General features: G+C 39.2%; 3 protein-coding genes, 2 long non-coding RNA genes and 1 pseudogene across 48 annotated transcripts; 3 read left to right on the top strand and 3 right to left on the bottom strand.

Moving 5' to 3' along the window:
• Positions 1 to 46911: 46911 nt before the first annotated feature.
• IPO8 (importin 8) lies at positions 46912 to 105790 on the bottom strand. 9 transcript variants are annotated; one of them, XR_011540346.1, is made up of 27 exons: positions 105442 to 105746; positions 101205 to 102383; positions 100367 to 100448; positions 94503 to 94659; positions 91884 to 92042; positions 90698 to 90854; positions 87822 to 87911; positions 86514 to 86608; positions 85808 to 85892; positions 83422 to 83556; positions 81719 to 81818; positions 78927 to 79003; positions 78523 to 78639; positions 77997 to 78086; positions 76516 to 76681; positions 75323 to 75483; positions 74888 to 75013; positions 71515 to 71581; positions 67240 to 67365; positions 66461 to 66558; positions 63145 to 63240; positions 57025 to 57245; positions 54824 to 55029; positions 52627 to 52830; positions 50330 to 50446; positions 48720 to 48872; positions 46912 to 48609 (listed from the first exon to the last, which is right to left on the bottom strand). XR_011540346.1 is itself a non-coding variant. In XM_070620989.1 (26 exons), the coding sequence occupies exons 2-26, from the start codon at positions 101358 to 101360 to the stop codon at positions 48775 to 48777; spliced, it is 3186 nt and encodes a 1061-aa protein (XP_070477090.1). In that variant the 5' UTR covers positions 101361 to 102383; positions 105442 to 105748; the 3' UTR covers positions 46912 to 48774. The 9 variants fall into 9 exon arrangements, 6 of the variants coding, with proteins under 6 accessions (XP_070477090.1, XP_070477089.1, XP_008522122.1 ...); XR_545451.2 differs by lacking the exon at positions 101205 to 102383 and having other exon boundaries at positions 105442 to 105790; XM_070620989.1 differs by having other exon boundaries at positions 46912 to 48872; positions 105442 to 105748.
• On the top strand, positions 105031 to 113765 carry LOC139083539 (uncharacterized). The gene is made up of 2 exons (XR_011540348.1): positions 105031 to 105246; positions 110786 to 113765. It is a non-coding gene; the product is annotated as an uncharacterized lncRNA (long non-coding RNA).
• Positions 113766 to 116366: 2601 nt separating this feature from the next.
• On the bottom strand, positions 116367 to 157976 carry CAPRIN2 (caprin family member 2). Of its 30 annotated transcripts, none has more exons than XM_070620961.1 (19): positions 157726 to 157966; positions 156311 to 156576; positions 154272 to 154334; positions 145732 to 145818; positions 141054 to 141292; positions 139726 to 139808; positions 137487 to 137654; positions 136403 to 136446; positions 134822 to 135499; positions 131972 to 132094; positions 130803 to 130884; positions 129664 to 129719; positions 127131 to 127235; positions 125702 to 125848; positions 123048 to 123216; positions 121281 to 121403; positions 120422 to 120522; positions 118466 to 118529; positions 116367 to 117286 (listed from the first exon to the last, which is right to left on the bottom strand). In XM_070620961.1, exons 2-19 carry the CDS (start codon positions 156560 to 156562, stop codon positions 116721 to 116723), a joined length of 3150 nt encoding a protein of 1049 aa, XP_070477062.1. In that variant the 5' UTR covers positions 156563 to 156576; positions 157726 to 157966; the 3' UTR covers positions 116367 to 116720. The 30 variants fall into 30 exon arrangements, with proteins under 30 accessions (XP_070477062.1, XP_070477061.1, XP_070477083.1 ...); XM_070620960.1 differs by having other exon boundaries at positions 116367 to 117289; positions 157726 to 157964; XM_070620982.1 differs by having other exon boundaries at positions 116367 to 117333; positions 157726 to 157964.
• A 38-nt stretch (positions 157977 to 158014) lies between these two features.
• Positions 158015 to 205748, top strand: LOC103553369 (uncharacterized). 3 transcript variants are annotated; one of them, XR_011540032.1, is made up of 4 exons: positions 158015 to 158253; positions 163852 to 163947; positions 202445 to 205268; positions 205421 to 205748. It is a non-coding gene; the product is annotated as an uncharacterized lncRNA (long non-coding RNA). The 3 variants fall into 3 exon arrangements; XR_011540031.1 differs by having other exon boundaries at positions 205163 to 205268; XR_545450.2 differs by lacking the exon at positions 205421 to 205748 and adding an exon at positions 164242 to 164319 and having other exon boundaries at positions 202445 to 202556.
• Positions 165913 to 169969, top strand: LOC139083193 (large ribosomal subunit protein eL38-like; annotated as a pseudogene).
• Positions 205749 to 216206: 10458 nt separating the features above from the next.
• On the bottom strand, positions 216207 to 243546 carry SINHCAF (SIN3-HDAC complex associated factor). Of its 5 annotated transcripts, none has more exons than XM_008523893.2 (6): positions 243284 to 243546; positions 229527 to 229674; positions 228572 to 228671; positions 226836 to 226962; positions 221729 to 221879; positions 216207 to 218282 (listed from the first exon to the last, which is right to left on the bottom strand). In XM_008523893.2, exons 2-6 carry the CDS (start codon positions 229652 to 229654, stop codon positions 218123 to 218125), a joined length of 666 nt encoding a protein of 221 aa, XP_008522115.1. In that variant the 5' UTR covers positions 229655 to 229674; positions 243284 to 243546; the 3' UTR covers positions 216207 to 218122. The 5 variants fall into 5 exon arrangements, with proteins under 5 accessions (XP_008522115.1, XP_070477096.1, XP_070477097.1 ...); XM_070620995.1 differs by lacking the exon at positions 243284 to 243546 and adding an exon at positions 243079 to 243165; XM_070620996.1 differs by lacking the exon at positions 243284 to 243546 and adding an exon at positions 241754 to 242057.
• Between the last annotated feature and the right edge of the window lie 247 nt (positions 243547 to 243793).

The following is a 243793-nucleotide window of genomic DNA, read 5'->3' on the forward strand; positions in this document are numbered from 1 at the left end:
AAAGTCTTAGAAATTGTTGGAGGAGATTTTCTTTGTCTTAATAGGATGCAGACGTTTGAATAAATGAATCACTGATAATCTCAAAATGTCATATTAGCTAGGATGTTGCCTCACAAAATTTTTTTCTAAAACATCTCAAACAGCAAAAGAGATGTTTTAATTTTTATTGTTATATTACTATATATGTAATTTTATTATATATAAAAGCTATTGTCATCATTATTGTTGTTGCCATGTTATTATTTTCTTTGAGGATAGCAGTAAACGGTAAAATGGTCTAAAAATGCCATATTAGCTAGGATGTTGCCTCACAAAATTTTTTGCTAAAACACCTCGAAAAGCAAAAGAGATGTTTTAATTTTTATTACTATATTACTATATATGTAATTTTATTATACATAAAAGCTATTGTCATCATTATTGTTGTTGCCATGTTATTATTTTCTTTGAGGATAGCAGTAAATGGTAAAATGGTCTAAAGTTAAGGAGTGATAAGGAGAAAAATTTTGAAAGCAAGCTAATTTACAAACTGAGTAATTGATGGTATGACTCGGGAGTAATGAGGAAGGCTGTGTCAGAAAAGAGATTGAATAACTCAAGTGTTTATAAATAAGGACTGTTTTGCTCTTATCAACCCATAAGAGGGCAGAGGGGATCCAGAGAAGGCAGTGGCCCATTACCAACAGGCCATCAAACCTAGCCCAAGTCAACGTGGCGAACCCTGAGAGATTCTACTGGTCACTGAAAGAGAACACTGTGGCTGAAAAATGGTACAAATCACTTTACAATTTGCTCAGAGACCTCAGCATCGCCCATCAACTTTTTAATTAAAAATTAACTGGAAGAGATGTGCTCTTAGGATATTAACTAGTTTCATCCATTTGGATGGTACTGATTTTCTTTCTCAAGAAGAATAATATACAAAATATTGTAAATGATATCCTAACTAATGGCTGGCTAGAACACTGGGTTAATGAGGCCAAAGCTGGAATAAATTCCCGTATGGGAATTAGCAGCTTTAACAATAGCATTAGATGAGAGATGTGCCACAGAGGGCGGAAGAAATCTATCCTCTTTGATGAGAACAACCCTTGGGCTCCTGTCCCATATTAGTAGCTCGGTTGAAGGAGGCACCATCATATACTGAGGGAAACATCATAACCATTATTTCCCCCCACTAAAAGAGAAAATTTTACTTAATCATCATCTTCCCCTCCATCCTCCGACCCCAACGCTAAAATGCCATTTAATCCATCTTACATATGTCTCATTCATTCATTCACTTATTCATTCAATTTCATAAAGCAGTTTAGACAGTGCTACTCAAAACATAGCTCACAGACCAGTGGACACGTTAAGCAGCTTTCACCAGAGCACAAACCAACTACATCACAAAGCACACTCTTCGGTCAACATTTTTTCATAGCAAAACTTCCCTGGTGAATGAAACAGTGTCTTGATTTACATTCTGGAATGAGCACCTTATCTCATTGTGGACCAGTAAAAACCTTAGCTCCATTTATTTTTTAATCTTTTTCTTGATATAATCTCAAAGACCATGTTGGCACAAGATTCAACCCCTGGACATTGCTACCTAATTCTAAATGTAGACCTTTTGGAAATGCAACTTTTAAAAGAAGTGAAATCTGATGCTCTGTTCTTAAAATTTAGTCCTTGCAGATGGTACCCGGGGGCGATACTACCAGGCTTGGGAGCCCTGTATTACAACGGTGGCGGTGGGCAGAGGCTTACAGACTGACCAGGAAGCTGCAGCCCTTCAGCCTCTCACAGGGAACTCTGCCTGGGGCTGGTGAGTAGAAGACCGCCAAAAAAAGGAAAGAAAGAAAGAAAAAGGGAACTTGGAAAACGAGTATGACATGCAACATAGGGAAGATTTGTAACTCTCAAAATAGAGCCAGAATATCTGACATAAGTCCATTTTATAAATATCAGTGTGCCACTCATGTTACATCCATTTGCCAAAACCACAAAAAAATGCTTTTTTATCTCATAAAAAATCTCTTTAAAAAAACTCTTCCTTCTCTTTAGAAATATAATCAATAAATTTTTTCTTACAAACGCACTGTTGTGTGAAGAACATAAAAAATTCATTAGCCCTGTGGATGTAGGTCATGATTTGACATACTTCATCAACTTTTTATTTAAAAGCACAAGCCATTTCTGTTGGCTTCTTTTGGCCATTCTTGCTAGTCACACACTCACACACACGTGCACACACATACACACACATACACACCCACAGCTATAAACTGTGGTCCATACAGCCCTAGCTGTGTGTCACGAAATAGATGCTGAAAGTTTTTGTCAGGAGAACAAATATAATGTAATAGATATATAATAGTATATGAATAATATTAGTAATATACATATTATTATAATGTAAAATAGTGCTCTTAAGGCACTTTCCCAATGCCTCCACTCAGGGATGCTTTAGTTGATAAGCTAATAATAAAGTGTCTTCTAAGCCAAGGTCAGTGTGGTTTTGCAGGCTCCGGTTTGGCCGCCATGGGAGCTGAAAGATGATCAATCACATTGTGTCCAAGGAGACTGGCTGTATTGAATGCCGTCGCCTGTTGTCAGCAATCCACAGCAAGCAGGAGCTCCACGACAAGAAAGCCAGTCTTTGGAGTTGTGTTTGGACTCAAAAGTAGAAAAAGAAGTGGCATAAATAATTCATAAATTTGCACACTGAAAAGACTGAGCGATCGTGAATACTGTCAATTGCCCTATTATTCTCTCTTGTGGAAGCTTTTCACAGATAAACTATCCATCTTCGATCTCCCTTTGCAATAGGATGGTTTTTTCAGCTGACCTCTAAGCTAAAGATGTTACACGATATTATCTCATCTTGTCCTCAGTGATCTCTATAATAAATAAAGACTAACAGTTGTGCACAATGTGGCCTGCCCTCCGCATGTTGATACATTGAATCTTGGTAACAATCCTTCAAAGCAGGTGAACCACCTTCTGTAGAAGCTGTTATTATTTACCTCTATTTTAAAAGCCACACCACCAGTAAATTTATGAATAAACTCAACAAATATTTTTTAATGTCTGTGACGTACTAGACACTTTCTGGGTACCAGAAATTGAATAACGGAAAGAAACAAGACACTGGCTTTGTCCTTATGGACAAAGAGGAGGAGACAGATATTAAACGAGTAATGACAAAATCAATGTAGAATTATAGCCATGCTCTCTGATGTCATTAAGAGTGACATGGTCCCAGGGGGCCAGTCCAGTGGCAGCGCAGCAGTTAAGTTCGCACGTCCGCTTCAGTGGTCCAGGGTTCACCCGTTTGCATCCGGGTGCCCAGTGTGGACACGGCGCCACTTGGCAAGCTATGCTGTGGTAGGCATCCCACATATAAAGTAGAGGAAGATGGGCACAGATCTTAGCTCAGGGCCAGTCTTCCTCAGCAAAAAGAGGAGGATTGGCAGCAGTTAGCTCAGGACTGCTCTTCCTCAAAAAAATAAAATTAAAAATAAAATAAAAAAATAAAATAAAATAAAGCTGAATCAGATATAATTTAAAAAAAAAAAAAGAGTGGTGTGGTCCCTAAAGAGCATATAATCAGGGGACCTGAGTGGTCTAGGAGGTCAGGTTTTCCTGTGGAGTGATGTGAACGTGAGGGCGTAGGGATGAATAGGCGTTTCAGGGAAACGAGGGCAGCAAAACGGCACATGCAAAGGCCCTGTGGCAATAGTGAGTGGCCTGTCTGTGGTTTGGGCATGAGGTAATAGGGCACAGTGTGAGATGTGGCTGCAAAGGTTGCTGGGGACTAAACTCCACAGGGTTTGGGATCATCGCAAGGGTCCTGGGATAATCTTTGGGGTTTTAAGTTCCCTATACTGGCATAATCTTTGGCGTTTTTAAGGAGAAGAGCAACATGATCAGATCTGTGCTTTGAAGGGATCTCTGGCTGCAGGGGGTAGGGGCAGTGGATCCTGGGGCAGAGTGAGCACCAGCCACCTAGGAGGAGGCTGTTGGAGTGGTCCAGATGACATGTGCTCAGGGCAAGACAGCCGACCTCACATCTTGTTTTCTTTTACCTGTATCACCTGGCCCCCCCCGTAAAGTGATTCAGGGACACTTTCTTGTCACCAATCTGTAAACGGGAAACCTGGAGTATAGGGAAATTATTTTGTCAGGGCCACATTATTTCTTAATAAGAAAGTCGGGAAAAATGAAGAATTTGAGTGTTTTGATTCTCACTCCACTGTACTATCTGACACACCATGCCAGCTAATACATAAGAATAAGAAATATACATTTTATCACTTTAGCAGGTTTTACTCTAATCTGCTTTCATTCTTTCTCAATTTCCAACCTCTGCAGGCACTTATTGCTGTAGACGAGGCTCTTTGGCTGAAATCAAAGCATCCTAACGTCATATCTGAGCTTTTGTTCACAGAAAGAAACAAACTACAAGAGCAAAAACTTCTTGACAAAGCCCTCGAGGTAAATACTTTCAATCAAGTAAGGTGTTATGCATATGAATTCATGTCAATACACCAACCCTTAAGCATACGCAATAAAATCTAACATCATTGACATGTTTGTCTGATGAATCTTTTGGTTAATTGACACAATAGTTTAAATTTATTTTTACAATTGACCCTTTAGTTTTTGTTGTTGTTGTTGTTTTTTGTGAGGAAGATTGGCCCTGAGCTAACATTTGTGCCCATCTTCCTCTATTTTATGTGGGACGCCGCCACGGCCTGGCTTGATTAGTGGTGCTAGGTCCACACCTAGGATCTGAACCTGTGAACCCCGGGCCACTGAAGCAGAGTGCACGAACTTAACCACTACACCACCAGCTGGCCCCTGACCCTTTAGGTTTTGATTATTCAGGCTCCCACAGTACCTCAGGGTTATCATTTTCCCTTTTCTCTTTCTGTTTGCCTACCAAAAGCTTCTCTTCCAGCTTGGGTAGTGCCTAAATCTGCTTCAGGCATTTCTACCTCTGCACCGACATGTGTCCTTGGAATAGCCCACTGCACTCTGACTTGATTCCATGCATCCACAAAGACGCACCGTTTCTTCATCTCTTGAAGCTTCCCCTGACCAGTGCAGCCATACTTACCTTGCTTCTGAACTCCTCAAACACTTACTGTTTGTACCAGTCATTGGAAAGTCACAATCTGTTGAATTGTGGTGTTAAGTCTCCCTGTAAGTATATTTTATATCCCCCCTACTGGATTGGAAGTTCTTTGAGGAGAAAGATTGCTTCTTTCTATGTTCACAGGACTGTCTTGCATCCAGTAGATGTTTAATATCTACAGCATTAAAATAAAAGGTATATACAGTTTACTCATTGATAAACATTTACAAACAGAAACACCATATGTTTTTCTTTTATCTAGCAAAGCCAGAGGCTGGAACCTGTGCTATCTTAAGATCACACCAATTATATTTTGGACCAAATTCCAAGTGACATAATTTTATCTGAAAATGAATACGTGACGTTTTTTGGCGGGGGAAGGGTGAGGAAGATTGGCCCTGAGTTAACATGTATTGCCAATCTTCCTCTTTTTTTTTTTTTCTCCCTAAAGCCCCAGTACACAGTTGTATATCCTAGTTGTAGGTCATTCTAGCTCTTCTATGTGGGACACCACCACAGCATGGCCTGATGAGCAGGGTGTAGATCCGTGCCCAGGATCCAAACTGAGGAACCCCAGGCCACCACAGCAGAGCACATGAATTCAACCACTTGGCCAAGGGGCGAGCCCCAAGAAATGACTTTTACAATATTGAAAAGCAAGTGCAAACATATTTGGAGAAATTAAATTGATGTTGAACCCTCAACAGTAATAACAGTGTCAAATTTGAGATGGAAATTTTCTGAACCTTCTCTTATCTGGTAAACATTTTCAACACCAGCCTTCTTAAGTTATTATTACTAACATCATAATTTTCATTATAAATCTATAAATATATATACTACATGTCTACATAGGTTGTATGTAGACATTGTTTTGAAAACAAAGGTATTTGCTGATTGATCAGTGGATCAAATGATCATTATATGGAAAAAAAATATAGAGAGTAAAACACTGAGCTAATAATAACAACTAAAATGTGTTGGGTACTTACTCTGTGACATACACTATTCTAAGAACTTTGTATGTATTAACTAATTAAATCTTGGCAACAACCCTATAAGATAGGCACTATTATTATCCCCATCTTACAAATAGACTGAGACACAAAAAAGATTAAATATAGAGGAAGATTGGCACAGAGGTTAGCTCAGCGACAATCTTCCTCAAGCAAAAAGAGGAAGACTGGCAACAGATGTCAGCTCAGGGCTAATCTTCCTCACAAAAAAGAAAAAAAAAAAGATTAACTAACTCACCCAAAGTCACACAGCTAATAAGTGACAGAGACAAGATTTGAACCCAGTATTTTAACCACTACACCATACTCCTTTTCTGGTTAAATATTAATTAATCCCAAAATACGTACCCTACAGGTTTAACAATTTCTCTTAAGATCATATTTCCTCACCATTTGCTTCTTTTAATGAAATTAACATGATGAAGGAGTGGATCAGATTTTGGCATTTCTATAATATTTCTTTTCTCTTTGTAAATGTCTTATCAATGAGCAAAGTGTATATAAGTTTTATTTCAATGATACAGATATTAAACACCTACAGGACACAAAACACACTGTCGTAAACATTAAAACATACATATTGGTTTTACTATGTACACATAAGTGTTCCTAGTTGAGTTCAACATTACTAACTTTTGGAGTTATTATTTTGAATTAATATGTCCATGGTGGTTGCTCTATTGAAATTGAAACTCACAATGAGTATGCTTTTGCTGCAAAACAAATCTTTTAAATTCCTAACAGACATGATACTTAATAGGATACTTGTTTTTCAGACAAAAAAAAAGTCTTCGGAGGGGTGGGACAATGTTTTTCAAACACAAAGACATTTGCTGTGGCAGGAAAAGTGTGTTTTGTATTGCTCCAGATAGACTGAGTATCAAATTAAAGCTGAATAGTACATACTAGAGGCATAACTATTTCAGCTTAAAACAAGAGACTTTCTTGTCTTCCTAGACTTTCTTTCACTAGTAGTCCTGTCTTCTTTAAAAAGTATTGAGCATCTCATCATAGAGATATTCAAGCATAGGCTGGCTACCAGACTAGTGCTGGAATAAAAGATATTGCTGAATTGGGTCTTGAGATGGGTTAGGCAAATATTCCAAGATTCTATGATAGTGAAAAGATTTCTAGGGCAAAATCTTCATGATGTTGGGTTTGGCAATGAGTTCTTGGCTATGACACGGAAGGCGCAGGTAACAAAAGAGAAAAATAGACATATTGGGCTTCATGAAAATTAAAAACTTCTGTGCACCAAAAGACACAATCAACAGAGTAAAAAAGAGCCCCTCCAAATGGGCGAAAATATTCGCAAATCATATATCTGATAAGAGATGAATATCCAGGATTCACAGAGAACTTCTAAAACTCAATAACAAGAAAAACAAATAACCCAATTCAAAAATGGGCAAAGGACTTGAATAGACATTTCTCAGAAGAAGATATACAAATGGTCAATAAGCACACGAAAAGTTATTCAACATCACTGAGAATTAGGGAAATGAAAATCAAAACTACAAGGAGATACCACCTCACACCCATTAGGATGGCTACTATCAAAAAGAAACAAAAAAAAAACGGAAAATAACGGGTGTTGGTGAGGATGTAGAGAAATTAGAAGCTTTGTGCTCTGTTGACGGGAACATAAAATTGTGTAGCTGCTACGGAAAATAGTATGGCAGTTCCTCAAAAAATTGAAAATAGAGGGGCCAGCCTGGTGTCATGGTGGCTATGCTCACGCACTCTGCTTCAGTGTCCTGGGGTTGGCGGGTTCAGATCCCAGGCGCAGACCTAGCATCACCTAGCACAGCTCATCAGGCCATACTGTGGCAGCATGCCATATAAAATAGAGGAAGATTGGCACAGGCGTTAGCTCAGTGACAATTTTCCCCAAGCAAAAAGAGGAAGATTGGCAACAGATGTTAGCTCAGGCCACTCTCCCTCACAAAAGAAAGAAAGAAAGAAAGAAAAGAGAATTACCATATGACCAAGCAATCCCACTTTTGGGTATATATCAAAAGAATTGAAAGCAAGGTCTCAAAGAGATATTTGTATAACTATGTTCAAATCAGCGTTATTCATAGTAGCTAAAAGGTAAAAGCAACCCAAGTGTCCATCAAAAGATGAATGAATAAGCATAACTCGTACAATGGAATATTATTCAGTCTTAAAAGGGAAGGAAGGGGCCAGCCCCATGGCCATGTGGTCAAGTTCATGCACTCTGCTTTGGCAGCCTGGAGTTTGCCAGTTCAGATTCTGGGCACAGACCTAGCACCGCTCATCAATCCATGCTGTGGCAGCGTCTCACATAGAAGAACTAGAATGACTTACAACTAGGGTATACAGCTATGTCCTGGGGCTTTGGGGAGAAAAAAAAAGAGGAAGATTGGCAACAGATGTTAGCTCAGGGCTGATCTTCCTCACCAAAAAGCAAAAAAAAAATAAAATGCCTTACATAAATTTTTTTTAAAAAGGGGAGGAAATTCTGCCACATGCTACAACATGATGACGCTTGAGGGCATTATGGTGAGTGAAATAAGCCAGATACTAAAAGACAAATACTTTATGGCCCCACTTATATGAGGTACCTGGAGTAGTCAAATTCACAGAGATAGAAAATAAAATGGTGGTTGCAAGGGGACGAGGAGAGGGGAAAACAGAAGTTACTGTTTAATGGGTGCAGAATTTCAGTTTTGCAAGATGAAAAGAATTCTGGAGATGAGGTGATGGTTGCACAACATGAAAGTACTTAATACCACTGAGCCATACGCCTAAAAATGATTAAGATGGGGGCCGACCCCATGGCAGAGCAGTTAAGTTTGCGCGCTCCACTTCAGTGGCCCAGGGTTTCGCCAGGTCAGATCCTGGGCTCAGATATGGCACCACTCATCAGGCCATGCTGAGGTGGCTTCCCACATAGCACAACCAGAAGGACCTACAAGTAGAGTATACAGCTATGTACTGGGGGCTTCAGGGAGAAGAGGAAGTATGGAAAAAAAAAAAAAAAAAAGGAAGATTGGAAACAGTTATTAGCTCAGGTGCCAATCTTTAAAAAAGAAATAATTGAGATGCTAAATTTTATGTGTATCCTACAACAATAAAAAATATTGGGAGAAAAAAGTTTTTCTTACCAACTCCATTACAAGCAGTTTTTAGAACAGCTGAAAAGCACAGTTTTCTTACGGGTCCAGGGCAGCGGGAAATGATGCACTAGAACAGAAAGCACCTGGATTCCCTGTGGGCGTCTTCAGCCCCTTCAAGTCCACAGGATTCTCTCTGCGGGGAAATTGCACATTCTAGGTTCCTTCACTTCAGAATCAGCAACTTGTGCTGTGCACGGCATCTTGCAAAATAATGGTCACTAGCTTTCTATTATTTAAATAATAGAAAATAATAGTGATAATTATTGTAGTAACCATTTAAATGTTTGACTGCGGTTTCCACAACCCTGGAGTGTTAAAGATGGGTTCTCATTTTCTAACCTTTTTTATTTATTTAGAGCTATCAAGCAGCCATGGAACTGAATCCAGATCTAACACAGGCCTGGATGAACGTGGGTGGACTCCAACACATGCGATAGAAGCAATAATCCACCTCCACGTGGACTCGGTTTTTCCTTTGTGTTTTCTCTTTCTATCTTTCTTCTCTCTTAAGTAATTAAAAACCTATACCTTCACTGAATTCTTTGAAGACCAAAAACTCGGATGTTTAAGGAGAAATTAGCGATTTGTGTTCTGCCTTTTGTATCTGGATGTTGCGTATCATGAATCCTTTGTTCTTGTGAAAAAGAGAAGGGTATGAACGAGCCACCATGATTTTACTGACACAAATAGAATCACTTGGCTCAGGAAGTATTACACAGCAATTGCAGACTAATTGATGTGAGCTAAAGTCCTATTAGAATTTAGTTGGCTTGTTTTTCTCACAGTTTTACCAAAATGTCAAGACTAAAGCTACTTTAAATACTGTTTTCCTATTTCTTATATCTGTTTTTCTTCCTGACCTTTTTATTGGTAACTAATCTTGCTTTTTCCCTCTTTTTTTCAAGAGAAAAACTACTCTGGATGACTCTTCCAGCTAAGACGAGCTGAAAATTATTTTGAATCTATCTAATAAAAGCAAAGATTCATCATCTCGTGTCCATTTTTCTCCACTCTGACTCAATACTTATCCACTCCTGGCCTTTCTCTCTCGTCTCGTGGGACAATGCTTGTGCCTCTGGAAAAGAAAACAGTGATGGAGCCCTTGCTTTCACATCAGCAAGGGCACAACCAACGAAACTTTCCTCTCCCTCCGAATTCAGGGTGGAACATTTTGGGACACATGCTGATAACTCTGGTGCTGAGAGATTTGCATTTCTGCAAATCTTCTGGCAGAAGATATAAAGGAAACTAGAAAGAGGAGAGGAAGAGAAAAGCTAATGTTTTATCCATTTACACGTGGTTTTGCTTCAGGTTTCATTTATACCTTTCTCTACACTTGCCACCTGGGGATCTAATTCCATCTCTCGGCTTCTAATGTCCAAAAATATAAAAGCTGGGATGCTCTGGAGGCAGAGCACTTATTCTTGAAGGAGTGAGATGGCTCATAGTGGGCAGACCCTCCAGGGTCAGCCAATTGGAGAATGCCACCAAGGGAAGGCTCATTTCATTCTCAAGAAACATAATATTTGAGACATACGTATACTAAAAACTAACCGTTATTTATCTGACATTCAAATTTAACGGGGTGTCCTGATTTTCCTTTGTTTGTTTGTTGTAAATCTGGCAATCCTCCTTCAGCTGGGAACACTCATCCGCACGTTTGTCATTTGTGTCCCATGCCGTGGAACGATTGGATGGAGAACAGGCAAGTCAGCGTGTGTTACATTCCTACTGGGAATGCGGCTCTAGCAATGCTGTGAAAGGAGTAAGTGACATCATCCCATCTTTTAGGACTTGCATGGCGCCTTGGTATGTGAGCATTCCAGAAATCCGTGTAGATGCTTGAGAGAGTGAACAGTATCGTGTGACTTTTGTAAGATTTCTCCGTCAGGGTGTGTGGGAAACAACAGTTGCAGCTCACAGTGATGTCAGATCATCTTTAGGGAGCTGGATGATACTGGTGATCAAGTTTTTATTGGAAAGAAGATATTCTACAGAGAGATAAGAATTCCATTTTGAGGGAAATAAATCTGATTGAACTAAAAAACCCTGATAGTTTGGCCTGTGTCCCACTGCAATTTAATGGATTAGAAGCTGCAGTTGCTGGCCCATTCTTCTTTTTTTCTTTTTTCCTCTTTGGATGAAATTCGCCACTTCTTCATTGATGGTATCCAAATGAAAAACTCTGGAATTAAGCAGAAAAGTGCTGATCTGAAGATTTATCGGGCATGAAGCCTGCATCAGATTTTCAGCAGAGGCCGTCAGCTGAATTAGGCTTCAGGACTGGCCATGTTGGTCCCACACTGCCACTCACCAGTCTTTTTGAAAATATGTTCAAGTCCAGTAAAGTCAAGTCAGTTTATGGAGAAGTCAGCACTGTGGGAGATGCTGGGCAGGCAGAGACTCACCAGAGTCCACCGTTAGGATGCCTGTGGGGCACTAGGTTCCACACACTCCTGCCTCCTCCAGGACATTGCTCCAGTGGCTCCCTTGTCACTCCTGACATCAACACCATCATTTTTTACTCTGCTCCAGACTGCCCCAGCAGTACACAATCACACTGCTAATTCTCCCATCCTAAAATTAGCACAAAACTCTCTTTGGATCCCACTTCCCCTGCCGGCTACTCCTCTATTTCTTTTCACCAAAACTCCTAAAAAAGATTTTTCTAAACTCATTATCTCCAATTCCTCATCTCCCATTCTCTCATAAACCCACTCTAATCAGACTTTCCATCCACCCATCCCCAGGCTCCTGATTCTATTCTTGTTAAGTTCACCAATAGCTCCACGCTGCTAAATTCAGCATCCAGTCCCAGGGCTCCGCGTAATAGATTTAATGGCAGTATTCAAAAGGGTTCATCATTACCCCTCCTTGAAGCTCTTTCTTAACTTCCAAGACCACACACTCTCTTTGCTTTCTTTCTAATTCCTCAGGTTTAGGCTGCAATAATGCTGCACAACAGATAATCCCAAAATCTCAGTGACTAGCAAAAACCACCACTGCATTTCTCACTTGCAGATCTGAAGGTGGCTGTGGCTTACTTAGCTGGTCTAGGTTGGGCTCCAGGCTTCTGATTCTGCTCCATAGGCCGTTTTTTAAGGCTACTTTTATTCAATGTAATGTTTTTGAAATTCATCAATCCATGGTGTTTCATGTCTGAGTAATTCTGAATTAATCATTTAAAAATATACATGTATGTATGTATGAATGTGTGTGTGTGTATATATATATATTCTAGCGCTGTCCACTGAAAGGGTCTAAAAGCAATGATATTCTAGTAGAAATGAGTACAAATGGACAAATGGCTGATTCCAAGACTGGTCCAGGGAAAACAGAAAGTGAATCTTGAATATTTTATGCCAGAAGGCAAGGAAGTGCTTAAAGACTGATGGATATACGTTAAAAGGACACAAGAGCCACTTTAAAAGGATTCTCACTTGCCCAACTAGTTCATTGAAAAATGAACCCATGAGTCTTTAAAGAGAATGGGTAAAGAGACAGCACTTCTTTACATAATAACACCTGCTAACAAATGTAAAAGGAGTGATAGAATTCAGAAATCACCATTTTGCAATCTCCAATGTAATCATGATTTAGGCAAGGATCATCAATGGATGCTAAACTTATTTTGCAGAAAATATTCACACGGTCTCCAAGCATCATTTCACAGATGATTATGTACTGATTTCTTAGTACTATTAATTTCAAAGGGGAAATAGTACCTTAGCTGTGAAGAGCTCTGTCAGGTACCGCCTTAATCAAGTAATCAAATGCAGAGTCACCAATAATGGGACAAACTGACAGTGAGTGTTTTCGATGGAATAGCCTAGGAAGCACACATCACCTCTATAGTATTCTTGCCAAAAACATTTAACCTGAATTCTAAACATGAGGAAACAACCAGAAGATCCAAATTGAGGGACATTCTATAACAGAATTGACCTGAATTTGCCAAAATGTCAATCTTATGAAAGGTTATTTAAAAATTAAGAAAAAGATTGAGGGAATGTTCTAGATCAGCAATTCTCAAAATGTGGTCTGTAGACCTCTGGGGATCTATGAGATGAGAGAGTCCCCAAGGTCAAAACTCTTTTCATAATAATATTAATGAATTATTTGCCTTTTTCACTGTGTCGAAATGTTCAGGGATGGTGGCTAAAACTGCTGACACCTTAGCATGAACAAAGACATGGCCAACGGCACTAGCTCATAGGCTTCCCCACCAGGTACTCGCAATTTTTTTTAAATGCCCGTTTCACTTAAGAATGTCCACAAAGCAGTCACAATTGTTAATTTTATGAAACTTCAACCCTTGAGTAAACATCTTTTTAATGTTCTGTGTGAAAAAATGGGAACTACATGTCTAAAGGACTTCTGCGAACCACAGAGCAATGGCTGCCTCAAGGAAAGCCTTTGTGCACCTGTTTGAACTGAAAGCTGCACTAATCACTTCCTTCACAGAACACAATTTTTTTTTTTTTTTTCTTTTCTCTATTGTGGTAACATTGATTTGTAACAGTATATAAATGTCAGGGGTACATCATTTTATTTCGATTTCTGTGTAGATTACATCATGTTCACCACCCAAAGACTAATTACCATCCATCACCACACACATGTGCCTGGTCACCCTTTTCGCCCTCCTCCCTCCCCCTTCCCCTCTGGCAACCACCAATCCAATCTCTCTCTCTATGTATTTGTTCATTGTTTTATCTTCTATTTATGAGTGAGATCATATGGCATTTGACTTTCTCACTCTGACTTATTTCACTTAGCATAATATCCTCAAGGTCCACCCATGTTGTCACAAATGGCCGTATTTCATCCTTCTCTCTTTTTTTTTTTTTGAGGAAGATTAGCTCTGAGCTAACATCCTTGCCCATCTTCCTCCACCTTATATGTGGGGTGCTTGCCACAGCTTGGCTTGATAGGCGGTGTGTAGGTCCGCACCCCAGATCCAAACTGGTGAACCCCAGGCCACCAAAGTGGAACATACGAACTTAACCACTACACCACCAGGCCAGCCCCAAGGTTTCATTGTTTTTATGGCTGAGTAGTAGTCCATTGTGTATATATACCATATTATCTTTATCCATTCACCCCTTGATGGGCATCTAGGTTGCTTCCAAGTCTTGGCTATTGTGAATGATGCTGCAATGAACATAGGGGTGTATATATCTTTACGCATTCATGTTTTCATGTTCTTTGGATAAATACCCAGCAGTGGAATAGCTAGATCATATGGCAGTTTTATTCTTAATTTTTTGAGGAATCTCCATACTGTTTTCCATAGTGGCTGCACCAGTTTGCATTCCCACCAGCAGAGTATGAGAGTTCCCTTTTCTCCACATCCTCTCTAACATTTGTTATGTCGTCTTGTTAATTGTAGCCATTCTGATGGGAGTGAGGTGATAGCTCATTGTAGTTTTGATTTGCATTTCCCTAATAATTAGTGATATTGAACATCTTTTCATGTGCCTGTTGGCCATCTGTGTATCTTCTTTGGAAAAATGTCTATTCAGATCTTTTGCCCATTTGCTAATTGGGTTGTTGGGTTTTTTGTTGTTGAGATGCATGAGTTCTTTATATGTTTTGGATATTAACCCCTTATCAAACATATGGTTTGCAAATATCTTCTCCCAATTTTTAGGTTGTCTTTTCGTTTTGTTGATGGTTTCCTTTGCTGTGTGGAAGTTTTTTAGTTTGATGCAGTCCTGTTTATTTTTTCTATTGTTCCTCTTGCATGGAACAGAATTTTTACGTGACAACTGCTGACAGACACATGGTTTTTCAGACTTGGGTGTTTGGCAGACAGTCTCTCAAAAATACACACAGTGAGCCCATCATGTCAAGAAAATCACTGACAGTATTTGTTGCCAACGATAAAATTTCAGCTTTCAAGCAAAAACTAGAATTTTGGAAAAATTGTATTCATCATTTTATTCATTTGTATTCATCATCAGCTTTTCAAGGCTCGAAGGCTGTTTTGGTGACATTGGTGGTGATATCAATGTATGTAATTTGTCGATATAGAATAATGAAATGTTCTAACATTGGGAAGATCTGTATAACTCAGTTGGTATTTTCCAAATGGCCAGTGCACAATGTTACAAAAAATCATGCGTGGGTAAAAGCTTCATTCACAACACAAAGTAGACCAAAGGATTTTCCTTTTTTCCTTTTTCTCCCCAAAGCCCCCCGGTACATAGTTGTATATTCATTGTTGTGGGTTCTTCTAGTTGTTGCATGTGGGACGCTGCCTCAGCATGGTTTGATGAGCAGTGCCATGTCTGCACCCAGGATTTGAACCAACGAAACACTGGGCCGCAGCAGTGGAGCGCACGAACTTAACTACTCGGCCATGGGGCCAGCCCCCAAAGGATCTTAACATTACAGCACACAAAAGGCTTATTGATATGGTTTCGGATTCCACATAGCAGCTAACTTTTCAGAAATACTCCTGTCCCGTGTTGATTAGTGTCAAAGGAAACGAAGAACTAACATTTATTGAGTGCTCGCTCCCTGCTAGATACTGTGCAAGGTAGCTTACATACTGTGCTATAACAATTTAGATTTTCAACAAGCCTGTGATAGGGTTCCACCTCAAAAGCAACTGGAAAGAAGAGTAATAATGGCGTTTGTTGGGAGAGGAGTGTTTTGTCATGGATTGGGAAATGCTTTAGATTCAAAGCAAACAAAGGGAAGACTCAATATTTATAACAAGACATTCAATTAGAAGTTTAAACTGAAGCACCAAGATACAATGAATACCAGATTCTAAGAGAGTGTAAGACAGACCATTATAATGGGACAATTGAGTTGAGTGTGTTGACGCAGAGGGGACTCTCAACGTATTTCTTTGAGGAAACAATTGGTGCGCTGTTTCTCCCCCCATCGTGGGGAGGGACAGGTGCTCTTCCCTCAGCTCAAACCCAGGGTTAAAAGCTTCATCAGGACCACCTGGAGAACCTTCATGTGTTCCCTGCATTTATGAGGGCACAAGGGACTGTGCTGCTTCATGAGAGGGACAGTGAAATTGACCTACACAGAAGAATAGGGCAGCCTGATGCCTCAGAATTCGTCAGGGCAAAGGATGCACGAGTGTTTCCCGTGGACCACGAGGAAGAGGGGTGACTACTACATAAGAGGGTAGTGGGAATCCAACAGAGGAAATCTGTGCAGAATAGACTATCAGAAAAACGAGGGCTGAGGGAGAGAATGGCAGAAAAGATAGATGGTGCACCACCAATGTCAAAAGGGTTGTAATCAGAGGGTTGAACCCAACAAACCAGGAAGGCACCCACAAGAATCCATTTTAGGCACCTGCCAAGGCCAGAAAATGCAAAGCCAACTCCTGATAGTACCATTCAAGTAAGAACTTTCTGCTTCTTTTCCCCCGCTTCCTCCTCTGTTCTGGAATGAAAGGTACCAATTGCCTAGCCCTCCCTACAGCACAGGCTACAGGCTGGGAGAGGAGAAGAGGAGAGGGGGAAAAGTGACCTTTACATCAAGATTGAAGTATTGCTTAATATACTGAATTGACATCATAATTTATGAATCTTCAGGATTCCCAAATCCTTTCAGGATATGAGCATCAGGAAGAAACGCACAATGAAGTCTTGGAAGTTTCCAAATGACACCAAACTTTGCCAAATAATGAAGAGCTGGACTGAAGGATGAGGACAGATCGTGGAACAAGTCTGTAGAAAGGCAGTAAGTCATGCCCAGGGTGGAATAAAGACTCTCTGGTCTGTAATTCCCTCTGGGGTTTTTCTTGTGAACTTGGTGTTTCCTGGAGTGTCTACGTATGGCCTACTTTTAAGGAATGTTGCAATACCCACAGTCCTTTTAATGGGATTTTATAAATGCTCAGGGGTAGTTTTATCATGTGACCCTAAAAACATGGACACAACTCATCCCAAAATACTGGTCCTTGACCAAAGGTGCCATCTAAAGGCTGGCCAGCCAGAAGCCTACCTCACATGCTTTGTCCAACAAGTGCATGCTAAACTAGAGGGAAACTCACCACACCAGATGCATCCTCTCTCAGGGTTCTTAAAAGGCAGAAATACAGAGAGGGTGGCCTGTGAGTAGAATGGAGAAGATGAAGAAAAGCACAGAGTAAAGAGGTAAACAGAAGCCATGACAGTTCCTCAAAAAAGTTAAACATGAAATTACCATAAGATCCAGCAACTCCACTTGGGATATATACCCAAGAGGATTGAAAGCAGGGACTCAACACATGCTAGTACACCAATGTTCATAGCAGCAGTATTCACAACAGCCAATAGGCAGGAACAACCCAAATGTCCACCAACAGATGCATGGTTAAATAAAATGCGGTATATGCATACAATGGAATATGATTCAGCCTGAAGATGGAATGAATTCTGATCCATGCTACGACATGGAAGAACCTTGAAAACATTATGCTAAGTGAAATAAGCCAGACACCAAAGGACAAATATTGTATGATTCCACTTATATGAAGTACCTATAATAGGCAAATTCACAGAGACAGAGAGTCAAATGATAGTTACCAGGGGTTGGGGGAGGGAGAATGAGGACTTAGTGTTTAATGAGTACAGAGTTTCAGTTGGGGGAGATGAAAAAGTTCTGGAGATAGATAGTGGCACTAGTAGCACAACATTGTGAAGATACTTAATGCCTTTGAATTGTATGCTTAAAATGGTCAAAATGATCAGTTTTAGGTCATGCATATTTTACCACAATCAAAACATTTTTTTAAAAAATGATTGTCCCAAGTTTCTCACTAATAACTTATGCCTCCATACACTCTGTCATTTAACAGGCCAGACAATGCGGGTAATTTTTTTTTTAAGAAGAGATGCAATCACCATTTATTGATGCCTACTGGGCACACATTGGCTCTTTAACCTTCAGATCCTCCCTTCTTTGGCATTTTGAGATAGAAATCAACAAATGTGCACCGAGAACAGCAAGGACTCTAGAAGAGGACCCTCAAGCTTGTAGATGAAACACCACTGGCTGTGTGAAGTAGAACAGGTCCCTTCTTACTGGCGTTCCGTCCAGTCCTCACAGAATGGCTGACATGGGAGCAGGAGTGCTGCACAGTGGATCCCTAGGCACCAGCTGGGAGTAACTGGTGGCCGAGGACAGCACAGAGGCAAATGTGGGGGCACAAGGACCTTAAGAGGAAGAAGGAACGACAGGAGGCCGGGGAGTTGCGGGGATCCAGATCCTGATGGAGTCTTACAGCCTTAGGGGTGGGCACAAGGAGCCACAGGAGATGTCCGAGAAAGGAACAGCACTGCAAAGCCACAGATGCCTGCAGGCGGGAGGAGGACAAGGCTCCTGGTTGGAGAAAAGCAGGAGGAGAAGGAAGGATGGAGATGCCGCCTATGGGGAACTCCAGTCTGAAATGAACTTGTGTTGGGTCGAAGCATTTCAGGCTAACTTTTAAGCATATGAATCATCTCGTCTGTACACTCCAACTTCTGCCTGGGGAGGGATACCACGTGGCAATTGTTACATTAAGGCTGTGATTACAGAAAAATTCCTAAGGGCAGACAATCATGTCAACATATTTTTCTAGTTTATGTTTTAAATTGTGCAAATGTTCCCAGAGGCCTGGTGACAGACACAACTTTTATAAATATAAAAAAGTCAAACAATCTATACACAACTGCCAGGCTGCTAAAGACTCCCATCCCCTCCAGATTTAACCAGCCCGGTTTTTTTAAAGACAATTGTGTTTTGAAATTTTAAACATGCAGCTAATCAGTCTAAGGAAAAACAGAGTTTTCTCCAATAACATTGCAAAGGAGCATTTCCCCCACCCCTTGTTTCTTCAGCATTAGAGACTGGGAGATTGTTCACGTCACCGAGGATGTGGAGGAAAACACAGAGCGTGGTAAGGGGCGGGCAGACAGGGCCGTGCAGGGTGATGGAGGGAGCGTGGGTCTGCAGAGAGGCCCAGGTACAAATGCCATCTTGTCCCTCCTAAGCAGCATGCCTTTGGCCGAATTACTTACCTCCATCCCCAGGTAGCAGCTTGGTGCGGCTGCCAGACTTCCCCAGGCTCAAATCTTCCTCTGCTCCCTCCTTGCTGGTGACTTCCGGCAGTTGAACGATGGTAACACAGCATCTACCTCATGGCCTTATTATGAGGATTACATGAGTTGGCTTACATGAAATATCTGAGAGAGTACCTGTCATGTAGAAAGCATGGTATGAATGCTTGCTATCTTATCATCAGTTAAAACAACATATACTCCCTCGTAGGGCACTTGTGACAATTCACTGAGATGGGATGGAAGGCAACATATGTGGTTCAAATCCTAAAATCCTGACTCTACCACTTATCAGCTGCGTGTGCTAAGATAAGTTCCTTTATCTGGCTGTTCTTCAGTTTTAAGATTGAAAGAGACGATGCAATTAGAGAACTACACAGAAGACCTTGCACACAGGGACGGGAGAGTAGGTATGGGCTGCTATCATTGCCAATGCAGCAACAAGCGTTACTTTCTGTTGTCCTGATCATTCTTATTACAAGATGTTTTCTCCTAAGAGGCAAAGATCCTCTGGTCTGTTGGAGTTAATTCAGGACAGTCTCCAGATGAGGGCTGTTATGGGCTGAGCTGTGTCCCCCAAAATTCATGTGTTAAAGTCCCAACCCCTATTGTCTCAGATTGTAACCATATTTGGCGATAAGATCTTTAAAGAGGTAATTATGTTAAAATGAGCTGTTCAGGTGGGCCCTAATCCAATATGACTGGTGTCCTTATAAAAAGAATAATTTGGACACACACAGAGTCACCAGACACTTGCACGCACAGAGGAAAGACCAGGTGAGGACGCAGCAAGAAGGTGGCCATCTGCAAGCCAAGGAGAGAGGCTTCTGAAGAAAACCTGCCGAAACCTTGATCTTGGACTTCTAGCCTCCAAAACTGTGAGAAAATACTTTTCTGTTGTTTAAGCCACCTCGTGGGTGGTATTTTGTTACGGCAGCCCGAGCAAATTAATACAAAGGTCTAAATCTATTCTGCATATTTTTAAGAAAAGGATGCTCCATTTTCCAAAGTCCCGAGTGAGTGTCAATTTATTCAGCAAACTCTTGTTGACCTCCTGAGGTGGACGAGGCCCTGTTCCAGTGCTGGACGTGCCACAATGAAGCACTGCGTGTCTGCGGGGAGCTCAGTCCAGTGGGTGCCCCTGATGGTAAAAGAGGAAGTGGCCACACTAGCTGTGCCACCCTGACCATGTGGCCTCCAAGTCACGAAATGAAAAGAGGGAGATGGAGGAGGGTCACAGACCTCACGTCAATTCCATTCCCAGTCGATTGTCACCTGGCCCCGACCCAACCTCAAGAAAGGCTGGAAAACCTCAGAAGTGCGTGGAAATTTGATGAGCAACTGCCTCAGGTAGATACCTTTATTATGCCTGTCTTCTGTTAGAGAGGTTAAGTGTGTTCCCCAAGGCCGCGCCGCTAATAACCCATGGAGCCAGGAATCTAGTCCAACCAACCGTCTGATTCTAAAACCCACGTCGTGGCCACCACTCTGTATTGTTAGACCATAAAGAGCTTCTTAGGATATGAAGATTGACATTATCCTGCGGACAATGGGGGCTACTAAAGAGTTTTAAGCAGGAGAATGGCATGATCAGATTCTCCTTTTGGGAGATCATGTGGGCTGTGGTTTGGATGATGGCTTTGAGAAAGCAAGGCTGGAAACAAGAAGGCCACTTGCGAAACTAGCAAGAAGCTATTGCAGTTGTTCAGATGAAAGATGTGGAGGGCCTCAAGTGGGGCAATGATGGAAGTAACGGGGAGGAGGAACACATTGGAGAAGTTTGGGGGACATGGGTAAAATAAGCCAGACTTATTGATTTAGTATGGGGGTGAGGAACAGGAAGTAGTCAAGAAAGATACCTTTGTATTTGAACGGTGGCCTGGAAAGACATTGCCACCAGTGAAAGCAAAATACAGAAGGAGGAGCAGATTTGCTGGAGAAGATAGTGATTTCCATTTTGGAAACGCTGAGTTTGAAGAACTTTGTAGACAACAAGTGGCAATGCATATTCAACTCCTTATGGAACAATTGCAATGCTTGGGGAAGAAGTTGGAGAAGGGAATCATGAATACGTAGGTGGTAGTTGACCAAGAGAGGGAGAGTTGGAATCCTGTAGAAAAGTCATCAAAAGGCCATGTTCAGGGTGCCAGCTGAGTGGCAGAGTGGTTAAGTTTGCAAGCTCCGCTTTGGCAGCCCAGGGTTCACAGATTTGGATCCCAGGCGTGGACCTAGCACTGCTCATCAAGCCACACTGTGGCAGCATCCACATTAAATGGAGAAAGATTGGCGCAAATGTTAGCTCAAGGTCAATCTTCCTCACAAAAGAAAAGACCAAGTTCAGGGGCCAGCCCCACGGCCTAGTAGTTAAGTTCAGCGCACTCTGCTTAGGCAGCCTGGGTTTGGATCCTGAATGTAAACTTACACCACTTGTCAGCCTTGCTGTAGTGATGACCCACACACAAAATAGAGAAGACTGGCACAGATGTTAGCTCAGGGCAAATCTTCCTCAGCAAAAAAAAAAAAAAAGAGAGAGAGAGAGACCAATTTCACAAGTGATGACAGAATCTTAAGCAGCAGAGTCCAGTATAAAGAACATCAGTTGGGTTCAGTCATTCAAAGTCCTTGATGATCTTAGTGGAAAGAGCTTCTATGGAGTGGGAAAGGGTGGGGCAGAAGTCAGATAGCCACAATCCAGAGTGAAAATGAATGTAAAATGCTACCCCTTTTAATCCTCTCAATATGAGAAGTATTATTGTCCCCACTTAATAATGAAGCTCAGTGATGGCTTGCAATATCATGCAGTGGCTAGGAACTCAGATTCTGGAATGCTGCTATCTCTGGATTCCTTGGAATTAGACTATGAGATGGATATTTGTGTGTAGGTTTGTTGGGGAGCATTTTCAAAACCAACATCTGTAAAGAAATGAGGGGAGCAGGATTGGGCAGAGGTGATGAAGTAGCCACAGAGGACTAATCTGATCTTGCAAGAGCTCTTCAGCTGGAAATGGACTTCAAGTCACCCCTAACATGAGCACAGGGATTTTGGCCAAGCTTTTAGCCACACACTGACTAGACATCAGATGTGCTACCCCCAAGCAAGGATATCACCTTGGGTAAGGCAGCTCCCTTTGGTCAAGGGCAATGCCCAGAGAGAGACTCAGGTGAGAGCCATCAGGAGCCAACTCCACCCCCCCACCCCAGCAGCCAGGGAAACAAGTGCCTCAGCTGTGAACAGGGCATCTGGCTAGCACATGACAGCATCCATTACACTGCCTGTCTAGGTACCAATCTCAGTTCAGCCATTTACTAGCTGTGTGACCTCGGTTAGCTTCTTCATCTCTCTGTGCCTCCATTTCCTCATCTCTAAGGCGAGAATAATAACAAATTTAACCCATAGATTTCTTGTGAAAGTTAGATGAGTTAATAAAACTGTTAGAAAAACGCCTGCCGCGCAGTCAGCACTTCAGAACGATAAGCTACTGTTATTAAAGGTAGAAATGCCACTACAATCCAGGCCTTCCGAGTTCCAGTCCTGGGCCACTTCTTCCAACCTTTCGGCCTCCATTCTTATTCTGCTTCCAGTCTGTGTAAGCACTGTGTGCTACATTGTGCTGCCCATAACCATTTGGCTCTTTACAAAAGCATGCCATAGTTTAGTATTACCAAAACAATGATCCCTAACAAACAACCTGGAAATTTCAGTGGCTTGCAGTAATACGTTGCTCCTTCACACATCTATGGGCTCAGCCGATACGGGCTGGCCTTAGCTGGGCCTGAATCCCAGCTGCAGGCTGGGTCCAGGCCTGCTCCCTGTCTCTCATCTTTCTTAGGTTAGCAGTCCCTGTGGCGTGTTCTTCTCATAGTGAAAGGAAGGAGCTCGAGAGAGCAAGCCCAAATGTGCAAGCACGTTTCAAGCCTCGCTCACATCCGTTGACATCCCCTCAGCTAACGCCACCCAGGAGGCTCAGTCCAAAGTCAAGCACAGCAGAGTGAGGATGGGGCGCGCAGCACTCACAGAGGCTGAGGGAAGAGAGGGGTGGGAAGTTTGCTGAACAATAATCTCCCGTACTGCCTGATGAACAGAGATTCTGTAAAGGAAGAGATACTTCTGACTAGTATAAAACAAACCAAAAAAAGCTCTAATTGAAAGACTTGGCTAAATATTGCTGGTATGTGTGGGTATGTCCTCCTAGCCTCTAACTCAGTCTCCCCATTTGTAAAACATAATTACAATGCTCCCTTCTATTTAAATCACAGAAATGAGATATCATCATTCTCATGCACATATTATGCTTTTTTGTGGAATCTGCAGCACCTCTTTTTGTGGTAACTTTGGCATTTTCTGCCACCTCGCATGCCTCTAATTCTTTACTGAGTATTCCAACATGGGTGCTGCCCCCCCAGGGCTGCCACAAAAAGCCAGGAGAATGCAGGAATGATGTCCTTAAGTAGACACTGTGGCTGGAATCTAGTGCACTTCAGATTTCTTAAGCACTGGGTCTTCACCTTATGGGCTTCTGCTTATCTGGATAATGCTGAAATATAGTGAGACTCCCATAATTTCCAGTTGAATTTCCTGAATTCCCGAGATTTTTAAAGAAGATCAATTGAAGAGAAGATGGTAACCAAACTCTGCTGAGACCTGAGACACAATTCAGCCAGTGGCCTCCGCGAAAAGTTGAACGCAAACCTCCGCCTGTCTTAGCCCCTGAACACCCAGCGGAGCACTTTTCTCCTTAATTCCAAAACCTTCTATTTGGACACTACCTACAAAGAAGCAGCGAATTTCCTCAGAACAGAATGAAAGAATGATGATTCAGTAAACTGCAGCTTCTGGTCCAAATGAATTGTATTTCTAATCCATTAAATTAGAGTGACACAGACGCCAAACTTTTACGGTTTTTTCATTCGATGAAATTACTTTACGCGAAGATGAAATCCTCTTCTCTCTGCCTGCCGGAAACAGGCAGAATTTCTTTATTCCCATAAAAACTTCATGGCTACAGCAGAATCCTGCTCCTTAAACACATTCCAAAATCATTTTGATGTCAAGAACTCTTTGTCACACCTCTGCCAGACTGATCTTACAAAAGTGCTACAGGACTTCCCGAGAAAAACACGGGAGAAATTCTTAGTGACGGTATCCATTTGCTAGGGCTGCCATTACAAAGCACCGCAAACTGAACAGCTTAAACATCAGAAACTGATTATTTCACAGTTGTAGAGGCGAGAAGTCTGAGATCGAGGTGTTGGCAGGGTTGGTTCCCTCTGAGGGCTGGGAGGAAGAATCTGCCCCACGCCTCTCTCTTCGGTGCTTTGCCGGCATTTTTGGCATTGCTTGGTTTGCAGATGCATCATCCCAATTTCTGGCTTATGGTCACAGGGCATTCTGACTGTGTGTGTGTCTGTCCTCAAATTTCCTATTTTTTTTTTTTGGTTTTTTTGAGAAAGATTAGCCCTGAGCTAACTACTGCCAATCCTCCTCTTTTTACTGAGGGAAACTGGCCCTGAGCTAACATCTGTGCCCATCTTCCTCTACTTTATAGGTGGGACGCCTACCACAGCATGGCTTGATGAGCCGTGCATAGGTCCACACCCAGGATCCAAACTGGCAAACCCTGGGACGCCAAAGCAGAGTGCATGAACTTAACCACTACACCACTGGGCCAGCCCCTCAAATTTCCTCTTTTTATAAGGACACCAGTCATCTTGGGTCAGAACCTATGAAATGAGCCTATGTAATATGTATGGTTACCTCTGTAAAGACCCTCGTCTCCAAATACGGTCACATTCTGAGGTACTGGGGATTAGGACGGCAACATATGAATTTGGGGGGACACAATTCAACCTATAACAGTGACATTGGGTTGAGTAAAGATTTATCACAAAAAGCAAAACTATAAAAGAAAATTCATAAATTGGATATCATCAAAATCAAACACTCTGCTCTTTAAAAAAACACTATTAAGAAAGTGAACAGACAGGGGCCATCCCGATGGCATAGTGGTTAAGTTTGCATGCTCCACTTTGGCTGCCCAGGGTTCATGGATTCAGATCCCAAGGCATGGACATCCACACCACTCATTGAGCCATACTGTGGCAGTGTCCCACGTCCAAAATAGAGGAGGATTGCCACAGATGTTGGCTCAGCAACAATCTTCCTCAAGTAAAAAGAGGAAGATTGGCAATAGATGTTAGCTCAGAGCCAGTCTTCCTCACCAAAAGAAAAGAAAGAAAGTAAGTAAGAAAATGAAAAGACAAGTGAGCCATAGACTGGGTGAAAATATTTGCAAAACACATATCTGATAAAGCACTTGTGTCTAGAATATATAAAGAACTCTTACTCAATAAGAATAATAAAATGCAACAAGGAAAATCCAACTCATAATAAGTAGACAACCCAATAAAAAATGGGCTAAAGATTTGACACTTCACCAAAGATATATAAATGGCCAATAAGCATATAAAAAGATGCTCAAGGTCATTAGTAATCAAGGAAATGCAAATTAAATCCACAAGGTACGTGTGCATAACAATACAACGACTAAAGTCAAAATGATTGACAATACCAAGTGTCAGCAAGGATGTGGAGCAACTGAAACCTGTATATAGTCACATTGGAAACCAGTAGGGCAATTGCTTGTAAAAGTAATTATACACCTACCATACAACACACCAGTCCAAATCCTAGGTATTTACACAAGAGAAACAAAAATCTATGTTCACGCAGAGGCCTCCACATGAATATTCATAACAGCTTTATTAGTGATAGCCAAAACCTGGAAACCCTAATGCTTATCAACTGGAGAATGGATAAACAAATTGTGATATATATGTACAATGGGATATACTCAGCAATGAAAATAATGAACTATTAATACATGTATGAAAAGACTACATACTTTATATTTCCATTTACACAGCATTCTAGAAAAGGCAATATTATAGGGAGAGAAAATCAACCAGTGGTTGACAGGAGCTGGGGGTAGTGGAAGGGAACTGGTTGAAAAGGAACACAGTGGAAGTTTTTGGGGTAATGGACGTTTCTGTATCTTGACTGTGATGATGGTTAGATGACTACACATTTTCCAAAAAATTCGTTGAACCACACGCTTTAAAAAGTGAATTGATTTTATGTAAATTATGCCTGAATATTTTTCAGCTGCTACAGTATCTCTCACTCTCGCAAGCATCTGCAAAGATTTCTGGAGAAACCCCCTCCCGTCGTCCCCACAAAGTCTCCACAAGTGAGTGACGCGGCCACTCCTTTCCGCTCATCCCTACAGCCCGTTCCCGGTAGGAACATAATGCATACTTGCTGACTTTATTATTCTCTAGCTAATCATTCGATGGAATGGGACAAAAACAATGAAGCTATGGGTAAGAGTTTCCAGCCCTTCTTCCTGCCGAATAAATCAGGCTCTGGTTCTGCCCACCGCTCAGTTCCCTCCCTCCTCCTCTTGCTCTTCCTCTTGCTCCTCTTCCTCTTATTTCTAAGCAAGATTCGGGTTCTTGGGAGGCAGAATTAGGGAAAGGAGCTGAGGATGAAAGGCCTATTCTCACGAAAACAGGAGTGAGAGTAAAATGGAGCCTCGCTTCCCAGGGGATCTCACACCTGAAGGTCTGGAGGCCCAGGGCAGAGCTGGGAGAGGTGGGTTAGGTAGGGGTGGGTTACAGAGGGGACTAGGGTGGGCCAGGAAGGGTGAGGGAGAGGGTGCTTCTGTGGCGGGACAGTGACAGGCCAGGAGTTACAGGTGCTAGAGAATAGGGGGGAAAGGGGATTTTAGTAAGAACTGCCTTTCGAGTTCAGCCTTTGATTTGCATGTGATCTGAGTTCCTGTTTGTCCTGTTCTTTGAATGTGGCTCCACTCCTGAATGAACCCATGAGGATCATGATTTCAAGATGATCATACGTGCAAGAAGCATCCATTGAACCCCTTCTGGGGATCCCCACATCTTACTGTGCAGACCAGGGGAGGCAAAATATATAAGGACAATATTGGAGATACTTGACTAAGAGATGAAACATAATCAATAACATTTATACAGCCATTTACAACTTCCAAAAATTTTAGTATGTTTGATACATTACGATTTTATTGAAGCCTCGTAAGAACTCTGTGAGGTAAATAGGACAGGTACTATTTGTATTATCTGAGCTAAATTATCTGACAGTGGCTGAGATTCAGCTCAGCGGCAAGAATCTGAAAGCTTGTCCTCTTCGTTCCTCCTGCAACCTCTAGCTCTCTCTGCTCTGGGGAGAACCATGCAATACAGATGGAGGCCCTGAAGCAGAAGCCCGGTTTCTGGTGTTTCAAGTGGCTTTTCAGGATTACACGAGACATGCCTGGTTACCTCCAGTGACAAGGGTCTCTCACAAGATGCAGGAGTGTGTTAGGTCTCAGAGGTCCTCAGCTCCCTCTTGGCTATTCAGTCCCTCTTGGACCCAAAGATTTGGCTACACAGCAGGCCTCATGGAGAACGAGCGTATACGTCATCAGACATTGAGATATAACTTCCATTTCTGCATCTCTCCTGGAGTCCATATTTATTATTAAGAAAGGATCGAATGGATCAATTTATCAGCCTCCGCTATGGAGTTCCTCTATAGAGCATGGTTTTGCCCAAAACCCCACAAAGCCATCTGGCCTCCCTTTTCTCTTCAGAAGAGGGCTGTGAGTGTGGTAGGCAGGGATGGGTGGGGAGAGGCCGTGACTTCGAGGCAAATGATACAAGTAACCCTGCTATTGTACTGTATTTCCTGAAATAATGAATAAGCCTATGCTTGTGTTTTGTGGTCATTGTTTTGCTTTGGATGGGTTTGCTTTTGCCACAATGTAAACCTACTACCTCATGTGCTCTTATATTTTTGTTTTAAATCCTTTCAGGCATCATGGGACTTCAGAGCACTTACTTTTAATTCCCCCTACCCACCCACTTTTCTCCACTACCTTCTCTCAGCTTTCCCATTCAGAGCGTGTTGATCCAGAATTTAGCCAGTAAAGAAAGAAAAACACCTGTGCCATTATTTTGTCAATGACTCTGAGCCAATTAAAAAGCAGCACTCATTTGTAGGTATCACTTATGATTAAGGGATTATAAAGGTCCTTGAAATAAGCATTTTCCAAAACTGATACAAATGATCAGTGGGTTACATTATTTACTATATTTTAAAGTTTCAAGAAAAAAATCATGAAACAATCTGGTCTGTAATTTAAGGTCTGAGTGTTTTCCAAATGAAAAATAGATGATTTTTAAATACAAATATTTTTTTAATATAGTACAGATAAATGAAGAGTCATGACTATTGTATTCAGAGTAACTCAATATCACTCAATTCTGTAACACTGTCATAAAGAAGGATTAGCAGTTCAACAGCTGCACTGGAAACACAGCAATGACTGTCGCTGGGATTCGGGAATCTGCAAATTACCCCCACCTACATCTACAAACTACCTCATCACATTGAACTAAATCAAAGCATCTACAGAGCAGCTGTTGAATCCGTATAGGATTAAGAAAGGATTGTTGACATTACATCACTCAAATCGTAGATCTTAATCCCTATAATAAAGTCAATCATTGCAATGTTTGCAAAAGAAGAATGAGATCATAGGAGTGACCTTTTTACCAAAGATGAAAATCCATCTGGAGAGGTCACATCACAGCAGCAGCCTTTGCTGTCCCTCTCGCATCCCAGCTCAGCATTTCCTGGCAGGCCTTCCCATCCTGTCTGGTGAGTTTATCTAGACTTAGAGGCCAGGAATTATTAGTATGCAGCCATCCCTACTGTGATTTGGAGGATTGTGGAAAGGATCTCCTTCCACAAATACATCTCCTCTACCCTCTTTTAGGATATCTGAAATGCAAGTCTTAAAGGCATTTCAGACTTCCTGACATTTTCATTGCTTAAGATGCTAGTTGGTTCTTTCTCCAAAGCACAAGACTTGCAGAGCTGACCCTGTCATCTGGTGGATGGTGATACAGACAAGACTAGTAAATGCAATGAGTTTAGAATGGATAACAGACACACGATGAGGTTCATAACCCAGTCACTCATGTCTTTTCTGTTAAAGTGAACATTAGCTAAAGACACAGACTAACATAGATAGCAAGATTTCAAAGAATTACATGATACCTCTTTAACTTAAAGTTTACCGATTGAAACTTGACTTACTCTTGGCTTACAGATTTAAAATGAAATTTTTCTGAGAATATCACAAGGCTCTAAAACTATGTTTACATCAAAAACTCATCTGTTCAGGGGCTGGCCCCGTGGCCGAGTGGTTGGTTTCGCGCGCTCCGCTCCAGGCGGCCCAGTGTTTCGTTGGTTCGAATCCTGGGCGCGGACATGGCACTGCTCATCAAACCACGCTGAGGCAGCGTCCCACATGCCACAACTAGAAGGACCCACAACAAAGAATATACAACTATGTACTGGGGGGCTTTGGGGAGAAAAAGGAAAAAAATAAAATCTTTAAATAAAAAAAAAAACTCATCTGTTCATTTTATGTGACTTCTTGTCTAATCAGAGAAAGAAATTGCTTTTTTCTCTGGTTCTACTCATTAGTTCAAAACATCTTCTCCATTTGCATCTTCTACTCCCTTTGCAAAATTCCATTGCCTTCTCACTTTCTTTGCATCTCTGACTTCTTTCCCCAAGATTAATTGAAGAAAATCACTGAGAAATTATGATACTCTCATATGTGATGTTGGTCCTGTTAAGGGGTTTTCCCAAAATTGCTCAAAATTCAACTTAGACATGTGACCAACCTCTTGTAACATCACTCTGATCCCCAACCCCCTTGAAAGTTGTGCACTGAAGTGAACAAAACAACAGTCACAATATCTGACTGAAACTCCAGGCCAACTTTGTTTTGTCTTTTCTTTCTTCTGAACACTGCAAATAGATTTTGAAAATATCCGGAAAATGTTTTAACGTACTGGTAGGACGTTTGGCATAAATACGTTGGTAGTTTAATTATGAATCTTCCCATGACTTCTCTTGAAAACCACAGGGGAAAACACAGAGAGTTTTTTAAAGCCACAAACTCAATTTTCGTGAAACTAGGAAACATAGAAAGCCCACCATATCTAAATTGGTTGGAAGTGTTTTCAAAAGAAGCTGAGTTCACCAGAACTCTTCAGGAGTCTGGGCAGAAGGCAGAAATGAGAAAAGTAGGAAAGCACGGAGGAATGTAGCAGCAATGGGCCTCAGAAATCAGCAAAAGCATTCTCCTAGAAGGGGAGGACCTGACCCTGAGTGAGACCTGCTGTGGACAGGACTGAGTCTGCATAGGTTTCAAGTGCTAGGGAAGAGAAAGAGAGAGGGAAAGGTGGAAGGTACCCAGGCGTACTGAGAGCTGCAACCACAACACTCCCTCTAAAAATGAAGGGGTCACACTGTCAGGAGGTACAGCATTGGATGAAGCAAGCAGGAGAGTGCAACACGGGCCATAGATAACATACCAAACCAGGTGAAGTTCAGAGGGGCATCCACAGAGGTGACATATTTAAAGAGAAAAAAAAGAAAAAGGGGCAGAAAAAGATTCGAAGTAGTAATGACTGAAAACTACCCATGTTGGATGAAAAACAATCTACATAGCCAAGAAGCTCAACAAACTCTAAGTAGGATAAATTCAAACAGATTCACACCTAGACATATCATATTCAAACTGCCAAAAGATAAAAAGAAATTTTTGCAAGAGAAAAACAATTCACCTCAAAGTAGCCTCAATGATATTAACACCTGACTTCATCAGGAACAACGGAGGTGAGAAGGCAGTGGGATGACATATTCAAAGTGCTAAAAGAAAAAAAGTCAACTAAAAATTATGTATCCAGGGGCTGTCCAGTGGTGTAGTGGCTCGGTTTGCGTATTCTGCTTCAGCAGCCCAGGGTTTACTGATTTGAATCCTGGGTGCAGACCTACACAGCACTCATCAAGCCATGCTGTGGTGGCATCCCCCATACAAAACAGAGGAAGATTGGTAGAGATGTTAGCTTAGCAACAATCAGCCTCAAGCAAAAAGAGGAAGCAACAGATGTTAGCTCAGGGCCAATCTTCCTCACCAAAAATATGTATATTATATATCCAGCAAAACTATCCAAAAGTGAAGGTGAAATAAAGACATACCCAGATTTTTAAAACATTGAGAGAATCTGGTACTACCAGATCTGCCCCCACAATAAATTCTAAAAGAAGTCCTCTTGTCTAAAAAGAAATGACACTAGAAGTACCTTGAAGTCACATGAAGAAACAAAGAGCACCAGTAAAGGTAATTACATAGTGGATTGGTTTCCTATGGCTACCATAACAAATTACCAAAAACTTAGTAGCCTAAAACAATGCATATTTATTATCTCATGGTTCTAAGTTTAGAAGTTCAACACAGTCTCACTGGGCTAGATCAAGGTGTCAGCATTCTCTTCTGGTAACTCCAGGAAAAGGGAAAAGTCCACCAAATTCCCTTTTCCAGGTTCTATAAGCCACCTACATTGGTTTGACTCACAGTCCCCCTGTTACATCTTCAAAGTCAGAAATGGTGGGTTGAGTCGCTCTCCCATCATATGACTCTGACTTCCTCTTCTGCTTCCTTTGTCCACTTTTAAAGACATTATGATTACATTGTATCCACCTGGCTAAACCAGGATACCCTCCCCTGTCTCACAGTCAGCTGATGAGCAGCCTTAATTCTACCTGGAACCTTAATTCCCCTTCACTATGGAATCTAACATAAGCACAGGTTTCAAAGATTAGGACACAAACATCTTTGAGGAGCCATTATTCTGTCTACCACACACAGGTAAATATAAACAGTAGAAATATGTTTTTTACTTATTTCTCCTTTTAATTGATTTATGTGATTTAACCATATAAAATGATAATTATACAGCTATATTGATGTACTTAAAATATATAAAAATATCATCATATGGCAATAATTACACAAGGGAAGGGGGAGGAAAGGGAGCTATATTGAAGCAGAATATATTCTATTGCAATTAAGTTAGTATTATTCCAAAATAGATTGACTTATGGTAAGATGCATATTATAATCCCAAAAGCAAACACTAAGAAAATAATTCAAAAAAATATATAGTAAAAAGAACCAACAAAGGAATTAAAATGACACATCAGAATATATTTATTTAACAAAAAGAAGGTGATAAAGGAGGAACAAAAAAAAGACATGAGATGTGTAAAGAAAAGTCTTTCACTATGCCAGCAGAGGGGGTAAGTCTTGCCCTACTCACCCACACATCCCTAATCATCTGCCAGGACCTGGGTCAGGAAAACACAAGGCATCAAACATTACAAAAATGAATGACGTATTTTAAAAACTCTATACAATAAGAAAAACATGGGAAAGCACAGCAAACCTTCCTATATATTAAAAAAAAAATGTCTACCAGAAAGAGTTGTCACAGAACAGATAAGAATTGTATTCAATGCAAATCAAAACCACAGTGAAATATCACCTCACATCTGTCAGAATGGCTATTATTAAAACGACAAGAAATAACAAGTGTTGGAGAGGATGTGGAGAAAAGGAAACCCTTGTACACTGCTGGTAGGAATACAAATTGGTGCAGCCACTCTGGAAAAAGAGTATGGAGATTCCTCAAAAAATTAAAAATAGATATATCATATGATCTAGCAATTCTACTTCTGGGTATTAATTCAAAGAACATGAAAATGCTAATTCACAAAGATATATGCATCCCTGTGTTCATTGCAACATAATTCACATAGCTAAGACTTGGAAACAACCTAAGTGCCCATCAATGGATGAATGGATAAAGAAGATGTGGTATATATACACAATTGAATACTACTCGGCCATAAAAAAGATGAAATCTTGCCATTTGTGACAACATGGATGGACCTTGAGAGTATTATGATAAGCAAAATAAGATAGAGAAAGACAAATACCATATGATTTCACTCATATGTGGAAAATAAACAAACACATAGATACAGAAAACAGATTGGTGGTTACCAGACAAGAAGGGGGTGGTGGGAGGGCAAAAGGGGTAAAGGGGCACACGTGTATGGTGATGGACAGAAATAAGACTTTTGGTGGTGAACACGGAAAGAAATGGGGAAAGCAAGGAAAATGAAACCAAAATAGAGAAAGGGATCAAAGGGGTTAAAGATAAAATCATAGATACAGAAGACCGGCAAAGGATAGCCTACATATGCATAGAGTCCAAAAGAAGGAAGGCAGAATAGTGGAATAGAACACATATTTGAAAATGTAATTATAGAAAATATTCCTGAAATACATGATTTAAGTCAATCTATTGAAAAGGCACACTGTGTATCAGGGAAACTTGGCCCCACACCAACAATACTTAGGCACGTCTTAGTAAAGCTGTCATCTTTAAAGAAGAAGAAAATCATTTGGAAATACAAGCAAAAGGATTACATCACTTATGAAAAAAAAAAGGAAAGAAAATCAGGATGATATCAGATTACTCAACAGCAACATTTAATGCCAGAGAATAGTTTAAACACTTATAATGTACTCAAGGAAAGTATAAGCCAGATAATAGCTTTATTTAGTTTTGACTCAAGTCTATAAAATTAGATTAATCAGAAGTCTTGGTTCATGACATATTTTCATCCTTAGTCCACATGTGTCTTTCAAATATGTATGTATACATACATGTATTTAATTTGTGATAATTTTATGCTAAATTACTAAAATAAGCCATTGTATTAAATAATACCATAAATATCCGTGAAACCAACATGAGAACTCCAACAATAATTTTCATCTGCTTTGCTATCCCATCCATCTGCCTCTTCCCACCAGAGGTATCACTATCTTGATATTTTTTTTATTACTCCCTTGTATACAGACAGTATTATCATATAAATGTATTAATAAATAAAAATTAATTTGTTTTAGTTGTTTCAACTTTATACAAAGGGCATTATATTATATGTAATCTTCTGACACTTCATTTTGCCACGCAATATTACCATACTTCATTGAATATAAGGCCCCATCAAACGTAAGGTACAGCATATTACATAATAAAATAAAATACTGTCTTCTAATTAAACAATGACTTGCCATCAATTGTAAGACATATCACAATTTTACAGATGTTAAAATGACAAAGATGAGGGGCTGGCCCAGTGGCGTAGTGGTTAAGTTCACATGCTCCACTTTGGCGGCCCAGGGTTCATGGGTTTGGATCCTGGGCATAGACATACCCAACGTTCAACAAGCCATGCTGTGGCAGCATCCCATGTGAAAAACAGAGGAAGATTGGCACATATGTTAGCTCAGGGGCAATCTTCCTCACAAAAAAAAAGACAAAGATGAGAATTAATAAAATATAGCACATTGCTAAGATTCATCTATACTGTTGAGTATGACTGTAGATTATTAATTTGGACTGATGCATGAAATTCAATTTGGTGAATATACTTTGATGTACTTATCCATTTGCTTTTTGATGGTCATTCCGTTTTTGCTATCATACACAGTACTGTTATGAAAACTCTTGTATGTGGCTCCTGGTATACCTATACGAGAGTTTCTCCTGAGTAGGAGTGAAATTTCGGGTCATAACAGAATAACAAATGTTTATCTCTATGAGTCGTTGCAAACTTGTTTTCCAGTGGTTGTACCAATTTACATTCTTGCCAAAATTGAGCTTTTGATCACATTCCTCTCAACAATTAATACTATCAAATGGCTTTGAAGATTCCAGAATTCAGGGAATGATGTTCATGTGAAGGCTTCTTATGGAATCTGCTAGAGGAAAAACTGTCACCAGTCAAAGAATGACTGAGGAAACCTCAAGAAGACTTCTCATATAAATCTGCCTATAGATTTAAGGCCAAGAAAAGGTAAAAACAAGGATCACAGAATAGAATAGAAGTGGCATATGATCTGACAACTTAAAAAAGATAAAACTAAAAAAATGGATAGAGGGAGCGAAAGTGGAGAAAAGAATAATCTCACTGACGCCATCTATAATATAAAAACTGAGACATTTAAAGTTGAAAAATCATGTTTTAGAAGTATAATATACTTAACAATACAAAAGTCAACACTAAAAAAGGCGATATTACTGACTAAAATTGCATGATGGAGGGCAAGGAATGAAGGGGAAGAAGAGAATACAAGCTAATTTTATGCTGCTCATATTAGAAAAATTGTAGATATGATTCTAAAGAAAAAAGAGGAAAAGGTATTAAATAAAGATATAATTATATAGCCACTAAACAAAAGAAAGAGACCACATAGAAGAGACTTTAAAAATGTTACATATATAACATTATAGAACTAAAATTAATCATACCAATAAATGTAGATTTAATTTACCTAGCAAAGGAAAAAGATTGATTTTCTGATTGATTGAGTCACAAATCTATGTCACAAACCCAACTATTAGGCTCTCTATAAGAGTAACCCTGAAAATAAAATTATTCAGAAAAGTTAAGATAAAAAAAGATGAACAAAGATATAGCAGGAAAATGCAAACAAGAAGAAAGTAGTGGTTGCAATACAACATTAGAGAAGGTAGAATTCAGGCCAAAAAGAAATAATAAAGTTAGTTTATAATGCATACATACCAAAATGAGAATGTAACAGTTATGAATAACTCTGTACTAACAATGTAGCAGCAATGTTGATAAAAACAAATTGTGTGAGGCAAAGGAGAACCAGGTGGAAACAGCAGTGGGAAACTTTGTCTCCTTTCTCTCAGTGAAGTCAGATCAAATGGACAAAAATAAGGTATGCTTCTGCTTCTCAGTATAATGGACTGCATGGCAGAAAAATGTTCCCACTGAGAACAACTACAAAATCCAGATACGCTTTTTAAAGTCACATTTTCTAAGGCTTCAGAGCACTGCAAAAGCAAGCATTACTAGAGGGAGCAAAATTCCAGAAACTAAGAGGAGAGAGAGACTTTTACAAGTGAACTGAGAATCTGCAGTTTCCTTTCCCAGAGGTATTTGCCAATTCCAGGCATGGGCTAGAGGCTGAAGATCTGGGACTGGTCCAGACAGAGGGTTTCTGCAGGGGAGACAGAGAACCATAGAGAGTTTTTGTTGGGTATTCAGGACTGGAATGACAAAATTGGAAGCCTGAGAGCTGGTCTTCCCATCTCAAGGCCTTCACCTAATTCCAAAGATGTGCATGGTGGGAGATTAAAGAGCTACACCGAAACCTCTGAAAAACAGGGCAGAAATTCCCATAGTTCATTGGTGCCAAGGAGACAAAGAGCAACCCATGTCTTGACTGAAATCTCTAAAGGGCCGTGCCCTAGGTATGGGGCGAACAAGTAGACTGACTGAATCTTTCCCAGACTGCAATCTAGCCTCAACCCAGCTCAGCCCCGAACACATTAAAATGAGTTCCTCTTTCTCCTACTCTATTTTCTTAGAGAACCATTTAAACGTTCTCCATTGAAAAGCATCATCATCTGGAGCCTCTATTTTTTTACACAATTTCCAGCATTAAACAAAAAATTACTAAGCATGCAAAATAAGAAACATATGACTAATAAGCAAGAGAAACAAACAAGTACAGAGAGGGGTTGTTAAGGAGGAGATCTATGCAATTTCCCCTAAGAACATCTTAGAAGAAGGAGCAGAGGAAACAGCCAAGCTTTCCATCCCAACCTCCCAGCTGCCATCCTCACCTCTGTGAATTACCCAGACTGCTGGCAACTCATAGCTTCTCCCCTCTCAGGGACAATGCCCATGTTGTCCTTCAAAATTACTTCCTCTCTTCACAGCCTAGAAGAAGGGGAAAAAATTATATTCACAACAGGAGGTGATAACGGTTTAGGAACATAAAAACCTCATCAATAATCCCAGTTATGGCCACCTCAACCCCAGACTCAGTCAGCAGTTTCCCAGGCAACTAGTTTCAAAATTTCAACTTGCTTTTTCTCCTAAGAGACATTTTCTAAGTGTCTTGTTTTTTGGCTCCCTTTATGATTATAGTTTCCTGAAATTTTTATAGGGTGATCCGAAGCATGGCTGCACTATTTTTCAAGAACCATATTCCCTTTGAAGAACGTAGAATTTTTGTAAATATAAAACAATATAACTTGGTTTTAAAAATGAAGTATAAAATGCTTTTTGAATAATCTCCCTCATTTTCCTTTCTCCCTTTTTATTCTAAATTACAGGGGGAAAAAAACCAATTTGTAACTAAGAATAAAGGCAATTCTCCTTTTATAAAATGCTGGACTCATGGCTATAAGAGCACAATTCCCCAAGGCAAACAGGTCCCCTCTACTAACCCCTATTCTATAGATAAAGAATCTTCTAACAAGCCAGCATCAAAATCAGAAACTAAACACAGAGACTGAGATTTCCTAAACTGTTTGGGGAAAAATTACCCTTCTCCTGCCTGAACAACTTTGGCTAACAATTGATTAGTAATATCCAATAATAATATTATTATTAAAAATAAAGATTCTATGAAACAGAATCATTTAGTTTGGGCTAATGTTCTAAATGGAGAATGTGAAACTGTTCCTTAATAAGCTACTACTATGACACTTTGGCTTAATTTCTACAATCAAAAATGCAGTCACTTTGGGGCCAGCCTGCGGCCGAGTGGTTAAAGTTCTGGTGTACTGCTTCGGTGGCCCAGGTTCGTGTGTTTAGATCCCAAATGCAGACCTACTCCACTCATCAGCCATGCTGTGGAGGCATCCTACATACAAAATAGAGGAAAATTGGCACAGACATTAGCTCAGGGCTAATCTTCCTTAAGAAAAAAAAGGAAGAAGAAGATTGGCAATAGATTTAGCTCAGGGCAAATCTTCCTCACCAAAAAAAAGAGAGAAAAACCATCATTTATCTTTCCTCCTTTGATTTTGATTTTGATAAAAATCAAAACAGAAATTGGCTGTTTTCTAAGAGTCTCAGGCCATAAAGATCACCTGCAATTTTGGAAAAAAAAATAAAGATAACCAAATAATTGGTATATTCACATTGTTTTCTTAAACTGCTATCTAGTTGACAGCAGCTTTTAGCTTCCAAAGGAAGAAATCCTTGTAATACTTTTTTATGTCTAAAACATTAAATTTTTAAAAATTCAAGTCATCCTGCAGGAGTTCTCCTAGCATGCTCATCATGGACAAACTCCTTCCATACTTTTTCTCTCCACTTCGTTTAAGTTCCTAACAGTGAGATGCATTAATGAACAGATGAGTGATGATTAATTTTAGATGGCAACTTGACAGGTCCATGAGGTGCCCAGATATTTGACTAAATGGTATTTCTGGGTGTGTCTGTGAGGGTGTTTCTGGATGAAATTAGTGTTTGAACCTGTAGACAGAGTAAAGCAAATTGCCCTCCCATGTGTAAGTGGCATCATCCAAACCCTTGAGGGCCTAAACAGAACAAAAAGGTGGAGGAAGGGAGAATTCATTCACTCTGCCCAATTTTGAGCCGGGACATTGGTCTTCTCCTGCACTCCGTCCGACGGGAACTAACACCATCTCCTGGGTCTCTGGCTTTCAGATAGCAGATCATGTGACAAATTTCGGAATCACGTGAGCAAAAGTCAATTCCTTGCAATGCCTTTCCCTCCCTCCCTCCCTTTCTCTCTCTCTCTCTCTCTCTCTCTCTCTTCTCTCTCTCTCTCTATGTATCTCCTATTGGTTCTGTTTCTCTGGAGAACTCTAGTATAGGATGATTAAGTGAACTTCATTTTTTGCCTTCAGTGTTGTAGGAATGATCTCTTATTAGTTACGTTCTACAGTTACTGAGAAAAAGCGGCAAGGAATCAACAGTAAGAAAATAATAAACACTGACAATAATAACTTACATCTACTGTGCACCCAGCACAAAGCACACCTTGGGGCAGGGGTGGGTGGAGAGAGGTACAGAGGAAGATGTGCGTATCTTCAACATGCTTCCCCTCGGCATTTCCGGTATCAGTTCCACCACCCCCACCCCCACCCCGACCCTATAGACACACACACAACATATGACATGCCCTGATTTCAGAGCCCTAGGAACTGCGTAGCTCAGGTGAATTTTTCACTGGAAGGATTTAATTTTGTTCCTAGTTCTCCAAATGACGGCAACACGGTTTATACAACTCTCCACTTTGTTTTCATGTCTACCCTTCTCTCTCCATCTTTTCTTTCTATATATCTAATGATCAAAATATTCAGAGTGAACCAGAAACATCTCCTTTCTAAAACTCTAAAAGGTAGTTAGTGAGTCGGGCACATATACTTGGTAGGTTTCTAATACAAACTAAATTTTGAGATAAGAGGAGAGTGAGATGAAGAGGAATCTAAAGAAAAGTGAGAAGTCAAAGGGAAAATAAATGAGGGTGAAGTACAAAAGTTACCAAAAATGGCGTCAATGACCTTTAAAGGCACGTTGGCCCATAAGTGCTCTTTATAAAGGCAAGAAAGGACACACTAAGAGTTAAGAACTCTGGAATGTTTTACAGAGTTTCAAGAAATTTGTGTGGGCAAAAATAGTTTTCAAAATTCTGGGGACAAAGAAAGTCAGCCTTCTTCTGCCTGATATTGGCAACAGAAAATGAAGGTGGCCCCCGGGCGAAGGTGAACTGGCTGACGGCCGTCCCCTGCTTGTCCAGTGTGCATGCGCAAAGGCAGAAGCTGGCCATGGTCCAGCTCACTTCCATATTGTTATTTGTTGACTTTTAGAAATTCTTCCTTAATAGATGAAGTTTCTTTCTCTATTGCTTGTGACTTCTGTACCTTTCTACAGCTCTCAAAAGAGCGGACTTATGCAAAGGTGCATTCACTTGAAGGTGATCAAGATATGCCACTCCAGAATACACCACTTAGGTATAAGGATTACTTTGAGCAGAAATTGAGAATCAACACATGCAGGAAGAGTTCTCTGCCCTCCCCTTGTCTACCTGAAAGCCGAGCAAAAATTTCCGTTTGTGAAGGTGTGCCCCCTCCCGCCCCTAGAAGGGGAAGAGCAACTCATCCCCAGAGAGTCAATGCCGAGTTTGCATAAACAGACCTTACTAAAATAACCCTCGTCTTCCATTAGCTCCCCATGTGTTTCCTAGTCACTCCCCAATGATTTCTCATCCCTTGAAGGCCAAACCCACTTCCTTTTGTTAAAATGGTATATAAGCCCCTAAGTCTAACCATTTCTTTGAGTTTTACTTCTTTTCTGTGAATTCCCATGCACGTTTATAAAAATTGAGTATATTTTCTCCTGTTAATGTGTCTTCTGTTAAATTCTCAAAGCTCCAGTTACTGAACATAAAAGGATGGAGGAAGTTTTTCCTCCCTGACACACTCCATTAAATTTCCTTAAAACTCTCAATAGATGATAGATAGGTAATAGATAGATAAATAGATGATAGATAAATAGATCGATAGGAAGAATATCCTATCTATCTATAGAAACAGAGATCTATTTTCCCACTGTGTGCTTTACACGTGCGTGTATATATATATATGTATATAGTGTGTGTATGTATATAGATTATATAAATAATCAAATGATTTCAAACTCCATACTTAAAATTTGCTTTGAAAGTGTCATAAATTAAAAATTACCCGGAAGATCACATTTACAATCTTATAAAAGCATGTGGTGGGAGAATAGATCCACCATAAAGAAATACACTTTACAGCATTTCAAAAACATTGCTCCTCAATTCTTAAGGTATAATCACAGTTAGTACAACTGGACCATTTTGATTTCATTCCATTACAAAATCTCATAGCGGGTCTGTCAAACCCGATTGACAGCATAATCCATTACTCTAATTTAGCAGTTCTCTGCAGAGCAGAATAAAATTAACAGTGTCACCAAATAACCATCACCAAGTGACAACTGAACAAAAGACCTAGGGAGGCAAATGTCTGTGTTATTGTATTACACAAGCAATCCTATTCTACGTTTAAACCCCCCAGTCAATTCTAAACTCAGATCTCTCTGAAAATCAGCTTTCCAAGTTGAATATAAACAAGAGATGGTGAAAATAGAGCCCAAGGGCAGAGAGGCATGTCCAGGGTTGTGAATACTTTTGAAAGAGACCAAGAAATAGCTTCACAGCCATGCGAGTTCGTCATGCACATTAAACCAATCTATTGAAGAACCATCTCAATTGCATGAGTTAGTACAGCTGGTCCACTGTATCAGTGTAACTCAAGATAAAGCCTGAATATGTGAAAAATTAATTCGGCCGTGGTTGCAAATGGTGTTTTATGCCCATAAAAATATAGCCTATAAATTAGATGATGATTTTTTATTTGTAGAAAGTTTTGCATACTAAAAAACAAAGCTAACTATGGGGCTGGCCCCGTGGCCGAGTGGTTAAGTTCACATGCTCCGCTTGGGTGGCCCAGGGTTTTGCCAGTTTGGATCCTGGGTGCAGACTGAGCACCACTCATCAAGCCATGCTGAGGCGGCATCGCACATAGAGCTGGAAGGACCTACAACTAGAATATACAACTATGCACTGCGGGGCTTTGGGGAGAAGGAAAAAAATAGATTGGCAACAGATGTTAGCTCAGGTGCCAATCTTTAAGAAAAAAGCAAAGCTAAATAAAAATAAATGATAGTCCCTAAGAACAAATGCCTAACATCTGTAAACAAGATGCAAACCAAATCTAAGCTACAGATTTTGTCGTACCTGTTTTTAGATATAGCTTAGTTTGAAAGTAGACAATTGACTTCCTCAGGAAAATTCAGTTCTCATATTTACTCTTCAGCTTGAACCTATTTAGAATATTGGGGTGGGGAGGAATCTTGGGGATTATTTAGTTCTGGTTCATATCAGAGGCCAGCATTCCCCCTCCAGGTCTTCATATTGGTACTATCTGATTGTTTTCCTAGTAATTCAGGATGTGTTCTCTTTATTCATACTGCAAAGTGAAACAGAGTTTTAATGAACAATATATTAGTTATCTATAGCAGCATAACAAATTGTCACCAAACTTAGCAGCTAGAAACAACAATCATTTATTATCTCAGTTTCTGAGTCAGGAATCCAGGAATGGCTTAGTTGGATGATGATGACTCAACGTCCCTCACGAGGTTGAGTCAAGCTGGCAGCCAGGCCTGCAGTCTCTGAAGACTTGACAAGGCTTGAAGTGTCTACTTCCTAATACACTTGTGGGTCTACGGGCAGGAGGCTTCAAGTTCCTCACCATGTGAGCCTCTGCATGGTGCTGCTCATGACATGGCTTCCACCAGAGCAAATGTCGAGTGGGTGAGGGAGAGAGAACACACCTAAGAAGTAAGTCACAATTTTTTACAACCTAATCTTGAAAGTGACATGCCATAATAAATTCTCCTGTATGCGATTGATCTCACAGACCAGCAACAGAACAATGTGAGCTGGAACAACCCAAGGCTCACTGGCGGCCATCTTGGAGGCAGGCTACCACAAGCAGAGAAAAATAATCCATCTGGAGTCAGACGACTCTAGACGCAAAGTCCTAGTTTCTCCCCTACATCAGTTAGCCTTCTTAGTTGTGAGCCACAGCAACCAGCACTCGCTAACTTAAGTAAGGAAGGAATTTAATGGAAAAAATCTTAGTTTCTCACAGAAACGGAAGGAAAGCTCACAAACGAGGCTCCGAAAAATGTGAGAAACCAAGAGATATTTGCTGAGTGAATATATTAAATTTAAAAGATAATATTTGACATTAGTTTAGGTACTGTACTATTATAAGGGGTCTATTAAACAATCACAACCTATGGGATATAATCAAAATGCACATTTATTTTTACCTTCTACTTCCTCCTTAAATTTTATCCACTGGCAAAAAGTTTTCCCTGTTTTTAGATGAAAACACCCAGCAGGCCCAATGATTTTCTGATCACTCTTAGGTAATAACAGGCCCAACAATCACTTTATACTGCAAAACATGATCTTGATTTAGAAATTAAAAATATGCAGCCCAAAATATTAATCAATACTTTGGTCTTCAAAGTTGAGACTTTCACACCTGCCCCCACTGGGGTCTGTGTATCAGTCTTCTATTGCTGCTGTAACAAATGACTACCAAATTAGTGGCTTAAAACACGCAGATTTATTATCTTACGGTTCTGGAGGTCAGAAGTCTCAGATGGGTCTCATTTGGGCTAAAATCAAGGGGTTGGCAGGGCTGTGTTCCTTCCTGGAGTCTCTAGGAAAGAATCCATTTCCTTGAATTTTCCAGCTCCTAGAGGCCACCTGCTTTCATTGTCTCTTGGCCCTTTTCCTCCACCTTCAAAGCTAGTGATGACCGGTTCAGTCCTTCTCACATCTCATCACTCGCATCCTCTCTCCTGCCTCCCTCTTCCACCTTTAGGGAACGTGGTGATTATACTGGGCACACCTGTATACACTCCCTATCTTACAGTCAGCTGATCATCAGACTGAACTCCATGTGAAACCTTAATTCCCCTTTGCCATGTAAGGCTACATATTCACAAGTTCTGGGGATTTGAATTTATACATCTTGGAGGTGGGGGGGCCATCATTCTGCTTACCACAGCCTGTAATATAGCAGCCAACCAAAGGACAACCACTGGTGAGGATTAACATACGTCGTAGGCTATAAAAGAGCGGGAAGGGAAAGAACGTCACCTGGCATTTGCAGCTGGTTTAGGTTATACCATGTTCTTTAAACCTGGGTTGAAAGAAGAGGCTGAAAGCCAGTCAGATGTAGGCACAGTGAGAGAGTAAACAATCTGCTTATCGTGTCTGTCTTGGCCAAACTGCCCAACCACAACCCCATTAAGGGACTAGTCAGCTGGGGAGTGGCCTGGATGGAGCACGACTGTAAGGAGTGCTGACAGCTCACTGGAATCCATTGGAAAGATGGCGCCAGGGAATGAAGCTTTCCAGATAGACCTTCTCGTTTAACTAGTGAAATGAAAATTGGTCTTGTTCCCACCAAAGTCGATAACACCTTCGTGAAGAAACAAACACTTCTTGCTGGTATCTACCGATGTGGAACAATTTACTTTATGTGAAAATGCCACCCATCTTGACATCACCCACCTGACTGTGGTTTGACATTAGCAACTGCAGGCAGCTACAGATTATGAAGTTGAACTTGTAGTTCTGCTTGTTGGAAATGACCAATATTGGGTTATCTGGTTTGGAAAACTGTGTAATAAATGCATACAATAAATTTCTTATTTTGAAAATAGAAGTATACATATCTTAGTAATAAGTTTCTCTGACTCCACCAAATAAATGTTGAGCAAATATGTAAATATCACTAGATGAAAGGGGAAACCAAATTATTGACCTTCTTTAGATATTTCCTTGACTGCAATTGGGTAAATAACTCAATTTTAAGCAGGATATTTTAAATCACACTGACCTCTCCCTTCTAGCTGTTACCTTCCTTTGGAGGATTTTGGAACATGTGGGCTATCAATGATAAAACCACCATAGGCAAAGCACGGTGCTGGGTTTCAGTAGTAAGTAGAACACAAATGTGGCTCTCAGGAAGCTTATATCGCACAATTACTTGATTGTAAGTGGGATACATGATTCAAAGTTGACATAGGGGTCCTATGAGCAGAAAGGCTATTTATGTTCCAAAGTGAAGGTGGAGAGGAATTTATCAGGTAAAGGGGAGGGGGAAAGAAGAGAAAAAGTAAAAAAAAAAAATTGGGGGCCTTGAATGTTGCTGCACATAAACCCTGTGCACTGGATTTAGAAACAGGAAGTCAGTGGAGACCACAGGATCCACAGACATCTTACCTCTGCCATCCAGCTGCTGCTGCTGCAAAGTTGTTTTCTCCTTCTCAAAGCCAGGTGCCTCCACAGGAACCTACCTGTCTCTGAGATCTTATTTGTGGTCTCTGAGATGCCTCTAAGATGCCTCCAAGCTCGCTGGCAGAACCTCAAATATCCGCTCATTCATCTGTTCATATTAACCATGCTTGGTCACCAGATGCAAGGTATATAAAGAAGACAAAATGTGTACAAAATACTGTGTAAAGTACAGTCCCCGCCCTTGAACTTATCATCAGTGGCATGAGCAATTCAAGGCAAAATGAAACAAACACAAGTGCTGTGAAAAAGAAGAGGAAGAACTCACTCGAAGGCCAGAGGTTACCCACTTGGAAGGAATTCGAATTCGTTGACGTGCTTAAGGAGATAGAGACCAGTGGAGTCAGACTGTCTGGCAAACAGCAGGGGTGAGGGTCAAGCTGCACAAGTTCCCAGCAGAGAACGATGCAAAGGAGGAGCAATGAAGGGACTGTCCTCACTGGCTGGGCAGCGGGAATGGTGGGTCACTCTAAAGAAGAGCTGTGCGTTGGGACTCGGGCCACACTGAAAGGTGCCCATGAGGCCTTGTTGTGTAGTTCTCATCCTCCCTGCCAGGTTTTCTCTTCATGCCCAACGAGGTCCTCTGGGAAAGTGTGCATGCAGTCATTCCTGCCTGAGTTGCTCTTCGCTCTCTGCACATTCCAAATCCTTTGGGAAGTTTCCAATTACTAGCTCTCAAGGGGCACCCATCTACTTGTGAAATCTCTTTTTCAAGTTGGGTGATCTCCAAGGCGAACTTCCTCTCAGATGCCCTGCAGGGAGCATGTGCACTCACTCACCTCCCCACTCGATGGCAGAGCCTTGCACTCCCTCTTCCCCACAACACAGCGCTCGCCTCCCTCTGCCAGCACTGCTACCTGCCCCAGACTGTCCTGCTAATCCCCACTCACCTTCTGTTGCACACACGCCTCTCTCCTAGCTGTAGGATCAGCCACAGCTGCCCTCGTGTCTGTGCTTCTTCCTAAAGCATCGTCCAACCCTTTGTCCATTGGTTTTGTGGCCTTACTAGCAGACTGCCCAAAAAGCTTCCAACGGGCCCAGTCAGCACTTGTACACTGACCTCAGTGGACAGAGGGAAATGAGGACAGGAAGGATTACCATTGAAGGTTCATCTGGAATGACTTTCTTTTTACAGATGAAATGCGCATGCACACCCACACGCACACAAACACACTCTGGTGGTCTCTGATCCCATGGCTAGGTTTTCCTTTTGATTTCTTCCACGGACTTATCACAGTTTCCAATCTCCCTTGCTGAACAGAAAGCTGGACTGTAATTCATTATATCACTTAAATGACAGAATTTAAAATGATTGTTTTCTGCCTTAAGAATTTTCACTGATTAACAATTTACTGGTTCAGGGTGGTCTTAACATAAATTAGAGGTGGGGAGAAGAAGCCTACTGTCGTGCTAAGTGAGTAATTGAGAACAAGAAGGCCAACATTTATCATTTTGACCACTCCTAGTTTGACGGCAGCCCATCAGAAAACACCTCCATTTGGGGCACTTTTTCCCTTCCTTTCAAGGTCCTGACGTGGTTGAACGCCCTTTGCTTTTTCAGAGCTTCTGTCGTTCTCACGTGGACGCCCCGGTTGATGAGATGGGCTCTAGCTCCCGACCACTCCCCACTCTCCAGCTGCTCCTGATGGGCCCTTGTTACCCTCCCAGACCAACGGCCACCTTGCTCCGGTCCCCAGAAGTCAGCAAAACATACTGATGCATTTTTATCACATGCCTAAAGCACCTCAGCATTCCAGAAAACATTTCACACAGAAGAGTTCAGAATCTGGGAATCACTCCGCATTTTATTTTACAGTACATTCATGTAAGTTCCTGCATTTCCAAGGTAACCAGATCACATTCAGGTTAGCACTGCTGGTAACAAAATTATACAACTACCCTGGCTTCAAAAACAAGATAGGATGATACAGATGAACACTTCTTTCCCTTTAATACTGCAGAAGACAATACATCACAAAAATAAAATTACATGCCTTTTACAATCCAGTGTGAAGGCATATTATTTATGTTAAAATCAAACCATTTGGGATATGGGGAGCATGAGAAGAGTTTCAAAGCTTAAGATATCTAAAAGTTCTCCAAATGCCGTCTTTCTTTTCTAGCCACCAGTTGGCACATTCAGCATCGATGCCTTGGGAGGAGAAGGGCAGAGGAAAGCAGGGGATCCTTTAACTCCAAAACTCATGGCTTCTTAGGCTACTTCGGTAAAAACTACTTTAACCTAAAATCCTAAAAAGAGTTAATATTAACAAGGGATGGTAATATAGGAAGCACCTGGAGAAAATTCCTCCAGTCACTGATGAGAAACATAAGCTGCAGACATTTCGCAAAAATGGAAAACTGTGTCACATCCAGTAACATATTAAGTTCTGAAAATACACTTTCACTTTACTGAATGAAAACACTATCATCTCCGTGCTGGTCTCAAATCAGCTCAGAAAAACAGCTGTAACCTCCGTCTGCAGTATTCCCTAGAGGCTATCTTATACCATTACCATCTGAGAGCGCAGCTGACCAGTATCCCCAACCCTTGAGAAAGATAAGAAGCCAAACTGAGCCATCATAAAGATTAGAACAAATCAGGTAGGAGAAAATTCGGATGTGTGAGAAAGCAGGAAATTAGATTTATGTGGGTCTTTCTCCTAGATAAAAATATTGTTACAGAATGTTTTGGACCCAGGTCCAACACAGCTGGAATGATAAGTTACTGAAAACTTAAGCCCCCATGGAGAAAGACAGCGTGCTTATGCAGCACCTTTCTCTTAGAAGTTCAGTGTGCTTTAGTACAATTACCAATTAATAGCATAATTAAGTACAAGGTTCAGAATATACTTGGACTTATTGTTAATTCCAGTGACTACAGAGTCCCTGCCACTTGCTGCCAAGAAATTTTTGAGTCTTGAACTTATCAGGTTATGAATGAAATTGACACTCATATTTGCTGACTCGAGAAGAAATATCACCCCTTTCAGAAGGGGCTGAAAAATACGATGGAAGAGGGAATAAGACACTTCTTAGGAAAGCCACAGAACATCTTATTAAAAACCAGAGCCAGTGCATGTTTCACAACCCCTGAAGAAAGTCCCCAGCAGCAGGGTGAGCGAGGGGAGCGGTGACGTTTTTGAAACCAGAGTGACTTGTAGCTAACTGCCTAACAGTAAATTCACATAGTAAAATGCAGAATAAGTCAACATATAGCCGAGGTTTACATTATATCTAGAAATATGTTTTATGCTTTAAAAAAAATTGCAATGCACTCCAAAAAAATTTTTCAGATAATTCATGTACAACAGAAGGCACTGTTATCCGCATAAATCCATTGATTCTGCATGGCAAAAACCTGAGACGTGCAATTCAATCCGATTCTCTAAAACCACCTTGGTCGTTCATCCTTTGGAGCATACGGTTTGTCCTTTTCAGTCCAATGATTTTGTTTTTCTTTAATTTCATACATTACAGTAGCTGCTTAAAATATATATATTTCAGGGTGAGAAAGGTCAAAGGGGAAGGGGAGAGTGCCAGGCGGTGACTGGCACAGCAGGAGCAGCCGCCCCCCTCCCCGCGCCCCTCACCTTCCCCTGGTGAAGCAGATGTGGCGCTGACATGTGGTCGGCTGAGGTCCTGCCTTCAGTTGCTGCCGGGCACAGTCCCGAGGTTAAATGCCGAGAGGACGCCTTTGTTTTCAAACGTGAAGCCTCCCTGTTGCTCGATCTTCTTCTTTGCCTCTGGCATTTGCCAAGAGAAAGGGGAAGAAAGGACAGGAGAGGATTTAAGGTGACAAGGTTGGAAATAACTTCAAAGGAACCCGATTCTTTAGACTTAGCACTGTGAGGGAATGGGACTCGTGGGATTAATTACTCTGCCCAACGGAGCACCAGCCTTTAACAGACCCATGTCAGGAAGCAGTTATATTTACCCACACGGAAAAACCATTTCCTAAAAACGAGTAAATTGAAAACAAGGCTCAAAGTTGAGTTCCACCTGCTCCACAGTCTGCTGCTGAAAGGACGCCCAGACCTCTCACATTAGGAGGGCTGATCCAGAATCTGTACAGGACTGAAAATCTATGTCTATGCAGAAGAACCCGGGTTCTAAACTCTACATTTCTATTCCATGATTTCCCACTGAAATATTTTTGTAATTACAAAATCCTTTCCATTGATTTTCCAGGAGTGACCATAATAATGTCTGCATAAATAATTTCTCCAGGGGGCCAGCCTGGTGGTGAAGTAGTTAAGTTTGCATGCTCCGCTTCAGCGGCCGAGGGTTCGTGGGTTCGGATCCCGGGTGTGAACCTACACACCACTCATCAAGCCATGCTGTGGCAGGCGTCCCACATACAAAATAGAGGAAGACTGACAGAGATGTTAGCTGAGGGTCAATCTTCCTCAAGCAAAAACAAAAAAGAAGAAGAGGAAGACTGGCAACAGATGTTAGCTCAGGACCAACTTTCCTCACCAAAAGAAATAATAATTTCTCCAGCTTAAAAACTGAAAATCAAAAAGAATCACCAACATGTAAAGCCCAAGAAATAGAAATGGAGGGTATCTCATCTCCAGGAATACAAGCTCCTCGCTAGAACTCACAAAGGGCCTTTGGTCCATCTGTGGTTAAGACGTTTAGGTAGGTGATCCCACTGACTAACTCTCCCTCAGCAAGACTCATCCACCCCTCATGTCTTACCTTTAGCTCCAAAACAGGATAAGGATGTGAATAACACCACCACTAAAAGACACATATTAAGGCATGGTGTTTTGCAGAGCTAAGATACCAAGAATGATTAAAAAGAAGATCATGTACTACTAATTTCTTATTATCTTGAAAGGCTGGCCTCTAACAACTTTAAAAAGTTATTTTGGGGGCTGGCCCCGTGGCCGAGTGGTTAAGTTCGCGCGCTCCGCTGCAGGCGGCCCAGTGTTTCATTGGTTCGAATCCTGGGCGCGGACATGGCACTGCTCATCAGACCACGCTGAGGCAGCGTCCCACATGCCACAACTAGAAGGACCCACAACGAAGAATACACAACTATGTACAGGAGGGCTTTGGGGAGAAAAAGGAAAAAATAAAATCTTTAAAAAAAAAAAAAAAAAAAAAAAAGTTATTTTGGTGCCACCAGGTGCATAAAATAAGACTACTGGCACTCTGTCACATGCGCTCCAATCTGGAAATCACGCTGGCTGACCTGCCACCGTCCTCCGGTGCTCCGCCAGTGTGTACACCTCCTGCAGCGCCCTCCTCTGATCCTCACTGAGCGGTGCCATCAGCAGCTGGTACCAGGCAGCATCCCGATTCTGCACAGCTGTTGCATTTTGGGGGCAGTAGGGGAAGGAGGAAAAGATAAGGGAGTCCGGTGACAATTATTATTTCAGAGAATAATAGTAACACGATCAAATTACAATGAAATGATCGCAGACAGTAAGAGACCAAGAGTACAGTACTATGACAAACACAAGGTGCTGAAACTTACTCCAACAAAGGATTATGCCTGAGTACTCACTTTAGTGCCCAGCTATGCGGGCTATCAGGAAGGTCGGGACACTGCAAATCTCTGCTTTGCCTAGTTTTCTGCTTCCTTTACCGTCTCCTCTTCTTCTTGGGGTTTTACTAACTATGAATGCTCCCTAAAATCTAGATCTTGCCAAACACCTATACTCAACTTGGTACCATTTTTCTCTGGAATTCTCACCCTACCTACAGCTTCAGTATTGCTCCTACACCAAGAGCACAAATTTGTATCTTTAGCCAAAACTGTTCCCTAAGCCTCCTGGACTTTTCCACTTGGATAGCTCACCTGAAACTCAGCACAACTAAAATCAAATTCAACATTTTACCTCCAAAGCCCTCTACATTTCCCCATCTCCATTACTAGTTCTATTAGTCTCCTAGTCAGCCACTAACATCTTTAACCGTGCCCTCTCCACATCCAATTCTCTGCTGCTTTCCTGAAGTCTTTCACCGATACACTTCTTTCCATCGAATGCCATCCTCCCACTCCAGGGTCCCACTACTCCTAAATTAATAAAGTAATCTCCTAACGCTTGGTTCCAGATTTGAGTCCCCTTCAGTTCTTTTTGCACATTGTCATCCAATAAATCCCCTGAAGAAAACTACCACATCCCCGAGGTCACCTCTTTACAGAAAACCATTAAACAACACGCCGATGGGCAATTAGATAAAGACCACCTCAGTCCAGAATTCAAGGTTGGTACAATTCGGTCCCATTTTATTACTTCACAGAGACTTTAAGCAGTGGTCCCTACACAATGATCCAAAGCTGTTTGCCTATCACTTGAGAAGCACTTTCAAAATTCATATCCTGAGACGCCACCCAAGACCTAAAAGCTTCCTTCCTGATTATGATGCACACCCAGGTCTGGAAGCAACTGCCTTAGAGCGTACCCTCCATATTCTCATCTCCACACTTATGCTCTTATTTTCCCCATGCTTTGGAATAGCATTTTCTGTGCTCTCTATCTCTAGTTCCCACTAAATTTCAATAAAACATAGAGGTGGTTTTATATTCATATTTGTAATAACACTAAATAATGCCCATCTATTACACTAGCATTGCCTTGTTAGTAACAATATTTTCTACACAAGGATGTTTACTTTAATTGCTTATAACAGCAAAAAAACTGAAAATACTTTTATATGTTCATCAGTAGAAACAAGTTAAAGTATGATATTACCATAGAAATACTATGTAACTATAAAACAAATGATCTATAGTAGTGGGATTTCTTTTTATATATATTATATATATTTTATTATATTAATATATATAATATTATATATTATAACAATTTTCTAAATATTTTCATTGGTTTATTATTTACTTTTAACTCTGTAAATTTTCCATTTACATCTCTCAATTTTATACTGGATTATTGATCTTATTCACTTGTAGAAGGCCTTTGTAAACCGTGGATCTTAAGCCTATGATATGTATGTGACAAATAGTTTCTCTCAATCTTGCATGAGTCCTTTAACTGTATTTACAGTGTTCTTTGCTGTAGAAAGTTGGTAAATTGATATGTAGTAAAGAGTTACTCTCTTCTGGCAGCTGGACTCTCTGTTCCCTCCCGAGCGGACTGTGAACTGCTAAGAAGTCTATGGTCACAATCTTTACGCAACATTCTTTGTGAGATACTCCATTCTTTTCTGTAAAGTGTAAAAATGCTTGCCCATTTACACCCAGAGGGTGAGTAATATATGCAGACACTACTACTTTTGTGAGGATAACCTGCAGCCTCACGCTGCCACTTCACGACGATAAAGATTGCTAGGACAGGGTGGTAGGTGTTTCGTTATGCTATTCTCTCTCATCTTGCGTATGCTTGGGGATTTCTATAATAAAACTAAATAAAACTTTTTAAAGGAATCTAAACCAACTGTGGGCAGATCTCAAAACTTCTAACACAAGGAAATGAAGAATGAGTTTAGAGAAAAAATCTGAAGATTCAGGGAGTAAAGACATACTTAGCAGAGCTTGGGTAAAAAATTGATATTCATCCACACTGTTGTCAAGGTCAAGTGGAGTGCTGAATCCCTCCAGGGCAGTTTCTTCCAATACTTCCTCATCCCAGTCATCGTCATCTTCCTCCTCGTCTTCACCTCTTCCGTTATTTGACTGCATTGCTTGAGCAGTTACGTTCGTCTCCTCTTCATCACTCGAAATCTCCTCTGTGGATCCATTATTTATTTAAAAGGAATCAAAACACATAAGGACAAAATTAAAAATTATTCCATAAAAAAACCAAAAATTATAAAATGACATTCTAGAAATGGGAAAACTACTATATAATTTTACATAAAATTATAAAAATAAACCCTATCTTTACTGTAGTTTGTTAAATTGGAAGTGATTTTATCCTCCTCACTAAAAACAATTTCCAAATACTCCTAAATCTGTGGTCCAGCTGAACATTACAATTGTTTTGCAAAGGCTGCCTCATATTCATTAATATAAAAACACTATTTAACGACAGATTCCCAAATTAACCTTTTTGTTAAAAAAGAAGACAAAATGATTGTGCAGTCTGTGCATGTGTTTTAAATAACAATGACCTCCCACTGAGAATGTGGGTCCCTTAACAATTAACTAAGCTGATTATGGACTGCTCAGAAGCGCTCAAATGAGGAGGTCATTTCTGCTCATAGAAACAGAAAAATATTGAAATGTAAAGGGAAAACAGTTAGCTACATAGGGGTTGAAAAGTCGTCAGCTGAATTGTACATCACTATGGATTCTGTTTCTGTTTTCAGTGTCAGTCTGTTCCAAGCAGTTAGCCCAATATTGTAAATAACTGGAAGATAGTACACGCAGAATAAAAGCAACCTAAGAGGAAAAACCTGGAGTAAACCCAAACCAGTCAATATTAATCTAAAACTAGTTCTCTATAACACTCATCATACTGAAGCACCTGGATTAATCTGCAAGGCAGTTTTAGGGATAAGGCAAGAAACCATAGTTTTGACCACACACATGGAAAAAAAAATAGATAGATAGATAGATAGATAGATACACAACACATACACATATATATGGCGAAGGTATAATTACAGAGACGGCAAGAAATCCCTTTGCTAGTTAATCATTCTCATACTTCAGCAGAAAATTCAACAAGGAAATCTAGAATATTACTAGAAAATTTCCCTCAAGTCATATTAGTTGTAAACCAATAGTGAGCAAAGCAAGAAATTAGAAAGAGAATATTGTAACATACTGAAAAAAAGAATTCTACAATTGTTGGCATATACTTAGCAAAAAAAAAATCTAGTAAAGAAGCATTACTACAAAAAGACCTACATAGAATTCAGAAAAACAAAAAAATTAGAAGTGCTTTGTGTTGGGGGTGGGACAGGGGACAGATACCCTATATTTGAACAAACTGGGATGATGCCAGTTAAATGCAAAATGTTTTAAATCTACACATGCTGAAATCATAGAATTTAGCATCAAAAATAGAGCTGTATGTTTTCCAGGAAAAGTTCTGATTTTTCTCAAAGAAATATCTGTTTTTAACCAGAAGAGGAAAAGTTCCTTTTTAGAGTTGTATAATGTTACTTCCTGGGCCCTAGCAAGTAGTTTCACAATATCATTAAATAAAATAAAGATCTAATATTCTTGACTCTAACAATCTTATTCTGACTCCTGATTAAGCAAATCACCTTCATTTATGCCCTTTATTCTAAATTTATTAATATGTAAACCACAAATATATCCCAATTATAATTTTTCTGAGGAATCACCTAAGAACCACTAAAAAAAAATCAGGCACTCTCTACTAATCTGCTGCACTGACCTTCCGCTCTGGATCTAACGATTCCTTGAATTCACGGCTGCTGCCTTCATTGAGACTAGTGGCACAAACAAGAAAATGAAATACTGCATTGCTAACTTACTGTCAAGACCATTTGATTCTGTTATAAATTTCCCAGGGTGTAACAACATCCGTTAGGCTCAATAATAAATCATTTATGTGTCAAATGTGAACAAATCTAAATTTACAAAGCACGATATAATTAAGTCAACTAAACCCAAAATATTTCTTAAATGTGCAACAGGCCAAAGAATGTAAATCTGTTTAATGACTCCAAATAGACTAAAATTCAAAGAAAATGCATGCTCGAATCAAAATCAATTCTAGCATTCATTGCAGTTAGAAGACTTTACCGTTTTCTTCCATATCAGCTTTCTCTGCTTTTGAGCGATCTTCCCGGTTTACTAGTTGTCTAGTAGCACAGACCTGCTTTAGGCCAAGGAAAAGGAAAAGAATTGAGGGCACAATCTGTCCCACCACAGCATCTACTGCAGGAGGTCGATTTTGTAATTCCAAAAGGATACTCATTCCTATTATACACATCTTCCGGTCATGATGCCTACAAATTACAAAGGAAAAAAAACGCGCACATGAGAAACGAGGACAAGTTCTGAATGTCCTCATTTCAAAAGGAATGTCTAAGGTGTACTCTAAGGTTCATTCACTGGAATTATACAGAGGTATCCCTCATTTTCTACTAGTAAATCAAGTTTTGTCAACCAATAATTATCATCAAAGACCCACGGGAGTCTGCAATGAACATGGTGAATCCTGCTGTAATATCAATTTATGATTCATAGAAATGTTATATCTGGGCCTTGGCATAACAAGTTTTATTAAAGCAGGAATATCTGTATTTGACAGCATAAAATTCCTATCCAATGGAGAAAGGAAGAATTTCTGAGATTGTTCTACAAGTTTCTTGTCACATAAATTGTACACTAACCCCGGGTACCAAAAGCTATTTCAAAAGCTCAGCATCTAATAGACTGAACTTAGTGACTATAAGTAAATCTATTAAAGGTCCTCTGCTATAACACAGGATAAGGAGAATTTAATTTTGAAGAAAATAGTTTGACGATTACACATTACACACATTTTTCTACTAAATGTTTCTTCTAAGTTCTTTAAAACTAAAAATATTAAGAATGAAAAGACTACTATATTGGTATATAACACTTTCAAAATTGCAGGCATGAACAAAAAATTCATTGGCAGTGATTCAATTCGTTTAAAATGAGAGTAATATACAACAAACCCAATGATGAATGTATTAGAAGCTTCTGTTATTCTTCATTATTTGCACTGGTGATTCATTCAAGTTACTAATGCCAAAGCGGTATACTATAACAGGAACTGTACTTGACCTGAGAGCTTTCTCACCCATGTAGCCCCGAACTAGTAGGGCACACTGGGTGTCAAGGCAATCACAGCAGGAAAGATGATTATCAAGTGGGGCTCTAAAGAACCCAAGGAAACACCATCCCAGCGCGCCCAGTCTGTGCAATAGCTGAGATAGCCTTTCTGTTTTTTGGAAAACTGCTTATAGATGGTAATAAAGAGATAAGTGTACCAACTGCTTAACTGTGAACGACCAAATCTCATCGCCCTAAATCTTTGTCAGAGAGTACTTTAAGCATAATTTCTTTCTCAAGTATGTTCTTCCCTTTAAGGCTTTAACAAGAAACCTAAATCAGGGACAAATCCCAGTCTCTTACACGCAGACAAATTCGAGTACACAAAGCAGCTTGTGAAGATGTTCCCCATTCCTATTCTACCGTCCTAATTCAGGCCGCCACCATCGCCCCACCACTTAGCAGTGGGCTAAGTACTCCTCCTGCTGGAAGCAAGTCTGTTCCCCTCAGCAAATTTTTCTAAATGATATCTTACAAAACTCAAGAAGAACACTAGTTATTTCTAATGTTTTAAACAAATTAATCAGCAATCTAGGTCAAATTCTAGTATAACATGGTCATTAATATGTGTTGGGCCACTGGAAGTGGGCTTACATAGTACTTGGGGTCTCATTTTTCCTACGTTTGAAAACTAGGACAGGTGCTTCACACAAGGCTAAACTCTCCTCCAAGGCAGGATCTCGGCCACAACTAACCATCCTTCTGACCTTACATTTGAGAACAGGCCCCCTTGTGATCTGCAAAGAGTTCAACATCCTGGGACAGGACACTATATCTTTATTAGACTGCTACTTTCCTTAGAAACCTGCCTCCGTTTAGAATGTTTTTACCCAAAGACACTTAGTAGTCATGGAACCTGGATGGACACAATTCTTATTGCCTAGAGGTAGAACAATGCACGTAAGTCAAAAACAAGTGGGGAAGGGCTATACCTAATTTTCAGAGCCTGCATTCTTTCCATGAGATTATGCTGCTGAAACACATTCTTAATTCTCTAAAAATTAAATATTATGTTAACAATACACTAAAAAAAATTCTTAAGATATGAAAATTATCTTTCTATATGCTATTACACGTGCATATTACAAAGTCAACTTTCCAGAAACAGAAATGCTGTGTAAAATCCAAAAGACACATACCCAAGAAAACAATCTGTATCATTCATCCACTGATTTATAAACTGTACAGTTACAGGTCCAGGGTTATGAGGCAACTGAATTCGTTCTAAAGTATGTAGCAGCAAATCAGGGTTGTAGTACAAGGCAGCAATTGCAACCTGAAGACACATAGTACGGAGCTCACTCGTTTTGACCCCTCGGGTTAATCTCTCCAAAACAAGTTGAACAAAGAGTGGAATGCACTAGAGGAAAAAAAGAAAAAGAGAATCAACCATACACAGAGAAACCAAGTAACTTTTGTAAGAAGCAGAATGTTGGTAAAGAGTGTTATCAGTAAAGAAGATCCTCTTAATGACAATAAAACTTTTGCTTATTTAAATCATTTTTAGATTTATTAACCAACTTTATATTCTCATAAAAAGCCAGACAGACTAAATGGCCAAAAAGAGGTCCCAGAGCAGGGCCAGGAAGTCCCCTCGCCTTTGAGTGCAGATCACGGTTAGCTCAAGATTGTCCTACATGAGTCCACACTCAAATGATGGGAATAATCCATATGTAGACTCAGTCACTTCCACATTTAAGGTAAAATGACAATTATGGAATTTTACTTTGATAAATCAAGTTGGAAATAAATGAATGAAACTGAGAATAAGCATCATGTGATCAGAATTTCTCTTGAGAAAGAAAACTCCTAAATAAATAGGTCATGGGGACGTAATGTACAGCATGGTGAATACAATTAATAATACTGTATTGTATATTTGAAAGCTGCTAAGAGAGTAGCTATTAAAAGTTCTCATCACGAGAAAAAAATTTTTGTAACTATGTATGATGATGGATGTTGACTAGACTTAATTGTCTTGATCATTTCACAATATATACAAATATCGAATCACTATATTGTACACCTGAAACTAACATGAAAACTTTAAGAAAAGAAAATTCCTATTGGTATAAGTAAAGGATGAAGAAAAAATGGTGGACTTCACATATTAAAATAAAATTAAGTGAAAGCGATGAGCTGAAATGATTTGTGTAAAATAAAATTCTGAGGTCTTACTATAAACTCATTTTAAAATTAAACTTTAAAAATCAAGGTTTCAGGGGAGGATGGGATGAGTAGGCAGAGCACAGAGGATCTGCAGGGCAGTGAAAATCCTTTGCATGTTACTATAATAATGGACGCACATCATTATACGTTTGTCCAAACCCATAAAATGAACAACACTAAGAGTGAACCCTAGCGTAAACCGTGGGCTCTGGATGACAACGATGCGTCCGCGTAGGTCTATCATTTGTAACCAGTATACCACCTGTGGAGATGCTGACAATTGGGGAGGCTATGTATGTATGAGGACGAGGGGTATATGGGAAATCTCTGTATCTTCTGCTCAATTCTGCTGTGAACCTAAAATCGCTCTAAAAAATAAAGTTTGTTAAAAAAATAACTAAAGTTTCATGTAGAAATCTGAGTTAAATTTATATGCTTTCTTTAGTAGGCCAACTATAAGTACATTCAGATCAGCAGAATACTAGCCTCATTTAGGATAATATATAAAACCAAAGTACATGACTACATGTGCTACTTTTAAGATTGAGATTTTATAAAGAGACGACTAGTTTGATTAACTCTATTGATTTCTTCTCATATTCTGATATAGAGCCTTCAGTGTTCTGATTTGATGCACAACATATATAGGATATGGGCTACATTAAAATTATTACAGTAGTCAAATAGTTATTGTGAATCAATGAAGCCACAAGAAAATGTAAACTAACGTTGAAAAGCTCTTTTTGAGATGTTTTAATAATAAAGTTTCATTTTAACAAATATTTCCTATTACATGCAAAGCCATTAAGAATACGAAGAAACTTTAAGGTTTAAAACTAGTAAAACTAAAATTATCCCTTTATATTATAAGAAAATCAATTATGAGGAATAATATGCAGAATATCTCTATATACTACTATGGAGCGATCTGTAGGATATATTATTAAGTGAAGTAGGCAAGATGGAAAAAAATATGTATAGTATGCTACTGTTAAAGACGGTGAGGAGAGAATGAATATATCCATTTGCTTACTTTTTAAAATGAAAGGATGAAAGAAAAACGGGGTGGAGTGTGTGAAATGGGGAAAGAGAGTAAGGGTAGAGGGGACAGCGATGGAAGCTAGGCTTCCCTGAATATGCAAGCACATCTCATTTTATTGTCTTTTGCTTTATTGCACTTCACAGATACTGCATTTTTTACAGATTGAAAATTTGTGGCACGCTGCGTTGAACAAGTCTATCCGTGCCATTTTTCCAACAGCATCTGCTCGCTTCATGTCTCTGTGTTACACTTTGGTAATTCTCGTAATATTTCAAACATTTCATTATTATTATATTTGTTATGGTGATCTGTGATCAGTGATCTCTGATGTTACTATTGTAATTGTTTTGGGGCACCATGAACCATGCCCATGTAAGACTGCAAACTTAATCCTGTGTGTTGTGTGTGTTCTGACTGCTCCACCCAATGGAGGTTCCCTGCCTCTCTCTCTCTCCTCGGGCCTCCCTCTCCCCTGAGACACAATATTGAAATTAGGCCAATTAACAACCCTACAACGGCCTCTCAGTGTTCAAGTGAAAGGAAGAGTTGTATGTCTCTCACTTTAAATCAAAAGCTAGAAATGAGTAAGATTAGTGAGGAAGGCACGGCAAAAGCCGAGACAGGTCAAAAGCAAAGGCCTCTTGCACCAAACAGTTAGCCAAATTGTGAATGCAGAGGGAAAGTTCTTGAAGGAAATTAAAAGTGCTACTCCAGTGAACACATGAATGATAAACAAGTGAAACAGCTTTATTGCTGATGTGGAGAAAGTTTCAGCAGTCTGGATAGAAGATCAAACCAGCCAACCCTAAGCCAAAGCCTAATTAAGAGCAAGGCCCAACTCTCTTCAATTGTGTGAAGGCTGAGAGAGGTGAGGAAGCTGCAGAAGACAAGTTTGAAGCTAGCAGAGGTTTGTTCATGAGGTTTACGGAACAAAGCCATCTCTAAACATTAAAGTGCAAGGTGAAGCAGCAAATGCTAATGTAGAAGCTGCAGCAAGTTATCCAGAAGATCTAACTAAGATAGCTAGTGAAGGGGGCCACACTAAACGGCAGATTTTCAATGTAGATGAAACAGCCTGATATTGGAAGAAGATGCCTTCTAGGACTTTCATAGACAGAGAGGAGAAGACATGTCATGCCTGGCTTCAAAGCTTCAAAGAACAGACTGACTCTCTTGTTACGGGCTAATGTAGCTGGTGACCTTAAGTTGAAACCAATGCTCACTTACCATTCTGAAAATCCAGGGGCCCTTAAGAATTATGCTAAATCTACTCCACCTGCACTCTATAAATGGAACATCAAAGCCTAGATGACAGCACATGTTTATAATATATTTTACTGAATATTTTAAGCCCACTGTTGACACCTACTGCTCAGAAAAGATTCCTTTTCAAAATATTACTGCTCACTGACAATGCACCTGGTCACCCAAGAGCTCTGATGGAGATGTGCAACGAGATTAATGTTGTTTTCATGCCTGCTAACACAACACCATTCTGCAGCCCATGGATCAAGGACTAATTTCAACTTTCAAGCCTTATTATTTAAGAAATAGGGTTCATTAGGCTATAGCCGCCATAGATAGTGATTCCTCTGACGGATCTGGGCAAAGTAAATTGAAAACATTCTGGAAAGGATTCACCACTCTAGATGCCATTGAGAACATTCTGGATACATGGGAAGAGGTCAAAATATCAACATTAACAGGAGTTTGGAAGAAGTTGATTCCAACCCTCATGGATGACTTTGAGGGGTTCAAAACTTCAGTGGAGGAAGTCATTGTAGATGTGGTGGAAATAGCAAGAGAACTAGAATTAGAAGTGGAGTCTGAAGATGTGACTGAATTGTTGCGATCTCATGATAAAATTTGAACAAATGTGGAGTTGCTTATTATGGATGTCAAAGAAAGAGGTTTCTTGAGATGGAATCTACCTGATGCCGATACTGTGCAGATTGTTGAAATGACAACAAAGGATTTAGAATATTACATAAACTTAGTTGATAAAGCAGTGGCAGGGTTTGAGAGGATTGACTCCAAATCAAAATTACAATGAGACATCACCTCATGCCCATCAGAGTGGCTATAATTACAAAGACAAAAAAGAACAAATGTTGGAGATGACGTGGAGAAAAGGGAACCCTCAACACTGCTGGGGAAAATGCAAACTGGTGCAGCCACTATGGAAAACAGTATGGAGATTTCTCAAAAAATTAAAAACAGAAATACCGTAGGACCCAGCTATCCCACTACTAGGTATTTATCCAAAGAATATAAAATCAACAATACAAAGAGGTCTATGCACCCCTATGTTCATTGCAGCATTAATCACAATAACCAAGACATCGAAGCAGGCCAAGTGGCCATTAACTGATGAATGGATAAAGATGATGAGAAATATCTATATATAATGGATTACTACTCGGCTATAAAAAAAGACAAAATCATCCCATTTGCTACAACATGGACCTTGAGGGTATTATGCTAAGCAAAATAAGCCAGACAGAGACAGACAAACATCATATGATTTCACTCATATGTGGAAGATAAACAAACACATGGATAAAGAGAAAAGATTAGTGGTTACCAGAGGGGAAGGGGGTGGGGGTAGGCGAAAAGAGTAAAGAGGCACACATGTATGGTGACAGATAAAAACTAGACTACTGCTGGTGAGCACAAGGCAGTCTATACAGAAACTGATATATAATAATGTACACCTGAAATTACACAATGTTATAAACAAATATGACCTCAATAAAAATAAATAAATAAACAAATAAGCCATGAGGATGTAATGTACAGCATAGGGAATATAGTCAACAATGTTGTAATAACTTTGTATGATGACAGATGGTTACTAGTCTTATAAGGGTGACCACTTTGTAATGTATATAAATGTCGAATCACTATGCTGTACACCTGAAACTAATACAATATTGTACGTCAACTGTACTTAAATTTTAAAAAAATTATGCTAAGTGAGAGAAGCCATTCACAAAGACAACATATGATTCCATTTATATAAAATGTCTAGAATAGGAGATCTATAGAGAAAGAAAATAGAATAGTGGTTGCCCAGGGCTGGGGATACGTTAAAGGGAAATGAGTGATTACTAATGAGTACAGACTTTTCTGAGGGGTAGTGATGAAATGTTCTAAAATTGACTGTGGTAATAGTTGCTTAATTCTGTGAATATATTAAAAACCTCTGAAATATACACTCTAAATGGGTGAATTATATAGTATGTGTATTATTTCTCAATAAAGCTGTTATAAAAAAGTACATGGAGCAAAATTACAGAACTGAAATAAAAAAGAGACAACTCCATAGTTTTATTTGAATGATTCAACACTTTTTTCTCAGTAACTGAATATCACACCACAACTGTATCAAAAATTGAATTCATCTTATTGAAAATTTATAATATTTTTTAAACTGGTAAAAAGCAGCTTTTTTTTCTTTTTTGCACAGTATCTTCATTTCTGGTTAAAAAAGCTTCTAGGAATATTTCAACAGCATACACAAAAACAAAGTCAAAATGCAAATCTCTGGGAATCCAACTGAGTAGAATTTACACATTTATCTTCTTTGAGATTTGCTTGATAACCCCTTAAATTATAGTCATGTGTCACTTAACGACAGGGCTACTTTCTGAGAAATGCATCGTTAGGCAATTTCGTTGTCATGCGAACATCATAGAGTGTACTTACACAAACCTAGATGTTATAGTCTATCACACACCTAGGCTATATGGTACTAATCTTATGGGACCACCATTATATATGTGGTCTGTCATTGACCGAAACATCATTTTGTGGTGCATGACTATATTACATATTTTTCTATGTATCTCTTTCTCAGCTAGAACACAAGGCACAATTTCCAAACTGTGTAAGTATTTTTCTTGGTCATTTAAGCAGGATTTGCACCAGCAAGCATAAACTGTAGGCTACCTCTTTAATTTTCCATCATAATATAACCAAAATGTCAATCAAGTACGTAACTTTTAAATGTAAACATCAAGTATGATGCTTTCCATACAATTATTACCTGATCAATTCCCCTTCCTTTGCACTGAAGAATGATGACTTCAAGAAGTTTGGCTGCATGACACTCTGCATCTTCTCCGGCATCTCCACATAGTACCTAAAGTAATTACAATGGAGCTCAGCAGTGAATGGATTTGCATAGAATTTAATCAAGTCCACATGAAGCAAATAGCCCATAAAAATTCAGCCACTGGAATCACAGCTTTGCTTGCTTTATAAGTTTACCTTGCCAACCCAAAGAAGGAAGCTAAAAATAAAGTCCATCTGTTTTCTTTATCTACCCTGATTCCTTATAAGCAGTAACAATTCACTTATTTAACTTTGGATTAATAAATAAGGCTATATGAGCTAACTGTCTATATAAACAAAACTTCCCTTTAAAGGCGACAAAACAAGAAAACAATAAAATGGAATCAAAAGAAAAAAATAATCTCTTTAGACTATGAAACAAATCCTGTATTTTTCTGTTCCTTTTTAATTCCTGTCTATATGCATCCATTTTTTTCATAATAGCCACAATTTAATATTGCACACCTTTTAATTTCCCCCCATGGATTTTATAATTAAAAATATTTTCCATTTTCCTAAATATAACCATTTAGGACCATACAGGACTGCAGTAGATGAATACAACAAAGTTTACCAGACTCTTCCCCTATTGTCAATTTTGTATTTTCACTATTATAAACAATTCTCCAATGCACATGGTCATACATAAAATTTAGAATATGGTTGCCTTGTAATAAGGCTCCCAGAAGAGAGATTCGTAGAGTAGAGGCAGCTTATATTAGAAATTAAGAAATATGGAAACATTAATAAGAATTCAAACACCAGACATAAAAAAAGAACAGACAAGACAAAGAATAAAAGTGAGACAGAAATTTAAAATACAGACAAAAAGAAGGAACACAAACCAAAAGAAGATTCATTGAAAAAAGACTTCATGAAGTTGACAACTTTTGTCAAAATTATTTTTAAAAGCAAAGAAAGCAAAATTAACACATATTAGGAATGAAAGAGACATAAATACAGCTAAAGAGATTAAAAATAAGAGAATAGTATGGAGAATACCATATTCCTTATATATTTGAAAACTTTAGATGAATGGGATAATTTCCTAAACAAATACAGTTGAAGAAAACTGAATAAAAAAGAAATTCCAGATAAAGATGACAGGCTGAACATTCCCATTTAATTTTATTCCTTCCCAAAAGGCCATTAAATGATAGAAGCATATATCCACAAAGACAGAGAAAAGGAAAAAAGAGATAGCTACAAAATTTTGAAAGCTGGAAAACAGATGGATCAGTGAGCTGAATCTTAAGCAGGTAGGTGGCAAAGCCAAGAATCAACCCTGTATTCATAAATTAAAATTCTACCTCCAGGGCAGGGTATCTAGATCTATATTCTAAATGTGAATGGGCTCTGGAACCAGAATGCTTTGGTTCAAATCCCAGCTCTGCCACGTATTAGCTGTGTTTTTAGAAAAGCTACTTAACCTCTATGTCCTACTCTCACCATCTGTAAAGAGACTATAATAATATACTTACGTTGTGGGAATGTATGATACAGAAAGAAAAAAAAAATCACTCTGTTTTCTCAAAATTGCATTTACTTGTTTTGTTTGCTGGTTTGGGGGCTTTTCGCCCCCAAAAGGAGAAGAAACAAAAGATATTTCCATAATTAAAAAAATGAGCTCTGGAGCCAGTCTCCCTGGGTTCAAATCGGCTCCAACACACAACAGCTACATGACTTAGGATACTTTATTAAACCTCATGCACAATGCAAGAAACTGTGCCTCAGTTTCCTCTTTGACAAAAAGGTGATACCTTCCTCATAATGTTGTGAAGATTAAATGTTAATATGTATAAAGTGCTTAGGAAATACCTGGTATACAGTAAGAGTTCAATAAGCAATAGCTATTATTAAAACCAAGAACAGAAAATATATTTTAACTACTTGATAAGTATAAAGACATCATTATGAATATCACTTTTCTGTATCTACTATAACAGAGAGCAGCTGCGAATTACCGACGGGACTGTGTAGGACTATGTTTTCTACTTGTTGCTTTCTCTTCCCCTTTCCCTCACTAGCAGCTGTCTCTACAACTTATTAAAAAACTGAAGACTGCAAGGTGACTACGATTTACCAGGATGGGTTATAACAGAGCTAAATGAGTCTTTAAAAATCATTATTCAGGGCCGGCCTGGTGGAGCAGCAGTTAAGTGCGCACGTTCCACTTTGGCAACTCAGGGTTCACCGGTTCAGATCCTGGGTGTGGACTTGCAAGCCACGCTGTAGTAGCATCCCACATATAAAGTAGAGGAAGATGGGCATGGAGTTAGCTCAGGGCCAGTCTTTCTCAGCAAAAAGAGGAGGTTTGGCAGCAGTTAGGTCAGGGCTAATCTTCCTCAAAAAAAAAATCATTACTCTACTCGTGCCGTTTATATGTGATGAAACTTAGTGACTTCCCAAAATCTTCCAGGCTCTTTATACCTGAACTGAGACCTAAATCAGATACATTGATTATTGGTTCAGAACTCTTAACACATCCTGGTACACCTTTCTTCTAGTGAGGAAAATAGGTTGTACACTAGCTATTTTACTCCTAACTCCAAGGCCAAACTTAGGTTTCTGGCTATTTGAGCTTTCTAAATTTGCCAGCTCTTGCATTATAGTTTTACATTCATGTATATACACCTGTTCACCTAAAGGAGAAGGAAAACATTATTTAGTCATCAATGACTCCAAGACTTAACCAATAGAGGGCCAAATCTAACCTGTGACAAAGATACCGCAGTAGGCAATCACATTTGTCCATAAACACAACAGTAGCCATTATGCGGCTTATAAATTATCCTGCATTGAGCTAAATGATGCCATTTTTCCAAGTATTCCAATTTTTGTCTTATGTTATTTATGTTCAAATTACCTATATCTAGTAGCTTCCAATATATACATTCAATTAAAGGAAAAATCAATGATTGACAAATTGTATGGTTATTTTCCTAACATTTTTTTTAATCAAGCAGCAAGTTTGCATTTTTGAAAGAAAAAACACAATGAAAATTATTTACCCTAAACATTGCAAAGTACACAGCTGTAAAAGCGGCAAACATTCTTAAACACAAAACACAATATGAAATTTTCGAATTTCAATTCCAAGCTCCACTTGAAAATACAAAATGACAAATATATGTTGATGGAGGCAACACAGAACTAAATGTATAGGAAACAAACAGGAAGGGTGTCTGGAAGCGAAACCCTCAAACATTAGTAAGAACCACTGTGACAATTGATTAGGACACGCTTACCTTTCTACACATTGTAAAAAGTATTTCTAAGTGTTTTGGATTTGACAGTAAAGTATCTGTATCTATCGTCACATAATTATGCAGGAGAGGCATCATGTCTGGAAAAAAGATTTCAAAATCCCAATGAGACGTGAGTAACAGAAGTAGAAATAAATTATTCCCACTGAAACCACATTTCCGCAGCACTCACACACTGCTGTCTTCCCTTGCAACCACAAAACGCTAGAAGTGAAAGTGATAAATCTGCCCTATTTATAGATGAGAAAAATGTAGACCAGAAAGATTAAAATGCTCATCATTTATTGTAGTGATTGTTCTGCATCTTCTTCTTTTTCTCTGTAACACTCATCACTGTCTGACATACTGTATATCTTCTTGCTTGTCTGTGTGTTTGCCACCTTCCCTCCACATCACACTAGAAGGGAAGCGTCAAAAGAGCAAGGGCTCTATTTTGTTCACTGCTGCATTGCCGAGCTTAGAACAGTGCTTGGAACACAGTCAGCATTTAGAAAATATTAACTGAATGTACTGAATGTACAGATATATGCTCTGATTGCAAATTAATTTAAGATACAATAGGAAATACAGTCTCCCTCCTACTGCCTATATCCCTAGAGCCGAAAAACACTGCCACGATAGCACCACCCTTGACTTGACAGGGAAATAAGGACAATTATTTTCTGATTAGTACTGAAATCATATACGTCTTTACGTCCAGCGTCAAAGGAAATAATATCTAGACACAGAAAAGCAAAAATGTTACATGGTCAAAGTCATACCTGTAAAGTATTCAAAACAATCCTGCTGAAAAACCTCATATAATATACCTAGGAGCTGCCACATTTGAGGGGAAATACCATGGCAGGTTAAACTATATGCCAGGGAAAGAATTTCTTCATAGAATTCTAGAAAGAAGAAAATCTCTAGTTAGGACGCTAGGAAATGGCAAAAATTAAACACAAAGACCACACAGAGGATTGAGTCTATACACGCGTGCATATTCCTATATTCCTCTTAGATCTAACGTACTTCTGAGCATGCCTTTCTCAGCATTCACATCTTCAGGTACATATATTTACCACCTTCCATTTCTTACCAAGATCTGCCCCCTACTCAAGAAGACAAGGCAAAGATTAGTTTTTACTAAACTTACTTACAATACTGAAAAAAATATTTAATATTTTGTAATATATAAAATATAGTTCATACTTATAAAACTATATTAGAAATGGATACAAGAAGGAATAGATGATCGTATTCTCTCATGCACAGAATTTTTAATTTACAAATAATTAATATTCTTTGGAGAGCTTAATTAAGCTAGGCTAAACCACCTGCTTGTCTCACATGTTTTTACAAACTATATACTGGACAATATTTTGTCAATTTACAAAACTTGTAAAATTTGTACAGTATTTTTAAATTCACCTCAAGACAATTACACAAACTATAAAGCAGAAGAGTCCAAAGGGAACGTTCTCGTATTTGCACATTTATTATTACTACCCTCAGTCAAACTGTATCTATACATACAATCAGAAAACACAAGTACAAACATTTCAAATAATTCCAACCATGTCACTCAGCAAAAAAGCCTAACTTCAAAGTTTTTCTTCCCTCTTATCAAAAGGAACTGCTATTCACCTTGAAAACTTGAATAAAGTTTTTTTCTGTAACATTATTTAAAACAATATATTTAAAAGCTAGTAATACAGATATTTGCCTTACCAGAAGCAAAATAAGATGGAAATCATAGATACTGGGAAATAATTTGTGATATAAGACAATCACTTAAAAAACAAAAACTTATGTGGATGTAACATTTCTGAAAGTTCTGTTCATCACTACGCCACCTGAGATGACGAGGAAAGGAAAGCAAATCCCACGTCCTAACATGCAGATAGAAAAGGGGCCCAATATTTCCTTTTATACCCTTGACAGCTATAGCGCATGTGCATGAGCTGGACAGCAGATGCTCAAGACCAGGACTCTGACACTTGAGGGAGACAGTAGAAGGCACACAGCTGGTAGAGATTATTTTCTGTGGCTGTGCTGGAGTCTGAACTGTGATGGGCAGTGGTCTAGGACCCAGTGTTAACAAAGGCAGTCCTGGCCTTCAAAGGCAGACTGTTTTAATGGCAGAATCCTGGCTGGCTCTGGCCAACTCCAGCCTTCCCACTGATTCAGTGAGCTAGCAAATGTCCTTCCACTAAACTCCATTTATGCTTAAACTGACCAGCAGTTATTTCACTTACTCTCAACAAACAAGACTGACTGTCAGGATAGGGAGGTTTTACTAACACTGACTTCCTACATAAGATAAAACAGTTAAATCAGTATAGCTAAGCCTGGCTTCTAACAATAAATAAAACTTTATGAGTAAATTAGCATTGAAAACAGGCAAAGGAGGGAGGGAAAGTGGGACAATGAAAGAGACCGGACCGTGGACATAAATGTGGTCAGACTGCTGTGGTGGGGGTCAATAACAGACTCAGCCCATGACACCATCGAGAACAAGTATTTTTAATCTGAGATCCGGTACGGCCATATATTCATTCAAAAAGTGCTGTTAACATTACTCATCACAGTTAAAAACATAAGGAAGATAATAAGATAATATCAGATATTAAGGATTATCTAGATAATAAGGATTATCTAATCCATCACCTCAGGACTAGGGATGGGGTATTAGAGGAGAAGCAACGGGAACCCTGGCTTTCTCCTCTGCCTACTGAACACAAGAAATAGGCCCTTTTCCTTTTCTTAACATCTTCATGTTACTCAAACCTAACAGCTGGTGTAGGGAGATCACGGAAGGTTGGTATAAATTATTTCCCTATGCCATACTTCACAGTTTTCCTCCTCAAGATTACTTTACATTTACATGGAGAATTTTCAGTTAAAATCTTTCCCACGAATAAGGTCATAAGTGAATTGAATATATTCTTTTCGAGTTTATCACCTTCCCAATTTTAACATCTTCTCCAATGACAATACAGTAGTTCCCGCCTTATCCGAGGCTTCACTTTCCAAGGTTTCAGTTACCCCTGGTCAAGCGAGATCCGAAAATATTAAATGGAAAATTCCAGTAATAAACAATTCATAAGTTTTAAATCTCGAGCCATCCCTCTCTATCCTGCCCAGGATGTGAATCATCCTTTTGTCCAGGGTACCCACCTGTAAACACTACCGGCCTGTTAGTGACTTAGTAGCCATCTCAGTTATCAGATCGACTGTCACAGTGTCACAGTGCTTGTGTTCAAGAAACCCTTATTTTACTTAATAATGGCCCCAAAGCCAACTTTATTATTGATAATAATTGTTATTATTGTTGATAATCTCTTACTGTGCCTAATTTATAAATTAAACTTTATCACAGGTATGTAAGTATAGGAAAAAACCTAGTACATATAGGGTTTGGTACTATCTGTGGTTTCAGGTATCCGCTGGGGTTTCTTGGATAGCCCCCCAGATAAGGGGAGACTACTACAATATTTCAAGATCCTGAAAGTATAGATGAGTAATCACAAAATAATTCTTGCTGCTACCTAGCAGAAGAAAAGCAAATAATTGGAATTCTAGAGCACATAAGCAACTGAAAGATGAAAAACTTCTCCACCTTTCTTTTTAAATGAATTTCAAGTATATAATCACTTTTATATGTCTCTTCCTGTGTCTCGGTATAATACTGAAATAACTCCAGTAACATCTTTACTTGCCTAACCTTTATACAAATCGACGTTTTACTTAAAAAAAAAAAAGTTAACCTTGGGGGCTCTAAGGAGTAAAACCAAGACTCCAATCATCTCCCATAAATCCCTGTTTATTAGTGTAGCACCTTCATTAAAAATTCTTTTTGTTTCTATGATAGCCAAGGGCTTAAAAATTAGTCACTTAATTCCCTGCAACTAGTGACTACTCTTTTCTGGCTACTGGATTACGCTGTCTGTTTTGCATTTGCTCTGGTAAGACAGGAAAGAAAAGTGATCGTATCCAGGGATCCTATTAGCAGAGAGCCCCTCCAAGTCAGTTTCACCTGCATGAGATCGGCTGGGATATTTGGTAAAAATGTAGATTCCCAGGCATTGCCTCAAACTAAGAATCAGAATCATTGGGGCTATGATCCAGGAATCCTCATTTTAACTAGCTCCTCAGTGATTCCCACGCACTCCCAAGTCTGAGAAAGACTTCTTTATAACAATGATTTCAAAAGTAAGAGTATGTACCCTAGGCACAATGCAAGATGACCCACTGAGATGGGAGAGGACTGCATTAGAACACTTTACACACATACTTTTAATCTCACCCTTTTACATTTCTATTTTTACACATGTAAACACAGTACAATGACATATGCATATTACCTATAAATATGTATTCAAATATTATTCACATATATTAGAAGTATATGTAGTTTTTTACTAATTGGGTGAATGATAAAAAGTTTGGGGACAACCCCTGTTAAGTATTAAACTTTTACATCTTTCTTAAGTATTAACATCTTGCATGTTTCTACCTGCATACTCTACAGGCTGCATCTCCCTTTGTCCAAATGACTTGGGGCTGGCATCTTCAAAATGCTCGGATACTAGATACTTAGGGAGAAGCAGCCTTCCCTACAAATTCCCATCAGTTTATAACATCTAGCATTAGCAACAAATTCTATTCAGAAGTCAGGCACTATAACAGATAACAGAACAATTAATTCAAACCTCTAATAAGACATATACCTATCATTTCACATTTTTCAATCTCAGCTTAAAGTAACCTCACCTGAACCATATCCCAGTTCATTTCTAAAAACATAAAATTTAAAACTTTCTGCTCTTTAAAGATTCCAAGAACAAAAATTCTTAATTGGATGTATTAAGTTTATGTCTAAAGAAAATACAGATATCTAATATTAGAAAGTATATCCAAAAATTAAAGAGAATGCAATCTTCTCTTTCTCTAAATTGTCCATCTTGTTGAATTTAAAGGGCTAAAAATTCACCAGGAGCTCCCCCAATTTTTAAAAATTCTCTTTTACCTTTTTACCCAAACTTTGAACTTACCAATTACATGTTTCTGTAAAACAAGATCAATGATCCGTAGACAGATATTCTCTAACTGCTGAGTAACCTAAAGACAAATTTTAAACTTTTAGTTTAAAATTCATTATGAGAATCCTTAAGCTAATCTATAAATTTAATATTATCCCAATAAAAATATCAACAGGACTTTTCTGAGAGGAGAAATTGACAAGTTAATTCTAAAGTTCATATGAAAAATTAAACATGCAAGAAGAATACCAGAAAATTCTGAAAAGTAAACCAATGATGGAAATAGAAGTTAAATCCATAATAAAATTACAAATTAAATTAGTTCCTTACCTCATATTTTACACCAAAATAAATTCCTAATGGATCAAAGATTTCAATGTGATAAAAAAATACTAGAAGATATAAAAGAATTTGGGTGTAATCCTCAAGAGGAAAAATAACTCAAAGCCCAGAAACCAGAAATAAATATATTCAGTCATGTGGTTTCAAAAATTAAAAATTTCTGCATAGGGCAAGGGGAAGTCAGGGGGAAGATAAATGAAAAATTGAGTGAAATATTTTCAAATGATATCACAGACAAAGATAAAATTCCCCTCACATGAAATCAAATCAACAGAAAATAAAGCAAAGGCTATGAAAAAGAAGTATAGATGGACCTTAAGCTTAGAAAAAGCTGTTCATTCTAATACATAATAAGAGTACAAATTCTAAGCACAAGATTAACACTTTTCACCTATCAGACTGGCAATGATCAAAAAGTAGGGGTCGTACATGGATCTGGGGAGTGTAAATTGGCACATGCTGTGAAGGACAAGTTAGCGATATCCTTCAAACTTACTCACACATATATCCTTTGACCCAGCAATTCCACTTCAAGGAATCTGCCCTCCAGGCATATTATTATATGTGCAAAATGACATGTCTTTCATTGCAGCAATGTTTGTGATTATTAACAACCAAATATCCATTTAACAAGGGATAGTTAAATTATATCCATAACAACAGACTGGTTAAATAAATTTGATGTATCATACAAAGGGGGATTATACAACTATTAAAAACATGTAACTTTAGGGGCCAGCTGGTGGCATATGGTTACGTTTGCACACTCTTCTTCAGTGGCCTGGGGTTGATGGGTTTGGATCCCAGGCATGGACCTACACACTGCTCATCAAGCCATGCTGTGGCAGTGTCCTACATACAAAATAGAGGAAGATCTTAGCTCAGGGCAAATCTTCCTCAAGCAAAACAAGGAAGATTGGCAACAGATATTAGCTCAGGGCCAATCTTCCTCACACACACACACAAAAATCTATTTTTAAAAAAATGTAATTTTATTGACTAATATGGAAGGATCACCTAGCTATATTCATCAATATGTGATGAAAACTGTATGCTACTGTTTTCATTAAAGAAAAATAAACATACTCACTTTTTGCTTGGATATTATAATAGAAAAGTCTCTGGAAAAATACAAAAAACCTGGTAAAGGAGCTACCTCCTGAAAGGAGAATTAGATGACTGTGGAGTTGAGTGAGAAGGTGAAATTTCACTGAATATCTTTTCACATTTTTTTAATTTTTCAACATACGAAATATTTTTTAAATAAGTAAAAATTAAAATCCATGTTGGATTACATTTTTCATCTAAATCCTATTTTGACTTTCAAGCATATTCTTCTAATAGTCAACCTAAACTACTATCTTAAAGTTCAAATGATCCAAATGTGTCAGTGTATTTAAAATCATTAAGCAAAACTGCCTATGTTTGAGCACCTGTTTTAGATTTCTAATTTTGGTCTTCACAGATTAAGTATTTGTACATGTATTCACACACATATGATTCCTTTTAAGGAAATACTGTTTTCAAAGTTTGCTTTTAGTAAGCCAAAGTTCAAAATCATAGGACAGGCAATCAAGAGACTAAGATTCCAGTCTTTGTTTGCCTCTAATTATCGTTGACCTTGGTAAAGCCATTTAGCTGAAGGCTTTAAGTGTTTTCCTCTGTAGGTAAGGAAGCTGGATTTGATTAGTGCTTCTCAATTTTAACTCATGCCTTCCTTGATAATGACAATAAGATCGCACACTCCTTTAACTTTATCTGAAATTCAAAATAAATTTGATATCAAGAGTAAAAAAATTAAAACAAAAAGATAAAACGCTATTTCGTTTTCAAACTAATCCTGCTGCTCATTCTACTACTGCCCATCCTCCGCACACACAGAGTTGGGAAAACTCGACTAGGTGATTCCTAAGGTCTCTTCAAATTTAAAATACAAGTTCTACATGTAAGGGGAAAAAATTATCCTTAAGAATACTTGTTGTAATTTAATTTGGAACATTTCACTGTTCCCAAGAGGTCCATACAGTTTCAACAAGGCTACAAAAGTAAAATAATGAATGTGGAAATAAAAATTCACAGTAAGCCTTTTAGGTGAGGGAAGGCCTGCCCAGAAGAAGAATCTCGAACTGGTTTTATGAATCTGGTAATCTTCCATTGGTATATGATAAACACAGGATAAACCAAGAGCCACAGGGTTTAGCAATGCTATTTAAAGAACCAGCACCTGCTCCCTCAGTTCCCGCTGTATAAAACAAGAGCTGCCATCACTGCCAAACAAGTCAACTTGCACTCACAGAAGTAACGGACACAAATCTAATTTGAGGTAAGGAGAGGCTATGGGATACTTGGGGAGGAGAGCAGCAGGTTTTAGGTGAGGATAAATTGATATCAGAATAACCTGACTGAAAACCCAAAACTTTATGACCATGAACAAGTCTTTTGATACCACCTGAATCTAGTTTTCCACTTCTGCAAAATGAAACTACCATTTACCTGCTCCATCTCATGGCGATGTTAGCAAGATTCTACAGCTAACGGATGTGAAGGCACTTGATAATTGTCTGCACAAATTCTTATCCCAAAATTGTTCTGGAACGCAGTTTAGGAGAGATGACAGTTAAGCTCTTCTTCCCTTCCATTCTCACAATATTTGTTACATCAGAATTTTGTTCCATTATTTAATATTTGCCACCGTGATTGGAATGGCTATCACTCTCTCCCAAGACTAGACTGTGGGTTCCAGAAGACAAAGCTCACATCTTATTCAATTTGGTATTCCCCAAAAACCTAGTGTGGCATATAGCAGATGTGATGAACTGAACTCAGATTAGTACAAAAGGATATATTATATATTTTACAACTACATGTAGTATTTTCCCTCAATCATTTTAATAAGGGTTTTTAAAATTTGGGAGTAATTTTTAAAATCTGGCAACATAACTAAATACCAATTTAAAAGTAAAGACTTTAGAAGTCATGCCCATTGATGATATAAATTTTAGTTGTTACTATAACAACATAAGAAAACACAAAGAAATCCCACCTCTTTATGATCTTCTACAACCGTCAAGATAGTATCAATGGTATGTAAAATTCCCATCGCCATTACTGTTTTGTCTTCAATTTCTTCATATTCATCACTTTGAAGAACTTTGCCAAATATCTCGGCCTATGAAAATAACAATGAAGGAAATGAGTTTCCAGATTCAAAGCCCAGAAAGTGAAAATTAGAAGGCTCACATCAAGTCACATCACTACGAAATCTCGGAATATTATAGATAAGAAGAGAGGATCCTAATTGTTACTAGATTTAACTCTAACTATGGAAATTAACTGCTCTCTGAATTATTGGAGCAAATATCTTTATATTAATATTTCAGTTACATATAAAACTGAACTCAAAATTTTAGAGTTTTTAATTTATTTAGATTATTCACGGCTTTTATAGCAAACTGACATAAAATCTGCCCAGTCTTACCAAGTGTTGGGTCATGTCAACAGCAATGGAGGCTACTTCTTGACTGTATTCACATATCATCTTCTGGATCACATTAGTAACATCATCATTTTCTGTCTCTCTAACAATGTGCAACAGCTCCTGCATAATAGGCCTCACATGAGGCTTCATATATTCCTTAGCTAATGCAATAAAACAAACAAAATCAGTAAAAAATTAGCCATTCACAAGTGGTAAAAGGAATTAACTTGGTCACCAAGTAAAGTGACACAGGGTAACATATTCTAGATACTTCCTCTGTGGTGAATAAGTTACAAAACTATACCAAAATAATCTTCACCAATATATCAATTTTCCCATGAGTAATATAGGGATAATCAGTCCTGCACAAGAAAGAACTGTCCTGCCCAAAACGCCAACAGCCCCCACTGAGAAACCCTAACGGTACATATGCTCTGCCATCAGCATGACCTACAGAACATGAATATTGACATCAGGATACAAGTATAAAAAATCATGTACATAAAACTATGCCCAAGACTGACAATGCCCATTCCCTGCCCCACCCCATCTCTACCCACCCACTTCCCCACATATCCTCATACAATATTCTGTCCTCCCGTTGAAACCTTGTTGAGTAGAGGTAAACCTGGTTCACCTACCTCAGAAAGCTGAATTGATTTTCAAAGGTTTATTTGAACTTTGAACAGAATATTCTTCTGAATAATAAAATGAGATATCTGTGTTGTCACTCACCAGAAATACTACTTGCTACTTTCAGAACAAGCAGAATCCTAGAATCCTAGAGTTGAAAGGAATCTTGAAGCCGTCTAGTCCAACCCCCCTGCATTTAAACATGCGGAAACCTAAGCCTCGACAGATCATGTGCCTCACCTAGGTTTACAGGGTAAGTTAGTAGCACAATCAAACTAGACCCCAGGTCTCTTGATTTTCAGTCTACTCTAGCGCCTAACCCGATCAACTTGTTTCCTAATCTAAAATTTTTCTGGAAATCAGTCAATAGAAACTCCTAAAAAGGGCAAAAATAAACTCCTATAAAATTGAAGGTAGAAAAGCTCAGAAATCCAAACCATGAACCTTAAGACTTAGAAAACCATCCTTATTAGGGAAGGAAGTGAAAAAAACTATTTGAGAAGACCCCCGTCAAAAAAATAAAACAAAATGAACCTTCTAAAAGGCATTTTTGGTTTTACCTTGTGTCTGGTTAGAAATTAATGACTGAAGAGCAAGGGCAGCCTCAACTTTGACAGGCATCTCCTTATCCTCAATCAGGCTCTTCTTGGCTAGTTCCACTGCATTTCTCAGATTGAGCTCATTGTGAAACTTCAAAGAACTGAATGTATGAAGTACCCAGCAGGACTACAAAAAGAAAGGAAGTAGAGAACTATTAGGATTATGGCACTCTGTAATAATGTCACACACATAAGAACTTCTTACTAAGTAAAATATCATTAATTCTACCAAGTACTATTTGTTTGGTTTTGGAAGGTAGCATATTAACCTTAGTTGCTAAACTTTTCGATTTCCCAGTCTTTTTATTAAAACAGGCAGTGTCATTACTTCTGAATTACTTACATACGATAACATTTTTTCATAGGAAAAAGAAAACAGAGCCAAATTTAAGCGTCTCTGAAAAAAGAAAACCTGTTTACACCTTTAATAAATATTATGATTCATAACTAATTTATTATTTATATGTAAAAGCTACCACAAACCTATGTTTGACATTCATTTGTTGGCCTTCACAGCAAACAAATGAAACATTCTTTTCCCTTACACTAACTGGTTTAGCAAGCTTTCTTTTTTCACTGACATAAGGTATGAAGAACTCTAAATCTTGTATAGATTAGCAGATTTTAAACTAGTAGACCACAGAATCATACTACTACTTTTTTTTAAATTCTCTATGTGCCTAAAACAGAGTCAACAGTAATTAATTTGAATTACTAAAGACTTTTATCCAGAGAATTACAATTCACACAGCCTGTCAAAGGTGGCAGCCTACCTATAAAAACACTTATCTGCCCTCCACATCTCTAATCGACATTTGCCCAAATATTTCTCCAGCAACTATCATCTTCGGTTTACAAATGTTGCAGAGCGTACAAAGTATTGTTAATATTTGTTGTTTTTAGCAAGGCATTTTTTCCCTGTGGATGTAGCTAGAAAGATAAATACTAGGCTCTTGAATTAAAGTTCTATTTTTATTTTTCCATATAATATATTGATTCTAGAAGTAACATACACTTAAAACACAAATAATTTTGTATGGATTATTATTTTCTCCATTTTACTAAGGCATATCTACCTAATATACTGGAAATCATAATTACGTTTTTAGCCAAACTAGAATTTCATGCTGTTTTGCATGCTGAGAATTAATCACTTTATGAATTTACATTGTACCACTGCTGTGACATCATCCCTCTCACTGCATGTTTTGCATCTGCAGCAAGTGAGGCTGAGGGGAAAATGAAAACAGCTGAAACTAAAATCCATAAATCCCTTTATTTACTAGTTCGTTCTTTATTCAGTTTATGTGACCATAAGGAACATTCCAATTGATTTTGTCTCAATTTGTAGTGAAAGGTCGATTTATCCAAAAACATTTAATTCAATAATTATCTCACAAACGAAGATTTTAAGGTACATAATGGAAATATGGAGAACTTACTCTAGCTCGAAGATACCCCAGGTTAGACAATAATAATGGAAACACATGATTCTGCAGCAACAGCTCCATTTGGTCCTTGAATAAACTTTTCTGTTAGGAATTAGAAATTAAGTTTCAACTTATCAATGTCTTTTTCACAGGTAAAAATTACATCTGATAAAGTATGTTTATTATGACTAACTCTTAATATACCTCTATTTACAATCTTGTAAAATTATTTGACCTACATATCGCATGTTTTAAAACAAGAATTTGAAACTGATTGATTTTTATAGAACCAAATAACACTAAAGCCAATTTGTAGCCTTTTTTTTACATAGCAACAATTTCAAACTCAAAATCTAACAAATAAAAAAGTCAAATTTTCTTTTTAATTAAAGAAACAGGTGACAGAAAGAAGGATATTTACAGTCAACTCATTATGCAGAAGCAGTCACCAGTTTTAAATGCTCCATAACTTTCATATTCTCTCATTTGCCTATACTTCACAGCTTTATTAAGTAAATTAAATTTTGAGTAGCTTGACCTTCAATAGAATATCAGCTAGGGAACCAATCACATGCAGGGCTCCATCTTTCTTCCTAGGGTCAAAGTTCGGGTCTGTTAGGATTTGATAACAGAATGCCATCATTTTTGGCAATACCTAAAGAAAGAGAAAAATCCATTTTAGTCTATATGAGTTTTCAGTACCCTCCTAAAGTATTAAATATGATGCACAAATTTTCAAAAATAAAGCCATTTTATTGTTTTATCAAGCAATTATAATTAAGAAAACAAAATAACCCTTTTCCCTTACTAGGATAGAAAAACATTCTTAAAGTGACAGATTATAACTAATAATATAATTTTTCAAATACTGGAGGTATACTAGAGTGTCAAATCAACACAGGCCACCCTTCAGTTTGATATTTAAAAAAAATAACTGTATACCTCTTTTCTTTTCTTTGCAGCAGTATACAAGAGAGTCTGGGCCGCTGTGGTGGGAGAAGCATAATCTTCAAAAATATCTAAGATTTTTAAAGGTTAAACCATGTTAGTAAAAAGACAATTACTTATTATAGATTTTAAACCTGATTGAGCATTATTCCGAAACCAAGAAATCCATATTTGACACTAATTTACAGCATTAAAAACCTAAGGATATATCATCAGTGCTCTCATGCACAACAATGTTTAGCAAACTCTACAGGTCGTCCTTTTAAACAATCATATTAAAGAAAACAATACATATTAGGCATATCTGTTTCACTGAGGACAGGAAAAGTGCTTTATCTCTATCAAAAAATAACAAAAATTTATTTAGTGCTTACTATGTGCCAGGCACTGTTCTAGGCTCTGGGGATACAAAGATCGAACAAAAAGGGTTCTCATGGAGCTGACGTGGTGAGTGAAAGAAACAGATTATACACAAACACACACACACGTACATAACGGGTCAGGCTCAGAATCAATGTAACCACAGAGTAAGCACACAGAGAGTGACAGGGTATGAGGTGCAAGTTTAAACGAGGGCTCAGGGAAAGCCTCCCCAATTCTCTGTCAAAGTAACATGTAGGCAGAAATCGAATGAATGAGGGAGGAAGCTCTATGTGGAACTCTAACAACAAAGCTCTCCAAGCAGAGGAAACCACAAGCGTAAAGCCTTGAGGGACTGCTAGGACAGGGCTTGACTCTGTCCACAGGTGGGGTCAGCAGGTATTCCACAGTATTTACTGAATATATATCTATTTAAAACACATGACTTCATGTCACGAAAATTTTCACAAATTTCAGAATAGGCAGTTTTATCTAAGAATCTGAAAAGTTGAACAATGTCTGATATGTCCACATTTAAATATAAAAATAAAACCAAATCTAAGTCTTTGCCTCAAAATGTAAAATGCAAATGTAATAATACTAATAACTAACATTTATTGAGTACTTTCTCTGTGCCAGGCACTATACTAAGATTTTACAAGCATCTAGCAACTAACGCAGTTAGCTCATGTGTATTATCCCACTTAATCCTCCCAACACTATCATCATCACTTGTTTTATAGCTGAAACATTGCATCTCAGAGAGGTTAAGTAACTTGCCCAGTCACGCAATGAATAAGTGACCAACTCAGCATTCACACCCCGTCTGCCTTAACATCAAAGCCTGAGCTCTCATTGTTTTTACCAAATCTAAAAACATTATTATTAATATCAGTCAATGCATTTAGATGCATTTAGATAAGAATGTTTCATTTATATAAATAACTGTAGGTTACAAAAATATAAAAAGAAAACTAATGCTATAATTGTTCTCCCCTACAGTCAGCCAAAAGTAAAATATACATATCAAATGACAACCTCTGCATTCTACTCCACAGAAGGAAATGACTAAGGAAAAAGCACTTGAGTTAGTCGTGAGTTATCTATATTCCCTTTTAATCAAGAAAATGCAAATTCTGTCAATCAATACTCACAGCTCTTAATTATTATATTTCTAAAAAGTGAGATAGTATTTCATTTGATATGAAGAGTAAGTGAAATAATGGTTGCTTTCTGAAAGCCAAACAAATACCCTGCACATTCAAATCACACAGGTATTACAGAAAAGCTAAACACTAAAAGAATGTCTTGAAGAAGATAGAAGAAAGACTGGCTAATCATTCTGCTCCTAGGAAAACAAAAGCATTAGGAAGGGGAAAGAATAGATCATGTTTATGTGTAATGGTTTTCAAAGGGAAACGGTAGAACAGAGGGATAAAGCAGATGGTAAATATTGCTTCTCATTCGTTTGCTTTTCCTGTACTTTGTCTCCAAGAGAAGGGGCACTTCCTTACCTACTCGATCAAGTAATACTAAACACAAAGCACCAGAAAAACCACATAGCCCAATAATCCAGCATCTCCACCAGCAGGCTTGACTCAAGTAGCTAGAGACACCAGGCCTGACGAGGGGAAGGCACTGCACTGTCACAGCACCTGCAGCAGGCCTTGGGCAGTGCTAGTTTCATCAACTATTTATTTCAACATTTACCGAAGGCAGACTAGAGCCAAACACCAGTAGAGGAGCATAGAGGTGTAGAAGGGATGGAGAATGCAAATAAAGCAAATAAAGAAGAAAAAGTCCCTGCTCTCAGATATCTCTAAGTTGTGGGTGAACCAGAGGTACACAAATAACATTTTGCTAGATTAAGTGCAGAAATATTCCATGAAGCAGTTAATTGAAACTGGGGATCAAAGGGAATGAACTCAGGTAACTTACACAGTTCAGCAGCTTCCAGGAAGATCCAAGCTAAAAGGACCCCAGAGACCTGGGCCACACATTGGGGCCACCTTAGGAAATCTCATTCCCTTGTAGAATACTTAGCCCCTAGGATAAGGAGGCAAACTAAATTGGGGCACTACTAAAATATACAGAAATCCAAAGGATCTCCCAGACTGAGAACAACCAATCTACAAATGGGTATCCCAAAAGGCACAGAAGCGCATCATCAGAAAGTCACAGACGGCTCCACGACTGCTTCAGTGCTCGTGTAAGAGGAATGGAGAAAGCGGCTTTTCATCTCCCACACCCAAAGGCCTCGAGTCCACTGGTTCCCCAGAACATCAAACTCTCAGGAGTTTGGGTTTATCATGCAAAGCAGAACTCTGAGAATGTAATAAAGCAATAAAATCTGCATAAAAATAGAAATTTAGTTCTATTACTTTACATGTCCAGGAACTGATAGAGAATAAAATCATCTCAATTACCAAATTTCATCCGTATATACTCATATGGATCTTCCTGCCACAGCTCTTCATCTTCGTCTTTATAACACATCACCGAAAAAATCACATCTTCAGAGATATTCTAAGAAGAGAAAAAGCAAAACAAAACAACAAATACATACAGGCTATTTAAATTTGGGGAATACCAATAATGTATTTACTGACGGCCTTTATGATGTTAGTTTTCTAAACTTATATTAATCTTTCCGTTAAGTTGGCATTGGCTAAGGTGAAAGCAGGAAAGCAAGAGCTGGGAGAGGGGGGTAAAGAGTTAAACACGAGATTGTTTAAACACTGATTAAAGGTATAAAGAAAGAGATGAATGTAAATGCTATCCTTTGAAGCAACAGCAGGGATAATAAAGTTTACTAACAAATGAATATTAAACATACCTTGATTCTTTAAGGAAGAGAAATAAATACCAAGTCAAGGTTATATTTACTAATGTATTTCTTATTGTGAACATTTTTACATTTCCACTTTGGTCCTAAATGTCAACATATCAACAATATTAAAATTTTCTTCATCCATTTTCAAAAATATGGATTTCGGGGGGGGGGGGAATCACATCTAATAGCTTCTCGGTACACCTCTATTAATGCTCTACTAAGCCCTTTTGTGCTCTAAGAACTACATATATAAAAACAGGATCATTTCTTATCACTTATTCAAAATTAAATAATTCTAAGAGAAAAAATTCAGCTTAAGGACCGTGTGAAAATAAGGCCCAAGGCATCAAGTAGAGAAAAACATGCTATCACAATTTACCCTTACTTTACAGGAACACAGTAAATAAAATGAAATTAGTATCTTTATCAATTGCAAAGAAATGATCACTGTTTGATCAAGGGGATTAGGCAAACATTATTAAGATGTCCACAGAAAACAATGCAAAAGATACTGTATTTGTAAGACCTATAATAAGACAACACTAAACAAACTGTATCCTGGACACCAGAGACAAAGTAAAAGAATTTATTTTCCTTTTTAGATACCATCTTAGAGATACAGAATTTAAGAATTCATAGCTCAAGAGGAAAAAAAAAATTCAGTTCCTAACATCTTTGAATTACCCAAAACTGTCTGTATGCAAATAAGAATTTACTTATTAATGGCCCATAATTTTTCATTCTCATTTGTTCTTTAATACAATGCTGAATTCTACCTTTAAGTAAAAAAACTGAAATAAAAACAGGAAACTTTAACTTCTGCTATAGAACTTAACAATCCAAAAAGAGAAATAGAAACCTTGTTTGCTCATACCTACAAGAGAAAATAGTCATGTATCAGGCTTCATTTCCTGCAAAATAACACAACTTGTAGAGCCCTGGCAGCTGTTTTCCAAATGCTATCACACAAGATAGCTCATTTGATGCAGCAACCGTTAGATAAGAAGGGTAGGAAAATGTTGGCTGACTTAACAGAGGAGAAACTGGAGCTAAATGAGATTCCAAACAAGACAACTGTATCCAAGTCTTACAACTCATGAAACTTGAAGGCCTCACTCTTTTCAAATACTGAAATTTTCAAGCCCTTCATATCAGATACAAGACTGCACTCATTGGAAATTATTAATGGAAACAAAATATATTAAATATAAAATATAGGATTAGTAACACTTACTTTGTCTAGAAAACCTAAATTAACCAGAGAACCATTTTGGAGAGCTGTTCCCTGACACCAACCTGTATGTGTGGTTTCATCTGCTTCCAGGTCACAGAATGGACAATCCCTTGGTTGAGATAGTTGAAGGCTTGCTGAAGAACACGGGGTGCAACATACTCTTTCTGTCTGTATTGGTCTAAAATTTTTAGTAGTACCTACAGGAAAACAGGAGGAGAAAATATACAACATAAACAATTACAAGGTTAAGGGGAGGGGCATTTTAGGCATGACATAAAACCCAGAATCCATAGAGATAAAAATTAACAGATTTTTAGGGAAATCAATATTTTGTGAGAAAGCTCCTGGGCAGTTTTAATTATTAGATGGATTCATGTTATATTGAACTAACAGGTGTTTCACTGTGATTCCCAGCCATTTGTCCTACTTCTAACCTGTAGAAACACTCAGAGTAAGTCTACACTCTATTCTGCATACTAGCTCTTCAAGTAAATTAAGATTCCTGTTAAGAAAAATAACAGATTTGACTAAAGGAACATTGAAAACATCTGTACTGCAGCAAGAGATACCATAACACATTTTAATATTTGATAAAGGTACATTTCAAATTGGAAGGGAAATGATAAGTCATCCAAAAGAACAGTATTGGGACAAGTGATTAGTCCTTTGAGAAAAAATTAAGTTGGCTCCCTAACTAAACTTCATACCAAAATAAATTCCAGACAGGGAAATATTTCAACAACAACAACAAAAATGAAAGCATAGAATTTTTAGAAGAAAATGTGGAAGAATTTTATTTTATAAACCTCAGACCTTGGAAAGTCTTCATAAACATGGTCTGAAATTTATAATTTCAGAACAAGAATTCAGTTCAAGTTATGTAAAATTCAGGTTTATAAAATTTATCAGATGTCCTACCACTGCCTAGATGCCCCTTCTGCAATGCAGGCTAAAAATGAATGTTACTGAACATGGTTCTTCTTAATATAGTTGTGACTCATGCAAAGTGGAGTTGGTGGGAGAAAAAACACAACAGTAAAGGAGAGAACAGTTTTGTTTTGTTTTCTTTTATTTTGTTTGCTGAGGTGCCAATCTTCCTCTATTTTATATGTGGGTGACCGCCACAGGATGGCTGACAAGAGGTGTAGGTCCATGCTCAGGATCCATACCCATGAACTTAGGCTGCCAAAGCAGAGCACGCTGAACTTAACCACTAGGCCACGGGGCCAGTCCTGAGAAGAGTTTTTGATTAAAAAGAAAAACAAAAAACTATTGTTAAATACTAGGAATATATACCTTAAATAACCAAGGTACAAATAGTTTATGACATGGATGCAAAGGCATGAAATTTAAATGTGTACGTGTACATGACACTGGAAAAACTCTACTGAACACACTTCCAGAGAGCATCAACTTTAGGATATTTAATGGGTTTAACAGCAGTGGGAAGAGGAGAAGACAGAGCTGACCAGCTTCAACTGCTGAACAGATAATATTATTCACTATTCACTAATTTTCCCTATAGACAGTTTCATGGGCCAACAAAATAATTTGTGAGAAAATTATAGCTATAGCTTTCCTAAATTGTTGCAAGGTACTTTTTAGAAATGATAACCCATAAAATGATACTAGACAAAATGATAACTCATTAAAGGAAGTATTCCATCTAAGATGACAGGTTTGAAGTACTTTACATCATTGACAATAAAGACTGATATGCGTAAATTTATAAAAATCTAGAAACATCATCTATATCATTAAAACCTTTTACTATGTATGATTAATCTTTGCTTCCTCAATATGGTCCTGACACAGCCAGTGCTCAATAGCTATTAAATTTTATTTGTTGAAATAGAAACAAAAATATCATGATTCAAAAGGCAAGGCAGATCAACCGATCTTCATACTCATTTGTCCTAAACATTAATATCAACTTGGATTATTTCTCAAGAACTCCTAATTTTTACTGTGTAGAATGGTTCCCAAAGTTCCACAAAAATGTATAAGTTCTCAGCTGAAAGTCTTAACTTCTGAGCTCAACTCCTTTTAAAATAGATCAATTCATATTATATAAATCTTCTGATATAAATGCTTAGAACAAAGGGGTGAGGCCCAAAGAAACAGAGGGCAAGAAACTCGTAAGAGGTCAGTGAGAACTAACAGAAGAATCCAGTCTCATACTGGTGACCGCTACACCAGTACCACAAACTTAAAAGGCTTGAGTCCAGTGTCTAGGAGCCTGGAAGGGCACTTCTTGTGGGAGCTGCCCTAGGACATTCGGGTTCTAAAACTGATTGCACTGTGTTAGATTCTCAGAGCTGCCATTTCATCCCCTATAAATCTGCAACATATTAATATGTTTGTAATCTAACTTTTAAAGGGATAGAAATGACTTAATTACTTTCAGTAGTAACCGTCCTTCTATTTAAAAAGCGTTAAGTTTATTACCTGCTGAATTCCCACTGCATAGGTTTTCAAAAAGAATTCAGAAAATTCAAAGTACTCTTTTGTGACATTTCCTGGGCTTCCATATCTTAAAATACAAAGAGAAAATGTTTAAATACTGTAAATTTTTAAAACAAAGCATGCTCACTAGTTTAAATGCAGTCCCTTGTTGAAAGATCTATTCTATTTGGGCAGGAAACTAACTTTCCCCTTTTTTCACAAGCCCCAAAATGAAATCATGAGCTGTACTTAGACTCTGGCCATACTTAAAATTTCAGACAGGAGCTTCCACCTACTTAACCAAGAGCTCCTAAAGGGCAAATATTACACATAAAGATATGTTATATCTGACATATTTTCTTTCCAATAAATGCTTCTATAATTAAATTTGACTAATTTTCCTATGGATCTGAGTGGCCAAGCACCTTCTCGTACAATTCCTGGATATTTCCAATGAACTAAACAATGTCATTTCTCCATTCTTTACAGAAGAATAGAAGGACCCAGAGAAGACTGTCCACCTCATTATGATCTCAAAGCCAGTGATCAGTTGAGCCTGCTTTAAAACAGAGAGTGACTTTCTGCCCTCTGTGGCTCTAAAGACAAATCATCATATATCGTGGAGCATCAAGGGACATGTCCAGTTTTATTATATCCAGTAGGAGATACTGACTGACCATAAGATCATGAATCTAATAAACAGAATTACCGTTCAAAGAGACGAGCTACAATATGCAGTGCCCACTTCTTACATTTCCACCAGACTAGTTCTGGTCTGTCATCCTCATCAATTTGCAGAGTCTCCTAAGAGGACAAAAGCACTCCGATTAAATTTCTGCATTTAAAAGGGTTTTTGTGAGTAACAAAGACAGAATAAATCTTGACATAGATTAAGTAACATTAAATGTCAATTTAGGTTGCCATACAAATGCAAATCCTTACTATATAGATTGCTAGGTAGGAACTAAATAAGCAAAGCAAATTTCAACTAATCAATGCTGTTGTTCACATTTATCTCCTATCTTCGAAAGTTCCAAATAAGTAGAAAATAAAATACAAAACATCACGACCCTCGAGGAAACGCTCTAGGATGACAGAAAAGTTCTACATCTTGACCTGGTTGATAGTGATACAAGAATATGTTTGTCAAAATTCACTCAACTGTTCACTAAGTTCTGTGCATTTATAAATATAAATTAAACCTCAACATAATTGCTTCCAAGATAAGGACAAAGGAAGGAACACTGCACACATTTGGAGACAAGCTTAAATTTTAAAATATTTGATACAATTTAATTTAGCTAATTTGGTTAGTTATTTGAGTTCATTGGATAGAGGAAATACAGTATCACTGTTATTGCAGATAAAAATGAGACTCCATCTTTCACCTATCAAACTGACAAACAGAATTTAATGTAACAGACATTCTCAGTCACTGCATATCAAAGTATAAGCCAGTGCGCTGTTTCTGGAGAGCACTCTGCAAGAGCTGTCAAAGCCTGAAGCACAGCTAGGAGGTTATCCCAAGAAAATAATCATGTATGTGCATAAAAATTTAACGTCACCCTTATAGTTAAAACACTAAAAAAATGAAAACAACCTAAATGTTCAGCAAATGAAGCATTCAACACAAATGAGAGTATAAAAACCACTCATAATTATAAAGAATATTTATAATAGATTTTAAGTGGAAAATGAATTTTAAAACTGCACCTACTTATACCATTTTTATAAATTAAATATGGTTGTATATAGATGCAGAGAAAAAAAGACTAGAGGAATAAATACCAAGTTTTTAAGATGCTTTTTATCATTTTTAGTAAGATTAAATATGGTTATTATTTTATTAATTTTGCTTATCTGAACTTTCTGAAAATGAGTATGTATCATTAATTATTTTTATTACAGAAGTAATTTTTTTCCCCAAATAACAGGCTGGGACAATAAGTCAGTCCACCACAAATATCCCAAATCCAAGTTTTCCCCATTTGCCCAAAGAAGAGAAGGCCCTTCTTACAGGAGGAACAGTCCTGTCAATAATAGTTCGGAAGATCTCCATCCATGCTGTCATGGTTTGGTTATTCACCAGCTGAAGAGGCAATGCGTACTGAAAACAAAAGAAGAACAATATCAAACAATAATTCCTCCTGTCCAAAAAAATCAGCAATGTTATCTATTTTGGAAGGTTGAAATATATGAAAAGGCTAACATTTGACCATGAAAACAACTTCAGATGGCTCAACCTAAAATTTAACGTAAAATAGATCTATAAGCACATACACGTAAATTAAAAATTTTAAATCTAGAAGTATACATGTCATGAATTATTTCTCTGGGCTACTTTTTTAAATGAAAAAAATATTTAACAGAGTAAGGTCTCATTTAACCAACATAAGATTCTAGATAAGTGATTTGTTACCATTTGTATGTTAAACTTTTTATTTTTCCAGCTTTATTGAGAGATAAGTGATCTGTAACACTGTGTAAGTTTAAGGTATGCAACGTGATGATTTGATACACATATATATCACAAAATGATTGCCACAGTAAGGTTGGGTAACACCTCCATTACCGCATATAATCACCTTTTTTTGTGGTGAGAACTCATTTTAACCACTTCAATGAAAATCTCTACTTCATGAAACATTCATGAAAGGTTTTTGCTATTACTTTCCTCTACACTGTGGCATAATACCACAGTCCACTGTGTCACACAGTGTGCATCGCCCTGCTACCCTGTGAGCTACAGCACCTCTGCATCCGGGCACTCCAAAATCTGCTGCTTGCTAAGGACACAATGATGAGTAAGAGACATAGTCTCTGTCTTCACAAAGCTTACACTCTAGTTGGGGAAAAACACACATTTAAACAAGGAATGACAATGTGGTGTGATACACAGTACAGAGAAAAGCAGTACAATATTGATAAAGGCGCCCAGGAGGAACACCTAATGCACCTGGTAGTGTCAGGGACAACTTCCTGGAAGAAGTGATATGCCAGCTGTGACCTGGAGAAAGAGCACAAATTGACCAGGGCATAAAGGGGAAGAAGAGTGCTCCAGGCAGAAACACACTATTCGAAAGGCTCAGAAGTGAGAGAGGGCATGACCTATTCAGGAAGCTGAAGGAATTTCCCTGTGGCTGGAATGTAAAGTGCAAAGCTAAGAACGATAAAACATGACATGGATAGCTGAGGGTTTTGTAGGCATGTGAGGAAGTTCACACTTTGTTCTAAGTGCACTGGGCCGTCCTTTGCGCTTGAGACAGGGAACAGAGAAGGAGCAGACTCACAGTTGGGGGACAGTGACAATGAGTTCACTTTTGGACAAATTAAGTTCTGAAGTATGTACGGAATAGTCAAGTGCCCTGGACACAATAAATATTTAATAAATGCTATGTAGACAAAATCAATTTAATTGTATCCTACCTCTTAAAACAAATTTTTCTGCCTCTTCCCAAACTGTCCACCAACTTCTTTTCACTTACATTATATCACTGTTAATTGTGCCTTTTAAAACCTTCTAAATTTTTGCTTCCAGGATTCCCAGCTGGAGAATATTACTATAGTGGCATATAAGAGATTACCAAAATGGTTAAGAATGTTGCAATTTTTCATTGGGTTTTTAGGTTTTTGGCATGTACATGTTGAGAGAAAAAATTTCAGATTTTGCCCTCTTAGCTAACCAAATGGAGGTAGAGGCTTTGGGGAAATTATTTCATTAGCCTCTGTCTTTCTTCCGGATTCCTGGCTATGCTTCTCCCAATGGGAAAGGGAAGTCTAGCCTCTGAGTAAATGGGATACTACTTTCTCTAATGGCAAAACTTCTCACTGAATAAAAAATGTTTGCCTCAGAGTCCAGTGATTCTCCTGAGGAAGATTTCTGAACAGTGCTTTAACAAAACAAGAGCACCACACATCTTCCTTTCTCATTACTTACAAAAATAAAGAGGGTGAGGGAATACGTTTTCCTAGTATCCTGGTTTCTTCTCTCTTCTCAGATGTGCCTCCTTCCCCTCTTCCTTCTCCCCCAAAAAAAGCTGACCTGGAAAAAACCTGAGACCTGCCTCAGACTGTCTCTATTAAAAGTTTAAAAGATGAGGCTAAAAATACAAATCTTTTTGAAGGTAAATATTTTGAAACAGTACAAAAGTACTTAAAAGTCAGATATGAAGCCAAGAACAAAACCAAACTCTCTTGGCTCTTCAGCTCGATAAAACTACCCTCTTGCCATGACTAATTGAACCAGAAAGCATGTAATAGAGCTTTAGTTCATTCATCATCAAACAGTTTAGACCAACGACAATTATCCTTTCTCCACCCAGATCTAAATAATTTACCCAAGTCTTTCAAGGATTCAATTTTAACTATTTTTATATTTAAAGCACTCCCTCTCTAATTTCTCTAATTATTTTTTAGATTCCTATATTAATATTCTTTATAGCTTTCAGATAAGAAAAAGGAAGTATTTTAAAAGGAGGAAAATGAGGCACTAAATGTTGTTAGCTTTAAATTGGGTCAAAAACAAAGAAACTCCCATCAGTATGATTTCCCAATAAAAGAGGGACACTCTTCTTGTCCGTCCTCTTCTCCTATAATCTTAACTCATCTACAGGCAGACTGCCATGGACAGATCAACCCTGGTTCTTCCGTTCCCAGCACTTCAGACCCTGGAGCCAAAGGCGGATGGACATTGACACTCTGCTCTGCCTCTCAGATAACCTCGGACAAATAAGTTAATTTCTGTGAGCCTGTTCCCTCATAAGAATTATTTTTTAGGAAATATATGTAGGAACATGTAATAATTTTTAATAATAACTGACACTTATCAAGCACTTTCTATGTGTCAGGCAGAAATACAAGGCACCATATTTATCTTCTGCAAGAGAAACTTACCTGAACAAGTGCATAAAAGATTTTCAGAATCTGCTTCTGTAGTAATACAGAACAGTGTGAGGAATCAGGAAGGAGCTGCATGATTTGCTGCTGAATACGAGGCAGAAATATTTGCATTGCTGCTATCAGAGGTTCTCTTTCCTCTGCTTTCTTATATCTACAGGAGCAAAGACACAAAGAGAGAAAGATAATTTCTCCCCCACAAAAGAGGCATAAACCATGAATGAAAAAAATATATTCTTTAAACTACATAAAGCTAACAAAACAAAAACCTTCCAAACACTGGCTTACATTTTGTTTGGATTGTTAGAATAAACTTGGAAGGAACTTTGAAAAAGCATGTCCCTGTTTTAGGCAGAATACCTATAATCTTTCTAGAAGAGCTAGACTAGTTTAAAAGAATCCAAGATGGTTTTGCAACTTTCCTACATGAATTTTTCTAGTACTTAAATTAATTTTCATCATACCACAATTCTTCCTATAAAATATAAGTTGATATGCCACTTTAAATAGACATTCCTACTATAGAACAAATAACAGGGGGAAAAAAAAGATTTCTTCTTGTACTATCCTAAATTGAGAAGTTAAAATAGTTTACAAACTTATGTGCTCTTAAATCAGTTTAACAGCTATAAATCTAAAATATTCTCTGAAAATTCTACAGAGTATGAACTAACTAAGGAAAACTACAAGACTTCGCATGCAGGAGCAGCAATCTTCTCAGGGACCAGAAAGCAATGCCCCCAAATGTGACACTAGTCCCCCTACCTCCCAAGCAAGGTTTATGGAAAAGAAAGTAACTAGCAAAGAAACTAACATTTTCTATCTTGCATCCAAATAGGTAAATGTTTGCTTTACTTAATAACGTGCTCACTTGAAGACAAATGTTAAGGTACCCCTGTATCAGAGTTTCCAAGGAAAGCTATTAATAACTGGTCCTCTGAAACTAACATAAGTTTGAGAAGCACTGCCTATCATATCATTGCCTTAACGATTAGCAAAGGACATTAGCAGATTGAAGGTGCTTTGACTAACTATAGTAAATAAACATGTTTAACTGCGTTTAACCCAACATTTCCCAAACTAACCTGATTCTGAGCAACACCCATAGCAGATCCCTCTATGCAATTTAATCCTTTCTAAGTAACACAAGGCTGGTATCTTCACCCAACAGAAATCAACTTACTCATATGTCTTCACCAGTTGATACAGACATAATAAACTGCCAAGCCAGCTTCCACTGCTCTGTGACTGCAAGTAATAGTCTATCTTGTCGACTACTGCTGGCCAGTGACCAGGGAAATCGTATTTAATGATGGCACGGAGACACATTGTTAACTGGACTCTATAAGGTGGGGGGAAAAAAGTCCAAAATCTAAGTAGTTATAAATACCAGGTTTCAAAGACCTCTAATATTTCACAGAAAAGCACTCTAACTCGCATTTACCTACATTATATAGTCATTTATCTGCAGTAGGGGGAAAAAGAGCAGTCCTATAAAGAAAAAACTCCTCAAGCTCAACTTACTGAAAAGACACAGAATGGGTGATTTCCCAAAATGAATGAAACCTTTCAAATGGTCTTCTGCTAAATATAGCTTTGTAAAAAGAAAAAAAGAATTTAAAAATAAATTCATAAAAAATTTTCAAAAAGAGACAATGAATCCAGCTCAGCTCTGCAAAATTTCTCAGCTTGTTATATTTGGTATTTTGGTTTCATATCCTAAGGGGGAAACAAAACAAAAAAGGTATTGTATCATATGAACTGGAGGAACTTAGCCTAAAAATGGTCAAAGTAAGTAAACAGAGGCCTACATAGCGGTGGGAAAGGTCTCTGTGAGCCAAAGTCTTGAACCATCCATTCTCAGTAAACAGCCAACACAGAATGTTGCACTTATCAAAACTTCCTGAGAAACAAGTTTTTGTACTTTGAGTATAAGAAACAAGTATGAGCTAGCAATTCCCGAAGAAGAAAGTTAAGAGCCTTTTTCAAAGAAATAAAAAGAAAAAAAAAGCAACGGGAAAGACATAAAACAGAAAAAAATAAATCCTTTTAATAAAGCCACAAAGTTAAGTGATAAAAGATACAATGTCATAACACTTAGGTCAGTAATCACTTCCTCAGTGGGATCCCAACTGTAATTGGGAATGAAAAGAAAATAAGAGAAAAAATTTCTCTTCTATAAACTATCAATATGCCCCTATATGGTCATTTGCAGATGGTTACACGGTGAACCTGGCTAAATTAGGATTCCATAGTGCCAAAAAATACGTGTGTTCAACTGAACAGCCAATAACTTGAATTCACTGAAATGAAACAAACAAAATAATGCCTTTTCCTTATGTTACCAAATCTATTTGATAAATTTCCTTTACAGTACTTTTAAATAAACTTCGAAAATATTTCTTCAAGCGTGATTACAGTCAAGCCTTCAGGACATAAAAGCAGCAAAGCCACAAAGACTATCTCATAATAAAGATAAAGCCCTCCTCTGGGCAACAGCAGCTGCTCCTAAACAGCAAACAGGTCATATCTGTGTGCAACAAAACTGAAACTTTGCATTTTTTTAAATTTCATCTTCAGCTTGACCCTCTCAATCCTTTCTCATTCCAAGACACGCAAAGAATGGCTATGAACGGCCATCCTTTCATACATTATTGTGTACAAGCATTGCAAGATTCAGAGAGATCTGAAAACATAAAGATTTTGACAAGAAATGGACACATAATGGTACCATGGAGAAGCCAGAGTTAGGGTGGCATTTGGGCAACCAACGTGAATAATGGTGATTTTTCTTTAATCAGTACACGAATTTTCTCCTCTTAACTAACAAAATAACTGCACAAAGAGGAGCTCAATATTCATTCTCCTTCCTCAACACTCCCCTCACACTTCCGTCCTTTTCTACTGCTTATGTCATAATGTACACTAGATGCTCAGGGATAAAGTTCTAGCTAAGCTCTTGACATTAAACAATTTCATTCCCCTACCTCAGTTTCATCTATTTCCCTCCTTCCTTTTCAAAACAGAACCTAATTACTATGTCCGTGTTCATGTTCATGTTGAAAAGAATCTGGTTCTCCCATTTTAAGACTGCAAAACTTGTACAAGTTGACGGCTATGCTGTCCAATAGGAGCAGCCACTAGCTACATGTGCACACTTTAAATCAATCAACATTAAATCAAAAATTCAGTTCCTCACTTACACTAGCCACATTTCAAATACTCGACAGCCATCTATGCCACATGGCTACGTATTGGACAGTGTGGCTGTAGACTTCATCACTGCAGAGAGTCCTACTGGACAGTGCTGCTTCGCAGCACCTAATCTGAATTTGAAAATCAGGAGACAATTCTTCCAGTTTATACTTGCTCTATCCTATCTTCTCCAAAGGAAAAGATAATCAGTTCATAAAAATGAACAAAAACATAGGTAAAGTGTTAAGAAAAGTGGTAAGTTAAAACTCCCAGAAGTCAATTTCCCCGTATCAAGAAAAAGAAAAGCAAACAGTAAAAAGTCAAGAGATCAAAATGAAGGAACATAGGTTATTTACATAGCGGGGATTTATACAATTTTAGTTAAGCATGATTTTTGCCTTAATTCTTTTTGTGGCAACTTACGGCAACTAAACCTTTTACAAAATATTCTGGGGCAAAGACAAATAAGTAAAACAATATTCTTTGAGTGCTCATCTTCATTACTTCACCTCTTTAAAAAAACAAACTTGAGGCTGATGATTCAATCCCCCCCCCCATTTGTGTCTTTCGTGCTTCCTACCAGTCATACAGATCCAGCATGATGTACCTCACTAGATCTGGAGACCGAATGATTCCTTCCACAATGTTATCACGTATTTGCTGGCGATCGTTTTCATGAATGTTGAATGGAAATATTGCTTCTCCTGGTGGAGGTTCTCGGTCCGGCCAGTACTGTGTCACCATGTTCTTCAAGTAAATGGCAGCTAAGTTCGACAAAAAAAAAATTCTAATGTAGCAGTATTGAAAAGATGGCTTTAATTCAGTTTTACAGAGTGTGAAAGGCTAAGCCCTTCAATGTTAATATGACACCCAGCAAAAATGGAGAATCTTACTGCTATAAATAGCCAAGTGAGGAAGGGAAAATGGATAAGAATTTAAAGCTTTCTCTTTAGCTAGTAAAGCAAGTCTAAGCAGAAAACCTTTCATTAAATCAAGCTCCAGAGATCACATGACAGAAAAATGATCTAAGAATCAAGGAATCCACTAGGCATCCTTAGACGAAATACAAAGTGGTCTAAATGAGATCCTATTAAATGTACTTTGAGGGGCCAGCCCCATAGCCGAGTGGTTAAGTTCGTACACTGCTTTGGCGGCCCAGGGTTTCACCGGTTCGGATCCTGGGCGCGGACATGGCATGCTGAGGCAGCATCCCACATGCCACAACTAGAAGGACCCACAACTAAAAATACACAACTATGTACTGGGGGGCTTTGGGGAGAAAAAGGAAAAATAAAAATCTTAAAAAAAATATATACTTTGAGATCATAAGAGTCGCACTGTTCACAGTATCTAATAGTGGATTGACAACAGGTGAGATTCTGCTGTCCTTCAGGTAAATTGCTTATTTCGTTTATTTTCTTTCACTGGCTACTACCCTGCCCCACCATTTTGAAATATCTATGCTTTTCATATTATTTGGTAATTTTTATCCAACCCTTTTGAAATATTTACCACTTGTAAAGATAATAATGGAGAAAAGGACATTAGTCTTCAAATATTTTTGGAAAATCTCAGGAAACTTCTTATCTGTTTATTTCTATCAAAAGACATAATCAGTGGAGGCAGCTCAGTGGCATAGTGGTTAAGCTTGTGCACTCCACTTCAGCAGGCTGGGGTTCACAGGTTCAGATCCTGGGCACAGACCCATGCACTGCTCATCCAGCCATGCTGTAACAGCGACCCACACAGAAGACTGGCACAGATGTTAGCTCAGCAATAATATTCCTCAAGCAAAAAAGATGAAGATTGGCAACAGATGTTAGGCTCAGGGCCAGTCTTTGTCACCAAAAGAAAAAAAAAAAACATAATCAATTATTTTGTTCCTATACTTTTTAACCATATTCAACATTTAACAAAAGGCTTCTGAGAGAAACAGGCTGACATGCTGCTACAGGGTTTTGATAGGGAATATGCAGCTTTCTAACCAACCCAGCTGAACAGTGAATGTAAATAAATACTTATAATGTCATATTCTTATACAGACATAAGAAAAAAAAGATGTAATCTGCAAAGCATTATAACTTTCTTCCCTTAAATTTCTCCTCTCTCTTCTTCCCCTAACTCCTCCCTTATCTCAATTTTAACATAAAACTAAACTGGCTTGTAAAAGCATTACACCACAGAGAATAAACCAACATGTTCTCCAGTGGCTATAACACAACAGAAATGTAATAAAATTATGAACTTTTTTTTCATTAGTTTTGATTCAACAAAGTTCTGAAAAAGATAATTCCACCTAGGATTTCTGCTTGGATAAAAATGAAAATTATTTGAGAGAGAATGTGTGTATGTGTGTGTCTTAGTTTAGGTTTTTGTCTTACTTGTTTTTAATTTAGACCACACAGGCTCTGAACTAAGTACCATCTTTTATCCCAGTACGTTTATTATATTATATAACAGTGATTGCCAATAAAAATTTATAGATTGTTGGAAAAAATGAATAAATGAACTAAGAATATGGTCCAACCTGTCAGCAGCTCAGACTGATTCATGAGATTAATCTTTGCAAAAAGAAAAATCAACTATATTATACACAAAACCATTTTAATCCCTATAGAACTAATCTTGAAAATAAAAAGCAACCTTCAGACAGCAAAGATACAGATGTGATATACTCATAGACTTACTTATAATTCAGTCATTAAATGCTGTTAATTTTACAACTAAAAAATATTTTTATTATGGAGCACCATTCAAGATGGACCTATAAAAAAGGCACACTGACCAATTTGTATATGTTGAAATAAACCTGCAATTAGTTAAAATAAAATAGAACTTAATGTAATAATTTGAAAAGAGGATACTACTCTTACAGATAATTGTGGTTTACTAAGGATAACAAAGGAAAAACATCAAAGATAATTGAAATGCTATCAATAATCTAAAAACCTCCCTTTAATCATTTAATTCAAGTATCTAACCATTTGTCAGAGCTAAGAAACAAAACACAAATATCATCGTAATCCATTCATAAAGAAATTAAGTATTAAACTTTGTTTTTCTGCAAAATTCACTTGCCATTTCAAGTACCTGCAGCTGGAAATGAACTTTCTAAAACATATACACGTTTCCCTCCTTCTCAAGCACAGTGAGTCATCACTTCAGCTCTGAGTCCTGGACCCAGAGCCACGACAACACATGGTTCCAGAACCTCAAAGGGGAAAGGGTGCCAACATAAACTCAGTGAAGCAGAATGCTGTGCTTTTTGAGATGATATTTCTAAGCTTTTCCATTTTTCATCACAATTTGGTAGCCCCTCTCTCCCTTATTGTTACTTTAATTTGTTAGGCTAGGAAACCAAATAACAAAGTGTGTATATTATATCTACAACAAGATTAAACAGATTCTGAGTAAGAGCCAAGGAGCTTCCTACAAATAAGACACAAAAGTTTTAAGAAAAGAGCTTCTTGAAATGCTTCCGGACTGATCGGAGGCATCTTTCTGTTTATTTCCAGCTTCTGTATTCTAGAACGCTGAGGTTAATATTAATAAGTAAATAACCCGTGAATAACTTAACTATCAAGTGAATTTTTATAGCCTCTCCCTATCCATCTTTTGGAAATACATACAAAAAAAGTCAGAAGAACAAAAAGCAGGCAACTTACAGAAAATAGAAATCATGTTATCTGTCAAATGATGGTCCCACATCAGTCACCAAGGATGACTTCTTAAGGTCTAATGTAATACCCCTCAGCTACCTCTTTTAAATCCAAACTACTCTTCTGCACACAGCAACTCCAAAGTGTACTAAAGAAAGTACATTTCTGAACATACGTTTACATACATTAGAGCGGCTCTTCTCTTCAGAGGTAAGGAGTAAAAAACTGGAAATAAAATGACTTGAGAGATTCCTGCTGATAACTATCCTAAATTTAAGATGGGCTCCCTTATCTGCACATTACATGATAATATTAATAATGCTACTATGCCTATCAATACCTCAAAAGGAAAACAGTAGAGCAAACATCCAAATTTATTTTTTTTGCTTGCCAATGTCAAAATATTACATTGTTTTCCTATTTCTTCACAGTAATGTAATAAACGACATTCACTAACGAGCTTGCTTGACAGTAGCAAGAATTCTTTAGAATTGCCCACAAGCAAAAAGATCAAAAACTGAATATTTTGCAGGACTACGTCTTTCCACTTAATACTAGCATAATTTTTTCACAGCTTTATACAGGGCTGAGTTTTTTTCTTTTAAGCAAAGATCACATCATTCTTTTTTAAATGTCATGCTAAAATGATAAATTATCTGTCTGAGTGTCACCACAAGGTTCTTGGAGCATCCTTGCATTTTAGTAATAGATTAAATAGGACAGATAATTTTTAACTGGCATTTAAATTTTGGATAGTTATAACATAGAATTTTACACAGTGTATTTCAGACTCTGATAAAATAGATGTTCTAAGATAGAAAATTGTCCTCATAAATTAGAAATTATCAACTACCAACATAAATTCTGTCTTGTGGCTAACAGATTTGAAATCTACATAGATTATAAAGAAAAGCTTGCCTTTAAATGTCATTTACATTTTATACCAAAACTTAATTATCTAAGATATTAAGATTCAAAGTTGTATGGAGTTGGTGAAGATATGGGAAACCCAGCATTCTAAAGCAGTATTGATAAAAAAAAAAAAAAGAAAGCAAAAGCAACTTGGAGATAAGATTCAAAATTCTAAATGTTAACTTCACTAATATCTATTAACCTAGCATTTCCATTTCTTATAATTTATTCTATGAAAATATTCCCACAAGTATCCAGAGATATATGTCCAAGGATGCTCCTTTTAGAGTTGCCTCTATCTACAACAACAACAGAAAGAAACAATAAAGGAAATGTCTATCAATATCAAATTGTTTACATAAACTTTGGTGGCTCTGTACAAAGAAATAGTGAACAATTGTTACAAAGAACAACATATATATAAATACACGGACATGGAACAATCCCCCAAGGGCACGTGGTTAAACAGTAAAAAAAAAAAGGAAGTTACAAAACAGCATGTGTATTACAGATTGTTGTTACTTTTTAAAACCAGCATATCTATAGAAAAGAAGAATTTGAGAACCATGCAGCAAACTTGACGGCGACTACCTTTGGGGGCAGGATTAAGAGCAATCTAATGTATAAATCTGTGTTTCTGTAATGTTTATATGTCATATAAAGAAGACATTTTAATTTAATAAATTGCTTTAAGATCTATAAAAATACTACATCTACAAAGCTTCCTAGGAACTTCACAATGGCCCTATAAATCCTTAGGTTATTGAAAAAGGTTCCCTTTAGCAAAATGTGCTTTTAGAACAGCCCTATTATATAAAACAAAGATTAAACAACTGGGAGTTATAGTTTCAAAAATTTACATATAAGTTTTATACACCTTACTAAAGTAAAAGATAATTCCAACAGGAATGTTTTCCATAGGTTTGTCTTATCTTAACCACAAAGAGATCTTTTAGGAAATCATACACATTGTCATAAATATATGAAAGCTAATGATTCCTTACTTTTTTCTGTTACATTCAGGTAAAATTACTTTTATCAGCATAAACATTATAATCCCATTTCTATAAAATTGTTCATCTATCCTTCTACCTGAAAACATGCAACGACTAATGTTCACATAATGTTAACAATGGGCATTTCTGAGCAATGAATGTCGGGTAATTTTTTTTACTTTCCTCTTTGTATTCTTCTGTATTGCCCATATTATTTATGAGTATATATCACTTACATAATTTTAAAAAGTCTTTTTTATATGCATTTTTTAATTAGCTATTGTCACTTTACCCCTTTTATCTTGAAATTATTCTCTTTTTAGGACTCATGATGCTCTAAGGCTTTCTCCATTTTTTACCTTCTGGGCTCTAATGACGGCTCATAAAAAAAAGCAATAAAAAGAACAATATACAACATCATGGAACTACCAGAAGGTCCCAGAGACTGAAAACTAAGTTTCATGTTTAAAACAAAATTCCTGCTCCCCATCACGTGGTTAGGACTATCCGTGCAGTATATTACCTCCGTGATCTGATGCATGAATGGAGCTGGAATTCACACATATATATTCATGGTCTTAATCTATGGGCCCAAAGGGTAGGCCAGCAGGAATCAAAAAATTAGGGAGATCGAGCCATTAAAATTGGGAGCTAAGGGGAAAGTTACAGAGGCAAGGAGGTAGGTGGAAGCAAGAGGAGGAAAGAAAAAGCTAAGGGAGATTTAAGAGCTCAGGGCCTACCTCTGAGTTTCCAGGGAAAAAGAAAGTGAGTTTTTAAGCCATTAGAAATACTTCATGAGCGCTTCCTATTTTTATCAAGAAATCACAAATATTTAGAATTAAAATAAAACTCTAGTTCTCCTGTCATCTATAAATAAATTTATAAAGGATAAAAAACCAACTCACCTGCCTGGCGTACTGGGAATTCCACATGGTCAGAGACTATAATCCGAAGTAAACTGGGGGCAAAATTGATAATCTTGTAGGACTGAAATTACAAAGAAATATTTTATAAAATAGGGCAATATAAATGAATAACGATTAGCACCTGTTACTGAATACATTACTGTCCCAACAAAAGAAAACTTTTAAAGTGAGGGAAACTCTCTAAGGCAAAATGAAGATTACTAAAATACTTCAAGTCAAAAAAATTTACTTACGATAAATTGATGACTAAAAAATATGAACCTCTTTAAGTTTTTCTTACATGTATTATCAAAGTGTTCTCCAGAAAGGGGTAGCAATTTATACTCCCAATGGTAGCACACGAGTGTGTCCATCTATCCAATACAGAGATGAGCATTATCATTTCTTTGAAACTTTAAAATCTTAATCATATTTTAAATTACATTTCTGCTAGGTTGAATTTTTTTCCTGTTTGTTGGCTATTTGTTTTCTTCCACTGATTCCTTATTCCCTTTATCCTTTTATAAATGGAGTATTTGTTTTATTCTTAATAAATTCTAAGAGCTATTTACGAATTTAAAATCTCAAAGTTTTATTTGACCTATACATGGCAAGGGTTTCTTCCCAGCTTATTTGTGCTTCAATTTTGTTTATGGTATTTTTGACAAACAGGAAGACATGGGCTACAGAAAACAGGAGATCTGATACAGGAAAATGAACAGATCATGTTAAATAGCTGTGCCTGAGCTACGGAGAGGAACCACTGTGCCTCACAAAACAGCACTGAGAGCTGTCATCACCAGCTGCCCTCTGCTGCTGCAGCATCTTTTAAACTTACCAGTGCCCCAGTGAGCCTGTGCTGATGAAGTGCCTGCTGCCTGGTCATTTCTCCCCACAGACTGTTCTGCTGTGACCTACTCCCAAGTTTGGCCCTGGATACTTCAGAAGTGAAAAAAAAAAAAAAAATACAGAGCAGCCCATTCCGTCTGACCATATTCCCTCCAGATGTCTAGTACCTGGACCATGTTACAGCCCTGCCACATTCCCAGAGCTTACACTTGGCCTTGCCCGCTGACATTCCCAGAAAAGACTCATAAATTCTCAGTGAGGCTGAAGCCAGACAATGACGCAGAGAGTCTGTTCAGCTTACCTCCTCCCAGGAGGAGGATCTATGGTGACATCCCTTTCAACACACCACTAGGTTTATGCATGCCAATCCATTTTTTAATTTATCACCTTTCCTATTCATTTGCTTATAAGAGCATTTATTAAGATAAACGTTTGACTAAAAGATTTGGAGAAAACTGGCATCTTTAAAATATTGATACTTCCCATTCAAAAAGGATGTTTTCCAGATCTCTCTATATCCTTCAGCAGAATTTTGAATTATCTTATAATTGTTCTTCCTTTCATCCTGTATACAGTTCAGAATCTAAAATCTGTTGTATATGAAGTAAATTCTGTTTTATCCATAATGGAAACCACCAGAACTTTAAAGCAGTTTTTAAGAAAACAGATTTAGCAGCAGTTTACAGAGTCAAAATTAACACAGATTTACCCCAATCTTCTACAACTTCTACATTTATATTTTTATAAAATAACTCATGTTTATAACTTTTGAGATCCTGGAAGATCTTGTAGTTAATCAAAGATGAAAACATCTATATAGTTTTGTTCCAATCTATATAGTTTAGTTACTTATTTTAAAAATCTTAGCACACATAAGTACAAAATAACCTTTATACTTCAATTAATACTACTTATTTGAAAGTAGTTACTGTAGCGACTACTTTTATTTCAACACTGTTGCCATTGTACACATTTTGGAACAACTCCTTTTCCAATTGTTGCCATTTCAAAGACCTTCTGCCACTTTCTGTCTTCTCTTTTCAGCTTTGATTCAATCAATGTGAATTTGGCCAGCGAAAACCTTCAGTGGTAAATTCAGATATATTCTTATACTACTTTCCTCACAAATATTTATCCAATTTCATTTTCCACCTTGGGCTTCAAGTTTCTAAGAAAAAAAAAATAAGACATTTCTCAATGATTTCTTGAGGATATTTACTTTGTATCTTTGAAGTTTTCTGAAAATAAAGAGTTTCCTTGCTTAGCCAAATTCTGCATTTTACGAGAACTCATTGAAAGCAAAGACCTGATGTTTTCCCATTCTCCGCCTCACTGCTCTCACTACACTAACTTTTCTGGTCCTCCAACAGGCCAAGTTGTGGGCCTTTCCTGAACTTGCTCTTCCCTCCATTCCTCTCCCAGTTCCTCACCTGGTTCACTCCTTCACAACACCTAGGTCTCTGCTCAGTGTCATTCTCCAGTGAATGACCGCCTTATTTATACATCCCAACGCACTCTCTCTAGGGCTTTACTCTCTATTGCACTTATGACCTGAAATTATATTATTTACTTGTCGGTATCCCCACTAGAATGCAAGCTCTATGAGAGCAGACTCTTATACTAGTGCCTCTTAGTTATCTTAATAAATATATGTTATTCATATAAGCAAACTCTCTTAAAGGACCACAAAAATGATGCCTACAGATGCACGGAAAAGCAGGGATTCCAAAGCTTGGCAGTGAAGGCACATATCTTTATTTCCTTACGGAGGCCACGTAGAGAATGACTTACTAAAAGAAGACGCCTTTCTGGATGAACTATTAGAGCAGGATATCTACCCATTCCTACTTCCCTATGCTGCTGCTAAAGGGACTTCTGGGTTCAGAGACAGAGAAATGTGTATAGGATGCATTGTTAATATCCTGAGATAAAACTGAAAATGCATTTTCCCATAGAAACAATATCACAAACACAGTCAAGGAACCAGTCACTGGTAACAGAAATACGCTGGCTACAGGAAAAAAAAAAAAAAAAAAAAAAAAAGCTCCAAATGAGATTTTACCCTTTGGAACACAGGCTGTTATGTTTTGAAGCTGCCTCGGCTTCTAAATGGCAATTAACAAATCAATCAGTACACTGTAGAAGCTGCTCCCATTTCCCATGCAGAGCATATTTGCTGAGGGGGGACCCAGACTAAAATAAACAAGCTGGACCCTAATAACTTATGGTAGATTAACCACCTGTTTATCCAACAAAGCAGGATGTTACAGTGGTGGTAACGGATAAGCATGCAGAACCCAACATTACAGCCATGTTTTACTATAAGGTTATGTGACATTATACATTATACAGTCTTCTATTTACAGACAATTAAAAAAATACTTAATGAGAGCATATTACGATCCAAAGCATTATATAAAATATAAATGTTAAATGAGTGGCATAGCAATAAGCTACTTTGCGAAGTTGCAGAGGAAACTGTGGTCCCTGATGAGTTGGTGGATACAGGGCAGGGGAGAGTGAGATGGAACGGATTTGGACTGAAATACCACGGAAGAAAAAAGTAGAATTGGGTCTTCCATGTCTCTTCTAGTTCTGCAGGGTTTCCCACCTATCTTTTCCACTTCTATAAAGTCGACTACACTTACACACCACGAATCAGAAACAAAGCAGAGGTAGGCTAACAGACAAGGAAATCATAACATGCTATCAAAGGTATGATCCCTACCAACACTGTGAAAGTCATAGTGATAACAGCTGGCCTCGTGGTGAGGAGCCAGGGGTCACAAACAGGCCACCTCCCCTGTTCATACTAGCAGATTGCAAATTCAGCTCTTGCTTTGTTCCTGCCAGCCAATCCCTGAATACCATTCTTCTAGCTAATCAACAAATAGTACATCTATTCTGCAAAGCCTGAGACAGGTACCGACTTTAACTTTCCCCTATTCTGAGTGACAGTCCGCTTTCCAAGACACCAATACATTCCCTTTGGGCTTCCGTGCAGCTTTTCTCTCTTGGGAATCCTGGATTCACACTTACTCCAAACTCCACCCAGATTTCCCGTTACAATAATCCCTTTCAAAGAGTCACAATGCATATCTGGACTTTAAAGTAAACTCCAAACAGGGAAAACCTTAGTGAACTACTTCTGGAACATTTACTTAGGACCGTTGTTCTCACACTTTAGGAAGCACAAGATCACCTAGCTAGCTAATTAAAACACCACTGGGTCCCACTCCCAGAGTTTCCGATTCTTTAAGTCTAGAGTGACTTCAAGTCTATGGGGATAATTTGCACTTCCAACAAGTTCCTAGGTGATGTTGGTGTTGCTCATCCTGGGCAACACTTTGAGAATCACTAATTTAGGTATATTCCTTTACATTTTAAGGATTACCGCAACCTCAAACAGCTGTCACTCTATCCTGGGGGTAGACTTTAATTTGTACTTTTTAGTGAAAGGTCTATAATTCATTCCTACAGGTGAAGAGGAAAAAAGTAAGCTAGTTTGGGATCATTAAAATTTCGAAATGTCCTGGAAAGGCTGGAACTAGGTCAAGGCTAGTTAGCAGGAATAGAGCATGGAGGATAAAAGAAAGGCTTACACATTTTAGCGTTTATGAGAAATCCCTCCAAACAAATATTGCTGGACGTGTCTTTTGTAAAGCAGCACCACCATGAAAATTGCCTATTCTTCCCAGAGCACTCTACCGACAGCATTTCCCAGCGCTCCAACAAAACTCTGCCAATCAGTGTCAAAACAGTCCTGCCAGCCCCACAGAAGCAGGCGATGGGCAGGGTTTCCCACAGCAACACCTAAAAAGGGTTGGGTCTGAAGAAAAGCTGAACTCAGATTTGAATTTTAAGTGAATTTTCCCACCCGCGTCCCCAAGTCAGCGTCCTTAAGGAAAAAGAAGTCACACCCTGAAAACGCTAGCAAAGCTTGCTAAAGCTTCTTTCTGCGGACCAGGCGGGCTGAACAAACTGCACTGGGGAAGGAAAGCGACACGACAAGGTGCAGAGGTGGCCAACAGGTGCGCGAGCTGTTCCGAAAAGATCCGGGGAGCGCTGCTCAACAGGAGCCGGGCCGGGGGGCGGGACAGGCCGGGAAGCGCCCGGGTCCGGAGCCCCCGCGGGGTGGAGACCCGGGCGCCAAGGAGGGAGAGCCCGGCGAGCCGGTGGGGGGCGCCGCTCCAGCGGCAGGGGGGCGCCGCAGGCCCGCTCCTCACCTGGTTGAGCTCGTTCTCAGCGGCGATCCGCAGCTTGGGGTCGATGGTGCCCTTCAGCGCCTGGATGATCCGGTTGAGGTCCATCTCCCTGGGATGGGGGCTCCGCGGCCCCCGGACCAGTAGGCCAGACTGCAGCTTTAGTTTTCTTTTGACCCTCTCAGCCTCCTCCTCCGCGATCCCTGGACTACCTCACGCCCCACCCCCCGCCACCGTCGCCACCTGCAGCCACTTGCTGCGCCACTCTGACTCCGCGCCCCCTGTCCTCCCTTTCTACCCCCCACAACTCGCTCTCCATTCACCCTTTTACGACAGCCGGTGGGAGGCGGGAGAAGCGAGAAGAGGAAGCGGCGCTTCCTTTACGACGGCCTCTTCCCGCGGGCGTGATGCTATGGCCGCTCCTACGGGCGGCCGCCATGCTGCCGTACGGAAAGCGATCTCGGCTTCTTTCCCTGAGAGAAACTGCGCTCTCTAGTTCCGGCAGGCGGCCGCCATGCTGCCGTACGGAAAACAGCCTGCGCTTCTTCCCAAGGGAGAAACGAGCTGGCTAGTGGTCTCTTTACAGCTGCTTCCAAATTAAGCATGTCTGGATGGAGTGGCACTTTTTGTTAGTCCGATAACTGTTTGGACATCACAACTGAGCCTGTTCCAGGGCAGACTTGTTGGGACCTTGAGATTATCTAGCCCACAGGAGGACAGGGTCCCCTGGGTCCATGGGAGCCATCACTCATTCATTCACTGAACATTTGTCAAACATCCATTTTTGAACCAGAATACTGAGATATTTGGGTACCACATTATAACAAGATGAATTCGATGCAGGTTACTATAAAGGAACTTACAACCTGATAGAAGAGACAAATTTAAACAGATAAAATATATTTACGGAGTAACTGTGGAAATACGGAGATCAGAGAAACTAGCTATATGCCTGAGAGTCTCTGAAAACTTTCTGGACCTTCTCAGAAAAGTAATGAAAGGCAAGAAGGGTTATACTGTGTTCCACTCACTGTGGCCATATCTGGCCCCACAATTTTAAAAGCATAAAAATATGAAGGAGCTAGTTTTTCCTGAGGCTAACCCAGCAAAGAGAGTTCTCATTATATTTAGTAGAGATGATGACTGTAAGCAAAACACACCTGACAGGATGTGATCTTTCCAGGACAGATGATATAGATTTGTTCAATCAAATGGGCTCAATCAAGAGAGTAGAAAATACGTAGGGGAAACTTGGCTTTCTGAAAGATATCCGCTCTGCAGAGGCTGAAAGTGACACAATCCCCTCAACTGGGTGCAAAGGTGCCTAACCGTATGTCTCCGATTGCTTCCAGTTTTGCCCCACTTTAATCCATTCTCCACACTGCCATCAGAGTTATGTTTCTTAAAGGTTAATACTGTCATGTCCCTTACTCCTTGAGGATCATCCTTGATGATTTCCCAACAACATCGAGATAAAATACAAACTCCTTAGCACCCCTTCAGGGTCTTTTGAAACATAGTGCCTTTCATCTCCACACTATTTCATTACACTCTCTAATCTAATACTCTTTAACTTCTGAAATCTTAACTCCTATATATATATGTTGGTGAGGAAGATTCTTGCTGAGCTAACATCTGTGCCAATGTTCCTCTACTTTGTACGTGGGATGCCACCACAGCACAGTTTCATGAATGGTGTGTAGGTCCACACGTGGGATCCAGGCCTGTGAACCCTGGTCCACCAAAGCAGAGCACATGAACTTAACCACTACGCCACTGGGCCAGCCCCACCAATATCTTCTTTTTAAGTTAGGGTCTATTCTTCCATCTCTCTCTCAATAGTTCTACACCTATTTTCCAACTCAACCACTTTTTCAGTTCTCCTTAGTCTATCCATTCCTGACTACACTTCCTTCTCTGCTATTAAACTCCCAATTCAACTTCTCAAGTCTATCCTTGACCCATTGGACAAACTGATGCCACTAAAAATGTGTGTTCTTTTCTCAGACTCAGTTCTATTCCTTGTCTTTGATCAGCACCATCTTCCATTCCTTCAGCGACTGTTCCAACCCTCAAGACTCTTCTCAAACTCCCTACCCCTTCTCGCAGAGCCCTGCAAAGATGAGCAAAGCCAACAGGCTCAACTCACTCAAACACAAATTAATCTCTGCTTCCCCCCTTCACCTCCTTCCCTCCAGTCGGAACCCAGTCCTCTCCCATCTCCTCTGGGACCTTGCTCCACAAATCTCTCTCCTCTCTTCTTTATATTTTTTCATTAAAATAAATTTTAGGTATTATTACATGCTCATTGTTGACAATTTGTAAAACTTTGTCATATATTTTCAGCCTCTTTCTCTCCAGTGATTCATCCTCGGCCTAAAAACATTTCCCCCAGTTAAAAAACAATCTTTCTTCAGTAATGCCCTCCAATTATTGTTCTTTCTTTTTCACTCCAAAGAATGGTCATTGTCTCTACTTCCTTATTTCCTATTCATGCTTCAATCAGCCATCCCCAGGCTTTTGCCTTCATTTCCCCGAGATTGCCAAGCAAAAATCAACACTGACCCTCAGACACCAAAGGCAAGAGACATTTTCAGTTCTCATTTCAAAATGTCTCTGATATCTGACACTGTATAATATGCTTTATTAAAAATACCTCTTTCCTTGTTTTCTCTTAAAGAGTATATTCCTAACCCTTTGATGACTCACTTGATCAGCCAACTCTTAAACATCGGTGCTTCTCAGGACTCTGTCCTCAGCCCTCTTCTCTTTCTCCTCCATCCATTCTGCTTTAGTAATTTCATCCACTTGTATAACTATAGCCATCAACTCAACAGGGACAACTTACAAAATTGCTTCTAGCTAAGATCTCTTTTCTTAAACTAGATGTATCCAAATTTCTACTTGGATGTACCCAAATCCTTTAAGGCATATGTCTAAACTGAACTCTGGTAGCACTAAGGATGGTTTGGAGTAGGGACAGACTTGATGCAGTCATTCCAATAACGTAAAAGGAGAGAAGAGATGTACAAAATAGTGACACCACCAAATGCTGGCGAGGATGCAGAGAAACAGGAGCGCTCACATATTGCTGGTAGGAGTGTGAAATGGTACACCCTCTCTGGAAAACAGCAGTTAAACAAACTGTGGCACATGTATAACCATGGACTTCTACTGAGCAATAAAAAGGAATGATACATGCAACAACCTGGATAAGTCTTCAGAGAATTATGCTAAGTGAAAAATGCCAATCCCAAAAGGTCACATACTATCATTCCATTTATATAACATTCTTAAACTGACAAATTATAGAAAGAACAGGTCAGTGGTTGTGAGGGGTTAAAGCGGGAGTGGGGATAACAGGAAGTGACTATAAAAGGGCAACATGAGGGATCCCTGTGTGATGGAAATGTTCTGTATCTTGACTGTATCAGTGTCAATATCCTCGTTGTGATATTGTACTATAGTTTCGCAAGATGTTACCACTGAGGGAAATTGGATAAAGGGTACGCAGGATCCATCTGTATTATTTCTTACAAGTGCATGACAATGGACAATTATCTCGAAAGAAAAATTTTAACAACAAAATGTGTAATTAAAAAGAGAGTTGATATTCCCATGCAAACTTCACATGCTTTGCAAAGACTTAGCGAAAACAAGTGACTAAAAAACAATGCTGTCAAATTTCCAGTTGTCTCGGACACTGCTAAACACCTATAAGCATCTATGATTCTGCTCTCAGATTTCTTACATTTTAAAATAGCTTTCCCTAAACTATGTTATGTTTAATTCATATATTGTTGTTTGAGTCTCCTTTTTTATTACTGTGCATAATATGAGAGGATGTCTATACTTATTGATATCCTCACCTTGTTTAAGGTAGAATTTGAGCCAGCTATGTTGTCTTGTATTACCATGGTTGGCATATACCTCACCTCTCTGTACCTGTTTCCTCATCTGCTTCCAAAAGCTGTTGTGAAGACTAAATGAGATAAGCACATTGCTCATGCTACAGGCTCAATACTAACTATTATCATTGTATTCTATTTAAAAGAGACAAGAGAGACATTACTCAACTTTTGATGGAATGTGACATAGAACAACACAGTCTCCCACTATGCCTGGCACATAATAAGCAATAAATAAGTACTGGTGAGATGAATAAATGAATGCATGTGACAGAAAATAAGGGGTCTGCAATAGGATATCCACAGTAGGAATAACGAAGACAGATATGAGACATTTCACAGGTTAAATCAACAAGAATTTGTGACTGATTAAATACATAAAGCAACAAAGAGCAGTCAAGAATGATTCTAAAGTTTCAAGCTTTGAAGACCTATGGAAGTCATTAGCCAGGGAAAATGCAAGGCAGATTAGATTTTGGAAGGACGAGTTTGCCTTTGGACATGTTGAACTAGAAGTGCTTATGAGTTATACAACTAGAGATTCCCAGTGACAATTGGAAATCCACATCTGGCACTCACAAAAGAGGTGGGTGAAAAGGCAGGAAGTACGGCAGGGGAAAGAAGGAGTAAAGGGATGGAGTTAGAGAACTGTGAGTCATCTGTGTACCATGTAGGTTAGTTGACAACATAGAAGTGGATGACATTACCCTAGAAATATAGCATAGAGAATAACCGGCATGATTACAGCTCAAGTTACAGAAAGTAATTTCTTACTCCAAGCACTGCCTCCGTGGCCTTTTTTGAGATTTAACATTTTAGGCTTCTAAATGCAATATCACACAGCTGTCCTTCCATCTGTTGGACCCAGCTCATCTGCTGGTCTGTTAGTAGGCTTGAATCTAGTCCATACAGTTAAGAGAAAATGGAAGCTACAACCCAATGCACAAAAATCCCAATCTGAAAGTTTAACAATACATCTTTTAAACTATGTTAAATAATCCATAAGAGAATACTGTAAAGCTTGTGATTAAACACCTCTACTTCACACGTATCTATACCGGCAGAGCTCTATATCATACACCTGAAATATATCAAGAGTATATGCATATATCTTGCAAATGTAAGATCTTTCGTATTTTATTAATATAATAGAAATCAGGAGTAATCTTTAAAACGTCACATGTAACCAAAAGCCCTGAGACTTTTCTAAAGAATGTGACAGACCTCTCAGTTAAAGAGAAATAAAAATTTTTAAAAATCAGTTATATACAAGCAAAGTGATAGGGGCTTAGGAAGTTTCTGAACAAAAGTCAGAAACTTCATTCTCCAAGAGGCCAAAATGGTAGTGTTGGGGGGTGGGGGGAGAGAGAGCAGCGAAAGATAGTAGTATTAGCTAGGACTAAAGAAATATTTACTTTCCAATCAGTTTTTTTCCTCAAAATGTTCTGTTTCTTCCTCAGGCTTTCCACATTTCGCACTGGGAAAGGAGTGATTTTGCCTCAACTTCAGGACTGTGAGAAACTAAAACTTAAGACAGCCTCCCAGGAGTCCAGTTTGTCCAGTTCATAAAGCATTTAGTCTGCCACAGCAAAGCTTAGCAGTGCACCAATCATACGTGTTCTGTTACAAAACAGCGATGAAAAATATAAAGGCAACAGCACCTGAGAACTAAAGAAGAGGAAAAAGTACTGCAGAAAATGCCATGCCGTACTTGGACTCGTGCGAGCCCAGCCTGGCTCAGGCACTTCTGCACGTGGCCTTAGAAAGTCAATCTCCAGAAAGTCTCAATTTTCTTATCCCTTAAAACAGTATCTACCCCTCCAGGGCCATTGTGAGGATCAAATAAGATGACATAGATGAGAGTACTCTGTAAATTATGAGGGGAAATGTAAATATCAGCAAAAGGTGGAAGGTATTTAGGTTTTTATGGTAAAACTTTCCCATATGTTATCCAAGGCTTAACAATAATTAAAACAAACCCTCAAACTCTGTCCAAGGAAAGACAAGGCAGGGTAAGTATACTTCAAGTTCTACAGTAAGATTCAGAATGTAAAGTAAAAGTCTTCCTCCCTCCTACTACAACCCCCTTGGCCTTAAAGCCAACACTATCAAATTTCTTGTACATACCACCAGAAAAAAATGACTCAAATAATCACAGACACATGCTTTTACAAATTGTTACATAAATGACACTGCACACTCTGCTCTGTATCTTCTGACTTAAACAATTCCCTAGTGAGAGGCATCTAAGTTGTTTCTCATTTTTGCTATTATAACTGATGCTATACAAAATTGCTCTATGTGTCTATCTCAGCATAATTCCATAACTATTTGTTAATTCCTAGCAGTGGAATTTCTGGGTCAAAAAGCGTGTACTTTATCTTGATAGTTATTGCCAATTTACTCTCCAAAAATGTACCAATTTTATTCCCATCTACACTGTGAGTGCCTATTTCCCCACATGCTTGTCAAAATGTGCACTTTAAAACTTTACATATGCTTATTGATCTTTTTTTTGTATGTATGAACTGCCTCTTCACATCTGTTGCCCTTTGTTTGGCCATCATTTTCTTATAGATTTCCTCCCACTGCAGGTGGTCATTTGTCTTTCGACATTATTTCCCCTAAATAGAAGTTCTGGGGGGTAAAAGTCAACGTGTCAAATTTATCCACCCTTTACGGCTTCTGGGTTTTGTGTCCCACTTAGAAAGCTCTTCCATACTCCCACATTGATGTTCTCCCTACCGAAAAAATCACGCCGCCATGAAGGCCAAAGTGAACCAGTCCCGCCTCCACATTCAAAGTTTCCAGTCACTTTTTTACTGCTCCATTCTTAAATATGAACAGTCAACCAATTATCACAAGATTGTGAGCAAATATAACAATACAGATAAGAGATCAGAACAAAGGGGGGAAAGTGTAAGAAATAGACTACAGAGGGAAGAAAACTTCAAAAAAAAAAATACTTTATCCTTAGAATTAGAAAATAATGCAATCATGAAACAAGAACAGAATACATATACGTAAGGAATGTTCAGATAACAGAAATGTACTTATAAATTTTAAATGTCACAGAAACTTAAAACTCTGTAAAAAGGTAGGAGGATAAAATAAATCTCCCAGAAAGTCAAACTTAGAAACAAAAGATGAGAAAATTAAATTACTGGTCCAAGGAAGTTTAGCTTCTGAATAGCAGATGTTCCAGATATAAAACAGAAAAAATAGGGGTGTGATAGAAATCAAAGAAATAACTCAAGAAGAGATTTTCTCTCAGCAGATAAAATTGATATGCCCGATGTGTCTAAATATCTGAATATCACCCATCTTTGCAGACTCAGAGCCAGGTACAAATTAGCTAACTCACATATTTGAAAGACGAATTATTGATTGCAAGGTATGAGGCCTTTGAAATAAAAGGAGTAAAGGAATAAGGCTTGATGGGAAACTTAGAATTTGTGAGCCTAAGGCCTCTTGGTATTGACAATAGGTAACGATATTTTACAATCTGGCATTCAACGCCTTGCACTGGTAGCTAGTGAGCTATACCTAGCAGTTGTCAACACCTACCCAAAAGCTGAAAAATGAGGACAAAGCTATTGCCCTAATCATTAAAGTGGTGATTAAGATACCCCTGAGATAGATTAGCAGGTAGAGGACCGAGAGAGACAAACCTAAATTTTTTTCATCAAAATAAAGTGTTTGGCAGGGGAGCAGAGTGGAGTTCATATGGAAAAACTTCGATGTCTATATGCCAGCTATTATTTCACCTTATAAAATATCATCCTAGTTTTATCACAAGGATCACAACAGAACATCAGTCATTAAAGCTAAGGAATTAAAACTTTGCCAACAGGAAAAATTAAAAGATAAAAACACAGTATGTGATGTCAAAGCACTGTAAAAACACAGCTATTATGGAGTTGAGAAAGTTAAACAAAAAAATGGGATAGTTGACAGATCCCTGTTACAGGAGACAGGTGAGCAACCTCTCAAAAAACATTTCCTGCCTTAAACACCTGCATTTACTTACTAAATCATTTTAGAGGAGATAAGAGACAGCAGCTCAGAATTCTTGCAGGGAGAACTGAATTAAAAGACTAATAGATTTAAAGTGAAAGAAAAAAACTCAAAGAATTTAGTAAATAGGAAAAGCTACATCACCCTCCCCCATCTCCACCTCCAGAAAGACACAACTACGTATCTATATATTCAGGGACTACACTGTAATTATATGGAATGTCTTTCCACTTTGGTCATATCTACAAGATCTTCCCAATAAAATATAAGTTCTTTACACAAGACCCATAAATGGGCTTTACATATCTATGGATCCCTCCCCCCCCCATCTCTAGCAAATGTATCTAAAATCTGTGCATGTATATATCTTTCTGTAAAGACATCTGGACTTTTAGTAAAAGCCTTCAGAACTGTTTTCAAAAAGTTATATTGCTCTGAATGAAAAACCTTCTCCATTCATTCTCTTACGTCTAAGAATAGTTAATTTCTATTGTCTTTACCCTTAGGAAAACAGTATTTCATTTAAAGTACTCTTCTAAAGAAAAGGAAACCCTTATACACTGTTGGTGGGAGTGCAAACTGGTGCAGCCACTATGGAAAACAGTATGGAGATTCCTCAAAAAATTCAAAATAAAAATACCATAAGACCCAACTATCCCACTACTTGGTCTTTATCCAAAGAACATGACATCAACAATTCAAAGAAATTTATGCACCCCTATGTTCACTGCAGCATTATTCACAATAGCCAAGATGTGGAAGCAACCCAAGTGCCCATCAACAGATGAATGGATAATGATGTGGTATATATATACAATGGAATACTACTCAGGCATAAAAAAAAAGAAAATCATGCCATTTTGACCAGGCATAAAAAAAAGAAAATCACATCACTTTTGACAACATGGATGGACCCTGAGGGTACTACACTAAGCAAAATAAGTCGAAGACAGACAAATATTGTATGATTTCACTCATATGTGTAAGATAAATAAACACATGGATAAAGAGAATAGATTAGTGGTTACTAAATGGCAAGGGGGTAGGGGTAGGGTAAAAGGGGTAAAGGGGCATATAAGTATGGTGATGGATAAAAACTAGACTATTGGTGGTGAATATGATGCAATCTATACAGAAACTGATATGATAACGTACACCTGAAATTTACACAATGTTATAAGACAATACGACCTTGATTTTTAAAAAAGACATATATAAATCAAGGAAATAGAATTCAGAGTCCAGAAATTTTTTTAAAAAATATTCTAAAACACGACTATTGTCAGGAGGGGTACTCTTGTCGTTGGACGCTTACCTTAGAAAACAAAGAATCACTTAAAATACTTAAACATTGATTGTGTGCAGGGGAAAAGAGTAAGCTAAAGATCCTAAGGCAGCAGAAAATATAACGGCTACAAAAGGCCTCCTTGAACCTGCTAACGACTTTCTTAAACATCAAGTTTTCCCCTCAATCGTTTAATCATCTCTCTGCTTTTCTGCATACATTGTTGTTTGTGTTCTGGCCATAAAAGCTATGAACTAATTTATTTAACTGGAATACTAACATCCCTACCCCACAAAGTACCTACCATGAGTTGAAGAAGTTCTGTGAAACAGTGAATCACATTACATCCTCTATCTTGAGAACACTATACCGACATTTAACATCACGGAGAGAAAACATGGCTTCCGGGTTTACTGCTAAACCCACACTCAACTCAAAAATATTAACTATAATAATTTAATGTTCTATACCATCTTCCTGAGATTATTTAACACCTCAAAGTGAGTCAAGGACCAAAACAAGAACTTTCTGCCTTAGTAAGTGACTTGCCTTGGTTGCAGAGGAAGAATGCCCTTCTCCAACCCTTAATATATTCCAGAATATTGCAACCAAAATGCTTACTTTTAAAAACTGTCCCTTAAAGTAACCGAGCAACAAAATATTTATTAAGTTTTTATTAATGAGAAACATATGCAAGCTTAAATTGTGAAGTGTGAGAAAATGATGTATGTCTAGAATGGATACTAAACTCTAGCAGTGCCTGCTATACTGCATAAGACAGTATACACACACACACAGAACCCTAAAGTTTTCAGAATGAGAAAAAACCATCAAGCATCTAACACTTCTTACATGCTTATGTGCCAGGCACTGTGTTAACTCTTTTAGATACATTGTTTTGTTTCTTTGTGAGGAAGACTGGCCCTGAGCTAACATCTGTGTGCATCTTCCTCTATTTTATGTGGGATGCTGCCATAGCATGGCTTGACAAGCAGTGCTAGGTCCAAGCCCGGGATCCGAACCTGCAAACCCCAGGCCACCGAAGTGGACCACATGAAGTTAACCACTACGCCACTGGGCCAGCCCTAGATATAGTCTCAGCTGAACTTCACAACTGCCCTCTGAGGTTGATCTATCATCATCGCCAATTTACATTTGGGGAAACAGTCTTAAAAAAAAAAAAACAACAACAGTGATCTTAGAGGTAAGATAACTTGCCCAAGATCAGTTACTAAATAGAGATCTTAGAGGTAAAATAATTTGCCAGGAGCAGAACGAGGACTCAGACACAGCATTGCCTGACCACAGAACTATGCTTTCCAATAATTAAACATTTTGCCCACTCAAATTAAATTGAGAATCCACTACAAAATGTAAGACTTACTGATGGCGGACCAGTAGTACTACCTGTGTATCTCTTATTGTATCCTGTATTATTACACATGTGGTAGGTACTTGAAGACAGCTAACTAAAGGATAGCACATGCCCTACCACAAAACAGCTTCAAGGAGAATATGTGATTTGGCTAATTGAAAACAGATGAAATCGCCTGATGAATGACATGTAAATATCAGAGAAAAGTAACTCTAAAAGGAGCTGTTATATATAAAAGGCTTATTTTAAAATAATAGCATGAACTCATGAATAAATACCCATTCAAGAGTTATCAGTGATGAATACTGTAAATTAGATATTTTACCTCTCAACTAAACGTTTAATCAAATAAGAACACTGAAGGTGCAGATAACTTTTTTATTGAGGCACAACAAGGCATTATAACTTGCCCGAACTTGAGGCAGTCAGTTTAGTAAGCTGAACGTTAATACAGTTAAGGGTTAAGTGCAAACAATATACATTCACAGCTTGACTAGCGAGGCTACATCACAATTTATAAAGTGCCAGATTAGTGCTAATGGTCATTCAGCTTGAAATTTTTCACCTTGGGGAGGAAAACAAAAAAGTAAGGACCTTCTCCTTCCTCTAGGAATGAAAATATTTTCCTAAACCAATCAGTTGCAAGGGCAAGGACTACTTTTTCTTTAATCCCACTAATTAGAACACCATCCTTTTATTGTCAATTCTGAACTGACTTTCAATCTTGATAAAGAAGATAGCCTGAAAACGTAGAGTATTTCCAACTACTTCCATAAATGGCTCCCCTGTGCAAACGTAACCATATCTGGTCTCCCTGGAAGAGCTGAAGAATTGCATGATTGCTAGCAGTTTCGTGGTCTGGAGCACCATCATTGGCATAGGCAGATACCAAGACCTCTTCATTCTTCATGAGGTTGACATACAGTGGCACATTCACTGCCAGCTTTAGCATGTGAAAAATGAAAACATAAGTGCCATTCACCGGACAATTAAATCTACCAAGCTGAAGATCGAAAGTTTCTCCCAAGTTGTTCAGAAGAAGATCAAACACAATAGGTTGGTCTAAAGTTCCAGGAGCGAGATTAGAGGTTCTGGCTGCTGAGAAGGCAACTCGCATCTGCTGAGGCAGGGGATAGACGTGTACTGGCAGTATGGTGGCTGCTGGATTTGTCACTGGCACATCCACAGGGGTCATGCTACGGGAGTCTCCTTGTCCAGAGTCACCACTGTTAAAGGTTTCGTTGTCTCTTTCTGGGCTGCTCACCTGAGAAGAATCACTCCACCCTGCTGTTTTATTAGCAACAGTGAGTTTCTCATAATGAAGCAGTTAGCTTTGAACACAATATTTAACATTAGTCGGCTACTGAAACACAGATAAAGGTACATTTTATAGTAAATTCCAAAAAAAAAAACAATAAAGTATATCTGCAGTACACTCTTCTAGATTTTTCTGGTAAAAGGCTTTTCTATTACTATTCTAAAGGCAGAAGGGACGTAGATGATCTTGTCTAGTAGCCTTTTTTTTAAGATTAAGAAAATAAGGGCTCCAAAGTTTAGATAACTTACCACTAGTTAAGGTTAGCAAAGTCTAAAGCCCAGGTTTGAACTCTCTTTTTATTTATCTTTCTCCCATAGTTCTCACTCAGTTCTTAATTCCTCAGTGATAAATCTACTCAAAGTATCTAATGTAGAAGGACTCAAGAAAACTGAGGTAACATAAAAGAACCAACTTTTAGAACTACTAGCCACTAGCCATTCAAAGACCTCTCCCCATGATGAATGCTTGTTCTTTATTTCCAAGTTAATGTGATGCCATGACATTTTAATGCTTTCAGTACTGTTCAAAACCACTGCTCATATATATACGAGCATATATATATATGAGTATGTACATACATATATATGCAATATAAAGCAAAGGCAATGAGAATATTGGTGACTTTCTTAAAATGAAAAAAATTCTGTTTTCCTGTGACAAAGCTAATCTTTGGTAATTCTTGATTTTCTCAGTTACCCTGAATCTTTTAGTAGTTACATTTTAAGAAGTACTACAAGTATCCTGCTTTTGTTTCAAGTCATTGTGTCTTAATTGTTGCTTATTCCTATCTATCAATGTCATGACACTGGAGTATCTAGAAGTGCCCATTATTACAAAAATCATAATCCTGAAACATCACATGAAACTATCTGAAGTCAGCATAATATGTCTCAGGTCAAATTATGCTCCAGTGTCAAGCAAATTTTTAAAAACACACACACTTCTAATTAAATTGACAACTGATTTGCACAGCCTTTCTAGTAGTCTAATACCTTCCTCAGATCTTCAGTACTACACTGAAGCAACTGAACACCTCAAAAGATAAATGCTGCCAACAACGTACTTCGGGGAGAACGTGACAGAAGATGAAGAAAGATCTAGAGGTATGTTCTGGGTAGGTAAACTACTCAGTTAATTATCCTCACCTCTTGAATTTGCCCGAGGACCGCCAGATGTCCCTCCTCGCTTGTAACACTGCTGAAAATTATCCTAAAATGAACACATAATATTTACCTTGGCATCAAACATGCAAGACAATAATTAGTTATTACCCAGAATTACTGGCTGGTAAATTTGTAAGATTAAAGTCCACTTAGCCCTTTATTTGGCTTCTCCAGCAGCAAAGAAGCTCAGATGTCTCCAAACACCAGGAAAAACAAAGCAAAGGCAACAACAGCAATACTTGCTTCATCTGTTAATTAACCTAACCATTTAGATATGTTAATACTTGCAAAAACAATAAAGCATCTAGACAACACTATACAAAAGATACAATGCCAGAGAGTGACAGAAATTCAGAAATGTGCCATGGTCCTCTGTCATCTCAATACAAAAGGAGGGAATAAAGCAAGAACACAGACTTTTTCAATCTTGCTCAATTTTAAACCAAACTGCGGAGACAATTACAAACTATGTTAGGGTTTGGTTTGGTTTGGTTTTGACAGAGGACTTGATAAGAATTATATAGTTTGAATGCATTATTGCCTGGAAATGGAATCTAAGATCTTCAAGAAAAAATGTTTAAGAGGCAACGTTTCAAACTGACTCCCAAGTGTGGTGCAAGTCAGCCTCCATACAACTCATGAAAAGAATTATTAGTGTAATTAGATTAATACATGTAATAAAAAATTTAAACAGAACAAGTATGCAATAAATATAATAAAGTCTCCTAGCTCAGATGCCTAGCCCTCTTCCCAACAGCTACCACTGTTATTAGGATCTTCTATTTCCTCAGGAAGAAATTTAAAGCAGCAAACAAAAACACCAGCACATTGGTGTTAAGGACAGATAGCTCCACTACTGAAGTCTCTATTAATCAATGCACTGCCTGCACACTCGGTACCTGAGGACCATGTACTAACAGTTAGTATTAGCATGCTTGATAGACACCTGGCATCATGGTGCTCAGCACTTATACGTATTAGTTCATTTAATCCTCAGAATATCTCAGAAAGTAATCCTCACAACACTTCAGAGTAAGATGAGTAACTTTAACAGATGAGTCTTCATCTAACAGATGAGGAACTAGAGCTCAGAAAGTTTAAGTAATATGTCCAAGGTCACACAACAAGAGAAGTGGTGAAATCAGGAGTCAAACCCGAGTCATCCAGGTGACTTGGTGTGGTCTCCAAGGTGTATTCTTCACCCCTTTTCAATACTGCCTCTATACAGACGTCTATCTTACCTCATGTAACTAAGCTCTTCAAGTACAGGAAACTTTATACATTACTAACAGAACTCAGTATGATGCCATATATATATTTAAATGCTTGTAAAACTTCAAAACTGAAAATGCTGATGCAGTATAAATTCATATCCACACGTAACCAATGACAGGGAGTTCCCAAGGTTTTGTTACAGTGGAATGTCTAACATCCTCCTATTGGTCTTCTATCATGCGTAGTTAAGAAAATCTGCTGAGCTATTCAAATCAGAATAGACATAAATTAAACTTATAAAAAAGGGCTTTGCTGTACTCGTATCTAGAAAAGTTAAATTGAAGGCAATATAGAAGAATTAGGATCACGGGCTCCGGAGTTAAGAAACTTGCATCTAACTTAGTTCTACCATTTACTTGCTGAATGACCTTAGACATGTTATTTAACTTATTTCTGAACCCCAGTTTCTTTTATGGGGGGAGGTAAATGAGTTAATGCGAACAACTTGATTAATACAGTCCTTAAGACCTTCAAAGTTCTGTATAAAGGGTAGTTATTTATCCTCCTTGAGTTTTTGGAGAAGCTTACAACTCAACTCTCTATAGTACTTACAAGCAGTTCTAAAACTATGAGTGCCTTATACAAAACAAATTATGACTCTGCTAAAGTTTAATCCCCAGCTTAACAACTGTACTACTATTCAACTGTGACAAATATTCTTACCCTTTGGGAATAAGATGTTCCAGGATACTCTCTAGCTTGGAACTGCAGCTGGCTATAATTCCCATTGGAGATCGAAGGAGGTCCTCTATAAGTATCAAAACCTAATAAACAAACAACTTAGATAAAATTATGGGCAAAATTATACTAAACTTTTAAATAGTTAATTCTATACCACTTTAAAATTTAAATTGATCCCATAATATCATTAGATTTCTGCCTTCTTTAAGCAAACTCTACTAATATTGCTTCCACAATAAAACAAACATTTGTAAAATATCACTAACACACGTAGAATATTTTAGAAATTTCTATGCAGAAATTCACTATTGCTGGGACGCAGGTGGGGGTGGGAGGGGCGGTGGGAGGGCAGTTAGGCAGTCAAGGCCTCTGTCTTGAGTACTTTTGCTGATACCAAGTAGTGATGAGAATACTGGAACCATATCTAAAACTTAAGACTATCACAATTATAGTCTCAAAGTTTATGTTTTCATCTGTGATACACTCTTATAGACAGATAACTAGAAAATGGGCATTGTCTCATTATAACATATTTTAAGCAGTCAAGTCAATTAACAAAAGAAAGAAATTCTTCAAATATGAAAACCAAAATTCATCCCTGGAAAAACAAGACACTCAACTTTTCACTTCAATAAGTCACAGGATCAATGTGTTTTTCATACAAAAAAGTTCCTTTATTATAGATGATAAGTATACTAAAAATACTGTATTTTGCAGAAATAGGGAATTCTCTACTACATTATAAATGGCAACTACAAAAAGGAACAAAGCAAAAATAGTTTGAGTCAAGTAAATATATAGACAAAATAATTCAGTATAATTAAATTTATTCAAAGCATACCTTTATAACCACCAGGGGACCGATACGAATTGGTTAGTAATCTCCCACCACGAGTACATCCTCTAACAGATCCCCGGCTATTGACAAATGGTTGAGAGGGTCTGGGAAATACATTCGTCTGTGCTGGGTAAAAGGCAAGGCTACCATTGCTTACTTGAATAGTTCCATCAGGATAACTTGCTGCTTAAGGAAACAGTTTTAGAGTCCAAGAGTTAAATGGTAATAAATATTATTTATACTTAAAAGTCAGTGTATAGCAAAACCTTTAATATAATTTTCTCCCTTTAGAAAGAAAACAGGTGCTATGTATATGTATGTATACACAGAGAGAGAGGTTAGACCCAGACCCAGATCCACATCTCTCTCTATATAAGTAATAAATTATCATAAAAAGGAAGGAAATTCTGACACACGCTACAACATGGATGAGACTTGAAGACATTTTGCTGAGTGAAACAGGCTAGTCACAAAAGGACAAATATTCTATGATTCCACTTACATAAGGTAAGTACAGTCATGTGTTGCTTAACAATGGGGACGCATTCTGAGAAATGCACCGTTAGGCAATTTCCTCATGCCAACATCATGAAGTGTACTTACACAAACCTAGATGGTATAGCCTACTACACAGCTAGGCTATATGGCACTAATCTAGGTGGTCCGTCGTTGGCCAAAATGTGGTTCCTTACACAGCACTTGACTGTACCTAGAGTCGTCAAATTCTTAGAGACAGAGTAGAAGTGGTTGCCCAGGGTTGGAGAGAGAGGGGAATGGGGAGTTAGTTTTAAATGGTTAGAGTTTCAGTTGGGGAAGACAAAAAAAGTCCCAGAAATGGATAGTGGTGATGGCTGCACAACAATCTGGATGAATGTAATGCCACAAAACCGTACACTTAAAAATGGTTAAAATGGTAAATTTTATGTTATGCATATTTTACCACAATTAAAGAAAAAAATAGGCTAAATATTCCAGATCAAGGAGCAAAAGATAATGAATTTTAATTAATACTATAATTGAGAAGGCATATGACAAAAATATTCTTTATGTAAATCACCTGCCTTATGTTTTCACAGTACAGGTGAGAACAGAATGAGGTCACTTGTGGCGAGGTCCAGGGATTTACATTTACTACCTCTTGGGAATAACCAAGTACCCAGAACGCTCAATTCATCTGCTCAGGCTTAAGTTTTAGAAAACTCAACAGGGGTCTGAAACAACAACACTAAAAATCTACAAGTGCTTCTTAAATTAGGAAATAACTATAAAATTCCCTATTCTTTCATGTATTAGAATAGCAAGAGAGAACAAAATAGTCTCCCATCTCTAAGCAAACAGTGGAATAAGTACCCTAGTTCTATCTTCTCATTAATCACTGCTTTTGTTGTAAGAGGGAAGAAAAGAGAAAAAGCCAGATAGCCACCTGTCTGTACTAAACGACTTAACAGAATGGTTTCACAACCTTCATAAAAGCAGCCAGATAGCGCCCTGTCTACCTTTATCACCATCAATGGGAAACAAAGTGATCAGATTTAAAATATGAGCCTACTTTAAGGTTAAATCAACCATCTAAGTTCTACCCCTACAGAAGTTAAAATTAATAAGTGAACTTAACAGAGGAAAGGGCATTAAGTATTTCTTAACACTTGAACACGTGAAGAGACAATGCTAACTATTCAGGAGAGAACCTCTAAAAGTGTCACTACAGGCTAGCTTTGCATTCAATTAGCTGTCGTCTAGGTCTTCAAAATACCGTATGAAAGATCTTACCAGACTCTTGAGAAAGGACAGTCTGTTCTACGTGTATAGCTGGCAGTTGGCACTGGGGTGGTGTTTGTGTACTTGCTGTAGTAAAACTTTGATTGTAGCCAGATGAATAAGGGGATTCTTTTACTTCCTGTTCTTTCCGTGGAGGCAGAGGTGCATTAACATTAAATACCTTAAAAGACAAGGGTACACTGAGTCATTTGTGCAGTTTCATAGAAAATGATTAAGGGTAACATCCTGCAAAACTCTGCAACATTCAAAAACTTCTATTTGATGGGCAAAGGACTTGAACAGACATTTCTCCAAAGAAGATAAATGGGCAATAAGCACATGAAAAGATGTTCAACATCATTAGTCATTAAGGAAATACAAATCAAAACCACAATGAGCTATTACTTCATACCCATTAGGATGGCTATTATCAAAAAACAGAAAACCTAAGTGTTGGTGAGGATGCGGTGAAACTGGAACCTCGCGCATTGCTGGCAGCCATGTAAACGGTGCAGACACTACAGAAAACAGCACAGCAGTTCCTCAGAGAGCTAAACGTAGAATTACCACATGATCCAGCACTCCCCCCACCAGGCATACACCCAAAACAACTGACAGCAGAGGCTCCAATAAATATTTGTACACCAACGTTCAAAGCAGCATTATTCGTAATAGCCAAAAGGTGAAAACAACCCAAGTGTTCATCAACAGATGAATGGATAAACAAAATGTGATATATAAGTACAACAGAATATTATTTAGCCATAAAAGGAACGAAATTGTGATCCATGCTACCACATGGATGAACCTTCAAAACATTATGCTAAGTGAAACAAGCCAGACACAAACAGACAAATATTGTCATTCTGCTTATATGAGGTACCTAGAATAGGTAAATTCAGAGACAAAAAGTAGAAGAGAGTCTGCCAGGGGCTGGGAGAGGGAGGGACGAGGAGTTATTGTTTAACGGGTACAGAGTTTCTGTTCAGGAACTTTCACAGAAAAAGTTCTATAAACAGATGGTGGTGATGGTTGTAGAACGCTGTGGATGTACTTAATGCCGCTGAACTATACACTTAAAAATGGTTAAAATGGTAAATTTTATATTACACATATCTTACCACAGTGAAAAGAAAATTTCCATTTGATTTCTGACAGAATTCAAACCCAAGTACAAAAATTCATCTTGCTGATATTATGCTACCATAATAATGCTTACTGAGAAGGAAAGCTAAACAAGGGAAGAGGGCACTTTTTCAAAAACTAAACATGAATGAAAAAATTTGCCATTTACTGAATTTCTACTATATGGCAGGCAAATGACCTGTCCAGAGCCTGGCCACTGTCTATCAAATAGCACTTCTATTACTCTCTAGCCCCCTTATCCTACTTCATTTTTCTTCACAACACATAGCACTTGATGTATTATATCTATAAATATTTTTCTCTCTAGCCCTCCTACCTCTATAACAAAACGTGAGCTTCTTGAGCAGAAAGACTGATCTCTTTTTCATTGCTACAACCCCACTGATTAAGAATAGCACCTGGCTTCCTAGCTACCTGTTTGTTCAATGAATGAATGAACGAACAAACAAGAACCGATTTGTACTGGACAGGATTCAACCAGGTAGAGAAGACTAGAATGAGCAAAAAAGGTATTATGATAAGATTGTACAAGGCAAGCCCAGGAGACTTGTCTGGCAGTTTATACCAAACTTCAAAAGTTATTGTCAGGCAAAGTACTTTCAATTTCACTTAATGGACCACTGTTTGCTTTTAATTAGGAATAAGAAAAAGTTAGCAAAACCAATGTGGCAATACTGTGCAGGATTGCCAAAAAAGAGGGAAAGAGCCAGGAAACTAAGTTGTTTTAAGTGGCCAAGCAGGAAGTGACGAGATGAGTGAACGCAGGTGTCTGAATTCACCAGCTTGTCTCCTTGCACTGTGCCTGCTTTCCACTGCCACTCCACTGGCCCCACCATCATTCAAAAGTACCTGGAGTGGGACATTAAGCACCATTGGGAAAGGTACTTATTGGCTAAGACTTTTTGTTTTTTGTTTTTTTAAAGAACTGTGTTTATAGTATTCTGTGTTTAGAGAAGAAACATACAAACCTAGTTGTAATATTACCTTAAAAAAAAGTTTTAAACTGCAATTTGTAGAAGAATATGTAATTCAAAATACCACACAAATCTGAACTATTCTCCAAAAACCAGGATGAGATCAAGATGAAATCAAAAGAAAGTTTCAACAATGACAGAACCACCAAGTACGTGTCCTGTATTTCAGGTCATTGATGCTATGGAACATCATTAGTGTGATATTAGTAATGTTAGTGTTACATTAAACAATTTATAGAAAATTATGTTTCTCACCCACACATTTCATTTGTTTAATATGAGTCCTCAGCTTTGCCTGCTACTAATTTTCAGAGAGGGGAAAGTGCTCTGATAATATATCCATGCAAAATTCTTGAGGCTCTGGATATAATACTCTTTTGCCACAAACAATATTTCCATCGGACAAATGCAAATTCTACCAGCCCAAATAAGAGTAACAAAAAAGGCAAATTTTTTCACATAGTACTCAAAAATGGATGTAAGAGAAACAATGGTTTTTTAACAGGAATAATGAACTGCAATCACCATTGACCGTTTCATACTCACTGTCTGCATGGCTTGAAAGGGCGCTGTGTTAATGGTTACTGAACTACTACTCGCTGGAGGTGACTGGAAGCCCTGTTCAGAGCCCTTTGACAGGGGAGGATTTGGAGAAGCTAGTGAAGACGGTTGCTTGCTTGGGGGAACTGCTGCCTGGGGAGGAGAAATGCAGCATCAGCCAACCACCTGCCGTATAACAAGCAGTTAACTTACACTAAACCCCAGACTGGCATCAGTCAGCAAGTTCTATAGGATGACATTTGGACACAGGAATGCAAGAGAATAGCTTTTGCTTACAATTTCAAATCTCAACTGCTGAGGATGCACACCAGCATTTGCTTTGCACAGCTTGCTGACTAAGTGAGAGAGTCTTACTATTAATCAGATGAGGGACTGAACTTTTATGAGTACCCAGTCCTTTGCAAACCATGAAATGGTATTTTCCAGTTAAGAATCTAATATCATTCCAAATTTATACAGAAGAATTAGGCTTAAGAAAAACTTTCGGTTAGTTGCTTAGTCAGTGTTAATTTTTCTCTATTTTAAAGTCTTATTAGTGGATTTCTAAGTCAGCTGCCTAAAAAAGAAAACCAAACCTGATCTATTTTAAATAATTACTATTTAAGAGAATAAGCAAGGCCTCGATATAACAGAATATAAATCCAAAGGCTTAAAAAGATAGCTAAAATCAGCGCCAATCAGATTATGAAGCAGATAGCTGTGACTCACTTGAACAGAAACACCTCCTCTTCTTGAAAGGAGGAACCAAGTAATTTCAATTCAGACCAAGTCAGCACCATAAGGACTAATGCTCATCTACATTCTTATATTTTATAATGAATACATATTCTTGCATAATAGTTAACAAAAGAGTAAAACATAACAGCTGCTAAATTAATCCAAAAAATCATTTTATCTTGCTATATCTATCTCAAGGATTTGCTCAAACTTAGCAAAAATTATCACTTTAGAATTGAAAGCACAAACATAATACTGTCAAAATGCTTTTGACAAAATTAGCCAAAAAGAGAGTGCAAGTCATTCCAATTGAGTCAGTGCTAATATTAACACTATGAAGTTACTGAGTCTTCAGCTATATGGATGAAAAGATTTTTCTTCTAATGATTCTTTCAATATAAATATAGCAAGAAACTTGACCTAACCCTACTCAGAGCTTTTCATCCTTCTTGGCATCAGCAATTTGGACGTATTTCTTGCGCTCATAAGATAACACACTATTAAGTCTGCTTGTACGGCAAAGTCACAATAAAGTTACCCGCATAAGTTCTCGGACTACAACATCTACAGAAAGCAATACATTAGCAAAGTAGAAATGCTAAATCAGTCAACAGATCATGCCTGTAATTCATAAGATAAGCTGGTTCTGCTATTCTTTAAGACAGAAAAGAAATTAAGACAATTGGTCTCTCTTTACCTCAGGAGTCTCTGAGGTCCTAAACTCTGTTTCAGATCCCGAAGAAGCCTGATCGGTAGTAACCAAGCAAGCATTTGAGCTACAAGTAACTGGAGAAGAAGCAGCCTAGACACAGGAAGATACAAAACATTGTAAAAGGCACATTTGGTTCACTTCGTATTTCTCGGACCCTGGGCTCCTTAAAATGTTACTCTTATTGAGCACTCACTAGTGCCAAATACTATGTGAAACGCTTCACACGTATTAATACATTTAATCCTAAAAATACCCCTATGAGGTTGGTACAACTATCCCCATTTGATTGACAATCTGATAGCGGCAAAGCAAGGTTAAGTAACTGATCCAAGATCACACTAAAATTAAGTGGCAGAGCTGAGATTCAAACCCAAGCAGTCAGCTACATTGCCTTTCCCGGCCTGGTCACCAAAGCTACATATCTAATCGCATCCTCACTTATCAAGATTCTTGGCCCTGGAAACCAAGGGCCAGATTTTCCATCTGGCACCCAATACAGTTCACTGGAAGACGAGCTCAGGGTACATTTAACACTCTAGGCACAGCTCTGCCAGGGATCATAATAACTATGCTTTTACTCTAAGTGTTCTCAGTCTCTTAAAGAGGTAGGTAGAAGTAGTATAAATAGAAAGGATAACCTCCACCTAAAACACAATGGCACCAAAATTCTAACCAAAAAATGAAGCTAATAATATGTATAAATTAAAAATTGGGAGAAAGCACAGTAGGAACTAAGGCTATAACAACTGTAATCAATAAAAAACTAAGAGTGGCTAGGAAGGAATTCTGTGGCACAATATAAGAGAGAGACCCATAAAAATCAAGCAGTCAGTGAATCTACTCCTTGTATGTAAATGCTTGGATATGGTTTTCAGAGTCCAAGTGATAAAAGGGGTGAATTGGGAACTAATTAATAGTAACCAAATGTCAGAGCAGTTATGTTTCAGTGACCTTCTAGAAGGGGTCATCATGATATGCCACTTCCTGGAAAGGAGACAGGGACCAAGTTAAAAAAAACAATCTTATGGGAAAAAAATTTTGAAATCCTTTAGAATATTTTATATACCTAAATAAATAGGTATAATTTAGATTTGGCCAAAATATTAGAACTATTATGAGATTGATGTGTTTCTAAAACTAGGCCTTTCTTCTGCCCCTCTAATTAAAATAATGAGACAACTGCCCAAAATAAGTGGGACTGGCTGTTGTGGGGACTCTTGCCACAGAAAGATTCACAAATACTAAGTTCAGGCAACTCAGGCCACTTGATAGTTAAGACTTAAAAGACTTCTGAACTTTAGTTAAAAGCTTCATTTAACAACAAAAAAGATAAAGACACATTCTTTAGTATTTATCTAGAAGTTATGGTAGTTCTTGCTTCCAACTTATTGCTCTTTAAAGAGACCAGCTGGAGGTGGTTTTAAGAATTGGTGAGTAAACATGATGTTGGAGACCAGCGGTTCCAAAAATCAGATGTGCAGATTCACCCAGGGAGCTTATTAAAAATATAGGTGACTAGATAACAGCCCTGGAAATTCCGAACCAACAGGTCTAAAGTGATATTTAGGAATATATATTTTTATTAAAGTAACCGAGTGATTCTGATGCAGCCATCCACAGGCCTGCTTGTACAAGTACTAAATTAGACCAGTAGCTTTTCAAAAATCATTTAACTTGTCACTTGAAAGCCTCGTGTAAATCCCTAATAGCCGAAACAGGTAAAACAGAACTTTTTAGCTACAGCAGTGAGTGGGGTGAGGGACCTTGCTCGACAAATACATTTTGAAAATTGAGCCACACCTTATCAAACTAAATATAAATCACTGTAAACAAACGGTATTTACTCACAAGTTTTTGGAAGGGAAGGCAACAACTGTTGAACCACCTGGTCAAAATATTGAACCTACTGTCAAAGCAGCTACTGTTAAGAAAATTGCCATAAGGTTTACAGAGGGATCCTGAGCAGTTGTTTTAAAAAGGAAATGACCAGAAAACTAGCAAACTTTGAACTTACTATTGAAGGAAATGCACTGCGGCATTTAGAGAGCTCAATGAGCGAGTCCCTTTATATCTCTAGGTGTGTTCTGTGAAAATTAGTTCCTCAGAATGTTAACTATTACATGGTGGGGGTTGGGGGGCGGGGACTGGCTAACCATGGGTTAAACAAACTTAGTCTCTTTCTTTAGACCCTTTACTGCGCGGACACGCAGGGCAACTTAAGCAGCTCAATAGCAAAGTAAAATTCCCAGACAAGGTAACTGTGAATTCTTCAGGCTTGCTCTTTCCCTACTAAAGTTAGCCAACCGTCTCTATTACAACAGATATCTTCCCTCTGGTCATTAAGGAATCTTTTGAGGACCAGTTGTACTTAATCTAAGAAACCAGATAACCTTAGAACACTGTGAGTAATTCAGCAGGACATATTAGATTCACTAAGTCTGATCATTCTTGCCAAAGGAAGAGTTTCTTCCCTGAAGAGCAAAGACGAGTAAAGGAAAGATTAATTTGGAGACATTACCTGTAATGGCTCTTGAAGAAAATCGCTTTGATTGGATACATTTTGTTCTGTAGATGCTGCAGAGAGTGAAATCAACAGTAAACAAGCGAGGGAAGAGAAAAATTTATGCATATCAACTGGGCGGAAACTAAAGTTTACACTTTACAAAGAAAGCCAGGGGCTGGAAGGACGAGGTCTCAAGTCCATTAAGATCTTTCTGTGAGAGCTCTAAAAGAGTCAGGGAGGATTGTAGAAGAATAGAACACTAGTTCCATCTGTGATATATAATGATTTCTTAAGGTTAAATGGGCAAAAGCAGCATTTCAAGGCTTCCAAAAGAAAGGAACTATGACTTTCAAAAATAACTGGAAATAGTAATCTGGAAGATAAAAATCGGAGCTATCATGAATAGTAATTAACTGATATACTTAAGTTTCAAGTTTCTAAGTAAGTCTTAGCTGGCTCATCTGTCTCCTCTGTGTTTTTTTTTTCTTTGATCATGTATATTGATATACTTTTCAATTACACAGCTTCGGTTTGGTTTCTCCTTATTAATGTCTATCACTTTTGTTAAGTACTCTCTATTCTCCTTATTGCACCCAGGAATTACTGCACCAATCTTCCAGTTGGTGTATACTGCTCACTACAGCTGGACTATGGCTTTGATTACGTCACTCCTGGACCCGAGACAGACCAGCGTAGAGCAAAAGCCTAAAGATTGAAGCATAAAACCAGATTCAAACCGAGGCTCCAGCGTTAGACACTGTGCTAATCAGCATACTAAATATCACTGAGGTCATTTCACTCAGAGTTAGGATCCAAAAGCCTCAACACTAGATTTGTAGAGTCAAAAGAAGTCAAGCAAGTTCTAGTCAGAATTCACTCCAAGAAGAACAGAAAGAACTGCAAAAACAGCTCTTGCACATTTCCACTCACCCATTTGGAAACTTACTCTAAAATGCAAACAGGTCAGTTAAGTATACTAATATCCTAATGGTAATTTACCCATACATAACTCTGATAACATATAGATACCTTCAGAATAAATTAACACATAGGCATACTTTAACCCTTAAAATATTTAGAGTAAAATTATTCATACAAGAAACAACTGTGAGACCTACAGCTGTTTGTTCCAAGTCTTAAGAATGATTACATACCTACTGGGCTACCTGGAGTAGCTGAAGGCGGCTGTGACGATGGAATTGCACTTGAAGGTTTGTCAAAATCCAGAATAGATTCCTAAGGACAAGATTTTAAATGAGTAGAAACAAAGATTATTCATTTTAAAGCTATTACCATTATTCATGATATTGCCCATTGATTATAAGCTATAGAAATCTAGCTAATAACTAACTCAAGATGTTAATAATGTAATAACTTAGTCTTTACAGGAGAAGAAATTGAGTTAAAAATAAAATCTAAAGTAACTGTCAAACTTTTAAGTTGCATCATGTTAAAACTATACTCATAATTCCAAGGCCTAACTTGGAAAAGAAAACTCCAGACCTCAGGTCTTAAACACAAGCATTAATCCTCGTGTAGACTGAACTCTTATTTTATTATACCCAAGCAATGAGAGGGTCTAATTATTTTATCTCAACCACTAAACCAGCTCGTGCTCTGAAACGTTTTCATGATGAGAAGTCACTCTCTTCTCCCATCCGCCCATCTTGGTTCTCCCAGAAATGCTTCCAGCATTTTGAGTACTTCAACTACACCCTTGCAGTGATCATTTTAGTTCTTACATTTATCTTCAAATAATCTGAAGGAGCAAGCAATTCATTCATTTTACAAATAAGTACAGAGTTGGAGGCTAAATAACTTGTCACAAATTATACAGCTGGTGAATGGTAGAAACATGATACAATGCAGGTCTAATTCCAAAGTTCAAGATCTTTTTACCACACAAAAATATCTTATTTGTCTACTTCATCCCTCAGTAATATTATACTGCTCTGAAACTCTGTAACAGAATTTCATGAATGAAATGGCACCTACCCGAATAGCAAGCATAGAGCAGTGTCGCACAGTCTGAGTAGAAACTACTGAGGATCCACGGCAGTAACATTTGAGCACTTCAAGCTTTTTACATGTTTAATTCATTTCATTCCTCACCAAACATATAGGAATAGGAACTATTATCTTCATTTTTCAAAAAAGAAACAGGCAGAGAGTTAAGTACCTTCCTAAATTCTCAGAGCCAGGATTCGTACTCATTCTGGACACCAGAATCTAAGCTCTTAACAACTTCACTATAGTGCTCCTCATCAGAAACTACTAGCCCCAGGAATATTATTTTTAAGACTCATTTAAGAATGACTCATACTTGCATAAAGTTACAAGTTCCTTGAATCTGGGTCATCAGATCCTGCAGTTTCTCTTTCCTCAACACTGGATCCTTTGGAAGGGCAGAGGAAGAAGCTACAGACTGATGCAGAGGCTTAGGCACCTACAAAGTAAACCCACAACGCGTAAGAGTGAAGTGCGAATTCAACAGCCTACCAAGGACACTCAGACTATGACTACATCATAATGAAATCAACACACGTAACAATGCTCATTTACCAGATTTCTCTCAGGTAAAGAATTTCCACATAAATACATTTTCTAAATAATTTAAACAAATTTTAAACACTTTTTTCCCTTCGGAACAACTTTAACGGAAATCTTTCTAAAACATCATCTTTTTAAAGGAAGATTCAGAATAACAGCACTTCCTTGATAAGAAGTTCTTTCATTTATAAACATCAGTTACCACTTGTCCTCAATAAGATGCCATTGACTCTAAGACACACTAATGATTTGGTTTTTTTCTAGGGAAAAAATTATTACTATCATATTAAATATACATCCCCATTTTTAAGATGTATCTATTTTCAGAAACATTAAGATGTAAAAACGTATACATATACATCCTAGAATTGAGAAAATAAACTATCATATTTTGTTATAAAGAAAGTATACTTTGGGGGGCTACTGACATTTACAAAGTGGTTAATCCTCAAGTTAAAATGCTTACGATTGCTGCCCAGCCTGAATTAGACCTAATGTTTATAACTACTTCTTACAGCTGTCAGTGTGCCCTGTCCCTATCAGCTCCTCTTCTCCACCTTCTAATTCACTGGCAAGTCATATAGCTGAGCTTGTCAAAAGTGTCATATAAAGTAAGAGTTAAGAGACCCTAAATGAAATAAGAAAAGCTCTTTTAGCAGAAAAGTACGAGCTTTAGTGATTAATTTCATGTTATCTAGTCTTTCGGCTGTGAACTCTATTTTGCCCTTGACTGTACTTAGTCATGTTTGGGACAGCTGAGACTGCAAGACAGATAAACAAACACGGTATTATATAGAGAAGTGTCTTCTCAGTCACTGAAAGACCTTGCAACTTCAATATAATGCTGTCTGTGACATAAAAGCAAATTAAATATGAGTTCTGACCTTTCCAACTAAGCACCCCTGATTTTAAATCAACAAATAGCGTGGTATCAATATTCTGGTACCATAAAGGCTCGGCATTGCTATACCTAGCGGAATTTTAAATTGGGTTTTTTTAAACAGCTTTATTGAGGTATTCAATTGGGTTTTTAAATACAAGTTTCTCAAAACAGTTGTCATATTACAATTACTGTTGTGTGATATCTGGTTAATGAAAAAAGACTATCCATCTTCTGCAGGGTCAGGAAGAACCTAAAATTAATATTAGCACTTGAAAAAAAGAGGAAGAAAGGAAATAAATAACTCTAAAATTTTCTTCCTGTATGGTAGAACTGAAGTAGGGGTAATTTATTTATAAAATGCAATGCTTTGACTTCCCCAAGCAAAATGTTTTTCACATTGTTAGAGGATCAAAGATTTATCAGAAGGCCTTTGGCTAAAATGGCATGGAAGTGCAAGGAACACTACTAAAGAGAGATGGAGAACACTGGGAAGATAAGAAGTTCACATTTCTTAGCAAACAAGGTGGTAACAAGTTTCTATTTAAATAGTGGTAAATGATTTATAATTTAATAAAAGGAAACACTAACTAGCATTGCATCCAAGAATTATTCATTATAAGCTGCCTTTTTTTTTTTCTGAGGAAGATCATCCCTGAGCTAACATCTGTGCCCATCTTCCTCTACTTTATATGTGGGATGCCTACCACAGCATGGCTTGCCGAGCGATGCCATGTCCACACCCAGGATCCAAACTGGTGAACCCTGGGCTGCCAAAGTGGAACGTGTGCACTTAACCACTGTGCCACCCAGCTGGCCCCTAACCTGCCTTTTTTTTTTGAGGAAGATTGGTCCTGAGCTATCATCTGCTGCCAATCCTCCTCTTTTTGCTGAGGAAGATTGGCCCTGAGCTAATATCCATGCCTATTTTCCTCTATTTATGTGTGACACGCCTGCCACAGCATGGCTTGACAAGCAGTGCATAGGTCTGCACCCAGGATCCAAACCGGGGAACCCCAGGCCACTGAAGCAGAAAGTGCAAACTTAACCACTGTACCACTGGGTTGGCCCTTTTATAAGCCTTCTTATCTTCCTGAAATAGGTTATTTATCATCAACAGAATGAGGCCTTATATTTAAACTACATCTCATACTCTAAAACCTGATTACAGAATATACAACATCTATAGTTTCCATCTCCAGAAAACTCTTATTTTGAAACAGAAATAGAGAACTAATTCAGATCCTTCCCCAACTACTGGAATATCTGCAACCACCACACACCTTCTTCGAAGAGTACAGGCTAATTAGAGTGACTACAAATGAGTGAAAGGGAAGCAAGAGAATACAGAAAAATGTAACTTCTGTCAGAAAAAGTAACCCTTGTGCCAGGAGGAAGATAACGAGATACAGTGTAACACGTCCCCTACTCTGTGACGTGCATTTACATTTCCCACTTGTTCACATTATGGTCTTGTCTGAACTAACCACTATTTTGAGGTCACCTATCATTAAAATTCTGGCATTAAACAATATTCCCTAATTGTGAAAATTTCATCTCAGGGTACGCTCAAAAGACAGACTAAGTCTACTTACAATTTTCTAGGAGTTAAGTGAAATACTTTATAAATTAATTTACATGGGTTTTGTTGATTTTTTTTTAAGACAACTAACGAGTTATCATTACCACAACTCCTTATTTATGCCTACACTGACAGAAGCAGACCGACACAGATCAACTCACATCTTTGGGTTCTGTATTAAACTTCCTGGGCAGGAGCTGGTCATTTGGTATGAGGCTTGCTGTAGCTACCCCCCAGGACTTTGGAGAAATCTGTGATTGTGGTGTTAAAGGGTGTTTTTGACTCTCAACATTGTTTTCCCAGGATTTGGGAGTCTCTGGTTGTCTTGAATCCTGTTCTTCACACATGGGAGTGGTCCATGACTTGGTGATGTCTTGTTCACTCTGCATAGAAGGGGTCCAAGACTTTGGGGTTTGCTTCTTTGGATCCTGTTCTTTCTGTAGCTGAACTGGCCAGGGCTTTGGTGTCTCCTGCTTCTTCTGTTCCTCTTGAATGTATCCTGCTTTGGATTTAGGAGTTTCTTGCTTCCACTGGCTAGGAGTTGGCTTGGGTTTGGAGACGTCCTGCTTCTTCTGCTCTTCCTGCAGAGTGGACCTGAGTTTTGGAATCTCTTGTTTCCTCTGTTCTAAGGAAACTGCAGGCTTTGATACCTCCTGGTGCTTAACAGAAGACTCCCAGGACTTGAAGGACTCCTGTTTCTTCTCCTGACCATCTGGTTCAGTAGGCATATCCCAACACTTAGGGAGATTTGGTTTTCTAGCATAATCTGCTTCCCAAGATTGCTCTTCATCTTGTTTGCTTGCATAATCTACTTCCGTCATGTAGCGTCTGTTAAGAAACTAGACCAGAGAAAAAATGTGCTTGAGTCACAAAATTTGTGGAAGACCTTAAGGGGAATATGGAACTGTATTAATGTTCCTCCATCCACTGGTCCGAGTCACTGTGCTAACTTCTGTCCTTATCCTACTTGAAAAGACTGTCCTACTTTTCGTCTATTCCTTTTCCCTCAATTAATGGAAATACAAACTTCAATACTTCAAAAATAGCAATCTATGTTTGACTCACCTAAGATTTTTTTTAAGAAGTGCATGTTGTGGTGCCACATTTGCTTGATCCAGGCTCTTTTACCAAGGTTATTATTTCACCTCTGCCCGCCTTAGGACCACTCTACCCACCTGATTCCCTTAAACGGGAAGGCAGAGGATAGTTCAACTATACAAAGTTACACTGTTTAAGCCTCATGTTTCCAGCCTTTCCTTTGTTTCCATTATATATCAATCATATTGTGGTTTTGCCTCTTTCATTCTTTTCAGCTTCTATTAATTTCAATGTGACTCAGAGAACAAATGCCCTTTTTGATTACCAATGTGAGTAAATTCTGGAGAGAGAAAAATCATACCCATCTTAAATTCTAACACAGGGGCCAAAAACAACAATAACAACTAAAATTTGAGCAGTTATTGTGGGCCAGGCCAAATTCTCAGTAATTTAGAATTTAAGTTAACTCCTTTAATCATCACAATAACCACATGAGGCGGGCATTATTATTATCATCCCCATTTTATGGATGAGGATAACAGACACAGCTGGGCTAGATATCTTGCCCAAAGTCACTAAGCCAGTAAGCTGCAGTGCCAGGCTTCAAGCTTAAGCAGTCCAGCTCCAGAGCCTCGGCTCCTAACCACAACACTATACAAAAGTCTCAAAAACCAAAATCAGCAAATTACCTTGTAGTATCTTACCTCTTGTGGTTGGATCTCTGGCTGTGCAAGTTCCATAAGAGACTCTGGGAAGATAAAAGGAATATGAAATAAAAACTAGATAAACTATAAGTTTGTAGACTGAATACAACTGTAACTCATTCTAGCAACATATTTCAGAAGAATGATAGAAAGAGAATAGTACAATTAAGTATATTCATGGCAGAAGTAATTCTCACTGTTGCTTGTTGATCACAAACAGGTAGTCTGAGGCCAACTGAAGCTAGTAGCTCTCTTTATATGAGATGCTTTTCTAAAGTCAAGTGCAGTGAAAACTTGATTTCTGACTGAAAACAAGACTCTCTCCTCTTACACACAAACACAGCTTCTTTCAAGTTGGAATTATAGCTTCAGTCCCATGGGGTAAAAATTAGTCATCTCAGCTTGAAACAGAGCCCTTACACGCTTCTCCAACAAGCTGGCTGAAGGTTGGGAGCGGGGTAATGGAGTGGAGAGACTGAAGCACTGGACTCAGTATGAAGAACTAAGAGGAGTGAACATGAAAAACGACTCGAATCTTGCTAACAGCTCCCAAAACCCTGCAGGGACTACCTCCTTAGAAGTGATAGTTCTTAAAGAAATCCAGCCTCAAACAAAAACAAAAGTGTCATTTATTCAAAGTATTTCTTCCTCAAGAAAAGTGGAATTTTGAAAAGTATATTTCCTTCACTGATTTTGCTAATTTTTTTCCTGAGTCAATATATTAACCTTAGGTTATTTACATTCTCATTCCACTACAGTATTGGATTCTACTAGAACTTACATTTTAAACAACAATTTTAAATGGAATTATCCTACTAATAGTTTAACAAAGAGGTTCATTCAAATTCCAGTGTACTATCTCGTAACAAAGAATAACCTCATGTTTCTATTAAGGTTCACTCTATAAATCACGGTAATAAAGCCTAGAGATGCTTTCTAAACCTAGACTTATCCTGCAGCAAGCAAAGATTTCCATGCAAGCAGAATCTAACAAAATAAGACAATCATTTCACAACCATTTGACTCATACGGGTAAGTGTTAAAAATGCAACCACTGTAAAGAATTTCAGAGATCTCAACAAACCTGACTCTTTGACAGATTCAGTCTTCAATAACTGTTTTTTCTTCTCTGATTTTATTAGCATTTCTTCCTCTAATGATACTTCTTTTTCCTTAGCATTTTTTGGAACTGGGATACTTTCGAAATAGCCTGAGTTCAGCAATTTAGACAGTAGATCTTTCATGTGTTTGTCTAAGAAAGAGTGATTAAGACATAGTTATCACATAAACTAATAGTTCATGGAAAATTATTTGAAATAGAAATCCTAATATCATTTTATCCCAGTTAAAGTATGTCATTATAATATTCCACATTAGGAAGGATTCAAAGAACCAGGCAGCACCATGAAAAGTAAATATGTAGTCCATCTTTATGTCATGCTGAATCAATATAAATTTTAAAGATCAGAATCCCAAAGTTTTATATAAGTCACTTAAGTGTCTCTGGGCCTCCATTTCCACTATTTGGAAAATGACTAAAAATCAGAGACCCTAATCAAAGACTGTAATATGTTACAAAAGCACACACCTATTCCTTGAGATTGCAGAAAAGTCATTTCTCCCATCTGTCCCCAAGACATCACAACGAGCAATTACTCTATCTCCCCCAAGTAATTAAGTCTTCAGAGAAATAACAGTTCCTCAAACATAACCATCAGAAAATCCTATCTCGGACAATCTCTAAAGGATTTTTAAACTGCAAAATGCCATGATTAACACAGGAGTTATGTGTATGCCACTCCTAGTATATCATCATTTGATAATCAAGAAAAATCTTAAAATGATGTTAAAGTCACTGCACCACAAATGGGTCTAAAGTCTATTTCATTTTTAATATCCACTAAAACCATAATTACCATGATAGAGAACATTTTCAACAACTCAAAAAGTCCCCTCATGCCCCTTCTGTAATCAATCCCCTCCCCCTATTCCCTGGCAACCACTAACCTGCTATCATTTTAGTTATGTCTTTCCTAGAATTTCATATAAATTGAATCATACAATATGTACTCCTTTTTTGTCTGGCTTCTTTCACTCAGCATAATTACTTTGAGATTCATCCATGTTGTTGCATGTATCAATAGTTCATTCCGTTTTTTATTACTGAGCAGATTCCACTGTATGGATATACCACATCTTGTTTATCAATTATCAGTTGACGTACATCTGAGCTGGGTTCACTTGAGGCTATTATGAACAAAGCCAGTGTGAACATCCATGTACAAGTACCTATGTGATATGTTTGTTTTGTTTTGGTTTGGTTTTGCTCAGGAAGATTTGTCCTGAGCTAACATCTGTAGCCAATCTTCCTCTATTTTCTATATGGGTCACTGCCACAGCATGGCTGATGAGTGGTGCAGGTCTGTGCCCAGGATCTGAGCCCACGAACCCAGGCTGCCAGAGCAGAGCGTGCTGAACTTAAGTACTACACCACTGGGCCAAACTTGTAACGTAAGCTTTCAATTCTCTTGGGTACTAGGAATGTAACTGCTCGGTTGTCCAGTAAGTGTATGCTTAATTGTATAAGAAACTGCCAAACTATCTTCCAAAGTATTTGTATTATTTTGCATTCTAACCAAGAAATAAATGTCTGTGATTTAAACTTGAAAGGACTTAGAAATTTTGAGATTATACATACTTATATATTTTTTAAAAGGAAGCAATAACTAGTAACAAAAATGTTTACCAGCTTCTAGTGAGTTTTCATTATCCTAAGCTAGCTAGTACGGAAAACTATGTACTTCATGTCCAGCCATTTGTACTTGGTCATTTGGCCAATGTCTATTTAGGAAGCCAAAAGGACTCTCTCCAGATCATTTTCAGATTGATACACAACAATGCTTCAACAGATTATATAGCCAAACATTCATATTTTCTTAGGCAGATCTGGTAGATAAGCCTTGATATTAACAATGTGTGAATTTAAGATTGTGAAATAGAATGGGTTCTACTATGCAGAATAGAGAAGTGAACCCCAAAATGGTCAAGCTAATGTTGAAGCCAGCACTAGTCCTCAGCTCTTGTTCTCAAATCATAGTGACGTGCCACTTCAAAATTCTCCCTAGGTTCTATTTTAGTGAGTATAATTATACAATAGCTGCTTTTAACAGAACTAAACAAAGAGATCATTCTCCCGATGAATACAGTATTGTCAGACATGTAAGTTCTGATGGACTGACACAGTTTCAGCCCTCAATATCATACTAAACTTCTAACATAAAGTTTAGTATTTACTGTATAAGTCCAGAGTAGAGAAAACTCACATGTCGTTCCTACCACTGCTTTCTCACTACCTTCCAAAAGGTCCCAAAAGTACAAGGATGACTGCTCCATCTGGTCTTCAACACTGACAAGGAAAAGCAGCAGCAGAACAAAGTGGCTTTAGAGGTACACGTATACATGTATTTGGAGCCGTACAATTTATACAGTATAACCCATCAACAGTCAAGACATTCAATGTTAATTTTGTCTTTTTACTCTTTGGAAATAAAAAAATGAAATTTTATAAAAGACGACTAAATGCCTATTTATGGATTTCAAATGTAAGCATTTTTCCTTAAAACAACTAAAATAAAGATTTTACCAAATACAGCTACTAAAGAATAGGCCAAAAACAGTTTAAAGTTGTCAATGCAGTATCATTCATTATCCAGTATATGTCCGAGTGAAAGAACAGTGGAATGGAAATATCAAGAAAAGAGCTGCATTTGACTTTAAAGAGAACAGCTTATTTTTCAAATTATGTTTCACTTACATTTCACATATCAAAGTAAGCTACATTTCCTGAGTCCACTAATGTGAAGTTGGAGAAGGAAGCAACCAAATAGGTAATGACGATGGAGGAGACCATCAGAATGGGAATAAAAAAATATATATGGCTATATCTAGGTAATTGAGAGTTTTATAGGTTTCTTCCTGATACAGGGCTTATTTCTAGTAACAGCTGAAATCTGACTCTGCTTTAGCATAGCTAACGGACACAACATTGAAACAACCTGTATCTCACAAAGCAGAAGCATAGGGAGCTGTTCATTAGCTGATTTACTCCATCAAAGCAAAAACAGGAAATGGATAAGGGAAAGAAAATTGGGTAGTCTCAATTTGCTGGGTTTGTATTTTAAATTATTAAATTTGTTTTTCAGTATTTATTCACAGCATAACAACACCAAATGATTCTTACTTCGAAAGTTTAATGATATCGGCCAAGTTAAATTTTATTTGCCTCCACTTAAGTACAACAGGAGTAAGAAGGCAAAGACTCTCAGGTAATAAACAGCCTGAGATAATCACAAAAAAATTTTTTAAGAATATACCTAATTAGTATTATGGTTAATACTTGAATGAAGTTGAAATTTGATGATCAGACATTATTCTTAAAATCACTCTTACAATAAAGTATATTAATGAGGTCATTCGAACTCACTTTCTTTCTAGAAAGTCTATCAACTCTGTAAGAGTCTGGGCCAGCCAACATTTCCCACGTTGAATCAAATTAATGTTTTCTTAGTTAATTACTAAATACACATATAATTAAAAAGCTAGACTCAAGTGTTATGTGTTCTATTTTAGGAAAATATTTTTATTAGCTTACCTCAGACTTTCATTTCTTTCAGGGCAGGTCAGTTTTGAAAATTTAATGAGGTAGTCAAGTTCTTTTAAAGGCAAATACACTGCACCATTCAAGCCCCCTTTGAAGTCTTTCTGTACATGTTCCTGTGTCAAATTCTGTAATACATACTGAACTTGAAGTATAGTGCGAAGTTTTTTCTTCTCAGCCTCAAGTTTTAGCATGTGCTCCCTTCTCTGGGCCTTCTTCTGCGCTTTAAGCAGCTGTTAAAACAAACGCTAATTAAGGCTGACAACTCTCCACCACCCCATATTAGCAATTCATAGTCTACAAAAGCGTAATGCCAAAGAGGTGAAGTTAGATGACAAATCTCATATAACAACACTGACTGTGAAGCTCACAAGTTCATTGAACCCCTGCATCCTCTTTCAGATAAGTCACTGAGTAAGAAACTGGTTTGTCTCAAGTAACCAGAGCCGAGGGAGTCCTAACATCTGACTCCCAACTCCAGGCTGAATCTAGCACCTGTGACAAGACCATGATGAGAAACAAAGTACCTATCACTGATGTCCATATTAATTCCAAGGTTTTACTTTTCCATATTTATGCATATCAAGTCTTTTTAGGCCAAACATTTTAAGAAAAAGCTTTAGTTTAGTCTTGGGTTTTTTTTAAATCTCATGTTCCAGGAGAAGAATATTTAAACAAAAATGGTCAGTTTTCAACCAACCAAAGAAGACCAGCTAAGGCATACGGAATTGAAAACCAAACAGAAATAAAATATTTTACAAATGTAATGTCAAAAAACAGCCATGACAAACAGGTTTCTGGTTTGTTTGTTTTTTAAAGTAAAATTAAGAGATATTTTCATAATAGTTTGTCAGCCTGGATGGAGCTGTATCTTCCAATATGTAGCTGACAAAACACATAAGGAAAATTAGCAGAACCTAAGTTTTCCCTCAAATTAATGCATGTGTGTAAAATGAGCAGCTCTGAGTCTACTACCAAGCTCAGAACTATAATACCTTAAAGTCTGACGTGATACATGGGTCCCAGAAGCAGCTTCCCATTTATAAAATACCAATCACTAAAACATACCATCCATTTCCACTAAGAAACCTAAAAGGTCTTTTCTCCCTATAGGTGTTTTTCTGATTGTAACGTTTCCATCATATTGGATATTTTCCAAGGTATGGAGATTAAGAGAACAAAAAAAAATCTAAAAGAAGATTTTTCCTATCAATAGGTGAAAGTACTGTGACCCATATAGCATCATATTTAAAACTCTACAATGGGGATGTTCATAAATCCTAACAGATTAAGATTGGGGGGGAGAAATGTAAGGAAAAAGATTTGTTATGGCATTATTAATTTCTTTCTAGGGGGTATGAAAGCAACTTAATAAATTTGACTTGTGCTACCACCAGGGACAAGAGACAATGGGTGAATATAAAATTTTGAGAATGAGAAACAGACTGGTTGGGGGTTATGTGGGCAAGGATGTTTTCTTCAGGGTGGCAAAAGCTCAGAAAAGCTTTTTCCAAGACCTCAATATGGACTTACACCAATAACACTTACCAAAACTACAGGATTATCACTTTCTGCTGGAGAGGAAGAAAGCAGGGAGGTGGCAATTCTAGCTCTCCAAGACGTGGGAGTGTCTTGGACACAGTTTCATGATGGTACAGGAAAAGGCAACTGATGCTGAGGGCATCTTCAGCACTATAGCACACAATTACCTCAGATGTCTCTCTTGCCACCTCCCAAGGTTGGATTAGGTGTTCTTCTTGGCCCATGCCACCCTGAACTTCCCCATCAAAGGATCTATTACACTAAATGGTTATCCTTTTATTTATCTGCATCCCTTTTAGACTGCAGCTCCATGACGACAGGCACTATATCTCCGCTGTTCACCAGTATATCACTAGTGCCCAGCATATAGCCTGACACGTGACAAGACCTCAAATATTTGTTGAATCAATCAAGTATCAAGTAAGAAATATGGTTCTCCTAGATCATATTCAGATGTCATGAAAACCACTGACAAGAACCTATTTCTCCTTATTTATGTGGAAATTAAGAAGGCAGGTTCATCTTCTCTTTTTCCACTCCAGAAGGACCAGTTTGGAAAGGAGACCATATGAAGTAAACTGTTATCAAGCAAGAGTACTGAATAATAAAGCTTATTTTCTGAACCATGACTTAGAATGATAAATCTCCACCAAGGCACGGAGCTCCATATCATGAAGACAAAGAGAAATGTGGCTGGGCTGAACAGGAACACTTTCAACTTTAGTCTGAAGAGAAAGAAGAAAATGTTGTACAAACTGCAAAACTGGCTATCCTAGAAGAGGTCTGACAAAAGAAAGACTTTAGTAAAACAAGAGCCCAAAAATGACTAGGCTGGAAGGTACTGGCAAGCAGTTTTGGGGTCTTGATTCATTACCGCAAGCTCCAAAGTACTTTAGCACCTCACCTAAAGTGAAAGCAAATCTACAGTACATATAAGAAAAAATAATCTCGTGGGTATCAACAAAGTTTGGTGAGCTGGGAGCTACCTCTAGACTACAGCAGCGGAAGACCATGTAAAGAGAAAGATACCATATCCATGGTATAACATGAGGAACACCGTTTTTAGGGGCAAAAAGTAGCTAGGGTCCTATCTTCACTCTACCACTTACTGGCCATATGACTTTGAAGGAGTTCCTTTTGTTATGAGTTTCAGATTCCTTATCTGTAAAATGGGTCTACTTATTTTGACTTTCTAGATTGCTATAAAAATCAAATGGACTTACAGAGGTGCCTGGCACATGGAAGGTATTTACAAAGAGGTTTAAATCTAAAAAGAAGAATATCATACATTTAAAGAATAAACACCTGAATGGAAAACTAAAACTTAATAGAGTAACTTTGAGTAAAGAGAGTTAATGGAAAATTTTAAGTATTATACAAGTATATCTCCAATCAGAGGGAAGATATGAAAGATCTTTTTGCAGTAAAATGGACCAAAACTAAATAAACATATGGGGAGGGGAGAGGAAGAATCAATCATACAAGTATAAGAAAAAAATTGACTTAAAAGTACTGTATCTAAAATAGCCTAGAAAGGGGTCGGCCCCATGGCCGAGTGGCTAAATTCGTGCGCTCCACTTCGGTGGCCTGGGGTTTCACTGGTTCAGATCCTGGGCACGGACCACCCACCACTCATCAAGCCACGCTGAGGCAGCGTCCCACATAGCAGAGCCAGAAGGGCCTACAACTAGAATATGTAACTATGTAGTGGGGGGCTTTGGGGAGAAGAAGAAGAAAAAAGAAAAGAAGATTGGCAACAGATGTTAACTCAGGTGCCAATCTTGATAAAATAGCCTAGAAATATTTAATAACTGAAATTAACAAACTACTAAAATTAAGTGATAAATGCGTGAATATGAGTTACAATATGCTATGACTGACAAAGAGCTAATATCATCTTAGAATTGCATTAACAGAGGTATCCAGAAAACTGAAGGTAGTGGCTCTGTACTAGGCTATTTTAGATCTACACACAACCTTTTTTTTTTTTTATTTTTATTTTTTTTTTTAAGATTTTTATTTTTTTTCCCTTTTTCTCCCCAACACCCCCCAGTACATAGTTGTATATTCTTCGTTGTGGGTCCTTCTAGTTGTGGCATGTGGGACGCTGCCTCAGTGTGGCTTGATGAGCAGTGCCATGTCCGCGCCCAGGATTCGAACCAACGAAACACTGGGCCGCCTGCAGCGGAGCGCGCGAACTTAACCACTCGGCCACGGGGCCAGCCCCTACACACAACCTTTTAAGAGTTAATTACATCAGACGTCCAGAAAAGAGCAATTCAGAACTATATTACAAGGATTAAGATGGCAAATGGTTTTAGCCTAGAAACGATGTTTGGGGTTTGTTTTTATTTTTTTATTGTTTTGATACCAGAGGAATGGAGAAGAAAATCTTAGTTCACCCTACAAGAAGAAAATATCCAAAACAGTAAAAGAGACTACCTTACGAGGCATGGTCGCCACCCTAGAAATGAATTTACAAAAATACTTCCTCAACTCTTAGAAGACAATCTTTAAAGGGCTTTCTAATACAAGATTCTGAAACAGTGAAGAATATTCACTAATGAATGCTCAGACTTCCTATTTCTTACTGATTAAATCTGACAGAGGTTAGAAGTTTGCATTGCCAACATAGAGAACCTAACAAGCAGCGAGATGAGACTTACTTCTATGCAACATGAATCACAAGTTTTCCTGGTAACAACTGTCACGGTCTCCAGAAGAGTCTACCAATTCTGTTTCCTAATATGTTAAATAACGCTAAACTTATAAGCCTATTTTATATAAATTTACAAACCTATATTCTAAAACATCTTTAATAAATGTATCTGTCAAATAGTTTTTATTCTCCCTCGTGATAACTTCTATAATTCCATAGTGAAATAATACATATTAGATAACTAAAACTTTATTCACAATGTCTCATATTCAGATACCATTTGTACTCTCTTGCGACTCCAGAAATCTGAAAACATTAGTTCTTCAGTAACCATCCTCAACCTCACATGCCCAATAAAATATCAGCAGGAATGAGATGGATGGTAACCAAGCACCATTATTAGACACTGACATTTTATTCAAGATCGAGTAAGTAAACTGGTTTCAGGAAAAGCAAAGAAAACATACTTACATCTTGGCTCAGTCCAGAAAAGGTTTTCTGAAGCTCCTTGGCAAATTCTAAGTTATGTAGCACTTCTTCATACTTATCTACTGCTTCCTACCAAATAAGATAAGAAAACATCAATTCTGTGGACTTCTAAGTACAAATATGTCAAAATAAGTGTTCCTTAAAAGTAGTAGAGGAGATTTAAGACTTCATGAACTAGCCAATTACTATACATACTCAAAAAAGTAGGGAGAAAAGTATTTAGTAGAAGTTATATTAAGTTGCTTTAAAAGTTCAATTTTTATACTAGAAATCTGAGCCATAATAATAATAATAATAATGATATGGCTGACTCCCTATCTATAAAGTCTACAGTCAGAGAGGCCTGTGGGCTTTGAGAGCACTGAGCCAATAGGATTCCTCTGTCAACACTCACTCACTACTCAAAGGCATTACACAAGTAGCATAGCGAGGATGACACAGATGAATAAGCAACTTCAAGAAGTTTACACTAGGAGGGAAAAGACTTGTAAACAATTACCTATAACAGATAAAACTAAGTATCGTAACAGAAATATTGCAAATTTAAAGGAGCAAATTTTTTTAAGATTTCACAAAGTTGCTAATTAGAGAAGAGGCGGGTTTTCTATGGGACTTATACTAACTCAAATCTATACAGAGGAACAAAGGGTTAATATGAAATAGAACAAGGTGGAAAACTTCTCCAACCAGATAAAGACATACTATAAAGACTCTATAATTAAATTTATAGTATTCCACTTCTAGGTATCTTCCCAAAAGAAATGAAAACATATGTTCACATCAAGGCTTGTATCCAAATGTATATGGCAGCATTATTCATTAAAGCTCAAAATAAAAAAATCCACATATCCAGCAACTGGTAAATGGATTAAAAAAACGTAGTATAACGATACAAAGGAACAGTAGTCAGTAATAAAAAGAAATGAATTACTGATACATGCTATAAGATGGATGAACCTCAAAAACATAATGCTAAGTCAAAGAAGCCAGATGCAAAAGACTCTATTTTATATGAAATATCCAGAAAAAACAAATTTGTAGAGCTAGGAAGCAAATGGCACAAAAGGGAACTTGTAGGGGTTGTGGAAATGTTTTAAAACTACATTGTCATGATAGTTGCATAACTCTACAAATTTACTATAAATCACTGAATTGTACATTTACAATGGGTTAATTTTATGATATGTGCATGATACTGCAATAAAACTTTTTTAAAAAATAGCCTGATTATAAGTCTTTACAAAGGTATAGAGCAACATGAATTTCTGTGTATTAGCAGTATTGGCATAAATTGGTACAATAATTTTGGAAAACAGTTTGGCATTTTTACCCATGAAGTTAACTAGGGGCATACCCAACAGCCCAATAATAGGTATATACCCTGAAAAAAATATTTCACCTATGTCTCAACTGCACATATAAGATTGATCAAAGTAGAATACCAAAAAATACCAAGCAACTCAAACATCCATCTATTTACAGACTACTACTGAGGAGAGAAAAGCAAATGAACTATAGCTACTTGCATCAATCTAAAAAACCTAAACATAATGAGTGAAAAAGGCAAACTACAGAATCTATAGTATGGTAACATTTATTATAAGGTACGAGAAAGCAACCCTAACAGATTTAAAGGCAGCAAACAAGTGCTATTAAAATAAAAGCAAGGGAAGGAGAGGGGAAAAGTTCAGGGTCAAGTTATAGGAAAGAGAAAGTACTAGAAGGAGCTTCAAAGGTGCTGGTAACCAATATTTGAGTTAAGTGGTGGGTTCTGATGCTTGCTTTATTATGCATCATAACTTAATGCAACATTTTGTTTGTACCATATATTTCATAATAAAAAAGGTAGAGAGGCCTTCCAAATACAGAACCAAGAATGCACAGACAACATAAGCATAGTATACAGTCCTCAGCGGGATGTAAAACTAGAAAGGAATACCCCTCCATATCTACTCCCAAATGGTATTAACTTTGACTCAAGAAAAGCAGGATCAAATGGGAACGACCTCAACTTCCCACCATCATATGTGGATCCATCCTTTCTTTTTCCCTTCCTTTACAGTGAAGGAGATCTCCTCCTACCCGTGCCCTGGATCCTATCCACTCTGCCTTCATAGGAAATCTCACTCTATGATTCTCTCTTTAATGTCTTGAGCTTCTCCTGCTGTTGATGCTTAAACCAGCATTTAAAAAGTTCAAGTCTCCCCAAGCTAAACAAGAAAAACAAAAAGTGCCTTTCTGGCAACCGCCTCCTTCCAGTCTCAGACAAATTTCAAAAATGTCTACACACGCTCCATTTCCTCTTCAGCTCTATCAACCTGGATTCTGTTTCCACCATTCCCCTAGAACTGTCCTAGCTGAAGTCAGCAATGTCAACCCCGTCCTTTAAAGCTAAGGATCTTTTATAGCTCTCATTTTAGTTGACGTCTCAGAAGACTTAACATAAAGGCACCCTCCTGCTCTACAAACATGTCTTGTTTTTTACAACATTAAACTTCCATTTCCTCCCATTTCTCCAGCTGCAATAATTTTTCCATTAACTTATAAATCACTCAGAATGATGTCTGACCCTAAAGTAAGTTCACTATAAATATTTTTGGCCATTATTATCCAAATGTTAAATGTTAGATTTCCTCAGCACTCTGTCCTAGGCTTCTTTTCTACTCTCTATACTCTCACCCAAGACAGTCTCATCATTTCTCACGGCTTCAATCAGCAGCCATAGAGGTGACATATCTATATACTAAACTTCTCTATGTTCCAGACTTGTACCTTAAATACTTACTAGACATCACCCCTAATACCTGACAGGCACATTAAAATCAATGGTCAAAAATTGAGCTCTTCATCCCATTCTCTCAAACCTTCCTCTCCTGCAGTGTTTCCAAGCCCAATAGATGGTTTTGCCATCCACGCAACTGTTCAAGCCAGAAACCTGGAAACCACTCTTGGCTTTTCCCTCTACTCTTACATCCAGTTACCAGGCTATGTTGATTTTACCTCTCAAATCCAGCTACTTTTGTGTTTGTGTTCGTGTGTGTGTGCGTGTGTGTGAGGAAGATTCACTCTGAGCTACCATCCGTTGCCAATCCTTTTTTTTTCCCTTGAGGAAGATTAGCCCTGAGCTAACACCTGTGCCAATCTTCCCCTACTTTGCAGGTAGGATGCCTCTACAGACCGGCCAACGAGTGGAGTAGGTCCACACCTGGGAGCCAAACCCACAAACCCTGGGCCACCAAAGCGGAGCACTGAACTTTAACCACTTGGCCATGGGGCCAGCCGCCAAATCCAGCTACTTTTACTCAAAATCTCTCTGCCACTACCTTAATCTCTGAGCTAGACTACAGCCAACCCTTATCTAGTCTCCTTATATCCATCCATCCTTACCAGCTCCAAACCAGTCTTCACACTGCAAAGTGATTTTCTTAAACTACAAATCTGTAGTTATTCACTGCTTAAAACACCCCTATATCATTTCTGACGCCCTTAGGAAAAAGCACAAAGTCTTTAAATGGTATACAAAGATCTGTGTAATGTGGCTTCCCCTCCAGCTTCATCACTCCGTCCATACTGGCCTTCTTCCCAATTTCTCAGAAAGGCTTTTTGTAAAAACATTCTTTTCCTTCTCAGGGCCTTTCCACATACTAGCACCTGCCTAGTCTGCTCTTCTTCCTCTTTCTCCACTTTAAGTGGCTAAGTCCTACTCATGTTTTAGGTCTTAACAAAGCCCTTCTTTCTCAAGGAAGCTGTCCTCAACTCTCCAGACTAAGTTAGATTCCTCATTACAATTCATTATCATTCCATACTTCACTTGAACATTCATCACGTTTATATTTGCTTATTTCCTGCCTCCCTTCCCCATTACATTTATTCATGGAGGCAAGGATCATATTTGTCCCTTAGGTACGATATCCATAGCATTAAGCACAGCACCTCCCAGAGTAGGTACTTAATGCATTTTTGTTGAACAAATAAAAGGTATTTCAGAACATGATCTTAGAGAGCCTCAAATATGCTAAAGATTCTGAAGAGAATTTAAAACTTCTGAATAGATTCATATGCTGAGATTTCTGTTTCAAGAAAAAAACACTAGAGGGAGTAGGACTGGTGAATTGGAAAGGAAGGTCTCAAAACAAGGAGATTAATTAGGAAGCTTACGTAACATTTAGGTGGCTTGCCTTGACTAGGTCAACAGCAGTGGGACCACAAAGGAGAAAAGATTCCGTATTATGTAATGAGTTCAGCATTATGCATTAACTATAACATAGGTCAGAGTTTAGCAACAAGGGATGGTTATCAAATCCTAATTCTTTAACGGTAAAAATCTCAGTGGAGCTGAAATCATCAAGTGCCCCTGGCCTTGTGCTCACGCACTCACTTGAATCTCAGGTCTCCATTCAAATCCAGATCTGAACCAAAACAGATATTGAAGTTACAAATGGGACTCTCAACTTCACGAAGACATTCATCTTCTATTTCAAAGGAGAAATCTAGGTTTATGTTAGCAATGATAGCGAAATCTTAGAGGCCTGTAGCTTAGTCCTGATAGGTTACTTAAGAGTTATTACTAAAGGCTACAACAGCCATGCAGATCACAGAAAGCTTTATTTACAAATATCTGTTGAGTGAAAGAAAAAATACCAACCAAAAATACAAAATGTCCAACCAACAATATTGAAAACACAGTATCAAACCTATAGTATACAGCTAAAGCAGTGCTTAAAGGAAAATTTACAGTGGGGGGAAAAAAGGAAAGAAATGAATTAAGCCCTCGACTCAAAGTTAAAAAATGAAGCAAAGAAACCAAAGGAAAGCAGCAAGATAAAAAGAATAGAAGAGGGGCTGGCCCCGTGGCCGAGTGGTTAAGTTCGCGCGCTCCGCTGCAGGTGGCCCAGTGTTTCGTTGGTTCGAATCCTGGGCACGGACATGGCACTGCTCATCAAACCACACTGAGGCAGTGCCCCACATGCCACAACTAGAAGGACCCACAATAAAGAATATACAACTACGTACCAGGGGGGCTTTGGGGAGAAAAAGGAAAAAAATAAAATCTTTAAAAACAAAAACAAAGAACAGAAGAGAAAAAATAAAATAAATCCAAAAGCAGGCTTAAAAACCCCACTAACTTAATTAAGAGTAAACTGAGGAAATACAACTACACAAAATTAGAAATACACAGAAGAAACACAGAAACAGACTTTTATAAAGTTACTTGGCCCCAATCTATGCAAATAAATTTTTTAAACTAGATAAAATAAATGATTTTCAAGTAAAAGTTTGAAAAGTTGACTTCAAAAAAAGAAAAAAAAATCTAAACAAATCAATTTCCAAAGGAAAAATAGGGGATATTTTCAAAGAACTCCTACTCAAAAAATAACTAGGCTCAGAGAGTTCACCAAACAATTCAACCCAACTTTAAGGACCATGCATCATGGAAACACTGACATGACATTAAAAAAGGAAAGGGCAGGTGAACAGGCAGAGCACAGAGGACTTTTAGGGCAGTGAAACTACTCTATATGATACCACAGTGGTGGATACGTGCCATTCTACATTTGTCAACACCCACAGAATGTACACCACCAAGGGTGAACCCTAATGTACACTACAGACTTTGGGCAATGATGATGTGTCAACATAGGTTTGACTGTAACAGATGTCCCACTCTGGGAAGCAAAGTTGACAGTGGAGGAGGCTGTGTGTGTGTCAGGTCTGGAGGGACATGGGAACTTGCTATCTTTCTGCTCAATTTTGCTGTGAAGCCATAACTGCTCAAAATATAAAGTCTATTAAAAAAAAAAGGAAGAGGCAAAAATAAAGGCTCAAAAAGTATCTATATTAAGGTAAGTTGTATAGAAAATGGAGAGAGAGGAGACAGGGAGAAAAGTATTTGTTTATAAAGGCTTAAAGAAACTCTGGATGGATACATAAGACTCTATTAGCAATTATTATTTTGTAAGGGGAGAAGTGAACAGAGGAAGGATAGAGTAAAAGAAAAATTGCATCTTTTTTAGTATTTCCTAATTTCTGAACTATGTGAATTATTACCAATTTAAAAAACTAAACTTAGAGCTTTGAAATTAAACACTATACTACTGACAACAGCTCTCTGCAGGGTCAGATTATAGATTTTTTCCGACATACCTGCATTTTCTAAATTTCTACCTTAAATATAGATTGCTTGTACAAGATGTTATTTCTCAAAAGTACCACAAACTATATGCTTAATCACATCTAAAAATCTAATATTCAATCATTTTATGTTTAGTAAATCTAAATGTAATAATTATCTTACGTGCCTACTATATGCTATACACTATTCTAAGTACTAAGAAAACAGCAATGAACAGAAAAAATCTGTACTTTAATGGAACTTATACCATAAGGGAAGGAGAGACTAACAAAATAAAACTTTACAGTTTGTCAGAAAAGTGCTTCTATTAAGAAAATTAAAGCAAGGAGCAGAGCTAAGGAGTGTGAATGGGAGGATGGAGGTACCGTGTTGTCAGGACAAGCTTCACTGAGCTGACCTTCAAATAAAAAGCTGAAGGAGGTTTGGACTTGAGCCATTTAGGCATCTGGGAAAAAGCATCCCAGGCAGTAGGAACAACGCGTACAAAGCCCTGAAGTGGATGTGTGCCTGCGATGTTTGAGGAACAGCAAGAAGGCCAGTGTAGCTGGAACGAAGCTAGCAAGGGAGAGCAGTGTAGGAAATGCAATAAAGATGTAAAAGGAAGCAGGGAGCGTATTTGCAGGGTTTCTTACAGGCCATAGTAAGGACATTTTGCCACCTTGATGGGAAGCAATGGGAACTTTTGAGCAGGGAATGAACATCTGACTTACATGTGAACAGGATTACTGAGGCCACTGTGTTGAGAACAGAGAGAGAGCAGAAAGAGAAAAATCTGTGAGGAAGCTATTACAGGAATGCAGATGAAAGATGATGTGTCTTGGACCAGGATGGCAGAAGTGGAATTTATGAAAAACGGTCAGTTTCTGGATTTATTCTGAAGATAGAACTGACCAGACCTGCTGATGGGCTACAAGTGAGGTATGAGGAGAAAGATGAGAAATTCTCCAAGGTTTTTGGCAACCCCATCCTTCTAGTGCATCAAGCGTTTAACTGACATAGCTAAGATTAAAGGAGGAACAGGCTTTGGGGGGCAGGGTGAAGTCAGGAGATGTCAAACAGGCAACTGGATTTAGGAATCTAGAGTTCAGAGGACTGATCTATTGCAATATAAATTCAGCAGCTGTCAGCATATTACTTGAGAAATCAAAGTTAATATTATAGAAGCAACGTGTGGTTATGAAGACAGGAAAGAAATATTGAGATTAAAGTTTGCCCGGCTGAAGCTCTGAAAAATATAGCATGTCCCTGACATTTCTTAGAGAGCTACCATGAGAATCACCAACCTTCCCACCCGCACCCTCCATATTTCCCCCAAATCAAAAACACTAATAGAACACTTCCTTCAAGGATATTTATGCAAACAAAAGTTTCATCATTTTAAAAGTTACTGAACATAACATGACTACTTGAAAACAAAGCCACGTTGAAATGCTGGATATCCAGCTAAGTCCTCTCACCAGCTATGCGAGCACATCATGCTCTGAGCTAACACAATTCAAACCTGTGCCTCAGCAAAATTATAATTTACTACATCACAAAAATTCTAGGTCAGTGAAGAGCCAATATGGCAAGGGAAAAGTCCTTGAACGCCAGTTATCTACGATATACAACTAAAAATCTTAGTTGGGAAAGATAAAAGACAATAGATCTACAAGCTGGATCAAATAACTTTTAGATTAATTTTGTTCCTTCTTAGCAAGGAGATGTGATCAGGTCAAAGTGGAAAATATCAATGAAGCATTTTTTTTTATTTCCATATTGCAAAAACTCTTTGCCAAATTAGATAAAATTTGCAATTATCAGGTATACCATGGACAAGTTAAACTTTAAAAAGTTGTAAACAGTCTAATATTTATAGTAAGGTTTAAACAACAACAACAAAAGGTCACATCTCTATCAGATAAACATGCCTCCTGAGAGGGCAATCCAGGATCGAAAAGTAGGGAGAAACCATAAAAGGAATTAAGGGGATGCAGCTGGAGAAAAAGAAGACAAGATAGAGTAAATATTCTTTTACATTTTGGAGTAGAAAGATGTCAGCTTTAGAATATACGAGAACAGTAGAAATCTAGAGTACTCTCTCCTCTTCTCCTCAGCCCACCCTAGCAAAAGTTTAATTTAAATCCATATGTTAACTTTTAGTGATAGTCTACATTTTCACTCTTACTTAACAACTCACATCCCCATCCACACCATCTGCTAGTGCAAAAGAAGTAGAGTGAAATCTATAAGATCTAACAGGCAAAGAAGACAACGTCTTTTGAAAAATCCAGGGGTTTCTCACTCTTCTTTTCTGGCCTATCAAATCTTTGATCTCACCAAATCCACCCAGAGTTTTATTAAGAAAAGGAAACCAGCAAGTCCAACCAAAGGATCACAAGCCACTTACCAACTGGTCTGGATTAAGTTGCTCTCCATTTTTCAGGCGATCTTTGTAATCTTCTAGTTTGAGCTACAAAAGAGAAACTTGTATCTACCATAGTCTGATACAAAATCCTGAAGCAAAAAAAAAAATACCAGACCTTGTTTCTTATGAAAACAAAGTTCTTGAGGTAAGCTATCAGACTGCAAGTTCCTAGTACAAGGCAGGCAGCAACTGTAGATGAATTCCAGTCGGGGGGAAAAATATTACACACAATCAACTTTAGTCTGGAATTACAAAAGCTAAGCAGTAAGAAAACCCTTTTCTCTTAACAGCCTCTATTTATAATCAGACTACCTAACGCACTGGGACTTAACTAGTCAATCATATGCCCCTCACCCAGTGGTTCTCAATCAGGGGCAATTTTCCCTCGCAGGGATATCTGGTAATGTCTGGAGATATTTTTGGTTATCTCCAAATTACAACTTGGGAGACAGGAGGGAGGTGGAGGGGTCTACTGGCATCTTGTGGGTAGAGGCCAGGGATGCTGCTAAACACCCTACAATGCACAGGACACTCCCCCATAAGAAAGAATTATCCAGCACCAAATGTTAAGAGCGTTGAGGCTGAGAAATCCTGCTCTAACCTCATGCTTAAACTATTAGTTACCTGTTGAATTATGTGGCGTTTGTCTGATAGGAAACTTTCTAATGAAGTACAGAAATGCGAAAGATTTCTTTCCTAGCATTATAATACCCTCAACTTGAAGCTATTTTTCATGTTAAATTTGATGTTTAAGTAAATACATGACAAACAAACTGCATTTATTGTCCCCATAATGACGACTTGACCCCCTATAGTATTCCAAAAGTAATGTCTAGGCTCCTTCCATATTGGCTTTATAGCTTTAAAATGCTTTCCCAGAAGCTTCAAACAAAAGCATTGCTACTGTCAGATAGGCATTCAAAACTAAAGAGGTACCACAGTTAAGCTAGAGTAAAGTACACATATAGATAGTTTCTCCAGCTGGGGAAAGACATTAGCGAGTCTCCACCGACAGACCCTGCTTTGAATAGATCCTGCTTTGACTAGTTTCCCACAGTGGCCGGGAATTTGTGCTGACCAAGGCACACTCACCGTATCATACTTGTGATCAACTACAAGCATTGAAAAGACAACTGATGAGAGCTAGGGCCAGAGAGAAACTACTAGTTACTAGCCCTTCTTCACTACCTTCCCTACCTTTCTAGTGTATAAAAAAGAAAAGAAAGGAAAAGAAACGGAGTCAACTAGACTCTTAAAAATCTCTTCACACTCCTCCATTAAAAGCAACTTTCCTAAGGTTTAACTAGGTCTTAGCATAAAAATATGGAAGAGTTCCTAGGTCCAGATAGTTAATCACTCACCTTACACTCACAGGCAAAAGACAATCATGACACAACAAAGCAATGTGCAGTACTGTTTCACAGGCTACATGACTCAGGAGATGAGGAATGATTTGGATCTCTACATCAGCATTTACTGTAACGTTAGGTTGATTATAATCCCGAGTCTCTTAACAAGGCTCTCGACGATGCTTTCATCTACCAATCTTAAATGATCACCTAGCAACACAAAAATCAGTGCTAAAACATTTTCTGGCTCTATCACCGTTAAAGCTTCCAATGACTGCAGCAGCTATACTGCATTACCAAGTGCTGCAGAGTCACAAGGAAAACAAGCTAAAAAATCAGGCTATTGCTCATCTCTGAAAAGAAACGTTAATACTCAACTCAAGGAATCCACCTAACCTAAAGTATCAATACTTTTCAAGTATTTCAACAGTAGCATGTATAATAATTTTACTATGAAGAATATTTTTATTCAGTTATGCTGACAAATCAAACAGAAAATATTTAATATATCCAAGATTCAGCCTGCTTGCATGTTTTCAGCCAGCTAAATCCCAAGGTTAGTTAAATCTTTAGGAAGGAAAACCTATGCGCCCTGATAGGAAGGAAAAATGTCAGTTCCTTAACCCTGTTTTAAGATGGTGCATATACAGAGCTGGGAGGAAAGAAAGTTACCTTCTTTTTCTCGATGTTTCTAATTTTGTGTTTAAGGCATATGAGTCCATTATCAATATAGGTCTCATATGCTTGGGAAGGAGAAGCAGCGGAACTGAGAGCAGACTGCAAGGGGCTCATGGCCCGCTGACTTTCCCCATGCTGACTGTGGTTCATTTGGGGCTTGGCTGACTTCATAGTCCCCTCTCTTCCCTCCTCTGAATGGCCTGAAGGTGACTGGTAACCAAAAGGAGATGAAGAGAGTTGCACCATTGAAACAGATGAGGCTGAAGGAAGGAAGAAGAAAAGAAGTTACATACAGAAGTAAATCAGGTCGACAGGAACACACTGAGGCTTTAACTTCCCTGAAAAGTCTAGACCCACTCCCTCAAAATTCTCTTCCACAGAAGTGAGCTCAAACCCCAATGGTGCTTTAGCTACCGTGCTTCCGTCTCACTACTTTTAAGGCAATTAGTGCCAAGCACTAGCGCCTTTACGTAGGCAAAATCTATAACACGGGAGATGTTTCCAGAAATTCAATTTTCCACCCAGGGAGGAGAAACTGCTAATCAAGCAACGGCTTCAGAGCGCCTCTCTTCTCATGAGGGCAATCCACATTGCGAATAATTTCTATGGTCAAGTGATGACACGTAAAAATAAGCTTTCCACACTGGGATCTTAAGGCAGCCATTCGAACCTCTGTACATTACCCCTCACCACCACCAGCCCTAACCCCAACCATTAACAATGACATTCAGAAGAAAATGCTGAACACACACGATTCTTTTGGAGCTCTCACTCACTAACTGAAGAGTGGCTTCGTGAACAAGAATGCTAACTTCCCTTTGATTGCTCTAGGGCCTACAACGCCAGTCCATCCCTCCTGGACATAAGTGAGGTACTCTCTCACTCTGTGAGCGCCCCGAATTCGGTTTCTGTTTTGTTAGACTAACCGGTAACCACTCACACCCAACCAGGTTAAGGGCTCATGCTAGCCAGCCTTACACGCCCTAGTCAGTGGCCCTTGCACCCCCTTAGCGCCCGCGCATCGGAGGTCTCCATCCCTCTCCCCTTGGAAGCGCCCCCAAAGCAAGGGCATAACAGGCCTGGTGCACACCAGCGCTGATGCCCAGTCCCCGCAGGGGCCCACGCGAGAGGCGCCTCTACCCAGCGGGCACTCAAGGCCGGAGGGCCCCGACCCCCGCCTTTCCCACTACCCTGTGGACGCCGAGGCACCGGGCCTGGACCACCACGGCAGGTGCCGCTCGGGAGGCCGACCCGGAGGAAAACGCCCGGGCCACCTGCCCTCGAGGGGCCCGCCCCTCCCCAAGGATGCTGAGCCGCCCCTCCACCTCCCCGCCGCGGCGGCCGCCCAGCCCTGCCCTCCCTCGCCGGGCCGGCCGCCTCCCCCCGCCGCCGCCGCAGCCCGGCTTCACCTCCGCAGGCCACCGAGGCCGCTGCCGCTGCCGCAGCCCGGGCCCGCCTTCGAAAGCCGGCGGGAGCCAGGAGAGCTGCGGAGGTGGACCGGCGCCACCCCGCACTCGCGTCTCCTCCTCCCGTCTCCTCCCTCTCCCCGCCCCAGCCCCGCTGGCGGCGTCCGCGGCGCCCGGCGCTCCGCCGACTCAGCCGCTCTCGCCCAGGCCCGCCCTTTCCGCCGCGCGGGGCTTATATAGGCTCGCCCCGCCCCCGCCCGCCCGCGCGCGCAGCCTCGGGCCGCCCGACACCGCCCCCTTCCGGTGGGCCCGGCCCCGGCCTCCGCTGGTCGCTGCCGGCGGGCGTTTATTCCAGGCCCGGCTGCGGCGGGAAATCGGTCGCGAGGGGGCGCATTCTCCCCGCGATTGCGCAGACGGCTGGGCACCAGGTGGGCCCGGTGTGACGCCAAGAGCCGCCCGCTGTCGTCTCCGCGGAGCGGCCCGACCTTGCTGATTACAGCCTGTAACGATTGGATGGGCGACCTTGAACAGGTGATTCCCATCCCTCGAACAGGGCAGCGCGCCCTCTGTGGAACTGCCAGTTAAAGCAGCTTGAGCCTCTGAGGTCTAAGCACTCTTGAAATGCAGGGGCGCCCTTGCCCCCCAGATTCCCTCTTTCACAGTAGGATAAGGAAAAATCACCGTTTCCCCAGAAAGGACTCAGCCTGTAAGAGCAGAAAGCCCCAAATCAACATAGCCATAAAAACAGAGTGGGTAACCCCCCATCCCTCAATAGTAAGATTGTGTTTGTTTAGGCTGTGTTATTTCTTGCTTTGAAACAGATGAATTCCTTGGTACACAGAGGAAAAGCTGATAAAAATTTTCAGGTTGGATAAAATTAATGGAAAAGGCTGGAAATACATCAGTGTTTCTCAAGGAAGGGATGGTGTTTCTTGTACCAAGCGAATTAAGAGAAAGAAAAAACCAAAACACCCAGCAAGACCTCAGCCTCAACATGTGTTCACCGATTGCAACGAATTGAATTGGCCCTGAAGCTCTGATAAAAATTGTCTAGACTAAGAAGAGAAGAAGAGAGAAAAATCAGGAGTATAATCCAGGAAACAAAGTTCCAGTTTAAAAAGTGTTGGCTGAGCCCACACAAAAATTATCATGATTTTTAACAGTTCTTGATACAGTATTTTGCCAGTTATTGTCTGTGTTCTTTTCAGTCCCTGTTGCCATAATGTACCTTAATGTTGCATTTTAGCTTTGAATCTCTGAATCACATGTGGGACCTTGAGTGTCAGACAAATATTAGATTGTCCATTTGTTTCAGTGTTTATAACCAGAGAAAGAACAGAAACTGCCGAACATGAGGGGAGGAAGGCTATGCCTTCAACCTTGATTATACGAAAAACAATGGGCATGGTGAAAAAAATGTGAAGTAAAAAAATGTGAATCAATGAGTAGGCAGCAAGTTCCAGCACAGGTATGCCAGTTGTAGCCTGAGCTAATAATGAACCTAAGAATGGTATTTCAGTCATCTTAATCATGAAATGTTGGCCTTCTAATTAACTAAGAAAGAATTATCCCTTGGGTCATATAGATCTGGCTGTAGATCCTAAATGTTCCGCTAAATGGAATAATTCTGAGTAAATCTATACAGAATTATTTCTCAACATGGGTTCAGAAAACGAATCAAGAAAGAATGTAAAAGCAAAAGTAATTAAATGTGGAGTCCGGTAAGATACAGTCTGTATAGCATAACGTTTGTAGGAGATCGTACCTCAGTAGATAATACTGCCGTGATGCCTTCTGAACAAGTGAAAAAGATGAATCCAAAAAGAGCTTTCCCGCTGGAAAAGATCTTTTTTTTTTAAGATTGGCACCTGAGCTAACATCTGTTGCCAATCTTCTTTGTTTCTCTCTCTTTCTTCTTCCTCAAAGCCCCCAAATACATAGTTGTATATTCTAGCCGTAGGTCCTTCTAGTTGTGGCATGTGGGATGCTGCCTCAGTGTGGCTTGATGAGCGGCACCATGTCTGCACCCAGGATTCGAACCGGAGACGGAATTTCATATGATTTTAATTTTCTTTTTACTTTACTGTGGACATGTTAGAAATTAGAAAAATAAATAAATAATGCTTTTAAGTGACACCTCGTTATTTAACAGAAATGTTACTTGTCCAAATGGGAACCACAACAATAATATATAATAGTAATTATTTGAATAAATGGTAATCTGCATAATTCTTCCTCCCATAAAAGGATAAGAATCCTAAATGAAAGATGAAAAAGTTATCCTAAAAGGAAAGCCTAATATAGTACAGGTTATTTTGTCATTGGAAAAAATACTTCTTATCCACCATTATTTTGTTACCCCAGAATTTCTCACATAAATTATTTACTCATTTTTAATAAGCAATACGTCTTAAAAGTTCAGTTTCTTAGATGTGACACCAAGAGCACAGCAAAAAAAGAAAAAAATAGGTAAATCGGACTTAATCAAAATTGAAAACATTTTGTACTTCAAAGGACACCATCCAGAAAATGAAAAGACAGGGCAGGCCCCATGGCCAAGTGGTTAAGTTTGCGTGCTCCTCTTCAGTGGCCCAGGATTTCACTGGTTTGGATCCTGGGTGCGGACATGGCACTGCTTGTCAGGCAACACCGAGGCAGCATCCCACATGCCACAACCAGAATGACCCACAACTAAAATATACAACTATGTACTGGGGGGATTTGGGGAGAAAAAGCAGAAAGAAAAAAAAAGAGATTGGCAACAGTTGTTAGCTCAGGTGCCAATCTTTAAAAAAAAAAAAAGAAAGAAAATGAAAAGACAATCTATAGAATTGGAGAAAATATTTGCAAATCACGTATCTGATAAGGGACTTGTTTCAACAATAATATATATTATAGATATACAATATGTTATATGTTTTTATATATTATAAGAATATATGAAGAACTCTTAAAACTAAATAATAAAAAGACAAGTAAACCAACTTAAAAATGAGGGAAGAATCTGAAGAGGCCTTTCTCCAAAGAAGAAATACAAATAGCCAATAAGTACATGAAAAGATGCTCAACATCACTAGTCTTCTGGAAAATGCAAATCAAAACACAGTGAGATACCACTTCACACCTACTAGAATGCCTAGAATCAAAAAGACAGAGAATAAGAAATGTTGATGGGAATGGGGAGAAATTGATTGGAACGCTGGTATACTGCTGATGAGAATGTAAAACAGTGTAGCCGCTTCGGAAAACAGTCTGGGAATTCCTCAAACAGTTAAACATTACAGTTTCCATATAACCTAGCAATTCCAAGTATATACTTCTAGGTATATACTCAAGACAAGTGAAAACATATTTTCACAAAAATTTGAACACCAATTTTCATAGCAGCATTATTCAAATAACCAAAAAGTAGAAACAACCCAAGTGTCTATCAACTGATGAGTGGATGAATAAAATCTGGTATACCCATACAAAGGAATACTATTCAACCATAAAAAGGAATAAAGTACCAAATATGCTACAGCATGGATGAACTGGAAAACATACTCTGTGAGAAAAGCCAGACACAAAAGGCCACATAGTGTATTATTCCATTTACGCGAAATGTCCAAAATAGGCAAACATATGGAGACAGAAAGCAGATTAGTGGTTGCCTAGCACTTGGGGGAAGTTTTAGGAGGAAATGGAGAGTGACGGCTACTGTGCACGGGGTTTTTATGTGGAGTGATGAAAATGTTCTAAAGTTGATAGTGGTGATGGTTGCGCAATTCTGTGAAATGCTAAAAACCATTGAACTGTACACTTTAAACGGGTGAATCGTCTCATGTGGGTTAATTTGTGTCCACCAAAAAGATATGCTGAAGTCGTAAGCCCCAGTACCTGTGAATGTAACCTTATCTAGAAATAAGATCCCTGCAGACGTAATCAAATTAAGGTGAGGTCATACTGGAGGAGGGTGACTCCTCCCCAGAGCCTTTGGAGGGTCCATGGCCCTTCTGACACCTTGATTTTGAGCTTCTAGTCTCTAGAACTGTGAGCAAATAAATTTCTGTTGTTTTAAGCCACATAGTTTGTGGTAATTTGTTATGGGGGCCCTAGGAAATTAACACATACGGTATGTGAATTCTATCCTCATAAAACTGTTTTGTTTGTTTGTTTGTTTTTTAAGGGCTCTGGGTTTAGTTTTGTCGTAAGTGGAAATGTATATACTCTCATGGCAGAGAGCAGTGGAAGTCTGGAAGAAAAAGAAGGCCCTAACCACGCAGATTTCTCTGGGGGACATGAACTCATGTTTTATGCATATGTAGCTGGCTTGGCTGCCAGGCAGTCTAATTCAGTATGGTTCCTGGGTCTTTTATTCTTTCTTATCTCAGGAACCCTTCTCCCACCCGTGTTTAATTCTGTTACTGGCCCGCAAATAAAGCAATCTGGTTCTCTCTATTTTCTTACTTTACTTATTTTTTCAGTTTATTACAGATTCTCAGATTTCTTAGGAAGAGATGGGACTAGAGGATAGTCTAAGATACTGTGCATTCTTCTCCACACAAAAATTTCCCCCAAGTAATGTTTATTATCCAAAATTGGATACTGTCTCACTTGTACCATGGAATTTTAATTTATGGAGGTGACTGAGTGACAACCTAGAGAGGTCAGTGCCATTGAAAGAAGATTTTTATTACTTATATTTGCTGAGAAGAGGGGTATGCCACACCACACAGGGCCACGTGGGAAGCCACAGGTTTGGGTAAGGAGGCAGAAGCAGTCGCAAGGGGAAGGCGTAGGCCGGAGCTTTGACTGAGGTTTCTGCAGGAAAGGCAAGGCAGAGCAGAGTCAACAGCCTAGGATTGGCTAGTTTGCATCATTTCAGTGGGCTTTGGGCTGTAGTGGGGGGTCTCTTATTGCCAGGGGATGATTTAGGGCAGGAGAAATAGTGGCTTGGCGTGTGAGAGTTAGATAAGAAAGTGTGCAAGTTCCAGACAAGCTGACTTGCAGGAGAGAAGTAAACACTTTGGCCTTGATTAGTGGATGCTGAATAGACATACAGAATCTAAGAACACAGAACAGGTACCCTGTTACTTTTTATCTTCAGACAGAGTCCTCAGTCTACTCGAGTACACTGCCTGGGAGGTTAACAGCTAAATAATATTCCCCAATTGTATGGAGCCTTGGCCCTGGGAACTAAACTTTTGTTCCTACTCGATCCAGGCATTCTCTATCCCTTTAGGCTCCCTGAAACCCTGCATCCCTCCCAACTAACTGCCAGTCTATCCCAACAGATCTGATCATCTCACTCCTCTATAATCAATGAGAGGTCAAAACAAAATTTTAGTAGCTCACTACTGCCCTCGAGATAAAATGTTCTTGGACTGGCCCTGTGGCCAAGTGGTTGAGTTCACGCGCTCTGCTTCAGCAACTCAGGGTTTCGCGGGTTCGGATCCTGGGCACAGACCTAGCTCTGCTCATAGAGCCATGCTGAGGCAGTGTCCCACATGCCACAAATAGAAGGACCCACAACTATGATATACAACTATGTACTGAGGGGCTTTTGGGAGAAGAAGGAAAAATACAAATAAATAGCTAAAAAGAAATTTATAAAAAAGATAAGTTGTTCTTTGTAAGTTATTTAAATTTTATTTTTGAATAGCTAATGCAATACAGCCACTTTACAGAAGGAAAAGTCTCCCTCGCTCTTATCCTCAGTTCCCTTCCTCCAAGGCAATCAGTGTTAAGTGTTTCTTTCGTATCTTTCCATAGATTTTTAGGCACACACAACAGATACATATAGTCTCTCACCACCACCATCTTTTTTAGCCAAATATTCACATACAAACACTGCTGCATCTTGCTTTTTTCTCCTAACAGTGTATCTTTGCCATCATTCCATATCGCTATACAAGGAGCTTCCTCCTTCTTTCAAACCAGCTTAGCGTTGCATGGTATAAACTATCGCTGTATCAATTTGTTTAACCCCCTTTAGTGAAGTACACTAAGGACATTTCCCACCTTGTGCCGTTACAAACAGTGCTGCAATGAATAGTCTTATTCAGCTATCATTTTGCAGTTTTGTGAGTGTGTCTGAAGGAGAAATCTCTAGAAGCAGACTCACTGAATCAATTGTGTTTCTGACAGGTGTTTCCAAATCGCCGAAATGCATATGTAGCATTTGCCGCCTGTGCCCAGCTCACATTCCGAGGACCTCTCAGTGTGTTTCTGTGACTTCCAACGGTCAGTATCTGCATCCTTGTGCCTGAGGGTCCACCCTCCCCATTGCTGATTGCAGAAGGTTTTCTGTGGGATTGTGGCGGTCATGAGGACAGAAAATTACCCAACACACACACACACACACACACACAACCGTCATCCATGACTCTTCAGCTCCCCATCCCTCCAGTGGGATAATTCTGAGGTTTGTATGTTGTATTATCTTCCAGAGTTTTCCCACAAGGTAGCAGGTTTAATAATGCACCTTTCGGTAGCTGCCTTACTTTTTCTATGTCTCTTCCCTACTTCCCTTTCCAGTGTCCTCTACCAGTGGCCCAATTTGAGGTGCCTTCCTTGCATTCTTTTTGTTTGGAATTACAATCCGGCAAAAGTGAGGTGAGCAAGCTCCCCCTCCCCAAAGGCAATTGAGCTACTTCCTGTTGTTTGATCCGAATGTTCCTACCTCTGTTTCACACTCGTCACAATGTTGATATTTTTCAGTCTTTGGAAACTAGCTTCTTTAAAACTATGCTGCTATAATGAAAGCTTTAAAGCAGATGTCTCTGCCAGAATAAATTCAGTGAATCACCTATTTTAAAACTAAGAATATTTACCCTAATCTCAGGAGGAATCCTGAAAGAATGAATATTCTCTTCCTGTAGCTTGGCAATGAAATGGTTCTTGGGCCATGGAGAAGAAAGAGAAAAAAAGTGTCAACTTTAATAGAAAATAGAAAAAAAGATACAGACTTTTAAAACCTTCCTAACATATATATATATATATATATTAATGCCTAACAGCTACAAGTTAACACAAGGGGAAAAGAAACTAAGCCAACTTCACTTAAATGTTTCTCCATTGATGCAATTTTTTTTTCTAGGAAAGAGATTTACATTCAGGCACAGGTGGGTAAGAGCACTAGCTAAGTCTAAGTCAGCTCCTTCAACTTCAGTTTTATTACCTCTAAAATGGGAAAGTAATTCACAAAGCTGTTTTGATGATTAAATGAGCTAATAGATGCAAAGTACTTAGCACATTGCCTGTCATATAGTAAAGACTCAATTATTCAGTTATTCCTACGAAAACAGTTTCCCTTCTTGTGTCATTGTCTACTCTAGAAGAGTAGTAAGGACCTAGAAGAACGAATGCCGTGAGGGACAGCCTAGGGAAGGAAGTGAGCAGTACACAAAATGTCCATCCGACAGAAACCCCACATCTCAGGAGACAGCACAGGCTCCTTTGCCACACTTTGCATCACTCAGGTTGTCCAGACTTCTACTATGAATGTGTAGTGGGGGCATCACAAGAGTTGCAACATACAGGAATATATGGGGCCTCTTGCCAATACTGGAGTAGGCAAATCCTCCTCTCTGAGACCATTGTGTTTGCTACCCCTACGTACCACTAGCATTATTGCTACCAATGCCAAAAACATCTTTTAGAGTTGCAGCAACACCATCTCTCCTTCAAAGCAGTCTGTGCTATGTTTGTTTGTCAAAAGCAAAATTTGGGGGGGAGAGGGAGAGGGTAGGAAATTGGAGTCAGTAGAGAGAGTATGTACTGTGTATATCATGGCATAATGGCATAGTAGAAAGAGAACTGGACTAAGAACCAGGCAGGCAGAGTTCTAATTCTGGCTCTTCCAGTGACAAAGTTTGTGAACTTGGGCAAACTACTTAATTTGTCTGAGAACAGCCCCACGATAAATCATTGAGTGCTGTCAACTCTACCTCCAGAGCATTACCTCAATCCTACCCACTTTTCTCTGTATATACTACCACCTAAGCCCAGCCACTATCATCTCCTATCTAGGATATAGCAGCAGCCTCCTCTGAATTTCTTGCTTACCTTCTGGCCCCACTACAATTTATCCTAAGCACTGAAGCAGAGGAATTAAGAATTTTAAATCTGATATAATCCCCTGCTCAAAACTCTTAACGGTTTTCCACCCCATTTAGAAAAAAATCCATATTACTTACAATGGCCGTCATGATACCACCGCCACCCCCACCACCTCTCTTACCTTACTGTGGTGGGCAGACTCTAAGGTGGCCCGATGGTCTCCACCTCATGGTAGTCATACCTTATATAGTCCTCTCCCCTTGAGTGGGTGAGACCTGGACATGTTTTTACCCAATAGAATACAGCAAAGATGATGGACTGTCACTTCCCTAATAACAGCACATAAGATCTTGACTCTTGCTAGGAGACTCTCTCCCTCGTTGGCTTTGTGGAAGCAAGCAGCCATGTTGGGAAGGCCCACATAACAAGGAACTGAGGGCAGCCTCCAGCTGATAGCCAACAAGAAAGGAAGGCCCTCAGTCCATCAGCCTGCAAGGAACTGAAATCTGCCAATAACTTCATGAGCTCGGAAGTTGGCCCTCAGAAGAGCCTCAGATGAGAACCCAGCTCTCGCCAGCACCTTGACTGCAGCTTTGCAGAAGACCGAACTAAGCTGTGCCAGGACTTCTGATCCAAAGAATCTGTGTCATTTTAAGATGCTAAATTTGTGTAACATTGTCATGCAGCAATACTTTGTTCTTATCTTCCACCACATTCATCATCTTCTGCCGTCTACTACACTGGGCCTTCTTGCTGCTGTCTCCATATGTCAAGGTTATTCCCTCCTAAGGACTTTTACACTTATGGTGCCCTCTGCCTAGAAGGCTCTTAACCTAACTCTTCACTTAGCTGACTTTTTCTTGTTATTCAAGTCTTAGCTCTAATGTACATTCTTATCTATTTATCTAATGTTCATCATCTACTTATCTCTTCTTATTTAATATTCATTCTTATCTAAGTAGCCACTCTGACTGTTTTAATTTTCTACATAGGGCTTTTCACTACCTCTAAAAATTTATTTATTCTGTTTCCTTACCCTAGAATGTGAGCTATTTGAGAGCAAAGACCTTGTCTATCTTGTTTCCCACTGTATACCAACAACCTAAAACAGTGCCTGGTTCTATAGTAACATCCAGAAAATACTAGTTAATTATCATTAAATGAGCATTGGGCAATATTTAAGCTCCATCCAGTGCTAAAATGATCTCAGGTCCACAAAGGGACATATGCAAAGATGGTCATTGTAACAATACTTATGGTGCAGTGAGTGAGAGATAATCTGGGTGTCCATCACTGGGAGAGTAGGTAGTATAGTATGTCGTGTGGTTGAGGCACACATGGAGTAGTGAGTGGCAATGAGAAGCAACAGATCAGGTGTACACACTGAACACGGCTGGACTGAAAGCATAGTACCCAAGACTAAGATGCATAAGATGCACATTTTTTGTGAACAAAAACACCTCTGCACACAAAAATACATATTTTATACGAACAATACAAATAAATAAAACCACATTAAATAGATTAGAATGCTTTCCTACAGGAGGGGAAGGAGATGTAAGTAGGAAATGAGGTTACAAGGGAATAAATAAAACAAGAGAAGGACCTTGCACAGACTAATGATGATAATGTGCTCGGAATCTGGGCTGTATGATTAATTCAATCTTCTGCAACTGAGAGCCAAAATTAAGGCCAAACAAAACTGTGTGACTCAGAGATCATAGGAGATATCATAGGGCATCACCAGCCTGAAGATAAGAAGTGTTGGATTAAATTCTAGAAGGCTCACTGTCATTCTTGACTAACTTCCCCTCTCCCTCCTTATGGAACCAGGCATCTGGGAGCTTTCGAATTTTCTCTTAAATTAGTCTCCACCTCTCTTGGGTCTCCGTCGTGATTACTCTTAGGTTCAGTTTTCTTGACACTGCTGCTTCACAGGCAGTGCCATGCTCTTCTACTGGGAAGTATGTGAAGTCTGATTCTCTCTCTGTGTGAGGTTAGAGCTGGTAATGGTCAATGCCGCAGTCTTTATGTCAGATCTCTTTAGTCATTTTGATTTTGCGAGACTAATTTTCTAGCATATTCCTCAGGGAAAGTTCATGGGAACAATATTCTCTGAGTGTTTAAATGTTCATAACAGTTTGCTTATAGCCTTTATACTTAAAGGTCAACTTGCAGTATATAAATCCTTGGCTCACATTTTCTTTGCTTAACATGTGATGAACTTTCAGACCTCTATGTTTCAGCTTACACTTTTCTCCACCTGGAATATCCTTCCCACTTGTCACCTGCCAAACTCTATTCAGTGATGGGCCCAGTGGTGGCTTTCTCTACTATGAAGCCTTTCCTATCTCCTTCTGACAGAATTAAGTGTTCAATAGCTTTCTTATGCAACTTTATACATTTCTCTATTACATCACTTAACACCTCATACAAAGCTTCAACTTATTAAGTGCTTACTATGTGCCAGGCACAGCTGAGCCATGTAGTGGACTAATTAACATGTAATGTACTATGATTTTATTATATTTCTCTTCTTGTATACTTGTGTGTTTGCTCTGGGATTAAAAACTGCCTAATGTCTTTGTCTAGTTTCATAGGCAAACAAAAGAAGTTTTTCTTTGGTGACTTCATTTAATTTTCAATCACTATATCATCCCTAAACTCTCACCAATTTGTCTCTATTTCAATACGTGTCAGCACTTCACGCACTCTAGGATTCCGTTCTCCTGGAGCTCTCTCTCAGAGCTTTCCTACCTGCGCTGGTCTGGACTGCTGGCTCTCTGCTCTTCCTATCTGTCTAACGGTTACCTTCACCGACACCCTGGGAGTTCCCTTTGCCTCTTTTTTTTGTGTGTGTGTGATAGATTTCCTATTTTCTGGATCTTATGTTATCCCTTTTCTTGAGTTCCTTTCCTGTAACTTTCTGAAAAAAAGGGACATGAGAGGTGAACTCTTAGAGATTAAAATTTACTCTATCCTCACATGTGATTGACAGAGTGCCTACTTTATAATTCCAGGTTGATAATATCTTTCCTCTCAGAATTTTGAAGACATTGTTCTATTGTCTTCCAGTTGCCAGTGTTGCTGTTGAGTAGCCAATGCCATTACGATTCTGAATCCTTTACATGTGACTTTTTTTCCAACCTGGAAGCTTTTATGATCCTCTTTTTATCCCGAAGGTTCTGAAATTTCAAGAGAGGTTACCTTGGTGCACTCAGTGGGCCCTATCAATCAGAAATTCAATTCTGAGAAATTTTTAAAAATTATTTCTCTAACTTCCTCCCTTCTATTTATTTATTTATCTCTCTCTCACTCTGGTGTGCTGTCTCTGTCTCTGTCACTCCTATTATTCAGATGTTGTATCTCCTGGGCTGATCTTCCTAATTTTCTTATATTTGCTTTCCTGTTTTCGGTCTGTTTGTCTTTTTGTTCTACTTTCTGAGAGATTTACTCACCTTTGATACAATCTTACTTTTTAAAAAGTTTCTCAAACAGTTATTTCTATATTTTTTAAAGTGCAATTATTAAAACACCAGATACAAGCGCCTGACACATGAGAGTAGGTGCTGAGCAGACAGTTTTTTGAAAAATGAATGGATTTCAACCCCCAACCTGCCACTTCCAGTTTAGGGGTCAAAACAGCTGACAATAGCTTTTTTCCATCCTCCACGCTTCCTGCCTCTGGCTGTACGGCCTGCGTGCTCTCCTGGACACCGTGCCTCACAAAATTGAGGAAATCAAAGACTTTCTGCTCACAACCAGGTGAAAGGATGTCAAATCTGTAAGATCAAGAAAAATGAGGAGGGGCCAGCCCCATGGCTGAGTGGTTAAGTTCTCTGGTCTGCTTCAGCAGCCCAGGGTTTTGCCGGTTCGGATCCTGGGTGCAGACATGCCACTGCTCATCAGGCTGAGGCAGCGTCCCACATAGCACAACCAGAAGGATCTACAGCTAGAAAATACAACTATGTACTGGGGGGCTTTGGGGAGAAGAATAAGGAAAAAAAAAAGGGAAGATTGGCAACAGATGTTAGGTCAGGTACCAATCTTTAAAAAAAATTTTTTTAAGAAAAAGAAGGATAATGTGAAGTTTAAAGTTTGATGCAGCAGATACTTTTATACCTTGGTCATCAGAGACACAGAGAAGGCAGAAAAACTGAAGTAGTCCCTGCCCCCAGGTTTGGTAGCGAAGGAGCTGAAATGAACCAGGCACTCTGATTTGAACTACACTAAAATTTTTAAATTCTTAAAAAATACTGACAATAGGCTTCATGAATTTCCCATTGCTCTCTTTTTCTTGGAAATAATTATTACTGGTTTAGTTTTAAAAGTACTTTTGAATTACATAACATGCTTTTCCATTTTCTATAGGCTAGTTTTTTCTAAGAAACCAATAAATTAAAAAGTAGCAATTATTCAAATAAACTTATTTACAAGCTAAACCTAAACAACGAAAGTATCTGCTCTGCTATAATATGGTAAAATAGCAAGTGAAAAAATCATGTAGCAGTAACTGTGTGCTCATTTCATGTCCTACATCATTTACTACTCATGACAACCCTATGAGTTAGTTTTGTTATCCTCATTTTGTATAAAAGGAAAGTAAGACACAGAGGTTGAATAACATCCCCAAAGTCATGGAACTATTGTGACATCTACTGATTTTTAAAATTTCTATCTATTAATTTTTTATTTCTATCATGATTTTTATTTTCAAGAGATCTTTTTATCCTCTACACCTGGCTTTTTTTTTTTTTAAAGATTGGCAGCTGAGCTAACATCTGTTGCCAATCTTCTTTTTTATTTTCCTTATTTTTCTCCCCAAAGCCCCCCAGTACATAGTATATTGTAATTGTAGGTCCTTCTGGCTGTGCTATGTGGGACACCGCCTCAGCATGGCTTGATGAGCGGTGCTGTGTCCACACCCAGGATCCAAACCAGCGAAACCCTGGGGTGCCAAAGCAGAGTGTATGAATTTAACCACTCGGCCACAGGCCTGGCCCCTACATCTGGCTTTTTAAAAACATCTCATTCTTTCTTCATGAATACAATAGCTTCTTTTATCACTGAGACCATAACTTGTAGGTCTTAATTTTTCTGATTCCTCTAAATTCTTTTCTGTTTGTTTTTATCTCTACTTTTTCATGCTGAAGACTTTCCTCAAATATCTGGGAATTCTTATTTATTTATATTTAAGAGTGACGCACTAAAACCTAGTATGATCTGTGTGGGGAAGTGGGACATACCGAGTTGTAGACTTCATTGCAGAATGATTGGGCAGGGACCCAGGCATTCCCTCGGGGACACCTCCCCACAAACGTGTCAGCATCTCTAGCTCTTTCTTCCTGGGATGGTCATTTTTCCCTAGGGAGAAATTCTGTCTCTAGCTCCTTACCTTGGCGGGAGTCATGCTGGCTGCCAGCCTTCTGGGAGCCAGGTTAGGGAAAGAGGCTTCAGAGTATTACTTTGCAGGACATTAATTTCCTCTGAATTCCCCTGCTTTCTGCAGAGCTCCCTGCCTTTCCACTCTGCCTAAACTTGGAGTCCCTCAATTCAATACCCTCCCACTTTCTGCTGGGGTGGGTTGCTTGGTTTCCTGTTTTGCAGAAAGCAATATAAGGGCCTAACTGCTCCATTTACAGAATTTCAACCCATCTTTCTGTTTTCAGCCCTACCCCTCACTCTGGCCTTCAAAGATAACTGGAACCACAATTCTTGAGATTTTCCAGAGCTCTAAAGCCGGGTTTTTCTTCCTGGCTTCCCTCTCTGCAGTCAGTGTAGTTTCAGCTTCCTCTGCCCTGCTAGATCAGTTAGTGATTGCCCATCTGCTTTTTGGCTTCCAAAATTTGATTGACATCTCTCAACTGCTCTTCTACTCTCTACTCTTGTCTCCCCTCATGGTCTCTTCTTCCTCGTAGGTTTATGTCTTTTTCAATCCCTTAAGTATCATCTGGGTGGAGATTCAGGATGGAGTAGCGGTAAATGCAGGTAATCAATCTTCTATGCTTAGCAGGAAGCCTGTGCTTTTGACCTCCCTGTTAGCTATCTCTGTGTATAGCTTACACATCCATCCTCCACATAGATATAATTTTCTTGAAGGCAGAGGCCTGAAAATAAAAGACTTCCCAACTTCCAGGAAAAGATAAAATGTTCTGTAGTTATGGCAACAAGTAACCACCAGAACCAGTTCTAAACTGGTTTAATGGATCAATGACAGCTTGCCTCAGTGTAATGAATCAATGGCAACTTGCCTAAGTGAACACACTTCTGAAAGTCAGCCAGAAACAGCCCCATGCTTTCAAAAGCCAGCCAATCCACACCATTCTCATCTGAACAACCAGGTTTCCAAGCTGGCATCAACCTCCTTCTGCCTCTGAAAGTGCACCAATCCCTCAATTCCATACTTCCCAAACCCTATATAAGACCAGCTCCCTGGGGCCAGTCTGATGGCACAGCACTTAAGTGTGCACGTTCCACTTCGGCAGCCCAGGGTTCACCAGTTTGGATTCCAGGTGCAGACATGGCACTGCTTGGCAAAGCCATGCTGTGGTAGGTGTCCCACATATAAAGTAGAGGAAGATGGGCATGGATGTTAGCTCAGGGCCAGTCTTCCTCAGAAAAAAAAACCCACCAGCTTGCTGCTTTGCTGCAAGACTGTGCTTCAGGAAGTATTAAATGTGGCTTTCTGTTTACATATTGAGTGGTAATCTTTTCCTTCAACAGACCCCAGCAGCTACCACTTATGTGGAACATGGGAGGTTCTCAGTGGGCAGATAATGGAAGGTACCGAGGCAACTGTGTCCAAAATAAAAAGGGGCCTGAGCTGTTTGCCCTAGGGAGCCCAGCGGCAAGGCCAAGCAGGTATAAAATTCATTCAACATTCATTCATCAATCCAAATTTATAGGTACCTGAGATATGAGGAATATATGTATCTGCATCCAGAAGAAATTATGTGTCCCTGCCACCTTTGAGTCCTACAGTTAACCCTTTGAAATCTGAACAATGAACGGAGGTTAACCGCTTAATAGGTGAGGGTTTTTTGTTTTGTTTTATTGTATTTTCAACAATGTTTTCTTTATCCTAGAATAAAGAAGGAAGGAGAATCTCCCCTCAACAGAGATCACATTTTCAGTAGCAAAAGTGATTCTAACAGATAGACACAAAATATCCCGTATGGAACTTAATTTACTGCAGGGTTAAATGTTCTCCAAGTAACACCTCTGGGAGAACATGTGCACTTTGGAAATTAACTTTTTTCTGAGAATCAAAATTCACTTGCGTCTAGGATCCCTGAGAAGGTACAGCAGAAGTTTCTTCCAGGAATGAAAAACAGGACTGTGGACTTAGAGTAGCAGAGAGGGGACAACTATTACTGTCACAAGAACCTCCCATCTGAAAAGGAAATCTGAAGAGAGCCGGCCCCAGCACCAGGCTCTGTGGATGCCGCCGCGTGGGGAAGCGGAGACGCCACTCTGGCCATCGCTTCAGCCACGGCAGCCCTTTGGACCTCTTTTTCCTGGATTTTCTTGACATCCCTTCCTGCTCCGTCTTTATTGGAGCTGCAGGTCCTCCAGCCGAGATGGAGGCCCTTCCCGGGGGAGACAGCCAGAACCCTGGTTTCCCCTCCCCCAGTGCCTCCCAACCCGGAAAGCCGCGCGCCCTTGCTCTAGGCTTCCGGCCTCGCCCGCCGCACCCCCGGCAGGTCCCCGCCGCGCCTCGGGCAAAGGGATGTGCCTTCTGATCCGGTGCTGTAGCTTGGCACCTTGCCGCTTTCTTTTCTAACAATTAACTGGTTTCAAAGACTTGGTAATTCTAGAAACTGCAGCCGTGACCTCCAGTAGAGGAAGTCTGGCACGGTTCTGTTGGGAGGGCCTGTGCCCCTGATTATCCCTCGCAAGTTCTCTTACGCCCCACATCGTGGATGCTGGTTTGCCCACAGGGCTGCACGTGCTTCTCAGAAGAGGCTCCTGCCCACTTAGGCGTCAGTGAAGGAAGTCTGGAGGAGGCAGGACAAGTTAATTTTGGAAAAATGGGATTCCCTTCTTCCTATGTCCTTTTCACAGGTTTTCAGAAGTGGAATGGAAGGAAGGACCTAAGACACTATCCCCACCCCTGGGGTGAGTCACCATCCATATGCGGATGATTCCCGAAGCTTTCTAAGCACAAATCTTTCCCCTGACTCCAGACCCATAAATCCAAATGCCTATTAATCAGCTGCCACAAGGAGCCCCCAAACCCAATATGTCTAACCTTGACTTCTTTACACAGCCAACACTGCTCTCTGTAATTTCCTGTCTCCAGATAGGAAGCCTGCCAGTCATCCCTGACTTCCTCTTGATCAGCTGCCCCCACCTCCACCACGCACGCGCGCACACACACACACACACACACACACACACACACGCTGTAAATCCCCAAAACCTGTCTCTTTAACAACATTCAATTCCATCCTTTTTTTTTTTTGAGGAAGATTAGCCCTGAGCTAACATCTGCTCCCAATCTTCCTCTTTTTTTTTGCTGAGGAAGATGGGCCCTGAGCTAACGTCCGTGCCCATCTTCCTCTACTTTATATGTGGGATGCCTGCCGAAGCATGACTTGACAAGCTGTGCATAGGTCGGCACCGGGGATCTGAACTGGCAAACCCCAGGCCACCGAAGTGGAACGTATGAACTTAACCACTGCGCCACCAGGCTGGTCCCCAATTCTTTTTTTTTTTTTTTCACTTCCTTACTCACACAACATTAGCTTAGATCATCATTTTATCATACGCCCCACCACTTTCACTCCTAGATATACGCCCAAGAGAAATGAAAACATATGTCTGCACAGTAACTTGTACACAAATGTTCATAATGACAGTATTCATAGTAGCCAAAAGGTGGAAACAACCCAAACACGCACCAAGAAAGACATGCATAAACAATTTGTGGTAAATACATAAGATGGAATATAGTTTAGTCATAAAAAGTAAGGAAGTACTGACATATGCAACAACTTGGATGAACCTTGAAAACATGCTAAGTGAAAAAAGCCAGACGCAAAAGATCACGTAGTGAATGATTTCTTTTATATGATATATCAGAATAGGCAAATCCACAGAGACAGAACCACATTAGTGGCTCCCAGGAATGAGAGTCGCAGGCAGTGACCAAGTAACATATGGATGTTTCCATGGAGTGATGAAAAAGTATTGAAACTAGAGAGAAGTAGTTACACAACGTTGTGAATATACTAAATGCCATTGACTTGTGTTCTTTGTAACAGTTAATTGTGTGGTATGTGAATTTCACCTCAACAGAAAACAAGTAAAACAATGCTAGATATCACCTTCTGCTAGCGAGATGGATTAGTTTTTGCAAACTTGTAAGCAATTCTGATCTCGTTTACTTCTCAATGAAACGGGAAGTTTGTCTGCAATTTACAGCCAAACTTGTGGGCATGACCAAGTGTCTGCTTCAAAGGGGGAAAGTGTTCTCTTTTTGTAACCTCTCTTGGGGCAAAAACTGTGGGCTGTGGTCACATTCAGTTGTAATTCCAGTACTTGAGTTACACTGAGGAACAAGCTGCATGGGCAGGCTCTCCTTTAGCAGCAACATTCAATAATAAAAGAAAACTAATTTCTGGATAAAGACTTCTCTTAAATATTTGGCAAAATTTACCCTGTTCTTACCTCATCTTGCAATATATGTGATTTATCTCCTGGAAGAAGGGACCACACAGATCTTTTTGGGTAAGATATTTCATAGCTGACTTTTCTGGGCTCAGTGATCTTCGTTTTTTCCCAGGTGACTTTAGACACACAGTCACTGCCTTTCTGCCCCAAGCATTACTGCTGCCTGGCACAGATGCCCCCAAAGAAACACTGCCTAGACCTTTGAGGGGTGGAAGCTGGAGATGTTTGCAAGGATTTCCTGGTGTATGAGTTAGCTTTCGCTACATCTCAAACTACGTCAAAGCTCAATGGCTTAAAACAACCCTAGTTATTCAGCCTACAATTCCTTGGGTCAGCAATTTGGGCTGGGCTCAGTGGGCAGTTCTGTGGTCCTGTTCATGCATTTGTAGTCAGCTGCAGAATATGCAGTCAGCTGGCTGGTCTACCGGGGTTTGGCTCATCCTAAGTGGCCTCCCTTGCATGTCTGAAAGGTGACTAGCTGTTGGCTGGGGCAACTTGATCCTTCTCCACATGGTCTCTCATCTTCCAACAGGCTAGCCCAGGCTTATTCACAGGGTGGCAGTGTTCAGAACTCACACAGCATCACTTCCATCACATCCGTTTGGTCAAAGAAAGTTGTAAGGCCAGCCGAGATTAGAGAGGTGGGGAAATAGATACAGCCTCTTGGTGGGAGATGTATTGTGACCATTTTTGCAATCTCTTACAGCTGAAGTCATTATTCTTGCCATAGTAACCCACGACTCCCCATACTGTTGTCCCTAGACCCCCTCCTGGCTTTAACAGCCTTCAGGCATGAGTCCCACTTGGTTACTGATCCTTCCTTATATCAGTCATGTTCTGGGTTACTAGTTCCCTCTTCCATCTGAGTCCACATTCATTCAGTCTCAGAAAACCCTCACAGTTCTGATCCACTGAGAAACTCCTTTCTTATTTCTGAGCATGGATGTGTTCACTTAGAGTTAGTGTAACCATATGATTTATTGTCTTAATTGTGGCTTTTGAGAATGAAATGGGGCACTATGAATAATTATGCCAGTGCAGCAAGCATAAACTGAGATGTCCCTATTTAAAGCTCAGTGGTTAGAACTTCAGGCTCTTAGACCCACATTACTTGGGTTTGGATATACAAACTCTGACAATTACTTGCCAGTTACTTAAACTCTTAGTAAGTTTCCTCATCTATTAAATGGAGATTATAGTGCTTTCTTTACAGGGGTTTTGTGAGGTTTAAATGAGTTAACTTACATAAAATACTTAGCTGTTATTATTATATTATTTCTAAGCTCTGCAATGGATGGAAGGATGCCTTTTTCATTTACTCTTATATTATATGCATGTATGATAAAATTATTTCAAAATCTTTGTATCTATCAGTTTTAATGGCTATATATAATTTCATTGACTAAATATTCTATAATTGACCTAAAAATTCTTCTATTATTAAATATTTAGTTCATTTTCCGTTTTTTCCTAATACAAATGATAAAACAACAAACTTCATTGTGGATAAATATTTTTTATAATAAATTATTTCCTTATATTAGTTCTAGAAGCAAAAATGTCATATTAAAGAGTATGAGTATTTTAAGGATCTTGGCAAATATTGCCAAATTGCTTTCCCAAAGGATTATATTAATTAACACTTTCATGAGCAATAACTTTAATACAACCTCACTAGCATTGAATATTATCAGTAAAAAATAAAATTTGCCAATTTGTTGTACTCATTTTAAATATAGTTCTAAGAAATATGTTTTCTGGTTTCCCAGCCCTCCCAAATTAAAAGCAAAAAAGTAGGGGCCAGCATGGTGGCGCAGCGGTTGTGTCCATGTTCCACTTTGGTGGTTCTGGGTTCACCTGTTCAGATTCCGGGTGTGGACGTGGCATCGCTTGGCTAGCCATGCTGTGTTGGGCATCCCACATGTGAGGTGGAGGAAAATGGGCACGGATGTTGGCTCAGGACCGGTCTTCCTCAGCAAAAGGAGGAGGATTGGCAGTGGATGTTAGCTCAGGGCTAATGTTCCTCAAAAAAAAACCAAAAAAGTAGATGCAAGGTGAAGAATATCGAAAAAGATACGTGGACATTGCTGATATCTTGAGGATGAGAGGAAAGACAAAAATAAAGAAATATAAGAAAAAAATTCCTAGACATCCAGGATTATTTAATGGACAAGCATGTCTTCAATCTTCAATAGCACATGATATCATTGCTTGCTAATAGGATATAACAGTTAATGTTCATTATAATAACACTCAATAATCAGGAAAAATCCAGATGGTACTGAACAAAATTTGTTTTCAAATGATTTCCATTAAAAAGTAAAATAGAAAACTTTTATGTTGAAAGAGGACATCTATTGCTTGCCTTTATTTTATTTTTAGGCCTTGAGTTGCTGTGAAGTGTCATATGGCTTTGCTGAAGGTGGAGTGAGAAAATGGGGAGGGGGTGAGCTCTATATTCAGGAATAAAAATGGAGGATAAAGGATTCGGGACAAGGACAGAAAGCCTTTTTTAAGTCTCAGAACTTCTGACACTTTCCCATATTGGTTATTATTTGTTATCCCCTTCCTGTTTTCCTTGAAGGCAAAAGGGCCTCTCCCTATAGATCGTCTCCCCAGGCAGCAAGGCAGTGGGAAGTGGAGGAAGTCTATTTCCCCTGCACAATTCTTCAGGCAGGCCAAGGGTGAAGAGAAGGGCGGAGTGGCTGGCTACCTACCTAAGGAGAAAAAGCAACTCTATTCCCTTAGCTCTATAGCAAAGAAAGAACTTGGGCATCCATCTCAGTCTGGAGAAAAGGCCACGATTCTCTAACTTTATCAGGCATCAAAATGACCTGGAGAGCTTGTTAAAACACAGATTGTCATCTCCAGAACCTATGATTTAGTAGGTCTGGGCAGGGCCTGAGAATCTGCATTTCTATCAAGTTCCCAGGCGACGCTGATGATGCGGGTCCAGGGAGCAGATTTGACAACCACTGCAGGCACAGTTCCCAATCCTGACTCATCGTCAGAATCACCTGGGAAGTTTCAAAAAACAAAACAGGTCCCTGGGTGCCACGTGCCAGAACCTACCGATGAGACTCTTCCGAAGAGGGACGGCAGGAATCTTTATTTGATACGGCTCCCCATTAGATCTTGGTGTTCAGCAGCTGTGGCATTCCACAGCCCTGCAGTACCTAAAAGTATGGTAAGCACTTAGTCAGTGTTTAATAAAGCCTTGACTGATGGACTGATTCAGACCCACAGAGGGCTTTCAGCAGTTAAATGTGACTCCTTTCCTATGCTAGTTTCATTTGATTGATGATGACGATATTCTTTGGAGAATATCTGTCCTGGCTTCTTAGCCACATAAAAATGAGCACTTTTGTAAAGGAAGTTCTCACAATTGTAATATAGACAATAAAAAAAAGCTCTGGCACAGCCACATAAATCATCAGAATATTTCCATGGCAAATGAACATGACTTTTTTTTTAATGCCCAGATGGAGCTATTGTGAGATACTCTATTATCCCTTAGAAATAGTTGTTTTTTATCCGAATATCCTAGCAGTATAACCAAACTTGTAGCTCATAGGCTAATCAAAATTGTAGTTGGTTAGAGATTCCCAGGCAGGCCTACTTTCTTTCCTGACATTCGCCGTAGGCTGGTTTTTACAACATATTTTTCTTGGTAATAGTCTAAATATTCAGAACTTGAAAGCAGTACAATCATTGTTCCCATTGTTTTTAAGTGTTTTGTTAAGTAAGAAGCAGGGTTGCCACTTCAATGATCTTCTCCAACCATAGATCAGAGATCGGATAATGTTGGTCTGAATTGTGTAATTTCATCTTTTCTTCATTTCTGTGATGGCCTATCTTGCTTCTAGGTCAAAATTCTTGCTAATGAACATCTAAATTCTGTCTAACCTATTTAGCTGAAGTAGATGATCAAGATTTGGCTTGTTACAGCTTGGCACAAATCTAGAAAACGTGGCTTATGAGCTTAACTCTGAATTGTGGTTCATTTGGAGAAGTTGGTTACTGTATAATTTGTAGATTGAGTATTGAACTCATTTCTGAAATTAGATAATAGTGAGCTATTAGGATCTCAGATGGAAAAATACACCCCATATTCATTAATAATATGCAAACCAGAATTTTATCATTCTACATGTGATCGCAAAGAACACAAAAGCAATGTGAAGATTAACTTAATTGGAAATATTGTAAAATTATTTTCAACATCATATGTTAAATTAAGGAGTTGCTTTGATTGCTAAGTAGATAATAGAGAAAGCCAAAGTAGAAGCCCAATTAGAATTTGTGCAAATGCTTTAAAATTGCTTATTTTCTAGTACTGTCACAACACTTAACAGTGGTACATTTAATAGGAAGACAGTTCAAGTTGAAATAGATGACGGTTAAGTAGATGATTTCAGGGAAGACTACAGTTGTTTAAAAAATTCTCAAAAGGATGCATCTTTTGTATTGAGAAAGCTAAAAATACATTCTCCAGGATCTAGTAGTTTCCTCAGCACATGGTTGGCAGTCAGTATTTGCTGAAAGAAGGAAGGAAGGAAGGGAGGAAAGGAAGGAGGGAGGGAGGGAGGAAGGAAGGAAGAAATGAATACTAGGAGAAAAGCTTTAAATCTGTTTTCTCTTATCTCCTTAGCATTGGAGGAGTCTGGCTGCTAGAGAGAAACAAACTGGGAATCAGCTGCCATCCTTATCCTAGAATTAGTTAATTTCATCTTCCAAGTCTCTTTTGCCAGCCCAATCCTCTCCCAAGAAGTCCAGACTCCAGCTCTTACTTAATACCTCTACTTTGAGCAGCAGCGCAGCTAACTAGTTAAGAATACAGATGCTGAAGCCAGACAGCCTAGGTTCAAATCTCTGTACTCAACTGACTTTAGCTGTGTGACCTCAGGCAAGTTAGTTTACTTCTTGGCACTTCATCTGTGAAATGGAAACAATAAGAGCACATCTATCTTAAGGTGTGTTGTAAAAACTAAATGAATTAAGATGTGTAAAGCATTCAGAATAGTGCCTACATGCCTGTGGTAGGTAGCTTCTGACATAGCTCCCAATGATCTCCAACTCTTGGTATTCAGCTCTTGTGTAATTCCTTCCCCTTGAGTGTGGGTTGGACCTAATGACTTGCTTCTAGAACCAAATAGAATATGGCCAAAGTGGTGGAATATCACTTCTATGATTAGGTTGCAAAAGATTTGACTTCCATCTTGCTAGCACTCTCTTCCTATGGTGCTATCTCTGATGAAGTCAATTCCCAAGTTGTGAGATGCCTTATGGAGAGGCTCATGTAGCAGGGAATGGAGGGGGGCCTCTAGCTAAGATTTTGTGAGGAAATAAAGCCTCTTTCTGACAACCTGCAAGAAAATAAATTCCACCAGCAACCACCTGAGTGATCAGGGAAGAGGCTCCTTCCCAGATGAGTCCTGAGACACCTGTAGCTTTGTGAGAGTCCAGAGCTAGAGGACCCACTAGCCACAGCCAGATACCTGACCCACAGACCCTGTGAGAAAATAAATATTGTCTAAGCCACTAAGTCTGGGGGTAATTTGTTATGCAGCAATAGATAACTAATACAATATTCAAGCATTCTATAAGTGGAAGCTGATAATAGACATCTCAAATTTCCTATCTCCTCCCCTAGTACTCTCATCTCAGTAAACGGGATTACCATCCATCCAAGGTGAACAAATCAGTCTACCAAAAAAATCATTCTTAATTCTTCTCTTTTTCTTAACTCCTCCTTGCCTAAATAAACTAGCTTCATGAATATCTGAGTAAGAGTATTTCAGGAATAGAAAGTTCAAAGGGTCTTAAGGCAAAAATAAGCTTGGATTATTTTTAAATGAGGGAGCAAGGAGATGAGAAAACCTGTGTCGTTAGAGCTACCAGCAAGGGCAAGAAGGACGTAAAATAGAATTAGAGAGGAAAGCAAGGGGCCAGATCACTGAGAGCATTGAAGGCCATGATAAGGAGCTTGGGTTTTCATTTCAAGTGTAATGGAAAGCAAATAGAGGATATTAAGCAGAGCTGTGACATAGTCTCACCATTTTAGTCCTAGTCTTAGTTCTAGTAAAACCCTTTGGCTGCTGTGTAAAATAATGATTATAAGAATACTCCAGCATTCTCGTATTCTAGGTGAAGGATGATAATACTTTAGACTAGGTTGAAAGCACTAATAGTGAAGAGAAGTAGATGGACCAGGGATATGTTTTGGAGGTAAGGCCAATAGAATTTACTGAATAAATAGATAACGAAAACAGAGGTATCAAGGATGGCTTGTAGGTGTTTAGCTTGAGCCAAAGGGGAAGATGGGAGAGGAAAATGTCTAAAGGTAGAAATCAAGATTTTTCTTTTGAACATGTGAGTCTGAGATAAAAATTAGACATCCAGGTGGAAATATCAAGTGAGCAGATGGATTTATCCATCTGGAGTTCTGGGTTAAAGTTTGCCCTGGAAGTTTGGGGAAAATCAACATAAAGGTGACACTTAGCATGGTAGGGGAGGAAAAAGTCCTTTTCCTTCTTCCCTTCTAAGTTCTTGGCTGGGGCCCCTGTAACAAAAGACAGATTAATAAGAGAAAACCAAACAGAAGTTTATTAACATGTATATCTCATATATACATGGGAGAGATGCAAGGAAAGAGTAACTCAACGAGGTGGCTTAGAACTCTGGCTTATATCACAACTTCAACAAAGAACATTAAATTTGTAGAGAAATGACAAGACAAAAGAAAGTAGTTTTAGGCTTCCAAGAGAATCAAACTGTGGAAAGGTAAATATATGGGAGGAAATGAATACAGTTTGTTTGCACATTCCTCTGATGCTGCCTCTGGGCTGGTAAGTCTAGAATGTCTCCAGTAAAGGAAAATTTATACCCTGCCTTTAGGCAGATAGGGGGAGGGTAGAGAGAGCTTTTCCTGAATTTGCTGCTTCTCGATTGCCTTCAGCTCAAAATAATTCTTATGTCAAAGAGGCATATTTCGGGGTGACATATTCTGGTTCCCTTCAGCATCCAAGAACTGCAGGAGAGTATCTAGGGAGAGAGTGTACATGGGGAAGAGGCCCCATCTCTGAACCCTGGGCTACCCCAAAATGTAGGGGTCTAGCAGAAGAGGAGGGGCCAGCAAAGGGAGCTGAGAAGCAGTGCTGGAGAAACCAGATGAGTGACTCCCACTCATGCAAAACTCTCTCAACTTGAACAACCCCCGGAGGATGGGGGCAGTAGAAAACCTTAGAGATGACTGAGATTCGGCTTCATACCTGGGCTGAATGAGGGTTTAAAGTCATAAATTTCCCTGTTACAGATGACATGATTTTATATATAGAAAACGTTTAAGAATTCACCAAAAAACTTTTAGAAATAAAAAATAAATATAGTAAAGTTGCAGGATACAAAATCAACATACAAAAATCAGTTGTGTTTCTAAACCCTAACAATGAAGTAGCAGAAGGAGAAATTAAGAATACAATTCAATTTACAATTGCAACAAAAAAATAAAATAAAATACTTAGGAATGAATTTAACCAAATTGGTGAAAGGCCTATACATTGAAAACTATAAAACATTGTTGAATCAAATTGAAGAAGACACAAAGAAATGGAAAGATATTCATGCTCGTGCATTGGAAGAATTAACATAGTTAAAATGTCCATACTTCCTAAAGCAATCTACAGATTCAATGCAATCCCTATCAAAATTCCAATGACATTTTTCACAGAAACAGAACAAAGAATCCTAAAATTTATATGGAACAACAAAAGACCCCGAATAGCCAAAGGAATCCTGAGAAAAAAGAACAAAGCTGGAGGTATCACACTCCTTGATTTCAAAATATACTACAAAGCCGTAGTAACCAAAACAGCATGGTACTGGCACAAAAACAGACACACAGCTCAATGGAACAGAATCAAGAGCCCAGAAATAAACCCACACATCTATGGACAGGTAATTTTTGACAAGGAAGCCAAGAACATACAATGGAGAAAGGAAAGTCTCTTCAATAAATGGAGTTGGGAAAACTCGACAGCCACAAGCAAAAGAATGAAAGGAGACCATTATCTTGCACCATACACAAAAATTAACTAAAAAGGATGAAAGACTTGAATGTAAGACCTGAAACAGTGAAACTTCTATAAGAAAACATAGGCAGCATGCTCTTCGACATGAATCTTAGCAGCATATTTTCAAGTACCATGTCTGACTGGGCAAGGGAAACAATAGAAAAAATAAACAAATGAGACTATATCAAACTAAAAAGCTTCTGCACAGCAAAGGAAACCATCAACAAAATGAAAAGACAACCTAACAATTGGGAGAAGATGTTTGCAAACCGTATATCTGATAAGGGCTTAATATCCAAAATATATAAAGGACTCATATATCTCAACAACAAAAAACTAATACCCCAATTAAAAAATGGAGAAGAGACGTTTTTCCAAAGAAGATATACAGATGGCCAACAGGCACATGAAAAGATGTTCAACATCACTAATTATCAGGGAAATGCAAATCAAAACTACAATAAGATAGCACCTCACGCCCATCAGAATGGCTATAATTAACAAGATAAGAAATAACAAGTATTGGAGAGGATGTGGAGAAAATGGAACTCTCATACACTGCTGGTGGGAATGTAATGTGGTATAGCCACTATGGAAAACAGTATGGATATTCCTCAAAAAATTAAGAATAAAACTACCAGATGATCCAGCTATTCCACTGCCTGTTATTTACCCAAAGAACATGAAAACATGAATGCATAAAGATATATGCACTGGTATGTTCATTGCAGCATTATTCACAATATCCAAGACTTGGAAGCAACCTAGGTGCCCATCGAGGGGCAAATGGATAAAGAAGATATGATATCTATATATACAGTGGAATACTACTCAGCCAAAAAGGATAAAATCTTGCCGTTTGTGACAACATGGATGGACCTTGAGGGTATTATGTTAAGTGAAATAAGTCAGAAGGAGAAAGTCAAATACCATATGATCTCACTCATAAATAGAAGATAACAACAACAACAAACAAACACATAGAAACAGAGATTGGATTGGTGGTTACCAGAAGGGAAAGGGGAAGGGAGGAGGGCGAAAGGGGTGATTAGGCACATGTGTGTGGTGATGGATTGTAATTAGTATTCGAGTAGTGAACACGATGTATTCTACACAGAAATTGAAATATAATGATGTACACCTGAAATTTATGTAATGTTAATAAACCTATGTTACTGCAATAAAAAAAGAAATTTTCCTGTTACAGAAATTTTTTAACGTTATACTTCTTGCATACCTGAGTTAGGGGAGTGAGATCCATATTCACTAACAATAAAATCATTACTTACAATTTTACATATACATAATTAACTGGGTTATTTATATGTTTTTATATAAATATTACAAAACAGTGAGTGCCCTGAAGGCAGAGAAAAGAGTAGGAAAGAGAATGAGAAGGAGACTCACCTTAGAGGTAGCCTTCAGGAGAGGCCTCTCTGAGACGCCTTTACAAAGAGAAGACGATCCAGAAGAGTGAGTTCTAGTGACCCTAAAAGGAGGAAGAATTGTTTGCTAAAAGGTGAGAGAACAGAGAGATGAAAGCTGTTGAAAGGATAACGGTCCAGTTCAAAGCTTGAGAAACTGAAGGCATGTAAGAATGACCAAAATCCCCTGAGAAGGTTTAGGGGAAAAGGGAGGCTTCAGAGGAAAGAAGGTGAATTAATTAAGGTTAAAAAAAAGTTAAGGATAGAGCCGGCCCCGATGGCCTAGTTGTTAAAGTTTGGGGCTCCCACTGCCTCAGCAGCCTGGGTTCATTTCTCAGTCGCGGAACCAGGCCACTCACCTGTCAGTTGCTGTGCTGTGGCAGCGGCTCACGTAGAAGAACTAGGAAGACTTACAACTAAGATATACAATTATGTACTGGGACTTTGGGGAGGGAAAAAAAGAGGAAGATTGGCAACAGATCTTAGCTCAGGGCCAATCTTTCCCTGTAAAAAAAAAAAAAAGTTAAGGATATAGGTAGACTGTAGCTTTCTCAACTGGAGTTCCTCACCTGAACCTGAGAACACATAACGTGATTTGAGTGACTATTTCTAAATTCTCATAAGAATGGTGAGTCTAGAATCTAGAGTGGGTGGCACCCTTCTAAATGCATGGGGGAGAAGTTAATGAGTTCTGTGCAATGGATGCCAGAGGGCACCAGGGCTCAGTTGCTCTTGGAATCTCAGTTGAGAAAGGCCTCTAGCAAAGACGTGTTTGAAAAAAAAATACAAGCAATAACAGAACACAAGAATTGGAGCCTAAGGTTTAAAACAAAAACAGAGATCTCACGCAGTGGAATTTCAGGCCTCCCTGCCAATGTGGTGTGATCCTGGAGTGGCGAGGAAAGCCATTGCTGACTCTGGCAGCCTGTCATTCTGTGTTTACAGCCAATGTGCTCTCAGCTGCTCATTACGATAATTGCATCCACCTTGCTTATGACATTTGAGCTTGGCCACCTGGCCCCTATTGTTTCAGGACCCTATTGTCCCTGTTACTATCAGTGAGCCCAGTCTGTAACAGCATCTCCTACCAGCAACGGTGGCCTTCAGAGCTCTGGACAGCAGCTGCAAGAGCATCTCAGTGATGCTGCTACCTTGTCACCAGGGCCATGCTTTATCACCAGGGTAAATGGAGTGCCCTCTGGGCTCTCCCATGGAACACAATCGCTGGTAGGTTTTCTGGCCCACATAGTATATTCGGTCTAGCTTGCCCACTTCTCTAGACGTTTTGATTCTTTCTTTCACCATTTCCCATGGCAGTTTTTCCAGTTCTACCTTACTTAACGTGGGCTCACACTTTTTTCAAGCTTCTAAGAGGCCACCTTGCAGTGTATAGCGCCATCTCCTGGGGTCCTTGCCAAGGTGTAAATCCTGTACTGTGAGAGAATGCTCTCACATAAACAAACTCCCCCTTTTCCAGTGTTACGTTCTGTGTTCCTTGATTAAGCAGCCTCAGGATCCACTCCCATTTCCTGATGGTACACTCTGACCAGGTCCTATGACTACTTCAGGTACAGTCCCTTTCTCCCTTAGCAGGCCCAGCACCTCTCTGGCCAGCTTCTGTCGTGACTTGGCCCTAGTTATGGGTCCGATGGCCAAGAGGAGAGGTAGCGATGCATCCTAAGCAGGGCTCGGGTTTTCTTGCAAGGGAGGATCCTCTGCATCATCTGCAAATAAACAAGAGGCACTAACCTTTCACAGGGAGGAGCGGGACACTTCTGCAGGCCCAGAGGGTCCAAGGGAATCTGAGGATTCAAAATTTTGTACTGCATCAACCCAGATGTCCCCATGCAAAGTCTCAGAGTCACACTCCTTCCAAATTAGGGCCCTGACCTGAATACAGCAGAGCAGCTAGAGCGGAGAATTTAACATTCTCTGGAACTCTGCTACTCTCACCATTTCTACGTCTTCAGTTTTACTGCGCCCAGGCTATAGGAGATGAGATTTACAAAGAGCCAAGGAAGCACTCTGGCTTCACATTTCCCATTATATTGGTGAGTAATCAGCTTCAGCCTTTCAGTGTCTCTCTCCAAAGCATCAATGGCCCCAAGCCACACCCATCTAATTCCAAAATTCTTTCATTTACTTGATTTCCCCTGAAACTTTTAAACCCCTGAGATATTGCACCTGCCAATGCATCCATTGCCTTCCATCAGTATCCCATCCCAGTTTACCACCTGTAAAACTTTTAACAATTGCACTGGAACTGCATGCCTGGGCTATTTGTGCTCCCCTAACTACCAGCAAAGGGTACTTTATTACAGCCAGCCAGGCCCAGCAACAAAATCCCATTTGAGAAATGGTTCCTAGGACCACACCCAGGACCAACTGTCATCAGTGCATTCACAGGGAAACAGACTCCAAGACACTGAAGTTTCTGTGCAGAGGTTTGGTAAATAAATGAAATGAGGAAGTCATTTGGTTTAAAACGAATTCAGCCAGACCTTGTTTTTCCAAAAGGGCCTGACATGGCCTGTTGAGCACGCATTGTACATCTGCTTTAGATATTTACTATGTCCCAAAGACAAGAATGATGCCCTTAAAGATAGGGAGGAAACCTCCTCCATATCAGCATTTCCTTTAGGATAAGCATCTCTCTGTAAACTAAAGATGAATTACTGACCTGCTGTGCTCACCTTGTGACCACCAACCTGCTGTGTTCACCATTCTGCTGTGCCAGCAAAGCAATCTCGTGACTCTTGTAAAAGGGACATTCCTATCATATGTGATGTATGCTCTTTGTTCCAAGTTGGTTATAACCACTCTGTACACCCCACTTCTAAGGTGTCCTTCCTTCCTTGGGGAAGAAAGGCCCCAGGCTAGTCCTTAGATCTGGCTCATAACAAACACACCCCAATTTTGATTTATAGATTGATTACTGGTTGTTTGTGTTGACAGGTTATTGGAGAGTCCTTGCAGAAACAGCACCTGTGAGTGGTGAAGGAAGAAAGACTGGGGAGAGAAAAAAGTTGCACTGCAGTGCATTTCTGGCAGAGATCCCAGTGGATCCCAGAGGGAGCTCTGGAGCTGGGCTGGGCCTTCCGTGCAATCCCAGATTGAGGCAGGGTGGACACAGGGTGTCCCCTACATGAAGGAGCCATTGGATATGGACTGTCCCTTGGGGGGAGCATAACCTTGGGTAAAGTGTCTTTCTTTGGCTGAGGACAATTCTGGAGAGCAGCCTAGCCGAGAGGGATCAGCCAACAACTTCCAGGCAACTAGAGGAATAAATAGTACCTCAGTCCTGAAATGATGCCGGCCCTGATAACAGTTTCCTTACATTAACCCCAGCATATGTGGGGTTAAAACCAAAGCACTCTTTCCCTGCTTACTCCCTGGCTCCCTGGCTCCCTGAATCCGCCATCAGCCATGGAGACAAACAGCCAAGGACAGCCACCTGGATTCCTTATCCTCTCCCCCTCCTCTCCACAAGCAGTGTCCTGAGGCTGAATGCAGGCTGGTAGGAAAGCTCCGACCAGCAAGGCCACTGACTCCCCCTGTTTACAAGCAGCCACATTCCTCACAAACCTTTAAAACCCCGGCCTCCCAGCTTTCGGGGAGACAAGACGAAATGAGACAAATTTGAGGGTTCACTCTTGTCTCCCCACTGACATCATCCAAAATAAAAACCCTTCCCTTGCCATAAGCCTGGCATTCCAGTTTTATTTGGCCCCTCTTGTGTGGTGGGAGGGGAACCTATGTTTGTAGGTGCTAACAGAAGGAGAGTCTGGATGAAACCCCGCAGCACCCACGATGCTCTGTGACACTAGGCACATCACTAAACTTGCTGAGACTGTTTCCTGACCTGCAAAATAAGGAAATAATACCTACCTCACCTGATACCCAAAAGAGCAAATGAGAAGACAAGTGCAAGCCATTTGTAAACTGTTAACAAGGTTGTTCTTTCTAGCCTGAATTCTGGAGCCATCTCATCACCATCTTTCTATTATGCCCCACATCCACTTCTCATCTCAAGAACAGGCGTTATATTATTTTTCTACCAAGATTTATCTTTTGTCAAAATTGACTTTAGTGGAGCCATTTTAAAATGGCGTCAGAGCTGCCTTTCCAGAGAAACTGCCTTGCTATCTTGAACCTTTGAAATGGGCTAAAATGGCAATTGTTTTACAAGCAACTGTTTGAGAAATCAGCAGGAGAGCGGACATCTTGATCACCAAGACTGAGGATTGTGGATTTTCTGAAGATAGAATCAATAGTCAATGTTTAGCCAAGACTAGCTCTCTGCCTCCAACTCCAATTAAAATTCTTTGTAATACAACTTTCCTTCTTTGTCTTTAAAAACACCCGACTTTTACTCCCTAGCAGGACACTCTGAGTTTTTACCTGAATCTGTGCTTCCTGAATTGCAATTCTTTGATCCCAAATAAATGCTTTGCCTCTTAAACTGGTTTCTGTTTTTGCAGGTTGACACTTTAAAGCTGATTTTATTGTTTCTCCAAAAAGTTGCGATCATGGTGTTTATTACGTGTCTTTGGGTTGTTTTTCATCATAAACTAATTTCTAACATATGCCCTATAATAACCAATAAATTCATTAGTCTATAATTTGGGACTCTATAAAGAATAAAATTCAAGAATTTGTAGGTCTTAAAAATTGAAAAATGCTCTCAAAAATTTTTAACGGTTCAAAGAAGATACAGAAATGAATCATGCAATTTTAAATAATTCTCACTAGAGGGAGATAGTTACAAATAAATACTTTTACACATAGCCTCAATTTCTGAGCTTAAATCTATTTCAGACATGTATGCTAGTTGTGTTTCTAAATCTGTCTGGTCAATATGATGGTATTTTTAAAACTCAGAGATACTTTCAATTGAAGATAGAAGTTTAGACCTTAGGCAAAATTCTAAAATGAACTTAAGAACTTTTTTCTTACCTCTTTCCAAACATTTGGAACATTTGAAATATTGGTACAGTAATTCCAGTGCATTCACAGATATGACATCACCTTTCGTGTTTAGAAAGAGAAAATCAACTCTATAGTCTGTGTATTCCCCTCCAACTTTAACCCTCCGTGACCCATGAAATGATCAAGTTTGGCATATGAAATGTAACAGCAGAATTTCTACAGGCAATAATTACAAATACACTAGTTGAAAGTTACTTTGAAATGTGTTTGTAACGAATGGAGCTACAACACTGTGAACTGTAAGGAATTTAGCATATCTTGACTTGATTTCGTGTATTAAAACAAGACAACAACGTGAGAATAGAAGACGTGCTATCAACACCATGTTTAAAGATGATTTACCCTATTGATTTAGTGCCCTCTATGGTGTCTTTAGCTACAGAAAGCCCTTGTTTTCAAAAAGGAACTGGGAGGTGGTAGGGGGTGGAGACTAGTTTCCAAATGTTGCCATGAGGAACTTTGTATTATGGCTGTTTTTCTGAACTATGCCAAACAGAATTACATCTGTTGCCCCTTCTCCCCCCAACCCCCTCCTCCTCCTTCTCCTCTTCAATGACTTCTAAAATCTGAAAGTTTTCTACTCTCTCACTTTTATTTCTTGACTTGGTAAGGACTGGGACAAAACAATGCAGAAGCAAGCAGGAAATAAGAAGAGTCAGTTGCAAGGTGGTGCAAAGTAGAAGCCTTTGGCACTGAAGTTGGGTCAACCAGGGTCTAAACTCAGCTACACAAGTTATTAGCTGTGTGATCTGGATAAATTCCATAACCTGTGGAAACTTCCCCGTCCTCATTGGTAAAATGGAGCCAGCTTAAGATTTTTCCTTCAATGCTTGGAAGTGTGTAAAGCACTCAAGACAGTGCCTCACAAGTCAAAGGCCTTTGGTACACATTGGCCCTTGTGATGATAAGTGAGACATTACCAGCGGGGTGGGAACGGCAGGATCCCAGGCGGGTGGTGCTCTTGGACCAAACTCCTGAAATTCAAAGAGGATTTTGGATCAGGAAGGGGCCTGAGAGATCATCAACCCCAATCCTCTTTCTTTTTTGAAATGATGAAAAGTGGGACTAGAGATGGTATGTGGCTTTCAAATATTCACGCAGTAATCTGTCCACAATAAGGGAGCCATAGTGATAGATCCGAGGTCTCCTCACTCCTGGGTCCATTGCTCTATCAGGAGCTACAGTCCGTGACCCAAACCTCTTCCCAGGGGGAGGGCCCTGGGCTAAGGTTCAGGAGTACACAGAGCGCCAGAGGAGAGGAGTCTTTCCTTGGGGACTGTAAAGAAGTTAGCTGCTCTCTCTAGCCTGTGCGTGAGGCTAGCCCATCACTGTTTTTTCCATGGTGATTTCTCTGGGGCTCATCTCCTTATCCTCACCTTAGGGTTCGTACAGTAGGAACCGATTAGAGACTCAGTGGGATCAGGATAGGGCTCAGAAGCAAGGATACAGGAGCTAAGTACTTCAGGGTGGGGGTATTTTGTCAACTTTGCTGGCTTCTGCCTTAGCAGGGCAGTTATCTTTCCCAGTCCTAAAACCACGGTGCAGCCATGGAGGAAAGGAAGCAGAGCACAGATTAATGCTCTAGCCGTGCCTCAGTCTAACGGGGCCTAGAGTCCTGTGATCCACCGGAGGCCGGCACGGGTCGCTGCAGTAACTGGCTACAGTGGATCTGGTACAAATGCTCTAGCCAGCAACAAGGGATGTTCATCACCACAGTGACTGCTGTGGGGGCCTGAGGGCTCAACAACTGAGCTCCCACCCCCGCATGGCTGCTTTTCTCCCAAAGGATGATGATCATCCCACCTCGGCCTTCTCACAGATTTTGTGTGCTGTAACCCTCACCCGTCCATTTCCACCGACATTGTGTGTGCTGCTTATTTTGCACTCTAGGCAAATGAAACAGCTGTTTCAGTTAGGTTTCTGCCTTTAAATCAGGGATCCAAGATATTAGCTGTAGCATAAATCTCAAAAAATATCTCTTTTCCTAAAGTCATTCAGTTTACACTCTTCATTTCATGTTAAATGGCATAAAACTTACGTTCTCGAAACCAGTTGACTTAATCTGGGATGTGTGGAAATAGTATATAGAAGTGAACTAAATGATCCAAATGCAATGACTTCTATTGGTTGTCCTAAAATTCTTCTAAGGCATAATTTTGAGAAACTATTTTTAGGGAGGAAGAGAACAAAGAGTCGTTCCACTTCTAAAAAATTGTAAAAAGAGAGAGTGACTAGTGATTTGCTTGGTCAGGGTTTCATTTTTTGTTTAAATAAAACACTATTGAGCCAAAGACAAAAACAAATATAATATCAAACTATTTACAAAATAATGAAGGTGAGAATAATACATGGAAAACTTACTTTAGAGTTGTAATCAAGCTACACTCAGTGGTAAATAAACTTAAACCTTAAATGCTTTCCTTCTTAAAAAACAAAATTGAACTATTCAACTCATAAAATTAGAATAGCTAAAATAAATCTAACAGAAGAGAAAAGAGAAATAAACTAAAAGAAAATAAAAACAGTAAAACTGATAAATCCAATAGCAGGTGTTTAGGGAGAGAAGTACAACAAAATAAACTTCTTCCTGTCAAATTCAATATACACACATGCCTACACACAGGAGAGAAAAACATAAATAAAATAAGAAGTGAGAAACATGCTGGGAATTTTTTATTATAAAATAACAAACATCAATAAACGCAAATAAGCAGAAAGCTCAATAAACTTGATGATCAATAGAAAAATTATAATGGCCAGAATTGACTCAAAAAGTTGAAAACTTGAAACTTATAACCAAAGGAAAATTTAAATTCTCAGAGGAATGTCTACAGAAGCTTTCCAAGCTCAGATAGTTTTGCAGGTAAATGATTTCAAACTTTCCACAGCTTGACAAAGATACACAAAAATATGAAAACTAATTTATTGACTGAACTTCGTTTATTCAGCAGAACTCACTCACATCCTTGAGTTTGAATCATATCATGACCTCTTTCTTCCATATACTCATGGAGTCGGCAACTCTCACCCAGGCTGCTAAACCACCTGACCGGACTTGTCATTTCTTTGGCTTTTAGAATGTGAAAATGTTTTTTCTGGCCAGCTCTGTAGACCCCTGATCTTGATGAAATGTTGCCCTCTTTCATATTCTTATGTGAAAGACCACCCAACTCTTGAACATTTTTAAATAGCATCTGATTGCATTCTGGAAAGCTCTGTGGCTTTGAGAGACCATGAGTCATACTTCTTAAGCTCAATCTACTAACTAATCCTTCCAGTCATTAAAACATTATAAAAACACAATAATTAAAATGAAGTGATACTGACACAAGAATAGCTTTTTGGTGAAAGAGAATAGAGAGCCTAGAAATAGGCACTAGGTTTTAAAAGAACTTAATTTACAATAACTGCTAATCAACAGGAAAGAGGGAAAATGTTCCACTTATTGCATAAACAGTGTTGTAAAATTAGCTAGCTATTTGGTGATACAAAAAAAAAAAGATAGGGGCCGGCCTGTGTGAAAAACATAGCAAATGGTTAATATCCTTTCTATATAAAGAGTTCATACAAATTGCTAAGAAAACACTAAGACCCCGATAGGGGATTGAGCAAATTCTATATAAAGAGGTTTCCCAGAAGAGGAACTACTAATGGAAAATAAACATGAAAAAATGAACCTCGCACAACACCGAGAGTGAACCCTGATGGAAACTGTGGACTTTGGGTGATGATATGTCAGTGTAGCTTCATCGACTGTAACACGTGTACCACTCTGGTGGGAGATGTTGATAATGGGGGAGGCTATGCATGTGTGGAGCAGGGGACATATGGGAAATCTCTGTGTCTTCTCCTCAATTTTGCCGTGAACCTAAAAAAATAAATTCTTTAAAAAAAGGACTATAAGGAAAAGAAAATTAACCTCACTAGAGATCAAATAAAAGCAAAATTTTTAAATGGCATAATGCCCACATTTTCTGTGAAATTACGAAGATTACAACAATAAATACTCAGTGGTGATGAAGGTATAATAATATAAGCACTCTCACATACCTTTAACGGGAGTTAATCAGTATAGCATTTCTGGAAAATCATTGAACACTATCAACCGCGTTTAAATATTCTACCTTTTAATCTAGTTTGTCTATATATTACTAATCTATTGTTTCATGACAAAGTACCCCCAAATTTAACAACTTATAGGATAACAACATTTCTATTGAAATGTATTTGACATATAATATTGTGTAAATTTAAGGTGTACGACGTGTTGATTTTGAGCATTTATATTTGCAATATGATTGCCACTGTAGCAATAATTAGCACCTCTATCACATTACATAATTATCATATCTTTTTTTAGTGGTTGGAATAATTAAGTCGTAGTCTCAGTGAGTTCGATGATTATAATACAATATGGTTGTCTACACTCACTGCAAACAATAACATTTATTATCTCACATAGTTTCTGCAGGTTGGGAATCTGGGAGCAGCTTAGGCTAGATGGTTCTGGCTCAGGGTTTATTAAGTTCTTGGCCAGGGCTTCCTTAACTGAAGGCTTGACTGGGGCTGGGCGATCTGCTCCCAGGACAGCTCGTTCACACAGCAGTTGGTAGGAGGCCTTAGTTCCTTACCACATGGACCTCTCCCTAGAGACGCTAAAGTGTCTTCACAACACGTCAGCTGTCTGCTGCCAGAGTGAGTGCTCCAACCGAGGGAGAGCAAGGAAGGAGCCATGATTACTTTTGTGACCTAGCCTCAGAAGTCACACTTCATCATGTTTGCAATATCCTATTGGTTAGACAAAAAAGCTCTATTGAGTGTGAGGTTGGGAGTGGGGAGAACTTAGATAAGGGCAATACTGGAAGAGACGGATCGTTGGGAGCCATATTGGAGGCTGGTCACCAGAGTCTACCGGTAGGAGTGTAATTTAATCAAATAATCTGAAATGCAGACAAAACTGTATGCATTAAGATATTCATCAAGATAATATTTATAATTCCTACTGGTAGGAATCTAATTTAACCAAATAATCTGAAATGCAGACAAAACTGTATGCATTAAGATATTTATCAAGATAACAGTTTGGAAACACAGTATTCAACAATGGAATAGGTTAAGTAAATTATGGCATATCTATCCAATGGAATATGACACTCAATCATGTATTCATTAAGTGTTTCAAATTATTTTGGAAAATGCTTACGTACTGGTGTTATGTGATAAATAAAAATTGTTTGTAATTATAATGTTGAGTATTGATAATGTGCTAGGAACTGTTCTAAGTGCTTTACATGCATTAATTAACTTAATCCTCAGAGTAACCCTGCAAAGTAGATCACTAATATTATTCTTTATTACAGCTAAGGAAACTGAATTACAGAGATAAGTAAATTGCCCAGATTACTGTAATTAGAAAGTGGAGGAGCCGGGATTCAAACATAAATTATCTGACAATGTTAACCACTACGCTATATTGCCTGTTGTATATAGTTATGAAATAAACATAATTTTCACATTTCTGTATATATTTATATGTATAGAAAAAGGAAAAGAAGAAAACACACTAAAATGTTAATGACTACTACCTCTGAGAGATGGCATTGAGTGATTATTTATTTTTATTTATATTTTTTTAAAGATTGGCACCTGAGCTAACATCTGTTGCCAATCTTCTTTTCTCCTCCCCCTCCTCCTCCTCCTCCTCTGCCTTCTCCTCCTCCTCCTCCTCTTCCTCCTCCTTCTTCTCCCAAAGCCCCCCAGTACATAGTTGTGTATTTTCAGCTGTGGGTCCTTCTAGTTGTGGCATGTGAGATGCCGCCTCAGCATGGCCTGAGGAGTGGTGCCATGTCCGCACCCAGGATCCGAACCGGCAAAACCCTGGGCCACTGAAGTGGCTTGCGTGAACTTAACCACTCAGCCATGGGACCGGCCCCTTATTTAGTTTATTTTTTATACTTTTCTCCATTTTCAAAATTTTCTAAAATGGGTGTATATGCTGTAGATCATCAGAAATAATCCTTTCACAGAACTGCAAATACTAGTGGGACACCGTGCCTGGATTCCAGTGGCAAGAAAGCAAAACCAAAAAACTTATTAATCTTGGAAGAACATTACCAAAATCATTTCCTTTTCAGTCCAAATCACTACAAAATCATTTTGTGGAAGATATGGAATGTATTAGTCTGTGTGCATGTTTTATGTACACAAGTATAAAAAGAATGACAACAAATATTTTTAAAGCATTTTGTAGAGTTTGCAAAGCTCATTCACATAGTTATTCATTTGAGGAACCATCATATTTCTGCAGTCAACATCCTTGCCAGCTATGTGTATCATTCTCGAGATGTTTGAAAAATACCCTTTGTTAACTGGAACTGAACACAGACAAATTCTTCCAGGGCCTGTGGTTGTACAGCACTCACTAAGGAAAGCAAGCAATTGTGTGTGTGTACACCCCAGGCAGAATTTGTTTAAGAGAATTGAAATATGTTGGAGTTGAATCTTTTCCTTCTCTGGCTGGTCGTTATCATTTTAACTGTGCTCTTTTCAGAGCTTAATTACACAGCCATAAAAATATGGAGCTTAAGCCTGCTGATGCGGAGCAAGCAATATGATGCTTCTTTAAAAGTGCATTCATTCTTCCAGGTCAGCAGGGTCACATTGCAAGATCCCGAACGTTAGTTCATGGTTGAATTAGAAAATTTAGGGATGAATTTGCCTAGCCAAGTATCTTAGCTACTCGGTCATCCTTAGCAGAACTTTGTTGAAGGGTATATTTTCATTACCTCTTGCCAAATTTTAAAGCATAGCATGTTGTATTGTGAAAACTAAGTAATTCTCCCATGGAGAGGGGCACTGCTACGGCGCCTATTGTATATTTTCCTCTGTACTTGTTTAAGAAAACAGAAAGAGGGATTGCCAGGTGAGTAGAATGTTTATTCTGAATCAAAATGACAAAACAGTGTTTTACAGGTGTATAATCAAGAGCAAGAAGGAAATTTAGTTGTTTTTCAGAGCTGAAGGACTGGTTGTGTGCATAGGCATAAAGGAAAGAGGCAGCAACTTAAACTGCAGATCCAATGTCCTCAAAACAAAGGGCACAGTTGACGAATTGTCCGGGTGGTGTAATGGGAAAACCAATGATTCAGGTTTCAAAGGAGATTTTCTTTTTTCTGCTTGAGTGATCTGGTTTGTCTGATTTAACTACAGAATCACCAGCCTTCCTCTTTATGTTAAGAAGTGACCAGGTATCGCAGCGCGGCAGGGAAAGCCCCAAGTATCCCCAAACGTGTCCGGTTGTGCTCCCTTGGTGTGATCCTCTGACTAGCTGCTAACAAACTGTCACGTACTTCACGTTCAAACCATTATAGTATGTGGAAAAAAACAAAAACGGCCACAAACGCTTTACAGCAACTTCCATCAGGATGTGGAGTCTAGGGGCCGGCCCCATGGCCGAGTGGTTAAGTTCGTGCGCTCCGCTGCGGCGGCCCAGGGTTTCGCCAGTTCGAATCCTGGGCGTGGACATGGCACCGCTCATCAAACCACGCTGAGGCAGCGTCCCACATGCCACAACTAGAGGAACCCACGACTAAAAATACACAACTATGCACCGGGGGCTTTGGGGAGAAAAAAGAAAAAAGAAAATCTTAGGAAAAAAAAAACAAAAACAGATGTGGAGTCTATTTCCCCATCTCTTGAACGTGGCCTAGCCTTGTGACTTGCTTCAACAATGCGACATTAGCAAACGTGGTGCAAGCAGAAGCTTCAAAACGTTTATGTAGTTGGGCTGGTCCTCTCTTGCTGCTTTTGGAAATAAGCTGCTAAATTGGGCTGAGATTTCTCTTCCATTTGGATAACTATTGAGCTCAACTTTTCTGGTAAAATAATTGACTTAGTTAAAATGTTTTTGATAGAAGATATTTATATTTACTTGACAAGGAACTATGCAAGGAGATTTATGAAAGTCATGATAATAAATACATTCCTATCTATGTCCTAGAGGAAATAAAGTAAGTCAAAAATAAGGCAATAGCCTTAAACATATACAATAGTGTCTCAACTAATAAATAGGTTGTATTGTAAAACTTATTTATGTCAGTTGTCAGGATCTTAGCATATGTATCCACACCTCTATCACAATGTCTGGTACATGGCTAGGGCTCAAGAAATAGTTCCTGAATAAATGAATGAATGAACAAATGGAAAGTATAAATGGCTGTTATATTCCCTGACCTACAGCAAAAAAGAAACTTGATGTGCTTTGTGATGGTTAGTTTTTTTGAAGAAGAAGAAGTAGATCAGCCCTGAGCTAACATCTGCTGCCAATCCTCCTCTTTTTTTGAGGAAGATTAGCTCTGAGCTAACATCTGCTGCCAACCCTCTCTTTTTGCTGAGGAAGACTGGCCCTGAGCTAATATCCATGCCCATCTTCCTCTACTTTACATGTGGGACACCTACCACAGCGTGGCTTGATGAGCAGTGCCATGTCCACACCCACAATCTGAACCAGCGGACCCCAGGCCACCGAAGCGGAATGTGTGCACTTAACGGCTGCACCACCGGGCCGGCCCTGTGATGGTTAGTTTCATGTGTCAAATTGGTTAGGCAATAGTATCCAATTATTCAATTAAACACTAATCTAAGTGAAGGGATTTTTTAGATATGGTTAACATTTACAATTAGTTGACTTTAAGTAAAAATTTTACACCTTTAAAAAGTTGCAATGAACCTCTGTATGCCCTTCACATAGAGTCACCAAGTGTTGACATTTCTCTCTCTCTCTCTCTCTTAGTTTTGCTCTTAATAGCTTTCAAATGATTGGGTGAGACCCACCCAGATTCATGTTATAAGCTCTTGGGTAACCACTAAAAGAATAGTAAAAAGAATGACCAGGGGCCAGCCCAGTGACATAGTGGTTAAGTTTGGGTGTTCCGCTTCGGCGACCCAGAGTTCATGGGTTTGGATCCTGGGCATGGACCTACACACTGCTCATCAAGCCACGCTGTGGTGGCATCCCACATACGAAATAGAGGAAGATTGGCACAGATGTTAACAACAACGATCTTCCTCACCAAAAAAAAAAAAAAGAAAGAATGACCAGCAAGTTAACTCGGGGGATGGGGGAGGTTGCAGCAATGGAATAATAAAAAATAATTACTCCAAAAGAAAACAAGGAAAGTGAGGGGGAAAAGAACATAAAACTCATGGGATTAAACAGAAAACAAATAGTAAGATGATAATTTTAAATCTGAATATATTAGTAATTACATTAATTGTAAACAGACTAAAAGAGAATGCTTGTCAGACTGGATTAAAAAATTATTCTGGGGGCAGCCTGGTGGTGCAGTGGTTAAGAGCGCACATTCTGCTTTGGTGGCCCGGGTTTCACTGGTTTGGATCCCGGGTGCAGATGTGGCACTGCTTGGCAAGCCATGCAGTGGTAGGCATCCCACATAAAAAGTAGAGGGAGATGGGCACAGATGTTAGCTCAGGGCCAGTCTTCCTCAGCAAAAAGAGGAGGATTGGCAGATGTTAGCTCAGGGCTAATCTTCCTCAAAAAAAAAAAAAAAAGATTCTGTTTTCATAATAAAAGTAAGACATTATTTGCTTTTTTCACTCTGTTGACATTTGCACCGATGGTAGAAAAAGCAATGGTGGCGAAAACTACTGGCACCTTAGCCCAAGTCAAGGCAGTGACACCAAACTGTGCTAACAGCCATTGTGCTCTTCACTGCCAGGCCCTCACAAAAAAAAGACAGGCTCACTTAAGAATGCCCTTGATGAAGCATTAAACATTACTAGTTTTATGAATCTAATTCTCGAGGACAGTTCTTTTTAATACAGGAGGAATCTTAGCAGTCTTCTGCTCCTGTCTTATTCTCATATACAAATCACCTCTTCGAGATTCGAATAAATGGTCAATTAATTTGGGCTTGAATGCTGCAAGGGATAGGGAATGGGTTCCTTAGAATCGAGTTTATTGAGAGGTCATCTCTTCCCACTGTCATAGACCTGACCAGCCTCTTAGGATCCTCACTTCTCTCTGCAAAGCAAACCGTGTTGTCTTTGACCATGCTAGTTGCTAAAGGCAACATTTCAGCAATATTGTAATACCTTGAAAAAGATTTGGTTAACAAAGCTGGAGATTTCATAAAAATTACAAAACAGATAATACCAAAAGAGCCAGGAGTTTACCATATTTAAGATAATCAAATCCACATTTTGTGGGTGTACACATTCTGTTTAACCTACTAAGCACATAAAACTTAATAAACTACTATGGCTCACTCCCCAATTTACACACACACACATATTTTAACACACTCCCTAAATTTGTTTTCAGAAACTATAATGTACACATCACTAGTGCTAAGGATTGTGGGAAATACAATTAGATACACAACAACAACTGCCTTAATGAAGCTAAGGATGCTATGCCTCTGCTGTAGACTCATGGTGACTTTTACTTTGGCCATCACTCGTTGACTAAAAAGTAAACCGACTTTGCTTTTCCGACCAGTAGCCACCACAGCAAGAAGGTCTAGCATCTTACAGAAAGGACAAACAAAAAAGAGCCAAGAATAGAACAGTTGATATGTTTCTATTGAAATGATGTGAAAATGCCAGCCGTGTTTAACGTTAGTCACAAAGACTCAAGGGGCCAAAACTGGATCTGATGGTCTTTAGGGTTATATTTTTTGGAGAGAATATTTCCGACAAAGCTGCATTTCTTACATTCCAACTAATTACCAAGGATGTTCAGGGCAAAAATCTGCGTGACCACCTTCTCTGGTGGATCTTACTCATAAAGTGTGTTCCACCATGAGGAATGGAAGGACTCTGATGGACACAGGGCAAACAAGCAGCAGAAATTTGCGTTGCTTATTTTGCACTGGGTTTACGAAAAAGCACAGATTTCTAAAATCTCTGATGGCCAGCTCCATTCATCGGTATCCAGTAGGGCCCTCCAATTTGGAAAATTATGAGAATCATGTCACAGAAGATATTTAAAAAATGACTTCAAATAAACAGTCAATATGATGGGGATGACACAGAAAAATCTAACTAACCTAATCTCTTAGAAAAGTATAAAAGCTGAAGAAGCCCAAATTCGAATTGAACAAACTAATGAAGGCAGAGTTCTGAAAAATCTTCTAGGGAATAAAAACAGTGCCTAGTCTAGCAAGAGATGGTGACGCATCTAAGCTACAGACCCAAGAATCTTCTTAAAAACAGAACTTTTAAATGCTAACAAAGAAGAATTCTTATGAAGCACAGAGTGGGGGGCGAGCAGCTGAGTAGTTAAGAGAGTATGACATATAACATTATATAAATATTAAATAAGATTTTCTGTCCTCACAGAATCTATTATCTCCATTTCATGCACACTTTATTCTCTTCTCTTTGTTTCATTGTCTTTAACTTCTTTGCCAAATGCTAGTCAATATTTGTTTAAATTTTTTTCGTCGTAGGACACCAACAACAAAACTTTTATTTTAAAAAATTGTAATCAGTGTATATGCAATCTTATATTCATATGCCAGTAGAAAGGATGGTGGAAACCAAATCAGGAATGAAAGAATATGGTGACCAAAAATAAAAACTCATTTTTTTAAATCAAACATCTATTGGGGACTTACTATGTGCCAGGCATCGTCTAGCATTTATCTTGTAGTATCACACACTTAAGACTTATAACAAATCTGAGACCGTCAGTTGGGTCTTCTGGGAAGCAGGTGGAGTTAGGAATGCAAAAGGTTTATTGAGGGACAACGCCTGTGAAAGATAAAAGGCAAGCAAAGCGGGATTGGGCAGGAAGCCTTCAGGCCACTGCTGATCAGACACCTACGAAAGGGAAGGGAGAAGAAGCAGGTGCGGCAGGAAGAGCTTCAGACCACGCTGCGGTTTGACAGAGTCTTGACCATCAGGAACTTGGCAGCAGCATTTGCCCATTAGAGGGGTCTCGTCTTGGGCTGAAATGACTTTGCCCCGTACCCCACTGAGCTCAGCCCCCGGCTGGGGACTCATCACAGGATCACAATCGCACCTCAAATGCTGAGGTGGATACTGAAGGTGCTAACAGCTAAAGCACTCCTGAGAGCTGAACAGCAAGTCCTTTCTGGAAGGGCGATCTGAACAGTGTACCTCATGATGCCACAACGAGGTAGATTTTATTATGATCCCCGTTTTTCAGAAAGAAAACGAAGCAAGAGGCTATGTAAATTTCTCAAAGTCACACAACTAGCAAAGAGCTAATAAATGTCACCTATCTTCCTTGTGGCTGATAGTAAACATTATTTTATAATTTATTGGAGTTTTTAGAAATGTTCAACTCTCATGAATAAGTCATTAAAAATTGTTTTTAATATTAAGTGTTTGATATTGTTTTTAAACCTGCTAAAGTGCACAAAAAGACTATCACGTAAAAGTTTTCATTTTAAAAAGCAAAATGATGTGAAAGAATATATTCCAAGTTCCAGAGATGTTTAACCTTATTTTTCTTTTCTCCCCCATCAAAAGGCGTTGTTGCTTTTAACAGTTAAATCTCGGGGCTGCAGTCAAAGGTGCGAAGCGTCCATGTGGATGAAGAGTTGACAGCGTCGTTTTAAACATCTGAAAACTGGAATTGCAGGAAAGTGCTCAGAGAGCCATAATTACAGTAGCACTCCCAGCTGCTGCCGTGACAATTTTATTGCCAACATGCTGGTCTATTTCACCTCCTTCGCTAGTGGGGGAAGGGCCAGAGGAGCAGGCAGCCTAGCAAAGATAGGTACCATTTGCATAATGACATTTCTACATCCATTTCTATACTACTAGAGACCCTTCTCCTGCCCTTTCAATGTTGATGTTTTCCTGTCTCCGAGGAAAACACAGCTTTGGGCGAGCCAGAGTCAAGGTGGCACAGGCCTTCAGAATTTCTAGACTCCTCCATTTTAGCCAATTCTTTCACCATAATCTGTTATGGGAGAGGAAAAGGGTAGAGGAAACCTAGGGAGGCAAATTTTAAAGCTAGAGTTGGAATCGCCTTTGCCATGAAAAACAATCCTTCTGGCTCTTTAGTTTTGTTTTTAACATAACTTTCAAAAAAACACAACATAAGTTTATTGTGGAAAAATCAGAGAACACTGGGAGGCAGAAAGAAAAAGAAAACCGCCACCCAGGGCTATCTAACATTTTAGTGTATGCCCTTCCAGTCTCTCGCTCTCTAGTGTATTTTGGTTTGCTGTTGTTATTTTTTCAAAACATAGGATCACTTCTAAATTATTATTTTGGAACTGGTTTTTCTTAACTCAAAGAATAAATTGTCAACATTTAACCCCATTGTTGAACATTTTAATTTTTTTCTTTTCCTTCTTTTTTATATTAAAAATAGCAATTTAGTGAACATCCTTGTAGCCAAATCTCCTTTGTAATTTTTTGAGATAAAATTCACAAAACAAATTTACCATTTTAGCTGTGTTGAAGTGTACATTTCAGAGGTTTTTCGTATATTCACAAGATTGAGCAACCATCACCACTATCTTTTCTTTTTTTTTTTTTAAAGTTTGTCTACCTGAGCTAACATCTGTTGCCAATCTTCTGTTTTTTTCTTTTTTCTTTTTCTTCTTCTTCTCCCCAAAGCCCCCCAGTACGTAGTTATATATTCTAGTTGTAGGTCCTTCTGGTTGTGCTAGATGAGATGCTGCCTCAACATGGCTTGGTGAGTGGTGCCAGGTCCATGCCCAGGATCTGAACCGGCGAAACCCTGGGCCGCCGAAGAGGAGCATGTGAACTTAACCATTCGGCCATGGGGCTAGCGCCCATCACCACTATCTAATTCCAGAATATTTCTGTCACCCCCAAAAGAGATCCCACACTATTAGCAATCCTCTCATCTCCTAGCCTCTGTCAACTACTCATCTACTTCCTGTTTCTATAGAGTTACCTGTCCTGGACGTTTTATATAGATGGAATTATACTGTATGTGACCTTTTGTGTCTGGCTTCTTTCGCTTAGCAAACTGTTTTCAAGATCTATGCATATGTGGCATGTATCAGTACTTCATTCCTTTTCATGTCTGAATAATATTCAATTGTACGGATATACCACATTTTGTTTATCCATTCATCAGTTGATGGACATTTGGGCTGTTTCTACCTTTTGACTATTGTGAATAGAGATGCTATGAACATTTTTGTACAAGTTTTTGTGAGGGCATATGTTTTCAATTCCCTTGGGTATTTACCTAGAAGTGGAATTGCTGGCTTATGTGATAATTCTATGTTTAACTTTTTGAGGAACCACCAAACTGTTTTCCACAGTGGCTGTGCCATTTTCCATTCCTACCAGCAATGTACGAAGGTTCTGACTTCTCCACATCCTCACCAACACTTGCTATTTTCCTTTTTTAAGCTGTTGTGCTAGGTATCCTAGCAGGTGTGAAGTGGTATCTCACTGTGCTTCTGATTTACATTGCCCTAATAAGTAATGAAGCTGAACGTATTTTCATGTGCTTACTGTCCATTTGTACATCTCCTTTGAAGAAACATCTATTCAGATCCTTTGCCCATTTTTTAATTGGGTTGTTTGTATTTTTATTGTTGGTTGTAAGGATTCTTTGTGTATTCTGGATACTGTGCCCTTATCAGATATATTATCTGCAAATGTTTTCTCCCATTCTATAGGTTGTCGTTTTACTTTCTTGATACTGTCCTTTAACGCACAAATGTTTTTAATTTTGATAAAGTTCAATTTACCTATTTTTATTTATGTTTCTTGTGCTTTTGGTGTCATATTTAAGAAACTGTTGCCTAATCTAAGGCCATGAAAATTTATACCTATGTTTCCTTCTAAGAGTTTTATAGTTTTAGTTCTTACATTTAGGTCTTTGATTCATTTTGGTTTAAATTTTGTATATGAGGTGAAGTAAGGGTCCAAATTCACTCTTTTGTGTAGCTAAATCTTATATACAATCTTAAGTATGTACTTTGGATAGATTCCTAGAAAGAGGACATAACAAGCCTTCAGTTTTAAACATAGAAGTTAGATTTCCAGTTCCAGCCACAGTTCCACCATCAATGAAGACAAAAGGGGTAAGAGTGCGCTTACTCTTTAACAAAACGTTATGTTAATTTTCTTTGTAAGCAAAGGACCAAATCGACAAAGAGAAATTACTGGACTGCTGCCTAGCTTGTTTGCCATTGCTAGTTCTGTCTGTTCCCTCTACCATCTTAATTCCTTCTGTCTGGTGCTTTTCAGAACCTTCACTGTGAGAGTCCATTTGAGACCTTACCTGTCAAATCACTGTGGCCAAGTTTCATCTCTTCGTAAAGATTCTACATGAAGGGATGGCATGGAGGAATGGGTGAGCACACAGGCTCTTCACAAACACGAGAACCTGCGGAAACCATCTATGGCTATCAATCCTTGTTCACCTAAGAAAATAAACTTTCCTTTATCCTCTAATTTTCCAAACATGGATTACTTCCTCTTTCCCTAAACTTTCTTTCCTTGCAGCTACAAAATAGAAACCACTGACGTCCCCATCTCTTCTCCCTGCCAATGTTTCATCAGCGCTGATAAAGCCGTTGGGAAAATACCTCCTTGACTCTTCTGCCATCTACTGACTTGGAGAAGTGCTTATGCAGCAGTGGAACATAAACCACTACTGGGACAGAGCAGGACCCGGATGCTGAGCTCTGGAGTAGAAGACAAAAGACCAAAGCTATTATTGCATTGGGGGCTGGGAGTGGAGAGTTGGATTTACAAGTGATTTTTTTTAGTTTGTTGAAAACAAAGTTGTTCCATTATCTTTACAATGAGAATATATATTTTTAAAGCCAGATAGGTTGGCTTCTTAGCTATGGTTATTTGTTCTGGTGTAAAGAGGTTCATATTTAATACACCCCATTGCATCCTACATAATGTGACGATAATATCCACTGTCAAGAAAGAATGTGTGAACTTATTCATCTAATATATATATTTAAATCAATCAAAGAAGAAACCTATCTCTAACCAAGTAGTAACTGAGTTCTCTCGCAATGTGAAAAAATAACTAACTAAAATGTGGGCTTTAAACACAGTTGAGGTCTAAAAGCTCTCTCCTTTGGATAAGTAAAAAAATCAGGCAGCTTGGTTCTCTGAGCCGTCTGGCGTGGCAGATGCTGGGAACACGCACTACAATCAGGGTCAAGCGGGCAGTATTTTCTATAGAGAGCACACTCTGCAGTCCACGTTGTACTCTAGAAATCCCAAGCAATGCTGCTTCTCTGAGCTCCTTCCATTGGAAAGAGACCACTCCACATGCCATTACTGTTTCCTCTCCTGCCTGTCAATGACAAGCTTCCTCTTCCATTACATATGAAGTCCATTTAAAAGGATACCTTGTAGGAAAGATTTCTTAAAGAGGACAAAAAACATTAACCATAAAGGAAAAAGGTGACAAGTTAGTCTGTATTAAAATTAAGAACATCTATGTTAATTAACCCCAGTGAGAAAGCCTTTCACAATACATATGCATATGTATATCAAATCTTCATGGTACACTTTGAATCTCTTACAATTTTGTCAATTATACCTCAAAAAAGCTGAAAAAACCCCAACAATTCCCACCCCTGTTATGTATTTGGAAGTGTTTGGAACTACTATGAAAACTCAACAGTTCTCAGGTCTCAGTTCCTCGAAACCTAGAGTTGACCAAGCCAGACGCACCTCCTTACATACTACCCAGAAATCAGGTCAAGAACATGAGTTCGAAAGATACCAGTAAGAGATCTAAAAGGCAACCTACAGAGTGGGAGAAGATATTTGCAATACACACACACACACACACACACACACGCACACACACACCCCTCAAAGGACTCATATCCAGAATACATATAAAACTCTTACAAATCAAAAAGAAAAAAAGACAATCCAATAGAAAAAGACAAAAACACTGCAGATATTTCATAAGAGGACATCCGAACGGCCACTAAACATATAAAAAGGTACTCAACTGATCAGTCATCAGGGATATGTGGATTAAAACTAAAATGTGACCAGAATGGTTAAAATGAAAAGATGCAAAATACCAGGATATGGAACAACTGGGACTCTCATACACTGCTGGTGGAGTACAAAATGGTAGAAACACTTCGGAAAACTATTTCCAATGTCTCCTAAATCTGAACATACGCTTATCTTATGATACAATAGTTCCACTCCTAGTATATATCCAACAGAAATACATCCATATATTCACAGGAAGACATGTACTGGAATGTTCATCAAACCTACTCAAATATCTGCGGAAAAATTATGGTGCCGTCACATGATAAAATATTATGCAACAAGGAGAAAATGATCTAAAACTTTATCAATAATATAGAGGAATCTCACAGACAAGCTTCAGCAAAAAAATCCAGACAGAAAAGAGCACATACTATACAATCCATTTACATGAAGTACAAAAACAGGCCAAATTAATCTATATCGTTAGAAGTCAGAGGAAGGTAATGACTGGGAAGGAGCATGGGGGCTTCTGGAAGATTGATAATATTGCATTTCTTGAACTGGATGCAAGTTACATAGGTGTGCTCAGTTACTAAAATTCATCAAGCTGTACACTTATGATAGTGGCCTTCTCTATGTATTACACTTTGATGAAAAGTTTGAAACTAAATATACCCAGGGAAGTTTAAATTTTTAGCGGCTAAATTGTTTCTTTTATTGATAAATACTTTTCAAATTATTTTTTAGTTTCTCAGATTTCTACTTAACTTACAGAATTTTTGGTATTGGCATCAAAATTGTTTCTTGGGGCCCGCCTGGTGGCACAGTGGTTAAGTTCTCACTTTGGTGGCCTGGGGTTTGCCGGTTCAGATCCTGGGTGCGAACCTACGCACTGCTTGTAAAGCCATGCTGTGGCAGGTGTCCCACATATAAAGTAGAGGAAGATGGGCATGGACTTTAGCTCATGGCCAGTCTTCCTCAGCAAAAAAAAAAAAAAAAAGAGAAGGATTGGTGGCAGATGTTAGCTCAGGGCTAATCTTCCTCAAAAAAAAAAAATTTGTTTCTTACTAGTTGGCCTTTCTGAGCCTCTGTTTTCTCATCTGTAAAATGAGGTCAACAGTAGAGTTTAGGAAAAACTCTAAAGTAGAGCAAGTTTTTAAAAGCCAATGTGATGTTTAAAGTGCTTACACAGTGCCTGGCACAAAATGCTTAATAAATGGTAACTTAATACCTTCTTCTAAACGAGTGGGACTGGTTTAGAAACCCTTTCCATGTGCTAACACAGCCCTCTCTACCTACCCCTGTCTTAGCATTTCTTACTATTTTCCAAGACCAGAAGGCACTTGAGAGCAGGAACAGTGTGTAGTCCATCATAATATTCCCAGTGCCTAGTTCAGCATCTGGTGTGGAAGAAGAACTCAATAGTTATTAGACAGATAGTTGAATAAATAAATAAATTTCTGACACTTTGCAACATCTATTATTTTATTGCTAAATTATGGAGTCACTTTCGTTTTCCCTGAAATGAGTTTTCTTGGTTTTCTACTATCCATTAATAATGTCTCGCAAAATGTTCTGACTTGATTCTGCTCTGAGAGAACCTCTTTGCACTATTTCCTCATATTCTTTCTGCCCTGTCATGTCAGGGCGGCTGTGGAGCTTCCTTGTTACAACTGCTCAATCTAAATAGCTGGTTTTCCACCCTTTACTCTCCACCTTCCTTAAAAAGCCTTGCAAGTAATTTCATCCGTCCTGGTCCATTTCAGTGCCCTCAGGAGTTTGGCAAACATGGAGACCTACACTTGATGAATAAACAAGTTTGGTCATTCCTACTATTTTCTACTGAGTTTCAACAAGATTAGGAAAAAATAATTTGAGGCTAAGAGTTGTGGGTATCCTATTGAATGGGAGGCAAAAGAACAAACTAGAAGTCTGCAGGTAAAGCCAGGTTTTTTTTCCTTTCCACCAATGACAATGCATGTTTAATCACGTGACTCCCGTGAGAGGACGTCCCAGTCCGTGAAACACACCACTCTGTGATAAAGAGAGAGAGAGGAAACATGACACTGTGGGAGAGGAAACGACGTTTGATAAGTGTGTAACATAAAACAGTGCTGGCAACTGTCGCTCCTCCTTCTCCTTCAAATCTAGGGAAGGTCAGTAAACCCACTTTCTCTACTAGTTTACCAAAAGGACCTCTTGGACCTGGAAATAAACAGCTCCCACTCCCAACCCTCCATCATTGCCTGGTCTCCAGGACAGTGATCTTCATACATTTTCAAAGTAAACCTCTTATTGACATGTAATACACGCACAAAGGTGTCTACAACTCTCTCCAGTTAGTAAAAAGAGGGGTACATACTCCTGATATGTTTTTTTTAATATTTATATTATGCACATGTAGCACTGTGCTAATATTATGAACATTACAAAACACAAAAAAATAGATCTTGGGGTCGGGCCTGTGGCCGAGCAGTTAAGCTTGTGCACTCTGATTTGGTGGCCCAGGGTTTCTCTGGTTCAGATCCCAGGCATGGACATGGCACCACTTGTCAGGCCATGCTGAGGTGCTGTCCCACATAGCACAACCAGAGGCACTCACAATTAGAATATACAACTATGTACTGGGGGGCTTTAGGGAGAAGAAGAAGAAGAAGAAGAAAAAAAAAAGATTGGCAACAGTTGTTAGCTCAGGTGCCAATCTTAAAAAAAAAAGAAAAAAAGATCTTAAAAGTTCTCATCAGGGGCCAGCCCTGTGGCTGAGTGGTTAAGTTCTTGCACTCTGCTTTGGCAGCCTGGGATTCACTAGTTCGGATCCTGGTCGCAGACCTACACATCGCTCATCAAACCATGCTGTGGTGGTGTCCCACATAGAAGAACTAGAATGGCCTACAGCTAGGATATACAACTAGGTACTGGGGCTTTGGGGAGAGAAGAAAAAAAAAAGAGGAAGATTGGCAACAGGTGTTAGCTCAGGGCCAATCTTCCTCACCAAAAACAAAAAACAAAGTTAAAAAAAAGTTATCCCAACAAAAAATTTTTTGTAACTATGTATGGTGACAGATGTTAACTAGACTTATTGTAGTGATCATTTTGCACTACATACAAATAGCCAATCATTATGCTGTAAACCTGAAATTAATATGTTGTATATCAATTATACCTCAATTTTCTAGAAAGAGAAAAAGTAAACAGAAACAGGAGTTCTAATTTTTCCTTTGTATACCTCAATGGACCAGCCTCACATACTACTTTGGAAGCCACAGCTGTACAGACTGTGAGACGGCCTGCATTCACAGCCAGTTCAATCAGGGGCTGGAAGGAGGGCTTGGTAACTTCCGGCCTCAATTGTCTGCCTCGACTTAATCTCCAAAAATACACTGGACAGACATCTGGGCTGTCTTAAGCCTTTAGGACTTCGGCCACAGTATCCAAGAATTGCAATATCTAAGAATTGAGTCCCACAACAGCATGTGTTTATCTACAGCGGCAGTCTTCTGGGATAAGGGCTTTTGGAGAAAGAGAATACCGCTAGGTTTCCTTTCTTCTTTGCGATAATTTAAAACTAAGTGCAGAAAACGGTAAGGGTTGGCTTTTAGTTCTTATTAAAGATTAAAATTACCTTGGTCAAAAGGAAATAGAAATAGATTCTCCAAACATTTTAAATGTTTCTAAGGCTTCCCTTTAAGCTAACATATCTATTTAGCTGACAGCTGGTGAAGAAATGGATTAGCTCCAGTTTTAGCTCTACAGCTAACTAGCAAGGTGACGGTTAGGCAAACTCTTCATCTGTAAAATGAGAGTGCTAAACCGGATGAGCCGAAAACATTCTGAGTATTGTGTGTGACTAGCACCACCTCGTGGACATTCACACAGTAACAGACGATAAGGGAAGCTCGCAGCCAGGATAGAAAAGCTGCTGATTAAAATACTAGCAAAGGGCTTAGTTCTTCTTGGCAGTTCTACACGGCAGCCTCCTCAATAATTCAGTTTCCTGGGAATACACAAAATGGTTCTAGTTCTTCAGAAGAAAATGAAAACTATAATTTTTAACTATGGCACATTTCTTTTTAACAATTGACAGACTGACATGCCCAGGATGCTGCAGACACAGCCAGATAGCCCCACTTCATCCCTTATCACTGGCTTATTTGGAAAAGAAAAAAAGCATTACGAAAAGACGTGAAATCTGCGTAATGGAGAGTTTGAGAAGCAGTCTCACGCGGCTAGAGACAAAAGCATCCCTGAAATTGTGCAATCCACCGGCATTGCTTTAGCGGTAGGGTAACCGGGGGAGGGGGCGGCATTTCTGCTACGACGCAAGATGCAAACGGCGCTCCCTTGGAGCTGCTCCAGGAGGCCAGGCTGGCCAAAGCAGGCAAGAGGCCCGGCTGAAACTGTTTGGAGATTGGGGCCTTGAGGCTAAGAGGTATGTTGTACTATTTCAGCTCGTTTTGTGAATTGGTTCCATAGTACTGTTATCGCACGGCCAAATTTTACCCTTCAAAAACCATCCTGAGAGCCTATCTCGGCCTCTCCCTGGACTCCAGCACACTTTTGTGCAGCTTAATTATATCTGGCATCGCTTCATGCCCTCTGTACGATTTCCCAACCCTGGGATTCGTGTGCTGCCAAAGCATAATAATCTCGCAGTGAGTACATTTTCTCCTTTAAGCACTGAAACTTAAGAAAGCTTTAGGGATTTTTTTTTAGGGGGAAGGTGCTTTGATGTGTCCTGTTTAAGACCTTTCCTATGTTCACCATACTTGTAGAGAATAAAAAAGTTCTCATTTCTACCCTATCCAATTAGACCTCAGTGCTAAAGATCGGAAGAGCAAATGATGGCAGAAACCTGTCACTGGCACCCATCACAGGCCGGACCCTTTGTGATACTTTCTCTCATTTTATTCTTACTACAACTGTTTGCTATCATTTCCTCCAGTCTGCAGAGGTGGAAATCAGCTCAGAAAATTTATCAGAAATCATAAAGTCATTAAGTACCCAAACCAAGATTTGAATTCAGATCTTCTAATTCAACTGTTTACCTATGCTCTAGTGATGTTAATAAGCTCATGTGCCAAACATAACCCCCTACCCTCTATCCACTACGTCTTTACTTCTGAATGAGAACCACAGAGAAATCAAGAAAATAAAAATCAAATGTATTTAAATGGCAAAAATAAGCACAACCACCTTAGTGAGCTAGGATTCTCAAAGGACTTAAGGATTACATGATTTCTCAAGTGTAAAGGGACTATTCAGAACACTTGGTAGGGTCTTGGATATAGGTGGTCAGTGAATACATGAAAGACATTTTAAAGGTCTCACCTTATCACCCCACAGGTATTCATTTACAATGGGAAAAAAATGTGCTTTCAAGTGGAAAGATCTGGCAGTCACGATCTTAACCAAGTGACCCACCGTAGACAGTGGGGCAACTTGACATTACGTGCTTCTTGCTGTGATGCACTAAGAGACGCATGACACAGCCTGTGTTATATTCCTGACAAAAAGGGCAACCCAAATCTACTAAGGAAACAACCAGAAAAAATCCAGGATATGGGACAGTATACAACTGACTTGGATACTTCAAAAAGTTCAATGTCATGAAAAAAAAAAAAAGGCAGGAAGACTGACTATTCCCTATTAAAAGACGAGACACATAACCAAATGTATGCATGAACCTTGACTAGATCCTGGGTGAGGGAAAAAAATCTTAAGACGTTTTGGGTCAATTTATTTCATAGAGATCATCTTAGATACTACTGAGTTATTGTTGATCATCTCAGGTGTGGCAACGGCACTGCGGTTTAATGTAGAATATCCTTATTCCCAGGAGATGAATGCTTAAGTATTCAGGGATGAAGCGTCATACTATCGCAACTTACTTTCGAATGATTCAGTAAAACAAATTAGACAAAGTACATGCAGTAAAATGTTACCAGTTGGTGGATCTGGGAAAGGGTAAACTATTGTACTAATCTTTCAACTTTTCTGTATATTTAAAATTTTTTAAATTCTTGAAATTCCTCAAGACAGCATAAATTCAACTCTTCTATGGACATGACTTCTGAAAATACAAAATTGTAATCAATCAATTAATAAATATTTACTGAGCTCCACTTATATACTAATAACCACTGTGCTAGACTCCGGGAGCTATTGTGATGAAAAAAGACACGGTTCCTGCTTTCATGGAACCTAGCTAGCACATACACATATAGCTGTGTGTGTGCTGAGGAAGGCAGTGGCTGCTCTGGAAGGCTTCCCCAAGTGGTGCCTAAACTGAAACCGGAAGGGTAAGCAGGTGTTGCCTAGCTGTAGGATGGTGGGGAAGTGGGTCAGAGGGAACAAACAGTATGTGTGAAGGCACTAATGATGGAGTTGGTCAGTCTGCAGGGACAGCAATATTTATTCCTGCTGTTGCCCCCAGTCTCCCACAATTTACATAGCCTGTCTCCTAGTTCCATTAACCACCCCCTCTCCTCAACCTGTCAGACCTGGGGGTAGTAACAGCACCCTGATGTCACCAGCCCCAATGTTTCCAGTCCTGCACTCTCCCTTGGGGTTTCCCTACACCTTGTGTACACCTTTGTGAAAAGTCCCTTTATCACGCTTTCCTTGAATTATCCAATTTCAATAAGCCATGTATTGCCAGCACCCTGATCGACAAAAAGTTCTAGAGAGAGACTTGGGAGATGCCTGCATATTTTGGATGGTATTTGGGACAGTGGGAATGTGGATGGTCTGGGGAGTAGGACTGAAGACGAACCCTGGGCCAATGAGCATCTGAAGTAGGAAAATCTGGGAACTGCAGTGTTATCAGTCAAGAGTGTTTCAAGAAAGAAAGAATTGCATCGAGTGCTGTTGAGGGGCTGGACAAGCAAAATGAGGGCTTGCGAATCCCCGAGAGAAAACCATTCCTGAGTGATCCCTGCACTGGTGGGGGCAGAATCAACGCTGGAGTGGACTGTAAAGGTGATTGGAGGACAAGAATACACGTTACCTTAAAATAAAAAAAGGAAAAAAAGGACATAATTGTTCAGGTTCCTATTTTAACTCTACTGGTGCCTTGATGAAGAAGCTTGAGATTTTTGAGTCTTTATTTTTGAGAACCACTCTTCCTTGCAGATACAAAAATCAGTCCCCGGACAATGTTAAAGCTAATGTAAGCTATAGAAGTGTAGAGAATTGAAGTTCCAAAAGAGTAAATTATTGTCCCCCTTTCAGACACTGAGACAAAGAGCAGGCTTTGACAAAATCTTTTCAAAGTCTCTCTAAACTGAAAGCTTATGGTCTTTTACACTGAAGCCCGCAGCTAAGGATGTCCAAGACCCCTACTCGACATACAATAACCAGCAGTTTCTAACCAGGGTGCAAGACATTTGAAACCTAAAGCATTCTCACCACCACAATGAGTAACCGAACTCCACAGAACCTCAGATCCCTTTCTCTGAGAACATGAGCCTGTGAAATTATCTATCTTTGATCCAACTTGGCTTTCTCCTCCCTTCCCAGTTCACTGAACATCACACAAAAATGATGGCCCAGGCATCACAATGCTGAATCTGGGGCATTAGGAAACCGTTCTAGGGACTCTGAATCGAGAGGCTCCCTGGGTGCCTCCCATTCTTCACTGCAGAGCAAGCAGTTAGTTCTGGCTACTTTCATTTATTTTTAGAATATCCAGTCGTTTCACTAAACCTACTGGAGACTATCTTCTCCACAAAAGACAGTATACGATATGTACTTTCAACATCAAAATTAAGAAACAAAACTTGATTAACTGATTCAGACAGAGTCTAACCTCTCTGCAGGGATAAAATTTCCAGCCTTCAGAAGAGATCCAGGTAAATCCACCCCCAAATGCAGGTTAAGAGCTCCACTGCTACCGCAGAGACAGGGCCGGGTGGAGAACAAAGGCTGTGGAATCAGGAAAGCTGATTGTATTGAGGTTACATGATCTCCTTCCATGTCCACTTACTCATCTGTGAACAAGTTTTCTTATTTTTTTAACTTTGCAAGGTTGTTTGAACCATGTCTAAAAGTGCCTGGCCCACAATAGGTGTTTCCTAATGGGGGAACCATTTTTCTTTTTATTTGCTACAGAGCACTTGTACTGTAGGGCAAAGAGGCCCAATTTCAAGCGATTCCGTTAGGAAAAAAATGTGGTGCAGTTGCAGACAAAACTCTAAGGCGCCTCTCGTGATCCCCACACCCCACTTCTTGGTGTTCACTGTGTAATCCTCTCACTTGAATGTGGGCAGAACCTGAGAAGACGCCTCTCTAGCAGACCAGCTTGGGAGACCTGCATGACGCAGGAAGCGGCCATGTTGGGAGACGCCAGGTGGCAAGGAACTGAGGGGCCCTCCAGCCAGAAAGAAGTCTGGGTTCTCCATCCTAAAGCCTCAGGAGATGAATTCGGCCAACAACCTGATTGAGTTTGGAAGTAGATTATCCTCAAGTCTCCTGAGGAAAATGTACCCCAACTGACAGCTTGTTGCAACCTTGAGAGACCCTGAGCAAAGGACCCAGCTAAGCTGTGCCTAGACAGAAACTGAGATCATTTCTTTGGAGCCACTAAATTCGTGGTAATTTCTAACACAGCAATAGATAATGTAGCTGCTGTCATTTCATACTATCCTAGGTTAACCTGGTAACTTCACAATAACTAGACTAGGTGTTGGCAAAATCACCTGGACTATCCCCACACAAATGTAAACCCTCACAGCAGTATAAGAAGTTTGGCCCACAGGATCCACCTTTCCCAGGTAATAAACGATCTGGTTTTAAAACCTTGATTTGGATCACACCTCTCTGGATTCCTCATAATTCTGTCAAGTAAATAATTCTGTCAAGTAAACTATTGTACAGAAGTTTGCAGGCTCACAAAAGCCAAGTGGCTCAAATGGCTAATCAGGGGCAGAGCCAGCACTGAGAGAGCCCAGGTTTGACCCCAATGACCCCATCTTTCCCTATAATCACCTTTTATAGTTTCTCTAGAGTCTCAATGATGGTTCCCACTATGCCCACAGACAGGAGTAATAAAACCACATCATAGACGTTAAAAACGCTGGAGACATTTTGACCTTCACTGTTAAAATCATCTTATCCACTAGGTTAATTATTGTGCACGTCAGTTAAAATGTCTTTTATTTTAAAGTCTTTATTTCTCAGTAAAGAGGACTTTTTCCCTTCATGGCTTGCTAGAATACTAAGGGCTTAAACTGAATATCTGTGAAGGCTAAAAACATTAGTTATTCTTACCTAAGTACACCTTACAAACAAAGCCACAGAAAGCATCTTTTATTTTCTAATAAGACTAAATTTATTCAATACCCTAGTAAAAGTTTTGATTATATGTATCCAACAGTATAAAAAGTACAAAACAGATCTGTAGATTTCTAATATATTAATACAAAGTGCATGACTACATACAGTACATCCTACAGGCAAAGAGGTGGAAGGGGAAAAAGAAGACTGTGGTTGAGTTCCAGTAATAAATAAATAAATACAGAAGTAGAGATGATCCATATTATAGTATATTCTACCACCAATACTGCAGCCAAAATGTACAAAAAAAAAAAAACCATTTCGAAAGAACTCAGGAGGAAGATGATAATGGCTGGGACTCTTGACATACACCTCAAAGGCATTGGGAGAGCCGACCCAACTCACTGCGTAGTCTGTGCATACGGTGGCTTGTAGTTTTCTCCAAAAGGAAGAAATATAAAATTTTAAGTTTAGATTAAGAACTATAAAACTATAGGGTGCCCATAAAAAGTGGCTCACTCCTTATTGTTATTTATACTATCCAATCTTTAAAATCCAGTTTTAAAAATAAGCACTGAGTCATGTTACTATAAGGCAGGCAAACAATCCTCCCTCACTATGAAAACTCTGAACTGGTGATCTACTCTTCCTGAACTTTTAGAAAAGAGGCAATGAGAGTACTTTGGTTTGGGTTCAAGTAAGAGGCTTTTTAATAAAGATTTTAGAACTGAAGAGCTCCACATTCAGGGTGTATCTTCTAACACATCTCAACGTTCAGAAAGCCTGACTACAAGAAGCCAAACCAAAACCAACCCACTCAGCATTAACACACACCTCTTTCCTTTGAGCAGAATTTTACTTTAATATAGAGTGAAAAAAAACCCCAAAACCCAACAGGTTAAAACAACTCAAACACCCACTCTACAGAGATAAAACCTTCACAAAGGTCAACTGAAGTAATCCAGAGCTAAAACTGAATTGTGCAGATTTTCAGTGAAGTCACCAGTCATGTAACACAAACAAAAGTCAATTATTTACACACTCAGCAAGCCCTCTAAGAAATGTGCCCCAAGAAGCATTAACCTTTTGTGTGTGTGCCATCCTGAAGACTTGCACATTCTACTCTTCAGATAATTTAATTTTTAATAGAGTGTGTTCTCTACCATATGGTAATGCTTTGGTACTATTCATACAGGATTGCTTATCCAAAAGACTTGACATTTCCCCAAGAGGAGCTTTCATTCTGCCTTAGAAGTTTCATATAAATTAAAATCTTTATCAAATATCAATATGGAGGAAGGTGACAACATATACAGTCAAGTTACTTCTGTCTATTTAGAAGGTACTCCTTCAAAGTATTTGTACCAGAGAGCTTAGTCTGGCCTGCTTAATATTCAGTAGTACAGGTTTCAATCATCAGAACCTTGGCAAGACCTTAATCTTTCAAAATTATTAACAACTCCCTCTAGGGGCAAGTCCATGTTACTGAGTTATGACAAATTTATTATCATGAAGGAAAATAAGTATAACCAGCCATCTTAAAAAATGCCCCAACCACTGCTTCTCAATATAGAAAGACTAGAACTACATACGTTTATCATACAACAAATCCCATCTCTGTCCCCTGAAATTCCCCTAGTTTCATTCATTAGAAGGGGATTAAACAAACAAAAAAAAGACTTAAAGAGCACTTTACAGCAGCATTCAGCTTTCCTATGAAATACTCAGCATCTTAAATATTATGTACACTTTTTTCTTTTAGTAAGCTAGACACTGGCGTCAGAGTTTATGGAACCGGAGGAAAAATAACCCATTCGAAACTATTCTAGAAATTGTCTTTTGGCAGAAGAGCGGGTATCCGAGTTACAAATAGGAGGGTCGTTTTGTTGCTTTGTTTCCTTTCCAACATTTCAATCTCGCGTTGATCCCCTTCTACATACACCTCAGTCACCACTCCTGAGGGGGCAGGGGCAGAGGCTCGGGGCGCTGCTCCTCCGGCTTCTCGGCGGCTGCTTTCTTGTTGCTGCAGCAAGGCTTGAAGAGATGTGTGTCAATGAGGACTTCCCCAAAACGGCCTTTATAGATAATCCCACAACATATTTTCTGTCTAAAAGAAAAAAATGGAGAAATATATTAATAAGGCAGAAAAATAGGAATACAAAAAAACAAAGAAAATCGACTCGTCATTATGGGTAACCAGTACAACATAATCAAAAGGTTCTACTTCCACCACCTCATCGCATCACAAATGGCAGGGCTCCCGGAGTGGGCCCAATCAGCCAGGCCATGGGGAGGGCCCAGGTCCCTAAAGCCCACACTGGAGTCTTCTCAAACACTAAGGGGGAAGAAGACATCCTGAAGAGACAGCAGTCAGTTTCAGAGGCTGCCCCTAAAGCTATAAACTGTTTCTTCCCAGGGCAGCCCAGTGGCGCAGCAGTTAAGTTCGCACGGTCTGCTTCTTGGTGGCCCGGGCTTCGCCGGTTCGGATCCTGGATGCGGACACGGCACCACTTGGCAAGCCATGCAGTGGTAGGCATCCCACATATAAAGTAGAGGAGGATGGGCATGGATGTTAGCTCAGGGCCAGTCTTCCTCAGTAAAAAGAGGAGGATTGGCAGCAGTTAGCTCAGTGCTAATCTTCCTAAATAAATAATAAACTGTTTCTTCCCAAAATCACCAACTCTGAAGAAAAACAGGCTGATACAGCTGCTGGTTTTGTTTTAATTAAATACTGAGTAGATAAAATATATATATACATATATTGTCAAATATGCATAAAGGCATAAAAAATGACAAAAAACACCTACAGATCACATATTCTAAGGAAAAAAATTATCATGTCTTACGAACTACCCCTGTATGGCCCTCTCTAATTTTACCATATGTTTGCATCCCTACACATATTGCTTTAGTTATCTCATATATATACACACAAAATCAGATATATATAGAAACATATATAAAATCATATTGTAATGCTGCAACTTTTTTGCTCAACATTAATTTAGATTCATACATATTGTTAGATAGAGATTTCATTTTAACTTAGTATTCTACCATGTGATTATTTCATAATTTATTTATCCACTCTCCTTTTGATGGGACAATTTTTGCTATTAACAACATGCTGTACACATCAGTTCCTATGTCTAAAGGTTTTTTCCAGGCTATGTTGCTGGGGTGTAGGAATGGGAACACAGTCAACTTTACTTGAAAATGTCAATTATTTAGCAATGTGGTTCCCTTCTATTCCTATTTTGCTAAAGGTTTTATTTTAAACCTTCAAGGAGTGTTCAAATTTATCAAACATCTTCAGTGTACCACTAAGATGTTACGTAATTTTTACCCCCTCCTTGAGAAACTATCGATGTGGCAAATTCCATTAGCTGATTTTCTAATGTTTAAACCAATCTTACATCCCTACAATAAATGTAATCTGGTCATGATATACTGTTTTGGTGTCAAAGTTATGTTAGCCTCATAAAATTCTTGAGGTCTCTGCCCTATTTTATCCATAATCTGGAAAAGCCAGTGCAAGATTAGAACCATCTGTTTCTGGAATGTTTGGTAGAACTTGACTATCTGGGCCTGGAATTTTTTGAAGGAAAACTTTTGATGACTGAATCAATTTTTTTTTTTCCTGAGGAAGATTTGCCCTGAGCTAACATCTGTGCCAATACTCCTCTGTTTTGTACGTGAGCACCACCACAGCATGGCAGCCGATGAGTGGTATAGGTCCACACCCAGGAACCAAACCTGGGCCGCCAAAGTGGAGCGCACAGAACTTAACCATTAGGCCATGGGGCCAGCCCCTTTTGATTACTGACTCAGTTTCTTTATGAGACCATTCAGGTTTTCTATTTCTTGAGACAGTTTTGGTAAACCGTCTTTTTCTACTACGGTGTCCACTTCACCTCTATGTTCAAATTTACTAGCATATGGTTGTTTATAGTACCTATTGTCTTTTAAATATCTGCTTTCTCTATGGCTAAGTGTCCCTTTTCTTTCCTAAGATGCTTACGTGTAGCATCTTTTTCTTGATCCACTTTATCTCTAGACATTTTTTTGGTCAGGTCTTCTTCAAGAACCACTCAGCTTTACCGATCCTATCCACTGCCTACTGGTTTTCTATTCCACTTACTTCCAGTCGTATCTTTTGGATTTCCTTGTGTCTACTTTTCTTTATATTGGGCTTCATTAATTTTTAAACTGGCTACATATCACTTCGTTTATTTTTAGTCTTTCTTTTCTAAGAAGCATTGAAGGCAATTAACTTTTCCTCTATCTACCTCTTTAACTTCATACCACATGTTTCGATTTGCGGTATTTTTCAGCTACAAAGATTCTCTAATTTATATTATACTTTCTTCTTGGACCCGTGGTTTCTTAATTTACAAACATACGGAGGTTTTCTATTATCATGTTGTTTTGCTAGGTTTATTTTTAAATTCTCTACTCTTCCCTTCTCTCTGGAGGTTTTACACTTTTTTATTCTTTTAGTGGTTACATTGTTAATTAACAAAATTCTACCGTTATTCAATATATTTATTCTCACAATGCAAAGGATACCAGGACACTTTACCTACCACTTCTATTTCCTTGACTTATGTTATTGTTGTCATGTAATTCTTTCTTTTTTTTTTAACTCCCACAAGTATTGTCATTTTAAGCAGTTAGTGTTTGTTTAAATTTGCCTAAATATTTGCTACTTTATTTATCATTCCCAGAATTTTAATCTGGGATCTCTTTTTTCTGCCTGTAGAATTTTCATTTATTGGAGTCAGCTTGGCAGCAAACTCTCAATTTTTTTTTCTAGTCTTAAGCCCTCGTTCACAAAAGATATTTTTGCTACATATATATAATGCTAGGTCGAGAGTTATTATCTCTTGGCCCACAGAAGATATTAATCTATTGTTTTCTGGCTTCCTTTGTTCACGGTGAGAACTCAGCTTTGGGTGTTTGTTGTTCCTCTGAAAATAATCTTTATTTTCTCACTGCTTCAAGATCTATTTTGTCTTTTTGTTTGTAGTTTCAGTATGAAGTGTCTGTGGGTGAATTTTCTTCACCCATGAGATAACTGCTTATTATCTTGCTTTTTAATTTGTTATTCTTCCTGAATCTGTGAACTAGAAAATCCTTAACCACTTTCCCTTTGAAATTTTTCTTTTTTCTCCTACCTCTTTTTTGACTCCGAGGGTCCTACATTTACTTAGAATTTAACCTCTGATTATTCCTTATTAACCACTTATTAATGCCATTTTAAAGTCTAGCCCTCTTACTTTTTTTCAGTGAGAGAGTTGGTCTGAATGACTACCTAGTCTACTCCATTATAGGAAATTTAGGTTCTCTAACATGATTTTTATTTTGAATCAATTTTAATAGGAAAAGCAGACAAGATCTCAACTCTCAGCTCAATTTTTGCTTAATCCACCTCCAACCATGTGTGCTACCAGCTGTTTGCCAAATGCCATTTAATTGCTAAGGAAGTGGGAACCCATTGCCTGTAATTAAGAAGGTTTGCTGGTTAGAGAGACATTTTTCTGTTGCTTTTACCTTTTCCAGTATGTGAGATCTAAAAAGGAAAAAACTGGTGTTCTGTTAGAGCCAGAAGCCATCTCTGTATCAGAGCCATCATCTGACTGGTTACTGTAACAAGGAGACTGAGCGGGGGAGGCACTTGAGGTGGTACTGTGAGCATCAGAATCTGCAAGAAAGACAAGAGAAAAAAATGTATATTTTCATTATATGCAACTGCAACCAAGCCTCAGCATAAAACACTGTGAATGAGTTAGGAAAAAGAAGAAAAGAATTTATTTCCTATTCACTATTGTTATCTGAAGACATCTGTACTAAAGTGCTTCTAAAAGAAAATGAGGACTTAGGCTTCCAGGAAGACAAGAGCAGACATATTGTCCCCACTCTTCCTGCTTCAAGAAGCACAACTAAAAACCCTGGACATTACATATAAAACAAACCTAAAGACTCTGAAAGTTGGCAACAGCTAGGGAGCTCAAAACCCAAGGAAGGACGTGGTGGTGAGTCCCTCAGTTTTTATGGGTTTTCTTTTTGCCTCATAAATCCCAGTCTTGGAGCTCAAGAAGCCAGCAACTGAGAAATGCCAATGGGTGCAGATGATAAAAAAAAAATTTAAAAAAAGAAAAAGCCAACAAAAGTCTGTTCTCTCTAACCAAAGGACCAGGAAAGGAGCAGCCTAGCAAGACAGGAAACTTTTATTAGACAATAACCACTCTAGTCCAGCCAAACACCAGGAAAAAAACAGGCCCTCACCCCAGCAAAGGCCAAGTGGGGAGCCTAGACTGCCATTCTATGAGGCTGCCCCAGCACTTCCGCCACGGTGGTGTCAGAGTAAGCCTACCGAAGAGTCAGGAATTTCACCATGGCCCACCAGGAACGAGAGCACCCCCACCATATGGGAGCCTTAACTCCTACCCAGCAGCAACATGTCAATGGAGGGTGGGTGGGGAACCTGATTTTCAACACCACCCGGTAGTAACAAGGTAGTGCCCCTCCCCCACTTCCTCTGCTGGAGGGGTGTCAAAAAAGCCAGTTAGAATAGAAGGTTTAAATAAGATCCTGAGTCTCATAATATAATTTAAAAATGTCTAGGTTTCAACCAAAAATCTCATCATATCCAGAACCAGGAAGATCCCAAACTGTATGCAAAGGATTAACACCAAGATGACAGAGATGTTAGAATTATCTTACCAAGATTTTAAAGTAAGCCATGATAAAAATGCTTCAACAAGCCATTTTGAACACGCTTGAAACAAATGAAAACACAGTCTCAGCAAAAAGGTCGGGTAAAAAAATAATAAAAAGTATCCAGAAGAACCAAGTGGAACTGAAATTCGAACTGAAAAAATACAATAAATGAAATCAAAAGCTCAGTGCAGTGGACGGGCTCAACAGCAGAATAGAGGGGACAGAGGAAACAGTCAGTGAACTGGAAGAAAGAACAACAGAAATTACCCAACCTGAACAACAGAGAGAAAACAAACGAACAGAGCCTTAGAGACCTGGGGGACCAAACAAAAACCTACATTCGTGTCATTGCAGTCCTGGAAGGAGAGGAGAGAGGGCGGAGGTGAAAATGTACTCAAAGAAACATAATGGCTGAAAACTTGCCAAATTTGGCAGGAGACATAAACCTGTAGATTCAACAAGCTAAGCAAACCCCAGACAGGACTTACTCAAAGAAATCAATGCTAAGACACATCATAATTAAACTTCTGTAAACTAAAGACAAAGAAAAAAATCTTGAAAGCAACCAAAGAAAAATGACATCTTACCCATAAAGGGAAAACAGCAGATTCTGATTTAATAAGGAATAAAAGCAATTTCGTCGAATACAAGCTAAACATGATTTAGCACTTTTGTCCTCAGAAGACTTCATATAAATTTACAAGCCAGAAAAGAAATCTTTTGGTGGATAGACACTGCGCTGTAAGGCTATTATATTGCTATTCCACAGAGACAGCAACATCACAAATAGGAGTTGAGCCTAATATACATCTTGCTTTTAGCTAAAGACTGTCCCCCACCCCAGGATAGGTGGAGAGAGCAATCCTCCAATTCAAAAAACCAATCAAATATTTACTATCTACCAGACATCAAATCCTCTGTCATATCCTGCATGAGAGGGAACAGACTAAAGAAAATGTTTTTGCATAGAGCTCACAAGTGTTTTGTATTAACAAAAGTTAAAATCGGGTGCTGGCCTGTGGCTGAGTGGTTAAGTTCTCGCGCTCTGCTTCCAGGGCCCGGGGTTTTGCTAGTTCAGATCCTGGGCGCAGACATGGCACCGCTCGTCAAGCCAGGCTGAGGCGGCATCCCACATGCCACAACTAGAAGAACCCACAACTAAAATATACAACTATGTACCAGGGGGCTTTGGGGAGAAAAAGGAAAAATAAAATCTTTTTAAAAAAAAAAGTTAAAATCGAATAAAATTAGTTATCTAAAACAAAGAGAGCACCATTAGTGTTTTTAATATGTTCATTTACTTCTAATATATGAATAGCTTAACTTCATAAAAAACAAACAAAATCCTCACGAGCAGCAGGCTTTAAATGTTTAAAAGACTGCCCAAATAATTAACGGCAGGAGCAGTCAGCTCTATGCTGCTGAAGAAAACTCACGAACCTAGAAAGTGCTTAATAAAATCTATGAGCCATTTGAAATTGCAGTTATTTGACCATTTTCTGCCTATAAAAATGACAATTCCATATGGTTTAACCTGATACTTGGGGTACAACTATCTATATACAAATGCAGTTAGGAAGAAAAACTCTCCTGTAGAATGTAGGTCTGGAAAATCCTTTCAAGAACTGTAATTCTTAAAATCTTAAAAATTAGGTAGGATTTGGACAGGCACAAAGGATAATTAGATAGCATGGGGCAGGTAGGGACAACGAGCAGAGTCGTGGAAGCAGAACGCACTATGTACACGAAGGGAACTGACTCAGCCCGAATATTCTTTGCCTAAAATAGGACCTCCAAAGACTTGCTAGGGATTTTCAACTTTATTCTAGAGCAACCAGAAATCATTGCAGATCTTAGGAAGAAGCAGGACAAAAACAGCTAACATTTATATAGGAATGCTTTGTTTTGTTTTACAAAACCCCTTTTGACTTGATTATCCCCATTTCTCTGATTAGGAAATTGTGGTTAAATATTAAGTGACACAAGGGTCACATATTTCTAAGTGTCAAGGACTGTAACTCAAATCCAGATCTTCAAGCCCCAGGTTCACTGCCTTTCTAGAACACCACAAAGGAAGGAATGTCTCAGCAAGAGGGATAAAGGCACGTGCTGGACGCAGGGAAACCATCAAGTGGGTGATGGATAAAAATTCAAGTCTCTCAAAACTGTGAAGTTACACACAGGTGCTAGCTATTCACAATGCACCTGGGAAAACCCTTGTTTCACTCTGAGCCTCCAAAACCCACACTCCTTTTCAAAGGGACTTATTTTCAGTCTCCAACCCCTCCACAGCACAGCTTTATCATAAAAATCTAAAATTACACTGGATATATTCCCTTAGGTAAGGCAAAAGTTAGTCAGCTATCACTTTCCCTATAATTAAAGGGAGGAGCTAAGAATAAACATATGAATAATCAATTCCTCTAACCTTCAAGTGGTAGAACAAAATTACTATTTCCCAAATATTCATTAAAATACCTAGTGAGAATGGAGGGTAGAGTTAACGTTAGTCTTTTTTTCCCCCTTAGTGATAGCTGATTAAGAAAGGAACATGTATAATTAAAATACACACATATTTGATGTTACCTAAATATTTTACTGTAAATGTATTCAAATATTTTAGCCAAAGATTAACTAACTATGGACTCTGGTAACACCCATTTACTCGACAGCACAAAGTCAGTAGCAGATCTGGAAGGACTTCAGAGTCCTGGGGAATTGGTTATCCCACCCCAGAGAACAGGGTGGTATTGTAGAAAGAGCACCGGGCTTTGAAGTTAGACAAACCAGAGGTCAAATTCATCTCTACCACTTACTAAGTGACCTGGGTCACGGTTAAATCACCATGCCGTACTTCCTATCCTAATCTCAAAAATAGAAATCATTGAGATAATTATGTATGTAAAGTGCTTGGTACATAGACCAAAATGCTCAAGAAGTGATGATCGTGCTCCTTCCTTCCTCACTCCACCTGATCAGTAAATTTAACTGTCTTTTTCCATTATTCTAAAAAAGGCACTGATAATATTCTAATGGGATCCTACAACTTTTTTTTTTCTTTTTTTAATCCTGAAAACTCCAAAACAGGTCCACAACCCATATCTACAATTCTGAAAAAACGACCAGATTTGGCCACAAAATCTGGCCTAACCTGAACTACAATTAGGTAGCCAACCCTGACAGCCTATTAAGAGTTTATTTATTCCACCTATGTGAATTTTCCTACATTTTTGCTGCAGAAATAGTAACGTGTTTGATTCAACAGTGCTGCCTCAGAGCCCCCCAGGGGTGATGCAAATGTAACATAACATTAGAGGCACTGCATTTCCTTTTCAAAATCTGGACTCTAAAGTCCCAAATACAGAAGGACCACTACAGACGTCCTCCTCCCCAACAATGACTTCCTATAAGAGTATATGAACCTGACATTAATTTGTTGTTACTTTCCTGTTCATCACCCAACACCCACCACCCCCAACCCCGGAAGTCCTGATGCTAGCTTTACTGTAATATGTGACTTACGATTCCTCAAGTTACATTCCAGAAAACCTGGGCTTTGGTCTCAGGTGGTCCACTAATTATTTACCTTTCTGCATATCTCCAGGCCTCAATTTCTTATGCATAAAAATCAAGTGAACAAGACCGAAAAAAATCCAGCTTCTAGAAAATTAAGATGTCAATAAAGAGAGCAGAGTGGTCTCAGCATAACTTGAAGAAGTAGCTAGCTAGGGAAGGTACTTTTATGACATTAAAATCAAAGAGACAGTTCCAAGATTTCATAGAAATAAAATATCTCTACCAAGCCAACACTGCCTTCTAACACGCCTTAAAAAAAAAAAAAAAAAGAAAAGATCCATCCACACCATATGGCAGCCCCAGACAAAAATAAAAACAAAACAACTCTCCTCAAGTACTCATGTTTCAATATCAAACTTACTGTGACGTTTAAATTCCTTCTGTAGTTTACTGATCTGGTTGCTTTTTATCCTGTTTCCAGACAGAGTTTTCACTTTCTTTGGTTTCAATGTAGTCTTTAGACTGGGTCCTGCTCTTGCATCTACCACCTGGAAGAAAATACTGAATATTTAATACCTTTTAAAAAATGACACCTCTGTATTCCCCTTTGGTTCAGATGAATGCCTATTGGAAGGAGTCAAATCTGAGAACCACAGTTGTCTACTCAGTGTTGGAGAGCTCATGAGCACTTTTCATCACCACACAGTATTAAAGAATAAGTAGTTATCTAGTGGGGTTTTTTTTCCTTTGAAGTAGGTAATAGCGGGAGTCTGCTGGACAAAAAATTTAAAGAGATTTATACATGGTGAGAACGACTCAAGTAGGTAAAGAAAAATCAAGCCTAACTACTAACATTTCTACAGCATGACATCTGGCAGTTTACAAAAAGCTTTTACATACTTTTACCTTCACCACAAAGCAGTAAGGGAACTATTTTTGCTACTCCAATTTTAGGGTGAAGGAAAACAAGAGAAATTATCTATTTTGCCTCATTCACTAAGCTAGAAAATGGGCAAGGGTCAAGGTGCGGAAGGGGACAAGACTCAGATCAAGGTTTTCAGACCTATGCTTTATGTTCTTTTCACTACACACGCTTAATCCCCGAGGTCAGTTATTGATGACAATGGCATGTTCTCCCACAGTCCAGCATGGCCATTGGTCTAGCCCAGTATGGTGCCAGTTGTTAAGCATTCATTCACATGTACTATTTGCAGACTTCTACCCTTCTACAAAAAGGTTGTTATCACCTTCAAAATCACAATTTGAATCTCCTCCAGATAAGCTACTAATAAAAAGAAAAACTCACTTTTTTGTAAGTTAACAGACCCACAAAACCTATCATAATAATGTAACCTTGTCACCAAAGGACAGTGTAAGGCTACTGTAGGAAAAAAAGTAAAGAATAAACACCTGCCTGTTTAAAAACAAATACTTGGTATAAATGTCATAAATCTTCTAACAGCTAGCATACAGAAGAATTAAATAAAACTTAACAGTGTTGTTCTGGTCTTGGAATATTTTATGAAGAATTCTAGCGACATTTTAAAATGAAAGGGCACACAGAACGCACATTCACGTACCAGTTTGATCTCAACTAGATTTACATATAGAGAATAACAGTAGCTTCCATCTAATTGACCAATTACCATGTGTTACATTTTATATGTACCATCTTGCTCCGTTTTCACGACAGCTCTATGAGATAGCTGTTATCTTTGCACTTTATGAATAAATCTAACTTGCCCAAGGTTCACAACCAGTAAGTGGTGAAGGCAGGATTCAAACCCAGTTCTGATTCTAAGACTATGTGCTCATTAGTACCAACATAAGTTAGGATAAATGTCATCCTAAAAAGGATGGAAAAACGATCCACATCTAACTGACTCTAGGAATTTCTGGGTTAAACCTAAAAGTATGTGAAATGTACACTGTGAATCTCCAAAATGGGTATGTTGGATACCGCCTTGGGAAAATGCCACACCAAGCTATTTTGCTTTCCAAACACGCTAAAATGTTAAGTGATTCTATCTGAGCACAACTAGTGTTTTTCCTTACTCTTTTCAGACTTTTCCACCCTAGGGACATATTACTTCCTAAATTAGGGGGGAAACTAATGTTACTCTAAATATAATCGAGAAAGACGAAAGATAAACTAACATGATTCCAGTTTTTTTTCGATCCTGCTGGCAATTTCTTCCATCTTTTCACGAGCAGCACACAGGCATTGCAGATGTCTCCTGAGCGAGTCTCATGCAACCTGATAAGTAAACAATCAAACCTTTATTAGCCTCCTCTACATTAAAGAATTGATGCAAGTACATTTCTCTCAGAAAAAAATTCTCCATTTATAGTTTATAGATGCTATTTTTAATCATCCTGGATGATCCCGTTTCACTATTTCTGTAGTATATTTCAGAAATACAATTAACTTCTAGAGCTAATGAATCAGTTTTAGGTACTTCAATTTGGTCATTTTAAAATAAAGAATGTTTTTAAAATTGAATAGTAAAATTTACAACCTAGAGGAGATCTCGTTCACCATGTTTTAAACAACGCTGTCCAATTAATCTTTCTTGAAATGTGTAGATACTTCACAAGGAACAAAGTGCCACCCTTTAAGTAAAATAATGTGCCATGATATTCTAGCTGCACAACAAACAGAGACACTAATTTTAAAAAAATGATTATATCTGCATAAGAGGGGAAAAAATCTATAGGACTAGTTGCCAAGCCGTTTTTTAATTGTATCTCTAAGGAACTTTCACTTACTACATTTTTTCTGTATTATAAATACATACAGATAAAACACTGATAATATTTATTATGTATACAATTGGAAATGAAGACATTACGAGAAAAATGTAATTTAAAAAGGCAATGTTGGTTGAGACCCTTTTTGACAACCTTCAAAGTAACTACGAAGCCCAGGATTAAAAATATATGATCAACAAATGTTTTGATAAAGTGGTGAAATTAATTTCTAACATGGGAAATGGTTCAACGTTAAGTATTTTGTTTTATCCAACTATTTGTTGGCACCTTGCTTGGAAATATTTCCCTATGCTGTGATCTTTTTCACTCTAAGCACGGTACAAACATCAGATGATCTTACCCAAAGCAGCTCTGGAAGTCCTTTTCATAGCGTTTACTATCAGTGAATCGAGAACTGGAGGACTTCGCTCTGCAAATACAGCAGCCCTCTATACTTCGGTACATCTTTGGCTTGTGAAAACCAAACATCTTTTCTTCTGGGCAATAGTCTGTAAAGCCAAGGGAATTGACACGGCTTTGTGAGAGCTATAACAAGAAACCATTAGAGAGAGCTCTCTGCTCCACCCCGCCCCCGGCAACGCGGTATTACAGGACCAAGCCAGACAGGAGAGCTCTGAAGAAGGCCTCCTGGACGCACCTCCATTGCTGGCACGAGCACGCCAAGTGTAGAGGAGACACAGAACACCTCAACTATTTAACAAGGCCTCTCCCCACCTCCCCCTACCCTCCTGGCAAACACTCCTTCTAAAACCGGGGTGGAGGGAGGCACTTTTTAAAAATCAAGTTCTTAAGCAGAAAATATAACAAACTCTCCTCACAATGCTACAAAATGATGAGAATCATGCACAGTGAAGGACACACCCTAAAATGTAATCTAAAGCACTCCCTTTTATTTTGCACCTTTGCATTAATGTGATTCCCCTCTGGGGAAGTTACGTGCATTTACCATGACCACTATTTGATACTAAGCACACAAGTAGCTCAATATGGACCTACTTTGCCCTATGGGAGATTGGAGGGGATTTCTTCTGTGATAAATGGGAAGTTCTAAAGCAGGCAAGTCGGCCCTGAACTGAAACTACAGAAAGGAGGATGTAAAATTCACAAAAATCCAGGGTTAGAATTTAAGAATTATAATTTCATAAATCTTTAAGACAAATTAAGAACGAGCTCATGTTGCCTGCCCACTGGTCTGCCCCTCAGTCGTTAGAGGTTTCTGGAGCTCTTCCATGAGGCTTCTGTGCCTGAGAGCAGGAACACTGGGAGGTAGATGTCTAAGAAATGTAGAGTGAGATAAACTGTGATGCTTGTGATCAAAAAAAAAAAAAAAAAAAAACAACAACTCGACATCAAGCAAGGAAGCTCAAGGGCTAGATGTAGCAAAAATGTAGCAGGCAGTAGGAAGTCTGCACCTTAAAAGCAATTTAGAATATCGAAACTAAGGGTCAGCTTCACCAGAACATCTGGACCAAGAAAGGTGATGAAAAGGCAATTATTATAGAAACTAAACCCCAATGGCCAAATCCAGAGGGAGGGGTGTGTGTGTGTGTGTAAGGGTCTAACTACAAATTATCACAAAGGCATTATATAAAGCATCAATAAGAGAAAATTATTAATACCAGTTAGATTTGTGCCCCTAGTTTTAGAAGTTAAAATCATAGATAACCATCCGTTTAAAGTTCTTTCAGAAACACACTCAAATCTATGAGTAAAACAAAAACTTCAATATTTGTCTTGGGATGCTCTCTTGCCTGACCCCATTCCATTCCAGTTCTGGCTAGGCTGCCAGAGCAAGTATTTATGAGCAAGTTACTCAGAGAAATAACCAACTAGTCAGGCTTTGTGTGTGTTTGAGATTGAGATATCCTGAAATATAGACAGAGGATTTACATTACAATTTGTTTTTAAAAAGATTTTATTAGCAAATAATTAGCTCAATAGTGAAGCTTTCCTTTTAAACAGGGGCTATTGTTCATCAAGTGTTTTTCTTTAATGTTTTGTTGGTGAGGGAGGCGAGCACAGGGAGATGGGGTGGGGCGGAAAGCCACTGATGCATTTCGATCATTTAGTCTAAACTAACAGTTACTCCAATTTAAGAATTGTTAAAACAGGAAAACAAAATATTCTTAATTGATTAAGTTAATTATTTTCGTTAAATGAAATACCTGGGAATTTGATTTTTTTGAGAAGAAGAAGAGGAAGTTACTCTATATATAGCAGGAAAAGCTACAGTGAGGCCCGTGAAATGAGGCAGACTTTTTCAATCTAATGACAACAGAAAAGAAAATGGCCTCCTAAAGCAAATGGTCATGTGTTGCTGTGGAAAAAACAATGTCAAATGACACAGGAGCATAGAAACTTTAAAGAAAAAAGTGCTAAGAAAGTGGAAGTTATTGCTTTAATTTGTATATTCCTGTTTGGAGGCAAAAATGTAATATAACCCTTTCCAGTCCTTGCACCAACCTGTGGGCTCTCCCCTAACAGTCTCCAGGACCAAGAAGAAGGTCAAAAGTCCACAGTTCCTCTTACAGCCGCCAGCTTCACCAATAGCTCTAGAAAACTCCAGCCTCCCTTCTCAGCAAGGACAAAGGAAGCAGAGCAAGAAAGGCCAGTTCGTTCCATTAATACACAGCCCAAATCCTATTACAACAGATAGATTCCTATCTCTACCCTCACAATCCCCTTCTCTTCCCCCAAACAGACATGCCATCAAACTATATGGCATTCAGATCATCTCCAAGATATGAACTACACTCACTGAGGCTGGATTTGACGAAGAAGCCAGTTTGTGCCAACTATCAGGCTGGCAAGCTGTTAAGGAAGGCTTGGGCTAGAGGCTTTCCTTTTCATCAGCAGCTATTGTGTACGATCCTTTTCTATTGCTGGGGATCTCGGCAAAACCTACCCAGCAGTCCCCACAAGATGTTCCTTTCTGCGGTCTGAGGAATATTCTTAGACATCAGGGAAAATAAAATAGCCTGATGTCGTCTGATTGATAATCCTTTACATAGCTCTGTGTCCTTGTGTTTGTCCTGACAAAATTTTTCTGCCTAAACATCTGCGAGGGATCGACCTCCCAGGGTTCGTTCTCTTCCAAGGCAGGGCTAAAGGCAGTAAGGTGGCAGACACTTGTCCTGACGCAGCACACAAGTAGTGCATGGACGTTTTAAGGGATGATTACTTAATAACCTATTACACCTTTTCTGAGCTTATTCTCACCTTGAGAGGCACCCGGGAATCTGCAGCGAATACACGAATACACGGGGGCTTCATTTGGGGCTTTGTTTACAGTTAAGCATGGCTGGTGTTTAACCATGTGGCGCTCTGGGGAGCCCACAGATTAACGTGAAGTATTTTCACAAAATATATAGACCCATTCATGTTAAAAAAAAAAAAAAAAAAGGCAGCAAAAAGCCTACTTAATCTCCGGAGGGAAACTAAGGACAAAACATCTCTGAAACCAAGTTACTTTATATATTTGAGAAGGTGGTGGGTGGGCGTGGCACAACTTAATTTTAAATTTGGAATTTCTGTTATGTCAACAAACCTGATGATTCTTTAGAATACTTCTTGCGTAGTCCCGCATTTGTGCAATATTAAATGATTCCTCCAGAACGATCTATTTTGTTTGTTCAAATGACACTGTCAGCTATTAAACTATTTGGGACTTTTGCATCTACTCTCATAGGTATCACCTCACTCAGCACTATGTTTTAATAGAAGGAAGCAAATACCAGCTGCTTCCCAATCGATGAATAGTTACAGATGAGAGCGGATCCCATACTATCTCACCGTTAAGCATATGTTTGGGGAAACCAGAAGAAAAGTAAGCCTTGAGATAAAGCCAAAAACCAGGAAAGACCTAAAATGCTGATTAAAAGCTCATTTGTCTTCTAAAATTAGATAGTGCTGATGGTTGCAAAACTCTGTAAATACACTAAAAGCCATCATATAGTACACTTTAAAAGAGTGAATTTTTTTTTCTTGAGGAAGATTAGCTCTGAGCTAACATCCTCTGCCAATCCTCCTCTTTTTGCTGAGGAAGATTGGCCCTGAGCTAACATCCATGCCCATCCTCCTTTATTTTATACGTGGGACGCCTGCCACAGCATGGCTTGACAAGCGATGCATAGACCCACACCCAGATTCAAACTAGCGAACCCTGGGCTGCAGAAGCAGAGCGTGTAAACTTAACTGCTGCACGACTGAGCTGGCCCCAAAAGAGTGAATTTTATGGTATGTGAATTATATCTCAGTAAGCTTGTTTTTAAAAATAAAAATAGGCTGTTAGGAGTTCTACTGTCTTTATTCATCATTGTATCCTAAGCATCTAGAATAGAATAGTAGGTACCCAATAAATGTGTTGATTAAACTTCTTTAAAAAGCTGTCATTTGTATAGCACTTCACGTTTTATAAAGCACTTTGACATTATTTCTTTGGCTACTGTCAGCCAGATAGCCACAAATTTTTAAAATACTATTAACAGTTAAAGACAATCCATCATGCTAAAATTACTTTTCTATTCAATTTAATTCAATCTTCTGAAGTTAAAAACATTAAAGTTAATACCTAAATCAGCAAAAGCCATGAGAAATAATTATATGAACAAAATGTCATAACACAGACAATAAAAAGTGAATGTTTAACAATTAATTCTACATATTTGTTTTGATTGATTTGTTGGGTTTCTTCTACTTTAAAGCTGTAAATTTCATATAAATCTAATGATCAACTTAATGAAAGGACGGAGAATGCAACCTTAGTGTTGAGACAAGAAAAGGGAGAGGAAACCATTGTATCCCAAAGATACTAAGGGCCAATTCTAATCTACCCTAATGAGATTATGAAGCCAAAGACCAGAGACTGATGTCTTATTTTACACTTAATTCAACACACATAAGGTAAGTTTACCAGCTGCAATACAATACAAATGGGAAAGAAAAGGAATCTTCACAGCAACAGCCGATACTGAAGGGACGCTCTTTAAGAAAAGTGTTCTGATAAATAATTCTAAGCTTACAGAAGATCTCTCATAAGTTTTAACAATACCAAATACTTGCTTTTTAAGCTCCAACCAGGAAACAGTATGAAAAATAGTGAAATGCAAATTTTAGAGGTTTTAGTACCCTTTTAATAGGAATTAGGAGAGAGAGAGGTGAAGAACTTAATTCTGCTGAGTTTTTTCTTGCCTTTTAAATCTTATAAGGGTGTTAATTTACCATTTGGGGAAAATGCAGAGGGTTCCTATTATGATAAATGCAACAGCTCTGAGGCTCACCTTAGCTGGTGCGCTCTGAAGCACACCAAGACTTCCCCAACTCCACTTTCTAGATTCCTTCTGGGTATATTCAAAAGTAAGTTTCAAAACTCAAAATGCCACTGGATGGACTAGATAGAGGACAACTGGGAGAGAAGTAAGTATGCCAAGGGTGATAAATCAACTTTATAGTTAACTTCATGACTTGTCCACACCATCCTGGGAGTGAAAATTCTGATATGCACAAATTAGGGGTATAACCTCCCAAATTAAAGCATTCCTAAATTAAAGTGTTCTTAGTTTTCAACAGATGAAAACCCTACAGCTTCTAATCATGACTTTTTCTCTCTAAAAATCAACTGACCTAGACCTTTAAAAAAAGTACACAAGATATTGGAAGTAACCTGCATGCCCATGGATTCTCAGGCTGGTTAAACTGCAGTGCCTTTACACTACAGAATTACCGTCTCAGCCCTTAAAAAGAATGCAGTAGATCTGCAACATGTGCAGAGAGGGAACTATTCAAGATATCTACCTTGTTTTGTGAAATAAGCAAGCTGAATAATAGTTATACAGTATAATCCCATAGTATGTTTTTAAAATGAGAACTTAAATACAGAAAGTGGCTTTTAAAAGATTTTTAAAAACTAGTAACTAATGGTTGCCGCTAGTAACTAGAGGGGTGCAAGAATGAAGGAAGCTTAACTTTCACTTTCCTCCCTTTTATATCTTTTTTTTTTAACCAAGAGCACCACGCCCCAAAACCTTACTTACCATCACACACCTTGACTTAACTAAAGAGAATCTGAAAAAACCCAGAGAGTTTAAACAAACTGCCTCAAAGACATACCGATGGAGAGATATACAGTAGGAAATATACTCACAGGAGAGAGTACGGAACACACTAGCAAGATCAGAACAGACAGAGAGCAGAATGGGAAGGAAACTGCAGAGGAGAGAAGCAAAAGATTTCTAAAGTGGGAAGGAAGCATCGGTGAACAATGACAAAAGGAACCAGGCAACCAGAGACAACTCTGAAGTGAAGGAGATGCATTTCTTTAGAGCTGAACTTTAAATGACAGGATGATAGGAAAGGAAGAGAAATAAACATGAAAAAACACTTGTGATCAAGAGCAGTGAGCAACCCTGTGTTGCTGTAATTGGTAATGCCACCCTTGACACCATTTCAGTCCACGGTATGCTATCTTTAATCACATATAAGTACAGGATCCAGCACACAGTAACGGCGTAACTGGAGCAACGCTCTTCACAAAGGGTCAAATAGGACAGCAGTGTTTTGTGTTCTCCCGCTGCTAGGCCACTTGGTTGCAGTATTCCCCAACAATGAAACGTGTTTTATCAGCGCTTAAGGAAAGCCATGGAGCAGTTAGACAGTATTATTTCCTCTTACCTGCTTCTAGATACCAGCCCACATCCCAGCACATAAGGTTCTGAATTGACTCTACTTAGTCTCTTTTTAAGGGACAAATTTAAACTTGCCTGGAGGAAAACTGAGAAAGGGGTGGTGGATCCTACTTGTTTGCCAATAGCTTCTCCAAATATGCTGAGAAATTATATGGTAAAGTATTTATAACTGCGGCTGCCTATGGAATGAATCCACACTTAGCAGAAGAGGCTAGAACTCATCCTACAGGAAAGGGATCAAACTCAGAAATAAGTTTTCATTTCCCATTTAATTATTGGGATATAATTACATAGAACTACATAAAGTATACAATTTGATGAACTCAAGGAACTATACAAAAATTAAGAGTACATATTGCATGTTTCCATTTGTATATAATTTAAGAACACAAGAATTTACTTTGTTACGCAATTCTTAAAAATGTAAGCTGAGCCTCAGTTTCCTATTTCTGAAGGTAATGTGAGGTAATAAACATGATTTCATATAAAAAACGTAATAAGTCTTCAGCTGAAACAGCGCAGGTTAAAAATAACTATCACAAACCCAGGTCTCTGAGTTTTACATAGTGAAAAAAAATACTGGGTATGCCAATTCCAGATTCCAGTGGATAACAAAGTCGTAAAGGTTGGGGAGATAGTATTTATTTGCTTTTAAGGGATTATTAGCAGTTAGGAAATGTAACTACTGAGAGTCTGGTGAAAAAGACACTGTAATGAGTCAAATTGGAGTCTATTTCTGCTTCTGTCTTTACAACTGAATAGGGAAGTCACTTCTAATTTTATTTGCCCCTCTGTAACATTAGGGTAAAATCTCACTTCTACTTTCCAGGGATGCTGTGAAGCAAGAGTATGAAAATATCAGTGTATGTACACCATTTATTTCCTTGAATTTATAAGACTTGCACATTATAGAAACATAAACTCCATCTGTCTCAGGGCATGTCCAACAAATTAAAATGAGGGTAGAATCCTGATTTCGGAAAGTTTTCTTTTAAGCTTAGGTCTGTGTGAAAAGAGGAACTTAACCTTTTCAGGGAGACTTTAAGGTCATGAAACTGGGCCACATTCCTTTCTGTGGAAATGTTCTCCCATTTTCAAGCTTGACAACAATGTTCCGAAAGGGAGTATGGGAGCAGACACCTGGTCTAAGCCAAACCTCAGCAAAGTTCCTTAAGATCTCTGACCCTTCCATGTTCTCATCTATAAAATAAGGATAAATCCCAACTCTCCTGAATATCAGTAAAGCGCCAACACAAGGACTGGCAGTCCTAACATTTAAATGCCCTAAAATGATTATATAATCTTCTCTTCCAAACATGCTTTTCCTGTATTCACCTATCTTTGGTTATCACCCATACAATCACATAAAGAGTCTGGAAGTCAACTGGGCTCTCCTTTCTCATCCTCCACCTGGTCCCCACCACGTCCATGATGAAGTCCTTGGAGATTCTGCTTCTTCCTTCACTTCTCTGGTTCACGGCCCTTCCACCCCTGCTGTCTGGTGGTCCCTCACCATGGTTCTGGAACCCCTGTCGGGGCCTCATAACTGGCTTCCCTGCATCCTTCAACAGGTACTATCTTCCTACAGTTCAAATATTAATTATCTCTTCCAAGGTACCAATACTGGCTTCAGGATAATATCTAAACTCCTTGGCAAGAAATTCAAAGCTTTTCAGGATCTGGTCCTGCCTACCAGCTGCTCCCAACTTGGAATTCTGATATTCCAGGAGTGTCAAACTAACTTTAATAACTAGCCACATCTCTACTCAGGCTGCCATTTCTGAGATGGTTTCTCCTCCATCTCCTGAACCTGGGAAATTCTTTAAGTATTATTTCTTTTTACAAAACCGTTCCATACCTTTATTAGAACCCCTAACATACAGGATTTCACATACTTGTTCACTGTCCTATCTCTTCTACTCAGTGGTAAACTGCTGCAGGGCAGGAACTAAATCTTATACTACAACCAGGTGCTGACTGTACATGGGACAGAGAAACAGGTGGAATTTGCTAACTATCCAAAGAGTGGGGTAGCCAAAACAGATCTGAAGAGTGTATTTAAGGGCATGGAATGGGAAACGGTCTGGACAATAAAGATGTGTATTAAAAAACTGATGTTTTGAATGGAGTCATTTCCTTTAAAATTTAGTCTATAGACTTCTGTAGGAAAAAAATTGTGAGGTTTAAAGATTTCCAGGAAATGTAAACCAAATGAGTGGTTTTAATTAGAGAAGATTAATAGTGAACAATTCAATGCTTTCATAACAATTGGTAGGAAAAATATTTCTTGCTTATTTCAAGCAGGCCTGTGGGGAGGAAGGGGAGATTAGGAGAGCAGTGTGGGGAGAAATGAATCTCAAAATGAGAGCTACTTAAACTCAGCATACATTAACATCACCAAATTAAAATAACATTAAGCTAAATCAAACTTATAATAGGTAGAAACAACTAAATATAAAGCTAGAAGCGAACTATTTTAGTTCAATTGCAACTTTTGTATTTGAATATGTAATAGCAAATGTGCCTGTGACTTCTATATTTCTGATGCAAAAAGAAAAACTCCCTTGCTGGAAACAAACCCCCTTCTTATGAACTAGATGCATTTCCAGATCATCTCCATAATACAGGAAACCTTCGTTGCAGATGCAATTAAAAGAGAAATTGGAGAACCAAAAGACAACAAAGTATTTTCAATTTAGAACCCCCAGAGTCAAAACTAAATGTGGAAAATCCTGGATGCTCTTGTGGACAAAGAAATCAGGAAGAAAGAAAATGGCATTTTCTAGATTTCCACAGGACTTTTTGGTGTAAAATTGCTGAATCAGAATTGGATAGGTAACCAGAGTTGAAGACAGTGTCTTCCCAGAACCAGTTTCTGAAGGTGGGGGAGGGCAAAGACACTCATTCTTTCCATTCAACATTCACTGAATCTTTCCTCCAGCAAGGCAACTGATCCAGGCCTCAGTTTTGTCTTCTGTAAAATGTCTACTTCCCAAAGTTGTGAGGACAAAGCAGCCAATATTTACAAAGCACATTACTTGCTTAATTATTTACAACCCTATGAACTGGGTATTATTATTGCTCTTTTGCAAATGAGAAAACGAGCCCACAAAGTGACTTAAGATGATCCCAGCTTTGAACTTAGGCATTTTAACCCCAGAGATTTCTGAACTAACCTCGTGCCTCCACAAACGTGTTCCCTTCCTTCTTAGCCAATTCTATTCCTTGCATCTTTAAGGAGAAAAGAAAATGTTTTATTTTTAAAGCAACCTACTCTGTGCCTGGCATGGTAAATTAATTTGTCCTCATAACAGCTTGGGAAGTTGGTTTAGATTTCAAATAAGCCTAAGCTTTCCCCAGTGAAAAACTTATTTTACATGGAAAATCATTCTCAGATTGCTTTCCTGACATAAATCTGCCTGAGTTTGAGCGCCACCAGCCAGGTTTTCCCAGGGCCTGATTACAACTCTGGGAAAAAATGGACCATCCACGTTCCAGATCTACAGAATTAAGAATAGACTGCAACAGCAACAGCAGCCTGGAAGGCTGCTGCCCTCCAAGGTTCTAGAATATACTACCTATTGAACTTTTCATCTCCAACCTCCCTCAAAAGCAATGCAAAAAGGGAAGGCAGCAGAGAACTTGTTTGCCTCTCTCCCACTCTCAACTCCCCTTGATAAACCACACCTCCGTGGCACAGATCACCGGATATTTCAAACAAAAACCATTAAGCTCTATATATGAAATTTGAATTTTCCCAGGATATTGAAATTCTAGCCATAACTTGACTATAAAATACTAATTCAGAAAAACAAATCAAAGAACCTCACGGTATACTTGCAAAGCACCTCATATGCATTTTAAACACACGACCCAGAGAGGGAAACAAGTGTCCAAAGGGAAGCCATAAAGTTATTAAATCCAAAGTTTTCCATTTTCTTGACACGTTGTTTCTATTCACTTCAGAAATGTACTGTTACTAATATTGGTTGCCTTTAGGTATTTGTAATTTGGTCGAACAAAATTTGACAGAAATGTGTTTAACAACAAAACAATGAAAAGCACAAAACAGATTTCAATTTGCATGAAGTTTTTCGTGTGTGTGGGCTCGGCATCTAGGGATATTATTTTTCTGTAATGACCACTTTTAGATTCTAACCCTTAAACATGATCCAAACGCAGGAGAAATCGAGAAAGCAGCAACAGACACAGTGCTGCTTATCGGATGTCTAGACTGCAGGCAAACCCCAAATACCAAAGAAGCATCCATGTGTCAAACCAGCATAATTTTTGAGCTATGCCTGGGGCCACATACCAAAAAAAAAAAGTTAGCTTGAAAAACTCTAAGAGGGGTAATCAGAAGGTCAAGCCCAGTTCACAGGAACTAAGAAGAAGCTAGCAAGGATAGCTAGCCATTACCTGTGTCATCCCTTCCAGCAGCTTCCTCCCAGCCCCCAGAGAAATCTCAAAGAAAGGCCCAACTCCCTTTGCGCTAGCTTCTTCAAGGTCATCCCAAGATAACGCAGCGAACAATCACCAAACACGGAGCCAGGCGTACCTTTAGGGCCAAGAAAGTCTCCCCCTTCCCCAAATCATTATATAAATACTTTAAATGCCATCGGGCTTTTCTCCAACTCCACCAGAACCAAACTCCCAGCCTTTAACTTAATTTAGATGGAGCAACTAATAAACGTGTTCGGTTTTGCAACATAAATTATTAAAAGGCTTTTCAAGCCTGGCAAACTCTAGTTGAAAAACAGGTGCTTTAAGGGTACTTTTAATGACAAGGTCAAATTCATTTTTTTTAATTATTAAAAGAAAAAGAGGGGGTAAAGTTTTCTTAACCTTCCTCAGGACAACGTGAGGAGCGGGGGGAAAGGACTGCTGGGGTGAAACTGTCTTGCCTAGGGTCCACGTTTGGCTAAACAGTAATTCCCAGCCTTACAGTGCCTGCAGTCAGCGAAGGTTAGAGCGAGAAAATAAAAACAAAGAAACCTACGAGGGTCCTAGTTGCCAGCACCAACTCTGCACTGCCCTACCACCCCCAGAAACCACCCCCCCCAACCAAAACAAACCTTGCCCCTCCCGATCCCCCCTCCCACACGTCAACACAAAGAAAACAGCAGCACGCACAATTCGGCCACAGTCCTCGCTTCCCTTTGTAGGACAACAGGGAGCCCCGAAACTTCCCCAGCGTGGTTTCTCGGGTGTCGTCGGGGCTGAGTCCCCTGAACGTCCGGGCCACGGCTCGGCGGCGGGGGGACAAGGGGGATCGCCGTCCTCGCCGGTTTCCCCGAAAGCAGCAAAATGCCTCCCCCGGCCTCGCACGGCCCTCGGGGCCCTCCGAGCTGCGCTTCCCCCCCGGGCACGCGGTGACGGCCGAGAAGGGAGGCAAGGAGGCAGCAGCTCGGAATGCTCCCGGGGCGTGTGTTGGTAAAGAAAATAACTTGGATCGGGGAGAAAGTTGCGGCGGAGGGCCGCTGGCGGGGCGCGGGCGCTGAGCCGCGGCCCCGGCGCCGCCTCCCTCACCTGCGCCGGAACAACGGGCCCCGCGCCCGCCCGCCCGGCGCCTCCCGCAGGCCGCGCCTCCCGCACGCCGCGCTGCCGGGGCTTGTTCCTCCTCATGGCTTTGCCCTGACGTAATTCAAACATGGCAACAGTTCGACTTCAAAGGCGAAGCCACAGACCTCCCAGACGCAGGCTCCGGCCGCGGCTAACGGGCCGCGAACTCGGGGCCACGCTCGCCCGGGCCCTCGGCGATCGCGGCCGCCGGCGCTCGAGCAGCATCGCCGGGGCCCCCAGCCCGCCGCCCCCTCGGCCGCCCGGCCGGCCGCCCGGAGCGCGGAAGCACGCCGCCGCCCCGCGCCGCAGCATGGCACCTCACCCAGGAGCGCCGCCAAAGTTTCCCCGCGAGGGGCCGAGGGACAAAAGCCCCTCCCGAAACTCGCCCGAACTTCGGGGGGCCCAGCCGCCCGGCCCTCCGCCCCGAGCGCCGACGGGGCCCGCACGGGCACATGCGGCTCTTTGTTTTCTGTCCAGCCGGGCGCTGCCTACGTGCAGCATCAGGGATGTCGGATCGTTTCTCAGGGGCGAGACCCTGGGCGGTCCCCCCCACCCCGGGGAAGGGTTCGGCCCCCGCGCCCCGGGAGCCCGTCCTCCCGTCCTCCCCTCCGCGGCAGGCCCAATTCATCCAAGTTTTGCAATGTCCTTGATGAGAAACGCCCCGATGACCCGCCCCGCACCAGCGGAGAGTTGGCGACTTTCACTCTGCTTTTTAAACTGGCAAGACGCCATCATCGGCAAATCACATTGTCCTGCCGGCCGGCCGCCCCGACAGCGGCCGCAGCGCACGGCTGCCCCAGACCCGGACGCCCAGACAGCCCTCCGACGAGCAGCAGGGTCGCAGCCCCAAGCACGTGGTCTGTCATGTTCCGCACAAAAAGCAGTGCTCTGCGGAGTTGTCTCACTCCTTCCGCGCAGACAACGCCGCTGCCTCCATCCCCGAGTCAACTTGGCTCCGACTGGCCATCTTAAGCCGCACACGCTCGCCCTAGAAATCCCCGACCGCGGCGCCCACATCTACGCTACAGGTGAAGAAATTGCGAGCAAAACTTGAGGCTCCGCAGACACCTCGGCCCCCAACGCTGTTGGGCGCGGTCCAGGGGGAAGAGGCGTCTGCGAGCCGGGGCCGTTTCCGAGCGGCCGCGTGTTGCTCTCATTGTCGCATCCGCATCCCCCCCGGAGTTGGGCAGACAACGCCACGCCGCGTGCACTCCGGCAAAGCCCAGCGCGGACCCCCGAGGCCGATTTAAACCCCCGCCCGCCCGCCAGCTCGCAAGTAGACGGCAACTTAGTTTTCGAGCGAATGGCGTTTATTGTCCACCCGTATCCAAACGCGCAGGGGCTGCAAGAAACTCCACCACTAGGTGCAACAACGGCGCCGACCACTCCCGGGGCGCGCGCCCACGCGGATGCACCGACCCGGGGCCCCTCCGCAATTGCCAGCAAGTCCTTTTCTCCCGGGCCTTTCGGCCACCGGGCTCCTTTTCGCCAGAGAACACTGCGGCTGAGAAAAGTCATTGTCACCTTCAACGTGGATCCCTCAACTCCAGCGACTCCTCACTCATTTCCAGGCGCCACTCACTTCCCCCACCCGAGACTTTCGGTTTGCCTCCACGACCCTCCCCAATTAAAAAAGACACGCTAAACCTGCGTATACAAAAGAATCCGGGGTCTGAGGATCACGAAAACAGCGCTCCCAGCAATGCCACCTCCAAGACAAAACTTCCTGTGTGTGTATGTGTGTGTGGAAGCACTGGGGGAGGTGGGTGAGGTGAAAAGAGAAAAAAAAACCCACTCCAATCAAAGCCTCGGGAGACAGTTTTGCACCAGAGTCATGGTTAGAGTCACTCACCTTCCCAAAGCAGCCGTCCCACGCGCAAGAACGTTCCCGAGGCCAACCCCCCCCTCCAATCGCTCCCTCCTCCTCAACTGCCTTGTCTAGAAAGATTGTCTCCTGCAGTTCTGCAGTTGCTACCGCTGGCCGGGAAGGTGTAGATTCCGCTTTCCCTCTGCGCACGCGCGGCTCCCGGTACAAAATTCTCGTGAATCGAACTTATTTGCATACGGGCGCGCGCGCGTCGAGGGCTGGGAGGGGAGAAGGCCCGGCGGCCGCGCGCGCTCCCGGGGCCTCTATTGTCCTTTTAAGGGGAGAAGCGCCGCGGCGCGGGAAACGCGGCGGCCACAGGGAAACGGGGGCGGGGACTGCTTACTACGGCTGACGTCACGTAAACAAACGCCCCCTGGCTGGAGGCCGCGGCGGAGAGGGAGTGGCGGGATGCGAAAGACGGAAAGGTTAGCCGCCGAGCCAGAACGCTGGGCTGCGTGGCGTGCTGTCCACCCTGAAGTTCTCAGGGCGCACCCT

The sequence above is a fragment of the Equus przewalskii genome, chromosome 5, assembly GCF_037783145.1.
Source record: "Equus przewalskii isolate Varuska chromosome 5, EquPr2, whole genome shotgun sequence".
Lineage (NCBI taxonomy): Eukaryota > Metazoa > Chordata > Mammalia > Perissodactyla > Equidae > Equus > Equus przewalskii.

What these genes read in the sequence shown, in the direction of transcription:
- CAPRIN2 (XM_070620955.1), bottom strand. Translation starts at nt 156,562, where the DNA reads ATGGTGCAACTCTCTTCATCTCCTTTTGGTTACCAGTCACCTTCAGGC. An exon ending in GAACTTGTAACTTTATGCAA is followed by an intron (nt 130,885 to 131,971) that starts GTATGAGTCATT and finishes TCTTGTCCTTAG; the next exon opens with GAATCTATTCTGGATTTTGA. An exon ending in TACTCCAGGTAGCCCAGTAG is followed by an intron (nt 129,720 to 130,802) that starts GTATGTAATCAT and finishes CACTCTCTGCAG; the next exon opens with CATCTACAGAACAAAATGTA.
- SINHCAF (XM_008523893.2), bottom strand. Translation starts at nt 229,654, where the DNA reads ATGTTTGGTTTTCACAAGCCAAAGATGTACCGAAGTATAGAGGGCTGC. An exon ending in GACTTCCAGAGCTGCTTTGG is followed by an intron (nt 228,672 to 229,526) that starts GTAAGATCATCT and finishes TTTACTTATCAG; the next exon opens with GTTGCATGAGACTCGCTCAG. An exon ending in CGAAAAAAAACTGGAATCAT is followed by an intron (nt 226,963 to 228,571) that starts GTTAGTTTATCT and finishes ATTTTCTTCCAG; the next exon opens with GTGGTAGATGCAAGAGCAGG.
- IPO8 (XM_070620989.1), bottom strand. Translation starts at nt 101,360, where the DNA reads ATGGTCAGACGGAATGGGCTGCTCTGTATTTTTTTTTTTTTTTTCACT. An exon ending in CAACTGGTGAAGACATATGA is followed by an intron (nt 90,855 to 91,883) that starts GTAAGTTGATTT and finishes TTGCTCCTGTAG; the next exon opens with ATATAAGAAAGCAGAGGAAA. An exon ending in TTTTTACAATGTGTAGAAAG is followed by an intron (nt 63,241 to 66,460) that starts GTAAGCGTGTCC and finishes TAATTACTTTAG; the next exon opens with GTACTATGTGGAGATGCCGG.